Raw genomic sequence first — 288,358 nt, forward strand, 5'->3', positions numbered from 1 at the left:
AAGCATACAGGAAATGTTCATTTCATTTAAACTTCTCTGGAAACCAAATCACTGCTTACAATGCTTTTAAAACCTCTGGAATGCAGTTGTGCTATTGGCTCTTCTATCTTGCGGGGATGATCAGTGACTGGGGAAATTTGCTACCATGGCTAAGCATCTTTTTTTTTAATGGCACACCCTGGCCCACAATTCAGTACATGTGTCTTATTGGTTGCTGTTCCTACTCTTAATTGGAACAATAGCTAACGGTGTGGACATTACAATATGGAAGCACACAACCATTGCTCCTATTAACACCGTGTGTTGTGTGGAAGGAGATTAGAGAAAATTAAGGAAAAGCTGCAGGAGATATACCTAAACACTAAAGTCGACCATGAGTTAGCAAAGGAGATAGCCATGGCGACAACTACAATCAAGTGCTATTGCAAAGTCCATGCAGTGAGATTATTGAATATAAAAGACTCAGGTGTGTCCTATGGCAGAAACCACTTGTTTTAATAAGTAGGCAGTAAGCAGATCACTGAGCTGCTTTCTGTTTTGTGTGTTGTGCTTTTGCACATGATTGAACCAACATTTGTGCAAGATTTGGTGTAAAGGAAATCAGAATGAATTCTCTTTGTATATCCTCCCTCTTAAAATCAGAATGAAGGCTCAGTAAAGACCCAGCATAATCTAAGATCTGCATAAACTTTGTGCAAGCAAATTAGGGTGAATGCTCAAGGAGAAGGTTAGTGAAATCCTAGGACTGCAAAACAAGGAATGTGTCAGACCATAATACATGGCTGATAAACTGCATTTGATCATTTTCTGCAGGTTGTGTTGAATACTGCACCTACGATCAAACATCTGTAATTCATTTGGGAAATGTACACCACTCTGGTGAAAGGATTATAGATACATACTGTATGTAGTCTAAGAGTTAAAGTTAGAGAAAGAGGGGGGAAATGTTTGTCTGCATTCTGACTTCTAAGATACTTAGCAGGCATTAGAGCTTTGTTGGTAAAATATATCTCTGATGGCAGCTCAAGAGTAAATGAGAGAGAAATTGCTGAGTTTTAGTTATGCCATTTAGATTAATGGTTTTGCAACTCTTGTTGTGACATGACCTGCTAAGTTTATAGCATTTTGTTGCAGTTACTCATTTTAGCAAGCAAATAACAATGCCCTGGTTAATACCGGGCTATTATTAGGAGTGCTGCATTAACAATAAAATGAAAACAGGGCTTCTAATCTAAATGATAGTGACATTTAAAGCATTTTTGTGTCAGCCCGGGAGAGAAAATGCCTTGACAAAAACGTTTGTTTCAACACTTTCTGCTTCAGTAGTGTTTTATCTCCGTAAAATATAATCCTGCCATACTGCCTGTCAATTATACTCTTACCACAAAAAGCTTAGTAAATATATAATGCACACAGAATAGCTATAGGCAATTGTATCAGGCAGTAACTTACAGGGGCAAACAAGACAACCCTGTACAGAGTAATCCTATACACAAGAAGCTGGTGTAAAGCAAACTGGTGTAAAGTTATACCACATCCATCTTCTAAGTGTGGAAGAGGGAAAAACAAGCCTTTAAAATAGTGTTTTGAGTTACACTGCCTTTTTTGTGACTTAGTTTACAATGAGTTGCCACGTCACATGACGGAGCTGAATAGGCTTCAGATAGGGTCTACACTAGCTAAAGATCCACAGGGTCAGATTAGCCAGCTGGGTCATGTCTGAGCTGTGAAGGGGAGATATGCCAGCATATCTCTGGCTAAGCAGAGGATGAAGGAGTTACTGTATTTTTCCGTGTATAAGACAATATTTCCTCCCAAATTTTTAAAGTCTAAAATTGGGGGTCGTCTTATACGCAGAATGTTGCAATTAAATATATAAATAAATACATGTTGCCATCCATATTCTTTCCCCCCAGCCTCCCCTCACTACATGTCAAACCCTGGTCTGGTACTCCTCCCTCCCAGCAGCCCCCACTCTGGACATTGTCCCTTCCACCTGGTTCCCACAGCCGCCCCCTGGCTACCCAAGACCCCCCATCCCCCCAGCACACTCACTCAGGAAGCTCTGGCAGTCGCAGCTCCTTGATCAGCTCCGCATCTGCCGGCGCTCATGGAGTAAATACGCTACATACCGTAAATACTGAGACGAAAGTGCACCACACAGGCGGGAGAGCTGGAGCTGCAGCTACAGTGAAGTTACACTGAGCTGACAGGAGCAGCTGCCATTACACAGCTTGTCTCGCTGTTTGATGTTTAAATATACGGTACTAAATATACCAGTGTTTTGAATATTTAATAAAATATCAAAGTTGTTTTGCTTGGTGTTTAAAATGTTTATTTCTTAATTTTGGGCTCAAAAAATAGCGGGCGTCTTATATGTGGGGGTGTCTTATACATGGAAAAATACAGTGAACAGGTATTGCCCAACTCAGCTAGGAACCTCCTGACTCAGCTGGAAATCTGCTGAATCCTAACCTGTTCATCCTGGTGGAGTTTGCTACAGGATTGATCCCAAAGTGAACGGACTTGTTTAATCATGCCTAAACCCTTCTCATCTCAATGAAAACGTTCCCTGGATACCAGGGAAGCGAAGGCACAGTAAAACTCTCACCATGGAGGTGGATGCAACAGATGACCAGCTCCCCATGTAATCGTACACTCAACAAGTTACAAACTTGATAAATTGTTCTGTATACACCCATACTATATGTATATACTATATTATATGTAGCAGGTTATAAAAGCTGCTGCAAACTAGCATAGCACATCTAAATAGTTACCTCTGTCATTTTTCACTAGAACTTCTCAATCTGGGGGCCTCTGTTACGCCATCTATGCATTTGAGCAGGATTGGAATTTAAAGGAAAGAGGCATTCTTGGTGACTGCCAGCATCATAACTTTGGAACCAAATACCTTCACCAAAGCCTGTGCATTTTCTGGAAATAGTGTAAGACCATTCGGATTGCTTTATGGTGGCCAGACATACGAATAAAGATGGTTAGGGCTAAATAATTAGCACATTGCTACTCATCCTGAGCCACTGATATGGATAAATGTATAATTTAATTTTGATTGTGACCCATCCCAGCTTTGCACAGTGCATTTGCTGCTACATATGTCTGATTACTATAATGGTGACCTCTACTTCTTTGCCACTATGATGTCATCTGCTTGGTCATAATGATTGTACATCATAAGTTAGATTCATTACACTGCCCTTGTTCAAGTAAATATGTAATTTCTTGATCGGCTTTGCCAGCACAGCAGTTTGTAGGATCTGATTGTAGGACAAACATATTTTGTTACCAGAAGTACACATAACTTTACACACTTATTATCTAGCGAGCAAGCAGGCAGAATGCTGGTGTTGGTTATCTAATGCAGGTTGATAACAGACTGAAGTTCCTGTTAGCTCCCAGGGAAGAAGTACAGGTAAGCAGATAAGTGGTACACAGAATTTTATTCATTTTTAAGTTTATATTGATACCTTGTCTAGCAGAAAGGAGAAAAGGAAAAAAATAAGTACAAAAGGTTGTGTCGGAGCAGTACAGTACATAATTTTTAAACTGAGTGGTATCTAGAAGCAACATACTGCAATCTGGAACCCCTAATTTCAGCTATGTGTACCTATGTGTTACCTAATTGTGAGTCAAAGGACACTTTTATTTATACATTTTTCAGAGATGTAGACTGATACTGAAAAGATTCCAGGTTGGAGCCTCGATAACCTTGGCTCGGGGTAATATCATGAATATGCATATTTTGCATAGAATAGAGACTCAAATTGCTAAGATGGAGCATCTGCTGACACTAATAGCACTGTTCATTATTGTGCAACCTAGCTCAAAAGAAACAAGTCCAATAAATCATGGAAATCGTTAAAATATGGTAAAGATTGTGAGAACCAGGGAATTTTCAGGGCTTAGCTATCAGGGTTGTTATACATGAGAGAAAACATAGGTTTTTACAGCATAGATTTAGCAAAATACCACAGGCAGACTGTTGATGGGAACAGACTGCTGCCGACATATATTTCCAGTGCTTAAAAGTTTGCACAGGCTGCCCATATGCTACTGGACCAAATTCATGTTTTCTGTATTTACAAGGCCATTAGCAGTTTGGGTCTAGGATAATTTAAAGGATGCCTAATTTCTTATATTCCAGCCTAATCACTCAAGTCTTGGGGGAAGTTAGTGGTTCCCCCGTGGCTTTGGTGCACAGCTCATATCCACCGGGAGCCATGAGTTTAGTACTGTGGGCCAGTTTTATGGAACTTCCATCCAGTTGAGATCAGACCATCTCTCTCCTGAATGTATGGCACCTATGGAAGACTTTTTATTCCAGCAGGCATTTTAATTCAAGTTTGATTTCATAGTTTTAACTGTCTTCTACTATTTTTGTATTGTGCCCTTGTGAACTGCTTAGAGAAGACCGTGGTTAAGTGGTATACAATTTTTGAAATAATAACTAGCTAAATAAATAAACAAACAAACAAATAATAACAGTTGCTAGCACTTCCTGTTGTGTGAACTGACAAATATTTATTTTTAGCTCCAACATGCAAGGATAACTAATGGTATATTTGGTCAATAGCCTTGTTCTGGTTCCCTAAAAACATTCCCACAAGGAAGAATATAGCTCCTGGAAGCAGCTAGATCTAACAACCAGCACTTAGACCCCTCCCTACACAAAAAAGACAGACAGACATATAGATATACATATATTCAGAGTCCCGTGTTCTATATTTGTTTTTCCAGCAAATTTAATTGGCCATTGGGGTTGTACATGCAACTTTGTGTAAGATACTATGAATCTGGACATTTTAGGACTTGGAGGCAAATCTCCTGAGGTTCTGAAGGGGTTTTGAATGGATTGCCACTGACCTGGCATACTGCAGTGCAATTCCTGTGCCTCCTTCCTTTCAATATCACCTGCCCTGCCAGGTGCTATTGGGGATGTACTTCATCTGGGATTAAATTTGCTGGTCTTATTTCTACCACAAAATAACAAAGGGGGGCACTGAATTTAATTGAACACTGGTTCTGGGAGAGAGGGCTTTAACTCTCCCTTGGCAGAGTTGCAGTTTGCCCCCCTGGAGAAGAAACGCAGGCACCTGTGTTTCCCACCATAGAACTAACAGCAGATGCAGGAGGTAATTTAGATCACGAACTTTGAGACCAGAAACAGAACACTCCCTCTCTGGCCTCACTTGCTCAACTAGAATTCCCTGTAGCTGTTTTAAAGTAAATCAGAGCTACCATATAACTTGCAGTTCGGCTCTCTGTGCTCACCTCTACCACCATAATTTCTGTTTGCCGAAATCATGCCTGTGTCATCTTTAAGCACTTGTGAATTGCAAATAAAAGTTTCCATGGTGGTGGCTATGGTAACACTGACAATTATGACAACAGTGTTAAGAAAGCAATGACCACCCATACAATGGGAGCAGGGACAACAGATAGGTACAGTGGTGCCTCGCAAGACGAAAAGAATTCGTTCCATGAGTCTTTTCGTCTTGCGATGTTTTTCGTCTTGCGAAGCACGGTCCGTCGCAACTGCGCCTCTTCAAGCGGCTTTTAAAAAAAGCGCAAGACGTTTTTGTCTTGTGAAGCAAGCCCATAGGGAAATTCATCTAGCGAAGCAACGCAAAAACGGAAAACCCTTTCGTCTAGCGAGTTTTTCGTCTTGCAAGGCATTCGTCTTGCGGGGCACCACTGTAGTATATTTTGCGAGCGGGAGAAGAAAAAGATGAGTGAGTTGCTAACACAGAATCCATTGCTTCCCTGAGAAATTCTAGGTGCTCATTGTTTTGAAAGATAAAGCTGAGTATAAAATGTCAAAATCAAGACTTTGAAATATCTACACACCTCTCCATCCATCTGCTCATACTATAGATATCTCGGGGATAACAGCAGAAAATAGGTGCTCAGTCAAGATTTATTTCTAGGCTGCAGTGTTCTCGACAGAATTCAATTGCACTGTTCAATCATTATTGGGCTAAGTTCTAGGAACATTTGAAGCTGCAGGGGCTCTTCTGGTCAGCCAGTCCCAGATGTGGCCCCAAGACATGTGGAGGGGAAAATAATATTGTGGAAAATCATTGCATATCAGCAGAAGAGACAGGCAGGCAGAGTGCAGAGGGGGAGAAGCTGAGTCATTGAGGCAGGGGAGAATAGCAAGAAAGACCAATGGGGGATAGAAGCTGTGAAACTAAGATGATGTATAGACTATACTTTTAAAGGACATTCAAAACACACACTTCCCCATAAAGAATTCTGGACACTGTAGTTTACTCCTCACAAAGTTCCAATTACCAGCAACCCTTAATAAACCACAGTGCACAAAATTATTTGAGGGAAAGAATATGCTTTGAATGTACATTGTGTACACAGCCTTAGGCAAGAGTTACAAATTGGAAATAGTAAGAATGGAGAATAGAAGCAGGAAAGAAACTTAGAAGGAAGAAGACATGGTCATGTGTCTTAGAGGGCAGTAGCAGAAGGGGTAAAGAAATTCAGAACCAATGGGTTATTATAAGAAAGATAACCAATGGGTTATTATAAATTTTGTGGCTAAAGTAAGAGCTGTTCGACAGTGGAATTTGCTGCCAAGGAGTGTGGTGGAGTCTCCTTCTTTGGAGGTCTTTAAGCAGAGGCATGACAACCATATGTCAGGAGTGCTCTGATGGTGTTTCCTGCTTGGCAGGGGGTTGGACTCGATGGCCCTTGTGGTCTATTCCAACTCTATGATTCTAAAGGCAAAATACTGTCTTCTTAGGAAAGCAAATATTATCTAGAGAAATGTCAGGTCTAAATAAAGAAAAAACTCACTTTTGGAGTCTGAAAATACTGAGGGGCTGATGAGATTTGCCAGAGCATTGAATATAAGATGGATTGTGCCCATTTTGACAGTGGATAATTAAATATCGGGGGGGGGGCACACTTGTCTCCAAACAGCTTATTTTCACAGAGAGCAGAATGATAGGGTTACAATGGAGAAATGGGTGCAAAATTCTTGTTCAGGTGCTCATTTGCTGGCATACAGGAAGTTTTGTTTTGTTTTTGCACTCCCAGTTCCCAACTTCTAGGAGCAGTTAATAAACCAGGAATAGATGCAAAGACATTTCATTGAGCTTCAAAGGCTGAGTGTGCTAACAGTCTAAATAAAGAAGGGCTGAAGAGATGCAGAAACTTATTGCCACCGACTCTTTTGCCTTGTGAGCAAGTTCAAAAGCACAAGGACAGATGAAGAGAGAAGGAAATCCATGAGAGTTTGGAGGAGAGAGCAGGTGTCCCACTGGAGCACTGAGCTTCTGTTTTCTTGCTGATTCACCATGCCATATGAATGGTGGGAGGCTTCAAGAAATCCAGCTTTGGGAAAGCAACTTACACTACCCCCATGCACTGCTGAATAACTTAACAGTGCCTTCCTGGATATCTGCTTACAAATGTAATTGCTGGCTATTCTCTTTCATTTACCTGAAGGGATTGGTTATTATTAATGCCTTGCTGTGGATTTGGTTTCTTCTTTGTGCATATGCAACAGAACTAGGTAGTACCGAGCAACCTGATTGTTTCACACAGTGGCATGGTGAAGTAGTCAGTACTTCCTGTATTCCATACAAGCAGACATGAGAAACCTCAGGTCTAGGGCCTCTCTGGGAATCTTCCCAGGCCACACACACCCCCTCACTGGCTCTGCTGCATGCCCCCCTCAAGTGCGTTTGGCTGGAATGTGCAAAACAGGATCACATACTTTGCTCCACCCTGCCCATTTTTGCCTCTGCTCTGAAAAAGGCTGCCCACAAGGGAATGCAGTTTTCAGGCAGATAAAGGGTCCCTACCCATAATATAGGGATGCGGGTGGTGCTGTGGGTTAAACCACAGAGCCTAGGACTTGCCGATCAGAAGGTTGGCGGTTCGAATCCCTGCAACGGGGTGAGCTCCCATTACTCAGTCCCTGCTCCTGCCAACCTAGAAGTTTGAAAGCACGTCAAAGTGCAAGTAGATAAATAGGTACCGCTCCGGCGGGAAGGTAAACGGCGTTTACGTGCGCTGCTCTGGTTTGCCAGAAGCAGCTTAGTCATGCTGGCCACATGACCCGGAAGCTGTACACCAGCTCCCTCGGCCAGTAAAGCAAGATGAGCGCCGCAACCCCAGAGTCAGTCACGACTGGACCTAATGGTCAGGGGTCCCTTTACCTTTACCTTACCCATAATATGAGCTGGGTAGGCAATGATTATGTCATCATTTATTGAAGATGGGTTTCTTCATCAAGTGCGAGAGCTTGTAAGATCTAGAACTGCAGTCATTAGTGCCCCAAGGATCTTGGCCATTGTTGGAGGCAGTATGTCTCTGAAAGCCAGTTGTCGGGATTCACAAGTGGGGAGAGTGACGTTAGGTCCTGCTTTCAGGCCTCCCATAGGTATCTGGTTATCTACTGTGAGAACAGGGTACTGAACTAGATGGCCCACTGGGCTGACCCAGCAGAGCCCTTCTCAGTGATACATTTTTGCCTTCTTTGAATCTAAGCCAACTTAAACGGTAGCTGAATCAAAGCATCCTAAGGCACATTAAATGGTAATAGATTTATTACACATTTTGGGGACTGAAAGCTGACTTTGTCGACTGCATGAAATGAACTTGCATCTGTCAAGTATATATACCAACAAGAGTGTAAAGGAGAACAATGTAAGGTGGAAGCTGAATGGCAATGAGATGCAAAAAAAAAGTGTAGAATAAGCACAGTAATCCTTAATGCAATACATTGTTAGTAATTTACTTAGCATTGCTAAGAAGAAAGTGGGAAAGGCGTTATCACGACCGTCTTAGCAATGCCGAGATGATTCATCTCCCACTTTACGTGTTTCTCTTCTACACCCTTGTGTGCGTGCATAGCATATACGCTGACTGCAATTTCACTTTAGGCAACTGATGACGTGAGCTTTAATCCACAGAAACACGGGCCATAATGAATTTCTTAGCTTTTAAAGTGCTACATGACTCTGATTTTGTCTATTCGTGGAAAAAAAATTTACTAATAGGTGTTTTCTATGAGAAAGGTGAGGAGTGTTTTCACAAGCTATCACTTTTGAGATTGTGTTCTAACTTTAAAAAAAATGTTTTCAGAATGATTTATTAATTGCTGTCCTATTTTTTTGTAGAAAAGCCTGAGGAAGACCTGTTTGGGCTGAAACATGTTGGGCGTTAACAAAAGTGCATACTTTTCAGCATATATGGGTTGTATCCAATGAAGTCATCTGGTTTGTGCACGGACTTCTGCTTACACAATGGAATTTCCTCTCTCTTTCCTCCCCCTGCCCCACATCTATTCTGGGTTGTCCCCCCCAACCCTCTGGAGCAGATTTTGGGAAGGGGACAGGAGAGGGAGGGGAAGTTCCATTGTACAAGCAAATGTCCTTGTACAAGCGGGATGTATTTGTTGGATATAACCCTGTAAGTTTAACTAGTTTAGATAATTTATGATTTACTATTGTTCTTTATGTTAGTCTTCAACCTACATGCTTGACAATCTTAGGGGCCTTTTCATATGTTTTATATGAAATCTAGTAATACCATTGTCATTTTTTCTAAATTTACAGTATAAATGAAGTTTTACACTCTACTGGCGGGGGAACTTGTGTATTAAAGCTTACAGGTTTTTAGCAACTTTTAAATACTAAATACAAGTAAAATAAAACATGCAAAATTCAACTTCTCTAAGGGATATCAGAACATTTCTAGAAACTGAAAAATTTCCAGTGCCCCATTATCTCACCCAATATGACCCTAGCTTGGGTTAAGATTTCCCCCATGTCATAATTGTCCAGAAAGCTCTATCACTGCTCCCGTCACAGAAAATAATAGGAAGCTGGAGCACACACAAAGTTTGGATTATTTCTATTGTGTATTTTCAAATTGTTATTTTCATTTTCAATACTGTGGATCTATGATGACCTTGTAATCAGTGGGACTGAGATCTTGGTAAACAGATACAGTGGCACCTCGGGTTAAGGACTTAATTCGTTCTGGAGGTCTGTTCTTAACCTGAAACTGTTCTTAACCTGAAGCACCACTTTAGCTAATGGGCCTCCTGCTGCCGCCGCACTGCTGGAGCACAATTTCTGTTCTCATCCTGAAGCAAAGTTCTTAACCTGAGGTACTATTTCTGGGTTAGCAGAGTGTGTAACCTGAAGCATATGTAACCTGAAGCTGTACCACTGAGTGGTACACCTGAAGCATATGTAACCACTGTACTTTACTTCCCCCACAAAGCTTGGGCTAAGACCTCAACGGAGGGGAATTTCTCAGGTTGGGGTACAGAAATCTGTCATCTCCTAACTGAACTATAAGCTAGCAGTGAGAGAGGGAGGCACCATTATTGTTGCACACCACCCCAATCTCAGAGCCGTGTGAGATTTCAGGGTTTCCAGGTGCTTACCCAGAATTTCCTTGGAATAAGGGACAGTGGAGAAACACTTGTCTTTTTAGGATATATGGTTTATTTACACATATATGCAACATGATCTTATGATGGAGGGGCTCACAGCATTAACACCCAATGTGGTCTTGCTTTTCCCATAGCCACAGCCTTGGATCCCAGTACATCAGGCATAGCTATATATCTCAGCTGCCCAGCCTACTTCTAGCTTCCAGCTCTCTCTCACACAACTCTGGCTTTTGCCTTTCTAACTAAGAGATAGTTGAAGTAAGGGGGCCCACTCATTTGTTCTTTGGCACAGAGCCACTTCCTTTGTTCCCTCAACTACCCATACTTTGGGGGGCCATTATGACCCTTGCATGGCTAATTCAGCAATTGGATCCTTGCTGGATTTGGGGAATTATAAGGAACTCAGGTATACAGCCTACTCGCTCCCCCACAAAAAGAAAAAGAAACCACACCTTTATCCTTCAGCCTCTAAATGTGGATAAGAGGAACACTTCCCTCAGGTTATACAGAACAACATAGAGAAAGGCTGACAAAGGGTGGGGATTCTAGTTAAGGAAGGAAAACACACAATCACTCCTCCAGCCCACTGGCCCTTTGAAATAGGAAAATCAAATATAGACATTACACTAAGGCTCCACTAGTTACTTCTAGAAACCGATAGTCCTGTGAGCACCCGCAAGGGTCCCAGAAGCAGTTCTGAGAGGTACTGTAATCCTGGAATGTAAGGTCCCCAAACCACAAACTTAATTTACGAGTGGACACGCACAGGATTGCGCGCCAAGCAAATAAAACCCCAGAGCGCGTGCTCGCTTTTGCAGCTCCCCAAGCAGTTCTCTTTCGGACTTCTTTCCTTTCCAGCCAACACGCAACCTTCCCTTCCTTATCCCAAGTGCGGGAAATCAGTGGCGCGCAAAACCAGAGTAAAGTCCCCGTACAGAAACTTCCCTGGAAAAGGGAAAACAAAAAGCATCCACTGCTGTGTTTGCCTTACTGGCACAGCTGCACAGCGTGGGCGGCTCTGCCTAGGACACGGGGCAGAAGCAATTAAGGACAGGCAGGGCAAAGGCTGCTCCTGACCGCGCCTCTCCCTTCCCGCTCCCCTTTGCAAGGCGGAGGGATTTTTATTTTATTTTCTGAAAGAATTTTCCCGTGGAATGTGACGAGTCACCACTCACGTCAAGCCACGCCGCGGGGGAGGGCTATTTTTACCGCTTAGAACGGGCTGCCAGAAGAAAAGCCCCGCCCCTTGCTCCAAAGTTGAGCCAGGGGGGCTCCCTTTCTAATAGGGAGAAGTGGGGGGAACCCCACCTATTGCCTATCTATAACCCTATCCGTTCTCCCCGCCGCCGCACCCCCTAACGTGGTACATCCTAGGAACTACTTTGTTCTGAGGAGGTAGAAAGAAAAAAAGGCGAAATAGGCGTGCAGTCAACGACGCGTCACGCGCTTGGAAGGAGGCGGCGCAAGCGTACGAGGGCCGTTTGTAGTTCCGGTTGAGGAAGCCGCCGCCGCCGCTCGTGCGCCTCCGGAGGCTGCTGATTGGCTGAGCCGGCGCTCGTCCCTCTTCGCTGTCGGCGTGACGGCAGGCGGAGGAGGAGGAGGAATAGGAAGCTCCTCCGCCGCCGCCGCTGTTGGTTTGCCGGCTTCGGCTGGAGAGTCCTCCTTTCTTTGGTTCCTGAGGCGGTGCGCCCTCCCGCCTCTCTTTTCGCTCCCCTCACGCTCTCCTCGGCCTCCGCCTCCCCTTCCTTCCTCCCCCTTTGCCCTCCTTGCCTTCGCCATGGCCACCCGCTCGTGCCGGGAGAAGGCGCAGAAGCAGAACGAGCAGCACCAGGCCATCCTGGCCAAGCTCCTGAGGGAGGAGGACAACAAGTACTGCGCCGACTGCGAAGCCAAGGGTACGTCGGCGGGGGGCGGGGAGAAGGACCGGACGTTGGGGGGGGGGGTCCTGAGGCGGCGGCCTTCGCGGTGAGAGGGACAGGTGAACAGCCAGGGGTGGGAATGGTCCTTTGTCCCTCTGTGGGACACCCCTCCCCCTTTTTTTAACCTTTCCTAGGTGGGTGGGGGGCCGAGGGTGCGAAATGGGAACGTGGTTGTGGGGTGGCGGCAGCTGCACCAGAAGGCCGAACAGCCCTGACGAAACCTTATTATAAAAAAGGCACCTCTGTGGTTCGCTGGCAGGCTTTTTCCTATCACTTGCTGTTGTATCAGCGGTATCGCTGCGGCCACTGCTTCCTGGAACCGGCTTCCTTCCTTTCCTATTATGTCTCTTTCTCTCTCTGCTTCTAACAGGACTGACAGTTACTTGTAAGGGTTTTTGTGGTTGCTGGGGTGTGGGGGAAATAAAAGGTGTTACGTATAGGATGAAGCACACACACACTAGGCAAGAGAGTTCCTGCATTGCAGGGGGGTTGGGCTCGATGACCTTTGTTGACTCCACAGTTCTGTGATCTCCCGCCCTTCTAAAAGCAGGGTTTGATTTGAGCTAACACTTAGGAGTAGGAGGACTCCCGTCCTGAGTCAGGGATGACGAGGATAAGGGCTAAGTTCCAGAGAGGCTTTTCAGGTTTGTTTGAGAGTTTGGGCATGCCTAGTAGGATTCTTGACTTTTTTTTTTCCTTTCCCAACAGCAAGCTGTAATGCCATAGAGCAATTTGGCTATGAAAGTGTTCCTTAGTTTTGAAAGAGGGTTGATTGCGTGGCATGGAAAGGCTAGCTGTTAAAGATGAGCATGCCTGAGGCCCTGTTGGTTTGCGGAACCAAATTCTTGGTTTTTTTGCCATTATTTGGAATGATACATAGAAGTGAATATTGTATCATTTTATAAGTTCCCTGATGAAGAGTCTGGTTCAATGTGTTGAGGTTGTAAGGATTTGCACACTATGCTCTTCACCACAGTGGCTGGAGTTGAGTGCTGTTGACATTGACACTGACACATGGAAGTAAGTTCCACAGACCTCAGTAGGGTTTATAGAGCTGGTGTTCAAGGGCATGTTGCAAGGGCAGCAGAGTAAAAGAAAAATGCCCTAGGTGGCTCAGGATTTTGCATTTTAGAATTGGTTTTGACTCAAGTACAATCAGTAACTTTTTTTTAGCTATGTTAAAAAGTGACAACATTGGGCTTTTCAAGACCTACTCAAATGGGAAACAGTATCTGTCTGGAAACTTCTCTGACATAGCAGATATGCACAGGTGATTTTTTTCCCTATATTGATGACTAGTTTCAGGTGGTGGTGATGGGAGGCCTTATAGCCCATGTGTTAGTGATCTGCAGGGCCTATTTTGTTTCCCAAGCTGTTGTAATATCTAAATGACCTCCTGGGTGAGATTATCCAGAGGTCTGGAGATAGGTGCCATCAGCATGCTGATACCACCCAGCTCTATTTCTTCATCAGAATCAGGTGGTGTGATAGGGAGATTGATTTCTGGAATCAATAGTGGACTGTAAGATTGCCAGAAAAACCCTGAAAACAAGATCAAAGTTAAGATCAAGGTACTGATAGTAAGAGGTTGATTTGTTGTTGTTGTTGTTGTTGCTGCTGTTATTATTGAGGTGGTGGGCAACTTGTTATGGTTGGGGTTGCAGATTGAGGGTGTGTGTTGATTCAGCCTGTATTTGGAAGCCAAGGTAGAATCTCTGGCAAGAAGTACATTCCACCTCCCAATGAAGGCAGCAGCTGACCCTGGTCAATTTGATCACTGTTATAGTAACATCCAGTTTACACTAGGACCAAGTGTTGTACATAGGGCTGCCTTTGAAGATATTGGAAACTGCTGGTGGTCCAAAAATACAATTTCTAGATTATTCATAAAATTGGCTAGTTATTAACTTGATTGGCCACTGATCTGTTTCCCAACACAGTTCAGAAGTACTGCTGCTTACCTAGTTTTCAGTCATGTATAGGTCTTTAGAGTATTTGAAGGAGTGCCTAATTCCATATGAGTGTTAAGGGTGTCTTCTTAGGTCCTTTTTGGGTGTCCCTGCCTTCAGATCCGTTGAGTGGAACAAGGGCCTTCTCAATTGCGGCTTCCTGTGTGTAGAAAACCATGAAGGTTTGCCTTGTGCTGGATTTCAAGTCTTCCAGGGTTAGATTAAGATCTCTCTATTTACCTGTGCCTTTTAACTGCATTGTTAGATTGGTTTTTTCCTGTTGCTTTGTTCTGCACTGTTGTTTTAATTGTATTTTGATTTTCTTGTGTGTGGTTAAATATTTATTCTAAGCCTCCATATTGATATGGAAGTTATCCCATTGAAGGATGAGGTATTAAATATTTTAAATTAATACCTAGAGCAACAATTCAGTTCTTACCAAGTATGATGACATTCCTTCCTTAATCTTAACTTCTTTTTCTAAACATACTCCAAAAATAGACGGTCAGAGCTGAACATTTATTGCAGCAGTTGTCAGGGAGGAGTGGTTTACAGACCTTTAACTATAAGTCTGCCCACAGTCCCTTGAATGAATTAGATCATTGCATTATTTCAAAGTCAGGGAAACAGACTGTGTGGTTTTATGCAATGTTTGACCTAGAATTTCCTTGATGTTTCATTGTGTTGCCCTACCATAATAAGGAAGAGAAGTGAGTCATACCAGTGGGCTAATGCTTGCTTTGCCTGAGCACACATCAGGAACTTGTCTCCCTAACAAATGCTGAATTGCCTATGCTGAATGTTGAAACACAAGATAAAAGAGGGAATCCTGATTTCAAAAGTAAGAATAATTTAATAGGCTGAGGCCTAGAATTGCTGCATGTTGCAAGGATTCACTTGGTTAGCAGAACAGCTTTCATTACTTTGCTTTCCAGATTCAGTCAAGTTTCCCTGAAGTCATTTTTCAGATGTTTCAAAGCTTCACATACAAGAAACAAAGTTAACTGTGATCAGCAGTCTGTAAAGTCAAACTTGGGAAAAGTACAGTTGCTTACTGAGTAAAGAGTAGCATCAATACTTAGAATGCTGGGTAGGAAAGTAGCAAAATGAGTAGGGAAATAATCTTGACTAGCAACCTCTCTTTCTTCCCCAAATGAGATCCACTTTTACTGTAGATCTGATGTGGGAACCTCTTTGTAATTCTCCATCTTCCCTTCCTCCCACCTTCTTTTCTACATCCCATCACCCTCCATATTGTGTGGGGGGGGGAACCCTACCACTCACACCCCTCAAAAATGTTAGTAGCATTATCATTTCTATAATAATATCAAAGTAGTAAAATGCTAACCTTGACTTTAAAAGGGTGTTACTATGCATTGGTGCGCTGTCTGGAGAGGGTACTGTGAGGCTAATTATATCTGGTCTTGTATGGTGTGGTTTTGTGGGGTTTTTTGCTGTTGTTATTGCTGTCATTGTGTGCTGAGGTGTGTCCATCAAATAAATAAAACTCCTTTGGGTTGTAATGACCTAGTTTAATTTAATTCAGGATATCTGCCATCTCCACTCCCATACCTGCAGTTGTTGGCACTTTTGAAATTAAAAAACATACAGCATCTTGCATAGTGCATTACAATTGCTACACCAGGCAGAAAACTCATTAAATGGTCTACTAAGACTCTACCAAGCCCTTCAACAATGTTCAATTGGTCCATGGGAAAAATGGTTTGGGAACCACTACTTTAAACCTAAAGGGAAATTAGTGGTGGGGAATCTCTGGGCATTGGGCACAATTTATATCTCAGTTTCTGACTTCTTAATACTGCCTTTCCTGCAGAGGGAGGATGTACATGAATCCAGTACCCATGGTAGAACCTTCCTTCATCCCACTAAATATGATACTGTGTTGCATGTGAGCATGGCTAATGAGTGCACTGTAGTAGAAACAAATGGAAACAATCATGTACCAGAACTCCGCACCATTTATGCATGGTTTATGTCCCAAGGCACTGTACGTATAAGTGAAATCGCTTATATTTGAAACACAACCGAAAAGGCCTGTGAACATCCAGTTCCGTCCCTTTTTTGTGACGTTTTTGGGTCACTTCTGGGTTTGGGCGATGTACACATATTGAATGCACCTAAAACAGTTGCTGCCTGTATGCAGGGTGTTGGGGGGGGTGTTAGTTGAAGAAGCAATAAAGATACAGTGGTTATTCAAAATTTATGCAGTATTGTTGTTGGTATTTTTTTTAAGTAAAGGGGGCGTAGAGCCTAGCTGGGCTTGTCTGCAGGGGCAGAGAGTCCCGCATACCTCCCTGCAGCAGCGGAGGGTGCGCTGCACTTCCCTGCAGTGGCAGAGGGCTTACCACGCCTTTCCCGGGAATTTACAAAGGGGAGGCATATAGTAATAGTAGAGATAAAAAGATATAATGTGTACTTGACTTAAAATTTTAAACAATAACCTGGATTATTATCTAAGTGCATCAGCGCTAGAATACTGCTGTTGTATGATATGGGGACAATCAACCTAACTGACTAGTCAAGTGGCTAAAAAGAGTCCAGGTTTTTATAGTGAAATAGTTAATTCTATCTTCAATTTTATACTTGAGGAAGAAAAAAACAACTCATTTGCTAGGAGATCCAGACGATTGCACCCATGGGACTTCCCTTCTGGAGGAGGAGGGAAGGCAGTTTTCATTTATTTCTCCCTGCAGCCCCAACCATGCTTCCCAAAGAATGTTCTAGACTAGAGGGTTATGGGACCATTTAGAACAATGTGGGAGGCATTGGGGGCAAGATGAGAAAATGCCTCTTTTCCCATCTTCCTCCAACAGGAGCTTCTGCTGGACCTCAGTTCCTTCTGCAGTATTAGGAGCCTTTCAGTTTGAGGACAACTGGATACAACCACAGCCTTTGAAAATGTACTGAAAGAAGTTCCCTTAAAAGGAATTTGCTTTAAATGTAGTGTTCCACTAGAATTCCCAGGTCTTGGGAGTGAAATCCATTAAAAAAAACGCTGCCCCACATCACTGATTGCAGCACAATTCATTTGAAAGCCATAACTGAGCAACAAGAAAACTTCAAAGGACAACTTGAATTTTAAAAATTGCTGAACTACAATTTATCAGCAAGTTATTTGTTCAGTACTAAGTCAAAATGTAAAACTTTTCTCCTGTTGCAAGTGTTAATTTTTAACATAGAAAAGCGAGGCAGAAAGCGTGATTGCTGATTACTGCTATTGTGAAAGATCACCGGCCTTGTCTTGTACACATTTGTCCTTCGTATAGAAATGTCACACACTGTACCTCTTGCATTTCATGGTATTTTGGCCCCCATGGTTTACAGTTTTTTTAAGTATTTGTCAACAGAGAATTGCATTTAATGCATCTAAAGTGCCTACTAGTCCATGAAGGCTTATATCACAATAAATCTGTCAGTCTTTAAGGTGCCACTTTACTCGTATTGTTCATTTCAGTTGTATAACTAAGTAGCCTTTTGTTATGACTCCCTGTTACTTGCTGCTTATAAGCCGACATGCTGTTAATAGGATCAGAAAATAAAAGGCAATTTGGAACTATGGCATTGCAGTAAGAGGTAATAATTATACTTTATGGAAGTGGGAATAAAACAAGCCATTGTATATTACAAAATAAAGGTCATCCTTTAAAATACAAAATATTGGAAACCCATATGGTAGCTCAGTACCTTGTATGTAAGCTGTAGTTTATTACTTTCAGTCATAAATACTGTCACAACTCAGACCCTCACTCTTAACACCAGCAGACAGCAGATTTGAGTTTTCCACTCCTTTGCTGTATAGTTTTGTTGTACTATATGACTACTGTGAAGTACCCATTAGCTCATTGCTTGAATCTTACGCAGGATTTCTTTCCTTTTTTTGTCAGTTTTCTATTTGAGCATACCAGGACTTAAGATACAGGATAAATTTTCTGGCTAGTACTATTAAATGCACAGCAAGTTGAATATATGTTGATTCACTTTAAATTTATAGCAAATTATCTGAATTACTTAAAGTATGCATGCTGTGATTAATTCTCCAAATTTTGTGTAATTGGTTTGTAGACTACAAACACAATAAACATTGATTTAGTGCAGATTTTAAATTTTGTTTATTACAGAGTGCATATTCTTGGCTCATTTGAAGAGCATGCCAAGTGTGGTGGCAGTCAAACTTTACATGATTTTAAAAATTGCATTTAAATTGGCTTGTATTTTATCTTGTTTATATGTGGGGTGCTTTGAGGATCCTTTTTATTGACTGAAATATGTCATATAAATTTTACATATTTCTTAAAAGTATTTCTATACCACCATATCAAAATATCAGAGTGGTATACAATGTTAAAACAAAAAACACAATCAAAACAATACAGATCAATCATTAAAATATCTGACTAATCAAAAAATTAAAAATTAAACACCTGCAAATGCCTTTGGCATAAAAAAGAGACACCTAAAACTTAAAAGCAAGGGTGACTACTGAATCTTTTTAGAAATCTTCCACAGCATGAGACTAACAACATGAAACTCCTGATTTCTCATTGAGGACAGTTGAGTCTCTGTAACATGGGAGACAACTAGTAGCACTCCTGGTTGATCCCATTTTCTGAATAAATATACATTAAAACCATGTAGGAGGGGTAAGGATTTGGGCATCTGAAGGAGGTGAAGAAGATAAGAGTCATGTGATTCTGTAGTCAACTCACAACTGAAGCTGAGCATGAATTTGCTTATGAATTGAGGAACAACTGGCTGAACATGTCTGTTATGGTTTAACTTGTGAACCACACTGAGATCTTTGGATGAAGGGCAATATATAAATGTAATAAATAATAATAATAAAGGGTGGGGAATCACCATCCCACAGGCCTAATTAGTCCCACCAGGTCATTTTGGCCAAGCTTTTCATGTTTTAATAAGAGATTCTGTTTTCTGCTGGTTTTAGTATTGCTTTATTCCCCCCCCCCCCGGTATCTTTTCTGTATTTCTGTGTTACTATACAGTGGTACCTCGCAAGACGAATGCCTCGCAAGACGAAAAACGTGCAAGACAAAAGAGTTTTCCGTTTTTTGAGTCGTTCCGCAAGACGAATTTCCCTATGGGCTTGCTTCGCAAGACGAAACGTCTTGCGAGTTTGTTTCCTTTTTCTTAAAGCCGCTAAGCCGTTAATAGCCGCTAAGCTGGTAAGCCGCTAATAGCCGTGCTTCGCAAAACGAGAAAACCGCAAGACGAAGATACTCGCGGAACGGATTAATTTCGTCTTGCGAGGCACCACTGTATTAATCCTTTGTTACACTTCTTTGATATGTATGGGTCACAAAGAACTGGAAATAAAAATAAAAACTTGCATCAATTATTTTTGATGGGGTATGTACTTAATATTGCTCCAGTCCAGGTCCATGCTTCTGTTCTAGCAACTCATGCATGTACTAGTGCTGTGTGTGGCTCTCCTTAGCTGAATCCTGAATCAGGAGAGGAAAAATGGGCAGGGAGGAAGGATTAAAAGAGAAAAACATGAGATCGCTACCCATACAATCCAAGAAATCCATTTCTTTTATTGAAAGGAAGTGCTAACAAAATAATGACACTCACCCCTGAACTTTCAGTAGATGTAGAATTGCCAGGAGCTATAATTTATCATATCAAGGATGTGATTATAGGTGCTTTAAGTGAAATGCTTCCCTCAGTGGTTTAGGCAGCTACCCCTGGAAAGATACCCCAAAGGGAAGGGATCTTCCGTATCAATAGGTTCTCAAATTGAGCTCACAGAGATAAGGAAAGTTAGAAGGGAGAATATAAGTTTTAAGACAAGAGTGGTCCTGTTGGGCAGTTGTATCAGAACTGGAAGAAAAGCATCCCTGCAGTAGGGACCATCATACAGATGCAGAGCCTCTACTTTAAACAAAGTTCAGTTTGGCTAATCTGCCTGTACCTAATCCATAATGATGTTTCTTGGTGACTGGATTTAAAAAGTAGCTTTAAAAAGTAGCTTTCATAGTGATGCTCATTTAAGCATCATTATGTTAAAGAAAATGAAATGGCACTTCTCTTATGCCCTCCTCTGGCAAAAAGATCTACTACATGGAGGAACAAATTTAGTAAGCACATGCCCATCCACATGCCCACAATGGATCCTTTAAAATTAAAAGAAGTGTGTATTTCAACTACATTCAGTTTTGTTTTACAAGTGGCAAGAGAACCGTGGCATAAAATCTAGCACTTCAGTTTCTGTAGACTGTCCCACATGATTTTGTTTCTATACTTTGTGGCTCAGACAAGCTGGTCTGTAACTGTCACAGTATAAATCATCTTACTTGGTTTACAAATTGAAAATATTTCTGATTTTGTGCAACATTAAATTCAACATCATTAATATGAAGACATTGGTTGCAAGGCCATTATTTCATTATAATGCCCTGTAAATGCTTGCATCATTCTTCTCCATTCACCCTTTTCAAACGGAAGGTGATCTCTTTATCTCTTCCTGTTGAATGTTTAATCTGATCTAGCGAGGTAATCTCTGTACAGCTAATCTAGGGTGAGAGGAATACCGTATTTTTCGTCCCATAGGACGCACCCAGTTTTTTGGGGGGGGGGAATAAAGGGGGGAAAATTCCCTTTATTTCCCCCCCAAAAGCAGGTCGGGGAAACAGAACCAGGTCGAGGAACAGCAGGATGGCGGCGCTGCGCCTCCCTGCTGTCCCCTGAGCTTGTGGGGCTGGCCGATGTCTGCCCTGTGCGAGGGGCGCTCTGCATCAGGGTGCCCTGCCCGCCAGGCGGCAGGCTGCTATCCGCAGCGTGGGGAGCCCTGCGGGGAACTCATGCAAGGCTCCCCACGCTGCAGATGTCTGCCTGGCGCGGGGGGCGCTCTGCTTCAGGGCGCCCCTCGTGCCGGGCAGCAGGCTGCTATCCGCAGTGTGGGGAGCCTTGCGGGGAACTCCTGCAAGGCTCCCCACGCTGCAGATGTCTGCCTTGCGCGGGGGGTGCTCTGCTTCAGGGCGCCCCTCGCGCTGGGCGGTAGGCTGCTATCCGCAGCGTGGGGAGCCTTGCGGGGAACTCCTGCAAGGCTCCCCACACTGCGGATGTCTGCCTGGCGCGGGGGGCGCTCTGCTTCAGGGCGCCCCTCGCGCTGGGCAGCAGGCTGCTATCCGCAGCGTGGGGAGCCTTGCGGGGAACTCCTGCAAGGCTCCCCACGCTGCAGATGTCTGCCTTGCGCGGGGGGTGCTCTGCTTCAGGGCGCCCCTCGCGCTGGGCGGTAGGCTGCTATCCGCAGCGTGGGGAGCCTTGCGGGGAACTCCTGCAAGGCTCCCCACGCTGTGGATGTCTGCCTGGCACGGGGGGCGCTCTACTTCAGGGCGCCCTTCGCGCTGGGCAGCAGGCTGCTATCCGCAGCCTAGACATCCCTGCGGGACCTACCGCAGGGCTGTCTAGGCTGCGGGTGTCTTCCTGAAGCCTGGAGAGCGAGAGGGGTCGGTGCGCACCGACCCCTCTCGCTCTCCAAGCTTCAGCAAAAGCCTGCATTCGCCCCATAGGATGCACCCAGATTTCCCCTTCATTTTTGGAGGGGAAAAAGTGCGTCCTATAGGGCGAAAAATACGGTAATCTATGGAGTTAGAAAACGGGACTACAGTGGTACCTCGGGTTACAAACACTTCAGGTTATAGACTCCGCTAACCTTGGGTTAAGAACTTTACCTCAGGATGAGAACAGAAATTGCACACCGGCAGCAGCTGGAGGCCCCATTAGCTAAAGTGGTACCTCAGGTTAAGAACAGTTTCAGGTTAAGAATGGACCTCCAGAATGAATTAAGTTCGTAACCAGAGGTAACCCTGTATGCACAGTGGTCATCAAAATTGAGAATAGGATCTTACTTAGAGCTGCCGTATGTCCAAAATTTACTGGACATAGCTGTGATTTGTCCTCCGAAACTAGCGTCCAGGCGCAATTTTTGAAAAGCAGCAAAAATGTCTGGGAAAACCTGGGCATATGGCAGCCCATATCGGAAGTGTTGATTCTTAGGCGACATTCCTAAAAAATAGGTAAGAATTTCATATATATATTTTTGGAGATTTTGCAGGAAAAAAGCTCAACAACTTTGCCCCTCCTCCCAAAAAAGCTCTATTCCAGGACGCATTATGTTTCAGACAGGTGTCATAGGTCTTGTCATCCAGGCTTCCCTTAACTCTAAACTTCAGTTACTGATAAGTGTATACTCAAACCCTTGCTCTCAGTTACTGGAATACTGGAGTATAAAAAAAAAAACTTGGGAGATGACTTGTAGATTGTGTGAACAGTCAGCTGATTCTTGCTACAACTGAACAGATGGGTGTCAGTTGACCTTTTTTTCTGTAGGAACAGGTCCCTTTAATTAGAAGAGTTTTCAAAACTGGCCTGTGGACCATCCGTGGTCTGTGAGCTTCATTTAGGTGGTCTGTGGATTTTTGGTGGAATACAGTGGTACCTTGGTTCTCGAACTTAATCCGTTCCAGGAGTCCATTTGACTCCCGAAACCGTTCAAAAACCAAGGTGCGGCTTCTGATTGGCTGCAGGAGCTTCCTATACTCAAGCAAACTGGAACACTTTCCGGTTTGCGGTGTTTGGGAGCCGATTTGTTCGACAACTAAGCCATTTGAGAACCAAGGTACCACTGTACAAGGAGACTGCATGTTCATTACATTAAATATTAGCTCAGTTGGGGAGCGTGGTGCTTATAACACCAAGGTCACAGGTTTGATCCCTGTATGGGTGCATATTCCTGCACTGCAGGGGGTTGGACTAGATGATCCATGGGGTCCTCTCCAAATCTGATTCTATTCATATTGATTTTTAATTGTATTTTATTGCTTCCTTTATTGCTTTTATTTCTTGTGTTGTATTTTATTGCATTAAAATTTTAATTCTGTGAAGGAATAGAAGAAGCAGTAAAATACAAGTAAAACCATGCAGTATCTAGCACGGATGAGGTATGAGAGACTCTGCTGGCAAGTAGGTAATGTCTTTTCCCACTGCCTTGCCCCATCCTCCAGCCCAAGGAAACTTCAGAAGGGAGTTCCTCCCACAGGCAGTATGTGTATGTGTATTTTAATGAGCTGAATAGAGTGTTAGTTTATTTTTGGTTGCTATTTTGTTAATGTTAATATTTTATAAATTATAAATGCTGTATTGATTTGTTAATCATATAATATGACTTTGCTTTTTTAGCTTATTTTTAATTGTTGATTTCTTAACAATGTTTTATAGATTTCAATTGTTTCACTGATTAATATTTTAATTATTCTATAAGATTTATGCTGTACTTGTGATGTTCTTTTATGTTCTATCTTATTATTATTTATTGTTTGCAAGCTACTTTGGGATTCACTTGGAATGAAAAGTGGCATAGAAATATAATCAATCAAATCAATCAAAACGGTGTTGCATTGCAGTTGCTAAAACAGGCATAAAAAACCTTTAACAGTCTGCCAAGACAATCAGCATTTTTCAAGTTGTGCATGAGAAAAAGAGTTTGGAAGCTACTGTTTTAGAAGAGCACCTCAGGTTTTGAAAAATTGTGTTGCTTAAGATACTGAGTGCTATATTAATTTAAGCATTTTACTTTCACTGTTCACCTAATTTGTGCATACATATAGTTGATTCAGGTGTTGAAGAAACTTGCAGCACAACTGGATATAACATCTAGAGATCCATGATCAGAACTCTTACTTTTATAAATAGTTTAATAACAGCCACAGGGAGAAGAATATTTAACCTTTCATTCCGTGCCATTTTCTTAGGGAAAACTGTTTACCTTCAGCTTCTTTTTAGCCTGTAGGGGGTGGGAATCCCACAGCTATGTGTACATTTCCCCCCCAAGAGGCAAATAGTTTTGAGTACATAATTTTCATTTGGAAAACAAGAGGGTGAAGAAAAGGATACACCCCTTTTCCCCAATGACATACTACTGATGGGATTGCCTTCCTCCTCCACTGTTAATAGTTTAATGAAACGAAAGGAGATATGCTCTCAGACCTCCTGATCTCACAACTTACTTGACCCTCAACCTGTTTGTCAGTTACTTTGCTCCAATATTAGATCAAGAACAGTGTGTCTGTGTGCACGTATGCAAGTACATGCCTAGTTTTCTGAATAATTTGTTGCCTTTAAATTTTACTTTAGTTCCCTGATTTAATTTTGCAGTTCTCATTTATGCCTGCAGCTATATTAGATTAGCATCAGCAAGTGTATTCTGCCAGGGCTATATCCTCTTTGTTTAAGTAACAAATATCTCCAGTTTTTGTCATAGTTGTGATTCCTGCCATGTAGAATTCCATAGATGCTCTATCATTACTTCTTGTGTATAATCTGATTTAGCGTATATTTTCATTTGTATCACTGTAGAAAATTCTTGTCTTACCTATAGAGCAAGGCAAGAAAATTAAGAAAGGCTCCCGGCAAGAATACATGTAATGGATGTTATACACACATCCCTTCTCTCTATAGAAATGGGTCAGACAAGTTATTATGAATGCAAATTGAAGGGGTACCTTTGATATTGTTTAAATCATGTCTGACAATATAATTATTTGTGTGTGTGAATCTGGTTTATTGCTAGACTTACTCATTCGGCAGGTAAATAACCATGTCTTCATAAAGACAGCAGCTTTAGGAAAATGATTATAAGAGACCTCATTGTATCCTGCTTTACCCCTGAAAATCAAAATATATCAAAATTGATGCATTTTTTAGCTCTACAAGATTAACATGCAGATGACTAATGGAATTGTTCCATAGGAACTTGATAATTTTGTGCATCTAAAACTGGGCCATTGTGTTTAGTCTTTTTCACCAAGAAAGTAAACTGATTATAGATTTACATTTTCCAAGAATTAAGGGCAGGTTTGCTTGTTCTCTGCATGGATAAATTAACAGTGCCACTAGGTGGAGCTGTTAATCCAAACAAGTGAAAATTGTTGGTAAGCATTTAGTTTGCTTCCTGTTGAACAGTACTGTATTTTGGAATTATTAGAATACCAGATAAAACTGGCTGTAATGAAGAGCATAAGAGCTATAGGACTCCTGGGATAGGCAAATGCTAAGAAACCTCCTTAACCTGTATCCTTTATTGGAAGAGATATAGTAAGTAGTGGCAGAGCAACCATAGCACATTGGTAGAGCACCTGCTTTTTGAGTCCCAGATCTGAATACTGTCCTTTCCAGGTAGGACTGGGCATGTCCCCTATCTGAAATGCTGGAGGGTTGATGCTAGTCAGTGTGGACAGTACTGATCAATGGCCTGAATTGGTATAAGGCAGCTTTCTATGTTCCTAAGTAGCATACAAAGAATGATGCATACTGTTACGGATTTCATCTAGTGAATAAAACAACCTTTTGAAATGTTCCAGCTGAAATAAGCCCTCAATGTTGGAAGGGTGAAGTTTACAACAATAATCAAATAGAAATTTGGTACCGATGTTTATGAAAAAGTCAGGAAGTGTATCAGTTTATATATGTTGGGAGAATCTAAAAAATGAACTTTGTAGACTCTGATTTTCAGCCATACTATAGAAAGTGGACCTGCTGCTTTAAAAACGTCAGTATTGTGAAAAATGAGGTTCAAGACATAGAAGCTGCCCTTAATATATGAAAAACTCAAATATGGCAGAGAGCAGGATTGCCATTTTTTAAGGAAGTGAGTATATCTTATGTTGCATTATTCTCCAGCTGTGTGTCTTTAGAAACATTGACAGATGGTTGGCTGTGGCTTTGTATCAAAATAAGACTAAGCTTTTCCTCTGCTTTCTTAGTTGATGTGCTCCCCATAATTGCATAGATGATTACTGCAAAAAAAGACAAACAGATGTTTGAAGTACTGCTTGTTATGCTGAAGTTGTGAGGAAAGGTAAAAAGTGAGACCCATGGGAGATAGCTGTAGCATCCACTCTTGAAGAGAGGATATTTTCAAAATAGATTGGCATATGTAGACTGGAGCAATGGTATCTAAACTCTCAATAGTTTTGATCATATATGCACATACTGAGGGATGGCTGGAATAAATGTCAAAGCCATCTTTGACTTGGTTGTCAAAGATGTTGGGTTGTGCAGTGAAAGCATATTGTTTGTTCTGATGTTAATTCTCCATTAAATAGCTCACTGCAGAAACCACAATGACTTTTGAGAAGTATGATTATAATACACTCATGCGAATCAGAATATAATTATTCCTGGGCAACCATATCATGACCCAGAATCCCTTCTTTGAAGCTTTTTTTCAGTATGTCTGATACTTTATGATATAATGATTGAGCTGGTACTTTCTCTTTCATCCAATACGTATAAAACAGATGACCTGGGAAAGTGGCTTCTGTGGCTACCTCTCTCACTTGATAATTATTCCCCCCCTCTCATTAAGCCCATGAACATGCAGTTTTGCCACAGATGTGCTCACTATGAGTTTCAGACCTTTTGGTAGGCTTCAGAGGTACTCTAACAGTGCAAATGCAAGTCGTTTTATGACGGCCGATGACCAGTATCAGGACAAAAACACCAATTACAAAATTTAAAAGCTGCAAATGATAAAATGATATAAAATTGCATCTTTCTGCCAGTCTCTTGACAAGCAATATTGGTGAACAAAGCTCAAGCTAATCTTAAGCTATTATAAATTGATTCCAACTCATAGCAGAAAAAACAGCTCAAAAAAATCCAACCAGAAACAGAGCAAAATACAGCAACAGGCAATCCATCAGACTACAGTGGTTTTCCGTTTTTCGATGCGCTTCGCAAGACGAATTTCCCTATGGGCTTGCTTCGCAAGACGAAAACGTCTTGCGAGTCTTGCAATTTTTTTCGCCCCCCCCCTTTTTCTAAGCCGCTAATAGCCTTTTAGCCGCTAAGCCTTTAATAGCCGCTAACAGCGCTAACCTGCTAAGCCGCTAATAGGGTTGCTTCACAAGACGAAAAAACCACTAGACGAAGAGACTCGCGGAACGGATTATTTTCGTCTTGCAAGGCACCACTGTACAACAAAGGGTGAGATGGGAAGCAGGGCCACTTCATTGTCTTTGATCCAAGACCAGCTATGGCCTGGTTAGCACATTATGGTTTGCAACCATGGCTTAGCATGAATGTGCAGCCTTCTGGAGAGAAATTTCAGCTCCTTTGTTCCTCCCTGGTCATTCTGCTGCTACACTGAGCTAAACCATAGTTTGTCTTAGAATGTCTTCAAACCTAGAGCTCTCCTAGACAAACTACAAGCTGTAAACTGTAGCACAAACCTTGGTTACATCTTATGGTTAGTTTGGAGAAAGCTAATCACACTCAGCCAAACTTTTTTTCAATCACTGCAAGTGCTTGTTTTTGCTTTTCCTTTCACCTTCCCCATCCCTGTTTTTTCTTTTTAGTCTTTCAGATTTTGAGCCTGCTGGCAAGAACTATCTCATTGGTTATTGACCGTTTTTAAGCTGCTCTGGAAGCCTATTAGCTGAAAGCTTGCAAGGAAAACGCTTTAAATCAGTGTACTGGCAGATGTTGCCAACTCTCAACAGTATGACCAATGGCCAGGGATATTGGGAGTTGCTGTACATAACATCTGGAGGGCACCACATTGGCCACCCCTACTTTAAATAAATGTATAAACTTAAGAGTTCTAAAATCTCTCAAAGTGCATTGACAGATTTTTTTTTGGGGGGGGGGATTCCATTATGAGTGTTCTATTGCTGTACCAGCATAACAAAAAAGAATATGGCCATTACTTAGGATCTTTTCTAGTCCAAATACTAAAGGCTGAGACTAAATAAAAGAGAGTGGCCCACCAGCTGTGACAGTCTTTCATATAAATCACGACTTCTCTGGAAGTAGCTGCGACACAGCAGGCTATAAGTCCTTATGGGGTATAACAAATTTGCTGGGACTTTTCTCCTTCATCTTCCTCTCCCCCCTGCAGTAACATTTGCACCCTTGGAAAGGAGGAAGCTGGATACTATATCTATCCATCCATCCACCCATCTATCTTAGTTTACAAAAATACGTGCATTGTCTCTTTTTTCAAGTTTCTACAGATCAGTTTCATTTGTTGTGAGACATTAGTGTTGCATGTAGTATTAGGTTGGGAAGAAAAGAGGGGAGGAGGAATGGTGAGTGGGGTGGGCTCAGGTGGTTCTGCTTCTATTCTACTTACACTGTGTGGGGTTTTGTGTCAGCGTCACTTTTATGGGTTCTCTTACTATTTGCTTGTTGCATTTCCTTGGTGGTGAGAGAAGTTGGGGGTGGCCTAGGGTGTGGTTGGTTGTAGTGAGATTTGTTTTTGTGTGCGTGTGCGTGTGTGTGTGTGGATTTTTGCATCAGGTTAGCCAGATTGATACATATGCTGTCAACGGATTCTTGTTGTTGACTTGTTGGGCTATGTATGTGGAAAGGGGAACCATACCGGGGTGAAGGCATCTTCTATTTGTCCCCATGTCAGTTTCAGTTTATTAGTTAGTTTTTCTAATAAGGCTGTTTGCCATACTATTTGATACCATTAGTCCATGCTTACTCCTGACAGGTCTCTCCAATGTTTGGCTATGATGCTAGCTGGATACTTGTGAAGGCATAAGTCACCCTTAAATTTGTTTTTGCCATTTGGACATTTTCACATGTGGTGCTGATAACATATTTTATCATTGAGTGCATTAGTTGTAAATGTTAAATGAGTTAGAAGGATGTTCTTGTTTTTAAATGAAATGTGTAGTCTAATACACAGGCTTATATTCAAAACATACAGATGGGCAATATAAATAATGATAATAGCCATGTGAAAACAGTTGGTGTGTGTTATTCTGTCATGAAGTAGCACTGAAAATTTCACAGATAAAATAAATAAGATCTACCATTTGAATGTGCCTTTTACCTGAGGCAGTTCTACCCAACAAATCTGTTGTTTGGGTTATCATCCCATTGCAACTTCCTTTAATTTTCAAAAACACACAAAAATCTTTTGTTAATAAGAGTTCAACTTACCTTTGTTGAGACCATTATGGAATTTAAATCTGTGACGTAAGAAAAGGGCCACATCTGCTTGTGTTTTATCATATGAATCAGTTTCCTATGGCACCCCACATTCATGTCATCTTAGGTCAATGTAGGTGTAACTATGGGACTATTCCTTATGTTTTGCAGATTGCCTGTTTTCCCTTCTAGCACTAAAATAATTTGGTCAAGCAACCATTCCCATAATTTCCACCACACAGCCATAGGGTACTACACCACTCACATTTCACACAATTCTCAATACCCCAAGGACCACCTCTCCCCATATGAACCAACTTGGACCCTGCAATCATAATTTGAGCCCTTCGCGTGTCCCTTCCGCAAGAGGCCTGGAGGGCGACAACACAAGAACGGACTTTTTCTGTGGTGGCTCCCCACTTATGGAATGCTCTCCCCAGGGATGCTTGCCTGGCGCCTTCATTACATATTTTTAGGCAACAGGCCTTTGGCTAATTAAACAATCTATGGCCTTTTAAACTGGGGGCAGGGGGGATTATTGTTAAACACAAACAATATTATTATGGTATGTATTTTTGTGCTTTTATATTGTAAACTGCCCTGTAATCCTCCAGTGAAGGGTGGTATATAAAATGAATGAATGAATGAATGAATGGAACTGCCCATTTTGTCCCAATATCTTTCTTTCTAAGAGGGCTAGAGATTTTTAAAAAATGAAAGCTCAGAATCTGGGACACCTGCCAATAAGCACCACTGGAAGCCTTCACAGGTGCCATGGCAACCAAGGGTGCTGGATTGGCAACTACTGAACTATAACTGTAGAAGACTTTGATCCAATGGACTGCAGGATATTATTATCTTCCTAGAGTTGGAAAAGCAATTTGTGATGCTATGCAAATGGGCCACTGCCTGGGAAGTAAAAGCAAAGGCCTACATGCAGTAATATGTGCAAATGGACTGTCTGAATGATAGTCTTAAACTGTGCAGGCTGACAGTTTCATTTATATGCCCGAAATAAAACTTATTTTAAAACATAGCCAGATCTTGCAATATTTTCATATCAGTTATTTCCCATAGGTCCACGATGGGCTTCCTGGAACACAGGTGTCTTTATTTGTATCAGATGCGCTGGAATTCATCGAAATCTGGGGGTTCATATATCAAGGGTCAAGTCTGTCAACTTGGACCAATGGACACCAGAACAAATACAGGTAAAGAAAACTAAAGTTGTAGTGGGGGCAGCAGAAATCTTCTGGAAAGTTTATTTCACAAGCTTAATTGGTAAAATGGATTATTCTTGCCTACCTTTTTTTAAAAAAGGACCAACAACTGTTATTTAGTTAGAGGCATTTTCGTTAGGAGGACACTATGTGGCAGCCACTATGTTTGCTTCCCTTGCGGATTTCAGTATTCATATCTACTTAAAATATCAAGACTACATATTGAAGGCTGTTTGAAACTACTTCCACATGACAGCTACCATTTTCTGTGTGAAAAGAGTAATGAAATGGATTGACGTTCCATGCTAATAATGGCTTGTCTTTGTGCTGCCAAACTTGTATTGTGGCAACTTGCATAGTTTAACAGTATTAAAAGCTTTCTAGCCAATAAAGTGAATAATGCCCTGAAACTTTTGGCCCTCTATTTTGTTCACTTATTCAGAGCCTGATCCATTTTGGCATAGTTTCTCCCATTTTGCTTAGGGCTTCTTCCATATTCAGAACATGATCCCAATTGCAATTTTTTAAAAAAGAAGTGGTGATTTTTACTGAAGGCAGAGAGAACCTTCATATTGCCCTCATTAATAATCAGGGTGGTAATAGTATCAGTTTCAGTTTTTCAGGCTGAAGAAAGGGGGAGCATCGTCCCAGTTGTTTTGATAATCAAGATGCACCCTGGCAATTCTCCAAAAGAGAGGCCTTCTTTTTGGAAGGTTTCACAAGAATGTTTGATAAATCAGTCCTGTTTTGCCTTATCTCAAAATAGCCACTATTTTTTCAATGTTTCTGACAACAGTCTTTAAGGATTTTCAGTTTACAGGAGCATTTCACTTGTGTTACATTATCCAGCTTTTCAACAAAAACATAACTTCACTTAGCCTGATGACCTGTTCCTGTCAACTATCATTTTGCCCATTAATACACATAAGTAGAATTCTATGAATTTTTAGAAACGTGACATTTAATTATCAAAAGGCAGTTTAAGCAAAATTGTCAAAAATACAGTACTTGCAACATAAAAAATATAGAAGCAGTTTATGTTATGGTATAAAAGCAGTGTGCAGGATATTTTATGGTAGCGGAAATATTTTCAATAGGGATATTACCTTTTTCTCAACACTAAAAGTGCCTGGTAATATCTCCCTGCCAAAATCTTACAACAGAATTTAGCATTGCTTAGGCAATACTATGCAACCTTATCCCAACAAGACAAAACTTATGCACATGTTACTTATGCTTAAAATAGTTGTCTGCTATCAAAGGAAAAAAGGGGGAAACTGACAAAATGAGGGTTCTTTTGCCTGATTTTTAAAAAATCTTCCATTTAATAATCTTGACTGCTCCTTGTAACAGTGCAGAACTCTGAAATACTTCCACAAGGTTTTGCTACACGTAGCAAGAAATCAGTTAAGAGACATACCTTAGGATTTTCGTTGTGTTTGAAAGTTTTACCTTGCAGAAAGCATACAAGGCACGTCAGCACTGTTGCTTTTGCAGAATATAATTCCATGAGAAGATTTCATGAAAAGGCCTAAAGCCAGAATATTATGATACTTGTGAAAAATGACTACAAAAGTAGTTGCTTGAATAGTTACACATTTACAGGCCACTTCTAACTATAAATACTCAAAAGTTCCATTGATCTTGATAGTAATGACTTTCACGTACAAATGGTTATGACTTCAGTGGCTGTGTGTTCAATAAGAATTAAAATGGTTCATCTTTTTTCTTTTGCTATTGCTTTTAGTGCATGCAGGAAATGGGAAATACCAAGGCAAGGCTACTCTATGAAGCTAATCTACCAGAGAACTTTCGTAGACCACAAACAGATCAGTATCCTTTGTGCACTGCCATACTGAGAGAAGACAATAGTAATTTGAGTATTATTACAACGTACATGATTATATTCTACTGTGCATAGAGTGATTAAATTGAAAGGGAGTAAAAACAAGAAAAAATACTGGACGATTGGTTTCCAATGAATTGTGAGGCAGTTTTTAGTTTATTCCAAATAATAATGTACAGTGGTGCCTCGCAAGACGAAAAGAATCCGTTCTGTGATTCTCTTCGTCTAGCGGTTTTTTCGTCTTGCGAAGCAAGCCCATTAGCGGATTAGCGCTATTAGCGGCTTTTAGCGGCTTATCGGATCAGCTGATAAGCGGCTTAGCGGCTTAGAAAAAGGGGGGAAAGGGGAAAAAACCCGCAGGAACTCGCAAGGCATTGTCGTCTTGCGAAGCAAGCCCATAGGAAATTCGTTTTGCGAAGCACCTCCAAAACGGAAAACTCTTTCGTCTAGCGAGTTTTCCGTCTTGCGAGGCATTCGTCTTGCGGGGCACCACTGTATTCAGAGATAACATTTGGTTAAATACTGCTAAATATGTAGCAATATTATGATAAAGAGCTTGGTCTAGTAGATCACTTTTAGTAGTGCAAAAAAAATCACAAATAAGCATAGCCCAGATGACCTCTACCCCTGTCTTTGGTTGGACAATCTCTGAGGCATCTCCCATCCCTACGTACCAGGCCTAGGCCTAGTGCTAGTGCATGTGAACTAGTGATGGTAACACATTTTGGAAACAGAGTTTGGATGGTAGTCCACTCAGTTCGGAGCCAGCACTAGCACCCATCCATTCTGACATGATTTATAACAGCTTTGTGGCACACCTCTAACAGTGCCTTTCCCCTGACCTGTCTCCAAGTGTTACCAGAGTTGTGGAGGGGAAGGGGAAATGTCAGACATCAGGGCTAGCTAAAACTCAGGGCTTTTAGTTCTAACTTACTGTAATGAAGACTTCTGAACATGCTTGGAACTATAAAAACTGTTTTTGTTTTTTTAAATTACCCCTAGCCCATTGATAGCCAGCAGGGAAGCATTAACTGTGCATAGCATAGGTGTGACTACATTAGTCAAGAAAGTGCACCTCCCTAACTTTTTCGAGTCTGAACTAGAAAAGTTGGGGAAAATTTAAAGAGCTCTTTTTTTTCTTTCTTTCTTACTAATGCTGATCATATAGTCACTCCTCACATGCATTTTGAGATGTAGTTCAAAAGATTTTGTGCTAGAAGGCTCGATGTATTAAGGTGTGCTTATATGAAATCAAGTATTGAATGAGACCTTGCTAAAATACTAATTAAAATTGAATGTGTGTGCTTCTAGCTTTAAAGATCTTATCTAGGATATAACTGGGAATTAAATGTTTTGTACTGTAAACCCTCTTTAGTTTGGTCTGTGTTCTGTCTTCCTTAAGTTATCTGATCTCAGAGCTGTGGAATTTTTCATCAGGGATAAATACGAGAAGAAGAAATACTATGACAAAAATGCTGTTAACATCAGCAGTGTAAGTAAACGATCAATTACTTCTGAATTTTGGTTTAACATGTGCATGTTGTAATATAGTTAAATTATGCATACTATGACATATTTTAAGTGATTGCTCCCCACCTCCACAGCCCACTGTGATCCGTCTAACAAAGCTGCTCCTGGCAGTTGATGGATCCCTCTTGCAAGGCATGGGATAGGGCATGGGGCAGCTGTAGCAGGATGGGAAATCAGAGGCATTTTGGGCTACCCTGTGCAAGCCAGGAAGAACTTTCTGACAGTAAGAGCTGTTCAACAGTGGAACAGACTACCTCAGGAGGTGGTGGGCTCTCCTTGCTTGGAAGTTTTTAAGTAGAGGTTGGACGACTAGCTGTCATGTATGCTTTAACTGAGATTTCTGCATGGCAGGGAGTTGGACCAGATGACCCCAGGGTTCCTTCCAACTCTACAATTCTGTGGTTCTGCAATTCCTCCCCTTCCTGTCACTTCTGCAATCACTGTGCGTGGATTTTAACAAGTGAACAGGACACTTGCTTACCAACTATGTGATATCACAACACCATGTGATTTACATGCTGTGCTTGTTCCACCCATCTGTCAAAATTGACCACAAAGAGCAAAAAAGTTTCCCTGCTGACATATTATAAAAGACCAACCCTGTCAGTACAGAGACAGGAAAAAACTGATTATCGTTAATCATAGAATTGGTGTTAATGACTTGCTTGAAAAATAAAGTACTGCACCATGCCTACAAGCTGAGGAACTCTTAGGGAGAATGAAGAGGAATGTGATTGAAACCTGCTGTCAAGTATTTGTGACTCTAGACTGATGGGTGGGGTACTGATAGATGTTCCTTCAAGGCTCACGAGAACCTTTGCTACTGAAAAGAACGTGGCCATGTAAACTCATTAACTGTAAAATGGAAATTGCTTTGCTGAATCAGAACAGGGATTCCTCTAGCCAAGCATTGTATCCCCTGACAGTGGCCACCAATTTGCATGGCTGAGCTGACAATCCTTTGTTATGATCAGAGATATACAGCTTTAACATTCAGCTCTGCTGTTATGGCTAATTACCATACTTCCAGGAATCCTTTTAGACCTTCTGAGAAGTCATTTGACCTAGTGAGCACTTGCTATTCTCATGGCAATGAACTCCATAAGTTGGTTATGTGTTGCCTTGTTGACCACCTTCATTCACACCAAGCTCCTTTTGGGAGGGGGGTAACTTGAAATGCAAATAACATATATTTTTGCTACCTGTCTGCTTGAAGGTAGGCAGTGTGGCTCTACTTACAGAAGGCACCCCTATATTCCTCTGCCTGAAATCCGTATTGGAATTTTGCTGTGCAGTGATCTATATCAGCCCATTGATCATATTACTACAACTTTTACTTGGCGGACTGACCTTGACCTTTTAAAAATCCTAATACATCATTTTAAAAGATAATATTAATTTGCTTTTGGGATCCAACAGATTCATTATAATCCTAGCCGAAAATAAAGTTGCCTATTCAAAATGACTTAACATTTTTAACATTATTTTTTAAAAAAAATCTTACTATTTTCACATTCCAAAAAAAATAGCCCCAATTTGCTTGTAGTGCTAAGCCAAATTATTACTTAGTGAAAACAAGCAAGTGACCTTGAGGAGCAAAGTCACCATGATTCTTGTTCCGGGTACCAACTTGCTTGCTCATTCTTGCTAAGCCGTTGTTTGACTTACCCTGTGGCCTTATTCTCACGTAATGCTAAACCAAAAGCTGCTTGGGTACATTGGACCTCACAGTGTTAATTTAAATGCATCTTAGGTCTAACAAAATGCCTTGGAGGATAAAATGGAATTTTTCATAGGTGAAATGCTGGACTCGGAAGAGAAACCAAAGAAACCAGTGTTGCAAATTTGCCATACGATAAAAACTGCTCCTGGGGTGGGGTCCAGCATAGCCCAGCAGTGTTTTGTAATTTGTGGGCATTAAAAAAATAATAATAATTTAGTGCTCTTGAAGTGAATAATCACAGCAAAATAGAATTTTTCATATAGACAAACTGCTAAGTTATATTCCTACCCACAACAAATGCCATGGTTTGTGAGAGTTAAATATAAAAAATAGTTTGTAGTAATCAAAGAATAGAAAATACAGAGTAACAATTTGAGAGTAGAAATGAAATGAAGTTGTTAATCAAAGCACTGTGGTTCCAAGTGTTACAATGAGATGTTGCCAGCAGAATTTTTAATATCACGTGTGGCTTATGGGGCCTCTTAGTAATGTCAAGAGTTGGCCGTTGTTTATTTAAAGAGGCGGTTGCTCAGTGGTGGAGAACATGCTTTGCATGCAGAATGTCCCAGCTGTGGCGCTGTCTCGCCTGCCTAGTTTCTGGAGATAACTGAAAAACTTAGGCTGATGGATTTGGCATTTCAAGGCTCCCACACCTCTACTTTGCAGGAGCTCAAAAGTTTATTACTAACAGGTAACAATGGGCTTTCTTAGGCCTTCTGATTGTGACTGCTCTTTGGGAGTTTATGGAAATTTCTGAAAATACTGCAGTAAATTTCAAGGGATAATTGCATCTGCTCATAAACAAGCTGAATAATACTTTGTTGAATGCTGAAAATGCCCTGCTGATTACAGGTGTATGTAGAAATTCTCAAAAGACTATACAAACTGCATTATAATACACCTGGCAGTTTATGGTTAGAAGGCTGTTCCTTATTAACTAAGAAGATTTTTTCCTTTACTGTTTCGAAATGGAGTGCTTTATTTGAAAGTTATACATTTAGAGTTCTGAGTTATTTTGCTTCAATCTTTAAATAAATAATTCTGTTAGAATGAGCAAGAACAAAGACACCTTTGCCTCCTTCCCCTTCCCCATGGGACAGTGTTCATTTTCAGTTTCAGGACATTAATATTTCAACAGTCACACTGGATAAAACTGAACAATGGATGAAATGTAATTATTTTCCCTCGTGCTTCTGATGTGATCTTATCCAAGTTCATTTCTTATTTTATATTCTGGTGAATTCATCCATAAAGCATTCACTATTGATTTTTTTAAAAATTGCCTTTTGAAAAAGCTGTAGTAAAATTTTTAAAAAGATGAAGAGGTAACTGCATGTAATTTGCATGTAATGCTAAGCCCAAACCATGGCTTAGTGCGAAGAAGTGAACGTGGAGGTGTCAGTAAAGGAGATGGCAGCAACTTTGCTCCTCCCTGGTTGTTTTTCTGCTGTGCCGTCCTGAGCTGCAGTTTGACTTAGTGTCATCTGAACCTGGACTCCCTCCAGACAGCGGCGGAGCATATGCCCGTGCCGCCCAGGGCGGGCACGCTCCTGAGGGGGACGTGGTGCAGAGGGTGCCCTCCCAGGTGTGGGATAGCCGCTTGGGTGCCCTGCAGCTGGGGGCAGAGTGAGCCGCCCATGGCGGACATTCAGTGTGCTGCCTGCCTGCAGCTCCCAAGCCTCCCCCAAGCTGTCAAAATGAAGGTGGAAGGGGGGAATGCCACCGGCAAAGCAGTGCAGCTCCCCCCTCTTACCCCGGCGGCTCGGGGTAGGCTTGGGAGTCATAGGCGGGCGGCACACCAAATGTCACCACCCTCAGTGAGGGCACCTGGGGTGGTCCACCACCCCTTTCTACGCCCCTGCCTCCAGAAAAACCATAAGCTGTAAATCATAGGGCAGCTTATGGCCTTTTTTGAGAGAGCTAAACCATGAACCTTTGTTTGGATGATATGTTAAACCAAAACATGCCCTAGCAGAGTGCAGCCACAAAATGACTAGGGAGCAAAGCAGCTGCAGTCTCTTTTCTAGGAGCTTATTTTGCACTAAGACACTGGTGGCGCTGTGGACTAAACCACTGAGCCTAGGACTTGCCGATCAGAAGGTCGGTGGTTCTAATCCCCGCAACGGGGTGAGCTCCCGTTGCTCTGTCCCTGCTCCTGCCAACCTAGCAGTTTGAAAGCACGTCAAAGTGCAAGTAGATAAATAGGTATTGCTCCAGCGGGAAGGTAAACGGTGTTTCCGTGTGCTGCTCTGGTTCGCCAGAAGTGGCTTGGTCATGCTGGCCACATGACCCGGAAGCTGTATGCCGGCTCCCTCAGCCAATAAAGCGAGATGAGCGCCACAACCCCAGAGTCGTCCGCGATTTGACCTAATGGTCAGGGGTCCCTTCACCTTTACCTATGCTTTGCAAACCAAGCCAGCATGTACTCTTCTGCACAACTGTTAAATTTTGTGTGCTTTAGTTAAATAGCTAGGTTGGTCTGAGGAAGTATTCTGAATTCTCATTGGTCTTCCTTGGAACACTTAATGTTTTCAGTAGCTAAGTTAACCAAAACATGTAGTCCTCAACATGCATATGTTTTGTGTCGCTGATTTCATCTCTGTTCTGCCTTGTCTATATTTCATCTGTATCTTCTGATAAATGAGAAAGAGCAAAGTAAATTGATGGTTATTCTGTAGTCTTAGTGAAATCTGCCTTGGCTCCTTTTTCTCATCTTTCATCTGCTTTGTACAGATGTCTTCCTCTGATGCTTCTCAACCTCTGGCATCTTCTCCTTCTCTGCAAGCTGCTTCTGAGAAAAACAAAATAGAGGTATCTCCTCTTCCTTGTGTGCTTGTTGCATGCAGATGCTTTCTACGTTGAATTTGAATAATGTTGAAAAGTATTCTCTAGGCCAATCCCATGATTTGTCTGTAAACATTTTAATTTAAACCACAAGTGTTATTGTACCCCTCCTTTTAAGGTAAACTGAAGAGATCCATTCAGCTAAACTTAACTTATATGGTTGAGAGTTGAGGTGGTCGTTGTGTCAATATCGCACCTGTTTCCTGTTCTGTTACAATAGTATATGGAGTTTTGATACCTTTCCACAGTTAGTGTTAGTGCAGGTGTAACGCTACACTGTTTTGAGGCTTGACAAGACAGGGGATGGTACTGAAACCCAAATTTCATTGTCTTCCTAGGGTACTTTAAATTACCTGGGTAAGACCTCTACCATTTATCAGGAATTTGAATAGATGTGAGAAACAGTCAGATTATGACATTGTACTATTACATCTGAAGAAAATATTTGAGAGCTTAGTGTGATCCTGCAATCCTCAGTGAGTGTCTTCTTGAAATCTATGCATTTGTCTCAAGAGCCAGACGTTGTGAAATACATAAGCAGCATCAAGCAAGTAAAAAAAGTCTTGGCCTAAGAGCAACCAATATCTGCCTCTTCAACAGTCAGTTCCAGGCCAGGCAATTCAGCTGCTAAGTGTCCATTGGAACATCAAAGAACAAGGGAAACCACTTAAGTACACTTTTACCCTGTTACAGTAACTATTGTATTATTTATTTTATTGTATTTGCAATACATTTCCCGCCAGTTTCAGAGCTTCAAATAAGAGGCAAGGTATAAATATGCCTAAGTAAATTAACATTATCTTGGATGAAACTATGGCTGTCAGTGTTTTAAATGATTATCGTATCTGAAACTCATAACAGAACATCTTTCCCACAGAAGGAAAAGGAAAAAAGGAAGGAAGAGAAAAAGAAAGATAGAGAGCCAGAAAAACCTTTGAAATGCTTAGGAGTTGAAAAAGTAAGCTAATTTTTTCTCTTACTAAAATATATTTTTTGTGTATATTGTTATTTGTAATGTGTATTTAAAATGCATGAAATAGAAGTCGTTTGAATCATTTTGAAAGCTTAAATATGACACTGCTACCTAGCAGCATGAATTGCATGGAAATCTCAGCTGGAAATACTAATGAGACAAAAAAAGCTCATGACAGCTTCCATCAAATGTATCCACAAGAGAAAAGAAACTTCCATTCTCTCATTCTCGGATGGCCTTGGGTCTCTTCTTCCAGCTGCCTTTTCGTGCTAATAATAGCTGGCACAGGTTATCTGGAAAAGGAGAGTGATTTGCTGTGCCTTTTAATAAGAGGGAGCTTGGCTTGCATAAGATGACAGTATAGCAGGGTTCCAAATCTGTTTTAAATCATCCTGTACAGCCAACTGTTGCCAATTGCTCTTTTAGTTTTCTAGAATGTTGTGAATTCTTCAGGGACAGTTATTGTTTTAACCTTGTACAGAGAAATGTACTAGAAATTAATGGCGGCATGGAAGCTGCCCTATTCTTTGATCTGTACATGGGTACTAATTTGATCAAAGCAGTGTGTTTAGTTCAACTTATGGGAATGCAGTGAGTTCTAAGATGCTGTTGTTTTATTGTGAAGCACCCCCTTTTTGCTCCTATTGATGCTATTAATAAATAAAAGGATTATTTTTGTCCAGAAGAAAACCAGAGGAATGAAGAGCGCCGAGATTGTTTGTCAAAAGAATTGCTCTTTAAGTTGTGAAATAGAACATGTTTTACTACTGAAAGTGATAGTCCATGGATTCCTGAAGGAGTGATGGCTGATCTTTTATTTTGAGCCTTTGTATCCAAGACCAGACCTCTTTAAGAATGATAGTACAGTGGTACCTCATTTAAGAACAGTCCGGTTTAAGAATGATTTGGTTTACAAACTCTGCAAAACTGGAAATAGTGTCTTGGTTTGAGAACTTTACCTTGGTCTAAGAACAGAATCCGAACAGTGGAAGGGCATCAGCGGCGGGAGGCCTTATTAGGGAAAGCACGCCTCGATTTAAGAACAGTTTTGGTTTAAGAACGGACTTCCAAAACGGATAAAGTTCGTAAACCAAGGTACCACTGTCTTGGGAACTACCTGCCAAGCTAGGCAAATAATCTTAACTCAGTATTTACAGTTAAACCATGTCACTCCTAATGTAGTAAGGGTTTTGTTTCCTGTCTCTCAGTTAACCTACAGTATATGTAGCCATTTTTTTCAGACCCTGTATAAGATTTTTGGCTCAGCTTGTCCACTTCTCACATAGATGCTTCAGTCACTAAGCAGTGCTTGATGTTACCCTGAAGCAGGGCAAGCAGTTGCATGAACGACTTGTGTATCTGCTCTTTGTGCTTCTTATGCAGGCCTAAGAACATAGGAAGTTGTCTTATACAGAGTCAGACCATCTATATCAGTGTTGTTTCTACACTGACTGGCAGCTCTCCAGAGTTTCAGACAGAAATCTTTTCCAGACATCTTTACCTACCTGGAGATGCCAGGGAATTCATGTGCTTTACCACTGAGCAGCAGCCCCTTCCACAAATCTTGATTGGGGTCTGTGTACATGGGTCTTTTGTGTTTGCAGCCTCTTGAAGGAATTACACATATTTGCTGTCCATGACCCTTTCCCATATCTTGTTGGAAAAATCGTAGGCACTCCCAAGCCCATCAGAAAGTGGGAGTAGACTTGGGATACCAAATCCAGTGATAAGTGGAACAGTGCAGATGGAGCATTGTCTGCATTGGAACTCCTTTCCCTAAATTCAGAACTGTGTGCTGGAATGGCCCCAGTTCAGCCATCCATGCTACAGGTTTCTCTTTCCCTTGTTTCCCTTTCACTAGGGTGAATTGCTAAGATAGTGAAGGACTTACATTGTGCTCCTGCTGAACCAAGGAGGCATAAAATGAAAGAGAGGTGAGATAGAGGCAGAAATGGAGCAAACACATATATATTTTTAATGAAAGAAGGAAAGGGTGTGTGAGAGAAGAAAGAAAAATGGAAGTAAACAGCGGCTTCAGACTTCAGGTTTATGAAGATTAGAATGTGGTTAAGATTAGATATGGTAAGACCTCTGGGATGAAGAAAGAGGTGATAGCTGAGAGATGGTGCAGACAAAGATGTTTGTGCCTGGGGAGAGGGGAAAGGGTAGCCTCTATGATCTGGAAAAAGAAAGTGCCACTAGGAAATGGGGCTGCAAATGTTTCAGTCTGAGAAAGAGAAAAGGGGAGCAATACAGATGGACATGCAGACTGTGATGTTACAGAAGGAAAAGGCATCCTATTGAGTAAGCAGAGCATGCCAAGAAGATGGGAATAAAGAGGCTTAAGAGAAAGATTTCATGGTAAGGGTTACAAGGAAAAAGGAGGTTGGATTAAACACGAAATTAAAATGACAACAAAAGTGCTTTCCAGTGATTATTCAGTTAACATAGAAGTTGCATTCAGAGTGATTAGACTTTCTGCATCCCTTTTCTATAGCTAACAATTGTTTTCTCCTCACAGTGGGATGCAGACAGCATATGCATCTCACTGCAGGGAAGATTGTGGCATGCATGCCCTTCCAATGTTTCACCAGGGATTAAAATCATGTGTGCAAGATCACTCATACATTGCCTTTCCCTCCTTCAGCAAAACTTCAAAGACATTCCTCATTATGTTGAAATTAGCTGTAACAATGTTTGGTGTTTATATATTTTGTTTTATTACAACAAATACATTCGGGTTTTTCTTTTTTAAAAATTATTGTGTATACATTTTCTATTTTTCTACGTACACACATTTTACCATCATACATAAATTTTGTTCTGATTTCCCAACCTTACCTTCAATGTTATTCTTAACAAACTAGGCTGGAGTAACAAACAGATAGGCAGCAAAAGATGTATTTGGGTTTTTCATAGGGAAAAATCCCCCCCCCATCTCACCTTTGTAGTGAGGGAGGGCTAAAAAAACATTCATTATCATGATAAAATTTGTGTTCTCTGAATCTTGGTTTGAGTGGCAGTTCTTGTTCACGCAGCAATTATGGATACTAAAAGATTAAGTGACAGCTTAAAGGCAAATAAAATTAATTTATGTGGCCAGTAATCATAGCATCGTAGATTGGCTTCTGGCAGTGAGGGTCAGAACAAGTTACAAGCTTTTTAATAATATGAACTGCAAATCTGCATTCTGATGGAGTGAAACAATTGCTGGTAATTATCATAGTTGAATACATTTACAGAGAACAACAGCAGTATATATAGCTTATATAAGGAGATGGGAGAGGGCTGGATTTTTTTATCACTAAACATGCATGTTCAGTATTCATTCTCTATTCTCCAAAAGAATGTGTAACCAATGAAGGCAAGACAAAAGAATTTCCATGTTTACCAGAGCTGAGGCCCATAAAATATGCTGTCCAGGCTGCTTAATAGTCTATAAAATGTTTTGAACAGCCAGTGTAATCCTAAGAAATCCATGTTTCTAGCCCTTATAGTTTGACAGTGTCTTGGCTGGTGGGGTCGGGAGGGAGAAAGTTCTAATATTTAATCTATATATCAGCCTGTCCACAAGTCCCCATCTCCAAAAGAATCTTTAGTCATCTATCAATAGAAAATTGCCTACCACTCTGGTATGGGGCCAAAGTGTTCCAAGAAAGCCACACAAATACCTGCTGGAACTTTTAAGTATGACATCATTTGCAAGTGGAAAAAAAGTTAAGTTGTCCTCTCATTTTTTGCAGTTCTTCTGCAGGCATACGTTGTCTCAATTTCTAGAATAATATGCCATGGGGAAGGAGGAGAGTTGTATGGCTTTATAGACTAATACCTAAAGACCTTCAGCTGCCAATAAGCAGCCTGTCCACCCTTTATTCCTCCAGAAGCCGTGGCTTTTCCAGCAGTGGTGATTTATATGGCTTTCAACTTACCACTGAGACAAGGATCTTGAAAAATTAAGTATTTCTTCATTTTCTCCACTGAGGTTGAAAAATACTTCTTTTTGTAACCATCTTTTCAGCTTTTATGGAAGTAAATTATCTATTAATTCTACATAATACCATCAAAGGTAGTCCAACTAGAAAGATTTCCTTGCTTATTGATTCTCTTTTTGGTTCTCTGTAGAGTTATTACAGTTTAACTGCATCCATTAGAATATATTTCAAAAAGTGTTCATAGTGAAATTCATAGGCTGCATTGCCTAGCTGTTCTGGTGTTATTAATACAGTCCAATGAATGCATGACATTTTTCTAACACTTTGCTCCTTAATGTCTGTGGGTCAGAGAAGGCTCTGAGAGTGACTTTTGTTATCCAGGATGTGTTGTGAAATCATTAATTCCCATGTTGGACACTGCAAAACAAATAACTGCTCAAGCCTGCTTGGCACATCTTATATTGATCAATTGCCTGCTTTTGTGCTAGCCTAGAAAGAAACAAGGAAAGAAAACTGAATGCTGCTATTTCCTCCTTCTTTTTGATGATTTATAAATAAAATAATGATAGCATAACCATTTATGGATGAAGCTAAATGAGCAAGAGGTGATGAAACAACAAAAATAGATTGAGGAATGTTAAGCCTGTAGTTAGGAAAAGTATATGGGTTTACCTTTAAAATCATGCAGACCCAGCTGTGTGGATTTATTTAGATATTTTAAAACATTATTTTAAGCTCTTCACTTAATGGTCTTAATATGGTGGTATTTCCAGAACTGCATGGATATATTGTGGTTTTGTGGCATATTGCTGTAACTGCATCAGTACTTGAGTCTGTGGGAAAGAATATCAAGAAGGCCAAGATGCTGGTCATTGGAACATAGGTAGAGTTCTATCCCAGCATAGTTCAGACAGGATGCTGGACTGGATGAGATGACAGCCGTTTAATACATTTTCATTAACTCAGGGGCCACACTGGTTTACATTAACTACACAGCAGCATCTCCTAGATGGTAGCCCTTCTAGGAGAAGGAAAACTGATCCTAAACCTCTGCTGCTTTGTCGGATATCTTCAGTAGAAGAAAAAAGCTAAGGTGTAAATCCTATACAAATCTGGAGTGGAACCCCTAAAATGGTTGGATGGTGCATTGTACGCCGCCTCCTACTGCAGCCAAGCTGGTGCCAAACATACTGCTCTGTTTTCCTTTGGATCACATCAGTGGGGTTTTGTCATCTGGGCATCCAGGGAGATCCAGACTCACTGGCTAGGCTTGCATTCTGGGGAGGTCACTTTGATGCTGCTAACACAGCGGTTTGACTTCACCCCGGAGGCACAGTTCATTGTCTCTTGAGATAGATGGATGCCAACATTCTGATATGATGCTTTGAAGATAAATCTGATCATGTGCCCCAGAATTAGTAGATGCTTGCATTGATGGACACTAATGTGTATGTAGCAGACTTATGATTTGATCAATTAATTAATTAAATTGCTAAGCTGAGTCTTTTGCAGGAGTCTACTAAAAGATGAGAAAACTCAAATGGATTTATAAGGAACTGACTTATGTCTTAACATAGATGCATAAATAAGAATGTATGGTGCATAATGTAAGATGAATGTGTTTCCAACTCAAAGCAACAGCTTTGGTCACCTAGGGCAAACAGCTATTAGTTTTATTCCAGTGGGTTTCTAAATTCTGCATTTATACTTTTAAGTTATTTTTAGTCTTATTGTATCTCCTGTATACCGCTTAGAGATGACTGATTAAGCAAATTTGCCCCATATGTAAAGACTTCCATTGTAAGTGGACATATGTGATGCCAGTATATTTTAAGATATACCTGAGTTTATATATTGCTGTAATTTGGATATGGGCAAATCACTGGGGTTGTTCATACACAAGTTAGTTTATGTACTTTAACTTTCAGCTCGTTTTCATTAAATAGTAGTGTTCTCTACCTATTTTAATGTATTCTTAATCTGTACAGATAAGAAGCAATAAACTAAGTAAATCAAGGCAAGAAACATGTAAGTGAGCAATAGCTAAGTAGAATTTGGAACAAGGAATGTAGCTAATGAAAACTTGGAGAATTGGTGGGTTCAATTCTATAAGGAAAATGTTCCTTTGAAAACACTTTAGCATCCAGTAAATACAGTGGTACCTCGGGTTAAGAACTTAATTCGTTCCAGAGGTCCATTCTTAACCTGAAACTGTTCTTAACCTGAGGTACCACTTTAGCTAATGGGACCTCCCGCTGCTCCGCCGGAGCACGATTTCTGTTCTCATCCTGAAGCAAAATTCTTAACCCAAGGTACTATTTCTGGGTTAGCGGAGTCTGTAACCTGAAGTGTATGTAACCCGAGGTCCCACTGTACTTTCCCAAACCTTGGTTAAGGATGGCTTCCTTGAAGAAGGGAAAAATATTTTTCTTCCACAGTGGAGTGGATATTTTCCTCTTTCCTGGTAGGCAGTTTTATATATCACTCAATCTCTTAACTTGAGAAAACATAGGCTTGTACATAATGCCAAACAAATTATTTTCTTTTTATTGCTAATTATGTAGAACCTAGTCGAGAACCTAGAGCACAACTTAGATAATGGTTCATGTTTATTGACAGCTGATGCAGTCATTTGTGTTTAGGGCTGTTTCTAAAAAGGAACCCAAAGGATTTGTATTGCTTCTTTAAGCAGCATTTATATTCATGAAGGTCTCTCACCCAAACACATAATTAGCAATAAAAAGAAGTACCTGCTCCTTTAGAAGGAGAAGAACCCCAACCAGCCAGAGCAGGCAATTGGCCAGGCTTCTGGACATGGGAGTGACCTACCCACAAAATCTCAAATCTTCCCAGGATAAAATCTCAGTTGATTGGTTCTCGTTTACTCCACTACTGCATTCAATAACTGCTTCAGTGCTTGCACTGCCTCTCCTGATTCAGATATTATGGAGAAATAAAGAAATATTAACTGACAAGGTTGCACTAGTACTATACATTTATATATTTTGTTAACAAAAAGGGCTGAAAGGTGTGTTGAACAGCTTTTTCAGATGAGAAGCTTCAGCATGAGTAATAGCTTTTTTTAAATGTATGCTTATTGAAGTAAGTGGTATGAAAAGGGCATATGAGCTGTCAGAGAAAAATATCTGCAGGCCCATTGAAGATTTATAGAAAATTGCTAACATTACTTTCTTGCCTTAAGGGAGTTCTCAAATGTTTAGGCAATCATTTATAAACTTTATTGCCATCAGTGCAATAAAGGGGGAATGAATCCAGTTACTTTTCTATATAAACATAGTTTATTCTTAATGAGAGTAGAAGAAGGTTTTGTTCAATAATTTCGGAAGCCTTAAATTAGTTCCAAACTTGGTAGAAATCAACCTTAAATATTTTAAAGAAAGCTTTTTGCAGTAGCACATTAGAAGATGAACTTATTAGAAGAGTTCTTATTAGAGGCAAAATGTTTAAAGCAAATTAGACATCGAATGAGCATCTAAATTTTGACTTTGAATTTGGTAAACTACATTCTGTCACTTCCTGGCTGTTTCTAAAGTGGCTATTAAAGGTAAAGGTAAAGGGACCCCTGACCATTAGGTGACTCTGGGGTTGCGGCGTTCATCTCACTTTATTAGCCGAGGGAGCCGGCGTACAGCTTCCGGGTCATGTGGCCAACACGACTAAGCCTCTTCTGGCGAATCAGAGCAGCGCACGGAAACGCCGTTTACCTTCCCGCCGGAGCAGTACCTATTTATCTACTTGCACTTTGATGTCCTTTTGAACTGCTAGGATGGCAGGAGCTGGGACTGAGCAACGGGAGCTCACTCCGTCGCTGGGATTCGAACCGCCAACCTTCTGATCGGCAAGCCCTAGGCTCTGTGGTTTAGACCACAGCGCCACCTGTGTCCCTACTAATCGTAACTTTAGAGAATACTTAATTTCTACTTTGATATGAGAACTTTCAGTACTGGAATGAAGCTTAATCCAGGCAAGGCAAAGGTACTAATGATCAGTAGAAATGCTGCCTTGGCATTGGAAGTAAAAGTAGTCCCAGTGGAGTTTAGACTGGTCTCTTCTGTTTTTTAGGTGTGAGGTTAAGACATGTTCATTTCACCAAACTTTTAGTCTTAATACCTATGGAGTTTTTTGCTTTCTTTTGTTTTAATGGTCTTAGGCTCTTAATGCTCTCCATTTTAAAATATATTGAGATTTTACTGTTAGTAAAAGAGAATAAGGAACAGTATAATCATATAAGAGGCTTACAGTTACTGAAGCATACCATTTTATGTTACTCAGCCCAGCACTCAAATTGGTTGAAAATCACTGTGATTTCAGCTCAAATTTAGCACCATTTCACCAAGTGAAACCAGCCATTTTATTTGTAGCTCTTTGTAGCACTCCTCCCCCTCCCTCTTTCTCTCTCTGAATATTTAGCGTTAGGTTTGTCTGGAAAATTTTAGAAAAGTTTTTTTGTTTTTTTATGGCCAGTACTACTGTTTTGCTTCCACAACAGACTTTTGCTTGCACATTAGAATTTACCCCTCTCCTCTTCCCCAAAGCTTCCCATGTACCATCCACAAGGTTGAGGAACCCTCTGGATAAGCCTTTGGGGCCATGCAGGGAGAGGAAAGGAAGGGTAAATCCAATGGCATGAGCAGAAAGCCACTCGTGCTGTATTGGATACAACCCCTGAGTTCCACACACATTTTGGGGGCTGCCACTGCTGAATAACGCACAGTCGCTCTACCTGCTCTGTACCGTTGTTGATACCAAAGCTAATAAGAGAAAGGTTCTGATAGCCTTAGCTTTACTAGAGTTTAAAACATTGTAAAATTAATTTTCTGCAGAGGTTTGGGATATAGACTGCCCTATGTGATAGAAGGCCCAGTGGATTACATTCAAGTTGTCTGAAGGTTCATTTGAAATAATCTGGACATTATCTGGTCTTAAGTATAATATTTTTACACCTTAAATCTTACTTTTTCACTGTGAAGGCTGTATTGGATCAATGAACTCTTTCGAGCAGCTTTAAATATCTCCTGTGGTGCTGGCAGCAAGGACATGTTGAACTTAGAAGAGCAATTATTCTAGGGAGCAGTATGTGGCTTGACTACATTATGTTGTTCTACTGACGATTGGTATTTTTCTATTCTCTGGAAGAATCGTAATGGCAAGTTCTATAATGCTTTTGTTCTCCAGCTGCCATGATCAGTTCCATATTGTGTGATAATCATATCCTAGTAAATTAATCCTTGGAGTTGTATAAACCCAGCCAAGTATATACAACTATATTAATTGGCAATATTATTATTCTAGGTTTATTAAGGTTCAAACTAAGCAGGGCTCCCTGCCCCCATTTAATTAACATGGTATTATAGTAGGACTTTTTCTTGTTGCAGTAAAATATAATAAATACTGTGTGGCATGACATTTTTTAAAAAAAACCACTAAATTCGTAAGCATACCATTTAACAGATTTGCTGTAGACTTTTCATCAAAATAGGTTTTGCACCCTTCCTCCTCTCAGCTTGGTTCATTGAATGGGTGCAATGGCTGAGCTGTTCAAGCTCCAAATTGATAATATAATTTCTTAATTGTCATATTGATGCTTCAGTTGAAGGAGCACTGTGTTTGAGGTGGTTTGAATATTTTCTCTATGATCTTAGATATGTAATGTCCATTCACACATGTAACAACATACAGTGCTTGTGATAAATAAAGCCACTTGTCTGTAAGAATATGAAAATGGTCCCAAGCATCTTTTCAGTATTTTTATCCATTTCCTGTAATCTGACTGGAATGCACTGTAATATCATCAAGTTTAAAATCTTCCTTGGAGGCCCTGTTTCACATGCCCTTTCTCACTGAAGTATGGTTGGTGGTGATATGGTAATACCTTCTTAACAGTGCTGCCAAATTTATCAAACCCTTCCCTGTCACTTATGGCAGTTACCCAAGGTGGTGGCATTCGTTTGCTCTTCAAAGTACTATGACTGGCTTAATTTTGCTCCTGCTGTTGATGTTTTAGATGTCTGTAGGTGTTGCTGCCAGTTTTAATTATACTGCCTGGACTGCTGCTTTTAATGTATTATTTTAGCGATTGTTGGGTGCCTTGTAGATTTTTAAATAAAAAGGCAGCACATAAGCATTTTAATAATAGCAGTTGCTTCATCTACAGCCACCCTATGCTTCCTAAAGGGTTTTGCTTTACAACTGCAGTGTTCAGGCTTTCAGTTTAATATAATGTAGATATGGATTATGGTAAATATTAATTTTCAAAAATATAAATTCTCAAAAATACATAATTTACTCTGCTCTTTGCAGGAAGTTGTATATCTGTTTTCAACTTCTTGAAACTGATCTCTACTGATTGGTTTAATTGAATTTACTCTGATTCTAACTTTATTATTTTTTAAAAAGATGGATTTTTAAATTTTGTTGTAAGTTTTATTAGTTTTATATTGTACACCACCATGTGACATTTGGATGAAGGGCACTTTAGAAATAAAGTAATTATAATTAATAATAATATGCTGAAGATGAAGCAAAACTGGCATCATCCACCACCACCCTGGAATTTTTTTAACTGCAGTTTTATTTGCGGTGTTTGAACTACAGTGGCTATGGTGAAGTATCTCTTAATGTTGCAGTCAGCACAAAATGGCAGTGCATATGTGAACCCATAGTAGTTATCTGTTCAATAGGATAGCAGTTGACACATGCAACTTAACAAGGTGGTTTCATTTGCCTTGTACTACATACTTCATGGCAAGATAGGCCCAAGATAGGTGCTGTCGGACTACAATTCCCATCTGCCCCAGCCAGTATGACTCATAGTTAGGGATGATAGTAGTTCAACAACATCTGGAGAGCAACACATTAGGCAATCCTTTTGTTCTGCCCTGGCTGTGTTTGCGCTTAACCATGTGGTTTCCACAATATAACATTGTACAAGATAAAACTTACTTATTTAGAGCATTAATCCTCCCCCGCTCAAATCCCTAGATGAATAATAATATGTAAATGAAACTAATATTTTGAAATAGAAACTTAATATAGTTTATAGTAAAATATATTGCTAAGCTATTCAGTTCAAGTGCACATGGTGAACCTTCTTTATATAAAAAGGTCCTGCATAATTCACACAAGGTGCTTTAGCTCTAGACCTCTGGGGAAAGGATATGTTAATTCATTAGGAAACACTGCAAAATGTAATATTTTATGAATTTACACCTCACCTTTCATTGTAAAATTGTTTCCTGGGCAGGTTACAAAAACTACACTATAAAAACAATAAAATCAACAGATAATTTTAACATTATAATAAATAAAGAGAATAATAAAAGGATTAAAACAATTCCATCCAGCTGGAAAGATTTTTAAAATTAAATGGCTGGGGAAATAAGCCAAAGTGTCTTTTCCTCATGCCACAATAAGTAGAATGTTCAATAATAACCATCCTTTGTGGTGTTCATCCTGCCTGAGACAATGCATCAGTATGATTTTTTCTGTAGATTAATGTGTTATTTATTATTACTACTTTTATATCCCAGTCCTCCTCCAAGTAATTCAGAGCAGTGTTTGTGGTTTCTGTCCCCACATTTTATCTTCACTACAACTTTTTAGCAAAGGCTAGGCTGAGGAATGATAACTATCCCAGGGATAGCTGGTGAGCTTAATGGCAGAGCTGAGTGGGGATTTCGGTCTTTGTTTTTTTGTCGTAGTTTGACAGTTTAAACTTTACTGCTTTGTTGTATGTGTACAAGTGTGACACGTGACAATAGTTGTTTAGTGGTGAAGTGTGTGAGCTGTGGGCCAGGAGGTCCCCAGTTCAAGTTATGTGTCAGCTGTGAATGTGCTAGGTAGCTTTAGGCAAACAACTATTCTTACCTCGCCATCTGCATTAGGAGGAGAATAATACAAAGGCTGTTATAAGAATTGTTGCAATAATGTATGTGTAGTATTTTGATTACTTGGAAATGTTCCATTATAACACTAGCTCAAACACTGCAACGAAACATTATATTTTGTCGTAAGGTAAAGGTAAAGGGACCCCTGACCATTAGGTCCAGTCGTGACTGACTCTGGGGTTGCGGCGCTCATCTTCCTTTATTGGCCGAGGGAGCCGGCGTGCAGCTTCCGGGTCATGTGGCCAGCATGACTAAGCCGCTTCTGGCGAATCAGAGCAGCGCACGGAAACGCCGTTTACCTTCCCACCGGAGCGGTACCTATTTATCTACTTGCACTTTGATGTGCTTTCGAACTGCTAGGTGGGCAGGAGCTGGGACTGAGCAACGGGTGCTCACCCCATCACGGGGATTCGAACCACCGACCTTCTGATCGGCAAGTCCTAGGCTCTGTGGTTTAACCCACAGTGCCACCCATATTTTGTCATACTTTTCGCCAAACCACCTCCTGTACATGCTAGTGACACTAATTTTGAAAATAAGAGGTTCAAATGAAATGTGAGACTGGATGAGGTCAGTTATTCAAGATATTTTGGTTTCTATAAGAATCTTAATTATCTTTTCCTTTTCTTAAAAAATAAAGCTTCCAAAGAAAGAGGATCAACAACTGGAACTTAAAGCAAGTCCTAAGAAAGTTCCAGAATCCACTGTCGATCTCTTGGGACTTGGTAAGTAGTTAATTTTTTGTTTTGCATTGCAGAAAAATGGCAAGACCTATGCTGCAATAATTAAAGGGGTTTCCCCCCCACATGCTGGAAAACATTGTTGGTTAATCTGTAAATGGTGTTGTAGTCTGCTAATTTACTTAGAAAAACTGAAGCAGATCTGTGCTGTCTACTAAACTATAAGTAATGAGCTCCTTAGGGAGTGAGAAGCTATCAAAGTGATCTTCAAAGGACTGTGAGCTCAAGCTTTTTATAAAAAAAAATCTGTTGTTTAAAAATAGTCTTGTTTTATTGAAGTACAAACCTTTCTAATATCCAAGTGAACCTTGTACAGGTTCTGTTGTATGTCCCCATCCTAAATATCCATGCAACTAATTTTGCCTGCCCTTTGTAATTAGATTTCTTAAATGGCAGCTCCCTCCCAATTACAGTGGTACCTCGGGTTACAGACGTTTCAGGTTACAGACACTTCAGGTTACAGACTCCGCTAACCCAGAAATAGTTCCTCAAGTTAAGAACTTTGCTTCAGGATGAGACCAGAAATCACGCGGTAGCGGTGCAGCAGCGGGAGGCCCCATTAGCTAAATTGGTGCTTCAGGTTAAGAACAGTTTCAGGTTAAGAACGGATCTCCAGAACGAATTAAGTTCTTAACCTGAGGTACCACTGTATTTTTGAAATTATTGAATTTAAGTAGCTAGTTGTGAGGTGAGATGGCATGTGTTTTTCAGAAAATAAAAACAGAATCCCTTGGCAAAACCATGCTTCTAGGAACTTGTGCAAGGTGACAGTTTTCTTCTTATGGAATGTCCAGAGTTTCTCCTATCTTACCATATTCAAAGCATTTTATAATTAATTCATTCATGATAAACTGCTCAAAGTCCCAGGCGTCGGCCAACATTTTCAGAAGTCTAGCTGTAACCTAAATCATATCATTCCCAAGCCAGCACTTCAACGTGGAGCCTAATCAGAAACAATTCTGCCTGAGTTCTTACTTAATCCAAACCTGTTTACATATTCTTCCTTCACTTTTATTTTGTTTGAATGGTACTCCAGTGCTGCTGTGTATTCAGTCATTTCTGTGCAGGTTTACTGTTGAATTAGGGATTATCCCCTTCTTTCACTACATTTGGGCTTTACTTAAATTTTTACCTTGAAAAAGCAACTGTTTACATGTCAAATGCTTGCTTTTGTTCAAACTAGTCTAGCATTCATGGGATATTATTTTTTAGAGTAGATCAGACCAAGTTTAACCAATCTGAATAACCTCTGTTAGCTTTCCATATCTTAATTGTGTAACTAATGCCTCTTCTAGTGTAGGAGCTTAGAGTCTTGAGTCCTGTGATAGACTGAAGTATGAAATACCACAACAGAAAGCAAGTGATAATAAATGTGGCTAAGATTGCATTTCAACAAGTCTGATGCATTTTAAGTACAGTACAGTCTTACCTTGATTGTTGAACGGAATCCGTTCCGGAAGTCCGTTCGACTTCGGAAAACTTTAGAAAACCAAGACGCAGCTTCTGATTGGCTGCAGGAGCTTCCTGCACTTAATCAAAAGCCGCAGATCCCGCGTCAAATGTTCAGCTTCCAAAGAACATTCGCAAACTGGAACACTCACTTCTGGGGGGTGTGGCGTTCAGGAGCCAAAACAAACGAGTACGACTAGTTTGACTCAAGAATCCTGTTCCTCTAAAACACTTGCTGTAAATAAACTTTCGGTTGAACTAATAATATAACATGATTGAATGGCTTCTGCAAACATACAAAGAAATCTTAGTAAGTTTATATAATATAGCAGTTTTGGAGGAGAAGTTAGTACAGTGGTGCCTCGCAAGACGAAAATAATCCGTTCCGCGAGTCTCTTCGTCTAGTGGTTTTTTCGTCTTCCGAAGCAACCCTATTAGCGGATTAGCGCTATTAGCGGTTTAGCGTCTATTAAAGGCTTAGCGGCTAAAAGGCTCTTAGCGGCTTAGCGGCTTGGAAAAAGGGGGGGGAGCGAAAAAAATCGCAAGACTCGCAAGACTTTTTCATCTTGCAAAGCAAGCCCATAGGGAAATTCGTCTTGCGAAGCGCATCGAAAAACGGAAAACCCTTTCGTCCAGCGGGTTTTTCATCTTGCGAGGCATTCGTCTTGCGGGGCACCACTGTATCTCAGAAATGTGACTGTTCTGTCCAAATCCAGTAGATCCAACAGCTTAGGCCCCATCTTTATTACACATTGAAAGCACTATCATACCACTTTAAACAGTCAAGCTTCCATCCAAGGAATCATAAGAACTGTCATGTTTAAGGGGGCTGATTCCCCTCACAGAGCTTCAGTTTGCAGTTGAGGATTGATCATGGCAGTTTTGGAATTTAAACAGCTCCTAATCTCTTAGCAGTTCAGGGAAGCAGTCCTCGCTTGTTGGTTAGGCTTTTCTGCCTTATTCTGAAGAGCAGCAACTCACTCTCCTTGTGCCTGTGCACAGCAAGGGCATCACTTACCTGTTACTGGTACTCTTTGCCACCCTTGCCTATCTGCATTTCCTCATCTGCTATAGATCATGTGAATTCATGCATTACAAGTATAAAGGTACTCTAGAAGCTGCTGCATTGTTAGAATTTTGGCCTTGTTGCATCAGTATATAAATATCACCCGAGTGGCCAAAGAACTCCAGGGGAGTTCTGTTTTATTGCACGGGTGTGAATAGATGGACCATAAACCCCCAGGTACAGGTAAATCACATTCTCTTGGGTACTAATGGTCTTACATTCTAAGAGGATAGTTATAAATATAGCATGCTTATCAATGTGTTTCATAGGTGCTTTGCCAGAATGATTGTGGTGGTCTCCCTGTGCAGAACTACACACCTTGCCAACTGCTAAGTCATGCACCTCAGTGAACGGTGCATTTTTGTTCTTTTCCAACTCAGCATCCTTTTTAAAATATAACTACAGACAAATAATTGTCATTTCATTATGAGTATATAAAAATAAGTGAAATGATAGATCTGTAGTAGATGACCCTCGGGTCATCTTTCAACTCTACAATTCTATGATTTGAAGAATAGCAGACCTGGGTTTTCCAATTTGCAGATAACTCCCTTTCTTCTACTTTCTAAAAATGGCACACCTTATATTGTGAGATGTTTTGCAACGCTGCAGAATGTTTAAGTATTAGCTTTTCCATCATGTTGAAAGGTTGAATTTGCAAAAAGAAGCAAAACTCGTTTGCCATTTGATGCATCATTTACCAGTTAGATGTACTACACAAAAAACAAGAGATGAGTATGGATGGTTGCACATGTTGAAGTAACCATCACAGTGTATTAGCATTAAAATGGATAGTCCCAACCTTTCTGTGGGGGCATAAGTAAATTACTATGCTCTTTCACTTCAAATTTATCATAAGAATGATGGAAGATAAGGAAGATGCTTATTGAAAACAAGTGAAATATGTAACCTTATTAACCTTCAATTACAAGAAGAGCAGAAAGCAGTTCAATAGATATTAGAATATGACTGCTAATCAAATAAGCTAGCCAGCCATTTCAGAGGATGCCTATCATGCTTAGTGTCATTTACCCACCTCAGAAACAATACCTTGCCTGGAAGCTTTCTGGATAAGCAATATATCCCTTGAGATTTTTTGGTGCAGCTTATTCTCCTCTGCAATTCTGGGAATGCAGCATTAATAATAAAGAAGTTCTCTGGGCAGTTTACATAGACAGTAAAATACAGAAGACAATTTACAATAAAACCCTTTAAAACTGAATAATAAATCGCAAAGCCCAGGTTTTTGTTTTTTAAAAAAACAGACAGCTAAAATCAGCATAAAACACAGCAGCTAGAGCTGTATGTAGCAAGGGAGAGTTTGGTGCAAAAACCGAAGCAGCTGCTAGGTTATCTCCAATACCCTGTACTCATAAGGTATAAGTAGGTTCAGGTATCTGTAGATGTGTCGTCCCTGACTTGGTCTCTTGAAACCTTTTTAGGTTTTCCCCCCTCAAACATCTGTCATTACTCATATTGTAGTGAACTGCAAGGTAAAGCCTAGATTACTTTCTCCCTGTAGTAAAATAAAGTGAGGAGCAAGTGGTAGATTGTGTATGTCTCTGTGTGTGCCCAAGACACACTTACTGGATTGAGATTTTGACTTTGTATGTAACTTCTGAACGGGCTTCTTGTCAGGTGTACAATTTATAAATTTATAGATTTGCAGCTGTTCAGCAAAAAGATGTTTTCCGAATGGCTTGCAGAAATTAAAATGGAAAGGGGGAAAAACGCCTCTACCCCTGTTTACTCATACTCATAGTTGCCCGAACTTGTTTTGAAAACCAGGTTTTGGTTTACCTTTAATTTTGCCATCTTTAAGTTATTTTCCTAGCTAGAACTAGAAAAGGTTAGGAGTAAGATGAATAGGTATTCTTCTGTATTGTAATGACTATATAAAAATTCCTTGCATGATCTTACTATCTTATCTCTTTATCCTTAACTTTGGCAACTCCAAAATATAAAGCATTCTGAGAAAGAAATATATTTTCATTAAGGATCACCAGTTAGAAATGGATGGCCAAAATGATGATGATGATTCTGCTCCAGAACATAAGAATTGGGAAGCCAAAAATATATTCAAAGATAATTCTGGAGCTGGCTAGATGCTTGATTTCTACCTTGAGTATCCCTTCTCTAAATATGATTAGCAGCACCTGTGGTCACTTCTTATGCCACTCTATTCACACAATGTGACAAAGGAAGCTGTCAGATCTTGTGCCAACCCAAAAGCTTTATTTTCCTCAGAGGAAGCATTGGGAAGGTAGCTTGATAGTACTTGATAAAGAATTGCTGTTATTGTGGAGGCTATGCTTGAAATATAAAAAAATACCAGTGTTAAGGAAATTGTTGTGGTTTGTACAGCTGTGATACATTTACCTCCTCCCCTCAAATTCCATGTTATCAGGAGGTGTTAATCTTTATGGGTTAATAAGTATATAAATTGTGGCACATTTACAGTTGCTATGGGAACCAGAACTCTGATTGCCTGACTTCAGTGTAGAATCCCTAGTGTACAGTTGCAATAGTGCTTTTGCATTTACTTTCATAACAAGAGAAGAATGAAGTGAGCAAAAATACCCCGGTGACTGCTGAAATGTGCTGTTCATTTGCCACTGAAGGGCTTGTTCATTGAGAACGAAAATATATTATAAAGGCTTTATTCTATATATGTTAAAATACTTGACTCAAATCATGTGAAAATACAAAATAGGATCTGTATAGTATCCTTCTAGGCCACCTATCTAGAAACTGTAGACTTTGTCCTCTATTCTCCATTGTAGACTAGGCACCTGTTAACCAGTATGTACTTGTGGTTCTTTGGGCACCCTGGATACTATTTTTGGACTTCAGAATAATGGTGTTAATAAAGAGCTGCACTATGTCATATTGCAGCTACACAAACTTAAAAATTAAGTGCACACACAATGGGAGATACTTTTATCGATTCAGATGGAGGGCAGGGAAGCCTTGATGGTAGGTCATAAACCTGAGTTAATCAAGAAAAATAGTTTCAGAATGTATCAGACAGTGCTGGTCTGATTTGAAGGAAGATGTTGATAATGTGAAGAAGTTTAAACTTTGTAGTTCTTTTTCCCTTTTCAATAAGTATAGCCTTTTCTTTGAAGATACTGGGAATAATGTTGCAAGGAAGAAAGAGATCTTTCTTCCATTGTTGTTAATGAGAGGGAGGCGTGCAAGGAGGTTCTTTGGCTGTAAGAATAGCTAAGCAGTTGAACAATGGCTGAGAGAGACTGCAGGGTCTTTTATCTGATGCAGCAATGTATTTGTTGGCTTGATTTATAAGCTATGAATCCTGATGCAAGAATTTACAACCTATGTATCTAGTAGTGATCTTTTCCGAACTTAAAATTTATATAGCCAATTATTGCAGTGCTTACGTCCAAAGGGTTTGGTTACTTATGAGAAGGATTTCTATTTTAAAAGTTACAGTGCTGGTAACCAACAGTGCTTTAGGCAGCTTGTAGAAATGTGTAATTCTGTTAAACCAGCTTAGATGCCATTAGGTTGGCCTCGGGCTGTGTTTTAATGCGTTCAAATTTTGCTAATTACGTTGGCATGTTGTAGCTTTTAAATTACGACGAGCTGGCAGAATACTAGAGGAGCCTGGATTCAGTGCTATGAATGCTTGGGTATTTCTAGCAACACGGGATACCTTTAAGCAACGGCTTGCTTTGTACATACTTTACAATTATCAAAAAAATGGTTTAACGTTTTGCCTTTTAAAATACTGTCATTTAAGATGGCCCTGCTGATTCCTCCGTTACAAATGGAAGCATCACAACTCCTGCTGCTGTATTGAATGATGACCTGGATATATTTGGCCCAATGATCTCTAACCCATTGCCAGCCACTTCTATACCTCCTGCTCAGGTAAGCAGCAAAATTTAGCATGCCTAGCCCTTTTTAAAATTTATTGTTGATTGAGATGTTTACATTAGAAATGACAAGCCTGCCTAAAAATATAAAGATGACTTGTATCAGCTGTCCCGTTAAAGTCACTTTCATCTTCTTACTAGAGAGATTGGCAGGCAGTGAAGCTTGCGTTGGTTATAGACACACAATTTATAAGGCCATGCCCAGTGTTAGCATAAGAAAGAAGTTCTTCACATTTGAAACAGCAGTGGGAAAAGAAACTGGCCATAGGAAAGCCAGTGTTATGTAGCCCCTCAATTTAAGAAGAGAGCTCAATTTTACACATGCATTCCATATTTTATTGCACTTCAGCAGCTGGCCTCATCAATAGCATGCTATTAATATGAGTACCAATACCTTGCGTAATTTCTTTCCAAACATTATAGTATGAGGCATCTTGTAGCTCACTAAGTGCTATAATATCTCTGTGGAGAGGGAAGCTAGTATTTAGTCTTAGGGTGGTTTTTTTTTTAAAGGTTTAGATACATTTTCTAGATGTTCGGTCTGTCTGGGCTGTTCAACCATTACAGCTAATATTCATCTTTTATGTTTAGAGGTATTATGCTTCAGACTTCCATAGCTCTGGGATGAGCATCATCGATATAAATAACCAACCTTTCATGTTTATGAACATCCCTGGGGGATTTAACAAGGCTTTGCCTGGAGCACAATGCTGAGTGGAGTCCAGTGACCTGATTAGTAATATGCATAATAGTATAAAGGCACAATATATTGTCTATTAAGACTTGGTGTTAACTCTCTCAGTAGCTTCCAGACTAGTGATAACTAGATGGTTTCAACAGAGGCTCACTATTATGAGGCTCATTAAGGTTTAGTGGCACATTTTGGCAATGAAAATTCTTTCCCTTTAAAGTGTGCAGAGGCCTAGTTAGTCCAGCTGATCTCTTAATGGTTTTGTAGATTTATTGATCTATGACTCTGGCATGGGTTTTTTTTATTGTTTGTAATTAGTGAGCTGAAAAGTGGGAGTGGTCAGGTGTGCTGCCCATGTCTCCTTTTTGTTATTTGATTAAGGGTGTTTATTTTCCTTTTGTGATATTATTATCACATCTTTAGCCCACATTTCCTCCCAAGCATCTCATACATGGTTCTCACACTTCCTATTTTATTCTCACAAGAGCCTTGTGAAGTAGAGTTGAGTAGTTTGAGAGACAGTGGCTAGCCCAGGGTCATCCAGTGAGCTTCAAAGATGAGTGGGGATTTGAACCCAGGCCCTAGTCCAGGGGTGCCCAAACTTTTTTCAAAGAGGGCCAGATTTGATGAAGTGAACATGCGTGAGAACCGACCAGAGTTGTTGAACTTTTTTTTAAGGATTTAACCTCAGGACATATATTGCCAAGGGTGCCAGAGTAGGTCCCTGAAACAGACTTTGGACATCCCTCCCTAGTCCAACACACTAACCATGCATCACTGTTGTTCTGTCTTCTTGATATTGTCTCATTAAAAACTGAAAGCTCTTCAGGGTAACAGCGTAATTCCTTTTTCCGTGATATTCATGGTCTTCCTGTTCACTGCTTGCTCTTTCTTATGCTAACTCATTTTGTGCATGTAATGCTTTCTGTTACTGTGCTCTGAGGCTTAAGCTCCTTACCTTATCTTTACAAAGAACAGAACAAAACACTTTGAGTGGAATTCAGCATAGCACTAAGATTTTTCCATCAGGCAAGGAGAAATGCTCTTGCTGATGGAACTATCTCCCCTCTCCTTGCCCTAGACACTGAGGTTTCTCCTGACCCTCCAAAGTTGAATTTAGGGAGGCAGGGCAAAGGGGGGGCCCCACTGCATTAACAGGAGTCCTTCCACTATCAGAACAAGTTAGTTAAATCAAGCCCCATGACATTTTTTAAAAGTAATTTTTCTATCAACTACTTTCCATTTTTAGGAAGGTGAAGTGCTATCTAAGTGATATATGACCTTGGATTGTTCTCTTCTCCTTTTCTGTTCTTCCTGTGCCCCATTCTCTTGCAGATTGGTAGATTGTAGCCCTTCAAGCATGGACTTCTTTTTCTCCTTTTGCTGTGTAGTTCTCAGGTTATTTTAGATACTCTTACATTTGACAAGTGAAAAATTTGAACTTGTTCCAGTACTAGAGCAGACTCTTGTGGCACATGAAAGGTTAACAACTTTTATTACGGCATAAACTTTTGTGGACTGTAGACTGCTTCCTCAAATATTAATATATATCAGATGACTTGAAGGTGTGAAACCACTTCAGACAAGAGCACTTTTGTATATTTTGAATCACTGCACAATCCTAATTTTTCAGTTGTGAGTGGTGAGATTTTAGAAATTTGCCTGGACAGAGTTTTCCAGCTGTAGGAGTTTTTCAGTTACATTATACTAGTCCTGAGTCCACCCATAGCAATAGTCTTTTCCCCTTCCAATGAAACTGGATATGAATAGCTTTTTTCTGTATGAGGGCCTAAATTGGGTAGAGGGTGAGCATTCATCCCACACCACCTGTTTACCCATGCATGCCACCCATGGCTGTTGTTCCATCCTCTCTATGTGCTGAGCCCTAGGGGGAAAGCATTTTGGAACTCCCTCCCCTCTGTGATATGGTGGGCACCTACTTTTTTAAAAAAAAGTTGTAGTTGCCAGCTGATGACCTTGTTATTCATCCAGACTTTTATTGGAATCTGATCCCAGTATTGAATTTTCAGTTGTCTGGTTCTGACCTGCATACCTTGATTTTAGCAAGTGTATTGTGAATTCAGAACTTATTTAAGCTACAGCTCTGAAATCACTGTATAATGAAAAGTCAGTAAGAAATGTTCAAAATTAAATAGATAAATGAGCAAAGTAGCATACACTATTTCCCCACAGGCTTGGGATAGCAGCTGGGCCAACATCACTAGGAGATTTGAACTTGGGTCTCCTGGGTCCTAGGTTGACACATTAACCACGCTACCTCCTGTTTCTGGTTGATTAGTTACTTGCATTTCTTTTCAGAGGTGCCATTCTTACAGACATACTAAGATTTATGGAGGAGATGCTTTTCTTCATGCTTCACTGAGGTCATAAAAAATGTGAGAATTTCTAGTTTCTAAAGGTGCAGTTCTTCCTTACAAAGACTACTGAACCATTCAAGCTGTGACCTTTATGCACTGTGCGGAACACGGGGCAATACAAAATTTATCCTTTTGTGGTTCTGCTTTTAAAACACAGTTGAAGCCTTTAAGAATCTAAGCTTCACAAACCACTTGAGATCTTTTTCAAAAATCTTGTTCTTAAGCAGTGACCCTAAAATTAAAACTGGCAGCTTCCAAAACTTACCTTATGCAGTTCTCGTAACCTTGCCTTGAATTAGCTGAAAGTAATAGATCTATGACAGTAGTTCTGCTCAGTATTTCTTATCATATGAAATTGCTTCATCTGATCACTACTTTCTTTAGTTTACTTGAGAAAAATTATAAGCAAACCAAAATGAAGTTTATCTGATGGTGTTTTCTCCTGGAAAAGTGTTTGCATGTAATGCAGCCAAACGAATACCGTACTTGCAGTTTGCACAATGTTACATGGAGGCAAGTAAGACGTAAAGGAGAATAAACCCACCAAGAATCTGGGACTAGAATAGAGATGATGAACAGTTGTAATGGGTGTATTTGTGCATCACAAGTAGAACAAATTCTGCAAGAGACAATTTTGTGCAATTTCTTTGTAAGCTTTTTATTTAAAAACAGATGGACAGATGATGAAATCTTCAATACTGTGTGTATGTTTATGTTGGCATATTTGCTATGCATACAGTGGTGCTGCACCGCATAAACTATGAAACAGAAGCATGTATGTGCATCTTCAAACACCTGTTTGTACACATCTGATGATCCTGGGCCAGTCAAAGTTCCCAGATGTGCATATATACATGTGGAAAACATAAATTTTACATGCTAGCCGTAGGTAATAAATTTGCTACGTGTAGCTGTTGTACTTTTGTTCATGTTGCGTAAACTTCTGGACTATTTGTCATAATATATGTCATAGTAACTTGCACAAAGGAAACATTGGTAAATAATTAGTATTGTGTTATACATATGCAAGCATTTGTTTGTTAGTGGGTTTTTTTGCAATGTTAGGACATTTTCCTTTACAGTACTTACAAATTTTGGAGAGATGCTTGTAATTCGAAAGTTTGGTTACTAATACAATAACTAAATCTTTGCATTGTGTTTGAAAACACATGGCCCTTTAGCTAATGTATTTGGTGATAATGGTTTTCAGTAATCTCATATGACTTTCTTCCCAGACTGCTTCCACTAACACTGCAGCTGCCACCTTATCTGCTGCATCTGGAGATCTTGATCTGTTCACTGAACAAACAAAATCAGAAGAGTCAGCAAAGAAACTGCTCTCCAAAGACTCCATCCTGTCATTGTATGGCACAGGTACTATTCCGCAGCAAAATGCTCCAGGTAATTGGTTTTCAAATTTATTTCTAAATGTCTTAATTAAAAGTTGTGCCTAGAACACATGGTTGGGGCTCTAGTGCTCTCTCCCTGCAGCAAAAAGTGTGTATTAGTGATAAGTGGGATTTATTTCCCCCTTTTTATCATTAAAAAATAACATCAAGCAGGAGGCCTAAAGAAGGAAATTATTCAAAACTGAGCATTGTAATTTGAAGGCTACAGCTATTCACAGAAAAGGTTAGGAGCCAATTTGGAGAAGAGGAGGCTTCTATTCAGAGGAGGGATCTTCTTGGTGTCGTTCTTCTCACTGCTTCATTTGTACTTCTTTGCCCTTGAGTAGCTGCTACTCATGGTCTTCAATATGCTCACAATCATTAATGGTTTTATCAGGGTTACTATTATTGTTATTACTGTTGTAGAAACATATCTGCCAGAGCTGGTCTCTGCTATTGAAAAGGCTCTGGGGCTGCATTCCAGGAAGCTTTGACTGCAATTTAAGGACTCCTTCCATGAAATGCTGTTGGAAACGGAGGGGGGGGAGGGATGAGTATAAGAAGTAAATAGCTTGAGTGGGAAAGTAAAAGACTGTGGAGGGGTGTGTAAAGTTGGATTTGAGGGCAATAATAATAAGGAAAGATGGAAGAGAAAATTACCCTCTAAACCCCGAGGTGGGGAACTTGATCTGGCCAGAGGGCCAAATTCTTATTTTCCCCCCCTTACCCTTGTGGACAGAGCCACCCTCCTGTCCAAGTGATCATATGCTGGGACTTCAGAGCACCTCACAGGGCTTGCAAGGAACTCTGTGCAGTGCTTTGAAGTGCCACTGATCAGCAGGCTTGGTCACCACCTATTCATTGATGGGCAGTGACTTCACGCCTGCTTTCTGCACAAGTCAGCCTGCAGACTGGAGTTTCCCCACTCCTGCTGTAAGCCTAAACCAGAAACCCTAACAAATCCCATAATCCGCTTTAGGCTTTTTCCCAGGTCTCAGGAGAGTGGCAGTCATCAGATTCTGCCATTGCCCAGTTCTTGGTTTCTCTTTAGGAGCTGCTGTTCATGGGGTAAAGCCAGGTGGGAGGAGCGGGAGCAAAGGAGTAGCTTGCCAGTGCCTTGCCTCTGCAGGTAGCCCAGAGTGTTGTGGGGTGAGGGAGCTATCCTAGCTTGTAAGGGAACAGAGAAGGAGCAAAAGGTGGCAGCAGCTTCAGGGAAAGCCTGCTTCCTATCTCCTTCAGCGACACAACCACAAGATCATCAGGCCTAACTTTAGGTACTACTGACAACTAGGTGCTTGGATTTTTGCACCCATGCTTCTTGTTATACCCCACCCACCTTAAATGTCTAAGGATTGTGGGTTTGTCATTAAATAGATTCCTTGCCAACATTCATTGAGCCATATATGTAGATCTTAACACTATTTGTACACTGTCTTGAAGGGATAATGGATCCCTCAAAGGTAGTCTACAAATCAGGAAATGAAATTAAGAATGATTTAAGTAAAGGAGCTACTTCCCACTCCTATGGATATCAGTTTTGTTTTTTGCTTGATGTAACGGAAGTTTGGTTGGCAAATTTAGCAAAAGCAGGTTTTGTTTTTAGAACTTTAAACTTTGCTGACATAATGGAATTGACTCCTTTCCTCTTCCATTTTGCCTATTTCAGGTGTATTCATGGGACCACAACCTATTCCCTTTACTGCACAACCACCAGCTCATTTTCAAGGTTTTCCAGCCATGGGAGTGCCTGTACCTGTATCTGTACCTGCAGCCCCTGCAATGATGGGAACCATGATGGGGCAACCGGTGCCTGTCATAGGACAGAACACAGGCATGATGGTGGGCATGGGAATACCTAATGGTTTTTCTGTCACTACACAAACTGCTGGTTTGGGACTTCCTCAAAACGTTGGACCCCAAGGACCAATGGTGGGGCACGTAGCCCCACCACAGAAATATGGTATACAGCAAAATCAGCAAGCCCAGTGGAACCTTTCTCAGGTGAGAATGAATATACATTTTCTCCTCGTGGGGGGAGGGTGCTACGGAGAGGAGCAACTTCTTAGGATTAAAACCTGGTTATGAATATAACGTCAATAGAATTTAAAATAATAGTAAAACCAGTTATGCAGGAGGTGCCGTGATGCTGATTGCTAGGAAGCTATTGCTGCAGTTAGGAGGAATTAATACACCAGCAGGACTATAAATCCTGCCATATTGTATTTGTTTTCAAGATTATTTTTTGGCATTATCATCCACTTTAAACAATTTGTTAGAAGGGTGCTAGTACAAGAATGGCTTGGTAATTTTGGTGCATTACTCCTTAATTCAGTATACTAGACACTAGGCAACTTTGCATATCGTGTTCAGCAAAACTATGGGTGTGCTGTGGCTTAGCAGGATGGTGTCAATGTGCAGGCTCCCAGGGAGTGGCTCTTGGCTCCACCCTGCTGTTTTTTATTCCCGTTGGATAGCAGAGCTATCCAAGCTGTAGCTTAGCACAGGGGGTGGGGAAATTCCGTGGCCCAACAGGCTAAATCTTTATATCCCAGCAGGCCAACTTTGGCAGGTGGGAAGTCTCTCTACCTGTCAACATTCAAAAGGTACTGTGTTTCCCAACCAGGTGGCGGTTGGGAAATTTGGAAGTACTGCACAAAGCGGTTTGGCAAGCCCCATGCTTAGCATTTGAGAAGAGCCTTCCCCAATGCCTTGAAAGCTGCAGGCATAGCAGGTCGTCCAGCCCCTGGCTTAGTGCATCATTTGAACCTGCTCTTGTGATTAGTCTCTACCCTCCCTAACCATGAGCTGTAGCCAAGGTTTCACAGGCGTGTATGAATGGCCGTGTCACTGTACTTTGTGTGTATGTGTGTATGAATGGTACAATATATTAGCTAACGTTTTAAAAGTACTGTTCTTTCTAAATATCCTGTCAATGACGCAGTATAACCATCTAACCTTTATTCAGGTGTTGGAAATCCTGGGGAAATAAACATGCAGTGAGGAAGGGTGACTAGCTGTCCCCACCTCAGTCTCTTGTCAACTTCCAACTTGGAAGAAAGCAACTGTCGGGGGGGGGGGGGCTTTTGTAATTGTGGGCCAGAGCTTCCACAGATGCAAAAGGCTTCCCACTGAAGACAGTAGCCTTTGCAAGGTGGAAGAGGGCCAGACAGGGTGGAGTCGTTTCCGGATGCTTCTAATCTCTAAAATTGGAATGTTGATTTGTTGTGAGAATGGTGTGAGAGCAGCTTCTAAACATCAGCAGGAAGAAATTCTTTGGGTAAGGTTTTTCATGCCCATTGCTGCTGTCAGCATGGAAAGTTGCCATGTTAAACTATCCAACCACATTACTGCTTTTTGTGTTACTGGACTAACAATGCATCAGGTCAAATAGAAGCAGCTTTCACACCATTCTGGTAACCACTGCATTGACCTTTATTCTCCTTGATAAGACTTCTTTGTAGAAAATGCACCCTTTAAAATTCTCTGCAGCTCTATAACTACTGATTTGCAAATATGCTTCATGTATATTATCTAAAAGTCAGAAACGGTATACTATTTATTTGCCATATTTCTACATTACCCTTCATCCACCAGGCTACCTGGGTGGTTTACAGTATTCACATTAAAACAGCAATAAGACCAGTCATGGGACAGTGATAAAATAAAACTAAACTTACTGTTGAAAAGGACATATTGAAAGATACCTGTTTATGTAACAGAGGTGCAGGTATACAAAAGACCCTCCCTGAGATAAGGTGGTGTCTGCATTTTCAAATAAAGCTTGAGTCTGTCATACTGAAAGTTCAAACAGTATCTGAACCCCTGTATACTAACTAGAACCATGTTTGCATTTCACAGATGAATCAGCAAATGGCTGGAATGAATCTGTCTAGTTCCAGCAATGTGATCGGCTTTGCTGGCCAGCCCCCAAATACAGTGGCAGGATGGACTGGAACTTCCTCAGGCCAGACTCTCAGCACACAACTCTGGAAATGAACACTGCAATAGAAGTTTCATCTAGATCAGAGACTTGACATTCCATGCTCAAATACATCTAGTTTTCTTGGTCTGCCCACATACATTGCCCACCCTCACCCCCTTCAATCTCACAGTTCTTCATATTAAGACATAATCTTAACCAACCGTGTTGTGGTCTGTATTGACTTAAATTTTGATGTAGTGAAAAGCAGGTTGGGAACACCTCTCATCAGCAGCTTTTTCATTCCACAGTACATTGATTTCATGAATGATACATTTTCAAAAGAGCTTCGTGACCAACTACATACTCAAATTATTTTATCAGTTCTAGAACCAACGTTTGCATATAAGGGAAATAGATATCATGTAAGTACTATCTCTAATATGTAAACCCCACCCCACAAATTGCCCAGTAATCCTGTAGAAGGTACTGTATGAACAAATGTTAAATCATATAAATAAGTGTACATGTATCACTGAAACTTTTTTCCTTGTGTAAAATTGATTTTGTCCCATTATTCATGCCACTGTGATATTTTACTGCGATGTGCTGAACAGATAAGATGGTTAGTGAAAGAGAGATAAACCTGGATGTCACTGTCACCTCATCAGTTTTCTTAAGAGTTGCCTGTGACAAAATGAGTAAATTTGGCTTAAAACGTATGTACAGAGGGCTAATCTAAAGTATATTGCACAGCATATATACAGGGTAACTCACTCCTCAATTGTACATTTACTTTTATTTTCTACAGCTGTATCCAGGTTTATGCCAGTAACTGTGTTTACATTTTATGGTGCCTCGTATCAATAAGCTGTTGCTTCCCTCTATTAAAGAAATCCATAAACAACATGTGATTTTTTTTTCCATTCTATAAAGACCTCTTTTATCTACTGTTCTTCAAAAGCAAAGCTGTTTAATTCAGGAACAATAAACTTTGAACATAATAATCTGGAAGCTGCTATTTATAAATGAATTGGAAATTTTGCATTTGTTTAGATTAGTCACTCTTTTAGTGTTCCGCTGCATTTCATTGAACGTCTTGTGTAAGAACAATCTAAGATCTGGATAAAGTACTAAAACAGAGTTTTTTTAAAAAATCCAAACACATGCAAAACAAGTGAAGACAAATCACAGCCATCTGATGAGTCTTAACTGATACTGGTAAAGTAAGTTGTTGCACAAAAGCAAACTGCTGTTTGAATGTTTAGCTGTTTCAAGGATGCAACCATTAATTTTGTTATGTCCCATTTTATGCTTACGTATCATACTTCAATTTTGACACTGTCCAGGTGATACTTTGGCTCATTAGATAGATTTACCTTTTCAGTTCTCGTGTGCCATACAAGAACCTGAAAAAAAAGTTTAGGATCAACAATTAGTTCTGGATCCCCTATAGGACAGGTTCCTGTATTAAAACAGCAAAACTAATACCTTTGTGCAGTTGTTGGCTTTTGGTTCCAGCTCTTCCACTGTGGTGATCTGTCTGAGAAAATCAGATTCCTGCATTCCTGGTTGGGATCCATGGCGTCTGAATATCGCTTTAGGGTTGGATAAGATCACCTGAAGGCTCACAGCAAACCCTTCAAAAATCAAGATATTGTTAAATCATTAAAACCAAAGTTATAAACATTTCATACCTCTTTGATTTACCTTTAAAAAATATTTTTTTCCTTTTTCTTCTTGCTAACCTGTATTTTGTAAACAACCTAAGGGTGTTACACCGCATCATGTGGCAGGATATAATTTCACTCCTGTGGTTGCATCACAATTTATGCAGCATATATCTCAGGCTATAAGCTGCTTTGTCTCATTTGGAAAAGTAGCTCTGCTTCTCCGTATCTGTTTATACTTTTTCTTTGAATGTGAACAGTGACCTTTAATGCAAGTTATTGGAATTTACAAGTGACGAAAAGCCTGCCTGGTGTGAAAAATGAGATTTAAAAGCAACAGACAGCACATTTGTAACTAGTTGAAAATTAAATTCTGATGTGAATGTAGTTGTTAACGAGAAGGCAAAATAAAATTGGCTTAGTGAATTTCACATGCAAATTAGTATGTCATTGATACTACTAGAAGTGATATCCATTCATGATGAGGGTAACACCTGTACTAATACCTGTACTAATGCAGCCATAATCACCATTTTCAAAAAATGCTCTGAAGAGAAAGTGGTAGAAAAACAAATCCTTACGTAGTACACTATTTAGCGAACCCTTACTGTGGAGGTGTGGATGTCAAAGGACTGCTATTACTGGTGACATAATTTCTAGCATATAGCAAGACTTCCTAAAACTAGAATACTTGCTGCTGCTTGTATCATTCATTTCTCTCATATATATATGAAATTAGGCCAATTGTCACAATTGAGCCCACTGAATGCAGAAACTGGGTGATTCAATTTTCAGTTTAGCTTTTAATTTGTGATATGTGAGCATGTTACAAAATGGCCTGTTGGGTTGAAATAAATTATAGGGTAGGAAGGAATGCTTCAGCTTAGAACGGTCATGTGCAGAAGCAAAACTTCCCATCAATGGCCATTACCTATGTTTAAATATACTAGTAGGCTTCCTGTGCACTCAACAATTGATTTAAACAGGGAAACATGGAAATGTACTACCCTTCAGACATTTTCTCCCTATTCCCTCCTCAGAGTACCAAAAATCTGTCAAGAGACTTTAACTACTACTTATGATCTTAGGAAGTCGTAAAGGCAGCAAGTTTGCCTTCCTGAATGTTTTGTACACGTGCAGTTCTCATTTTAGGAGGTTAGCCCAGAAGTGCTCTTCCAGAAGTCGAAGATCTTTCCATGTTTGAAAGGGCTTCTTCTGGCAGGAAAAAAAAAAGATCCTTGCACAAGAAAAAGATTCATGAGGGTTTTGCAAATCTGTTGTACAACAAGACGCTTGCCAACATTTTTTTCTGTAAGTTCAATTTGGAATCCACTGCTTTCGTTTAAAGTATTTGAGCTACATCATTCTACGGTGCGCAATCAAGATTGGGACAAAAGGACTTTAGTGGCATTTTTACCTGAGGCAGGACTTTTCAACCTTCTACAGCTCAGCTGTGGGATGCAGGAAGCAACTGCCAAGCAAAGAGTATGTTCAGAGACTGTTTTCCTTTGCCCCTCTCCTGCATATCTGAAAGTAAGGATTTGGGGAGGGGACCTATCTTCCGCAAAAGCCCTGAGATTTGAATGCCAGGTGCCCCATTGTCTAAAAGGTATCCTGGAACCAAATCAGTTAACTTGCTTAACTCTATCCTAAAGATTTTGAATCAAGCAGTTTAGGAATTCAGACCCAGAAATGCAGGGGTGAGGAAGCTGTGGCCCTACATATATTGTTAAGATTCCCATCAGCCCAGCCAGTGATCAGGAATGATGGGAGTTGTAGTCCAACAACATCAGTAGGGCCATAACGTCCTCACTACTGCAGTGCAGAGTAATGTTTTCCATTAGGCCCCCAACAGTGTTCAACCGCCTGTATGATGTATTGGATTGTCTCTAATAAAACTCTGCAGTGCTGAAAGAAGCACATTTGTGGTTGCTTAATGACCAGGTTTGGTAGCAGAGCCTTTGCAATGCATATTAATAAAACACTTATTTTAACTATACTTCAAAATAACAAGCTGCAGTGAATAGACTACAGCACTTTGCAATTTTTGTTAGGAGATATAATTCACTCAGCTCAGAGCCAATATATTTTGGAAGATTACATATGTAGGATGCCGCCACAATGACATACTCTGCAAGCTGTTTTAGACTTCCAGACATTTTACAGTGCGGCAAACACTCCCCAGCATTAATATTTTCTAATCAACTGAATATAAAGTTATTATCACTTAAGCTTCTTAAGGAAGGGCAGCTGTGATAACAGAAGTGGGGAGAGAAAGTAACTAAGGCTGTCTGCTATTAAGACAAATATCATTTAATACCAGAGTAAGGAAAGACAACTGTTAACTGACCCTAGAACAGACATGTCCGTGGTGGATCAGGAAAGGCTTAAGGAGAAATGAGTATAGCTTCCTGGTATAGGAGAAGTGGGCTGAAGTGGAATGGAGCTGGGGGAAAGGGGAAACTAATCTTAGGGGCAGCATTTATAATATCCTGTTGCATCCATCTGATAAATCTTCAAAGTAATGCAGACCTTATTCTGATCAAGTCAGAGGATGCTGCTCAACCTGTTACAATGGGTTACAGCTAAGGTCCAGAGAGGCCAATATTCTAGTGTCTAGCTGAGATCTTAATTTAGATAAAGTAGATGGAATACTGTAGTAAATGTCCACATAATGGCAGTTAGCGGGAAATCCACGTTATAACTCAAGCTGTGAGTTACCACACACACTTCCCTCTTTAGCTACCAAGTCCATTTATTCCTTACTCTCATGGAGATTAAATTACTGGTGACATTCTGAATACAGACAAAGTCACTGTCACTTTTCCCAGCACACAAGTGGGTGGAGTAAAGTCCCAACAAAACATCTTTGGGCTGCCATCAAATCCAGTCTCATATAACAGATGAGAATTAGTAATTGGGGCTGAGCATTTTAGGTTGCAGAACAAGGCAATATTCCAGAGGGCAAGTAACTCTGGTTTAAGCTTATATCATTGGAGGCTACAGATCAGTTTCCTAATCGGTGTTGCCTGCAGAATCAAGCAAGAGACACTCCTGCCTATCCTGATAGATAGGGGAAGCAGCTATAAGCCTTTAAAGTGGTTTCCAAAGGATTCTGCCCAATAGGGTGCCAAAATGCCTAAAGCCATCCATGAGATTGTACAAGACCTCCCAACCATCTTTCCCCTACACTCTTGGTATGGGCAGTCAGGCACGGAACCGTTTGAAGGCTAGTATTTCTTTTTTTTTTGCAAGGCCACTGTAAAAGTTTCTCCATTTGGCATTAAGCTTCTTTGAATTCCAGCTATATTCCTCTTTAAAAAGCTGCACCCCTTTTCAAACTAAAACAATTTGCATACTGAAATTAGGCCAACTGCCTATAAAAATAGGAAAGGGTGGATTTTTTAAATAGTTGTTGCAAATTCTGAAAACATGGTCAGTAAAAACTTTCCAGTCAGAGCATCTTTCCTATGGATCAAACTCTAGAGTTAAGTAATCTACTAGTGATCATGGCTTGGATCCAAAGTTCACAGTTTGTGCTTGAGGAACATGATTTTTGATAATTCACCCTACAGCCCCAGCACCACCTGAAAATATGCTGTGGGGGGCAGGGAACCCTCCAGAATAACATGAGGAGCAGCATAGAAGGAGACAGAGGGACTCTCCAAAAATCACACACACATCTCAACCATTCATCTGGTAAAGAGTTTCTGCTGGATCTCATTCCCTTGCATAAATGAAAGGAGTCCTTCCATTCACAGAATAGATATTCTGGATTCAACTTATTACTTCCACGGTATCTTGTGAAGATATATTTGCCTGCAGAGCATAAAAGAAAACAGCAGAAGGTTCTCTGCATGCAGTGTTTGATTGCATGTATTATTATCCGTGCTTTTGGTCCTGGAAATAAACATTAGAATTAGAACGGCAGAATCAGCTAAATAGGCATTGCTGAGCCAACGGTAGTGAAAAAAGGACAGATGCCTGCCGAAGGCTCTTCTGCGAGCTGCTGCCTTGCCACAGGAATAGTGGACAAGGTTGCCATTGGTGCCACTAAGTCCAAATCCCTGCAACGGTGCAGAATGTTCCTCTTGCTATGTTTGCAGCTGTATTATTTGCAGCTCTGAAAGGGGCTGGCAGAGGAGAGAGCACCTCTGCTAAGACAGTGCAAGCAGTGAGTTAGATAGACCATTGGTCTGACTGTGTATAAGGCAACCTCCTACATCCCTAACTGGGAGTTCAATGGACAGATGTGGAATTTAACCAACATCCTCGACTGAAGCCAACTATTAACCAGTACACTACCCCTTTGCCTGCTCACTAAATACAGTGACCATTTACTGATCCTAATAGCTCAGATATCGCTACATACTCCTGCTCTATAGTGTGTGTGCATGCACGCACGCATGCACGCACATGGACACACACACACACCTGGATCAAAACAGATGCCTATGTGTACTTCAAAATATACCGCTATGCTACTGCTCCTCACCGCCACCCCACTCCCTGTGTTCTCTGAAATACAGAAACCCATGGCTGACAGGAATACAGCTGCCACTATATCAAAAGCAATTCAGCCAGCGCTTGAGACGCATCTAGAATACACCAAAGACTGACCAAGCATGTAGAGCTATGCCGCTAGACAGCGCTCTGCATTCACAAGCTGTACAGTGAAAGATTGATGAGATTAATTTTTGAACCTTCTCTGCCTTTGTGGTTGTTTTGTTGATTTCTCCCTTAAGCAGGACGCTTCAAACTGTATCTACCTATAAGCTATCAAGAGTCCTCACTTTCCGGCGGTTTGTGCGAAATGACTCATTTCATGATGAAATAGTGCTTTTCACACTTGAACTATCTGATGGGGCTTGTTTTCCTATGCACATGGCAATGTTCATGTAATGAAAGATACTAGCTGCCTGCAGTAATTAATGAAGGCGCAGAGAAAAAATTCAGTGAAGCATTCAAACAGAAATACCATATAAAATTCAAATAAATGAGAAGAGTGTTTTCCTATTATTAAAAAGTAAATTAAATTAGGATACAGCAGCAGGGCTTATAAGAGGGTTAATGATGAGAAGACATGTTATGCAAAAAGTTCTATTAGTTTCACACTTTGCTCTTTTTCAACAATATTCCTAATTACAAATACTGTATGCATTCTAATGGCATCCATGAATACAATATGAATTTTTAACATGCTCAGTGTGAAGTTTAACAGGGCATGCTTGCCAGGTGTCCTATCAGACAAAATTCCTCACTTTACCACCCTCTGGAGAGAAGTTCTGAATACTATTCTATAGGTGCTTTCATAGTCAACAGCAATAATATACAATATAAATCTAAATTTTAAAAACCCTCAGATCTATCCATAACTTGATAGTGAAGTATCTGAATCCAGTGGCAGTATGTCCTATTACTAGACACTGAATAAAAACAATAAGAAAGTGCCATCTGCATCATGCTTGTTCTGGCTGCCAACATCTTAGGATCTCTGGCTGGCAAGTTGCTCAGACAGAGTGCCGAACAAGATGGACTACTGGTTAGAGCCATGAAAACAATGATTATGTTCCAAATACCAACTGCAGGTGGAGCAGCACCACATCAGCCAACAAACCCATCCTATGATAATTTCCTGCTATATCAAGAGTAACCAATATGGTACCATCCAGATTTGTTGGGCTACAACTCCATTCAGCCCTAGCCAAGGGGTGATGGGAGCTGTAGCTTACCATGTCCAGAGAACACCAGGTTGACTAACCCTGTGCTACAACATCAGAACCATGCTATGCTACAACCCTGGGCAAAACCTCTGAAATCAGCAGCTTTAAATGCATTGAGGATTCTCAAGAGCCCATTAAAAGCAGAGATTTGAATGCCAATACGGAGCTGGAAAACTAATGTGTAGGAAGCATCCCATTCCCAACTACTACAACTGGTCTTTGTAGTGAAGGGAAAATAATCCAGAAGCGGAAGGGGAAGGAGATAGGTGTGTACATGCAAAACCTAATATTGGTGCATATTTCTTCCAGACCCTAGGCTCAGTCACGACTTACTCTCAGAAGCATTCCAGTGACTGCAGGATTTAACCAGAATTTACCCTCCAAGATATGCTGGTCCTATTAAAATGGCAGGTTCATCTTCATGCCAAAACTTTCCTATCTAGCACAGGGTAGCCAAGGAGGAAGATTCTGAGTGTTATTATCAAGAGTGCTCATGATGGTCATATGTAGCCAGAATGATAGCATTAAACACACACACACACAAACCCCAACTTCAGTAATTTCTACAAATTTCTGTCTGAAACTCTTGAGCACCATGAAGTTATACAGACGACTCAGAACTTGCACAGAACATAGGTCCTGCAGATTGCACACAAAGCCAGAATTGTGTAAAGACGAAGAAACCCAGAAGCGCCCCCTTGTGTCCATCCCTACCGCTTCGGAGTTGGTGCGATAAGCCTTGACCCCATGCAAGGGCTTACCAGGTTCTGAAGGCCTCCATGAGATTACAGACGGCTCCGCAAGATCTCACTATACCTTCCCAGAGCCCTGTAAGCAGACCTGAGAGTTGAAAAGTTCTTTCGCACCAGAATAAAATCTGCTGTGAAAAGAGCTTTTAAGTTCTCCACTTTCCATGCTTTTAATTTGCGGGATCGCAGCTGGCCAGCCACCAAGCACATAAAACTATGATCACACAAGTTAAATCCGCACATGTTGAGAGTCAACTGCATTTAAAGAAAAAAAGGAGAGGAGAGATTGAGATTCTCAGGAGGTGAAGGAACCTAGTAACATTGTTTTTGCTCACCGGAACAAAGCAGAAGATTGGGTTTTTGTATGCCTGCCTACAGCGTTCATGCAATATCTAGAGCTAGATTGTTTGCAAGTGCAAGTGGGTGATACAATGTCTGCATGCATGTTCACATGAATATAATCTGTATCTGAGATTCTGTAATTATACTCACCGGCCATATCAATGGGAAAAGGTCTACCTGCCCGCCAGCCAGTGTACCATCCAACAACCTTGCCCTTTTCCACAACTGGGCGCTCATAGCGTCGTCCACCCGCCAGACCCACAGGCCATACAGACACTTTGTGGGTTGTGCGCATCTGTAAGAAAGGAAGCATAAAATCACTTTCAAACTTGTTTCTTCACCAACTTGCATTGTGCTGTGATTGAGATGCTCATAACGTAGTTGGGGGGCTGATCCAAGGCACTTTGGCATCTGGGGCAAACCACAAAATGGTGCCCCCAACTATAGAGGAAAAAGGGGAGCACAAATCTGTCGCGAATTCCTCGCGGCGCTTTTAGCAAAAACGCTCAGAGTCCCAGGGTTTTCCAGTGCAGTCTTTTTAATGTGAGCTATATACAGGTATTTACAAAAACAGTCCATACAGAGTACCTGCTCCTTAAGGCAAACGAATACTCTCCACCACAGCACCACCACGCCACAGCACAACCACCACACTTAACTATTAAACAGGCTTTCCTTTTTAAAACAGGTGATAGCCAATCACATTAATCACACTCCTGCTGAGTCACTCTGACCCAGCACTTCACAGAGTATTGCATCATCCTGTTGAAGCCTGCAGACTTACTCAGTATCCTGCGAATCCCAACAAAATCTACATCAGGAACAAGAGGGGAAATACAGATCTACATCAAGAACGTGGGTGGGGAGAGCATCAGATCAAACTCACCCAGGGGTTGAAGTGGGAATCAGAGGGGAAAGGGCCTCACTCTGAATCACACAGGGAGTTGCAAAGCCTGGGAAACACCAGAGGGCAGTCCCCACCATTTCCTCCCTAGGGGTGGGAGGAGACTAGCAGTGACTCCTATTTGTCAAGAGGTCCCTGTAGAGGCAGAATTGTGGGGGCTACTGAGGAGGCAACAGATTTGGCCTCCAAGGAGGGTAATGCAGCCATCATAGTGGTGGCAGTGGGCAATGCATTCCTTGGAAGCTGGGTCTGCAGCCCCCATGGATTCTGCTGTCCAAGGCAGTCATGTTACTTTGCCTCATGGGTGGGCTGGCCAGATTAAGGCACTCGGAGGCCCTAATCTATGTCAAGTTTAAGATGCCTCGCAGTGTTTAATAAAAGTGCATTAGCCTAACAGAAAGGGCAATAATAAAGTTTTATATTCACACATACATTGGTACACAGGCAAGGATGCAACTAAAAATTACCAAAACCACTAAAACATATTATCTTCTGCTATTTTCTTTAAATTGGTTTCAAGCCCATCCATCAAAAGAATAAAGGAGTCTCTTGGAGAATGGCTTTCATCAGCATCAGGTGCATCAGTATCACTGACTTTTTCTTTATTCACACACTTGCAGTCTACACCAGGCAGGTATTATTTTGCTTGGAGTTCAATCTCATCAAAACTTTATTAGGTTTCTTTTAAGAAGTGGAGGAGCGATGTGTAAAGCTCTGCACATCTGTACTGAGGGCTATCTTTGAATCCTTTGGGGCCTTGCTAGTTTTGCGGAACTGATCTAATAAATGATTCCAAAAGCTTGAGCCTGAACACAAACACTAAATCCTCCATTTCCCCCTGAAGAATGGCATCTTCTCTCCCAGTATCACCTTTTTCATTGTCACTAGTATGAACACAAGCAAGGGCATCAATAATTGAATCGTAACTCTCAGCTATGGCTAGCATGCTGAGAGATATTTCAGTACTGTGGAATCAGGACCCAAGAATGATCCGAGTACCACCCAGTGTTTTATACAGTCAGAGTTAGAAACTCAGATGTGTAAGCTGGGTGCCAAATGGCACCTTAAATCTAAGGTTATGGTTGCTGAAACAGAATCTCTATTCACCAGGGGATTGATCCTTGGGATCCCTTCCAACACTACAATTCCACGATTCTATGATCTCAACTACTTTGCTTGAATGTAGCTTGCTCTTACAACAATTCACTTGTCCCAGTATGCAAGGAGGAGAAACACACGCAGTGGAAATTGAAACAGTATGAACAGAGATTTTAAAATGTGATTGCTAGCCTGGCGCTTAGAAACCACTACATAGTTGCAATTGGACCCATGTCAGCAGCAAAACAAGCCTAGCACCTAGCTAATTTCCAACACTGACTGGAAAATGTATACTGCAAAAAAATGGTTTCAAGGCATCAGCTGGACCCAGACCTGTTTAGCTTTGGCAAGTTGGTGACCTCATGTGCCAACAGACCGACAGGTGGAGCACAGAGGTCTTAGGTCAAAGGCTATACATAGGATGGGGCTTTCAGGGCATAGAGTCAAAGCTTGCCCCCTTACTATTTTGGTCATTGAGAATCCTCCTTATACCACTATACTTACTGCAATTATTTTAGAACAAGAGGCAAACTGCTTTTGATTTCATTCTTGCTTCCATGCTTGTGAAGGAGTGGAGAGCCTATGACCCGAAGGTTGCCCTGGCATGTTCCCACAGTGCTAAACTATGGTTTAGCATTACATCTGAGCACAGCCACTGTAGCAGGAAGAAATGTTGGTGGCAACTTTTATATAGCTATAGATACCTATACCAAAGGCCAACAGGGGTAAAATCTGCAACACTTTGCTTCCTACCTATATATCTAGTATGCTGTAGATAGATTCTCAATTATATGTAGATGAATTTCAACTGAAGCTTTCATCAAAACGTACTGAATGTGGGAAGGCAACAGTAACTTCCCATGTTTCCCTCCCTGCAACAATGACTGTCACGAGACGGTTATCCCATAAATGTTAATTTAGGTGTGTTAAAGATGAACAAATTTTGGCGCTGGGTATGTCTTTCCCCTTTATGTTTGGTAATAAAAATAGAATTCCATTTGTGTTGAAATTTGAATTGTAGGCACTGTACACCGTAGAACTATTGTTGCCATGAGGGGCATCATAAAAGATTACAGCATCCTTCACTCTACCTCTTGCACTCAATAAAATGCCAGAATTCAAGCATTCATGCAAACCTCTCTCATATATTATTTAGTTTTCCTCTTAAACTAATCTAGTGCAGTTGCCCTGATAGAACCTGAGAAAACAGAGCCAAATATTTAGAATACTGAGATAGCTGAAGAACTACCCAAGAGCTGGCATGCCTTGCAAGTCCCTACCCCCACTAGATCTCTTCAAACAACAGGCTGTCCTGCCCCATTACAAACAGCTTCTGAAACTACACCCCCCACACAACAATCTTAAAGTGAGTGTGCCATGTGGCATGAAGGTCTGGCGTTTGACAGAAGCTAACCAAAAGCGCTCTTGAGCCCATGAAACTATCTGCACAGTTCTTTGGATCCTGGTCTATAACATACGAAATAGTCTAGATACAAAGAAAAATAATCTCATGTGAAACCAACACTGGGCATCATCTCTCCAAAATCCATACATTTCAATACTGCAAGGGGCAAAAGAAAATTGCCTGTGTCTATAACGCTAAGTTCCCCTTTCTTCTTCATTCTAAGGCAGACAACTCTATCCAGTTGTTTGGCATTACATCCTTACCATGATTCATAGATACACTGATGCTTTTAAAGTCAGCACATGGACTCATTCAGAGAAGAAGCAATATAGTATGATATCAACCATGCCTTAATACAGCTGTAAGGGACCTTTGGCCCTCCAGCAGTTGTTGAATTACAAATCCCATCATCCCTGGCCTTTGGCCATGCCTGCTGCAGGTTGCAGTTCAGCAACATCTAGGCAGTGTTTCCCAAACTTGGGTCTCCAGGTGTTTTTTTGGACTCCAACTCCCATCACCCCTAGCTAGCAAGACCAGTGGTCAGGGATGATGGGAAGCAGCTGAAGACCCCATTTTGGTAACACTGCTCTAGAGGACTAAAGGTTTCCTGCACCTACATTAATGGGTCTTTATTTCTACTATTGTTATATTTAGAGCCTGCCCTTCACTAGAAGCAGGTTACAACTATAGAAAGCACAGCATTAAAACACAGTTTAAAACAAATGACAACCACAGCCAGTGCAGGTCCTAAAATATATACTGCAAGTATCAAAGGCCAGCGTCAAGAGGTACATTTTCTGCATGTTATAAAAGCAGTACAGGGAACATGCCAGACACGGCTCTGTAGGGAATGTGTGCCACAGAGAATGCCCACTCCTGGGTCACCACTCCGCAAACCTCTGAGGGTGGTGGAACTACAAGAGGGGCCCCCTCTGCTGAGCTGAACCCCCAAGAGAATCTGTTCTGCCACATCTCTACAGCAAAACTGTGGCCCTCCAGAGGATATTGGAGTCCAACTCTTACCAGGTCCAGCCAGCATGGTCAATGATAATAGCACTTGTAGTCCAACAATATCTGGAAGACCACAGTTCCCTACCTCTGAAGTGTTGTGTGTATGCACGCGCACACAGGGTGACACACAACATCTCTATAAACCTTGAACCAAAAAGCTATCCATCCTTGGCAGCATGCCTTCGCTTAGCAGATCAGTGGACAATGCACCTGCACTGGTCCTTCTGCTGAATCCCTACCACATTCCAAATGGCAGTGTTAGAAGCAACGAAGGTGCATAACATTATATGTTGCCATTTTCTTTTCACCACATTGTCATTAAATAAAGACCGACATCATTAGACCTGAATTCAATGCAGGCTTCCCTGCAATGCCATCTGAATCAGGAGAGGCTGTGCTGCTTAGGTGAAGTCATGGGCTGGATGAGGGCAAATAAACTGAGTGAATCCTCACAAGATTGACATCCCATGGATGAGTGGTTCCCCATTGCAAGAATGGGTTGTGTACCAACTCTGGATGGGTTGCATACCCTCAGAGTCAGCAAGTGCAAATTTTGGGGCTACTTTTTGATCCATTGCTGTCAGGAGTGGCCCAGATGACTTCATTGACTAAGAGCAACTCTTACCAACTTCGGTTGGAGAGCTAACTACAATAATTCTATGGCCATTCCGGGCCAGGGACAGCCTTGCCACAGGCGTCCATACACCAATAATCACACAGTTGTCATAGTCATGTTACTGAGCAACAATGTGCAAAGCTCAGTGGGGTGGGGAGGCCAGTCAACCAGAAGAGTCTCTGAGGTGTACTTGCCTGGAGGCAGAGCCAGCAACTGAAGTCAGGTCCAGTCCTAGGGTCAGGCAAACAGTAATCCGCATGGTCAGATGGTCCAGGGGTCAGGGTATCAAATGATCATGGGGTTAAGGGTCAAAATGAGCAGGAAGCAGCAAGGCAGAGCCAGAAACTCCAAGCATTACCAGCATTTGACCACTGCTGGAAGCTCTGCTTAAGAAGGCTGAAGCCAGCTGGTTCTCATTAGTGCCTTCTCCTCTGTGTACCTGAAAGCTGATCAGCTGCAGGTGGGCTCACTCCACCTTTTCCCTCTTCAGGCTGCTGTTCAGCAGGTGAAGCTGATTCCTGGCCCATGACAGCAGTTAACTAGTGTAATGTGCTCTATGCAGGATGAGTCTCATACCTGGCTGCAGCTAGTGCAGAGTGCAGCTGCTGGGATGTTCGACAAGACACTCAGTTTTGCACATATTACACAAGCACTGAAATATTGGCTTATTATTTGTTTTTGTTTTTTTAACATTTAGATCCCACCTATCCTCCAAGGTGCTCAATGTGGCAGACGAGGTTCTCCCACTCCACATTTTATCTTTTTTTTTAAAAAAATGATATTTATTAAGTTTTCAAAGGAAAAAAAATTACATAAATAAAAAGATTAGAAGAAAAGACAAAAAGAAAAAAAGAAGAAAAGAAGAAAAATACAAAATACAGAAAAAAGATAAAAAACATTTAAAAAGAAAACACATCAATCTTTCCATGTCATATATTCATATCCTTGCTTCCCTGACCTCCTCACACCTCCCTTTTTTGTATTCCAGTTCAGATTAGTTAATTCAGCAATTTCTTTCCCTCTTTGTTTTTATCTTAATCCCCACTCCACATTTTATCCTCACAACAAGCCTCCGAGGTAGCTACCGAGGCAAGTTCAGGGTTTTGTTGTAAACAACTCAGGATTGTTAGGATACCTAGTAAACTACTCTTCCCAAGCTTGTCTGGGTACATGTAAAATCTTCCCCCCATGTGGCTCATTAGGATGACGCCCTATTTACACACCACAAAACAGGGATGTTTTGGGAAGTCTGTTATTTCATGGTACATAAACATTAAGCCATGCAGGTAGAAGTCTTTAGATATAGCCAAACTGCCAGGCAAGCAACTGAGGAGGCAATGGTACCCCCATGATCAAAGGTACACACGCAGGGGTCGAGATAAGAGGGGCAGAGTATCTTTCCCTCTGCCATACAAGGTTTATGTAGTGCAAGCATGCATACAAATCCACCTGGTATCTTTGCGTGAGCATATGTTTTATAAAGCCTACTTTTTCCACATTGCCATTAGCTTCCCAATATTGTAGCAGTCCACACACAGTGACACACACAAAAATATAAACGACTTCAGAGGACACAAAAGTCTACAGGAAATCCTGAGCCTTCGCAAAACATTTCCCTCCAGATTTCACTAAAAAGCTCTGGAATAGTATTTGGTAATCTGCTGTGCTGTTGACACTCCCATCTGCAGATTGCTTGCAAGGCCTTGTCACTCCAGCCCTGTGGGAGCTGATATTATACACTCTGGCACTGATTCAGAAAAGCACAAGGGCAGCAGAAGGCTTCGTGCCTTCTGCTAGGCTGCTCCAGTTTCCAGCAGAGTTACTGGGCTGGAGAGCAGAAGGGCCTCTTGATCTTAATCAGCTATCCAGTGGGGAGCATTCAAGCAGAGGAAGGGGAGGCACTCAACCCCACACATTTTCTTTTCCGTGTTCCAATGTGATCAACGGATCAACGATGTCACAAAACAGCAGCAGAGAAAGGGCAAAGTCAGACACCCAGTGGTGGCCCAAGGGGCAAAGCTTGCCATCCACTGAAGCCCATAAACTCTTTTCAGGGGTGACCTTATATATGAAGGCCAATCTACCCCTGAGTTGCACAAGATCATCAGAGGTTCTAATGGCCTGTTTTGAAAGAAGAAAGGAAAAGTCATTTGCTTTTGCTATCAAACTGCTTGGGAGTTTAATGAAACAACCTATTAATGATATACTACAAGTCATCCAATGATCCACCAGGCAATCCAAATCTTTCTATGTCTGAAGCAAACAAAAATATGGACTGAATCCTGCCCCCATCCTCTCCTACACCACTGCTCCAAGCTCGGGGAGTTTCCTTTCGGTAGCGCGGGGCAGCTGTGCCCCACTGATGTAGATGGAGTCCAACTCCCATTAGTCCCACCTAGCATAGCCAATGGTCTGGGAAAATGGAGCATGGAGTGCGAAAACATTGGTAGGACCACAGGTTCACCACCCCTGCCTGTGAAGAAGGGGCATAGCTCAGTTGTAGAGCATATCCTTTGTACGCAAGAGATCCTAAGCGCAAACCCAGGCATCTTCAGGTAGAGCTGGAAAGAGCCAACCCAAAACCAGAGATCCACTGCTTCTCAGTGTAGACCATGGGTAGGAAACCTGTGGTCCGCCAGATGTTCCTGGACTACAACTCCCATCATTCCTTGCCAGGCTGGCTCGGGCTGATAGGAGCTGGAGCCAAACAGAGTCTGGAGGGCAACAGGTTAGCCACCCTTGGTGTGGACAATACTAACAGCCATCTTCCTGTAAGCAGAGAGCTGTGACCATGAGACAACAGGACACACCTGCAGGTTCCTATAACAGTTGACCAGATTAGGCCCCTTCACACCTAACTTATTTGAGACTCCAGTATTTTAGGTTGTGTAGAATTACTTTTATGTGACATTCTACATGGAGATGGAATTAAAAAGGCATTGCCTTCACTGTTACAAGTTTTCCATTAGGAATTATACAATTGGCAGTCAAAAGGAGTTGTCGACAGCCTCAATACAGCTATCTCCCACTCCAAGCAAAGGGTGAAGAAAATCCAATAGCATGAATGACCTCTTGTTGCACAAAGTAATAAAACAGCCTACAGTAAAAACGAAGGAGAGGTTATAATAGCTCCGTACAGAAACCTCAGTAATGATGATCAAATAAAGAGGGCAGCCTTTGATTCTTCCACTAGTTTGTTCTGAAAATTAACATTTTCTTAAGAAAGTTAACTGATGCTTAAAGGCCGAAGGAAGCGGGAATAATGAAATGGGCATTGCTGGCCTTTACAAAAGCATCAGCAGTTCAATGATCCATACATGGGAAGAAGAAAAATGGCTAGTTCTTATCTGTATAGCTTAAGAAATGTACATAAATTACACTTTAGTGTTCAATTTAGAAAATAAAAACTGAGAATAAGTTAATAAATATTACCCATCAATTCCAAAAGCTCTGAATTGTTGCATGTATTCTGCTGGAATGTTGCTGGAACGTTGCTTTCTAACCTACCTTTAACAATCACTGCCCTGTATGAGAAAAGATTTATCCTGTAGAAACCAAGGGGTTTTTACAGGCTTCCTGGGGGTTCTTTAGATGCAAACTGCATTTTCCTGCTCCAAATATATTTTCCCTCATGGGAGTAAAAAGCAGCTGGGGGGGGGGGGTTGAGTAGGGATGCCTTGACGTGAAAGGGTCAAGCAGCCCCCCCCCTCATACCAGTCCTCCACTCAGCACTGAAGCCTCCCAGTTTGTTTGCTTTTTAAGTTGTGCTAAAGTGAGGACCAACAGTACTTAATACGTAAGTTTTCCCCTTACTGTCACGTAAAAGATTCTAACTGGAAAACCACCATTTACTACAAAATGAGTGGGTACCATGACACTTTGCTCAACATCTGAAGTAATATACCTAAATATAATCCCCACCAATGGACATCTGTGGTTTTGAATTAGAAATAACAGGTTGGCAATATTTCTTTCCACCAATGGGTTCTTTTCTTCTTTTTTAAAAAAAATTAAAACATTATAGTATAATTGCGTAGTTTTAACAATTTGCCATTCCTCTTCTCAAAAAGGCAAATTCAACTTATGCAAGATTATTTACAGATGGAAAGGCAGAGACAGAAAACTCAAACTGGCACTAACCATTACCATGGCAACCATTCAACAGTGGTCCAGAAACTGATTATTAGTATAGCAACCTACAGGGGGTGGAGAGGAGGGAGAATGTGGCAAGCAACAGTATTAATTTTGGAGGGATCAGGTATAACCATCTTTGGAACAGCTCTAATAACCACTTTCTCTTTAAGCTACACAATATATTTCTATCAACCATATAAGGCATGAGCACATTTGAAAAGCACAAGATGATAAATCCTACAAACTGGCCTCATAACTTTTTTTTTAAAGTATAATCATACCACTAGCCCATAGAATTCCATTTCATAACGCCTCTACCACAAAGGGGTCTAAGTTTGCTAAACATATATAATATTGTAGTACAGAAGTACAGATGATCATCATTACTAGCAGTTGCTTCAGGAGGTGAGGATTCAGATCAGGAAAACTGTGGGGTAAGAGTTTTAACACCTCCTGCCTCCCTGCATGGCCTGAGCAAATTTGTAGCACCTCCCACCCCTCACCTGTATTTGCATTCCCCCCCCCAAAAAAAATAGCAGATTTGATTTCAGCTCTTTTTAACAGCAGGCACTTTAGCCACAGTGGTTCTGGTGGGAAGAAACCAAGGGGACAGGCCCCTCTTTTCATGAGCCCAATTTTTCTCAGGCTTGAGCTTCCTACTTCCATTTCACCAGCACTTAACAGCTTGCATGTTGCTTCAGGAATAATGTGACGATCTGACCAGGATCATAATCTGTTTACATTCAGAAATGTATTCTGACAAGCAACACTGTTGCGTGTCAGTTGTAATGCATCTCCATTGCCCATTTAAACTCACGATATTGGACGAATCTCACGTAAAAATTAGGGCTGTTGGTTCATGTGGAAGGAGATATACCTTAAACTGAACAGCAGGTGTGAGATATTCAGTTATGGGAGCAAACTCTGCTCCCGGCTAGCTTTGATTCTTAACTACGATACGTACAGCCTGCCCACACACTTCAATAAGCTTGGCCCCTTTATTATTGGCTCCCCACCACCACCATCAGGTGTCCAGCATTTTTATCTACTGTAACATTTGTTTGCCACTTTGTCTTCTTTATTCAAGTCTTTAAATTAATATTGAAATCAAAATGGATAGAAAACAAAAGGTGGCTTCCAAATTTATGTCTGTCTTCACCCATTGCTTGGTGTCCAGCATGCAGCCTGAACCCTGCCCTGAAGAGAACTTGGCTTTCTGAATATTGCTGTTCTCAACCACACACAACGCTTCCAGCACTCATGACTATAGACAAAATTTTGAAAATCAGGACTTGGGACACATGGAAGAAATTATACAATACACTAAAATATACAAAACTGTACATGTTAAGGAACGCATTGTGCAAATGGAAGTGGACTATGCAAAGGTATCGATTTGAACAAGATTCCAGTGCACAAAACTTGTAGCTCTGCAGTAAACTTATGAAAATGTGGGCTGCAATGCTGTAAATACACTGGACTCAAAGCATGTGATAAGACTTGCACAAACTTGCAACACGCAATACTCGAAATCTAGTTAGTTTTACGCAAAATTTAGTGTACAAAGTAAGTTTGCTTGGCAAGATGTTAATCTTATTCAGTTTGACAACTGTAGCATTTTTCATGCACGGCTATTAAGAAAGGGAACGACTGGGGTGTAGCAATTTCTTTTAGACATCTCCTACTGGTGTTATAACCACAAAACCTTCACTTTTGAAATGGTTCTTAAATCAGAGCTGCTTTTGGCTCAGAGAATCAGCAGCCAGATTTGCTAATGGGAGGCGGCCGGAGGGAGGGGCGCAGGACACATTAGGCATCAATTTCCTCTCATCTGCCATTAATCCAGTTCCATGAAAGAAAGTATGTCTGAATTTCTCTTACATATCACAAGCTTGGACTTTTCACACCAAAGGGAAAACCAGTACTGTACAGCTTTTGTAAACTGATCAAGATCTGGCAGAAAGAGAGAAAGGGGTGAATGGAACACTGAAAAGGAAATCATTTTCTGTAGCCAATACAAATTCTGATCAATGGTTGATGTGAAAACAAAAGGCTATCTCTCAACTTCCTTCTACCAGGGATGCAAAATGTGCTTCGCCTTCTCAAAGAATTCTACAGATCTTTAAAAAAATTAAAAGATATAAGAACAACATAAAAAAAGATTATCTGTTTTCCTACACCTAACAATGTGACAAATTCATTCCCTTCTCAGAAAGGGATTATCTCTATCAGTGATAGAGGAGAGATGAATAGTAGTCTCACAAACATTCTCTCTGTCTGTCTCCTCCTTCCTTGTAATGTGACTATGCAGAGCTTCTCAGTGCATGCATTTTAAGATGAATAGGAGCTTGTTCAGAGCAAACCTCTCCCTTGTTGCACTGAAGATGTGTGTGTGCTTGTGTGCCCACACACATAAAGAATTTAGCCATCTTGTCAGAAGAGAAGCATCTCAACATCAATTGCCTTATTTTATCTTCTCGCATTTAGCCTTGCAATTTAACTGACAAGCAGCATTGCTGGAGAGGATCTCATTAGTACCTTGATTTTAATAAAAGCCAGTTAAATTGGGGGAGGTAGAGGGAGATGACTAACAAGTAAAATACTAAATGCAGTGTGGGTGCATCTCTTCACCAGAGGGTTACACAGCAGCGACCTCAACTGGAACATTGTGACTCTGTGCCGGTTCTTGCTACAGTTAATTCCTCCCTCTCCTGCGTAATTAGTGCTTTCATTTACAAGAGCCATTTAGGCTTTAAAGAATGGAGGTCTGTCTCTCAACAGCCTTTTTTGCCTCAGCACTGCTTCAGGCAACAGGACAGGATTTCAGACAACACCGCCCCCCAAAGTAAAAAAAAGCTCCATGAGCTTTCAGTTCAAAGGGAAAGCGCAGTTGAATTAATTACACGCCAAGAAGACGAAAGCCCGAACTTTCTCAGCATTAAAGAGCTATGCGAGGTCCCCCACAATTTAGTGGGAAATAAACCAAAGCAACAGAACTAAAAAAATAATAATCTCCTTTTTAGACACTTTCAGTAAAGGATTTCAATGCAACTAAAGGCCGCCACACAAGGAAAGGAAGCACAGCTATTCTGCTGAATGGGAAGTGCTGGTGGGGAACAGGCGGAACACCTGCCAGCAGTATATTGAAAGAGACCCAAACACATTTTGAAATCTAAACACACGTCAGCAGGGTTGAGCAGCCTTTCTGAAACGGTTCTCTCTTCAGGGACTCAATGTGCTCTGAATCTTTCCGCAGTGCCTTGGCTTTAATCTATTGATTCCTAATGCACCTAGCCTACTTGCAAAGAGAGAGGAATCATCAGTACATTGCAACACACAAGCATGTTTGGCCCCCATCTTGGGTCAGCAAAGGGCTGCACTTGGGGTGGGGGACGTCAATGGCATTGAGTTCTGTGGAGCTGCCCTGGGCATTCTTAGATGGGCGGGGGGGGGGGTTATATTCTATTGAGCTTTTATTGAGTGCCTTGTAATACACACACAGCAGCTGGCAAGGCTTCCCATTCTGAATTAGTTATGGTAATTTATATCCCCTCTGCTTACTTAGCCCCCTCCCTTTTCCCTTGCCAAAATTGCACTCTTATTCATCACTATCCTACTTGCACTCCCCATGATGTCTCCCCCTTAAAATCCTGCCCCTGTTATCTCCCAGCCCTTTTGCAAACACTTGCCAGCAGCCATCACTTAAAAAGAGAGGGAGAGGAAAGCTTGCCTTCAACCAAGACCTCGGAGTGAAGTGCAGGAATTACTCATAGACCAGTGACATGTTACAGTGCGTTTAGTCACTATATAAATGGGCTTTTCACTTTTGAAAGAAAGAAACAAGGAGACTCTAAAGACTGAACAATTATGAGAGAATGGATAGATTATTCCGGAGGAATTTGCAGCAAGGGAATTGGCAAGGGATTGTGGTGTGTGACGAAAGTTCCTCAGCAAGGCAGGAAAAGAATCAGCTTAGGAATCAAAGACAGCAGAGCTCTCTTAGACCCTTATTAAGGCTTCACTTTGCAAGGAGGAATCTTCCCAGGACTCTATGGTGTAGGCATGCACAGGACTGCACTGCAATAAGAGTTGTTAATGTGATTTTATTGTGAGGACTTTCTGGAAGCTACTTTGGGGCTCTAAGGCAAGATAGTTTGTTTTGAAAACACCCAAATCGTGGTGTTACTGCCAAAGTTGCAGGAGGCACCTTGCAGGAATTACCTTTGACCTGCAAAAGTTTGCTGGAGTTGTGAGTGGACAGAATAACAGGTCTTGTCACTGAGTAGGTATTTTTGGATAAAATCTAGGGAAGGTTTTACACATAGCTTTTGGTCTCAGTGCAGGCATACAGCTAGCCAGAAAGTAAAAACATAACTGGAAGTCAGACCTTTTATCTGGAAACGCTTCCTCCCAATCCTAAGTAACTGAGAGGTTAGTCACCATTACCTAAGAGAGTTACTCTGCAACTGTTCAAATACGTTCCCTTAATATACCTTATTAATTTATCAACTCCATTTCTATGCCTCTTAGTAATCAAAACATTCTCTGGGTGGTGTACACAAATAATGATTAGCAATAAAAAAAAGTTTGAAGGGGGAAGTGCAGACCTAAAAAATCCACAGGCCCCAGTGCTGGCACTACAAACAATGGTTTTAAGTTCTGGTTCAAATGAGATCCTGCTTAAAAACAGGAACACATTTGGTTCACACACGGTGGCGAATCTACAGCAAAACCTGATGGACCCCAGGCTACTGCAAGCCTGGGAAAAAGTCGAGGGTGGAGAAAGCCCTCGAACCAAGTTATGTGAAGGGGCAGCAGGAGCCCCAAGAGGCTCTCCATTCAGGCCCGGCTGTTTTTCTTAAGCAAGGCAGGCGTGGAAGCTGAAGGGAAAACCAAACGGGGAAGGAGGTGAGTCGGAGAAGCTATGGTGTCCGCTACCTGCAGGGCTTGACCTGCCGCCTGGTTAGCGAGGCCTGATTAGATGAACCTGGTAGGAATAACCCCAAGTCCATGGTTAGGGAAGGGCAACACTGGGCCGCCGGCGACGCTGCAGACTGGAGGGGGGGAGAGAGACGCTCAAGAAGAGCCTTTATGGCGAGGCACGCTGACTTGCAAAGTTGCGTCTCGCCGGACAAAGCGGAGCTGACTTTAAAGCAAAACACGCGCGCGTAGAAGCGGGCCTACCTGAGGCTACAACCCTGTCCCTGTATACACTTGTAAAAGGGTTCGAGCCCCCCAACTCCATGGGACGCAGAACTGAAGTAGGTCTGCTTTGTTCAAGAAGCACTTAAAAAAAAGAGAGCCCGCGTCTCTGTCGCGCGCCACTTTTGCTGGAAAACTCGGCGCCCAAGCGCGCGCGCAAGGAGGCCCGGCGTCTCCCTCCCTCCCTCCCTCCCCGCTGGGCTGGCCGGACTCCCGCGCGCCCACTACCTCCTGGAAGAGCTCCAGACTGTAGGTGTTGTCGTCGTCGGCGAAGAACACGACGCCCGGCTGCGGCGCAGGCAGGCGCTGGTGCCTCTGGCGGACCCAAGCCAGGCCGGCGTTGCGCTGCTCGGTGGCTCGGGGTTGCCCGGGCCGCTTGAACCTCCTGGGCGTGAGGGCGTGCAGGTGGGTGCAAGGCGGGCCCCCGCTGCGCAGGAGCCCCGCCACGAAGCGGCTGACCAGCTCGGTGCCCACGGCGGAGTCTTCCACCAGGACCCAGTGCAGGCGCGCCACCTGGCGGAACGTGTTGGCCAGGCGCGTCAGCTCGGCTTTCTGCACCGGGCGGCTGTAGGTCGGCGTGATAGTGTAGATGACGGGCAGCTCGGCCTCCCGGCGCCGCGGCGCCCCCGGATGCTGCGGCTGGGACAGGGGCTGCCGCGAGGAGGCGGGTGGCGGACGGGGCGCCCGGTGGCTGCCGCCCGTGTCCAGCATGACGATCACCAGCAGCATCCAGGGCAGCAGCACCAAGAAGCGGCTCAGCAGCAGCGACTTCATGCTGGGGCCGCGGCCGCGGCCGCCCTCCGCCTCGCCGCCCGGGGAGCCCCCGCCGCCGCCGCTGCAGCCCTCACAGCAGTGGCAGCGGCAGCGGGGCATCGCGGAGCCGCCGCCGAGGCTGCTCCTGCCGGCGCCTCCTCCTCCTCCTGCGGAGAGATTCAGCCTGCGCTTCCCTCGCCATGGAGCGGGCGGCAGGGCGCACGGAGGGACGCCGGGCTTCCTGGCACACGGGAGCTCGGCGCTGCGCACCTGGAGCGGAGGAGCCGACGGGACCGCCCGCCTTGGCGCCGACACCTTGGGGGAGATCGCAGGACGGTCGCCCGGCTGCCTCGGAGGCGGCGAGGCCCCGCTTCTTCCCGCCTGGCTCCTGCGCGGAGAGGAGGAGGAGAAGAGGCCACTGACCGACCTCCCGCGGGGAAAGGCGGAGACCGGCGGCGGGATGCTGAGGGAGAGGCGCCCCCGGAGCGGGGACCACCGACCTGCGCCAAACTCTCCGTTCTTTTTCCTGCGCTCCTTCTTCTGTCTCCGGAGAAGCGCTGCAGGGCGTGATGGGGTTGCCCCCCCCTCCACACAGCCGCCGATCCTTCTATTACTATTCTTGTTTATTTATGCCAAAGCTCCCGGTCTTTCTGCCGCTGCTTTCCTTCTTTCTCCCCTTTCAGCATCGCTTTCCTCCCGAAGCAGCAGCGGGACGACGGAGGGGGTGGTGGTGTTGGGGAAGCAAAGAAAGGGGTGCGCGGACGCGGGAGAGTCCCGAACTCTTCCACTTTCCTTCTTCCCGAGCCGGGCGGCTTCTGGAAACACTCGGCTGTCCTGGCGGGCGGGCAGGCGCTGGGTGCGCGGCGGGATGACTGGTGGGGGCGGTGGCGGAGAGAAGGATCCAGCCAGGAGCGAGTCTTCTCGGCGGCAGGCGGCTTCACTGGGCGCTTACGGTGGTGCTCGCGTGTCGGAGAAGAGGGGGAGGGATCCCCTCAGGGCTGATGCGGCGCAGGGGGGTGGGGTGGGAGCCGGTGAGTCTCCCTCCCTCCCTCCCTCTTTCCGAGTAGCTGCAAGGATTGCTGCCCTTGTTCTCGCTTTGCACTGCAGGGTCTCTCTTTCTCTCTCTGTGAAACATAAGGCAGTGAATAGGTTCACGTGCTGAAAACTCCAGAGACCTGGAAAGGGGGTGGGTTGCGCCGGGGGGGGGGAGAGGGAGAGGAGGCGGGGGCGGAATCGGGGTTGGAGTGGAGATTTAGTCACACCACCGCGAAGCAGAAGATGGGAAAAGGTTGCTGTTTGCAGCCAGCCCGCTAGCCAAACACAGCCGAAGGGAGAAGTTGCTGTGCAGCGGATGGGTATTGTATTGGAAGAAGTCAGGCGCTGAGCCTTTGGCAGCAGCACCACCACCAAAGCGGGTGAGGGGAGAGAAGTAGAGGATATTCCTGCTGGTACTTCTTCCCCTTGGAATCTCTCTGAGGGCCACCCTGGTTTTTATCTTTAAAGGGTGGTGGTCGTGTGAAGATGGAAAGCTCAGAGCCGAGAGCATATGCTCCATACTCAGGGATCTTCCTCCTTTCATCAACGCCACCGGAGTCTAAAGAAGTCTCTTACTGTTCCGCAACTGGAGGGGAGACACAAGGCGGGCCCTAAGGCAACGCATTTTCGCTGTCTTGAAACGGGTGGGGGGGTATTTACCGTATATATCGTCGTGGTTTTTATAGTCAGGCAGGGTGGTCCTTTTGGGACCAGAACTAGACACTTGGAATTTTTTGGATCCATTTCAGCCTGAGTTTGGCAGCGGGATTGCCTTTTCCACCTTGTATGATGACCTTCCTTGGGAGAAAGGTGGGTGGGAGGGTGTGATCCTGTTGATTCTCCTAGATCCCTCACCCTGAGCATCTTTTTATACAGTTGAGCATAGTATCCTTCTGGAGCGGCTCCCTCAGCTGGGTCTGGGAAGCAATGCTTTGCAATAGTTCCCAGTCTTCTTTGCACAATTGACTCCAGAAAGTGGTGTTCAGGGAGCACCAAACAATGCAGTAGGATCTACAGGGTGGGACTTTGTAGGGTTCAATTTTATCACCACTAGTTAACATGAGACCACTGAGTGGTAATATCTTATGGTCTGGTAACCTTTTGGTTTGATTACCGAACCACAGAATTGTAGTGTTGGAAGGAACCCTGAGGGTCATCTAGTCCAACCCCCTGAAATGCAGGAATCTCAACTAGATCTTAATAGATTCATAGAATTGTAGAACTGCAACACATTGTGTATGTGGGACTGCTTTTGACAAGTGTTTGGAAACTCCTGCTAATGCAGAACTGAGCAGCAGATTCATCTGAGGGTGGTCCCCTCAATTGTTATTTTGGGGGGGGGGGCTGAAGGGATCTTGGCCCCTAGGAGTTGGCTGCTATGATTTGCTCTCACAATGAGGAGTTAACAGTTCCTTAGACCCAGACATCTCATCCCTCTTTAATGGAATAGGCAAAGACAAGCAAGGCCCCAGCACACAACCGGTCAGCGAAACCTGTCCAAGCACCTTTGGCAAAATCATCAGGCCCCCAAAACTGATGCCCATTGATCAAATAGGACCCTATTGTCTGGAAACCCCCCCCCCTGCTATAGGTACTGCACTAAATGTGGGTTCTTAGGTCAGGATAAGGTAAAGGGACCCCTGACCATTAGGTCCAGTTGCAGATGACTCTGGGTGTTGTGGCACTCATCTCGCTTTACTGGCCAAGGGAGCCGGCATACAGCTTCCGGGTCATGTGGCCAGCATGACTGAGCCGCTTCTGGCAAACCAGAGCAGCACAAGGAAATGCCATTTACCTTCCCACCAGAGTGGTACCTATTTATCTACTTGCACTTTGACGTGCTTTCGAACTGCTAGGTTGGCAGGAGCAGGGACCGAGAAACAGGAGCTCACCCCGTTGCGGGACTTCGAACCGCCGACCTTCTGATCGGCAGGTCCTAGGCTCTGTGGTTTAGACCACAGTGCCACCTGCGTCCGCTTAGGTCAGGATAGATGCCATCAATTGTATCTTCAAAGCACCTTGTAGGTAATGTCACAGCATGTTACCAAAGGCTGGGTACTGCTGTGGCTAAAGAGTTTGTGTTGAACCTATCTCGCTACATCACTGCTGCTGGTGGTCCTACAGCCCCTCTTGCTGCTCTTTCTTGGAAAAGAATACAGGGGGAGGGCTCCCTGAAGCACATGCCTTGCCTGCTCTGCTTTTGCTCCTGGCATGTGATTCTGCAGAACTCATGTTTATTTTTTGACAGAGTAAGGGATAACGAGAAATGGAAAATGCTTCGGAACTTGGTATGATATGTTTTGGAAAGGCAGACACACTATTTTGGCTGCAGGGTTTTTGCAATGATAGACTTTGCCTTTGAGCAACATACTAAAGGAAGCTTGTGTCTTGGACACACAACCCTGTACCTGCTGGATGAAAGGTGCCAAGGAAGACCAAACATTCGATAAACTCTGACTGCCTAATCCTGCTCTATGTCTGGGTCTCTCTTCATAAGGAACAAAGGCAATCAAGCTCCTATCAACAGAAGGTGACTGCCTAGTTAGAGCACAACCAAAGTCCAAGTGTTGGGTATTCAACACAGGGGCAGCCCATCCCATTTTGCCACCTGAGGTTAAAACTTAACCAATATGCAATGTGATACTAAGAATGCTCCCTGAAAAGGAGTCCTACTGAGTTCAGTGATGGTTACATTTCTTATGATGTGCTTAGAATCACAACCTGACAGGTCAATATTAAAAAAGTAAATCTTTAATTGTGTTCAGCGGGGCTAACGCCCTAGTAAGCATGCTTAGGATTCAATCTTATGCATGCTTGCTTGCTTGAGAGACAGCACTGTGGAACTTAAGTGGCACTTGCTTTTGAGTAGACATGCATAGGCTTGGACTGCATATAGGCACTCGTCATATTGTAATATGTTAATCTGCATTTTGGAAGAGGAGAAAGGGGATCCTTTAATTGCAAAATGGAAATATATAATGTTAAAAAGTAAAACCACACAAGTTAAACACAATTGGTTAGTTCAACATTTTATCATTCCTATTGCTGGATCAAAATGCTGGATCATCCCTTTAAATCCTTGTTTTTATTGTTACGGGGGCAGGGCATTCCATATATATACCATTAACTAGAGCAAGCATTATTCTAATTAATAGCGTGTTTTGATCTTTGTAAAGCAAGCAACGTTTACTTCATGCTGCCCTTTTCAGGGTAATCACTCTTGCCAAAGCTTGAGATCCTGCATCCATTTAGGCAGCTTAGATCCCATTTGAGTCACTGAGATACAATCAGCACACGCCTGTGCAGAATTGCAACCAAAGGCAATAGATCTTTTCCAAACAGTCCCCATATGGACAAAGCCATCCATTTTATAGAGGCAGCTATCTGGGCCACATATGTCTACTTGCTACCCAGAGGGGACATATTAACCCCTGAGGGCTCAGATGCAGAAAAGGCATTAGAGTGATATAATGCAAACTGAAATATATGTGGAAACCAGAGTGACAAATGGCTATGCAGCAAACATCTAAATGAGGAAACATCTGTGCAGTAGAGAGATAATTAGAGTTAGTGTGTTCTGTAGAGAAATGGAAGGCTTGTTATGTGATTAATGAAATAACACAGTAGGGATGCAGCAAATATAAATAGTTCAATACATCCAAATCAGAGCATCTCAGACATGAAATTACAGTGGCCCATTTTGTGCTGATGCAGTTTATCTAAAGGCCAATAACCAAAATAGCATCTCTCAAATAATGGTTGAGCAGCTCACAGTCGTCCCCGCCACATTTACTGTACAATGATTATGTATAAAAATAAGACTTGCATGGGTAATTCAGCATATGAATTAAATATGCAATCAGCAAAAGCTCAAAGCCCCTCACCCACTTGCAAAGGCAAGGTTCATGGAGATGAATTAATTCAATGATGATAACCTTCAAAATACATAAATAGGGGGAAACTAAAGATGCTAAGGTATAATGAATGGGATGGAGAGTGCAGTATTTAGGATTGCAAACTTATAAAGTGGCCCCTTTTCTGTGGTTTTGGCACAGCAGCTTGACATCCAGAAAGGAAGGAGGGGAAGGATTTCCTATTGTGACCAGGAGAGCAATACCTGCTTTACTCTATGTTTCAGGCAGCTGTTAAAGCCGAGCAGCAGGATCAGTAAAACAAAAAAACCTGCAACATTTCTGGATGCAGATATGCACACGTTAATATATGATATTTTTAGCATCTACTGCATGCTGCTTTCAGAGGCCATTTGAGAGGCTGCTTTGGGGGCAGAAGAGCATCGTATAGCTGTCCAGATAAAAAAGTCACTCAAACCCTCCTGAAATCTGGAAGCTTCAGCCCAAGCAAAACAGTTCCAAGGACAGAAATCAAGAGGTTAAAAGCTGAGGTAGCTGTGGACTTCGGGTTATTTAGTAGGAAGATACATTTGATGGTATGGAACACTTGGGGAGCCTATGGCCTTCCAGGTGTTGCCAGACTTCCAGCTCCCATCAGCCAAAGGTCAAGGGTGATGGGAGCTGTCATCCAGCAACATCTGGAGGACCACAAGTTCCCCACACCTGGTATAAAAACTAGTTCCCCCCTCAATTAGTAACAGTGACAACATATTGACACCTCTACTTGGCTTCTTGTTTCCTGTCCCCCACAATTGCTGCAGATAAATTTTATTGGTTAAACTGCCCAGATGACTTGCAATGGAATCTCTTTATCAATATGCTATTGAGGTTTATACAACGGGCTCATGTACCATTTTTCTATTATTCTTGTATATATATATTCCTAGCAAGGTTCCATATTGCCATTCTCCTGCGTGTACCGTTAACAGTGAAGTGCACTTCTTATTCACATGGGGTAATTGTCTTCCAGGCAATGTTTTGAAAGCTATGAAACACTCCTGTTTACCTCACAGGTGGACTACGTGTCAATGATAAAGCTTACATATCTTTTTAGTGTCTCACAGGCAACAGCCGCCACCTTATTCTCACTTCTAAATTTAGACTTGGAGAAAGTGTTAACAACTGGTTGAAGTGCTTTGAGACTTTGGAGGCTGAGTGTGCAAGCATACTACAAAGAGGTTTGGGATCTTTTACAAGAGTTATAATGTGCTATTCAGAATATTTATGAATATGTGTTTATCCTTACCCTATGCCCACAAGAAGTTCCCACACAAAAGGAATAAAGTAAGCTTGGCTTGTTATGTGAAACAAAAGCAACACAACTCTACAATTCTAAGAGTATATAAATGCTGCTTCAGACAGCAGAACTGCAATGTATCTGGGCATCCCTGCTACACTTTGCCAGCAAACAGGCACATGTTAAAACCCAGCTGCAAGAACAGTCTTCATGTGAGTTTTCACCATGGGGTGCCTTCCCAGAAGCCACCCCTTAGTGATGAGACAGTGATATGGATTGGTAACACTTTCCCTTTCCTCAAGTTTCTGAGTATTAGGATTCCTACTTTCTCACCAATCCTTGGCCTGATAGTATGTGTGTCTGAAATTGCAGTCATAGATAACAGCACTGGGGAGAAGCTATTAAAATTGATTGTCGATGTGAGAAAACTATTTCAGTCTTTCAGGAAACAGAAGCAGCTGGAGAAACATATAAACGTGCCATCATTTTTACTGGTGGATAGAACAGTGAAGAAAATCTAGTGTCTGTTTCAGGTGGCTGTGATTGAATATATTAAGCAACAAATACTAGCTTCAAATTTGCCTGTTGGTTCTTACCATCAGCAGCCCTTCACATTAAAAGGTTGTAAGTGGGGAGGGGGAACTGGTGCATAACACAGTTTAAAGGAGGCAATGCTGATTCACACAACCATTTAATGTCTGCTCCCACAGGTCCAGTGTATCCTAGAGTTCCATAGTTTAACAATGCACTTTGTGAAGAAATATTTTCTTTTGTCTGCATGCCAGTCCACAGACTTTCAAATACAGACTGCCCTCTATTCTTGGCATACTGAACTAGTCACAAGAGTGAGATAACATGTCCAGGGCTGGCTCAATACATTTTGCTCCCTGATGTGAAACGTAGGGTGACACATCTCTCATTGCAGGTCCAAAAGCTGACCAAACAGACAGTTGAATCCTACTTCTGCATTGGTGAAGGAACAGTATCTTCCTTTACACCCGAGTGCGGGAGGCTAGCTTAGGGGGTGCAGGTCCACTTCCCACCTCTCAGCATCTGCCTCCTGAGGCAACCTCCTCACTCGGCCTCATGATAGGGCTGGCCCTGGTCTAATCCATGTTGTCTGAAAAAGTTTAATTCGTGCTGAAAACACTCGATCGGTGTGTGAATCAGCAGCTCTGGGAATATAAAAGAGGGCTCACAGGAAATTCCCAGCAGTAGGGCAAGACAAGCACCAGGTGTGTGCAAACAGCCTATGTATTTTTGCAGGTTCTATGGAATAGTCCACATTTTCCACTTGCTCACCATCTTAATTTATCTCCCCTGCTTCCCCACCCCCACCCCAAGTCTCTCTCTGCCCTCTCATTAACTTGATTCTTGGAACCCCGCCACTAAAATGCCAAATTGGTGTTGCAGCTCCAAAGAGTACCTAGAATTTATATTCTAGACACATGTTTCTCCCCACTTCCTTACTACTGGGCACAAAAATGTCCAGTTATGGCTGCTGCTCCTGCTCATTGCTGCTGAACTCTTGAGTCAGCTCCTCCACCTCTGTGACCTCAGGACCAAGGCCCTCTTGCCCCGTCCTCTCACACAAGCTGCAAGGCAGCATGCTAAGTATACATAACAAGGCTGTGCCCTCCTCTTTGAAGGAGACTGACCTCAGAGAGGCTGCCGTGAATGTACTGCTGCTGCTCAGAGAAGCGGGAGTGAAACAAAAGCTTCCTTACTTCATACTGCTTGCTCCCCCCCCCTTTAAGATCTAGCTGCCTTTTATTACCTAACGCGGACTCTTCCTTCAGTGAAACCATTGAGCTATGTGAAATGCGCTTATGATCTTCGCCTTGTAAATCCGCAAAAATGAAAACTACAGCTGACGTGCCAGTTTAACACAGAGGCACTTAGTATTCTTTGGTGCTGTTTTGCTTTCTCACTTTCTGCCGGCAATCCCCACAGTGAGCCAACTGGTTCGCACACTTCTTAACATTCACCACGTGGGCCCCAAGCAAATAATCTTCCTTGGCATCGTATCATCTCTCCTCCTGACTCCTGTGTAACTTTGCCATTGTCCTGAAAGAGAGTGTAACATCTAGGCAACTTAGCATTCATGATCGATGCTCTCAAGCCTGGAGCGCCCCGAACAAGGTTAAGCGGTGGCAAAATCCCATCACAAAATTCAATCATCTGTACTGAAGAGAAATATTTTATGGGGGAGGGGATAAGATAAAGTTGCAAGGTGATGAATATTTCCTGGGGGGAAAGGGTTAAATGTTCTTCGTTTGCCACTAACTTTATGGGCAGATAAGGGCACAAGAAGAGCCCTGCTGGAACAGACCGAAAGCTCATTTAGCCTAGCTTTCAGCATCCCAAATGCCTCTGGGAAACCCAAAAGCAAGACATGTGGGACTTGTGCACACTAGGAATCCTCCACTAGTGTCCCCTGGCGGCAAAAGGTATCCCAGAGGCTGAGACCAAGTAAGGCTATTTCTTCTAAAGTGTTAGCCTGCCCATAGTTACCTATGTGTTGGTAACCTCAAGGCACGATTATGCTCTCCATGGGTTTGTCCAATGAGGCTTATTCCCACGCAAGTAGGTATAGGATTGCAGCTTTAATGTAATAACTGGAAGCACAATTCGGCCACATGTAAAGAGTCATACACCTTTAGCTCCCATTGATTTTGATTAAACACATATTTAAACCTCTCCTTTTAAATTCATGGGACTTGAAAACACTTGCTGAATCATGCCCCTGGTTTGTTACTGAGTGTTTTGTTCTGGTCTCTTCCCCCTGCCCCGCCAAAAAAACCTCAGGGCCATATATCTTTTTATCCCCATCACCCTGTGTTAGGTCATCTCAATTTTTTTTAAATTGTCTTTGTCCACCCCTGTGAAGCCATTTGGATAGATTAATTTGCACATGCCCCCCCCCCGGAATTCCTGCCCTCTAAATGGAAATTCCAATGAATAACAGCAGAAAGCTCTTCTAAAAAAAGTTCCTGCCCTTTCGGAACATGATGGCTGGCATTTTAAAGTCCCAGGGTTGTGGACTCTGCTGTATAAATAAAATCAATGCACTCCATATATTTGATCAGTCATGACACTGGAATAGGACACACTGTGCTGCCTTTGGGAGAAAGGAAGGGAAGCAGTTACACCTGTCACAACTTTTCATAAGGAATGCACTGTTGTGTAATTCTTCAGCTCAGGCAATTTAACATAGTTTTAGCTGCTTGTCATAACTCCCCCCCCTAAGTATGAATGAAATGCTACACTATTCTCAAATGGTCTAATTTAACATGCTGTGTTATGGCAGGTCTGTATTAATCTCTGATTAGGTGTTTGTTGGTGGTGCTTTATTTATACAGCACCAGACAATATATAAGATATATTGCACAGGAGTACAGATGGAAATATTTCACTAAACGCATGCCTGTGGCGTCTCCTGTACCTCCCAACTTGATTCAGGTTTGCTCTGGTCACTTCTGAGGATGACGGATGTTGTGGATTGTTCCATGCTGATAGGAAATGAACGTTAAGACTCCAGCCTCTATTCAGACAGTGAACAATGCTTTGAGAATGTGGTGCACAATTTAAAAAGCTTTTTCAGAATCCCAGCGGCTGAACTTTCAGTGCACCTAAGAAGAAAAAGAAAGCAGATCCCACTCTTCCAAATAACTCATGCATGTTATTTTGAAGATAGAAAACTGCCTAGCATCAGATCAGGCTCCTTAATGATCTAGCCTAGGAATCAGGAACCCACGGGACTCCAAATATTGCTGGACTTCTGCGGCTGTCATGCCTGACCATGGAATATCATGGCTGAGGCTGATGGGAGCTGGAGTCCAAGATTACCTGGAGGGCAGCAGATTCCCCATTGCTGACCTAACTGAATGATGCCTACTGTGGAAACGGTTTTCTAGGGTCTCATCAGGCAGGGACACTGTCACTTACTGCCTGGCCATTTAAATGGAGATGCCAGGTACTGAAACCTGCCTATAAGCCCTTATTTATTAGTCAGCTGTAGCCCCTCCCAATTGATGTATAACTGCTGTTACATAAAGAGAACATTCAGTGAGGAGAGATGAAGTTATAATGGAGTGATTGAGCACCACTGGATTTGTAATCATTTATCTATTTTATGGTTTCCTAATGGCTATATGCTTCTCAATGTGGGTAGGGCACACATCTAATAATCACCTGGCATCATATGATATCAAGTTCAAACCTCTAGGAGAGGGAACAAGCTTATCTCCTGCAGCCCCACAGTGATAAGTCTAGAGATAAGCTTCTGCCTGTCCTTTAAAAGGTAGCAGCTAGCAGGCCAAGGCTTATCACTGATCTTAGCACTGTGGGACCACAGTGCTAAGATCATAAACCTCTTCTGCTCTCTTTTACCATGAAAAAGCAAGCAGCCACACATAGTGCTCAGATCAGGTGACTGGCAGGTGTGTCTGGTGTGTCGAAAATGGCCTCACAGGTGAAATTCAGTAGCCTGGCAGGTTTAAATAGGCATTACTGTGTTAGATGAAAATGATAAATAAATAGAGCTGTGTGCTATCAGCAGATTTACAGCCACACACTCTAAATCCAAGGATGATCTTTTCCAGTGGTTGTATTAAATGTTAAATAAAAAGAACACTGATTTGCATAAAATGAAAGTGTGCAAATTGATATGTATAGATGCAAATTTAGGAATAGTAACAGTTAATTTAAACAGAAATACAATCCATCTGGGAAAACTGTGCCCAGGTGATCTGTTCATTCTGCTAACCAGATGCTGTTGATAGGTAAATTCAAGCCTCCTCTTTCTATCCCTTCTTATGGTCCTTTAAACCAGATTTGGAGCACAAAGCCCTTCAAATAGAGAACTGTTCTTTGTAAAATAGGGCACTTGACTGAAATGAATATCTCAGGAAGCAGTCCTCTAATAAACAGTAATCTAATACCCAATTTTCTGTCTTTGAGTGCCTGAAAGGATACAGCATTTGCAGGTAACAACAGGTCTGTGCATAAATCCATCACTTCCATCTTCTTCCCTATATCTCCACTTCCTTGGGCTGCAAGATAAGCCATCAGGCAGTATTTCTGAAGCAATTTATAGTTAAGTAATTTAAATTTCACAGCTTTGGAAGCCATAAAGTGAGACTTTTCGCTCATTGCAGCTGCCCCAGTGGGATGGGGAAGTGCTCTAGCAGTTTCAAGGGAAGATTCAGATTTGATCTCAAGATTTGTCTCCAAAACTCCAGGAGAATCCCTCTCAGCATTTTCCATTAGTCCTAGGAATATCTATTAAAACTCCTTTTTACTGTTTTCAGGGGTTTCTATTTCTTAGCAAAGGACTAGATTGCCCTTCATTCAAATTCCCCTTTGAGCCTTTGAGCTATCAAGCTGGGCTTTTTAAGGTACTGATTCTTTCATTGTACTGATTCAGGGGCCTTTCCCCCCCTCTCAAATGTTTTCCATTTTCCCTTCAAGCTTAACTCCCAGTGGGGAAAGTTTCTGTTCTAATGGCATACAGAGTAGAGTTGAAAGGCACCTCTCCTGCAGCATCCAGTCTTCAATATCCTCTTGGATTATGTTTAGAGTTTGCCACCTTGCTCCTACAGAGGCCATTGTTTGGGTGGGGGGATAAGCAAGCCCTCCCCAAGCCACCCTAACTTCCCTCTGTGTCTATCTCATTCTTTACACAAGAAGATATGGTGCGATAAGAAGCATATTCATGGATTTAAGATTCCTCCCCTGGGCTTATCTTCAATGTGATATTAAACTACGTTTACAAGGCTGGATCAGATTATACATCTCCTAGATTGGGTCAATAACTTAGCCCCACCACCAGTGTCCCAGATGTACACACAGACATGTAACATTCAGATATGACCCATGAGTGTAAAATCTAAGGTACTTAGGCCCCGGTCATCCAGTTAAAGTGTTGGCGTTTCTACCTAGGGGTAGGGTGGAGGGAAGGATAGTACCATCCTGAGGATGGAATACTGAGGCAGTCCTGCAGCTAGGCCCAGTGTGAGGAATCCTTGGCTCTCCTAATGTTGCTATCTTGAACTACAACTCCCATCACCCCTGGTTATTGGCCATGCTTGCTTGGGGTGATGGGAAGTGAACCAACCAGGACCTTGCAATCATCATCTGAGGCGCTTCTTTGTGTGCCTTCTCCACAAAAGGTCCAGAGGGTGGCAACACGAGACTGGGCCTTTTCTTTGGTGGCTCCCCGTTTGTGAAATGCTCTCCCCAGGGAGGCTCACCTGACATCTTCATTAAATATCTTCAGTCACCCGGCAAAACCATTCCTCTTCTCCCAGGCCTTCAGCCAATTAAAAAAATCCATGGCTGTTTAAACTGTGTTTGTGGCAGGAGGGGGCGGTATTGTTTTTGTTTGTTACTATGTATTTTTGTGTTTTTATATTGCTAATTGCCCTGTGATCCTCGGGTGTAAGGGGGTGTAAATAAAGTTAAATAATAATAAAAAATAGACCTGCAACATCTGTAGAGCCAAAGATTCCCAACATTTGAGCTACACTGTAGAATGGACATGGAAAAAGATCGACCAATTAATGGCGCCTAATTTTTACATCACCATTGGTTCCCCCCCCCCCCAGGGCTTGTCTGTCTGCGCTGACACTTGCCAAGTGTAGTTCAACCGAATTGTGGCTCTTACACTAAACATACTTATTTGTTTAGTTCATTTGTGCATCTCTGCTTTCCCAGTGAGTTCTCCCCCAATTCATCATCAACAGAACTCAGTGAAGTCGGGTCTGTCTGGTGGGTTGTGACTGACCCAAGTTCCCTACAGCGAAATTCATTGACGAGTAAGGGTTGTTTCCGCTATCCACTGCACTCACCCTGGCTCTGTAATTGGCCAGTCACTGCCAGAATTTTGTGATCGATGTTTACAGAGAACCTTTCAAACATGTTGATCCCTAGGAATTTTGTGGTGGCCCATGCATTCCCCAAGGAACATGCCTAACCTTGCAATAAAAAGGGTAAGGGAAACCCCAGTGTAGGATCTAGACTAGAGAGACGCATTAAGCAAACTATTAAAAATACCTCAATGGAGTGTTGTTCTGCAATAAGCTGTGATTGCATGATGCTAACCTGAGAGGCGTATAAGCCAATTAATGTATTTATAATAAACCTTTGCAGAGGTTTGTTTGCTTCTTCTTCAATACTCAGCAGCCCTCCTGAAGGATGCGAAGGGTTGTGTTTTTCTGCTGAGAGTCAGCCTCCTCCCTACCTCTGTTATCAGATGCAGCCCACATTCTCCTCTCCAGAACAAAAAGGAAATTGTATCCTTTTGTTTTAATGAGCTTCCCCACCCCACCCCCACCCCAAGTGGCTGGCACTCTAATTTGCCTTCAACACTTCACGCCTTCCTGCAGCAATGGAAAGTGTTTTCTTTCCTAATTAACAACTTGAGCTTATTATTAATCTGACTACTCCATTTTCAGTGTTATTCTATCGCGTTTGCATCTCAGTCATACCTGAGTTCACCTTGTTCCCTGGTAAAGGGGCATTTCCTGACCAGCAGGGCGGTGATCCATTGATGTTGCTGCCACAAGGGGACCCTGTTCAAATGCTACTTACCTAGCAAGGAGGCACCATTTCACTTCCTGGCAGCTTCTCCTTTGGGTGAACTATCTGGAGGATTCTTCAGAGATTCCATTCCACATACTTGTTCATAAATTGGACTGAGCCTTTTGGTGTATCACCCAGAAAACTTAAATCATTGTTTTGCTTCCTGCTTAATCTTCCTGGCTTTTTGAAGTCTCCCCCCACCCCCTGCTTCTATTCAGTTTCAAAATTGGAAGAAGCATTATTTTATCTGATACAAAATAAATTGCAGTGGTTGTTGTTGTTGTAAACGTTTTCCTGATTGGGGAAAACACTCTGTCCCAGCTGCTTGAGAACAAATCTATAGTCGTCGTCTTCTTCTTCTTCTTCTTCTTCTTCTTCTTCTTCTTCTTCTTCTCCTCCCTCCCTCCCTCCCTCCCTCTCTCTCTCTCTGTGTGTGTGTGTGTGTGTGTCACACTAAAGTCAGAAAGGAAATACTTTCACTTGCTTTCCAGGAAAGTAGCTGCATTAGTCTGAAACTCCAAAAATCAACCAGCAGTTCCCTCTATATTTATTTATATATTCACTGTATTTATATGCCACAGTTCAGCCATGGCACCTAAAGAACTTTACAATGTTTAAAAAACCGAAAACAAATAAATGGCATAAGATGCAGAGTCAACAGAGTCCTCATAAGTCCCCTGGGTGCATCCTGGGCTGGGCTGGGCTTCCTTCCTTCTCTGCAAAATACATTTATTCATGTGTGTATGTCACCTGCAGCATGGACTCTTACCCACTTGCTCATTCCTACAGCTCCCATGACTACACATACTTATATGTTAGTGGAAGCAGTAGCAGTCTCTCTGGCCATCTCGTGGCTTTCATCCTCATGCCTCTGCATGAACTCACTCCTCAACTAATGTTAAGGTCTTTGCCTGGCATTTCTGTAGCCCTTCTGCAGGTTTTGTTTGGTCTTTGGGGTGCCTCTCCTTTGGATTATGTGTCCTAGACCCTGATTGCAGCCAGAGTCACGATAACAAGTAACTTTAAATAAAACAGTGCTTTGGTCAGGCTTAAGCATTCAAGTGCATTTACTGCTTTTTCAAACCCTACAGTATTTGGTTTTTATACTCCCCAGTAGACCATAAGCAAGGCACAGAGAAATCCCTGGTGCGTATCACGGAATGTCTCAGCCAAGTAGCTAATCCTAAATCTTAAGGATGTCACACCTAAATGTCTTAATTCTCCCATATTTAAACTGACATGAATGTCTGATATCCACTGAAATGGATAACATCCAAATCTGAAAGCAGTGAGTACGTCAGTCAAGAGGAAAGCCGGGCCCAGCATCCCTGCTTCAACACAAAGGAAAGTCTCCCCATGGGAAGTGAACTTCTGCCCTCACTAAATAAAATAAAAAGACAGAAATAAATCCTTTCGGTAAAGGACAAGAAATGAGGACAGTTTCCTCAACGGGCTCTGGGAGCTAGGGAGCTTTTCATGGTGGCTGAGGAAATGCAGGTGGACTTGACACGAGAGGCTGAGGGAGCATAGCACATTATGACATGTTTTTCCAGCATGGAATTTGTGTGCACAAAGAGTGTTGTGTGCGAAGTGGCATCTGTTGCAAAGGAAGTACAGTGGTACCTCTGGTTACGTACTTAATTCGTTCCGGAGGTCCGTTCTTAACCTGAAACTGTTCTCAACCTGAAGCACCACTTTACTAATGGGGCCTCTCGCTGCTGCCGCGCGATTTCTGTTCTCATCCTGAAGCAAAGTTCTTAACCTGAGGTAGTATTTCTGGGTTAGCGGAGTCTCTAACCTGAAGCGTATGTAACCCGAGGTACCACTGTAGAAGGAAGAATTCTTATTTACAGAGATAACATGTGAGAAGAATTTTGGCTGGCGCTAGTGCTAGCTTGCCCTGGCCCTCCCAGCAGCTTTTTCCTCAACCTCTCTTAGCAAGCAGGCACATGGGCAAGAAAAACCTGTTGCATGGTGCTGCCTTTACATACATAAGCTACATGCTCTTGAGACACAGTTGCAGTGGGAAATGCTTCCCAGTATTTCCAGCGGAAAGACAGGAAAAACTGTTTATCCATTTTTCAGTGCTGTTTTTCATGTCCACTCAAATGTAAGTACCACTCAGTTTAACCCAGGTAAGCAAGTATAGGATTACAGCCTGTCTGTCCAGTAGAGGCTCAGTGGCATCTGCTTTGCTCACATAAAGTCACAGGTTTAGACCTCAGGATCTCCTGCCTGAAACTCTGAAGAGCTGCTGGCAGCCAGAGTGGGCAATACTAGATGCACCAATGGTCTGACTCTGTATAAGGCAGCTTCCTATGCTCTTACGTTTTAACACATTACATAAGGGAAGGGCTGGCCAATAGCTATACCCTAGAATGCACACCAACTTTCCCCTTCAATGCAAGTCTATGGATTCATACTCAGAGGAGTCTATTGAGCCTTACTCCCAGATAAGTGTGTGTAGGATTGCAGCCTTACCATCAGTACAAAGATTCAGTCTAACCCTCTGCACAGTGCATTTAATCAGATGGCATAGTCAATAAACCTCCTAAGGGGGGGGGGGAACCCACCCCGTGTTTTAAAGCTAATAAAGTCACCTGCTGAGACCATAAATTTTTTAAGCGGCAGGTATAAAGAATTTCTTTCTGCCAAGAAGATTAATTGTTACTTCCTGAATAAATACCTGCATTTAGCTTTTCAACAGAAACAACAGGGGGCTTTGATCCTGTAAATGCAAATGTATGTGTCCTTTACAGCTGGGTGTGCCATAAATGCTTACTGTAATCTTCCACTAATTTAAACTGATGTTTGGACAAACTGCTACCTGGATGGGTAGAACTGGGAGGGTTAGCAGTGTAATTGCTAATCAGAATATCATCAGTGCAGCCAGCTCCTTGGTGCTTTCTTAGCTGTTTTTTCTTCTTTCCCCTCCATCCTTGTGCTGAAGGCCTAGAGCACCATCTAGTGAGAAGGAGAAAGCGGATTGCAAAGCAGCCAACTCTGAGATTTTGCAAAAGAGCATACAGAATGGAGGGTTTTTGTTTTTCTATGGAAACTGCTGGCACTTCATTTTCAGCCTGGAAACTTAAGACTATGGGGAACAAAGGAGACTGTGCAGGAGAGTCATTTTTTTTGCCTTGTGTTATATTTGAGCCTGTTTACAGCAGGGCTGACACCTCACCCACAACAAATCGACGTGGGCATTTTAGTTGGGTGGAAAATCAGATACTCATCAGCAAATATATATCGATTCTCCTACATAGTGATAACTACAGTACGGTGGTAGCACTCACTGAGCTGGAAAGCCGCCTGCCGTTAGCTATGCCTCCAACTCTAAGGAGCGGATCGAAATATGTATATATATATATGGATGAGACATGTTAAGTCATTCAGAGTCAAGTCCTAAATATAAAAACAGCAAACAGCTTTCAGAAGGTATGTATCAAACTAAATGGAGCTATTGCATAAGAACAGAAATGAAGGACACAGGGCAGGGTAGCTAGGTACAAGAACAGGCCAGGGCGCCTGCTCCTTTGATAGTTGTGGAGGAGAGGGAATATAATCAGCAGAGGGAATCAGTTCACATTCGTCTGACTATTAAACGTGCAGAAGCCCTCTCTTATCCCCCCCCCCCCCGCTACCACTGCCTTTGCATGGGATCTGTATAGGTGGGATTGCAGCTGTGGTGCAATACACTCAAGTCCCCTGCAACGAAAGGTTGCAGGATTTTGTAGCTTAGAGAGAAGGTGAGCAAGAGGGCACATGGTAGAGGTGCATGAAATCATGCATGGCATAGAGGAAGTGGACAGAGAGATGCTTTTTCTCCCCTTCTCGTTAACGCTAGAACTCATGGACATCCAATGAAGCAGATTGTTGGAGGATTGCAGGGAGATAAAAGAAAGTACTGTATTTTTCGCTCCATAAGACACACCAGACCATAAGACGCACCTAGTTTTTGAAGGAGGAAAACAAGAAAAAAAATATTCTGAATCTCAGAAGCCAGAACAACAAGAGGGATCGCTGTGCAGCCTGCATTCGCGCCATAAGACGCACACACATTTCCCCTTACTTTTTAGGAGGGAAAAAGTGAGTCTTATAGAGCAAGAAATATGGCACTTCTTCACACAGTGCATAGTTAAACTATGGAACTTGCTCCCACAAAAGGCAGTGATGGCCACCCCCCGTGGATGGCTTTAAAATAGAGTCAGATAAATTCATTGAATTAGGGGGAGGACAGGGGAAGACACTCATCACCTGAAAAAAACCATGGTATGCTTAAAGGATAATAGTATGGGTTTACCTGTGTAAAAGAAGGAACCACACAAGAGAAATCATATTAACTAGAAGAGTTTGTGAAGTTATATGTATGTTGATTGTTTTGTGCATGATCATGTGCATGCATTATTTTAATAGCAATTGACTTCAATAAAGTGAATTTTAATTCGCTTTTAATTTTAATACTTAATTCGTTCCAGAGGTCCGTTCTTAACCTGAAACTGTTCTTAACCTGAAGCACCACTTTAGCTAATGGGGCTTCCTGCTGCTGCCGTGCCGTCGGAGCACAATTTCTGTTCTCATCCTAAAGCAAAGGTCTTAACCTGAAGCATTATTTCTGGGTTAGCAGAGTCTGTAACCTGAAGAGTCTGTAAGCCAAGGTACCACTGTATAATTAATAGGCTTTAGGAGGAAATAAAGCATTTTTCCCCCTAATAAAAATTACCCCAGAAAACATTATAGTTTCCAAGACTTTTAAGGCTTATATGAGGGGGTTATTAATGACAGAAATTATTTAGTGAAAAAAGGAAGTAAGATTACTGGGGGAGGGGGAGAAGTGAGATAAGTGGAGAATAGAGAGCTATAAAATTAAGAATCAGCAAGCAAAGGATTAACCAACTCAGAAAGGAGGACTGAAAGAAAATCATATTAGTTATTTGTTAAGTCCATATCCTGCTCTCCCTCCCAACATTGCCTAGGACAGCAAACACATCAGCCTTAAAACAACATAATAAAAATGAAATAAAAGCAATCACATACTCTCACAGCAAATAATTTCAAGGATGCCAGGAACAGAAACTTTCAGCCATCAAATGCTTGGGAAAATAGGATTGTTTTTAAGTTCCTCGTGAAAGTTAATAAAGAGGGAGACAGGGAAGGTTAGAGGCAAAAGAAATTAAAATACAGTGGTACCTCGGGTTCAGTATTTAATTCGTTCCGGAGGTCCGTTCTTAACCTGAAACTGTTCTTAACGTGAGGTACCACTTTAGCCAATGGGGCCTCCTGCTGCCGCCGCGCCACCAGAGCACAATTTCTGTTCTCATCCTGAAGCGAAGTTCTTAACCCAATGTACTATTTCTGGGTTAGCAGAGTCTGTAACCTGAAGCGTCTGTAACCTGAAACGTATGTAACCCGAGGTAACACTGTAATGGTATTATGTGGAAGTTACAATGTTAACAACTTTGGATCCAATAAACTAATTGAAACAAATTAAGAGAGTAATTCGGGAAACAGGATGTAGAATGGAGTTTTGGGGAGGGTTGTCTCAAAATTCAGAAGACATTTGGAAGTCAATGGAAAGCAACACCTTATAACACATAATTTCAAATAATTTTGGGCCACTCATGAAAACAATTCAGAAGAAGTTTGAGATTGTGGAAAAGTTGAATATACTTTAGTTTGGAAGAATTAGGTGAGTGAAGATGTGTATGTTGTTGAAGTTTATTTAGCTCTTCCAAAACCTTGCTCTTTAAATGTCAGTGGCAAAGAACTATACAAAAAAGCAAGGAAAGAGGAAATGGAAACTCAGATAAAATGAAAGAAAAAAGAGGGCTTAGGATTCTCCAATATATTAGAAACACAGCTGCAGGGAATGCTTGAATGGCTTGATCCAGAATGGGCCCTAACAAAATATGAACAAAAGTAATTTAAAATACCTCTACTGTGTATGTTATGGAAAAGTAGTGAGAAGAGGAGATGGCAGAAAGTGTTAATGCCAGTAATGAGATTTATATTTGAGGTATGGGATAAAATGAAACAAATTGAATTCTTCAGTGTCCCCGTGAGAGTCATTTTGTACAGAAGTACTGTATTGGCAATGAATTTTGGAAAAGATTGGCAGCAAGGAAGGTTGGTAAGATTAAAGCAATTGATTAAGGAGTATGATATTTGTACCTATCAATAATTGAGAGAGGGGGTAATAAGAAATTTATATTGATATTTCTAATTAAGAAACTTAATTCAAAGTAAATTGAGAGAGAAGGAAATTGCACTTGAAGAATTACTGGTACAAGGAAAACAGAAAGTGACATTGTATGATATATAATATATTGGCAGTTATGGATGATAGGAAGAAGAAATACTAGGTCCACAGATTTAAGTAAAAATACTCAAGAGAAGATATGGGAATCTATATCTGAACAAAGCAGGGATTGTGCCCAAGTGTACGTTTAGGAGAATTTCCCCCCAAAATAATAGCAAGATTACTTCAGAGAGGGGAAACCTGATGCTTTTAAAGTTTGCATTTTTTTGGCATTTCTTGGGAAATCCAATTGCTTTGGGTCAACTCCTGCCATTGCTGCCAAAATATCCTGTGACATGAAGGAGTGAAAAACATTTAACGAAGCATTCACCTTACAAAATTGTTGTGAAAGGCCATGTCCAATAATAATAAAAATCTTATGCTGCAGGAAATTATTAAGGCTGTTGTTAAGAAATCCTAAAGTAAACTTGGGCAAAAGTGCAAACTAACCTATATGTTCCCCCCCAAATGCAACCCTCCCACCAGTCCCTCCCCCTACCTACCTCTCACTCACTCACTCACTCACTCACTCACTCACTCACTCACTCACAAAGCTATCCATTCCAGCTTTTCTCTCACTTGCTGTTTACACTGGGTTGTCACATCAGAATGTAAAGAATCATGGGGGATGCTACAACATTTTAACACTAACAAGTCATAAACTGGAAGGAGAGTATAGGCTGGAGGAGTGTAGGGCTGGATCTAGACATGTCAAAGAAGCAATTCAGTTAAGCACTTTGTAAACTCATACAGGGAAATCCAGTAGGGAAAGAGGGACTGTGCAGCTCCATCTGGTGCCACAGTGTTATATTGTACAGTGGTACCTCGGGTTAAGTACTTAATTTGTTCCAGAGGTCCGTTCTTAAACTGAAACTGTTCTTACCCTGAAGCACCACTTTAGCTAATGGGGCCTCCTGCTGCTGCTGCCGCACCGCAGGAGCACGTTTTCCGTTCTCATCCTGAAGCAAAGTTCTTAACCTGAAGCACTATTTCTGGGTTAGCGGAGTCTGCAACCTGAAGCGTATGTAACCTGAAGCGTATGTAACCCAAGGTACCACTGTATATATACAACACATATGAAACACCTTTTCTTTACCATACTAGCTGACTCATAGGTTTGTGTCCTCACTGTTTATTCCCCTTTTAAAGTTTGCTGAGTACCACTAATCTCTGGTAAAGAATTTAGGCTCCTGCACAGTAAATAAGAACGTTACCGAAGACCTTTAAATTTTATGCAAGTGTGATTTGGGAGTTGTGGTGGAATGTACATTACTTTTAGCTTCATTGTGTCTACTGGGAAAAGATACCCTATTAAAAACTTTTGCCAGCCATTTCCCTGTGTTAGTATAATGAGGATTTCCCCCTTGGTGCTTTCTATGCCTTTTTCATGAAAGAAAGAAAGAAAGAAAGAAAGAAAGAAAGAAAGAAAGAAAGAAGCAGTATGTATGTCTCACTTTTCTTTTTTGGAAAGCTTAATAATCTTTCATGCAAAGTTCCCTAGGAAGCAAGCAGTCCCCCCACTTTTCACAGCAAGACCTACTTAATTAAGGATGTTTTGTTCTGCATAAAATATATGAGGCTGCTGGGACGGTGCCTGACAAATTGGTGAACATCCAGTGCCTATATTTAGCAGTTTCTTCAGGCCTTTAAAGCTGCGGCATGATAAACAAGAGTTGTTGACAAAAAAAATCTCAAGCTACGGGTTACCAGAATGCCCACATTATTACAACTGAACTAGTAGCGCGTGAGCCATTGATTCAAAAGCAATGGTTTCATATGGAATAAAATGGCTTTGTCAAAAATCAATAGTGTAACTGCAATTACCACAAGCATTACTTCAAAGATATTAAGAGTCATAAATCAAATGCACCAGCTGGGGAATAATGATGGCAGTATGTACAAACAAGAAGCAGCATTGTTTTCGAGAAAGCAGGTGTCAGTGGTTATTTCCTAATAAAAGACTGCGCTTCCTCCCTCCAGCACAGACATTTTTCACACTGCAAAGAAAACAGGGCAGAGTTTCTATGAGCAGCATGTGAGATCCTTAGCCTCAATCCTCTTCGGAGTTAGGTTGCTTAAATCCCATGGAGGTAAATGGAGCTCTGGTAACTTAGCTGTCCACAGCCCAGCAGCCCTTCTCTCCAGTTATTCATAGGCGTGCGTGCCTCTCACAAAGACAGATCATTAGTCCATGTAGCTCAATATTGTCCACATTGACTTGGCAACAGCTCTCCAGAATTTCAACACATCTCTCCCAGCTCCACCTGGAGATGCAGGGGATTGAACCTGTAACCTTCTGTATGCTGTGCAGGTGCTCTACCACTGAGTTATAACCAGAACTCTGTAGTTACACACAGGATGGCTACCAGATACATGTAAAATTCAATGTCCAGGGTCAGTTTGCTTGTGTGACTCAAACACCACTGTCACCCAAAGCTGCCTCAAACCTAGCACTATGTTGATCGTTTCACAATGGCAACCATATCAGCTTGCCAAGCAAAACAAGATCCCCTCTGCTCCGCTCATGGGCAGTTCCAGGGACTCTCCTAACCACCCCGCTGAGCCAATTCTGGGGGCATGTGGGGTAGGAGAGGGAGAAGTATTGTTGCACAAGCGAAAATCCTTTTGCATGGCTTCTGCTGATGATACCGATTGGTTGAATCCCCCTCTGTGGCATTTTTCAATAGAGTTGGTTCACACATTCAGCTGCTGCACATGTGTGGCTGCATGTGTGACTCAGCCATGTATATTAAATAGTATTTCAATTTATTTCAAATAAAAGTTTTGAGGTGGTCACACGGCTTCAGTTCCAATCAGTGCTTTCCCCATAACTTCCTGCTGAAATCTCATGGCTTATTATACCTCAAATGTTCTGGCTTATTTTTTTCCCCTTGCTTTTGTTGTGTCATATCCCCTCCAGACAGCAATAACATGCAGTGGTGGAGCTTCATGCTCTGGCACCGGGGGGTGGACAGCAGGCGGGGGCAGGGCTGGCGCTCGTCCTGGTGTGTGGCACGCCACCTGCAGGGGCGTGGCACCCAGCATGGGGGGGCAGCCGCAATGGCACCCTACTGGGATTGTGCTGCCGGGGGCGGTGCGCTCCCCCCGCACTCCTCTTCCTCCGCCAGTGATAATATGGTAGCATTGGGGAAGCATTGTGTAACAAACTAAAGGAGAATAAAACCATTACTAATGGTCAAGAAGGTGGTGCAGAATACAGCCACAGAAAAGTACCAGAGGCCTGAGTGAGCGTGGGACAATGGGAGGTGGCGATGTGAGGAAGACCATGGCATTTCTTGGCTACTCATTTGCTCTCTCCCTCACAGAGCCCAGAGGCAGAATGCAAACAAGTGGATGATGACAGCACAGGGGGAGCCAGAAGTTGTTGTTTTTTCACTCTCCCTCCCTCCCTCCCTCCATCCATCTATACTGGTTGATGGTTAGCCATTGAGATATAGCTCCTCCTTGAATTTTGCCTAATGCCCTCTTAAAGATGACCTAAGCCAGAGACCACCTCAATGGCTTGTGCCAGTGAATTCCACACATTTAATTATTCAGTGTGTGAGGTACCTTCTTTACACAATGAATAATTTAATCTATGGAATTTACTGCTGTAACACAGGCTTCTCCTTCTCCTTGTTATTTAGATTTGCAGGCTGTTATGCACTGAAGCCCATCACACTAAAATATTAAAAAAACAACCACCATTGCTACTCCTTATCATGCACTAAACGTTTCTCCAGCATCACAAGAGAGTTGACAACTGGCATCTGCAGAGCCTGTAATGTTGTTATTACCCAAGTATGGTTCACTTCTTTTCCCTTGCCTCAGCAACTTCACTGGTACTGTATTGTTGTTACCCAAAGCCAAGAAGGGCTAACATTCTGAATGGGTTTGAATGCAAAGCACATCTTAGCTACAGACTTACTGGGTGATCTCGGACAACTTGCTATCTCTCAGCATCTGTTCTTTGTTTGTAAAAATTAAAAATAGGGATGTAAATAACCAGCCTCACAGTGTCGTTGTGAGAGCACAAACAAAATGAAAACTGTAAAACAGCTTGCACATTCAAAGAGAAATTATTAGTGATTGTTCAGATAGCTCTCTCCAAGCTGGGCAATGGGCCAACAGAAGAGCAAAATTATATGCAATTGTGCAACAAAGAAGTAAATATAAACAAAAAAAATTAAATGTATTTAAATGTATGTACATCTAAGGGGGCTTTTACCCCAAGGAAAAAGATCTCATGGGAAATTCACCAAAGATAGCAACTGAATGTGCAAGAGCAGTGAGAAAGAATAATTCAAGCTGAAGATCTATGCACACTTAACCTTGGAGGGCAGCCCATTGAACATATGAGAAGCTATGCATAAAATGGTGTTGCAAATTGCTAAGAAAGGGATTGACTATACAGTGCAATCCTAATCTTGCCTACTCAGAAATAAGTCCTGCTGAATTCAATGGGACTCACTTCCACATAAGTGTAGTTAGGACTGCAACCTCAGACAGTTAATACATTTCTGTGATGGAAACCTGTTGTTCCCACTGTGCAGACTACTCTCTGATTGTGGTGCATCAGAAAAGTTGCCACAGGGTAGCAGAGGAAAGCACAGGAAACGGAATATTTTTCTTCAGGGAGTCTAAACAATTGGAGCCTTCTTGCTTAGGAAAACGGAGTGAGAAGAGACAGATTAGAAGTATCATAATTTGCTGTACAGTGGTACCTCGGTTTACATACGCTTCAGGTTACAGACGCTTCATGTTACAGACTCTGCTAACCCAGAAATAGTACCTCGGGTTAAGAACTTTGCTTCAGGCTGAGAACAGAAATCGCGCAGTGGCAGCGGGAGGCCCCATTAGCTAAAGTGGTACCTCAGGTTAAGAACAGTTTCAGGTTAAGAACGGACCTCTAGAACGAATTAGGTTCTTAACCCGAGGTACCACTGTACTTTTGAGGTGCTCCTTCCTACATGTCTGTAAACAGTAGCACCGACCAGGACAAGCAAAATGAAATGGATCTTCAGGTGGTGCACTTTGTCAGTCAGCGTGCTGCAGTGGTTGGAATATTGGGATTAGACCTGGCAGACCAGAGTGAAAATCCTCACTTGGCCCTGAAACTCATGGGTTGGATCTACATCGATCTTTTAAACATTATTAAATATAACGTTCTATAATGTTTGATGTAGTTTCCCGTTGCCAGCGGCTCGCTGCTCTGCAGCGCCCTCTGGTGTCACATTTTAATAACACATTTTAAAAATTATAAATCATGAACGTAGATCTGCCCTGGGTGACATTGGGTCAGTCAATGCTTTTCATCTTAACCCAATATTCCCAATATTCACAGGTTTGTTATGGGAATTAAATAAAGAGTGGGAGAACCACATATGTCAGCTTGAGCTGCCTGGAGGCAAAAAAGGCTATAAATGCTGTAAATAAATAAATAAATAATAATGAAAGAGAGGGCTGGGCTTCTGCACCTGTAGAGGGAATTTCAGCTATTACAGGTACAGAAGCCCTGCTCTCTTTTGCAACTGGACTAGATGGGCACAGTACATATATTGTATTGTCTAATTCCTTCAAAAGGATAGGACAAACTAATGGAGGATACCAGTGACAGGTTCACCTACCAGATACTGGCAGAAAATAACTGCCATTGCTAGTCTCCATCATGCTGTTTCCAAGTTTTTCTGATGCATGAGGTTAAATGGTCCTCTGGTCTCACCCAGAACAGCAATTAGTATGTTCTTATTTTCCAGAAATGGCAAGGAAGGCAGGGAGGGAGACATTTCACCAGAGGTTATTTAATTCCATCTCACAGCCAGAACACCTCAGTCTTTTTTGTAGGCTTTCCAAATATTGGTAATCTCTCTCTCTCTCCCTCCAAGTCCTGCAGTGCTCATTTTATCCTGTTACATAAAAGCCCAGCATTGCTCAGGAAATAAAGTTGCTGGGTTTTCTGTGAACTCGTTTGACTTTCTCTATAGGCGCATAAGCAAATGCCCACACACTTAATGTCGATTGTACTTCCTGAATAGGATCTTGGCTGCCCAAGTGCTCGGTGCTCAACTGTAGTGATTCGAAAATACAGTATGCTATAAAATGACGCACATGGAATAGCTGGCTGCCATGTGCCCTTGAGCTGAGATGGTGCTTCTTGCATCTTGCTAGATTAGAGGGATGGATGAGAGGTATGGGAGTACAGGAAACACTGACTTTTGTGTGGCTGGAATCTAGCCTATTGTACAAATGTAACAGTCACATTCATGGCTCAGTCCTCTTTTAGCTCTGGTCCCCACTCAATACTGGCATGTGACTTCTGAAGAATGCAACCCTCAAAAGACTCTCTACCTGTACATTAAACAGCCCATGTGTCCAATTAGGTAGCCAAGTCTCTGGTCATTTAACTAATGAGAAAAGGATCAAAGGGTTCAAACAGAGTATGCAGAGGATTGCAATGTAGGGCTAAACTAGATTATACGTCCAATATTTTTACTGAGTCTGCCTTTTGTTTTTCGAAATAACAGCTAAGGGGGGTCAGGATTAGGACTGTGGTGCACAGGAAGTGGGTTGAACCATTTCCACCCATGCTGTAATTCCACATGAAAACTGTGCCCCTCTCATGAAGCCGCAGTCCGTCCCTGGGAGGGAATTATGCCAATGGCAACTTCACCATCTCTGTGTGTGTCAAGAGTGTGGCACCAAGAGAAGGATTAAAATTCCACTCCCTGCATGCCATGGTCCAAATCCTGATTGCACCACAGCTGCTATTTTTAACTAAAAAACATTCACACCCTTGACACATCATTTCGGCCCTTAACAGTTGAAATGTTTTTAGCTGTATAAAAACTGCTGTCCTCTAAAAGCTTCCCAGTATGTTCCTGTTAAGGCTTACCCAGAGCCAAGCAGATTCGAGTTGCTATTTTCTGCGCCTCGGATGCAGCATTTCTGCTAATGCATTCATTCCGAGGTGGCACTTGCCTTTTTGTTTTGTTGGCAATGGCTTTACTTTGCTGACTCAAGCTTGCTCCCTGATTGATTCATTCAAGGTTGCTGACTCTGGTTCCTTCCTGGCAGCGCTCTTGCCTAGTGAGTTATCCCCAATTACCCAGCTGTTGTGCTACTGTGATGCTGATGTCAAGATCTCATGCACCACAGTGAGAATTTTTGTAGTACAAGCTCTGAATATGGGCTTGCCATGCTCTTGGCTCTAATCTTTAATATTGTTCACAGTTCCCTTGTACCCAGATAACTCACTTTGGAAAGAGAGAACTTGAGCAACAAAGAAAGCTGTAGAGTATATAAGAAACATATCAAGCTGCCTCTTACTTTGTCAGATTGTTGGTTCATGTGGTCCAGAACTGTTTATCCCAACTGGCAGGGAAGGCCACAGCTCAGTGGCAGGGCATCTGCCTGGAATGCATAAGGTCCCAGGTTCAGTCCCCAGTATCTCCAGATAGGGCTAAGAACACCCCCTCTCTGAAGACCTTGGCAGGTTCTCCAAGTCAGTATAAACAATATTGCCTGATGTAGTGTAAGGCAGGGTATTTGTTCCCTGGTTCTTAGATGAGGCAGGATCAATATCAAGACACTTTGGTCTCTTTCATAAGAAATCCAAAACATATTTTTAGATTCTCCTGCTGGGTTTTGCTTGCTTGTTTATTACTGAAGTTATTCGCCACCATTCCCAGGGTGGTGGGCTCAAGTTAAAAAAGCCATTAAATAGAACATCAAGAAAAATGTCAATTAAAAGCCATAATCAAAATATTTAAATTAACATAAAATACAATACTGCAAAAGGTGGGGAGCACACAGTCGATTTATAGTCTATATATTGCTCAACTGTGATGAAGCCCCAAAGTTTGAGTTCCTGCTCCATCCTGAATTTATGAAAGATAAGTATGGGAGATCATTCTTTCTTTCTTTTTCTCTCTCCATAGTTTCTATAAATACTACTGTTTCATAAAATTAAATAATGGATGTGAATTACCCCCCCCCCGAATGCCGAAATGTGATCTCTGCTGAATCTGCCAGATGCATCTGAAGCAATGTTGCCCCTTCCATTTTATGGACAGACACAATGCGGCCAAGACACAGAACCCTACCTAAAACCAGTAACCTAGGAAGTGATTACACAGGCCATGAAGCTTCTACATGGAATTCTTTGCAAACAGCTCTTTGGCACCACTCCCACCAATATTCTGAAACTTACTTCCGCATACCTTGCTCCTTTTACATTGGCCCTGCAGCTTTCCCCTGAAAAACCAGTGGTTTACTGCTGAATTGGAACAAACAGCAATATGTGGAAAACCTGATTGCCATTTGGTCCAATTCAGGATTAAACCTCTGGTTTCCCCGGGGGGGAAGCAGCAGAACAAATGGAGGTATGGATGAGCCCTTAGTGCGTTTAATTGGATTTACTCCCAGATGAAGGGTATACAGAATGGCAGTCCTTGGCTGCCAAACAATCTTTACTGGAAGTACAACTGAACGCAGCAGTATTCAATTCTGAGTAGGCATAGGACTGCCCTGTTGTTAAGGCTTCTTCTTTATTACTAGAATAGCTTTTATATTAGGATTGTTAATCTGTTACAAGCAAGAGAGTCTCTAGGGAAGGAAGGGGAAATAGGGCTTCATTTGTATTGTTTTTAAAGCCACATATCTATCTAATCTATCTATCTACTTTCATATTCCCAAGGTGGGGAACAATATAATCATCAAGATAACAATACATCAATACAACAATTAAATAAAGAAGAAAGTTAATCAAATAACAATTTCATATTCCTGGGGTGGGGAACAATGCAATAATTAAAGTAACCACCGTGCATCAATAAAAGGAATATAATCAAATTAGATTCTCAAACAGGAGTGGCAAGCAGTAATTGCAGTTCTTGCTGGCGTATTCAACAGCCAAAAGCTAATCTGAACAAAAAATAAATACATTTAAAGGTCTGTTTGAACTGACTGAGCTAATGGATCTGGTGAATTTCTTATGAGATGTGGCTCCATAGTCTTGGGGATATAACAGAAAAAGCCCTTTTGGCCGTTACTGATTTTGCAGTACTGGGTATCAGGTGCTACCAGATTTCATTGTGGGCTCGTTTCCATGTCACTTTAAACCACAGTTAGGCTTCACTGTGCACAGGGCTAAAATTGCAGCTGCTTCACTCTTTCCTCATTTCTCCTGCTGCCAGCAGCTAAGCTATGGTTTAGCTTAGCGTTATGCCCAAGCCTGAACTCATGGTTTGTTTTCCTCAAACAAACTACACACAATAAGTCAAGAACAAATCTTGGTTAGAGCTCATGGTATATCTGGAAAGAGACACAATGCTAACCCAAACCACATTTTAGCTCCGAGCTAAATAATGGGGTTGGCATAAATCACCCATTATTTTAGCCAATGTGCACCAGCACCTTTAAACCATAGTTAAGCTTAATTGTGGTTTGAAGTGGCATATAAAGCAGGCCTATGTGTGCTTGTGGGAATGTCACACATTGGAGAAGAAGACTCTCTGTTATTTATCCCAGTCTAGGGACACACAGCCTATAAAAGGCTTTAAAAATAAGTACCAGCACTTTGAATTCAAACTAGCAACCAATGAAGCCCACAGAACATTGATGTTATATGTCTGATTTTGTCAAGCTCCATATGTTTTGGACTGCAACTCTCATCAACCACAGCCAACATAGCCAGTGGTTAGGGATGGGAATTGTAGTCCAACAACACTTAGAGAGCACCAGGTTTGGGGAAAATGAAATAGGAGTTTTAAGGCATGTGGAACCCAGACCTGGGCATCAGTGTTACCAGTGACTGTTTAGTGAATCAAGTATGCCTTTATGAGGTATTGACAACAGATCATAGAACACCACAATAGGTCATAATACCTGACTGACTATGATATCTCATATTTAACAAGCTGAAAAGGCAAAAATATGTTCTGAAATATTTGGTGTCATTTGCTTTTTCTTCTGCATCGTTTTTGATGACGTAGTACTGATAAGTAGTAATTCTAGCAGTTATTATGTGTTCACTGTATATAAGTTAGCCAGTCCATCTGCATTAAAGTGATTTTTCCAATATCTTTCCATCCCCTGGAATCATTGTGACAGTTCATTGTAACCAAAAGCCCACATTTTAACATCCCACATTTTTTTTAAAAAATGCTGTTTCCAAAAAAGAAATTAGGAGAGTAGATGGATGATCGAGGAGACTTTTCTTTTCAGTTGCTCTCTATAATATGTGGTACATTATCATGAAGGAAGAATGGATAAGATAAGAGCATGAGGATGGAATGGCTCATTCATAAATAAATACTTTGTAATAGCAAGTATGTTACACATAGATAATCGGCGTATATGGTCATAATGGACTACTTGATTCCTGCAGCGTTGGCCATTGTCAGAACAGTGTGCTCAGGCTATTATATGCCATTGAACAGAAAATGAGAGGAGAAAGTAGCCTTAGCTATAAAGTGGGATGTTTGTGTATGTTGCCGCTATTAAATGTGTATTGGCTTATCAATAAAGGTTTCGAAACATGGAAACAGATTTATGAATGTGACATCCTTCTCTCAAAATAAAACAGTTCTATGATGTAAACACTCGATAAACTTGAATCGTCTTCATCCCATCTCATTTCACTCCATTCGCCCTCTCTTGCCTATTGGGCAGACATGGCATAATACACTTTATGAGTCATACTGTAAATAGATGTGCTGTAGGGCCTTTGAGTTACATAGGAGAGGGGAAGGTCCCTGAGAGTGATCTCAGAGAGTAATAATCACATCCAAAGGTGAGCACATCCATCCCAGAGCCACATCTACCAACAACATGTGTCAGTGTGGAACTAAACTGATATTCCCAGAATAGGTAAAGGTAACCCCTGGATGGGAGAGCCAGTGTGGTGTAGTGGTTAAGAGCGGTAGTCACGTAATCTGGGAAACCGGGTTCGTGTCTCCGCTCCTCCACATGCAGCTGCTGGGTGACCTTGGGCCAGTCACACTTCTGTGAAGTCTCTCAGCCCCACTCACCTCACAGAGTGTTTGTTGTGGGGGAGGAAGGGAAAGGAGAATGTTAGCCGCTTTGAGACTCCTGAAGGGGAGTGAAAGGCGGGATATCAAATCCAAACTCTTCTTCTTCTCTTCTTAAGTCCAGTCAAAGGTGACTATGGTGTGTGGAGCAAATCTTGCTTTCACGCCGAGGAAGCGGGCATTTGTCCACAGATAGCTTTCCGGGTCATGTGGCCAGCATGACTAAACCGCTTCTGGCGCAACGGAACACCGTGACGGAAACCAGAGCGCACGGAAACGCCATTTACCTTCTCGCTGGAGTGGTACCTATTTATCTGTTTGCACTGGCATGCTTTCATATTGCTAGGTTGACATAAGCTGGGACAGAGTAATAGGAGCTCACCCCGTCACAGGGATTCCCAGAATATTAATCAGGTAGACAGAGGGAGTGCAGAGCTTTCACAACCAAGATAATAAGCTCTTTTCTTTGTTGTTCATTTGGTACTGCAAGATGACAAGCTCTTTGCCAATTTCACAACAGCAAGCTTATGTTTTATGTTAGCAACACCAACAATTCACAAGACAAAATGGCACACAGCAGATAATGGGTGACCAGAGGAGAAATTGTGGGAGATTGCAATCAAATTCAACAAATGCATATTCTTGATAGTTAGTAAGTTTAGGAGCAAATGACCACAGAGCTGTAAATTTCTAGACAGGCAGACTTAGACCACAGGAATGTACCTGGTGGAGAGAGAACTCTGTGTGGTGTCATTTCCCCTGATTCCAATGGCAGGAAGAAACAAGAGATATCACCCCTTCTCCTTCCTGTCTCTCTCTTTCTCCATACTCTTCTTTGACCTGTAATGAATTCACATATTGCTGGCTTGCTCCATCTCAGGCACAAGCCTGATGCTGGTTATATTTACCTGCATTGTTTTACTGCTGCATTTGCTGTGACCCTACTTTACAAGTTTTTGTCTGATTCTTTATTGTGAGGTAATAAGGGGAAACTAGCTTATTTCATAAGCTGGAATTGTTCAAAAGGGAAGGCTTTGCAGCCAATTTCCTAGGCATTTATATATTTTGCTGTCAGGTATGAGATTTAAAAATTTAGAGGGATATTTGGAGGGATAATATATTCTTCTCCTACATTCTAAAACCCATTCCAAATAAAGGTATCCTTTGAAATATATATATTTTTTCAGTTTGGGATCACCCATGGTCAACAAGGACAAGCACACATTGGACTAAGTCCTTGAAATTTACTTGGTGTGCACACCATCTGTCCATGTACATCCCCAAAGCGTTCATCTGTGGCCTTTGCTGGAAATGTATTGTGCTGCTGGACATGTGGCAAAGCACACCCAACCATTACTTTGTAGATCCAGCCATTCTACCCATCTCCAGAGCTGAGAGGATCGGGTCGATTGCATTTTTATTACTCACAGAGAGTTACAGAAGTGTTCGTTCCTGCATCTTCAATTAATTCACAACGTTCAACCGCCACCACTGAAACACGTTGAAATTAGTACTGTCATTCCATAAGATGGTATCTTGGGTAATTTTGAATGAATCACGAGGCAAAGGTTATCCAGTGATGATAACCATTTGTAAAAATAAATGCGATAAAGGAACAGTTGGCTGCATTATGCCCCTCAGTGGACTTCCTAACAACTCAATTGATTCCTTGGGGGATTCGGAATGATTCAAAAAGCTACTGGCCTGAGTGCTCTTAATTGATCAAAAAGTGAAGCTAATCATTCCATTTCTTTCTTCATGGCAGACACACTTTAATAAATTATTACTTCAACCAACACAACATTGCTAATTATTGACTCCAGGTACATTAGTGAGAGAGAACAGGGATGACCTTCCATCAGGAACCATTTAGAATCCTTATTTATTTATTTATCTTTTTACAAGGCCCACCCAAGGAGGATGTTAGTTAGAAAAAATATGTATGTCTATGGCATTTAGTGAGTTGCTGAAGTGCTTTTAAGTACTATATTCATTTGGAGTCTTTGTCCACCCATGTGAAGAAAAGAACATGAAAACGCAGGTCTCTACATACAAAGAATAATATTTTTTTCAAAGCAATGGCCCTTGATTTGATATTATTCGCTACTATTGTTCTATATTTTGTTCGCACAGTCCTGGATTTCCTGCCAACCATTCTCTAAAAACAGCAACCCAGGACAGATTACTACTAATAAAGCTAATTAAAACAGCAATTAAAAAATGGTAAAGCTATATCAAAACTGAGATTACAGGCTACACATTTTAAATACCCCAGCCCAGTGGATGAAAACTGGAGCATCTCACACCAGAGTCCTGGAAGTTCCCCCCCCCCAAAGAACCACTTCTGTACAGGCTTTTCAGAAGGAAAAAAATGTGTAAGACTCTTCTTTCTAGAAAAGTTTTGATGACCTGCTATAAAGGATACCTTATTATTACTTGGAATACACTGTTTTAAACTGTTATTATGGGATTTATTTTTTATTATAGGGCTGTATTTTAGAATTAGTTCTTGGCACTTTGGTGCCATTTGAAGAAAGGCAGGTGATAAATAAACTGGGGATCCTTTTGAAAGATCATGCCTTTTGAATTATATGTCTGCTCACCCAGGCATAACTCTTCCCTATAACAGATTGATAACTATGCAGTCTTGCTACTTTTTCTTCCACCACTTCAAATTCAGCAGGGTGGGAGGAAGGGGGAAATAGGTTGTTCGCAATGCCTTTCATTCTACCAGGGAAGGAGATCTATTTTAAAACCGAAAGGGCTCTGTGCAACTTAGCTGATGCTTTTTATCCCTCAATATTGGTGTCAATTTGGGTTTTAATCAATACCGATCTTGAAGGTTTTCTCCCTTGGTTACATTCTCATTACTGCTATTGTAACATAGTTTAGCTGTACATCAATGTTCTATTTACAGGCACATAAGTAGAGCATAAGTGGATGCAAGCACTAGGCACTCCTGCAAGGTAGCGGCTCTGCAACCTCACATTAGGTCCCCAGAGGCAGGCTATGGACCACAAATGCTTTCAGCCTCCAGTCAAAGCACAGCTCTCTTCCTCCCCACTTACTCAACTTCATCTCTCCAGTGGCAGACCTACATTTTGGGGGTCCCTTCACAACCAGTAACGAGGTCTGGGTAACCACTGTTATCTTCTTTAGTGGGGTTGTTTCACAACAGACCACCACATTTTATTTTTTTTAAAAAAATAACAACTATTACATCTCAGATTTTGAATAAAATTGCTGTACTGGATTATCTCACATGCCGAAGCACTGATGTGAATAGAAATTTCCTATGCCTTATAGTTTTCGAGTTATGGAGGGGATGAAAATAATAATAATAATAAGAAATAATACTAATAATAGTAATAATAATAACAACAATAATAATTGAAACAAATACATGCATGATGCATCAGAGAAACATAGAAAACCACAGTCAATATAATCTTTTATTTTACAACATGAAGCACATTATACAAAATACTAATTTTTCTTTTTTCTTTTCTAGCAACATATTCACATGTGGTTTTATCATCTGAGAGCTTCCTTGCAATGTCATTTTCAAGAGACAAAATGTATGAAGAACGTAACGGCTATTCGGTCATGGTAGGCCAAAATGTAGGATAGCTTTGAAAAATTTGTTTCTGCTTCACAGCACGTGATAGGCATTGTCAAGTACAGCTTAAGCACAGTAGTAATATTGAGGAACACTTCAATTAGGTGTTGCTCAAAAATAAGCTGAAGAGCTTCTGCACATTGCATTTTACACAGTGTGTTTTCTTCTGTGTTCTGGGATTTCCTAAGGTGCAAATATTCTTTGAACTGATCACTTACTGCAGCACTTCATCTTTGCACTATCTGTGCTACCAACTGACTCTCAAACTTTGAGATAGCCGATATATATGAAACAAAAAAATTAACCAATTTGAGTCATGTGACTCAAATTGGGTCTACTAGACCCCCAAAATTTAAGCAATGTCGACTGAAGTTGCTTTTGGGGACCTGAAGCTTAAGTTTCACAGTAGATCTACCCCTGTCTCTCCCCATTGCCTCTGCCACACATGCATTTGCCTTTCCCCCCCTTAGCTAGAGGGTATGTTGAGGATTGGGGAAAATGTGGAAGAATATATTGAGAGCATTCATATCTATCACAGTGCTGAAAAACTACACAGTCAAATGTAATTTTTTTACAGAATTTAGCAGAATTTTATAGATTTTGGAGATTTGTTTTTCTTTATTTCCTCTTAGGACTCTTTTGAATTCTGAGCCTTCTTCAGAGAATCATTTTTCTTTATCTTCTTTGAATATCTCATTCACTTGATGATATTGGGACCAGTCCTTAATCCAATGTATTTTTTAAAAAAGATTGCTTTCCCTTCTTTAAATTCTATTACTTCTCTATACATTCCCAATTTTTCCCATGTTTATCTCCTTCACTGATACTGCCTCAATAACCAGCATGCAGTCTTCCTTTCTAGAAGGTTCTTATGCCTCGTCTGAACAGAGTGACAGACTCCTCCTTCTTATCCCGTAATTTAAAAACCCTCTGTGTTCTTTGACTTTGTCATAACAGAGATAAGTGTTCCAACCGTACCATAAATCAAACCTCTACAAATCTAGTAGACTGGTATTTTTAGCTCCATCCAATCTTTCAACTAGCATAAGCATGCTGCCTCGTAATAGAGTTTAAGAAATAGTTATATATAATCTACAGTTCAGTGCTAGGTTCTATCTACTGTCCTTATATTATAATAACAGGAAGTTAGAGAGGTACCCCTCCATGCACAGTAATAACAGAACCGAATAGCTCAGTCCTTCAAATCTGAGCTGAACGGAAACGGTAGCTCATAGGATTTCAGAGGGAACAAAACAAACTGGCTACACTCAGCCAAACCTTTGATCCATTTAGCTCAAGATTGTTACACAGCCCTCTAGTACCCAAGCAACAAGAGATTCCAGGGTTTCCAAGCATTTTACCCAGGGTTCCGTTTCAGCTGGAATGAAGGTCAGTGTAAACTGTGGTGTCTTTAGGATATAGGGTTTTATTTACACATATATACAACCTACGCTCACAGCATTAACATTCACATATATCAAGCTTCCCCTTCAGGTTTCCAGGGGAGCCCCTGGCTGGTAGGACCTCTCCAAGGTCTTTCCCAACCATACACAGAGAAGACAGGCATTTAAACTGGGACTTTTCACATTGTTCTGTGACACTGAGCTACATCCCTTCTCCTAAGAAGTGTATGAGTGGGTGTCTGCAAGGTGCTTTAATGTTGGCTCTTGGAAGCAGTGCAGCAGTCATATATGTTGCCAGTGCCACCTAGGTGAAGTCTGATCCCTCCCAGCTGATGACCAGCCTATGTAAACAGCAGGTAGTGATGTTTCTTCACTGTATGAGTACAGACTGCAGGTGCGTTGCCACAGGGGACATGCCTCCCCATGAAAGCAAAAACATTTTCACATAGAAAAAAATATATCAGGAAGAACAGTTTCAGCCTAGCCTTCTCCTGATTTCCAAGTTTTCTGTGGGCAGGATTATTTATTTATTTTAATATAAGGGAGCATTCAATCATTGTCACATCTGTTGAATGAAGCCGTCTAGCCCAGGAACTGTTTTACCATACAATGTGCTGTTTGTGTAGATTAGCTCTGAGAGTCTGTGATTTTGTATTAGGATGTGGGAAATGACAGCTATTTATCTTACTTTACCACATCCATAAGGCTGCTTTCTCATAATGTAGCAGTTGTTTCATTTCTTCCATTATAGCTTTTTTTTTTAAGGGGGTTTATACATACACATGCAGCTACTTAGCATCAGGCCAGGAATTCTTATTACATAGCTCACTGAGAATGCATTTCTCCATTAAGGCTCTGTTTTCAGTGTCTGCCATAATGGCTACAATGCCAGGATCTGCATGAACTTTGCATACTAACATTTAGGCGATGCACGAGCCTTTATTGGGGCCGCAGAAGATTTTGAATTTCCATTTTCTCATTATTTCTGCGAATTAACGTTTGACTGTAACAACGAGAGGGATGGATTGCTCGGCGTAATAACTTTGCGGGAAAGGGAACCCTGCCAGCGTGGCAAGGGGTTCACAAATGCGAATGATTAATAAAAGATTTTGCTGCTTGTAGAGCTATCATTATCGCTTGGCAGCCCAAGCAAAAGTCAGAATCTTGTCACCTGCTCTTTACGCTGGCTGCCAAAGGGAATTACATTTTTACTCATCCATTCTTAAATTAAAAGCGCAGTGCCGTGGTGCACAAATCACTTCATTACAGCCCAATCCCACACATAGGCAGAGCAGCAAAATGACACACTGATCACCTTGCAGAAGAAGCTACATCTGTATCTTGCGCTTGGCTAGCAAGGCAAGAGCTTTTTGACTCTCAGTTTTCTCCTGTGACAAAAGGCTGTTACCCTGAACCCGTCACTGCAGCTGGCTCCAATGCACCTGAAAGGGTTTCTTCATGCTACTTGAAAGAATTTGTTTCCTATAGTTCCCACGTCCCCCTTGGGCGCTACCCATGTATAAGACAACCCCTATTTTAAACATAATTTTTCAGTAAACAAAACCTGTCCAATACATGGAAAAGTATGGCATGCACACTGTCCTGGACTCCTTGAAGGAAATGCAGGTTAAAATGCAATAAATAAAATAAAAATAAGCTGGGCAGAAAGAGATAGCTGGGCAAGGCCACCTAGAGAGCTTTGTGACTTAACCCAGGCTCCTCAATTTCAACCCAAATCTTCCAGCTGCTATTATACCATATACTGCCTCCAGCTCAGTCCGCCCAATTCTGTGTCATCTCTGTCCTTCATATTGTGATCAGGTGCAACAAATTTTGATGGCCATATGGCTATAGCACAGTAGCATCAACACCTGCTGCCATGCCAGTGTAACCTTCTGCATCAACTCTCTACATCACCCCAAAGCCACATGGCATTTTCTAGGGAAAGCAGTTCAATATTTGTTTGCTCATTAGCTGGCTTTTGTGGTTGGTGGATGACACTAAAAATGTGCAAGGTTGTCTTTTCTCCCATTAACGGTTCTAATCAGGCTGTAGGAAAGAAACATAGTCACTTTATTGTTTATACTCTGATTAGGAAAGCAAGACCTTTTTTGGGGTGTTGATGCTCTGAACCCATCCATCGCAGGCTCAGGTTGTATATATGTGTCTGTGTAACTGAACCATATATCATAAAGACACCACACTCTCCACTGTGTCTCATTCCCAAAGGGAAACATAAACCCTAGGTATGTGCCTGGAACCCCTGGAATCTTGTACTGTACAGAGATTGGGATGGCATGCAACAACACAAAATACCTGCAATTAATCTATCCTATCTATGTAGTTGAAGATGCAGCAGTACAAATATCTTCTTGCCTTCATTCTGCTCTCATTAGGGCAGCAGGACTCTGAGCTCTGTGTAGCAGAGCTAGAGCATGGCGGTGCCAAAGCAAGCTGCTGTCTTTGGGCAGGTTCCAGCCTGTATGTTGGTCGTCTGGCATGAGGCGTCCAGTACTAGGACCCTTATGCCAGATTCAGTGCAGTGGCTTATCTGATTTTGGGCTGTTGTTCAAGATTAAATTAAATGAGGGACAATAGTTTTTTTGCAAATCAATTCATGCAGGATTTTATAAAGCTGTGCCAAGGAATACAGTTTGGAGGAGTCTTATTAGCGACTTCAGAAGAGTGATTTATTTCCTTCTCTTTGTACACAGCCACACCATATGTTTAAAGCCTTCTTATACCAATTTAATCGTCATGGCTTTCCTCAAAGAATACTCGGAATTGTAGTTTGTTATGAATCTCCTAGCAACTCTCAGCATCATTAACTACAGTTCCCATGATTCCTTTTTTTCGGGGGGGATGGGGGATGGGACCCATTACTGTTGAAGTGCTTTAAATGTATGGTGGGGGTATGACTGTCTTTGGGTGTGGGGGGTTTTTTGGGGGGAGGTGTACCTCTCTTCATCCTATTGATGAGTTTGTTTTGTCTGCAAAATTTGTCCTAGTTAGACAATCAAGGATACAGATTAGGAAGGGGGATCCCAGAAGAAGGAGTTATTTTGCCAAAAGTTGTGAATGTGTAAGCATTAGGCCAAGAACAAAAAACTTTCCTGCCCCAAAGAATCCACACATATTGTAATAGAGTACTGCCCCCTTCATTAAAGTGAATAGGGCAGTCTGCACAGGCAGGAGGTTCTTCTCTTCAGCAGAGATTTATTCCTGATTTATTGGGTGTCAAAGGTGGCACTCCTCCAAGAACTTGCTCGGGAGTAAGCCCACTAGAGGGATCAACAAAGCAATCCTAGGTAATTTTTCATGCCAACTGGATTCAAAGCCTTTGGTAACCTGTCCTACCCCATAACACCCCATTTCAGGGCTTTGCAGTTGCTACCACTGGTGGGGAAACTACCACTTTCATCTGGATGAAGCTGGGGTCTCTGTTTGGCAGAGCCACCACCAACTGGTGGTGCCCATCTCTGCTAATGGAGGTCAGCAGAGGCAAATAAGCGTCATCCAAAATGGTCCCCAGCATCAACAGTGTGTGTGTGTGTTAGGATTGCGCTCTTATTGGCCACATGAAAATTAGGTGCAGTAAAAACAAAGAGAGAAAACCAAGCCAATGCCTTGCCTGCTAATTAAAATATAATATGTGCTGGAAGAAATTCCTGTCCTGTATAGTGGTTAACCATCAACAATTCTTTTGTACATTCTTTCCATTAAGAAACAATAGTGGGATTTCTTTTTAAAGTGGATGAAACTTTATTAAAACAACAACAACAACAACAACAACAACAACAACATTGCTTGCTGTGCAAAACAGATCAAACAGATCTTAGCATCCTAGCAGAGGCTCAAGAAAATGCTTTGCTATGGCTCCATCACTCTTGACTAGTCTAACCCCTCTGGAGGCTTTTCATGTGCCAAAATAGTTATTTATCTCACAGACAGGGAAAAGCAGACCGACAGCCTCAACTGGAGATCCTTAACAAATACCAAAGATCCTCTGAATTATCAGCCAAAGTGAAATGGTGGGTGAAATTTATAGCAGTCCCGATATTAAAATGCCCAGACAAGAAAGACAGGGTTTAGCTCAAAGTACCCTCCTCAAAGCATCGTTGAGCTTCTAAATTAGTTTTGCTGCTCGGGATGATGCCAGCATAAGCAAAGCTTGTGTCAGAAATAATATTTTGTGCAGAAGCTCTTAAATATTTTATCACTGACTGCTCAGGAAACTAGTCCGATGGCAAGAGAAGAGGACCTGACACAAGCCAAATTGGGAGTCTTCAAGAATGTTGGAGACATGACACAGGAATCATCTTTGGTTAATAAACAGCATTAAATAAATTTCTGATGGGGATGAAACTATATCAAACCTCAGATGACTCTGCCCTTTGTCTTTTGCTGCCCATTGTGCCTCTCAGGCGGACATGCATGTGTGGTGTCATCTGTCTTCCTTCAGATCTTTCAGTGATGCCTTGGGCTTAACCCCTTAGGCCTCATGCCTTACAGTCACCATGTGTTTCATGTCAGCTAGAAATCTTATTATAAGAAACACAAGATTGGTAAAAAGCAGTTTAAGTGCGAGATATTACTAGCATGCCCAACTTATGTTTCCCACCACAGCTCCAATATTGGAAATAAGCCTAGACTGGTGGATGGGGAGATGTTCTAATCTAGAAGGAGAAGCTGTGGTGAAAAGTAATGAGCTGTCTCCTTTGTCATAGATTCACCCCTTGGAAATGCTTGTTCCTTATATTACTTGTATTACCATTTCCAGTGGCCAGGTAAACATGAGCTTAGGGACAAGCTTCTGCAACAGTAATCTAAGGTGTTGGCTCCAGCCATGGCCTTTGGCTAGAACAATAAACTTATGAACTGAAAACTGACTCCAGTAATGGGTATAAATTGGCAAAGAATGGCTCCAAGTCAGATTATATATTCAGACTCTGGTGGGACACAAACACAAAAAAACCCCATAACAGATTAATTTTTTAAAGGAAAAAAACTAAAGAGCAAACCCCCCAGCCAAACAATAATTTAGACAACTGGCAGGAATCCTAGAATACAGCATTTTTTTGCTGCAACGTTCAGTCTTCTCTCTGTTTCCCTGCCAGAGTTCATTGTTTTTATTTGTGGTATCCCATACCAGGATCAACCAAATGTTTTGCACTGAAGTTCTATCCTAGGCATTGAATTAGCATCTAAAAATAGACTTTAAGAAGGGACTATGTCTTGGTTTGCTTGTCAAAGGACTTTGCTCACTTTGGATGGTGCACATGATCAATAAACAGTATTAATCATTCATGCAAAATGAGGCCTTCCTGATTTAGCCGAGGATGCTGTGATGCATCTGTCTAAGCAGCTGTGTCCATACTTCATTATTAAAGACTTTGAAAGGCATTTAGTCATGAGCATTTGAGTTTCTCCATTTGTCGGGTGAAATAAGAGTGTTTTTTGGGCTGGGTTTGAATTCTGGATGTAGCATATCAGTCTGCTAAGATTTGACTTCTTGATTAGAAACTGGGAGCCCACAACATTTAACTGGGTTAAGGACTCTCTTCTTCCACATCCCCACTTGCCCAAGTGTTGACAAGTTCTAGGGGTGGTGCTATCAGACTAAGTTTCCTCTGGAGCAGAGAGCCCTGGAGATTTACAGTGTCTTTGTAATATTTATTGTAAGACTTACATCCAGAATGTGTGGTGGAGTGGTTGGAGGGTGGAATAGGACCTGGGAGACCAGGGTTCTAATTCCCACGCCACCATGAAACTCACTGGGTGACCAGTCATGGTCATGTGAGCCAATGAACTTCACAGGGTTGCTGAAATGATAAAATGGAGAGGGAGAGAATCATGTGCACCACCTTGACCTCCTTGAAGGAATGGTGAGTTATAAATGTTGTTGTTGTTGTTGTTGTTTACTAGAAATAAGGCTTGGAAGTGGGCAGCCACTTCTACAAGGCAGCCCTCCAAAGAGTTCTAGCTAGCTCCATCAAAAGCATCCTTGACTAGTTCTCTGGGGGCTCCATGCCACTGGTGGGACTGGCCACCCACCCACACATTGAGGAACATAGCCCTCCTCCTCATCTGATCAGTGCGGAGGAGCTGAAGAGCACTGTTATTGCCCCCTCGCCACTCATCCAATGATCAACCTGATTATTAGGGTCTCTTGGGGAGGGGAGGGGAAGAGAAAGTTTCAGTGGAGGTAGGGGAGATATGGTCCCAAACTGGTACAGTACAGTAAGCTTACTTGGTCTTACCAAACTTATCAGGCTTCTTTGAACATTTGAAGTTGCCTTATACTGATCCAGGCAATTATTTCACCTAGTCCAGTACTGTGTACACCAGGGGTCGCCAACATGGTGCTCTCCATATATTTTTGGCTTACAACTCCCATCAGTCCTAGCCAGCATGGCCAATGGTCATAGCTGATGGGGGTTGTAATCCATCTGGGGTTGATTACTCTTGGCCTACACCATGTTGGCCAAGATGTGTTGGGAGGGGGAGGTTATTGGGTTGTTTTGGCTTTTATTTTGATTATGTATTTTGCAGTTTTATATTCCGATTTTATCCTGTTAACCACCTTGAGACCTGTGGGTATAGGGTTTTATATAAATTTAATAATAATAATAATAATAATAATAATAATAATAATAATAATACACTGATTGACAGTAACTCTCTAGGATTTCAGACTGAAGTCTTTCCAGCCCTACTGGAGATGTCAGAGACTGAACCTGGAAACTTCTTTGTGCAAAGCATGCAGGCTACCAGTGACTTAGGACTTAGAATCAAGCTGCTAGAGAACTGACATTATTTTGTAAACCTCCTGGAGTAAACCCCATGAGGTTTCCTTGTCATGCTTCCAACATTGCTCCTATATACAGGCTGTTGTAGTTCCTCAGTTTGGACTGATAACCAGTTAGTGAAGAGCTTTCTGCTTTAGCAAAGGAGGAAAAATGGAGTGCTCCTATCGCCAGAGGTCTTAATTTAATACATCCCTTTCCACAATGTCCTATAATGATTAAATGAGAGGAAAAGGGAAACGATGGATTTGCTAGCAATAGGGAAGAATGGGAATATACCTACAGACATAATATATCTTTTGTTATTTAAAACTATGCTGCTTTAAGCAATGTATCTGAAAATAAATATATCCCAGATCACACTCTGGCTAATAATAATAATAATTATTATTATTATTATTATTATTATTATTATTATTATATAAATCTGGAGCAGATAGACCATCAGGGGAAGAATAGTGATATAGTAGCCTTGAAACCTCTACAAATATTTTTCTTTCACATAAAATGTGTGCATCAATAAATTTGTATAAAGGATTGCCACTCTTTATCTATATAATATTGTGTGTAGGAAAGAAAGTAAGCTCAATTAAAGGCTGGGATGTAATTATATCTAGAGAGATATATTTAAAATGCATAGATGAACAGGTCATACACCATATAGACTGTCAGGATTAGTGAGAAGAAAGCAGTTAAATAAAATGATTGCCCTTTGGTTTATGGTGTAAGTAGACTAATAAGTTTGCACAAAGTGTAAGACTTGTAGCCTTGCTGGCAATTAAATCTTTGAACTGGACGTTTGGCTAAGCCAACTGCAGTATTAATGTACTGAGTCTGGAAATACCCGGGTTTAGAAAACATATAAACATACAGCAAGTTGACTAATATGACCAATGGTTCTGTCATAGGCACATCTATATCACAAATCTGAAACCACGTGATTAGGACTTCTTCATGAGCACCATGTAAAAGTCTAAGTTAAAGAATTTCTCTCTCTCAAGAAATGTGAATAAGAATGACTCAAACAGGGCTGCAACACAAGTGACCATTCCTGCTTCAGACTGGAGGCTATCTATGTGACAGAAGTCCTATGGTGTCTTCAAATAGTAATAAAGTGTATTGCAAGAGAACAGAAGCAACCCCCCCAAAAAAACCCCCAAACCTGGGTTGCATTCAGTTAAGTCCTTTGCAGAGCAATCATATTGAAATTAATAAACCTAAGTTAGTCTATTAACTTCAATGTGTCTACTCTGAGTAGAACTAGCATTGATTCTGGATCCACACATCCTTTCACAGTGGGGACATTGGTTTCCAGGCAGGAGTTGATCACGGTGTGGATTTGCCAAGCGTGCCTTCCTTGAGTTCGAGTGTCTTCAAAGCCAATGGCTCCTTTGGTAAAGGCTGTTCTCCAACTGGAGCACTCACAGGCAAGTGTTTCCCAATTGTTGGTGTTTATACTACATTTTTTAAAAATTTGCCTTGAGACAGTCTTTAAACCTCTTTTGTTGACCACCAGCATTACGCTTTCCATTTTCAAATTCGGACTAGAGTAGTTGTTTTAGAAGACAGTAATCAGGCATCCGCACAACATGACCAGTCCAACAAAGTTGATGTTAAAGAATCATTGCTTCAACACTGGTGATCTTTGCTTCTTCCAGTACACTGGTATTAGTTCGCCTGTCTTCCCAAGTGATGTGTAAAAATTTTCGGAGACACCTATGATGGAATCTTTCGAGGAGTTGGAGATGGCGTTTATAAGTGGTCCATGTTTCAGAAGCATACAGTAAGGTTGGCAGTACAATAGCTTTGTAAACAAGCATTTTGGTTTCCCTGCGAATGTCCCAGTCCTCAAACACTCTGCACTTCAATTGGGAGAAAGCTGCACTCACAGAGCTCAGGTGATGCTGGATTTTGGCATCAGTGTTGGCCCTTGTGGAAAGATAACTGCCCAGGTAAGAGAAGTGATAGACATTTTCCAACGTCACTTAAGGACTCATTGTTAAAAACGTGTTTATGGAAGACAATCTTACTCAGCTACGAGTGATCGCCAAAGAAGAAAGAAGAAAACCACCCTTTGATTGCAATTATACTGGAGCAATCAAACTTTCAAGTTCCCATTCTCTTGAATGGAAGCTCTGCACCAGAGTTAGGATTGTGTAGATTTAGTCCCCACCCCTAAGTGCCATGTTAAAACTCTTTAATCACATGATCGCCTAGGCTGTATTTCTGTAGACCTGGGTGTAAGCCCCATCAAGCACAGTTTGACTGACTTCCAAGAAAACATTCATACGGTTTTACTGCAAGAACATATTTTTAAAACCAGATTTGTATAATCTCTGAATCTGGAGAACAAAGCACATGGTTTTTAAAATTCAGCTACAGTCAAAAGTGTGGTAAATACTTGACAAAATGACGAAGCTGGAGCCTAAAGTCAAGTTGTGGAAAATAGGGCTATTCACTATTTGCCAGTCGGGGAAATGAAAGTCTAATGGGGTGTGCTATTGTCTGTGGGCAATACGAAAACATTAATGAGTACAGGGCTGTTTCATCTGAAATGATCATTTCCTTGCTCTGAAGGTTTTGAGTGGAGACCTGGTCCCATTCCAGCTGATGACAAGCACAACTTCGGATTGGTAAGGGGAGATGGAATTTAGCTCAGCATCAGTGGGTGGCATAAGCAGAGCAAGAAGCACCTCAGTGTGACATCCGCTGCAGACGCAAACAAACCTTTACAATTCTGCTCTGTCTTTGCATTCTCATTATTAGCAAATAAAGCTGAAGGCTTTAAGAAGGCCTTTCACTCACTCATTCAACAGAATAAAAAACAACAGGTGTACGACAAAACAGAGATGTACTGAAGGCTATTTAGCTAAACTGCTTCCCTCAATAATACAGCTGGGATTTCAACTGAACACGAAGACACACACACACATGCAAGGAAGAAAATGATTCACTGTAAATTATCCACAAGAGGCTTTTCTTATTCTTCATGGGGAATTGGGCATGTAACATATATCTCTAGCAGCAGGGGCTTTGCAGTCAGCATTGTCAAACACTTTGTCAGAGTCCTACAAATACAAACTTTAAATAAAGAGCCAGCAAAGGAGCTATTGTTTAGTCATTTATATTTATAGATGTATGAATATATTGGAAGCTTCTGGTCTTCACCTACAAAATCCTACTGGCAAAGGGTTGGCGACTTACAGTATTTGGTGCTGTCCTGAATGGGTGATTAGATAGGGGGAAAGGAGGGACCCACAATCCGTTTTGAAATAGCACCAAAAAGGGAATTTCCAATAATTCTATTTGTTTAAACTTACCACTCCAGTGGGTCCCCTGAAATGATGCCAAAGGGTTATTTGTGTCCCCTTCCAATTTTTCATATAGATATATATATACACACAAACAAATACACTTCACCAGGAGATGGACTACGGACTGAACGTCTTTGCTGGTGAATGAGGTCAGATGCCATTCTTTATATATAGAAACTGATGATGAGCTATGTTTTCTGCCCTATTTAATATTTATTTGCCTATGAACTTGCTGTCGAGCATCTCAACAAGATCAGCATATTTCCCACCATGCTGGATTTGGTTTTTACTTGCATATTTTACACACAATGATTCCAGGCTCATATATTTTTTAACGCCCATTCATATGTGCCTGGCTTAAGGGGAAGCAAGGAATGATATCAATGAGATATTTCCATATTGTTTGGCAACTAACTTGGCGAAACTTTTCCTCTCCCAGTCCCACCATCAATTTCAGAGAGGTTTACCCTCAATTTGTTTTCTTCTGCTCTGAGGGGGGTAGGACTTCAACCAATGGCTTCAAGTTACAAGAAAGGAGATTCCAACTAAACATCAGGAAGAACTGTCTGACAGTAAGATCTGTTCAGCAGTGGAACAGACTCCTTCAGGAGGTAGTGGACTCTCCTTCCTTGGAGCTTTTTAAGTAGAGGTTGGATGGCAATCTACCATGGATGCTTTAGCTGAGATTCCTCATTGCAGGTGGTTGGACTAGATGACCCTTGGGGTCCTTTCCAACTCTACGATTTTATGATTTATATGGGCCTGCTATTGTGCTTCTATCATAATAATAATTTATTATTTATACCCCGCCCATCTGGCTGGGTTTCCCCAGCCACTCTGGGCAGCTTCCAACAGAATATTAAAATACAATAGTCTATTAAACATTAAAAGCTTCAGATGTCTTCTAAAAGTCTGGTAGTTGTTTTCCTCTTTGACATCTGGTAGGAGGGCGTTCCACAGGGTGGGTGCCACTACCGAGAAGGCCCTCTGCCTGGTTTCCTGTAACTTGGCTTCTCGCAGGGAGGGAACAGCCAGAAGGCCCTCAGCACTGGACCTCAGTGTCCGGGCAGAACAATGGGGGTGGAGACTCTCCTTCAGGTATACTGGACCGAGGCCGTTTAGGGCTTTAAAGGTCAGCACTAATATTCTGAATTGTGCTCGGAAATGTATTGGGAGCCAGTGTAGGTCTTTCAAGACCGGTGTTATGTGGTTATGTGGTAGTTACTGTTTGTGTTTGTTCTCTTCAGCAAAATTCTTAGGGCCCCTCATCAACCATCAAGGGACCTCTGCAGATAATGCATTATCAGATTGACTATTAAAGATGGAGGCAGAGGATAGCTTTCAGAGAGTTTAAAATGGTTTGAGGGTGGCTTCAATTCTTGTGGAATACACACTTGAGAGTGATTCAGTCAGGGTTCAAATGGACATGGTCCCACTGAAGCTAATAAGGCTTTAGCCAAAAGAGTTTGGGCCACCAGATATACAGTGGTACCTCGGGTTAAGAACTTAATTCATTCTGAAGGTCCGTTCTTAACTTGAAGACCACTTTAGCTAATGGGGCCTCCCACTGCTGCTGCACCGCCGCTGCGGAATTTCTGTTCTCATCCTCAAGCAAAGTTCTTAACCCGAGGTACTATTTCTGGGTTAGCGGAGTCTGTAACCTGAAGTGTATGTAACCCGAGGTACCACTGTATTGTTTGTGCACCTCTCTTTCCCAAGCAGTGAGAAGTCCCCAGATTTAGTACTCCAAGGTTTAGTTTCCTTTGTGTGTATGTGTTTGCACGTTAGTAACACAAGCAGAGCATACTGGAAGCAAAGAGGCACTCATATTGCAGGCAGCAAAAACTGCTATGCCAGCATCAAAGCAAGCCACAAGGTACAGTACTTCTCCTTTAACTACCTCCTAACTCTCTGTCATGCTCAAACTATATATTCCACAGAGTTATGCACTTCTTTTCTCTGTGTTTTTCTTCTTCTTCTAAATCAAAAACCAGCCCAGGTAGGTTGCATTCAGGATTGGAGGAAGGGTAGGTAAAGAGAGGCATTAATGCTTCCTCTCGAGCTCCTCACCACTCATTTCCCCATATCTTTCTTTATACAAGTGAAGAAGCAGCTTGGGAAGGGTGTTTCTGAGCTGAAAAGCAACTGGAGGAATATGATCAAGCAACTTGTTTCCGCACTCAACTTACAGCCTATTCAAGCTGATTTTGGTTGTTCTACAGAAGGGAAGAAAATAACAGCACACATGAAGTTTGAACCTTTCAGCACAATCTTATGCATGTTTACTCAGATGTGCCTATTTACTCCCAGGCAAGTATGCTTTGTAGCATTTACATCATTCTCTGTAGTGTTTCATAAAATCCCACGGATTCAGTGAGACCTATTTCTATGTGTGTTTAGATTTACAGCCTTAGTCTCTAGTTTCTCTTTGGTCAAAACGGCAGAATTGTTTCCCCGGCCCTTACTCTTCCACATTATGCTGGGTATTATATTCCAAAAGCTGAAGAGAGATTTGAAACCGTTCAGAAACCATCTCCTATCATTAATGTTCATCGATGAATGTGGGAGAAACTCCCTTTGGGGGTTCAACAGGGAGGCTCACACCAGATTCCTAATTAGTCAGACTTTATTCAGTAATGCATTACCGGACAGAGTCCAAAAGAGTCTGTGAGAGCACATCCATTAGCACACACCCAATATAGGACAAATACATCATCCTGGCTGTTTCATAGTCTCCCCAACCGTCTTCTGCCACTTCATCACCCCACCATCTCTCATCCAACCACAGTCTTTGGAAGCACCAAGGCTTTTATGTTTCTTTTTTGCTGCACATGCCAAGTATTCCTTGCATCTTCTCTGTTGTTTTTCACTCTAACATTCAGGTTAGATTACTCCTAAGCTGGTTCCTACCATTTTCAGTTCTTAAAATGGTTCTTAATAGTTCTGTGGTCAGGCCACACCCTCACATAAGTGCGCTGGTCTCACTGATACTTTGCACAATTCTTACATCTTGTAACATCCGACTGATCATCCCGGGTTATTAAATCACCTGGGCTCTGGTTACTTATGAGATACTCTTCTCTGACATAGACCTCCTTGTACAATAAGATCATCCGAGGAAGCCGTATGCTCAATCCCATCTTTACTGATGGGGACAAGGAACAGGGCATTCTCAGCCATTGCCCCTACACTTTGGCTATACTGTCCTGCAGAAATTTGCAGTGCCAGCTGTTGAGGTTGGAACTTAACAGGTTAAGTTCTTCCCATGATGCCACACCATTCTGACGTCATTTTTGGAAGCTTGGGAGGAGCTTGGGCAAAGTTTGATAGTCTCACTCTGTACTGTGAGGGGAAAGGAGTAGTCCTACAAATGGCTGCAAGCAGTCCAGGATAATCCTGAGATATGTCGGAATAAAGAGCTGTAAATAGACAAACCTGTCCTGTGTGTGTTTGTCTGGAAGCTGAGACGAGCTGAGACGAGCTGTGTGACAGTTTTACACCGCTGTGTTTTACTCTGCTGGGCGTGACGGAGAAGAAGGAGCAGATCGCGCAGAGGAAGTGTGCCGGACCTGCCGAAGCTGCCATAAAGAGCTAATTGAGGATCGCAAATCAATTAGCGGGAGTCACGTAAGATCAATCACATTCCAAGAGGTTATGGATGTCCTAAATCATCGCTTGTAAAACTGTCACGGGAGATACTGCCGGAGCTTTGATCTGCGGTTTCGAGCAGGAGGCACGGTAGGAGGCGGAAGCAAGCAAGCAAGCAAGCTGAAAAACGCAGAGATTTGCCTGTGTTGCTGTGGAGCCAGGAGCTGAGGGCAGCAAGGTACCGTTTCTCCACGGAGCTGAGGAGCCGGAGGAGCTGGTGCGTCTGTAAGTACAGCTTGGGGCCCCTTGGGAGAACGGAAGGAGATGGCGGACGGCCATGATTCATTCTCCGTGCCTTTCGAAAAGTTAAACGGCCAAAATTGGGCGGAATGGAGCAGAAAGCTGAAGGCCTGGCTGGTAGCTAAGGGTCTGTGGGACGCGGTCTTAAGGCCTCCACTGCCTCAACCAGCCGCCGGAGCTGCAGCTGCAGTAATTGCAGATGCACATGCTTCGCAAAGGAAAAATCAGAAAGCCCTGGGAGCTATAGTGCTCAGTTTGGAGGGTTCAGAGTTGCCCCATGTGGAGGGGTTGGAAACTGCGCATGAAGCTTATGCTGCTCTTGAAAGAGTGCATCACAGGACCACAGCTGGTGCTAAAATCCACACCACCAGGCGTTTGTTTGAGATGAAGCTGCGTCCAGGTGGGGACATAAGACAGCATGTTACAGAGATGCTCTCTGTGTTTAATGAACTGCGGCTGTTGCAGGTGAACTTTACAGATGAATTGAAGGTTTATATTTTGCTGAGCTCTCTGGACAAAAGTTATGACAATTTATGTCTAACTTTGGAGTCTATGAGTCCGCAGGATCTGACTCTGGCGTACGTCACAGGACGCTTGGCTGACGAACAGGAGAGGCGCCTCAGGGAGAGCAAGTCTGGCGCAGGGAGCTTCACCGGGAAAAAGGGGGGGGCAAGCCAGATGAGAGCTTTGTTCAGGCTTTTTCCACTCGTCGGTGCTACGTGTGTGGATCCCACAGTCATCTCAAAAGAGACTGCCCACAGAAAGCGAGGGCAGCTGCACAGGAAGGCTTCAAGGACACCTATCATGGAAATCAGTCGGGTTTCCATGGGAACCGGTCTGGGAGAGGAGGCCAGCGTGAGAACGCAAGAGAAGGACGTGGAAAACAACGTGAGGAGTCGTATCAGATAACAGCTAGTCTAGCTGTGTCTAAAGACAGCTGTGGGACAGAGGAGCTAAGTTTTGTTATTGACTCTGCAGCTAATTGCAATTTGATTCCAGAGACACCTGCTGTCGAGAGGTGGAACTGCACAGCAATTTCGGCTGGAAAGACTGTTTTCTTTGCAAATGGACTGAAAAGAAATATGACTAATTCTGTAAATTTGCATTTTTCTATTTTACAGGAAACGTTGAAGTGTTGTACTGTTCCTGGGATGCACCACTGTCTTTTATCTGTGCCTTATTTACTGAAAATGGGATTTACGGTTTGTTTTCAGGATGATGTGTGCACGATCTCCAAAGGAGGGAGGATGCTTGCCAAGGTTAAAAAGGGGCAGAATGATCTCTTCATTCTTAAAACGTCTCTGGAGGGTGATGGGAAGGTTGAGGAAGCACAAGCACTGCGTGCTACAATTCCCAATCATGATGAATGTGTTCATGCTTGGCATACACGAACAGCTCATAGTTCTCTAGAAGAACTACAGGTGCTGCCGGAAGTTTCTAAAGGGTGTAGGATTTCAGAATGTGGACATGCTGTAAGTTGTGAAACTTGCAAACTGGCAAAGGTAAAAGGATGCAGTTATCCAAAAGTAGAGAGGATAACAACAAAACCTTTTGAACAAATTCACATAGATTTGTGGGGTCCTGTAAAGGAACCAAGTCTGGGAGGGTCAAGGTTTCTGCTTACGATGCAGGAAGATTTTACGCAGAATACCTGGACTCACGGTCTCAAATCCAAGGATGATGCAGCACAGCTGATCAAACGTTGGATTGAGGAGGTGGAACAAAGGTTTGCCACCAAAGTGCAAGCTGTCACAAGTGACAGAGGTGCTCAATTTACAGGTTCTGCTTTGCAGAAGTTCTTTCGCAAGAAAGGAATACGTCACACAGTGACTTCACCCAATCAGTGGGGGGTGGCAGGGCTGAAGTGTCAGGCTCTAGTTAAAACTGCACAGGTGTTGCTGAAAGATTCTGGGTTACCTCCAAGGTTTTGGCTGGAGGCAATCAAGTATGTGAGCTTCACCTGGAATCGGACCTACAATTCCATGGTAGGGGACACACCATTTAGGCTGTTGCATGGCAGGAAACCCCAGATTCATTTTTTGCGTATGTTTGGGTCACGTGCATCTGTGTCAGTACCTGCTGCTTTGCAGGGGCCAGATGGATCCAAGTTCCGGAAAATGATCTTCTGTGGGTATGAGCCAACAGCGAGTGCATGGAGGTTTGCATTTCCATCAGGTGATCAGAGTAAGTTGCTGATCAGCAAGCACGCTGAGTTCTATGAGCAGGATGAAAAGTCAAAACCTGCTGTCAAGCGTGATGTTCTCTCAGAGTGTCTCTCTGACTCAGAACAGGAAGATTCAGAGGGGGAGGAAGGAGAGGCTGAGTCTGCTGATGACGATCAGGTAACTGACCAAAGTCAGGAACAGGAGGAGGTATCTGTAGTTTCTCCACAGGTTGTGAAAAGAGAGGCCAAGAGTGAGCCTAGTTCTCCTGTGAGTGTAATGGAGAGGATTCGAAAACGCTTTAAGTCAGAGGGGGAATCCCGTGATGCTGAGGACACATCTTCTGTTGGCAGTGAGTCAGAGATAACATCTGAGTTTGTGCCCAGAAGGTCTAGTCGCTCAACAAAGGGCATTCCACCTGAAAGATACCAAGCGACAAGTGCGTGGGCCAGATTCGCACAGTGTGATTCTGGGAGTGTTGAAGAGGTTCAACAGGTGCCTGGGAAAGATGCTGGGAAGGGGCTCAAGGCAAAGGGAAAGGTGTTGAACTCAAAAGGGTCTTGTCAGAAGGTGCGGCAAGAGGGGGTGTTGAGGTTGGAACTTAACAGGTTAAGTTCTTCCCATGATGCCACACCATTCTGACGTCATTTTTGGAAGCTTGGGAGGAGCTTGGGCAAAGTTTGATAGTCTCACTCTGTACTGTGAGGGAAAAGGAGTAGTCCTACAAATGGCTGCAAGCAGTCCAGGATAATCCTGAGATATGTCGGAATAAAGAGCTGTAAATAGACAAACCTGTCCTGTGTGTGTTTGTCTGGAAGCTGAGACGAGCTGAGACGAGCTGTGTGACAGTTTTACACCGCTGTGTTTTACTCTGCTGGGCGTGACGGAGAAGAAGGAGCAGATCGCGCAGAGGAAGTGTGCCGGACCTGCCGAAGCTGCCATAAAGAGCTAATTGAGGATCGCAAATCAATTAGCGGGAGTCACGTAAGATCAATCACATTCCAAGTTTTGCTAGTTTTGGGGAAAGTGTAAATTCAACTTATTTCAGCAATCGTGTAGGTTTTAGATGCGGGTTTTATGGCTATAATTGTGGCTGCTTTCAGGTGAGGTGTACCCTTTTTTGTCATTTTAAAGGGTGGGTTTTCTGTTTTAATTGAATTTGGTGAGGAATCTCATTTAGCATAGTGTAAGCATCCAGTGTGAGGTATAAATGATCTAAGAAACAGTTAATTTCATTGTACACAGGTTGTACATTAACAATAAAGGTATTATTATTATTATTATTATTATTATTATTATTATTATACTAACAAGTCATTGGGGTAACCAAAGCATCTATTATACCAATGTGATAATCACATTCACTAAAAATGATGAATTCTGAGGCAAATTTTCAGTTTAATCTTTGGTTGGTTGGGATTGGTTCTGGGTGACTTGGTTCAAATACTTGTTCAGCCATGTGCTCATTAAGTGGAAGTGAGCAAATTGCCCTTAGCCTCACTATCTGTTTCCTTAAAAAAAATCAATATGAATAACCTTATCTGTCAGAATTGTTATGCCTATGCATGGCATGGAGCGGGTAGAGAATTTTGCTATACCAACAGGGTTGCCATACATCCGAGTTTTCCTGGATACGTCCTGGAATTGGACTGTCAAAATGGTGTCTGGGCGGTTTTTTGCCGAATCGGCAAAATGTCCAATAACTAGGGCAATTCTTTAAGAAAATAACTTTGTCCGGATTTTCACTTTTGGGAATATGGCAACCCTATAAACCAAGGACTGGGTTACTTTAAAAAATACATTCATTTCACTAAAGCTTCTGAAAAGCACTTTTCTGTGTTACTGCTCCTTGTAGTGGTCATAAATAATAATAGTAATAACATTAACAATAAACATGCGGGTGTACCACCTACCATGCTGCCTAGATGTAACACATGGGGTCTTAAGTGTGGTACTGAAAACCTCTGAGCTGCTAGTACTGGGGGATTTCAATATCCATGTTGAGACTACCAGGTCCAGAGCAGCTCTGGACTTCATTGCCACCATGACAAGCCTAGTGTGCGCTCATGATCAAGCCTTTCCAGTGGCAGTGAAGGCTGAGGATATTTTCTCTCTCTTTTTGCTGCATCCATTGCATTACCTATATGCTGTCCTACAGAGATTTCTGTATGGTTTGTGGCCTTTTGCATGCTGTCTCAAATGAGCCTGTGGAACCCTCAGGATCAGCTTCAGTTGGTATGGCTCAAGGACATGGATCGGGTATTTGTACTAGTGCAGGTGTCTTGCTCTTTGTGGTTGGTAAAATCTAGCAAGGAGGGGATAACCAATTTTGCCAGGGAGGTGAACAATGTCTCCTTGTGAGAGAGGGTAGTTCCAGGTCACCTGAAAGAGGTGGTAGGAAGACCACTCCTTAAGAAACCTTCCATGGACCTGGAAGATTTGAATAATTATAGACCTAGACCTTCCCGGTCAAAGTTATTGAAAGTGTGGTTGCTGACCAAATCCAGGCACTATTGGATGAGACTGATTTTCTGAATCAGTTTCAGATTTGGTTTTGGCACACAAACCACATTGGTCACCTTTGTCAGGAGAGATACGCTCTTTAATCTCAGGGTTGTGGGTTTGAGCTCCATGCTGGGCAACAGATTCCTACATTACAGGGGGCTGGATTAGATGATCCTCATGGTCCCATTCCAGTTCTACAATTCCCTGATTCTCTCTCTGCCATGGTGATTCCCTTTGATCTTCTGGTGACCTTAAATACCATCATTTGTGGTAGTCTTCTGGAGTGGCTGTCAGAGGTGGGATGGGCACTCCAAGAGTCCTGTTTGGATAGCTGGCTCCAGAAGGAGATATTGTTTACCCACATTAACCAACTCTGCCTCTTTTGTGCCCTCCACAATGCAACATCAATGTTTCCAGCAATGGCACAGTAAGGATGGAGGAAATCAGTGCTACAACAGCACCTATAGCTACTGCTAAACTGACGATGGCATTCATATCAGATCTTATTCCAAGCCTGCCACTGAAATGCCATAGTGATGTTTAATTGCAAGCACGTCTTTCTAATCAACAATATCTATGCTCATTTTGAAAAAGCTATCTTTTGTCTTGCTTTGTGTGCCTCATCTTTGGATGACAGGCTCTTCGGGAAAAGGAATGTGCCTTATCTGTGCTGGGTGGGGAGGACTTTAGTTTTGCTAAAACTGATAATACTAAATGCAAAAATAGCATGGACTTCACAAACTGTGCAGGTCTTATCTAGCCTCAGCCATTTCCAACACAATAATGATAACAAGAAATATGTCATATCCCCATCAACAATGCCTTTGCAGGTTGTTGGTAACATGGTATCTCACTATCTGTTTTTAACAGACTTGTGCGCACATCACACACTTTAAATTATTTTCCAGAGTTCTGAATAAGCAATTAAAAGAGAAACAGAGATGCTGCTACATGATGTCACTTGACTGTTTCTTGGAATGTCTGATGCTAACTTGATATAATTGCACTTTGCATCTCCCTACTCCTCCTTACATCATTGGATAGCAGTGGAGGGAGAAGCACAGTGCAATAATGTTACGCATTGTTTATATTAGATGCTATAAGAAAGAGAACGAAGACATACAGAGCAGTGGCAATTCTGTGTCTCTTGTAACATCTGTTTGGGCCCTGAGGAGTTAAATAAAACAGAGCTGAAATCTTTGGCAGTACCCTAGCAAGAAATTAGTGAGAAGGTAGAGATGAATACAAGAGCAGAATACAAAGCCTTATCAATTTACAACAATGTCGTTTACATAAGTCAGCAGTATACAATACAGTACATCAGGGGGTAGAAATGGTATCTAATCTAGAATCCACAGGAAACTGTATGCTGGAGAAATGTACCTCCTGGCAAATATTGTTGGGGATAGTGATTAGGAAAGGACAAAGAGATAGGAGAGAGAGAAAGGAAAGTGAAATATGAAATATCTATTACAGACCATATGACTAGAAGCAGACACAATAAGAGTGATGAATTTGCTAAGACATCTAGTGCATTAGCCCTGTTTCTGAGTAATGGCTAAACCCAGGAAATGATGGGAGAACTGAAAATATCAAGCAGCCACGTTTACAGCTACAATAGTTGAGTTAAAGTAGAAGCCGGGTGTTGGGAGGTGGCATTTAGCTTCATGAAACTCTTTCTTCCAGAGGTGGAAATAAGAGCTTTTGATTGATGCGGCAGATTCTCTCTGCTTGAAATTGCAGTGATAACAAGGACAAGTGGTAAGCAGACTTTTGTTTCATTGCTTATATGGGTCTGTCTGTAAATGTAAAGGTAAATGTAAAGGACCCCTGGATGGTTAAGTCCAGTCAAAGACGACTATGGGGTTGTGGCGCTCATCTCGTTTTCAGGCCAAGGGAGCTGGTGTTTGTCCACAGACAGCTTCCCGGTCATGTGGCCAGCATGACTAAACTGCTTCTGGTGCATGGAGGACCGTGACAAATGCCAGAGCACATGGAAACACCATTTACCTTCCCGCCGCAGCACTGGCATGCTTTTGAACTGCTAGGTTGGCAGGAGCTGGTACAGAGCAACGGGAGCTCACCCCATCGTGTGGATTTGAACCGCCAACCTTCTGATCGGCAAGCCCAAGAGGCTCAGTGGTTTATACCACAGTGCCACCCGCGTCCCTGAGGTCTGTCTGTATGTTATATTTTGCCCTCAGCCATCCTCTTTTTCAGATCAAAGTATCACAACATACCAGAACTCTTTGGGGAGAAGAGGTCAAATAGATATTAGTATGCCTTCCACATTTTGAACCGCAGCAATATATGGAGGCCCTTGTTTTGCTTTCCAAGTGGCACCTGTGATCTTCATGTGGGTGCAAGAATGGGTGACCTTGGAACTGGATAATCCAGAAGAATCCATAAACCAATGGCTTATGCCAAAAGTGGTTAGGCAGTTTCCAAAAGGAGGTAACCTGTGCACAAGCTGGAACTACTAGTTCTCAATAGTCTAGCCTCCTGCTCTCACAGTGACCAACCAGATGCCTAGTATAGGGAGCATGCAAGAAGGACACAAGCCCAAGAGTAGTCTCTCTTCCTATAGTTTCCAGCAACTGGTATTCATAAGCATTGTTGTCTCCAACTGTGGAGGCAGCCATCCAGGCTAGTAGGCATTGATAGTCTTATCCTCTATGAAATTGTTCAATCATCATCTAAAGGCACCTAGGTTGGTGGCTATGAGGGCACATTAACTATGCACTTCATGGGGATTAAAACTCTTTCTTTCTTTGTCCTGAATCTTCCAACACTCAGCTTGGATGTCCGTGAGTTCTAGTATTATGAGAGAAGGAGAAAAACTTTTCTCCATTCACTTTAAAGCAGGCACTGTGGCTGCTTTAAAGACAGAGACAAAGCATGTTGTTGTGTCACCTGTTTTGGGCCAGCCCAAGGGATTTTGCTGAACAGAATCATAACACTGTGGAGTTGGAAGAGACCTTAAGGATCCTCTAGTCCAAACAGTAAATGCCTCCCCCTCCCAAAACAATGTGTGCAGTACCTGTGATAGGATGGGCAACCATCAGTTATAACCTGCAATGTAGGAGGGAAGGGGCAGTCCTTCAGCCTTTGGAACGTTTAAATAATTGACACAGCCAAGTTTCTATACTCAGCCAAGAGTTAAAAGGGCCTGGATTCCACTACATGCTTTTAGCACAACAGCAAGCTGGTTTGCACATAATGGTAAGCCAAATCATGCCTTACCACGAACAGACAAATCTGATAGTTTCAGGAGATTGCAGCTGCTGTGCTCCTCTCCTGGTCCTTCTGCTGTGAGCTAAGCCATAGATTTATTTGGCTTAGTGTGGCATCCCAAATCCTACTTTGTCATGCTCCCGACAAACCATGAACGGCAAACCTTGGTTACAGATGGAATATAAATATCAATTTATTTATTTATCTAATGGCACAAACTGTTCCAATAGTTATATATAATAGTATATTCCCAGAGATGAAACACTGTAAGCAACTGTGTGTCTACAATGCATTTATTGCAAGCAAGTTAATTGAATGCTGAAACAGTCTAATTTTTTGGCAAACTAACGTTTGAGGAAAAGACATTTCTCTAAAATGGATACCAAGTCATTTCACCAATATAAAAAATTAACCAGAATTAGAATAAGGAAAGGGGAAATATTGACAGCATGTGGAAATCTAAGTAATCAATGTCTTAAAACACACACACAAAAACACACTATTGACAAGTCACTTCTGTGCATTTCAATCCTGTTTTTTTTTTAATCAGGTGCTGAGGAATCTGAAGAGACCAGATATCTGTAAACTCAGGATTAAGTTTAAGCCTGCTATATGACAGATTCTCTTTCCATGCATGATTTTTTAGCTTAATATAATCCTGGCTGTTTACCAAGTTGAATAAAAAAGGCCTGTCTCCTTTACTTCACTTATTATTATTCTACCAGTGGGACATATGGCTCTTGCAGCCTTATTACAGGAAACAAAATTGTTTCATCTTCAGGAATCCAAGCATTTCAATGCAAGCAACAGGGAGCCTGTATGAAGCTGTAATTTGCAATCTGAATCTAATTTCAAACTTCATCTCACCATAAATGAAAATTAATGTAAGAGGGGACTCCCTGTATCACAAGTACTTTCCTCCCGAAATGTATTTTCCTCTGAGTTCACCCCTGTAATTTAATTTTTTGAACAAATAAAAATTTGAAATTGATGGATGTTTTAACGTCTATTGCATAATTTCATTGTGTACCACACTTTAGCAAATTGCATTTCCTTTAAGATGAAAGTAATTTCGTGTATTATGTGAAGCAAGATTGCCAGATCAGTGATAGAACTAGATGTTTCTAACATCACTTTCATTCAGAATAAAAATTTTAATAGAACATGCGTGTCAGAATGTATAGAAGCACTGGAATTAGAAACATAAATTAAAAGTCTGCACAGAATCCTATGTATGGTTAAAGTTAGGTACCTATTGGCATTGTGGGTTAAACCACAGAGCCGATCAGAAGGTCGGCGGTTCGAATCCCCGCGACGGGCTGAGCTCCCGTTGTTCGGTCCCTGCTCCTGCCCTGTCGCGGGGATTCAAACTGCTGACCTTCCGATTGGCAAGCCCTAGGCTCTGTGGTTTAGACCACAGCGCCAACCGCGTCCCTAAGCTGGTGCATAGATGCCACTAAATAGGCACATTTACAAATACACAGCACCACAGACCCAGATCCTGACCCCCAAGTACATGGTCTTATAATTCTGCAACTTTCTGGATGTCCAAACACTTTAAGATGGCAACTGTCCAAATTATTTGGTTTGAATTGGTTGCAGTTGCATAAATCTGAACCTGCAGCAAGCTAGCACATGACATTATTGTCATGGAAAGGAAGGGAGTCAGAGAGAAAGGAAAGAGCAACTGCCTTGGATTCAGATCCCTGAGACAACATGGGCAAGTTAACATCTCACAGGGTTGTTATGGAATAAAATGGGATAACCCCTTGCATGCTCCCTTGTGTTCCTTTGTGGAAGGTTAGGATGCAAATATGGCAAATACAAACATGCAGCTGTGAAATGGTAACTGCTGAAACAAAAGGCATTTGGCATCCCAGGCTTCCAGAGCGTTGTTTCTAACTTTCAGTTGTCCTTTGGAGAAAGAGTGTTAGCAAAGCAGATCTGATGTGCAGCTGAACTTTTGAATAGTCACAAGTATCACAACTGTGTTGTAGATTAGCCTCATGTATTTTAATGAACAACCTTTCTTTCCCCTAAGCTGGGCAGTATTTGTTCACCAGCAAAGGGAAAAGGGCAACGATGACAACCATTGCATCCCTTTTTGTTTAGGCATATATATTACTGCTCAAATGAATGCTCATTAGCAGCAAAGAACCCTTTTGATGATTCTTGACATCAGCATAGCTGTTTCTGTAAACATGTAAATTTCCCTATACATATGTATTATGCTATTCCAAGGTTTGCTTTGTCAAGGCAGACAGATTAGTTAATAAACGTGCATATCACCAAATGAAGTCAGAATAACAAAAACTTTCCATGCTAACTTTCAAGCTTTCTTTCAATGCAACTTAATAGCAACATATTAAAAACACACACACACCTCAGGCAATATCCCTGAACAACTGAGTTTGCTTAACGATGAAGCTCAGTACATACGGCTGAATCAGAGACTTCTGCTTGATACTGATATAGGTCACACAGAGACCATGGCTACATGTTATTTCTTGCCCCTGGGGGGCAGCAGACTATTACTGTTAAGGGGAGCTTCATGCTGATAAAGGAGGGGGTGGAACCAAAGAGCTTTTTAGAATTTCTGTTCTATGCGTAAACATAATTTGCCTGCTATGTGTTCAGTACTGCTATAAATAATCAGGAAAGTCACCAGGGGCTAGCAAAAATTCCTCTCCAAAATGTATGTCAATGCTAGTAGGATCAACCTTCTTAACAGGATTTGTTTTTGTGATGGCCTATGTGTAAATGTCCAGATTACTGTAAAACAAATGTCCAAACCCTGGTTATTCCTCATATGGTAGTAAGGAGGGAAGTGTGCCCTTAAATAGAGATCCAGTCTACAGCTTATGAGCTCACAATACCCCTTTCATTCTGCAATTACAGCCAGTGTGATGTAGTGGATGACAAACAACAAAATGGCATAATTTGCAGCCCTGTGTGATATAGATGTGGCTGAAATATACCATTCTAAAATGCAAATGGGGAATGAAATGTTTGAGCTTAAAGAATTCCCTATTTATAGGAGTCTAGTATGCAAGAGGAGGGTGTTTGTTTTTTTTAACTTTGTGGGATACCATTTAGATATTTAGTCCTGCCGTGCAACAGGGATATATGTCTATTGCTTTATACAATAGCTGTTGGATCTAAACATTCTGGGTGTAAGACTCACCTCTTTCTTGGAGGCCTTGGGCAACTCATTCAGTTTCAGCCTCAGCAACCCATCTGTAAAATGGAAATAACAAGCTTTCATGTAGCTACGTCCTTTAAATTTGGTCAGACCCAGATTATCTATGAACTTGAAACTGGCCACCTCTGCAATTTTTCTTCCTCCTGTATCTTTTTAAATATATGCTATTTTTTATTTTATTTTTTTAAAAAACTGTATTCAATGCAAACATTTTTCACACCAAATGCTCTAAAATGCATCTATGTTAAAACAGAATCCTCCCACTTACCAGTTCTGCGTCTGTCTGGAGCCCCATATGTTAGATGTAATGCAAAACATGTTTGCCAATTTTGTAGTAATAGCTGCATCTATCTATTTATCTTGCACTCCACGTACTAAGACACTAGCACTTGAACTGTCATGTTTCTTTGCCAAATGTTTTTCAGTTTTGATAGGAGGACATTACTGCTGCTGTAGTGGAACAGGAATGAAGGTGGGGATGCAGCCCTGAGGCTTTTCTTCTTCTTTAGAGCAGGAGTGATGATGTAATCTGCTGCCGGAGTAATTGTGGGCTCCCCTTGCCCTGGCAGGTGAATGAGGTGATAATGAGGCTTTCAAGTTTCAGTGTTGTTTGTGGCAAATTAGCATGGAGGAAGCCAGAGAATGAAGAAAGTATCTAACAGACTTCTTTCATGGAGTTCCTGTTTCATGCTATCAGTTTAAAGGGTATCATCCCTTTGCGAATTTGTCTGCATTTCTAATTACAAGCTAAAGGTTGGATTTCAGCTGGCTCAAGATCTGTGCAACAAGTCAGCATTTCTAATTAACACCTTTCTGCAAGATGTCTACATTTCTAATCAAAAGCTAAATGTTGCATTTCAGCCAGCTGAATTTCTTTTTATAAAGCTCAAGGTATTTTATGAATAGAATCTATGCAATCAGCAGCAGCACTGAGTGCAGTCATGACACATGGTTGTTTAGGGATGTGAAGCCAAAGTCTCCCCAGGATTCCACTATACCACTCTGTGCATGCTCATTATTCTATTATTGTCAGCTAAACCTAATAAACTGGATGTTATGTTATATACTGCTATACTGCTGCTCTTTGGTGTGCGTATATATATATATATATATGTATGTATCAAAACAGATGTCTACATTTTTGGACTTGACTTGTTGTGCAAAGCTATGGGGGCTACCATGATGAGCTCCTGCACTTTGATATTTGACACTACACCAGAGGAAATTGTCATATCATGAAAGGAGGCTCACTGTCGATCCAGTGATGTGGATATCTCTCTTTAAGAGGCACCAACAGATTTGGAATGAAAATTCATTGATGAAAGGAAGTGACAGGGTAGAGTCCTGAGCTGTGGCAGGACAGCAAAGGCAGCTAGGGGCAAAGGACGTGTTCTGGGAAATAGAAGCAAGTTATGCTGGCATTCACAGAATCATAGATTTGTAGAGTTGGAAGGGATATTGAGGGTCATCTAGTCCAACCCCCTGAAATGCAGGAATCTTTTCCCCAATGTTGGGCTCAAACCCACAACCCTGAGATTAAGTCTCATGTTCTCCCAACAGAGCTATCCCAGGTTCAGCTAAGTTTTACTCAGCAGAGACCCACTAAAACTAACAAGGGTGACAAAGTTAGGTTCATTTATTTCAGTGGGTCTACTCTGCATAAAACTTAGTTGAATATCACCCTTCATACAGAGGCCCACTAGGCAGGCTTGCGTTGAATATCACAAATCTTTGTTCTAACAAGGACACTCTAGCAACTGTCTTCACTGATGAATGCAAGAACATCACAAGTTGGTAATAACGTTGCATCTGACCATGAGAATCAAGATATCTAATGGAGCATTTCATTTGGGTCTGTTTGTTCTGTAAACTGGCAAACACACAACTCATTGACATTAATGGGAGATCACAGAAGGAAAAGAAGCATTTACAAATTAACATTTGTGGTGCAGATCTGAAAGGACAATTTTGCCCCAAGCTTGAATAAAAATGAACTTTAGGGGAGGGTGCATGACTTTGCACCTCAGATGCTACTGAGGAAAATATCAAGTTGTGTGAATCACCGCCTGTCAACCATTTGGTTATTCTCTTAATGCCCCCAGTTCAAGATCTCAGAGAAGACAGAAGCAAGTCTACAAATCTGGTAATGGTAGTTACCATTACCATTAATGGTAATTAATAGTTGGTAGTCTAAAGAAGCAGAAAGGGAAGCTTGGGTGCTTGTTGGCATGCAGGCCAGGAGAGGTATATGTGATTGCTCACATCAATCTCCAGCCTGGAGAGTAAACAGCGATAGGAATCTTCCCCAAGGTACAACTGGAAAACAAGGAGATCATTCAAAAATACAAATTGCTGTTCAGTTTACATGTGACAGCCTTCCGGTAAGGAAGATTTCGTGACTAATTTAGGAGAAGAGGAAGGAACAAAGCAGAAAGTTTGTGCATTCCTCCCAAAAAAAGAAGGAACAAAGTTTGTTATTAAAGCAAAAACCACATGTGTCCAGATGAAGTATGCTCTATCCTGCAAAAACTCATGCCACAGTTGCAGTTAAATGCTAATTTGCCTGGTTTCCACGCCACACTAAGCCAAGGTCTGGTTTTGCACCAAAGTGCAGACTCTCTCAGAGGAACTGACATCCACTTTCTTCCTTTCTTCCTGGTTTTTTCTGCTGCTGCACCATCTTCCACTAAACCAAAGGTTGACCTTAGCGTTGCCCAAACTCAGGCTTATAGTATGTCCTCCCTAGACGAACCACAAGCTTGTCACAATTTATGGTTAGTCTCTTGAGTCTGGGTTTGGATGGCACACTAAGCCAAATTTGGCTCAGTAAAGCATTGCAGCAAATGAGGACCAGGGAGGAACAAAACAGCTGTGAGTTCATCTCTTAGAACTCAGATTTCTCCTAAGCTAAGGCTTAGTGCAACATGCAAGGCAGGCCACAGCTTTTGTTACCAGAGCCTAATGGAAATCCTCTTGTAGAATTCGTCTGTAGAGATTTGCTGCTAAGGAAAACACATTTCAAGTAGTGCTGCTACAAAACTACACATTCTCTTCCTTCCGCTACCTATTTTTGTTACGTCACTTGAAACTTCACATTATTACATTTATATCCTGCCTGTCCTCCAAGGAACACAAGGTTCTCCCCCATTTCATCATCCTGTGCTAAGCTGAGAAACTGAAAATGCTAATTCCTATATTCCAGAAATTTGCGCATTGAGTTATTTATTTATCTATCTATCACATAAACTGTGTTCTTTTACTATTTATACATGTAATGCATTGGCACCTTCCTCTTCCTCTGGGGAGCTCTGAGAAACTTGGGTGGAGCTCCCAGGCACTGTTCAGGCACTGTTCAGAAGAAGAACTCCTTAGCTTTATGAGGTGGCAAGCCTGAGGTGGTATTCATCTAATGCATCCTATCAGTGCAAGGATGCATCAGTGCGCAGCAGGGCTTTCCCCCTCTCCTCTCCTCAAATCTGCTCCAGAGAGTTAAGGGAATCCCTAGAATGGATGGGGGGAGAGGGGGAGGAAAGTGGGGGTGGCCCTTGGACTGATGGGAGACATTACTCATGACTACTTTGGATATAACCATAAGCTTTGAATATCAAGGACTAACAGTTCCAGAACAGGAATGTGGCAGAATAAATGAGTCATGCCTACCGAAAATGGCTTGAAATCCATCGTGTTTTTGCAAATGACATGCAAATCATTTTTCAAATTAGCTCATTAGCTTCCCTCAATGCTGATAAGGTTGTTCACCATGCTAGATTTCCATAAAATCCAGTTTTAGAGTTGCTTCTGTTCTGTGCCCCAGGGAAAGGAAAATTGTTGTTGGAAAGGGATATACCTAATCCAAACCAGGTACTGACTCTCCAGTCTCACTCCATTTCTTTTCCTTTAGTCTCTTTTGCATCTACACACACACACGCACAGGTATTTGTAGTATCAGGTGTCGGTAGCCTGTCCTTATAACGGCTGCAAGCCACTCCTTACCTGGCAATATATAGGCTTAATTCATTTACCTTTCCAAGTGTGTCCTTATGAGTCTAGGTTATCCTACTCTTTTCTGAAATCTTTCTGGCAATCTGGTGCTGTGAGCTGAATTCAGCCTTCCAGGTGCAGTCAGAACAGATTTACAGCATGCAATTGTCACCACCTTGCTTTTCAATGTGATACTTTCACAGCTTCTTTCATTGCATTCCCCCTCCTCTCCCTTGGCATACATTCTTGCCAATGCACTGCTAAGATGAGCAATTTTACCTTCTGAATTTTTAATCATTGCCGCTTTCCATCTTTAGTTGTCTGGTTAACTATGGTGTGTTTTAATGTGTATGGGTATTACTGAAGCGAACAGCAGAGAGGGACATGAGCCTCCCCCAGAGCAGGGGCTAATGTATCTTAGTCCAGTTAATGTCCCTGATTTAGGGCTAAGTAAAATGTTAGAAATTTCCTATATAGAAAACACCTTGAAGTACCAAGAAGTGGAGGGGGGAGTGCAAGGTGCACATAGATCAGCACACAAACTTGTGTTTTTGTGTTCCCATGCAGGCAAGCTATAGCCAATCTTAATGAAATAGGTGCATATGTAGAATTCAGAATTAGTTTAAGCTGGAATTGATGTAAGTCTGGATGTTTGGCTCATGAAAGGAAGGAAGGAAGGTTTTATTAAGTGAGGTCATTTCTCCACCAGATTTTGTTTCTAAAAAGGAATCTGGGTCTTGAGAAGTCAGAGTTGACAAAGCTACAGCTCCTTTTATCTTGGACTGCTTTTCTGCTCTTGCTAAACACCACACCATTTAGTCACATCACGTTAATTAACTACCTACCTCAGACTAGATTACCAAATGTTAGCAAAGAAACAAAAAAAGTCAGCATACTGAAAAGCAGTAGAATAAGTGTATTTGCACACATGCACACATGCACACATGCACACACGCACACAAAACACAAAAGGAAGGAAATCACATTAGAAGTACCTCACTTTTGAGTTAACAATGTAGAAAAAGTATTAAAACAACAAGGCTGTGCTGGTCAATGTTTGGGGCAGCTGGCAGCAAAGATCCAATTGAATGAAATAATATTATTAAATGGTAGAAGATATTTACAAGAGATGAGTGAAGATGTAATTAAGAGATGAGGAACATGTATTTGACCCCAGTTGCCTTTATGGTTTGAACATTGGGAAGATGGAATGGTCTCCACATGTAAACCAGGGCAAAGTGGATACTAACGACAGGAAGATAAAAGATCAAGTGAAATACCAAATATAAGATATAAAACAGAGGTCAGCAAACTATTTCAGCAGGGGGGTGGTCCACTGTCCCTCAGACCTTGTGGGGGGCTGGACTATATTTTGGGGAGGGGGGAACGAACGAATTCCTATGCCCCACAAATAACCCAAAGATGCATTTTAAATAAAAGGACACATTCTACTCATGTAAAAACACGCTGATTCCTGGACCATTTGTGGACCGGATTTAGAAGGCGATTGGGCCGGATTTGGCCACCAGGCCTTAGTTTGCCTACCCGTGGTATAAAACTTAGATTTAAAATGCAAGTTGTGGAATGATTAACTTGCACAAGGATGGAGAAGTGGTGATTAAGACCACAGGAAAAGCTGATACTTGCAACCTAGGTTATAAAGTCCTGAAGAAAAGTGGGTGCTTTATATGAGCAGCTTCAGGTAGGATTGTGATATTGTTTAGAATGATGAATGCAATTCTAAGGTGTTTCAGTTAAGGTACATGCTTAATTTCATTAAATAAGAAGGAAATTTGTTAGAAAAATTGCATTCCTGTGGTTTGATGTGCATTAAAATTCTGTATTTGCCAGCCTTCCTTTCTAGATGCAAATATCAATGCTCATTGAAAAAGAAGATTATAAAACCTGACTGCTTTATAGTATATGTGATTCTAGATTACGGTACTTCCTTCAGCAAAATGTTCAGAATGAAACATCATAAATGGGCGGGGAGGTAAAGAAAACCAAATAGTCATATTGATTTAAAGTAAACAAAAAAATGTTTAATAGGAAATACAGTGGTACCTCGGGTTACATACGCTTCAGGTTATATATGCTTCAAGTTACAGACTCCGCTAACCCAGAAACCTTGAGTTAAGACCTTTGCTTCAGGATGAGAACAGAAATTGTGCTCCGGCGGCGCAGCAGCAGCTGGAGACCCCATTAGCTAAAGTGATGCTTCAGGTTAAGAAGAGTTTCAGGTTAAGAACGGACCTCCAGAACGAATTAAGTACTTAACCCGAGGTACCACTATAGATGAAAAAAGACTGGGGGAAAGGATCATAAATATACATAGCAGAATTGTAGCACCCTGCTTGTGGTTAACGCTTAGCTGGAATGAAATATTCAACGCAGCAATAGAGAAATTAAAATAATTATTTATTTGTCAGACAAATAAATGAGAGGCACAGTGGTATATGGTTACCAAGCTCTGGCCTGCCCTCCTGCCATTATGGCCAGCCCTTATATTCCCTTAATCCAGCCCCCTTTGCTCCTCCTGTGGCTGCCTCTGTCCAATCAGCCTGGTTGGATTTCCTATTGGCTGATTGCTATAACCAATCCTAAAAGATACACTCATATCCTCCTGTCCTTATATGGAACACAAAGAGCTATATATTGTTACATCTATAAATGACAAATAAGTAGTAATATATCTTACATGTGTCTCAACAAGGAATCTTAATTACCAGCTCACCTCTTGCCCTCCTTGCCCTATTGCCTTCTAAAACAAATGGTTAATCTTAAATTTTTATCTTAAACATATGTCAAGGATCTTGAGTTTCACATCAACATTGAAAGATCTCCTTCATTTGAAGGTTTCCAAACAAATGTCTGACAGCCATATATCAGGACAGCTTAGATGGCGTCTTCCTGTCTGGCAGGGGGCTGGGCTGGTGGCTGACTTAATTCCAGGATAAAATACAACTCTTACAACTATATGAAATAAGAATCTAGCATTTGTTAAATCCTTTGCATAATTACATTTAAGCCAATATATTTCATACATTATCATAGATAGCTTTTTAGAAGGATAAACTTCCTAAAAGTAACAAGGAAGGAACAGTTTACAGCCTCAAAATAAAATAGGAAAAAAGCCTCTTCCCCTGTTTACACTCCCCCCCTTCTCCAGCCTTTATTGCCCTTAAACTCTCTCAGTTTAAGAAAGAAACAGCTTTAAAAAGACTTCCCAAAAATGCTTTCTTTCTGGCAGCCAGATGCTTCTCCATTTGGTCTTTAACCTTGGAAAGAAGATCTGGCTCATTTTACTGGGAGGCACATTGGCATTATTTTACTATTTACTCATTCCTAATTATATTTATCTCTGCCTTTGTTATCTTCTGTAACATGTAGGGTCAGTGTCCTTACTCAGTCTGTAATTTCAGCTTTTACGACTTTGAGAATTGTTTTCTGCTATCAATCAAGGGGCCCCTTGTCTAGGAAGAAAACACTGTCAGTGTTTTCTTAAGCAGCTAGCCTTCTTGCCTGGCATGAAACTTTTAAAAATCTAAGCCCTCTTTAATATACAAGCCCTGATCAAACATTAATAAAATGCAGGCTTATGCCTGATGCCTCAGAATGGGTGAGAGAAAAACATTGGCTAAGTGTTTTGGAACTTGTCTAAATATATATGTATATTCTTCCTATTTCACATAAGGATGATTGGGAAAAATATGTAGGCTCTATTTTAAAATATGGCTATCCTTTCAGGCTTTTGCTAATGTTTACTGCCGATCAAAATCTGTGGTTTAAGGAAGGAAGAAACAAATAGGATGGCTAAAGCCATGTAGCTGGCTGGAGAAACCAGCTCAGAGCTCTTCATATACTGAATTCACCTGGAGAAGAAAGACTAGCAAAGGCTTGGTTACCTATGTCATCCCAAGGTGAGGGGGAGTGACATAGGCAAAGCCTTGCAGGACAGCTTACTCTGTGGTTTTAACCCCTTTATGCATTTCTTAGATTCAAACATGCTGGCTATATGAGGCGGGTTACCCTACAGTGTACACATACATCTCTGGAACAAGAGAGAAAGCCAAGGGAAAGCAGCTCTTACACTGCTGGTATCTTACACTGGTATCATGTGATGGTACCCCTTGCTGCTTACAATGTTGAGGTTAAGACCTACTTAGGGGCTCTAAATGCAGGTTCGTTGGGTAGCAAAAGCATCTGACTTAAAGTTAATGGAGTTTTGGAGGTCAAAGTCTTGAGCATGTTCTCAACAGACAAAAGAATCAGTGTTCTTTTTAAACCCTCATTTCAATTGCCAGCAAAGGATGAGATTTGTACTCTTTAACAGTTTGAGTGCTAAATAAATGTTATCCATTTTATGGAAGACATAAAGAGTAGGAAGCTGTGAAGTTCATTAATTATTTTAATCACAGGAGCCATTTAACTGGCAACGATGTAAGATACAGAATGATGCATACTCAAGGACATTTTGTTGTAGCGTATGTAGAATTATATTAGCTCAGCCGACCAAGGTTTTAAAAGCTTAAATTATATTGATTCCCCAGTTATAAGAATATTCATCAACAATATAAACTACAACCAGGAAACTGAGAGCTCTATAAGACGATAGAAATCCGTGGAAGAAAAGATGATTTCCTATGAGGATGTATTTGTGTCCTTGCACCCTGACACAGGTTTTCCCTGGCATCGTCTACTGAAGAAAATGGCTCCCAAGTTAGGGCGCCTGTGATGGAGAGTTTTTTGTGTCTTATACAGTCAGATCTGGCTCTGCCATGTGGTTGGGGAAAGCGATGTTGTTGTTTTTTCCAAATAGCGCCATAAGGTGGGAAGAGATGAAGGCAGGAACCATTATTTAAATACTTGGCCCTATTGGGTGGTGGCATTGGGGCTGGGCTTCAGGTGGCCAAATATGTTAGTCCAGCACCGCCTATAATTCCCTGCGTATACTTTGTGAACTCAGAACTGCAAGAGATCAATAGGACATCTCTAGGGCCACTTCTGAGATTAACCCATTCACAAATGAATCTACACAATTTGGACCATGCTGTGCCACATACAGAGAGGATGTGCAGCGTAAAGGTGGGTGTGCCGTTCTCAGAGGGCAAATAGCTTGAGCATCACTAAGGCAAACCAGCCAGTTTACTTACATGGGCCCAGAGGCATGCTTGGAAAAATGAAGATGGAGTGCTTCGCAGCATGTGTGGGTGCCCAATACACATGTTTCTTACATAGATTTGAGCCCCATTGTAGCACTCTAACCATTGCATCACTCAGGACTGATTCCATGGCACTTGACCATAGGGCTATAGATGGCCTAATTTCTTCTTGTTTCGGAAGAGCCTCTTACACAGCACTTCTGAGTGCCATGCAATTTTTTTGTAAGGGTTTTTTTGCCAGCATTTTGATTCCTGATATCCAATGGGTTTGACTGATGAATGTTGCCACAGGGAGCAAGTAGGTAGATCAAGCCAATGCTATTTTAGAAATTGCCTATTCAGCTGCAGCCACCCAGGGGAATAAGAGCAAGCAGAACATTAAATGTTTCTTTTGAATGGAATATTTCACAGCACTGAAAGCTTCACTTTTGCCAGCCACTTGTTCAGACCAAGTTGAAAAAAGAAGAAGAATGGAAGGTGCGTTTGACGATATTATAATGACCCAAGTGACCCACAAACTGGCTGCATTCCTCAGATGGCTTACTCTGGAGTAATGCCATTTTTCAGAGGGCTATTCTAGAATAATTGCTTTCAGGATGCTCTGAATTCTTTCTGCTATCCCTGTTCTTCACTTGCCAGGGTTCTCTTGCACTGCTTAAGGTTTTATTTCATATTATGCCTTATATAGTTTTGCAGCATCTTTAACTGCACACATTAGTCTCCTCTCTGAAAATACATTGAATAATCCTGGTCCTCAGATAAGCACGTGGTGTTAATCTCAGTTCGCCACGAAAATTAGCAGATTAGTCGTATTCTCTTTCTGATTAATTGCACAAAAGAATATCCCTTCCAAATGTTGAATACAGATGCTTAGGAGCTTGCATGGCATTCCATTTCCTTCTGCTGCACGAATTCCTTTTTCACATCCCTTACTGTCAGTTGCATTTCTTTTGCCAAAAATTATGTTTCTTTTTGTTCACATTTGGGCAAGATGTCCATTTTTTTGGAGGGAGCCTTCTTGTCTTTGCTAACTTCCTATATAAAAGGCAAGAATATTTGTTTCTGTTGGCATTTTCCCTTTAGAAGATAATTTGGAATGAATGAAGCCTATATATGATTTTTTAAAAAAATTGCCTCTCTAATATGCCCAGCCATCTGTTAAAAACAAAAATGCAGGCACTGGGAATAATTTGGGAACAATTGGATTTCTTTGAATCCTTGCAAACTAAAAAAAATAAAGGACCACCATGAGTAGGATTTTATTCAGTTGCACAATTATCAGTAGATAGAAAAATATGATTTGGATAAATTGAGTCTATCTTAGAGGCAAGTAATTTTAGAAAGTATTGTACCACACTGCATTTGAAATAAAATGGTAATCACTGGAATCAACTGTGCCTGGCAGGCTGGCATAAAATTCCCCATGAGTCAGGGGTTGAAACAAGTTGCTGGCATAACCTAACCACTTTTTTTTTTTGCACAGCTTTAATTTATATAATGCTTTTTTCATTACATAACCATGAACAGTTGTTTCCCCTCCCCCTTAAATTCCAATGTTGATGACCCTGGCTCTGCAAAATCTACCCAACTCCCAGTCCATTTAATCAGAGGTGTACATGCATTTTCACTGGCAAGCCCTAACATTATTTCCCTCTCTAAAACTATGTTATATCTGTCAAGGCGTCATCAAAATGCCAAGAAAAAGCAAGTGGATCATGCATGAAAACCAGGGCGATTGACTTGCTGCTGGAATTTCGTGAGCTGCGAGTTTGAATTAGTGTGTTTTGCCATCACTGTGCTGCAAGCTTGGAGGGGGAAAATGATAGGCAAAGGCTTTCACCTGATAATACGTATTGTGGATCTTGTGCTTGTTATGAACAAACCATATATAGAATAAGAATCTGTGCAGCCTTCTCTCTCCATCTTTCTCTCTTTCTCGCGCACACAGTGTTCCATAAGGTTAAGAGCCCAGTATTCCCCATTTTGCTTCTCAGTGAAGCAGTGCATTCTTGAGTGCTGATGCCAAGCATTCTTCTCTCTCCATGCTGAGAAATGAATCATTTGACATTTCAGCATGCTGATGTGAGAGGCATGGATACATTTTCCCTGTGGTTCTGCATCAAATGTTGGAAGCTGGATTGAACCTGTTGAGAGACGTAGGCAACCTGATTCCTAAGGTGTAGAGAGAAAAGAGCCTCCGGGGAGCTCGATCGTCTTGACTGCACATGTTTTGCTTTGTGACCTTTTCATAAATGGGAAAAAAGCAGCAGCTTATGCAGGCAGTACAGGGTGCCATCTTTCCCCCCTGGTGCCTCTGCCTCCACCCATCATCCTTGGTGCACAACACCTGCTCCATCAAAAAGGTTTTAGGTGACCTTCACTTCAGATGGTATTTGGGCATGATAGGCTGGGGATTGTTCACAATTATCCCTGTTGCCTGTATAAATGTTCATGAGCCTCTCGGGAAGATCAATAATAAGTGAAAGCAGAAATGATTCTTTACTTAATGTACCTCCTTCTCCAGATTCCTCACTGTTACAATACAGCAGCATACACTGTAGCTGAGAACGAAGGAACATTAACACATCTCATGTCCTAATCTTGATCTATATACGGTTGTCCTTTCAAGTGATTTTTAAGAACCCATTTAACTTAGGTTGCCAGTAGCTTTGTGTGAAGGCCCTCGTATATATTTTACAAAAACGCAGGAAGGTTCCTCCACATAGTAACTCTTCTTCTCTCCTACTTCTACATTGTCCCCCTCTGTACTTTTCAGTCCATCTCCTATGAATTATAGCCAGAGAAAATGTAATGCATGTACACACTATAGATTGTAATGGGAATTAAACATACGGTACATAACTCCACGTCACAAGATTGCATCTTGGTACTTTGCAAGCTTAGTAGAGAGTCAGTGACCCAGCCACAGCTCTAAAGGCAATGTGTTTTTCTTTTTAAAAAGCAACATCATATTTGTGTCCAAGAATGCCAGTTGAATCTGGTTCCTCCTTTTCCAGTCCCCAGTCCCTAGAATTAAAAGGCATTCATACTCGCTCTCATTCTGAGTCAAATGAAACTTCTGACATCTACACACTGGTGTTGCAGAATATGCTAATTTGCTTCCACTCCATGGTTCATGCCAATCTGTGCTGTTTGCTACCAATTAAACTTCCCTTGCCCCAAACAGCTTTCACCTTTAACATGTTGGTTTTACTTAGCTTACAAGTCTAGAGGCTTTCCTCAAATATAAGGCTTTGGCCCTGTGTTTTTGTATTTATGTTGCAGGGAGGGAAATCAAAGGAGATTCGCTTGTATGCAAATGAGCATTGTGGCCAATGCAGATTTCACATTCACAATTCAAAAGTGAATAAAGCAACAGCTGCCATTTAGAGTGCTTTCATGTGGGAGTTTATTGTGGAATCAGTGCTGCTCACCGCCAAAACTTTTTCACAGCATCCACACAACACTGTTCTCATCAAAATGCCTTTCTTTTTGCATTTTAAGTACTCAATAAAAAAATCTTCTTACCTCCAAAAATCCAATATAAGTAAAAGATAACCCACTATGCACCCATAGTCACCACTAGTGTGGAAGCACAGTACATTTTTGTGTGCATGTGAGAGAGATGTTCATCATGTTCATGGCGACATTTGGAGTTGGAAAGTGTATTATTATCATGGAGCTAACTGGTAAAAAGACCCCAATGTCACTACTGCCATTGTTCCAGTTCCTTCAGACATTGCAGGGTTTAATCATTTTGATGCTGGAGCCACAAGTCTGTCCTGTTAATTGTCTGCAGGCAGTAAGAAAGAGCCAGTGGTCACTGTTGCCATTAGTGTCAAGCTGAGTAGCAACTCAGCTGGCCTCCATGGGGCAGTTGGGCATGATGACCAATTAGGGGGGGATAGGTGGCAGGAAGTCCATTCTACAACCCGGCCAGGTCCAAAATATTCAATCCCCTTTTCATGTAAGGCAGGCCTATTGCCAAGACATAGGCTTGCCAGCTTTGAGAGCCCAATAGCTTGAGGCAAGCATTCCTGCACAGGCCAGCCCACGTTTCACTCAATAAACAGGGGGGCTCTAGCATCTGAGACCATAAGTTTTCCTGACACACACATACAGTGTGGCAATCTACAAAGTGGTGGACATTGAAAAATAGGATATAGATTAGCACCTTGCAGAATCCATTAGGCGGAATGAATGATTGCCCCTCTTTTAACTTCCTTTCTTTGCTATGATGCTCAAGCTTTTATCTTAGTTAATTGCTGCTTGTATTTTAATGAGCAAGAAACAAGGGACAAAGTAAGTCCCTTCAACGAACTCCTCTGGTGTTCAAAGAAAATGTCCTTTTCCTTGATAGTTGATCTCTGGTTGCATTTTGTAGGCAGCGGAAGGATTGTGAAGTGGTATGTGACAGAATAAGGTTGCTTAATTAAATAGAGCAAATCTAATGTTTTAATGCTCGGTGGGATGAATGGTGCTATTTTACTAAACCCTCTTGCCATTTAGAAAATCCCCCTGGATTTTTCTCCCTTTTGAAGATATAGATTATAACATCACAGTACAATGCCTGGCTGTAATCTATCTTGTTAAACTCTAAAGGCAGGTTTGTTCCAATCTTTTTGGAAAGAAGAATTAAGCTGATTAAACTGGTGCCTGAAAGAGAGAGAGAGAGAGAGAGAGGAGAGCAACACCACACAAGAAAGCAAAACAGAGACAAGAGGTAAAGTCTCAAACTGGTACTGAAATATGCTATTATCTATTCCGCCAGGCATAGCACATATCACTAATGCTAGGTTATCCACATTCAGACATGGCAGAGCTGGACAATCAGTGCAAGCTGCTGAAAGGTATACTGCACCACCAAGACCATGCATGACTCTAGTGATACTAGCATATTCATGAATACTCCTAAGTTCAAAACCTGAGCAAACCCCTCCATAAATGGTTGAACACCATTGGTCTGAGCCAAGTCACCATCCACTAACAGCACTAGTCTGAAGTGAACTTCAGCTTAATAACTCTCGTCCAGTCCATTACTGCAATCAGACACCCACTATCACACCTGATGAAGATGAAAAGGAAAAATAAAGTTGTGTGTCATCTGCGCATTGTTGATAAGATGCTCTAGAACTGCAGATGGCCCCACTCAGTGGTTTCATGTACTGTACATATTAAATAGCATGGGGATGATGACTACCAAACCCGTAACATACATTCCATGAGATCAAATCTACTAGCACCACCTTCTGAGATGACCATCCAAGTAGGAGTGGAATCACTACAAAGCAGTGCTCCCCACTCCCATCTCAGAAGGATATCATGGTCAATGGTGTCAAAGGCCACTGGGAAGTCCAAGAGAACACAAGAAAGCCACACGCCCCATCTCCCTTCCAACATAGGTAATCTCGCACGGAGACCAAGATGGTTTAAGTACCAAAACCAGGCTGAAACCTAAATTGAAATGGATCCAGAACATCAGTTTAATCCATAGGAGCCAACTCATACGAGCCGAGGGGGCTTCACCCCCAATAAAAAAAATTGAGGGGATACCCCCACAAAATTCATGGGCATTGCCATTCAAATGGTGTGCGTGAACCACATCATGTGATCAATTATGCAGAGCATGGCTTCTGCCCCCCCCCCATATTTTATTCATTTTGGCACCTCTGGTTTAATCTAAGAGGTATAAATCTATAGATATATACTGTAGACAAAGATATAGATATAGTGCATCTGTATATAATAAATCAGTATATGAGAATGGTTTCCCTCTTTTGCCATGTTTTTGGTGTTGCCAAAAGTAGTCACTACGGGTGGCCCTGACTCAAGACATCATTCTGCACAGCGCCTCACAATCAGCACTAGGCAAATGTTTGAGAATTATATTATTATAAATGTAATACTCCATGTGCTTATTGAAACTATGCTCGCTATTTGCCCCCCAAAGGTGTTTAACAACCTATTTGGCATACCACGTTGTACATTTATTTAAAAATTAATAGCCCCTACAAAATTGTGATAGGAATATAATTTCTAGGCTATTCACTGCTTTCCTCTTCTAGTGAAATAGTTTAGTAACAAGTGGAAGGAGAAGGGTGAAAATGTGTTTAGTTTGCATCAACTTGCAAGCTAAATGCTCAGGCAGAAACTACTGGAGCGTTTTCCTCCCTCTGAGTTAATTTCTTTGAAAGGATACTGAGGACCTTATCCTAAAATATCATTTCTAGTTACCCTATGCCATTCCATGCTGAGCCATTTGCTGAGCAAAAACATTATTTTCAATCGCATGGCTAATGAAATGTGCTTTAACATGACAGCAAATTGCCTTAGGATTTGAAAATTACATTGTCTACAGATTTCATTTGTGAGAAAAGGTCAAACATTACTAAACTCATAGGAATATATCAACAACTGCTAGCATAATTGTTTCCACACTATGAATAAATCTGAACAAAAAATTGAGTAAAATGGGGGAAAGGTTTAGATTAAATTCTCTTTTAAATCCTTTCCTAATTACACATATTTTGTTCTGTATTCTGTTAAATTGACCCAGAATGTGTTATTCTTTCAGTGCTCCCTAATCAACAATAAGCAAGAAATGTCCTTTATTTTACTGCCAGTTCTTCAGGAGAAATTACTTTAAAATAAGAGCTGGGATGCTGGTTTTTATTATAGCACTCCACTCAAATTCAAACTGAGTCTAATAACTATATTCTCACTTATGCTTGCTCTATAATGAACAGGGTGGACAGTGTCAATTTGAGGGCAGAAGTGAACATTCCAACATTAGACTGTAGGATCCTGTAGGATCTGTGACTTTGGAGAAGTTAGGCTGGAGATAAGTGAAAGAGGCCAACCTCAAAATGCAGAAGGAGCAGTGGCAGACCTTGGGGGTCTTAAATTTCAGGGACACCCTGGACATAAATAAGTACGTGGCAAGAAAAGGCTTTCTCAAACCTATTTTAAGCTGCAGTCCTAAACACCCTCACTAGAAAGTAACTCCCAGTGAACTCAGTGGGACTTCTGTTGGAGTCAATATGCTTAGGACTGCACTATTAACAAAACGAAAGCTAAGCTCTGAACTCAAGTCTGTGTATTAGAGCAGCGGCATAATCATAAACCTTCAGTGCCAATGATTTGGGAAGAGGGGTTGTCCTGTGAGGCAGAGGCGTGTCACACTGTTAAGTTGTGAGTGAACATATCAGACGACGCAGCGATTCTTCAAACAGCTCTTGTTTATTCACAGACCCAGAACAGAACTGAACTGAAGGGTTCAGCCAGACTGCTTATATAGAGCTCCACTACAACGCAACAGTAACAACTTTCTGTAACTATCCAATCACTGAATGTCACTTTCAATTCCTTATTTGCATATGTGGACCTGAGTGAAAACTATCTACAGTATCCCCCTGCTGGCCCAGGGTGAGAACTTCAGTACATCACACACACAAGAAACTTTAGAGGGAGAAGGGAGACAGTAGAAAGGAGGCAAATTCTATGGCATGGTCATCCACAGCTCCTAACTCTGCTTCCGTAACAGTCATGGGTAGTTGAGCTTCTCTCAACCATGCATATTTGCAAAAACCCCAAGGAAGTGAAATTTCAAGAAACAAAATCACCCCAGCCCACCCTACCTGCTTTGCGTTCTTAAAAGATTAAGGGCTTGCCTGCCATGCTGCATCTAAAACACTGAACAGGCTTATACTGTCAATGTTTGTTTGCTTTTGCATGTGAAGGAAGTAATATTACTTTAAAGGATTGCAGGTGCGTTCTGAAGAAAAGATGCCTCACCAGGAGGAGCCTAGGGATATTATGTGGATGTGCTAGGTGAGCATCTATACTTTCTTGCTGCTTAGCAACATCAGTGGAAAGCTGGTCATTGTATGCCTCTGACCACATAGGCCAAGGCCCTGAGCTTATGAACCACATGCAAAATCCAATAAAAGCTCCCTCTGCTTCCCAGAAGCTAGTGACTGGTTTATTATTATAGCATAATGCTAACATTGTTTTGCCTTTGTAGCTGGCAAGGAAAAAGCAGGCACCAATTTGGGGAGATAAATATGGTCACAATTTTTATTGACTATTTGCAATCAACAGTTGTTCATCTGAAATCAGGGAATATGGATAGGGGCAAGTTTACCCTCTCTTTACTTTCGTCTGCCTGTCTGTCCATGCCGCTAATGTCCCCAATGTACCCTACTCACCTTGGGTGTGAGGTTTCTGCCTATGCTGAAGCTGTGTGTGTGGACCTACAATTAGCTAAAGAGTCATTGATGTCTCCAGCACTTGCCCATAATCGGCTGGATGTATCCTATCCTACCACACCACACCACAGACTATGGGTGCCTCCCCCAGGTACTTCTGGGGAAGACCCCTTGTTGTGTTAGTGCCTATCCTCACCAGCAAGGGACCTTATCCTCCCTCCCTCCCCTTCCACCTTCTATGTCATGGTAATTATTTTTTGCATCAACCATGAGCCATTTACATACCTATAAGGCAATATGCCTATTTTTTATTTTTGCTTGTACATATCACACTAAATTGTGGTTTTGTAGGCAGTGCTACCATGACCATGACATGAATGCAAATTTCTCCATCTACGTTACCAATTTCCGCTGGATCATCTGAAAATACTTAAGTATTCTTAACCCTACTAAAAGAGTGGTGTAATTCCCAACCATGAGCGTGTTTTTTGACCATATATAATAGACGTCAAGGAGGATGGTAAAGATCAAGAAGCGGCAGAAAAGCATCAGGTTGCCTGTCATTCAAAAATGCACTCATATTATTCTCTTTTCTTTTGAAATATATTTCCTGATTTATTGTAGAGCAGTAAAAATGTTACAAGCTGTTTTCAGTGCTATCTGGGATTTTCAATTGGTAGTAAAAAGGAATATTGAGAACAATCTTATAGAGCTGTATAAATACGTACAGGGCAGTCCATTTGAAAACAGATATGCAGGATAGCATAAATGCTACTGTTGTCTCATGCTAGCTTCATTTTACAATGTACTTGCAGTTTATAGACTGTATACAAACTGAATAATGCTAGTATTTCACTGATATATTCTGCATCTCTATCTGTTTCGCTTTCATGATCATCCACAGGGAGCTCTCTGTGGACTCTTTATTAATATAATCACTAATAATAATAACAGAAGCAGCAGCATTTATACATCATCCAATAGCAAGGCTCTCTGGGCTGCTTACAAAAACAACAGAATATCAAAATATAAATCAAAACCTTATATCAGAACATAAAATCCAGCATAAAAACCAGTAGAGAATAACATCGATACAGAAAAACCTTCAATACAACAAGGTTCACAACAGCATAAAATATTTTAAACAGATATTTAAAACTTCAGAAAGTATTTTCTTTTTTTAAAAAAAGCTTTAAATTATTTTTAAAAGCTTGAGAAAATAAGGACTTCACCTACATCTGTTGTTAAAAAGACAACAAAATAAGCATAAAATGAGCCTCTCTAGGAAGGACATTCGACTACTAGGCTCTATCACCATTGAAAGGGTCCTTTCTCCAGTAACCACTCACTGCACTTCCTTTGGGGTAAGCATATAGAGAAGAGCTGAAATGTTGAGGTGGAGGTAGATTATATGTGGGCGGTGGCAATCCAGCCTCAGCAGAGGATGATTTAGGGCAGTGTGAGCGGTTCCACCTCACAGGGAGCTGAGCCTAGAGCGTGCTGCAGGGCACCATAATTATGACATAGTGAATTGAACAGAATGGAAGACTAGAGGCAGAGGCACGTGCCAAATTTTGGCCTCACACAGGGCACTACTGAAATTTAAAAATCCACCCCTTGCCCCGGGCCGTTTAGGATGTTAACACAAACAGTTTGAATTAAGCCTGGAAATAAACTAGAAGCCTGTGTGGATAATGAAGTACTGGTGTCTATTCACAGTTGTCGTTGTTTAGTCGTTTAGTTGTGTCCGACTCTTCATGACCCCATGGACCAGAGCACGCCAGGCACTTCTCCTGCAGTTTGGTCAAACTCATGCTGGTAGCTTCGAGAACACTGTCCAGCCATCTTGTCCTCTGTCGTCCCCTTCTCCTTGTGCCCTCCATCTTTCCCAACATCAGGGTCTTTTCCAGGGAGTCTTCTCTTCTCATGAGGTGGCCAAAGTATTGGAGCCTCAGCTTCACGATCTGTCCTTCCAGTGAGCACTCAGGGCTGATTTCCTTCAGAATGGAGAGGTTTGATCTTCTTGCAGTCCATGGGACTCTCAAGAGTCTCCTCCAGCACCATAATTCAAAAGCATCAATTCTTTGGCGATCAGCCTTCTTTATGGTCCAGCTCTCACTTCCATACATCACTACTGGCAAAACCATAGCTATACTGACCTTTGTTGGCAAGGTGATGTCTCTGCTTTTTAAGATGCTGTCTAGGTTTGTCATTGCTTTTCTCCCAAGAAGCAGGCATCTTTTAATTACGTGACTGCTGTCACCATCTGCAGTGATCATGGAGCCCAAGAAAGTAAAATCTCTCACTGCCTCAATTTCTTCCCCTTCTATTTGCCAGGAGGTGATGGGACCAGAGGCCATGATATTGGATTTTTTTATGGCCATATTTTGCGTTCTCCTCTTTCACTCTCATTAAAAGGTTCTTTAATTCCTCCTCTCTTTCTGCCATTCACAGTAGGTATGGGCAAATCTGTCAATTTTGGTTCTCATTTTTGCTGTCTTAAATCCAGTTCTCCACATTTTCATATTAGGCATTTAACTTGGATGGTTTATAATTACAGCTGAAATTATTTTTAGTTGCTGCTTTTAACTGTTTTTTGTTTGTTTGTTTATGTTCTATTGTTCCTGGATATGTAATAAGCCAGACTTGGAATTTATTTTCATGGAAACCTTTTAAATAATAAATAAACACATTGACAGGAACAAAACGGAAACTGCGCGTTCAGATAATTTACACTTACGTAGCTACATTTCTAGGAACCATTGGTCAAAATTTAAAACTATCTGTAACTTTAAAAAACAAACACATGACACCCCTCATATTAGGAGGAACAATGTATTCTAACTATTCCCTGCAGCATGGAAAGAGCAGCTTCTTGCTAAAAAGTGAGGGAAAAAGTCACCCTTGACAGCTTGACTCCGCATTCTAACCATATACGTTCTGAAATTTAAGTGGAAACAATTCAGTGGAGACTGGAAGCATGTCTTTTTCAGAATGCTGTTCAAAGTGCTGGACATCATACTAGAAGACATATTTCAAGGTAAAAAAAAAAAATACTCAGGGCAGCCTTTGCAATAAATACGCAAATTTAATAGCGCTGACAACAGTTGCATTTTAAAATACTTACCCAATGTGAGGCATACATCTAATGTTTTAAATATGAAAAATTAAAAACCTGTCCAAGCTGCACAGGAAAAGGAGAAAGAGTGAGGAGAATTGTGACACCTGTCATGTCTATTTGCAGCTCCTTTTTCTTCCTCTCTAAGTCAAACTGACAAGGTTTTGGATCTGGAAAACTGAAAACTCTCAGACGGAAATGCACAGCCAGAGAAAACGAAACACTGTGAAATCTCCTTTTGCACATTCTCACCATCCGAGGGTTATAAAATTAAATTAGTCTAAGGGCTGGAAAGTGTTGATTGGTCTCAGTTCTTAAGCCTGTGTCTCTGGGGCAGGTGGGGCAGCCATGATTAATTGAGCATGTCTGAACAACTTGTCTTTCAGGGAGCCCAAGGGAGGTGTCTGGCTCCAGTTCTTGAGTAGTGTGGTTTAGGAATACCCGTTAACTGTCCAAAGGGAGAAGGGTGAAAGGCAGATGGTGAAGAGCAGAGAAAAGTTAACTGTGCACACTGAGAACAACCTAGCACCTCCCTTCTGCTCCCAGACCCCGGGTCAAAGACAGTGGTCAATGCATCCACCTGACTGGGCCCTGTGCAAATAAAATCCAAGCTAGTAAGAGCAGCTAGTGAGGGCGGATGCCACACCACACAGGGTCTCCTGCTAATGGAGTCACACTTACTAGGAGGGAGAAAGGAAGAAGCATGGCAATCTAGCGCTCCTACCAATGTGCCCACACGGTACCAACCTCCCTACTCCCTTCCTCGCCCTGCCAGTAAGCTGCACCACAGCTTCCCCATTGACTGCTCCTGCAAGACAGTAGTCCTAGCTCATCTTTACTGACTCTCTTAATGGTCTAAGTGCCAGCAGTGTTATTATGTAGGCCTGTTCACACATCATGCAGGCCTGCCCAATGGACACATGAAAGGGGAGCAGGAGGATGATGATGGTTGTTTATTGGATTTCTTACCCACCATTCACTATAATGTCCCAGGGCGGGTTACGACAACATAAAAATACAAAATAAGTTTAAGAAACTACAATCAGAAAAATAAAGTGGGCTTTAAAATAAAGATACAGTGGTACCTCAGGTTAAGAACTTAATTAGTTCCGGAGATCTGTTCTTAACCTGAAACTGTTCTTAACCTGAGGTACCACTTTAGTTAATGGGGCCTCCTGCTGCTGCTGCCACGCCGCCGCTAAGCGAATTCTGTTCTCATCCTGAAGCAAAGTTCTTAACCCGAGGTACTATTTCTGGGTTAGCGGAGTCTGTAACCTGAAGCGTCTGTAACCTGGTGTCTGTAACCCGAGGTACCACTGTAACTCAGGTGTCAAAGACCAGGGTGCTAAGCCATACCTCATCAGATTAACATGAGTTCTGTGCATATGATCTATGCCTCAAATAAATGACTTATTTGACGGTCAGTCAGAGACACAAAATGACTACTGTTTTGCACAATTCTTGTTCACACACATTTTCTAACGCTAATTTGTGCATCTATCTATCGATCTAATCTATCTATCTGTGGATATGAACAGCAGCGCCTACTATGGTTTTCTGAATATTCCTTTTCCATACAAAGATAAAATCTGGCCTATGTGAAACAAATATTTACAATAACCATTAGTATTATTTTGTGTTGCAGCTTAATAATTTGTTCCAGTGATATATAAAGACGACAAGTGTCTCCTCATGGTGACTTTGAATATTAGGTAATATAGCTAGAGATGGCAGCAATCCAAACAAAGGAAGCAAGGGAGGATTTTAAAACACAATTAACATTGTCATCTAACAGTCATTTCCTAGAGTCATTAAAAAGATTTCTTCCCAGTTCATAATTCAAACGTGGGCTGGGGGTGGAGGAGGCCAGCCACCCCATTTTCTCTCTCTCACAAATTGCCCAAGGCAAACCTGTAACCTTGTAACATGCATCATTCTCTACCAGATTATTTTGGGATAGATTCGCAACAATAGCTCAGGACTTGCTGAAATCCTGGTCATTTGAAATGCCATTTGTTCATCAGCACCGAAAGAAGCTTTAAAAACTTCAATAGAATGCCGCTTTAAAGTGTGTGGCATCTAGACAGACACATTTCAGTCCAAACTGATTTGAAACGGCAGCTTTAAAACCATGACAAAGTGAAGTCTATGTGAGGACGAGAATGCTAATTGACTCTGAATTGAAGTTTCCTTACCATCTTTCACTTTTTTTTATATAGCTGCCAAGATTAATATAAGATTGCTATAGATATGCCTTCTTTCAGAAAGGCAAAGTTCATTCTAAGATTCCTAATTCGCAACTTTCTACATCTTGAAGTGTTATTTCAGTGGTGCTAAGGATCTCTTTTATCTTTATCAAGCACATCCAACAATAGGGTTGCCATAGTTCAAAAAGAGAGGTTTTTGAGCTGGTTTTAAGGAAAATCAGCAAAACAACACTGCTGACATGGGTTGCCATACGTCTAGCTTTTCCTGGACATTTTGCCAATTTCCAGACACTGCTTCCGACGGCAGTATTCCGGTTACATCCAGGAAATTCTGGACCTATGGCAACCCTAGAAAAGTATCCATCTCTCATTCCCATACATTCATTTTCAACTGCTACTGGGGATGCAGTACTGGAGATTAGAGATTAAATATTCCATGCTCTGCATTAATCTATCAATCAAATGAAATGTATTGCTTGAAGCCATAGGTCCATGGGCAATGTTCATTCATTCATCCCATGTCCGGAATGGAAATCAATCCAGCAAATACGATTAGTATTAATTGCTGTTGTTGCTTTCAATCTGCAAACAATACATATTGATGATATCCCCCCCCCCATCTGCATTGCATTTCTTTTGCACTGAATGGGGTGTAATAACATAATGGCAACATAATTAACTTACATGTAATTAATTATGATAAATTACATAATTTCATCACAGTGGACAGTGATAAAAATAATATAGTTTTTGGCGGAAGGCAAGCTGAAGCAGAACAGAAACAGTGTTGCATGCGGCGAATACAGGAGAGGAAATGACACTTTCTTACATCCTTATCTCAGGCAAGTGGTATAAGGATTGAAGTCTATTTTCAAACTCTTTGGTTTTCCAAAGAAAACCTGGCTGACACTAGCACCTGATAAAGCAGCAGTCATGAGCTTCGGCAGAGGGAGGTGGAAAGCAGGAAGGGGGAAAAAATGGTACCCCAGGTGTTAGGATTGAAAAAAACTTGATTAGTTTTTGTTTCTAGAGGAAGACAGATGGTCTGAAACAGGTTTTGCAGTGGGGCAGGCATAGACAGAAGTAGTAGTTTTAAAGAAAGTACTGTTTTTATTCCAATATCGCTGCCTTTATTATTCATTTTCAGAGAGGGGGGATGGATCCATCCATCCATCCTTCCTTCCTTCCTTCTTTCTTTCCTTCCTTTTTAAAAAAAACCCCAAAATTGTCCTATCTTACCTCACAGAAGAGCAAAGCTGTCAAAAGAAAACTACAGAATCTTGACTGGCATTTGAGGAGCAACGGGTGAAACTAAAATACCGTAAGTTGTTGTTCTTGGCAGGCAGATAATATAGTTCTGTACAGAGTTCCTAGTGTATGGTTCTAGGAAGCTTGTCTTTTCTATATGAAGAATCATAACTGCAATATGGAATTTTGAAATAATGTAGATCCAGAGATCTGGAGAGATAAATCATAGGTTCTACACACCATATACTCTGTGCCATGAAACACAATTATGCTATCCGATGCTTACTTTTGGGACTTATGGGCTATAGTTGTTCATGACATCTGCCACAAGATTCCCCTGTGGGGTGTGATGTTCACTCAATTATCCTGGGCTTATGGGCTTCCCTATTCTTCTCATTCAGTAGTGTGGACCACATCCCCATATTATTTATTACGTCTGAGATATTATGTGTTTCTGTGTATAGTCTGAAAGGTGACCAATGACAGTACCAACAATAAAACAAATTGGAAAAGTCAATAAGAGCATTTCAATTGTCAAGGACATCAGCTTATGATGGTGATGGTGGGGTGTTATCTATGGTAGGACACTTTCATTACAATGCATTGAGCTGAAGACCTGGTGCTACAAACTCTCCAGTCTCCATTACCCTGTCTTTCTTTCTCTTTCTTTCTTTCTTTTTTCTTTCTTTTTTCTTTCTTTCTTTCTTCTTTCTTTCTTTCTTTCTTTCTTTCTTTCTTTCTTTCTTTCTCTCTCTCTCTCTTTCTCTCTTTCTCTCTTTCTCTCTTTCTCTCTTTCTCTCTCTGCCCCCCCACCCCCACATTCCCCTTCTTATAACCTTCACTTGACCTATTCTGGCTGGCAACAAAAGGAAAAATAAATGAGTTCCAAATTAATAATGAAGAAATAATGAATGACGATATGACATTCAGAACTCATGTACTGCTCTGTCATCGGTTTCTTTAATATTAATGAATTTAATTAATGAACCACATTCAATTCAATTTTTCATTAGTTACAAAACAAATGCACACCCTTACTGGAGATGACCTCACTCGGCTTTGCAGGTCAGCCACTGGAAGAGCCAAACCCAGAAGACGGCCCTGGTGGGGCTGTATCCAGGGAGAGCAGAGGCAGCAGGAGAGTCAGGAGAACATCCCCAATGGTAAAGAGTTAAAGGAGGCTACAGGCAGCTTGGGGCACCAACTTGCCCTCGCTCAGGAAGACCCAGTGCGGGCTGGTCAACTGGAAGGGCCAGGGGCGGGGTCACCTAAAGCTGTAGCTACACAAGAAGGATGTGCTACTAGAAATCTAGAATAGGCAGCCCACTCGTCAGGTAATAAGGTGTGAGGACTGAAAGGAGAGCGCAGAGGAGCATTTATTGAGAAGCACCCATCCTTCAAGTCTTGTGTGGAATTGTACTGTGCATGACTGTCATGAAGCAGCAAACCTTGGAATACTGTTCTTTTTAATGATGGAGTTACTTCAATCTCCAGCAGCTCTTCATCTTGGTACTGACAGCATGGTCCCACAGTCAACACGCAGGAGGTTTAGGGAAGATGCTCTTGGTTCCACTTAGGAAACAGGGACATTTCCCCAGAAATGGAAATATCCTTCCACTTGTCTTTTCAGAATCCCTAAGCATTGAAGCACCACTGCATGGTGATGATGTCACTGGCACAGGTCAGCAATTATTTATTACATTTCTATCTCACTTTCCCCCCCTTCTGCCTTTATCCCCACAACAACCTTGTAAGGTTGAGAGACTGTGACTGGCCCAAGATCACCCAGGGAGCTTAGTCAGGGATTTGAACTCTGGCCTCCAAGGTTCTGGTCTAACACTCTAACCGTTACTCCACACTGGCTGTATTCTTGTGATGATCAAGACATCCCTGTATGAACATACTAGCTCTCTAGCCTTCACTTCCACCACCTTCAGAAGGATCTAGGAAGGCAACTGGGTAAGTTTATCCCATCTATGGAGGGTTCTGGGTAGGCCACGGGTCACACTTTGAGGTGAATCCAGAACTGTGAATCAGAAGCCACAATACTAAGTCAGTGGTTCCAGACCTATGCAAAAAGTTAAGTCCAGCTTTCAGAAATTTTGAAGCAGCAGCTACTTGAAAGATCCCAGCTGTTTCCTTTAATCCTAACATTTTAAGAACTTAAGCAAAAAAATAATAATACCAAAAGCTGTTGTTGCTGATATTGTGTGTTACATACAGATAATTTGGACTGGGTCAGCATGGCAATCCCTTTCAAGATGAGTTCTGAGGACTTCTGTTAATCTGGTTCTATCCCATCAGTATGAATGATCACATCTATTATCAGTCCAGTTAAAGCCTCTGTTGGAGTAAGGAAATCTGATGAAGGGAAGTGCTGCTTTCTTTTTGAAGTTGCAGGGATTCACAGACAGCTTCAATTCACATCAGATAATGTTTTGCTGAAATATTCATTATTATTTTTTTTAAAAGATGCTGCTGAGATTCTTTCTCCAGGATTTTAGAATCAGTTTTCTCCTTGCTGGAAAGATTATCCATCATTCAGATAAACCATTTTAGCTGAAGTAACCAAAAGGTCAGAACTGTATTTGACTTCTGCTTAAAAAGAAATGGAAAAAAGCTTTATAAGGTAGACGTGTTGCAGAAGCTTTACCCCAATGCATGGAACACTTATTTTGAAAGGAAATGTATGGGCCTAGTGTTAATTGCTAATCAGAAAGCTAAGTAAGGAATAAGGCTCACATTGTAAATTATCAGTTTTCAAATGGCTCCTATGTATGTATAATGTATAATTATGCACTTTTAGAAAGACCCTGGTAAATGTCAACATTTACCATGAAAGCTATTGCCGAGCCAAGTAAAACAGTACAGGGCTAGGCAGAACAATGCAAAAAGCCCCTTTGCTGGATGGGGTGGATTGGGACATCCATGCCCAATCCCCACTAGCCTCCTACTAGCCACCACTTACGGAGCTCCTCTTCCATCTCCTGAATGGGTGGTTGGAAGTATTGTTAACCAGATGCTTGCCAGTGGATTTATGGAAGTGGGTAGCAGTGTGGCTGAGCTGGCCCAGGACAACTGGATCTTGGCATTGTGTGATGGTATTAGGTCTGATCACTATGCAAGCAAGTTCCAGGCTGTTGCAACAACCTGCCCTTACATTGCAGCCCAGCTGCCATGCACAGCAAAGCTCTGAGCTGTTCCACTGTGGAACAGACTACCTCAGAAGGTGGTGGACTCGCCTTTACTGGAGATTTTTAAACAGTGGTTGCATGGCCATCTGCCAGGCCATTCTTCAGATATGATTCTTCAGATATGATTGAACTAGATGATCCTCGGGATCCCTTCCAACTCAACAGTTCTACATTTGCATGATCCTGCCGCTCTGTAAAGTCCCATCAGCCACGGTGGCGGCAGGAGGAATTAGGATTACAGCCTAATTCTCTTATCTTACTTTGATGCAGTCTCTTTATATGTCCACAGTAAGCTCAGAAGCATGCCCAATAATATAAACTTTTCTGAAAAAATTAATTTCTTTGCAATTCTGGATATCATAGCAAATACCTATGTTTGTCCTAAATGGGATCACATTTTTGAAATCACTTGTTGGGCCTCATGATGTCTCATGTTTTGTTTACTTAAAACATTTTATGCTACCTGTCCAACCATACAAGGAGGCTTTAACATAAAAGCCAAAATAAAATCAGAAAACTAAAACATCCAAAATAGGCAGGCCAAAAACACAATGCATCAACAGCAGTAAAGTATAATTTTATTATGTTAATGTAATGCTATTAAATAATATGCTATTAAAATTCCACAAGCATGTTGTAAAAACTGACCCATAAAGAGCTTCCTGAATGTATTGAGGAGGACATACATTAATCTGCTTCTCTGGCACCCCATTCCAGACCTTTAGGGTGACTGCAGTAAAGGTCCTGTCCCTTTCCACTTAAGACTGGGAAAATGAGAGAAACCAAAATGGACTGTTTCGTTCATGCTTAGTCACTGGCATTCTATGCAATGCACAGGAATACTTTCCATGAGGGAGCATTCCATCACGTGATCTCTCATCTGCAGTCTGAAGTGATACAGCCAAGAAACCTCAATTACCATCTCACCTGCTGGGAACTAGGCCATATACATTGTACAAGCGACAAATTTCAAAGAAGTTGGATCATCTGTAATACTTGTTACACGGAGGTGAATAATGCTGCTAGTTTGTTCTCTCTCTCTCTCTCTGGATTTGACTTCTTACAGTGTGTTCCTTTGTGTCTTTTTCCCCTGCTTCCTGCTGTAAGAGTTAAATACCAACTTTCACTGTGATTTTTCACACTGAGAAACAGGAGGATTAGAATAAAGAAAACCAGGGAGGCTGAATGAGCCAAAATTCTGTCAGTCTTTCATGCTGAGTACAAGTCACCCTGCACAGATACCCCCTTGGAGCATTTTACAAAAGATTTGAAGCCCATTTAAAAGTAAATGGGATTCATTTAGTGGGGGAAATGGAGGGAATTTTCTGACAGGCTGGGTTCTAATGAAATAAGGAATTACCGCTGTATCATTTACATTAATCCGAGGCAGAAGAGCTTGCTGACATCTTACAGGGAAAATTCCATGGCTACTCAGATTGCTGTAGACTCACTGAAGCAAATTCAACCTACACAAGTGTAAGCAGTGGTTGAACAGACCACTCTCAATTGTTTTAGTCAGTGTTACAGTATGCAAGTGCTGTTCTAGCCTCTCTTCCTCCTGTTAATAAAAAGACTGATTTCTAAATGTGCTGTGGGAAGCACAAAAAAGACCACAGCCTGATTGTTCTTTCTCTTTCTGTCTATGGCCATATTCACACCACGCATTTAAAGCACTGTGATACCACGTTAAGCAGTTACGGCTTCCTCCACAGAATTCTTGAGACCTGTAGCTTGTTAAGGGTACTTAAGAGTTGTTAGGAGACATCCCCACCCCCATTTCTCTCACAGAGCTACAGCTTCTATAGTTCCCCATGAAGGATTGATTGTTAAATCACCATTGGAATTGTAACTCTGTGAGGGGAATAGGGGGCTCCAAACGACTTTCAGCCTCTTTAATGAACTACAGCTCCCAAAATTATTGGGGAGAAGCCATGACTGTTTCAAGTAGTCTCATGGAGTTTTAAATGTATTGTGTGAATGTGGCCTTCACCTTTTTATATTTAAGTCGGCACTAGACATGTAACTTTCCTCAGTGGGAATAATTTTCATTCCGTGATTGTTTAACATGAGAGGTAGTTGTGGGGAGCAGTAGCTGTATAAACAATGTCAATGTTTATAGCACAAATGCGGCAAATTTATGGTGGCAGAGTACTATGACTTTGGCAATTGTACTCCCATCCTACTCCTCAAAGGTTCATTACTTCATCTCTTAGTCACTTGATTTCCCCCACTGTTTTGTGATTTGGTGCTTTTGAGGTTTCTGAAGGACAGACACAACCTTCCAAGTTTTGGTTGTGGGTGTTTTCTATTATCTCTCTTCTCCTGCGCCTTTTGTTTGCCACATTCTGCTCATTTGCCGAGCAAAGCTTCATGTCTGCGCCTGATTAAACTCTCATGCTGATTTCCTAAGTCATGTGGCTATTAGAATATGCTAATCAAGTTGATGCGTTGTTGTTTTTACACTGTGAGCCCAAGTGCCATCACACACAGCATGACTTTCTATATACAAGTGAGCAGGCTCACTTCCTGCGAGATCTAATGGAAGCCATGCATCAAGGCATCAACAGATTGAAGAGCCTGACCTTTCCCTGTGGGACTACTGAAACATTATTAGCAAAACAACATGACAAATAATACTTGGAGGAAGAAAATGGTTGAAGGAGACAACTCAAGGACCTGATTACATACAATGCTGGCTAATTGCTTTTCCTCTTGCTCAGGTGATTCTTTTGATGTTTGAATCCAGCCTGAGAGACCTAGGAGCAGGCAGATGGCTTGGGATGCTCCAAAAATAGCATGGAGTCTCTCCATTCAGGCAATATAGAAGGATCTGGCAACTTCTGTTTCAGTGTATCTGAAGAAGTGTGCATGCACACGAAAGCTCATACCAAGAACTAACTTAGTTGGTCTTTAAGGTGCTACTGGAAGGAATTTTTTCATTCAGGCAAGAACATTCAGGAAACCACATCCTTCAGTGTTTTCCAGAACATCCAATCCATGTCTGGAGTATTTATTTTCAGCAACTCCATGATGGATCATGATCAATCTTTTGCCTCTTTTCTCATCAAATGTACCTCCTGGCTGTGTCTGATGGTTGCTTATTGTAATCAGTTTGCACTGATGTTTAAATCATCTGTCCTTCAAGAACCTAGTGCCAATAATGCCAAAATGAGGAAGATATGCTAGTGGAAGTAAGTCATGGGATTTAGTAGACTAAGATGATGGAAATGGCCCTTTACGCATATTTATTTAATAGATTTGTATCCCACCCTTCCTCCAAAGAGGGAGAACACTGTAAGATAGTCAAGATTGTGAATGACTAGAGTTTAACCAGCGGTTTCCATAGATGACCAGAGATTTAAACCCAGGTTCTCCTAGTCCATCAACTATAGCCACTGGTGGCAATTTTTAGCTAACCACTATGTTATGCTAATTGTACAGTTCAGGGAACTATTAGTAGTGTAGGTATGGGCCCTGCATTGAAGCAAGGGAATTGATGTGGGAAAGCAAATAAGAGATTTTCTAGTTATATAAAAAGTCCAGAAAAATTTATGCCTGAGCATCCTTACTGATAATAGCTCAGCCTTTCCTTGAGAATCTTCAAGAAAGCTATACAGATAAGAGCCATTTTTAGTTGTCCTTGCCGCTTCCTGGGCAGTCTTCCTTTAACTCAAGAACTGTGAAATGGGAAGACATTCTAAGAAGTGAAACATTCTATATCACTTTACATTCATGTTTGGAAAAGCTTTGCCTGTTGAATGTTTTGCCAGCCACACTGCTGTTAAATGTACAGGAACGTGGCCAGGAAAATGAAGCAGGCAACCCTGTCCCCAGGTAGCCAGATAAAAAGGATATCGGTACAGATCAGGCATAATTAAAATACTTAACGGTCCCTTTGAAGTCTCCAGTGTCACAAACTTGGAGGGTAGGAGAAGATCTGTGAGCCCCTTTTTGTAACTCAGAAAACATTGCCTGGCCCAGATGCAAAAGAGGACAGAAAAGCTCCAGTTCCTTGTGTAGAAAAAGGTATTGAAAAAGGAATTTGCTTGCCCTTGTATTGCACACTGCTGTACACATTGAAATTCCTTCTTCTGTGAACTGGTAAAGCCACAGGAGCAGCCTTGTCATCCATTGCCTGCAATCACACTGGCTCATATTGAGTCACCACTTCATGTCCTGCTGAGATGAACTTCTACAGGCATCTGGCTGGCCACTGATGAAAAGAAAATGCTGAATCCAGCAGGGTTCTTCTTAGGCCAGTCTCCTCCAACCTAGTATTCTCCAGATGTTGTTGGACTACAACTTCCATCAGCCCCAGGCAGCATGGTCAAGGATGGGACATCTGGAGGGTACCAGGTTGAGGAATGCTTTCTTGGGTCCATATAAAAGAGTTCATTTCATAGAGCAACAACAAAATTGGGCTCTGGTTAGGATTCTTTGTTAGGTGTATTGTTCTTTCCCCTCTCATTATGTTGGAACAAGTGTTTGCAGCTGGCGCCTTAGATCCTCACAGGCTCAAGGATTCTGAAAAGTGCTTCCAATTTCTGTTGCAATGGATTAGATAACAGAATTTTCTATTGTCTGAAAAAGATTCCCCCACCCCCCAGCTTAGAGCCATTTCTGAAAAGGTCCTGTGGGGCTGCATAATAGTATGTCCAACTGTAACAGAATTATGGCAAGAGGCAGATAACTCTATAGTATTGTATGGTGATGAGTTAAAATTGCTTGGGCCATATGCACCGCTTGTTCTCTGATTGATTGGTACGTGTGTGTGCATGCATCAACTTTTGATAAAAAAACAAATAATTTTGACTGATTGAAAAAATCCTTCCCCTTCCATGTGTGAAAGATGTCAGAACACACACCAGTGAGAACAGAGCACATCCCACATAGAAACATCTAGCATTCCATCTATTGTTCCCATTTTCGTCTCTGAAAACGACTACTGCCTGGGAGCAGGTATGTAAAGCTCAGAGGCTAAACAGAAGTTAAACAAACAAACAAACAAACAAAACAAAACACCCTTTTCACTGCTTGTTTAGAGTTGAATTGTGAAGGTTAAAATGGTGTCATATGTGAGTTAGTTCCTGGAGGGCATAGAGTTGAGGCTTTAGTGTTTGCAAGGGAGATACAAAAGCAAAATGAGATTGATTGATGGTTACAGTGTGTACACATATTATCAACAAAAGCCTGTATGCTGTTCTGTGTAATATGTTTCCTAAGGCTGTGTTTACTACTTCTGGAAGTGTTCTCCTTACTGTTAAAGAGTGTTTACATTCCAGTATAAGCAGCTTAGCTTTTAAATCTCATTTTATATTTAGCTACTGGTGACAGATCTGAACCGAAAAGCTAGTCCTGCATATCACAAGATGTTAAGGGTACAAAACTAAGCAGGGGATTTTCACCTCATAATTTGAAACAAATCATGCCTTAATTATTTTGCTGCTGTAGAGTTGACTGGGCAATACTTTCAAGGTTGCCAGACTGCACGGGCTGAAGGAAGAAAGTAAACCATGAGGTTTGGCACCGGCCAGCACACCCTTGAACAAAAATGTTCTGTTTACGCTGGTATTGCCCCAGACAATGACAGCTCTTATTTTGACACTCTTTAAAAGATGAGGTATTTCAGCCTGTTTCCAGCATTCAGCCATAGAGAGGGGAGCACAAGCCAAAGCAAACACTGTAAGAAGAGGTGGCTGCTCACTTCCATTTTGCTGAGAAAGGCTGAGATTTACATAAATGGGTTCAACTCTCCCATTTTAATGGCTGCATTGTTTGAATGGGATTGTTCTATAGTATCTTTTAAGTCTGGGTGTTTGTATTTTAATGTCTGTGAAACTGGTTTTATACTTTCTAGACCACTTAATGCCCATTTTGCCATTAAGAAGTACACACACAAACAGGTATTTGAAGGATTGTCAGAGGACTGTCCTTTGTTTGATAAAGAAGCATAAGAAAGGTGAGCAGGTTCTTTGACCTTGCCTATTAGCAGTTAGCAAGGGACGCTGGTGGCGCTGTGAGTTAAACCACAGAGCCTAGAACTTGCCGATCAGAAGGTCGGCGGTTTGAATCCCCGCGATGGGGTGAGCTCCCGTTGTTCAGTCCCTGCTCCTGCCAACCTAGCAGTTTGAAAGCACCTCAAAGTGCAAGTAGATAAATAGGTACCGCTCTGGTGGGAAGGTAAACAGTGTTTCCGCGAGTTGCTCTGGTTCGCCAGAAGCAGCTTAGTCATGCTGGCCACATGACTGGCTCCCTTGGCCAATAAAGCGAGATGAGCACCGCAACCCCAGAGCCGGCCACGACTGGACCTAATGGTGAGGGGTCCCTTTACCTTTTATTAGCAGTTAGCAGCACATGGTCAGCAGACTGACTATTTCTATTTTAAATTATAGTAATTGTTTCTAAACTTGTGTCTATAGATGCAAATCTGTGCTACCTTTTGCCCTCTTTTTTGTTGATGGTCAACCTACTAGAGTACATTTTTATATGCAGCATTGCCATTGTGAAATCTGTACTGGGAATCGAATTCCCCAATACTAGATTTAACTACTGACACAGTCCTCCTATCTGCTAAAGCCAGCAATTTAAAATTTACAGCAATATTTTCCCACTAGTGCATTTTATTCTTCCCTTTGGCATGAAGTGAGTCAATTAATCTCTGCACTATATTTGAAAGAGTTCTCAGGTGGGAACCAATGGACTTCTTTATTTATGTCACACTTTTGTCAAACATGGATGGCGAATCATCTTATCTCTGAGCTTTAGATTAGATCAGGTCAGAGCGACAGCAAGTAAGCTCGTACCAGAAGTCAAGCAATTTAAATATAATTGGTTTTTATTGCCTTTACAATTGCAGCAATGCCCACCAGCTGGTTAGAAATGAACAAAGGGGACAGCAAAACTGAGAATACAGCGCAAAATGCAAGGGCAGGCAAATGGAACTGGCATCAAGGTCAAAAATATATATTGAATAGCAGGTAACAATATAAGATGTGTCCAGGCATTTGCCTAACATTCAAACCATAGATGGGAGCAGGGTTTGTGCATGCAATGTGTCCAGGCACTTCTCCTTGATTTTTGCATGTTTTATATGAAGCTCTAAAGCAGATATCTCAGCTCATTCTACTGAATGTGCTTAGAAACCTCTCCATAAGCACTTTTCTTCCCCTGGCAGCTGAAAATTGTTCCTTTCCTCCCTGTTATCCAGTAACTGAGATTTGGTTCTCCCTGTATCCTTTTGTGGCAGAAACTTCTTTTTTGGTTATTATTTCATTAATAATTTGAACCTGAGCATTTCAGTTTTAAAATTATTGGGAATATATAGCTGTAATAATGTTAATTTGAAAACATTTTAAAAAATAAAAATAAAATAAAATAATTAAAAACTTCTGCACAGCCGTGATTTCATGCTCCCAAAACTTTTCTTTGTTCCCCTGCCTTCACATTCCTCAGGCAATCATGTGTAGCAAAGTAATAACCTCTTTGATATGTAGATTTACCCTTGGAAGGATTTCCTTCCAAGATGTCTGATACACTTGTAATGACTGCTTCCAATTCCGGGTATGACTGATAACCTGTCTGCTTGTTAGCTTCCACCCAATCAAATTCCTGCTGGCTGCTCTTTCTGTTTTGGGTTATACTGAGAAATCTTTACACTTGCGTGTGTGATATCTACACACTTGAAAATTGCAAAAGTATCTGCACTAACTACAGGATTGTATCAAACCAAGTTGTTCCTTTCATGCAAGGACTTCCATTTCCAAACTTAGGTTGTATCTTCCTGTTTGTTTCCCCAGATTCCCTGCAGCTTTGTGTCTGATGCTAGTAACACCTTGTTCCAATTCATCTCTTCAACATCCTACCAATGACTGTCAAGAATGTAAAATCACATCCAAAGTGGGAGATTGCCATGTCTAGTTCTGCAAAGAGAAGGAAGGGGACTCCTACCATATTTTGTTGGAAATGCCCAAGAGCAGAAAGTATCTGGAATACAGGGCCGGAAGTGATAAATTATGCTTTTTAGTTCCAAGTAAAAATGAACTTATAAACATTTTTATTAAATTGTGTGAAGGATATAGTATCCCAGAAAACTGTCAGGCGCAAGTACTCTGTAAACTCATGACAGCACAGGACAAACATTGGAAAGACAACAGAAAACCAACCAAAATAGAACTGATCAGCAAGAAAGAGACAGAGAGAGAGAGCATGCAGTTCGAGATAATAAAGCTAACAAGGATGAAAATGCAGAAGGAATTTCTTAAACAATCCAGCAGTAAAATCAGCAGCCACTAGGCCCTTGACCACCTTTGAAAACAGTCTCCTGACAGCAGAGGAACACGGCAAAGGGATGATATTCGCAATAAACAAAATACTGCTCCAAAATCCCACAACCCCGCTTGACGCAATCAAAGAACAATGGGAGGATGACATAGGCTATGAAATTAACCCCACCCAATGGACTAGAATGTGGTCTAGACCTCCCTTTATGTCCATGTCAGACAAAAGAAGGGAAGTCACCCTGAAACTCACCTACAGGTGGTACTTAATACCTCAGAAACTGGAGCTGAAATGCCCAGGAACCTCACCAAGATGTTGGAGAGACTGCACCTCCACATGTGGTGGAAATGCCCTAAAATCCAACCCTTCTGGCAAGCAATCCTACAAGAGTTATGCAAAATAACTAAACAGGTATTAGAACTCACCCCAGAACTAGCTCTACTGAACATCTTCCAAGATCATAATGACTACTCACATTACAAAGAGCTTATAACCCCCCTACTCTCAGCAGCCAGAAGCCTCATAGCCAGACACTGGAGAGACCTGCCAGGAGTAAACATGGACCAATGGTATCAAATTGTATGGGAAATGGCTTACTAGAAAAGCTAACCAATAAACTGAAACTGACACAGGGACAAATAGAAGAGGACACCTTCACCCCAGTATGACTCCCCTTTATCGCATACACAGCCCAACAAGACAGCAACAAGAATCCACCAACAGCATACGAATCAATCTGGCTTACGTGATCCAACAAGCCCCCCCCCCCCAATGCAAACAAACCTCACTGCAGACAACCACAGACAACCAACCACACCCTGCCTCCCAACACCTCTCACTACCAAGGAAATATAATAAATGAATAGAAACGAATAGAAAGAGAACCTACCCAGCTGACATTGATGCAAAACCCCACACGTACACTATACAAAATAATATAAGCTTCACCACACCACCCCTCCTATCCCCACTCTTCTTCCCCAACCTTATACTGTACTCAACACTAATGTACTCAACAAATGTAACTGATTTGTAAGAAAGACAGTACAGTCATACCTCGGGTTAAAGTCGCTTCAGGTTGAGTGTTTTCAGGTTACGCTCCGCGGCAACCCAGAAGTAATGGAATGCATTACTTCCGGGCTTTGCCGCTCGCGCATGTGCAGAAGCTCAAAATGACGTCACACACATGCGCAGAAGCGGCAAGTCGCGACCTGCGCACACGGACAGACACAGGTTGCATTCTGCTTAGGATGCAAACAGGGCTCTGGAACGGATCCCGTTCGCATCCAGAGGTACCACTGTACAACATGAAAAAAGAAGGCACGTACTTTTGTAAACCAAGGAAATCTTTAATAAAAATGCAGAAGGAAAATAAAGAAGCACTGACTGACTGAGAGTCATTAGTTAATTATATTAAACAACAGTTAGGAATTTCAGGAAAGGCGATTGATTGCGTGCTCCTGTAAAAATATTATAAGGTAACATGGGAGACCATTAAAACTGAAGTGCCTATGTTGTAATACTTTTTATCTATCATTCAGTCTTTTAATGAAACATGCTCAATTCTTTGAATCCCCCCCCCTTTTCCCTGTGTTATTCTTTTGTATATCTCCTATGGTCTCTTTATAATTTTGGGGCATCTATTATACACTTTTTATTTCTTTTGTAACTTTTGCATCTCCTGAAGTGGGGGGGAAAGGTTCTTGATACATGGGTGGTATCAAATGAATATTGTATCATCTACATTAAAAAAGGTTATATTCTAGGTGTGAGGTCATCCAATCTTTTGGTCATAAAAATGGGCCAGGGGTTTATAGTCTGTTTCAGGTGGGAAAAGTAGTTCAATAATAAAATCTTGGAACCATTCAGGTGCCCATGTGATTGCTGGTGCATCCTTTTCAATCTAAACATTAATTCCACCGCTGACAATATCCTTGAAACAAAAGCTGTTGGACAAACTGGACATTGTCTTGACACTGTTGTAATACTCCTCCCAGTTCATAAGATGAGGCAGCTGGTGAAATGATTTGTCTCAGTGCTTGGAATTCTGCCAGAATAGGTGCTGTGGTCAGAGCCTTTCTGATATACTGAAAGGTTTATTTCTGATTTGGACACCAGGCAAACTCCTTGCTAAATTGCAACAGTTCATTGAGTGGGTTTGTAAGATCTGATAGATGACAGACAAGGTAGGAAGTACACCAAAACATCTACCACTCCAGAAATAGGCAGACCTTACACAATGTGTTTTGGAGCTTGAAATTTACCAGCCGCCTTTACTTTCTCAGGGTCAGGGTATACTCTCTTAAACAGTGTTGCTGCATAGCAGGGGTTGGACTAGATGACTTTGAGGGTCCCTTCCAACTCTACGATTCTACGATTCTATGACACATTCCATAAAGTGTATTCCATTAGTGTACAGTGGTACCTTGGGTTACAAACACCTCTGGTTACAGACTCCACTAACCCGGAAGTAGTACCTCAGGTTAAGAACTTTACCTCAGGATGAGAACAGAAATCGTGCCACAGCAGCACAGTGGCAGCTGGAGGCCCCATTAACTAAAGTGGTACCTCAGGTTTCAGAACAGTTTCAGGTTAAGAACGGACCTCGGGAACGAATTAAGTTCTTAACCCGAGGTACCACTGTACACTCCAAATTCACATTTGTGCTTGATGAGTGTGACCTTCAACTCTGTGATTATAGCAGTGTTTATATTGCACACCATCACCTCAATATCCCAAAGTAAATAGCTCATCCTTTTTTTGGAAGTGCTTGGGAGCCGAGGTATTCCCAAAGGGCCGCCTTTTGCAACAGTAGCACCCCAAAGGAGTAATGAACATTGCTAGCTTCATTGAGCTTCCTGTCAATGGAATTTGCCATTTTTGGCATCCAATTTAGAGAACACTTTGGGCTCTTTCTAGCTGCCCAAGGGTGTGCTCCACAAGTGGCATGGGATGCAATTCTCTTTCAACATTTTTATCCAGTTGGTTAATGGAGTTCAGTGATCTCCATTTCAATGTTTTATTCCAGCTTTTTCTTCACTCTGTTGAGGAGTAGAATTAGTAGTCATCTGAGAACACTGATGGAGAAAGTTTTGATCCTGATCATTTCATCTGGAAGGGTGCAATACAGTGGTACCTTGGGTTACATACACTTCAGGTTACAGACTCTACTAACCCAGAAATAGTGCTTCAGGTTAAGAACTTTGCTTCAGGATGAGAACAGAAATCGTGCTCCAGCGGCGCAGCAGCAGCAGGAGGCCCCATTAGCTAAAGTGGTGCTTCAGGTTAAGAACAGTTTCAGGTTAAGTACGGACCTCCAGAATGAATTAAGTACTTAACCCGAGGTACCACTGTATTCAAAATGTTCAGCTAGGGAATTCAGGGAGGTGTTCAAGCAAATAGTTACACATAAGGATTAATGTTAGTGCCGTGGGATTTCCTCCCTCTACTCTCCCCCCTTGTGATTCCCATGCCATCCACAAATTTGCTTTGGGGTTTTTTTGGGAAAGCATAGGGCAAGAATAGGGGTAAAATGTTCTGTTGCACAAGGATAAAATCTTGCACTGATAGAACACTTTGATTAGCGCTAAGCTGAAGACAACCCATAGAGAGATAATAAAATCATCCACAGGTTCATTTTCCAGTTGCACATGTGAGCTATACTTTGCCTGCTAATCACATTTCACATAAAATGAAGGTTTTTTAAAATAATGATAATAATAATAATAATAATAATAATAAGAAGAAGAAGAAGAAGAAGAAGAAGAATATCCATCACTTTATTGCATTTCCTTAACTCTTCCTTCCCTCATCCTGAATGATAGCAGGTTATCATGTGCCTGATCCTGCATTAGATAAGTCAGTGTGTTCAGTGTGTTAATCTGCTTCTCTTCAAGTTTGCTGACTAACCCTGAAGCTATATAGAGTCTCTGAAAACTGTGCCCCTATTTGGGCCACACACTAAGGGCAGATATGCATGGGTTGGAACGGTGGTGGTGGGTAGACACTAAAAGAGACTGCTGCAATCTTCTCCCTGCCGAACATGTAGAACTCATTTCAACTTTGCTGTTCTTTGAAGCCCAATGTGTCTCTCTTTTAGTATTTTTCAGCCAGGTTGTGGGTGTCATTGGCACCATGTGCAATTAGTTGCCCCTGATTAAGAGATTCCATAACTTATCAAGGCAAATTACTCTTTATTAACTATACTACACTCTCAGCTCTTCCTCAGTCTCCTTCCAAACTTCACCCCCACTAGACCAGGGACCACCATGGGGTGAGTTTGGACTCCACTTTCCCTTTCCTCCTCCTTTGCATGAGAGAGGGGCGGAGTGAAAGCATAAACTTTTCATTAGAAGAAACTTGGAGAAATAGGATTTGTTCTAACAAAGCTCTGGAGCCATTTTGTTCCTAGTTTGTTTAAACTAAATTTGCTTAGAGCAAACCATGCTTTCTTGAGTTTGAATGTAACACAGAATTGTAGCTTGTTTTAAAATGACAGTGGGGGGTGGGGTGGGAGAGTACATGAGCTCAAGGCTTGCCGCAGCTCATTCCTGATCATGTAAAGCAAAGCAAACCTTTCTGCTGTCCCCCTCAACACCCACCAAATTGGTGGCAGTGGCAAAGAGGGCAGGCAAATTCTGGAGTAGGCAGATTGGTTGAAAGCTCTCCACTCAACCCAGCACCCTTATGAGGATGAAAATTGCCTCCTCCCCTATGGCCATTGGATCAATCTACCGGAGACAAAGTGGTAGTGATTCCTGTGTGTGCGGAAGAGCACGTGGTGATCATACCCACCATTGGCACACAGTACACTAAGGGATGACGAAGGATGAACGTGATTCTTGGGCCATAAAAAGGCTAGCCACTTGTGGCATATGGTTTATGTAATCATCTGAACTGGGCCTGTGGCTTGCTTATAATGGAACTTCACTCGCATTGTAATTTGTTCAGAATCCAAAACATTTTGCCAGTGATATTGAAAAGAGCTCTAGCTGCAACAACTGTAACCTTTATTGCATCTTGGCAGCGGCTGCTTTTTACAGCACTTCATTGCCAAAGCAAACTGAGTCAGTGCCAGAGACAGAAGCTAAATTAACTTGGTAAAGTTTTAGCAAAATGACAAGGCTTGTTGCAGTTGAATCCCAATTGCTGATCCCATAGGTTTTTCTATGCACTTAATAGCTCCGCGGAAGGATGCATTTAGGCAAGTAGAGCTTTTCCTTTCACTAGAACCTCTGCAAAAGTTTCACATCTCTCAAAAGGAAGAGGTACCATGTGCCGAATAGATTTTGGAAACCCTATCTGCTTATATATAGGAACTGTTATCATGTACTGGCATTGGGCTCGGTCCTTTTCCTTGGACGAAAGAGCACTGGGTATTTATGGTGTCTTTGCAAAGATGCAAGGTGCTGCGCCCCCAGGCACTTCAGTTTCAGCCAACTTGCAGCTTTCCTATCTTGCGTTCCTAATGGAAACTGCAAAAAGTGCTCATTCTTTCCATCCCCACAGGTAAATTGCCCTTTCAAGGAAACACCTGTAGTTGTTGAAGTAATGTGATGTTCTTTTGTGAAACTTCAGATTCCCAGCAAGTGTCACTTTAGGCAAAACTCTGCTGGTAGTAATCAAGGTGACCAAAATCCACACAGCACGCTTTTTTCAAAATAACAAGTTTTAGTCGCCATAACAGCTTTCCTTGACTGAAGTGCTAATAGCTATTCTGCCAGGTTGCCCAGAACAATGAAGTGACCACTCTGCATTGCATTTGGACAGCTGGTCTGCTGGCACTTACGCCAAACCCCTGCCAAGGTTCCTCAAACAAAGGCTTTTCGCTTCTGAAAAGTGAATGGATTTCCACTCTCAGCCAACTTTCTTCCAATGTTCCTCAGTGAGTTTAGAGGCAGAGGATATAGAATCACATAGTTCCAGATGGTGCCTGCTGTGGCTGCCAAACCCTTTTATAGTTTTGTCCTGGTTCCTTTCCTCCACTTCTACTCTTGTAAGTTACAGGTACTTCTGTTAAAATAAGTAGCTATTGCTATTTCTTTAAGAGACATTTCCTGCTTGCTATGCCTGTGACACAGTTGCCAGATGTCTGGGAGTTATATGTTCAAAACTCTGCATGGCATACAAGGCATTATCTGAATAGCTCGGTTCAGCATTGATTCCTGTAGTTTACAGGGATTAGAGTCACTGAACCAGACGCAACACATAAGGCTTATCCACAGTTACCTTTCCTCTGCTCTTTTCAGGCATGGTCCGTGCAGGGCCGGATTTAGGTTTGATAAGGCCCATAGTTACTGAAGGTAATGGGGCCCTTTATATGTCCAGCTGTTCTTTCTCAACAACAAATTGTCGCTTTTTGTTGTTGTTGAATATATGCTATATGGTAATTTATGGACCTAATAGGTCTCTAAAGCCATTTGCACAAAACAAAATATGCATTTTATCAAAGTAATTGAACTGAAATACAATTAAGAAAAAGTATATTAATATTGAAATAATTATTAAGCTCTAACTGTATGTAGGTTTTATTTTATTTGTTTTTTATCTTATATTTTGGAAATGTGCATCCACTTTTTCCCTTTATTTTTTTAGGGGGGGCCCAAGAGAGTGGGGCCCTAAGCAATAGTTTATTTAGCTTATACGTAAATCCAGCACTACGTCCGTGATTTAAAGTTCTGTGTCTGAGCACCCTTTTTTCTTCTTCTCCAGAGCTTTCCTCACAAAAACACACTCTTTAGTGCACAATCGGAGCCAACATCAATCCATAGGACACCTGTATTGATGTTTGTTCCAACTGAATGCTAAAAAGTGGTGGGTGACACTTGTTCCAAAAAGCATGGTCAAAATTAAAGTGTTCAGGAACTCAGACCAGACCAAATTTCATAAAATCATACACAGACTTTACTAAAACAAAACCCTAAAAGAGAGAAAAACTCCAGATAATTACACAGATTAAAATAGCTCAGAAAGTAAGAAAACAACAAACACAAGCTTATCCAGCTAATTAACAAAAACACACTTAAATCTCAGTAGGCTGAGCAATGGAACAAGATGCTGTCAAAAGCCCAAATAGATGCTGACCTCGGCTTGGCAGGCTGGGTACTGAGAGCTCCCACCAATCCAGGGAACTTAGACCAAGGGTGTTCACCTCTTCCACCCAATTACCTTGGGACACCAGCCTTGAAGCCTTAAGGGAGACAGCTGTATGTAAGCTCATTATTTCTGAGGTTCTATCCCATTCCCATGAACCAGTCTTAAGGGTGCGATATCACCACAGGCTTTCATGGGGAAAACTCTGGGGTGAAAAACCTCACACATACTCAAAACACTGAGCTTTTATGTGCAGATCTGTGCCTGGAAAGGGCAGGGCAGAAGAATGTGGGTAAGCCCTTAGATGCACACACCCTGGATCAACTGTAAATAGTTCCTGCCTATATGATATGCACTATTGAAAGGTGCAACAACAGTTTCATTTTTCAAAGTGTTATCTTTGGTCACAGTTAAAGAGAACAATTCTGTTGCAGTATGGCTCCTCTCACAAGAATATCCGAACTGCCGCCAAGTAGGCTGTTCAACCTTATCATTTTGCATCAATACCATGCAAGTCTCGTTTATTTATTACCATCTATACAATATCACTGATGTGCATTGCACATTACTCATTAGCACATTACTCATCCTTTATGTCCCTTGTACCAACACAACAATGTTCCTGTGGTCCTAAAGTGACTTTATGAGATCACAGGCAGCTGCCTACTGAAGCATGAGGTGGGTAACAAGAAGAGGAGTCACTGGACTGTAATACCTATAAAGTGCAAGTCAAATTGTGAAACAAGCGGGGAGAGAACAATTTCATGTCTCTGTCTCAAGGAATGATCTTGTTCTGATATTATAATAAGGCTAAGAGGTGACCTTGCTGTTACAGCGATGCTGAATATCTAATTTTAATATACGAGTGAATACTTAATAGCTGGAATTGGTATCCTTCCAAAGCCAAATTAGAAACCAAATAATGGAGGAAGCATGTAAAGAATGATACAGCCACATGTTTTACAAAGCATGCATCTGGATGTCAGTGATAAAACCCAATGCTAATTTATCACTATATAATTAAATACCATTTAGCCAATCATGTTTTGATACTAAATTGGCAACGGTCACTGAGCTTTGTGGAAAGGGAGAATCTGTAGGTAGCAAATCTAATTTTTAGCACAGAATTCCATTGCACTTTACTGCTCTTTTTACATCATTTCAGCATGGGGAAGTGTTTTCCCCCTACACAATAACGAATTAATTCAGTTAATTCAATTCTTGTTTCTATTAAGTGTATTCCTCTAATGACTAACGCTGCTGCATAAAAAGCTTGTTTCCTAACATTATTGCAAACTGATGGAATAAAAGTCCAATCACATGATCATCAGGCTGGTGGTGGCTGAAAGTCGATATTATGAGATGGCTGCATGCGATGGCTTCCTGCCAGCAGTCGTCAGTACGCACAGACATCACTACACTCATATTTTCATTTTTTATATACCATGCCAGGCAGGGTTAGTAGTAGCCTGCTTAAAAAACAAGCCTTCATGCTCTCGCATTTAATACTACATTTAATACAATAGGTGGAGATGGCTCGGTTAGAGCATGGTGCTGATAATGCCAAGGTCACAGGTTTGATCCTCGCACGAGACAGCGGCATATTCCTGCATTGCAGGGGGTTGAACTAGATGACTCTCAGGGTCCCTTCCAACTCTGCAGTTCTATTATTATTCTGTGATTTACAAGAGTGGTGAACCATGCGCTTCAGCCGACATGCAAAGTGAATTCACAGAGGGTCTCTAGCTGTCGTTGCATTGTAATTTGCTTGTGTGAAAGCAGTCTAATACAGTTTTGGTTGCCCCCTCATATTTCCTGGGGTGTACCTTGCCTTTGATACCCAAGAATATGGCCTCCTCCAGCCAAGGCTGTCAGTGGTATTGCTAGGTGATTTTAGAGTCTGGACTTTAAAGGACTTTTTCCTTTACCTGGCCATGTGCATTACCTCACCTGCTCACAATTTGGCAAACCAACACTGCTGCGTTTGGGGGAATCTTCTGCTCATTCTGCTTAGTGGAGAACTGGACGTCTGCCCCCAGGTGCTGCCCTGGTGGACACCATTGTCCGTTGCTTCAATGAGAGGGCCAGAATGACACAGTTAGATGCAATCAGATGATGGCTTCCCAGCAGATTCATTGTAAGGAAATGGTAATTTAGCATAAATTGGCTTAAGACCCCCTTCTGACATTACTCTTCTTAGCCCAGGTGGTGATGCTACAATGCAGTTCCTCCCCATGTTGTGTGATAATGCTAGAAGTCATACAGGAACAGCTCACACCTTCAGATCCTTCTCAACCCCACATTGCTCTGGGTTCCTATGGGGAGTGACGCTAGCACAGGAACTTGTTCATCCAATGTTACCCAATGCTTTAGGTATGAACCATACTGCACCAGATCTCATGCTGCCAAAGGTCATTTCAAAAAGCAGCCGGGGTCAATGGAGCTGAAAATGTAACTTAGGAGCAAAGGGGCTGGACCACGTACTTCTTCTCTGATGGCAGACAAAAATATGTTGCCTTATGATTTAAAATATTGGACCTGTATCTGAATGTGCTTTCAAATCTCACCTCATTTACTGGCTCTCTGCCCTCTGAGGCAATTCACACCAATTAATTAATTCGTTTCATCTCACACCTGCACATGCACATCATAGAGTAGTTGTGAGGATGTTCTGAGCATGATCAAGGTAACAGTGGAAAGCATTCATGGCACAACAGCGGAATGGAGCTTGCGGTGGATTAGTGAAGGGGAGCAAGTCACATTCAGGCAAAGGGAGCTGCCTGTGAAGCGTTTCCTATGGCACATAGATCTGCTACATAAGTGACGATGGCTAATATTTAGCTGTGGACTAAATATCTTATTGGTGCCTGGGTGGCACTGTGGGTTAAACCACAGAGCCTAGGGCCTGCCGATCAGAAGGTCGGCGGTTCAAATCCCCGCGACAGGGTGAGCTCCAGTTGCTCGGTCCCTGCTCCTGCCAACCTAGCAGTTCGAAAGCACACCAAAGAGCAAGTAGATAAATAGATACCGCTCCTGCGGGAAGGTAAACGACGTTTCCGTGCGCTGCTCTGGTTCGCCAGAAGCAGCTTTGTCATGCTGGCCACGTGACCCGGAAGCTGTAGGCCGACTCCCTCGGTCAATAAAGCGAGATGAGTGCCGCAACCCCAGAGTCGGCCACGACTGGACCTTTACCAAATATCTTATTAAAGCAATTCAGAGACACAGTGATAAAGAGGGACGGGGTGCTCCAGCAGAAATATCTACTGATCAATCCAGCTTGCCCAGGACAAGCTGAAACTCTTTGAAGAAATAGTAGGACAGCAACAAGGAGAACATAAGAAGAGTCTTTCCAGGAAGGACGCATCCTGTTCTCACTGTGGCCAACCAGATGCCTATGGGAAGCCCACAAGGAAGACCCAAGTGCAAAAGCACTCTCCCATTCATGATCTCTAGCACCTGGTATTCAGAGTTGTACTGCTTCCAACACTGGAAAAATGTTCGTTATTTCTTTATTTAGAATAATTTATATGCTTCTTTTTCCAACCCTGTGTGATCCTTTACAGAGGGAATAAGAGAGGCTAACACCTGCAACACAGCTCAATACAGAGCAATGCGCAAAGTGTGTGGGTTTAACCCACTATAGTTTAATAAACTGACACTTAAAACAACAACAAAACTCTTTTGTGCTCCCCCCCCCCAGCTTTCTGGTTGATGGACTCAATGGAACTGATAGTCCTGATGATAAGATTGACTTCATGTGACAAATACAATTATTTTTGTCATTTGGATTTGCAATACTCCTGGCTAAAAAACAAATGCATACCCGTTTCCATGGAAACTTTACAAGTATGCAATTATTGTTACAAATAACAAAAAACAAAAAAACAACAACAACCCTTAAAAAGAGCTTTAATCAAAACAGAATGTTTGCGAAAATAAACTCAAAAAGCCCAGTGTGTCTGTCAGTTGTTTCTATAAATCTTCACATACAGATGGGCTTCTTTCTTCTCATTATTCTCACCCATGCAGTGAGGCTGAGAAGTGTCATGAAGAAAAGTGCTTCCTGGATATACCACAAACATCATCTACAAATGTGCAAAGGGGCAGGAGTTTACTGCCATGAAAGCAGATATATTCATGGTTCAGTAACAACTATATTTGTTCATTGCAGCTGGCATAGGCTGCTACTGCATCCATGGTAGCATGGGCAGACAATAATGCATATTATCCTCTGCCATCCTCAGTGTTTTACATGCAGCCAGAGCAGGGGTACCTTGTTGCTGGACTCCAACTTCCATCATCCCCGACCATTGGCCATGACTGGAGTGGTAGGAGTTGAAAACAAAAACATCTTGAGGCCATCCCAATGGCTACTCCATAGCCTATTAACCAGGGGTCTAAAAATGGGGTGGTTGTTACCATCTGGTGTAAATATACAAGGTAGCCTTTTCATTAAAAAGCAGAGACATCACCTTGCCAACAAAGGTCCATATAGTTAAAGCCATCGTTTTCCCAGTAGTGATGTATGGAAGTGAGAGCTGGACCATAAAGAAGGCTGATCGCCGAAGAATTGATGCTTTTGAATTATGGTGCTGGAGGAGACTCTTGAGAGTCCCATGGACTGCAAGAAGATCAAACCTCTCCATTCTTAAGGAAATCAGCCCTGAGTGCTCACTGGAAGGACAGATCCTGAAGCTGAGGCTCCAGTACTTTGGCCACCTCATGAGAAGAGAAGACTCCCTGGAAAAGACCCTGATGTTGGGAAAGATGGAGGGCACAAGGAGAAGGGGACAACAGAGGACGAGATGGTTGGACAGTGTTCTCGAAGCTACAAACATGAGTCTGACCAAACTGCAGGAGGCAGTGGAAGACAGGAGTGCCTAGTGTGCTCTGGTCCATGGGGTCACGAAGAGTCGGATACGACTACACAACTAAACAACAAAGCCTTTTCATGATAGCCTATGACATTAGTCAGACTGGCCATCAATAACGAGTAGCGTTAAATGAAGGAAAAAAGACCCTGAATTACTTTTTTTTTTAAATGTAATATCCAGTTTGGAAATATAGATTTCACACCTTTTGCCCAATTTGGATCCAAGAGGGCTCAAATTGACTGGAAAAGATCAATAATGTATTGAAATGATTTTGGGGAGCTTCACTAACAAAATGCTTAACAAAAATCTTATATTTCAGATTTCACTGATGAATAAAATTTCTGCATGTTATATACTACGATTTACCTTATTTATCTGACACTGAACTGTGATTGATCATATCTGTTGGGTAACAGGCTCACTGAGGGAGGGAGGGGAGCTATGGAACTTGTCTTGCCCAAGGGCCTCCTAAAACCCAGAGCTGGGACCACCTGTTGTTGTTCTGAACTTTCTGTCTTTGAAGACTGGTGGCTGATTTTTATATTCAGCTAAATCACATGGTACAGCATTTACTGGGACCATGATATTTCAGACTGCAGGCAAGGGAAGTAAAGAAGTTTAAATGCTATTCCCACCTGCTCACAGGAACACAGAAACCTGCCTTATATGGAGTCAGACCATTGGTCCATCTAGTTCAGTATTGTCCATGCTGCCTGGCAAGATTTCAGAAAGCAGTTTCTCCCAGCCCCACCTGGAGATGCCAGGGATTGTATCTGGGGTGTTTTACATGCAAAATAGATGACCACCACTCCCAACCACTGGCGGAGGAAGAGGGGTGCGGGGGGAGCACACTGCTCCCGGCAGCACAATCCCTGTGGGGTGCCATCGTGGCTGCCCCCCGGCCCGCGCTGGACGCCATGCCCCACAGGCAATGTGCCATACCCCCAGGACATGTGCCACGCCCCTGCAGGTGGCAGGACTCTCACTCTACCCGCCCCCAGCTGCTCTCCGCCCCCCGGTGCCAGAGCATGAAGCTCCGCCACAGCTGGGAACATTCTAGTCAAAAAATTATTAGCAGATCCTGAAGTCTCATGGGGCTTTTAAAGCAGAGGAAGGTTTGATAACACAATACAAACTGCTAAGTCACTCTGCAATTTAAATTATGTTTTATGCTATTTCTTCTGCATATATTTACGGACCCCAGATCCTTACAGTTTCCTTACTCATATGTACTTGTCCCCGCCTCCCCATTAATGCCTGCTTTCCAACCTGTTGTCTAAAATGGCACAGCAGGGGCTATCGATGATTTTGGGCCTCGGTGCCCAACTGGAGGAACTGTTGTAGGCACTCCACACACCCGGTAACCAAGCACAGGCTGCAACCTAGTCCATTGGCTACAACGGTATCCTACTTTCAAGCCTAATTTCCGTGGAAGGGGAAGGGACCTTAGGGGCACCAACGGAGGGGTCTGCAGATCCTCATGTGCCCATGGGCACCACATTGGTGATCCCTGTATACAGTCCCAATAACTCTATGGCCATGCATTTTATTCGCACGTGTAGATTGGCTCTAAGTTTGGTGAGCCTTGGCCCAAATTTTACTTGGCTTTCTAGTCTTCTTATATCCTTTCCTGTTTGAACTGTTCATAATGTATGCACTCAGCTTGTAGCACGTGGTTTGATCATTCTGGTGCAGCCCTTCAAGTGTGTAATACAGGAATTTTAATGGCTCTTGAAGTCTCCTTTTGGCACAGCTATGGTTCCTTGTTTGTTACCATAGATACTGTACTTTTTGTTTGCATTACCTTACACCTAAGAGATTCCCACAGGTAGAATTATTTGATATAATTATTCACAAATACAAAAATTTATAAAACGAATCTGACATTTTATTTGTTTAAGATAGTTTGTGCCCTTTTTCCTTCTTGAATGGTGAATGCCAACTTCTGTCTTTTCTCCCTTTGTGTAACTGTTATTGATTTGCCTCTATAAATTTAAAATTGCTGAGAATTCTAGTTACATGTTTTGCTCATTGAAAAGGAAGAACTGGTTTATCTGAATCTCACCAACCATATGAAATAAATGGAACACAGTTCACTTCAAAACAAAGCTCTGGGAACACACAAGAACCCACCCTACAAAAGGCACAGGAAACACTTTTTAAAAAATTAAAAGGACTCTGTCAGAGGTGGCCAGTTCTGTTCTGCAATCCATCAGCTATGATATAGTATGGTGACCTACTTGCTTCTCCAGTCTTTATCATGTTTGCCCCCAAACCACACATGAGATGTAGGTCATCATTATATTATCCCTGTCTAGATGGAGAACTGAAGGTGAGGGAAAGCAACCAGCCCAGGGGCAAATAGTAAGTCTGTGGCAGGGAACCATTAGTTCTATGATGGTGCATCACTATAAAGACAGGGAAATGAGCCTGAGATAATTGCTATGGATAGCAGAGAAGCTGAAGAAAGGATTTAGAGATTGGGGAAGTAAAGGTGGGGGGGGGGATGAGGGTTGCATGAGAGATGATGGATAAGCTAGAGTATATGGATACCTAATGGTTATTTCAATAGTAGTAATGAGCAGCAAAGTACACAGTTTAAACTATTTTCCAAATTGAATAGGCGAATTCCTCAAAAAGCTATAGTTTCAGGCTCTTCATCTGCCAAAAAATAGAGAAAGAAACCCCCTTTTGAATCTCTGAGTGTTTCCCCCTGATTCTCCTACATTAAAGAGTCTATTTCCATGTTACTGCAATTATACCTTCAAAGGAGGCATACATCACACTTGTGGAAAGTACTCTACTAAGTGGGCCCCCTACTAAGGTGTGCTTTTCACCTGGACCAGAGACATGAAGGTATATCTGTAAAACGTCTTGAAAAGTTTGGAAGTCCGTAATGGCTTTGAACCAGTGCAGGTCCGTTACAGTAGCTCGGCTCCTGAGTCATCTGTCTTTGAATGGAGGGTTCACAGAAGGAATCCCAATGTAACAAAAACTCCTGTGTGTTGTGTGTGTTGTTAGCCGAATTCCTCCTGCAGCCTCCCTGTACAACTTCCCATGTTGTTCTCCACAACCCTCTAGATGGGATTTTGAGCAAGGGGTGGAGTGGGATAAATGAGCAGGGTGAAACCAGCAAATATCACCTCTCTCCCTTCTGCGAGGGGGAGTATCTCTTGAGGGTTCCTGCTCATGGGAAAGCTGGGAACCAAGTCAATATGACCAAACACTTTCTTCTTTCTTTAACTCTCTATGGGCTGTTTTACATGGTGACCTCCTGCCAGAAAAGAAGTCTCCAACTGACAGTAGCAGTTATCAGCTCTGGTGATGGGGTGGGGTGCAGCCAAAATGGAAGTCCGTGTTTTAGCCTGTTTCTCAGAAGCACTGCTACCCTTTTTCAACTACTGAGCTAGGACTGTCTTGTTTAGGTGAACAGCTGTAATTAGGGTGGGTGGGTTCGCTGCTTCCCCTTCAACAATACTTTCTCAGTCTTCCTCTTTGCAGCCTAAAGAAGACAGGTGCTGCCAGGGAGACCAAGTAGGCAACTGACTGCAGCAGCAGTGGCAATGACAGGGCTGAAACAGGGCTATCTAGTTGGCTGAATGATACAGCTTAGCAAAGGCTTATCTATAAACAGGGGTTGGATTGCAGGCTCCACAGTGAACTGGCCCTAGCCTCACAGTATATATTACTGCAAGAAAATGACAAAGAGGTCCAATGCTGTCATGTGTGGGTTGAATAAGGACAATGTTTTAATGGTGATGATGATGATAATAAATCACACAGTAGGTATTAATTGGCTTACCAATAACAGGATGCCTATGATGTTGTTGTTGTTGCTGCTGTTTTAAGCAACAAATTTAATTTCAAACACATCATTCACCTCTTCATTTAGCATTCTCTGAATCCTTTAACCTCCCTCTGCCCTTCCATGGTTACCATTATCAATCTCCCCCCCCCTCCACTGCTTATCTTATGTTCTCTAATTTGTTAAAAGAATAATAATCCATTTTTCCATAGTTTCTCGTACATTACAAGCATTACTCTCATCCTGACAAAGTTTTTAGTTGTTTACAGTGTTCTCTTAAGGAATGGGGGGAAATTATAATGTAATCCAGGATGCCTATGTTAACAACTGTTTCATGAAGAAACACTTGGCATTATGCAATTGTAACTGTCTGTGTATTTTATACATTTCATTGGCTTCTGGCCTGTTTATGCACACGCGCGCGCGCACACACACACACACACACACACACATACTGCATGCATCTGACAAAGCCCACAAAGGCTTGTGCCATGATAAATTTGTTTAAGGTAACACAAGACTGCTACAGTCATACCTCGGGTTGAATGTGCTTCGGGATGAGTGTGTTTGAGTTGCGCTCTGCAGGAACCCGGAAGTAACGGAGCGCGTTACTTCCGGGCTTCACTGCTTGCGCATGCGCAGGCGCTCAAAATGACGTCATGCGCATGCACAGAAGTGCCAAAATGTGACCTGCGCATGCGCAGACGCATGGACACGGGTTACGTTTGCTTCTAGATGCGAATGGGGCTCCGGAACGGATCCCGTTTGCATCTAGAGGTACCACTGTATTTGCTACAGCAGAGAGCTACCCCCTCTGAAAATTGTAAGAAAATGGATAATCTTGTTCTGTGTCCCTAGTTTGTTCAACAATATATGGCCATTCCCTTAACGCTCAGCACTGATGCAACAGGCTCATTGACTCTCACTGTGCACTTCATGTACAAAAGCAATACCCACTGCTTTCTGCCATTACACACTATTGCTTGCATTATTTTACACAATATGTCACTTCAATGTGCATCTCTTGCATTCTTTGCTGAACAAATGTTCCCCTGGCTGTGATAGCAACTGTAGCTACTACACAGCATCTGCTCTTTTAACTATCTGTTACTCTCTGCCACTTATTGGAACATTTTCCATTCCTTTCTCTGTCTCTCTTTTTTTTTCTTAGGTGACCCAGCAAATCACCCATGTCTCCTAAGCCGTATTTTTCTTCTTAATGAGCTCTGACTGACAATGCTATACGGACATCTTCCCATATCAGTATTTTTTACGCTGCCTGTGAATCTTATTGGCAGATTGTAACGACATTACTAGAACACACTGCTAATGGGTTCTTCCCACCGCCAGTGTCTACCAGTTCTGAATAGCTTGGGTTTGTTTTTTAATTGTGTAGAATCTTTTATCTTTCTTGAACAGCTTAAGGTGCAGGCTGAATTCTGTATTTTCAGAGGCCACTCAATTAAAAGTGCTGACTTTGAAGCCCTTAAATCTTAAGCCCTTTGAAGCCCTTAAAACTTTTCACAGAATCATAGAATGGTAGAGTTGGAAGGGACTGCAAGGGTCATCTAGTCCAACCTCCTGCAATGCAGGAATCTTTTGCCGAATATGAGGCTCGAACCCACAAACCTGAGGTTAAGAGTCTCATGCTCTACTGACTGAGCTATTCTGAAGATTTAACCCCATTCCTATGCCTCCTACTACTTCTCTCTTTTCTCAAACCCCTTTGCACCCCCATCCCTTCCTTGTTGCACACAGACCACCCCCCATTTCCATGCCTCATCTTTATCCTATCCTGCAGCCCCCTTTGAGCACCCACCCCATGCTCACATATGTTAAACGTGAATATAATCTTAAGAGCAAGCCTGGCAGTTAACTTGTTCAACTAAATATTAAGTTCAGACGGCAAATGCTGTACATATGTTACTGTCTGCTTTGTAATAAAATATATCTTCTAAGCAACTACAGTGGTACCTTGGTTTATGAACTTAATCTATTCTGGAAGTCCGTTCTTAAACCAAAACCGTTCTTAAACCAAGACGCGCTTTCCCTAATGAGGCCTCCTGCCGCCAGTGCCCTTCCACCGTTCTGTTCTCAGACCGAGGTAAAGTTCTCAAACCAAGACACTATTTCCAGTTTTGTGGAGTTTGTAAACCAAATTGTTCTTAAACTGGACTGTTCTTAAACCGAGGTACCACTGTACACTGAATGCTGAAGACAGCACATGGTAGTAGGAGTGAAACACATTGTGTGAAGGTTCTATGGAATGCTCCTCATCCTTTAACTCTTTCATCTGAGGTGTTGCAGAAAATAATAATTTCATAAAACTGTATTTTGATTATTCCATCTTCTTTTAAGCCTATGGCCTAGCTAAACCGAAAAGGCCTGTCCCTGCCTATCTTTTAGGGTACGGAATTAGCTGCTTTTAGGTACTGTACGTAGCGAATGTCAGTTCCAGAACACTGAAAAGCCACCCAAGGGCCATTTGTTTTTCTGCAGAGCTGGGCCTTGCCATCTTGCTCCCTGAGGCAAAGGACAGGGTGATGCTCCCTACTCATTCCAGATGCTACAAGCTGATCCACAGTGGGACCACAAGCTCCTTTGGTTGGCAGTAGGTTCACCTTCATTACAGGCTTGATGGCCCCCTCTTAGGTTTCCTGTATCAGCAGGGGATCAGACTAGATTTCCTTGAGGTCCCAACCCAGCTTTAGGATTCTAGGAAATGACTGTTCCCCACAACGTAATTTCTGCTGTAGGATCAGGACTATGTCTTTTGACATGTGAACTTTTCTGTTCTTTTATTCCTAGCTAGACGATGGAACCAAATTAAGTTACTGCAGCCTTCGCACATTTTTCGCCCCTGTTGCATTTGAGAGTTTTATCAAGCATGTATTAGTTCTGCATTTGCACATTTTAGTATCTTGTGTGAAGTAATTTACATGATCTTGATTAAATCTCACTCTATAAAGACTCTTCATATATTGAATTTCTTCAATTTGTTCAGAACGTATCGTATTCTGTCCATACCCTCAATGAGATCTGTAACCCTTGCCAGCTTTTTATCACTTTAATATTGGATTAGTGTGATTCTCTGCCTCACCTACCAAAATTGTTAATGAATCAGTGATCCCTGGTATTCCTTTCAGAAGCCCATTTGACATCTCCTCTCAAATAGTCATTGCACAATGCATAATTACACTGTTTAATTTTAATCCCATTTTGTATCCATTTGACAGCAGTTCCATCAAATATGCATTTCATTAGCTTTCCCAAGAGAAATGCTACATCCAGTATTAAGTACACTGCATGTCCTTTATGCTATATAGACTGAACAAAGAACAAAATATTGAGCCTAGCATAATTAATCATTGGCAAAGCCATTCCACCAATTATCCATATTTCTATAGGTAATTGTGAAGTGACGGCTCATTAATAGGACTATAAGTAAACCATATATCTTAAATCAAGATCATTGACTTAGAACAGTTATGATGCAATTCTAATAAAACATTAACAATTGTTTTAATATTCTCCAAGTTCCTCAATATTGTCTCTGTTCAACTGTTATCATTCTAGGATACCAATAATTTTCACACAAAAAAGTTGTTGATTATTATATTACTTCCAATAATTTCTCTCTTTTTCTAATGTGTATTCTAAGATTTACACTTAAGAGAGAGCTTGGCTAGTTTGAATATTCTGAAATTTATTCTTAAAAACCATGATGGATGGTCAGCACTGTATTAAAACTACCATTCTGGCAACAAGAGCAGTATTTTCCACGGCACAAAACAGAAGTATTTTAAGAACCCTTTTGCTCCCTTCGTGCCCTCAGATATGCAGAATCGCGAAAGTGGCACATACTATGAGTGCTTAATAAACAAGTGAGGTGTAATGAATGTAATTAAAGTGAATAAAATGGTGGCATTTCCAAAACTATTTGATGAATAGGCTAACAGTTGTGGCCCGAAACAGCTACATGCCTCCTTAGAGGTTGCAAAATTCTCACGCAAGTGCTTGAAATTTGCAGCTGCCACTTCAGAATCTCAAGCCTTCACACGGCTGTGAGCTGAACTAGTGCCTAACACCTAATGGGGGCTCCTCCCAAGCCTACAAAATGTTTTCCCCCCCCAGCCCTGTTCCTGTACTATTTTGAATAGTAATTTGCAAACCTGCTGTTTACACTACCCTCTCTCCTCTTTATATTGTTACGAGTTGAGGGTTTTTTGGGGGATGTCAGTCTTGATCATGGGTCAGCAAACTAAGGGCTGTGGGCCAGATCAGGCCCAACTGCCTTCTGGATCCGGCCCGCAGACTGTCTGGGAATCGCCGCGTGGATTGCCAGCGCATGCGTTCTTTCCCTCTCCCTCCCTCTGCAGGAGCGCAGCCTCCACCTCCTCCCTCCCTCCTCCTGGCTTCTTCCTGCCCTGACTAGAGGAGGAACGGGGCTGGACTTTGTTGGTGCAAGCAGCAGCAGTGCTCGAGTGGCTGCCATTTTAAGCAGCCCTTTCACACGCTGCTCATCGTCCCTCCACCGCTGCCAGTCCCTGCCACTCGCAAGACACAGGTAAGCAGCCCCTGGGGCTCATGGTGCTCTTGCATCACTCCCCCCCCCAAAAAATAGTCCAGCCCCCCACAAGGTCTGAGGGACAGTGGACCGGCCCCCAGCTGAAAAATTTTGCTGACCCCTGGTCTTGATGATGCCCTGAGTCCCTTCCAGTTCTTGGGATCCTGTATCAGTAGGGTAGAATCAGAAAGAGCAAGCTTGCCAAACTAGTTCCTTTGTCTATGTAATGGCATTAGCTGATTTGTTGTGGTTTTGCCATGATAAGCAAAACCAAAGCAGTTGCTCTGTGCCGCAGAACTAAAGGGTGGGCCTTCCTCCACCCACTCACCAAAAAGTCTGTTAGGTAGAAGAACAATAGTCAGTGTAGTGTGTGAGAGTTGAGCTGGAAGCTGGAGGCACAGATACATGCTTGCTCTGTGCTGGATCCAAAGCTGCAACTAATTAGGAAGCAAGACTTTTTGGGTGTTAATGCTGCGTGCACCTCCATCCTATGCTCGGATTGTATATATGTGCAAGTAAAACCATATATTCTAAAGGCACTTGTCTTTGCTGACACTCATTCCAAGGAAACTGAGCTCTGGGTGGTACACAGAGGATGCTCCCTAGTGCCCGAATTCTTTTTCACCAAAATGTCACCAAAGTTATACAGCAAGCAATGCTTTGTTCCTAAATGCTGCCTTTTACATATCCAGCCCTTGGCTGTCAGATAAAGTAGCAACCCTAGTTTTCCCAGTGGCAAATGCCACATAAAAGTATGCACAATTCTCCTAGGTATAGAACTTCAGAAACCACGAAGAAGCTACTGAGAGACGCAAGCCAACTAAAACAACTTCTTTTAAGGATAACAGGTAGGTTGCAATGTTGGTCTGCCATAGTCGAAACAAAATAATAATAAAAAATTCCTTCCAGTAGCACCTTAGAGACCAACTAAGTTTCTAATTGGTATGAGATGCCAATAACAAACTTAGTTGGTCTCTAAGGTGCTACTGGAAAGATTTTTTTTTTATTTAGTAAGAATAACGTTACACAATAAAGAACAGATGAGATTGGCTTGCAGTATGCAAAGCCGTAGCAAGCAAACAAAGAAAGACATCGTATATAGGATTTTATGCATAGCTGAGGGCAAATCCCCCTGTAAGAACGCACACAAAAAGAGCAAGGAGCATCTCTGTAAATGAGAGTGGCTGGATGGTTCCAAAACTAGGGTTTTGCATGTTTTGAAGCTTTTACAGGAATATCTAATTTATGAGCTAAGTCTAAAACTGCACATTTTAAAAGCACAATTAAAAGATGGATGGAAGCTTTCTAAATCAAAGCAAGTTTTGATTTAGATACCCATGGGATATCTGGATACATAAAAACAATACAATAAATTACTGCTATAAGATAAGACACATAGTTGTACACCATGCATCTCTTTGAACATGCTCCTTTCTAACTAGCTTCATGGTTATATTGCTTTATTGTTTTATGGCCACTTAATTGCAGGAATTTTACCTTCCTGCCTTTTAAGATGGGAAGCCCAAAGGTTGGTATGTAAGTCTCTCATGGCTTATCTCTTTGGCAGAGAGCTCCAGTGTAATATTTACTGTATAAATGGGCAGAATTAAGCTGATGGAAATTGTTAATAGGAATATTTTTCATGGGGTTCAGTACATCGCTAATTTTGATGCTTCGGACTAGAACTCCCTGCATACCTGACCACTGGCCATGCTGGTTGAGGGAGCTGATAGAAGCTGTAATCCACAGCTTATCTAGAATTTACCCATACAATTGTAAATTCCAAGAAAATACAGGCTTCTGTGGGAAAGCCAGGGCTGCATTTATTTTACCATTGAGGGTGAGATGGCAAGTGGACATACAAAAATAAAATAAAAAACCTGTAACAACGAATGCAGATTGTGTTCTCCTTGTTAATGACAGGCACTTGGGGTGGCCAATGGCCTGCTGATTCAAAGGACTGTCTCAACACGAAAAATTAACATGCAGCCCCCCTAACTTACAACCTCCCTTCTCTATTATTTATAATAATGCTTTGACAAAGTATAACATTTTATCCAATTATAGATACAGATGAGTCACTGGCTTCACTGCTTGTCAAGACTGGATTATTTTATGGCCTCAGGATTTTTTTTTTATTAAAAAAAAAACACCATTTGCTTCTCATGTAAAAATTAGAAACTGAATTTTTCAACATATCTAGGAGATCTTCTCAACTATATTGTTGACTTGAGTTCTGGCTGTTCTCCTAAGCATACAGATACTAGGAAACTATACATGTTTACTCAGAAGTTCAATTCACACTTCTACTGATCTTCCAAATAAGAGTGCAATTTTTTTTTTGCCTTGAGTGAAAGTTCTGCAATTAAAAACTTGGAAGCAAGGCTGTAATGCAAGTTGCTGAAACTTGTTATCTTAGTTACACCAGTTTGGTTCTAAAGATTTAAATGGTTTAAGGCTCAAGTACTGTGCAGCTTCATTTCATTAAAAAATTGCACAATCCAATCTTCTTCTTTTTGAAAATTAGATGATTGCAGTGATGCAAGAATTATTTGTGTAGGATATAATTATGCATGCTATTATATTGAATTTGGATACTCAACGGGGTTTTGGTGATATCAATTTAATATATTTGTGAATCACACTTTGAAGGTGACAAGAGTGGGAAATGAACCCTGAAGAGCCCAAGGCGTCTTTCTGCCATAGACTTTGTGAGGGGCAGGTAGTGATGAAGGCAGGGGAAGTTGCATTGGGCAGCTTGCGAACAATTCTGGCCTTCTTGAAACTAAACAGATATGTTTCTTTCTCCTTTAGAAACAAAGGAGATGAGGAGATGAGAAGTTCTGCAGGTGTGGTTTTCCCTTGTATTAATAAGGAAAAGGTACGTCTGTTACATCTAACTTGTGACTCTTAAACTCACAGAAATGGGATATTATCCAACTATTTAGCTTACACTGGCTCCTCTATGGAGTAAACCAATCTTACGGATAGTAACAGGCGATCCTTACCATGAATCCTCAAAAATAAGTTACATTGAATTCAATGTGTCTTACTCCCAGGTAAGTGGGGTTAGGACTGTGGCCTAAGGTTATCTTCTTTTTTTTGCAGAGGGGAGAATGTTTGATATCCAAGAATGCAAAGAAATGAAGAGTCAAGGGTGATGGGAGCTGTAGTTCAACAACTTGTGGAGGGCCAAAGGTTCTCCACCCCGGTCTACACAATGAATGATAGCACCATCCCAGTGCATGATAGCTTACCAGTATGAAAAGATACGGTAGGTCCCTGCCCCACAGAACTCACAACTGAACATTCAACACAAGTGAGATCTCACAGAGGAAGGGGAAGGAATCGAGCCAGAAGTAGGTAGTCATTCAGTTGCACACACACTGCAATAGAGCATGGTGATTATGGAGTTGTGCAAAAAGTGGATTTTTAGGAAGGAAGGAAGGAAGGAAGGAAGGAAGGAAGGAAGGAAGGAAGGAAGATTGATAGCGATTGCATTAATATGCTGAAATATTTCTCCATTGTGGCACCAACTGTATGGAATGCTTTCCCCATTGAGATCAACAACTGTGGGTTGTTTTTACCAACTGAAGAAACGCCTGTTCCCCTTGACCCTTAATACTATTGATTAGTAGTGATTAGTAATTATTGTTAGTGTTATTATTTTTATTGCATTTTAAAATTATGTGAACTGCTTTGGTATTTCTTTCCATCGATGCAAGGCAGTATAGAAAACTTGTAATAAAATAAATCTTGTTACGTTTCAGGGCCCATGACTATACGTATTAATTTTTTAAAAAGTGTTCTTGGCAAGTTTTTTTAAAAAAAGATGCCCCAGCATCAAGGCTGCATTGTGCAACGCTTATAGAGAAGCAAAGCTGCATTTCCAGGGTGATCTAGAATTGCTATTTGTAATTTATCCTTCAGATTTTTAAACAGCACCATACATTTAGAATTTAGACTAATAGTACAGCTCTGCCTCCCATGACAAAATACATTGTGAAAAATGTACATGGCGCTTAAATTCCCGCGATGCACCATTTTTGTCAGTGTTCTGGATGGCATTGCTCTAACTGCTCTTGCTCATGAGATCATCGATAATGACCAGCAAAATTTTACTAGGAGGGAACTAAATCATCGTCCTTGAGGGGAGATGGTAAGCCTTTGACAAAACAGATAAATGGAAATATAGCTAGCAATTTTTATGCAGTGGCTGTCAACAACTGTAGTAGCAGGCAATGTTTTCGAGCATAACAGACAGCACCAGTTCTGCATGCTGCAGTACATTTTTAGAAAAGTAGCTTTTCCTTCAGCTGCTGGGGCCTATGAGAATGACTGAGAAAGGATGGTGCCAGAATTTCTACTTTTCAGCTGTCCCTTACACTGCCATATGTACCTCTGAGGGATTTCACCCATGCGATCTCTTTATCTTCATTCCCCAATAATACACAGAGGGGACAAGTAACAAATCAGATTGGTTAATTTACATATACATTATATTTTTCACAATAGGGCATGGAAAAAATGTAGGTTCTGTGTGAAATCAGTTGTTGTTTTTTTAATTGGCTTTTTGTCAATTGGTTTTAAGTATGGGACTACACACACACACACACACACACACACACACACAAAGGAAGGCTGTGGAGTTGGTTACAAAAATTCAAAAACGTGCAGGTGCTCAGTTTGAGATATTTCAGCAAAAATCCTAGAATACACATCGTGTACATTTCCCCCCCCTCCACATAATGTTTTTTCACATTGAATTTATATATTCTTTCCCCCAAGTGCATGCAAGCAGGGCCAGCCCACTCATGAGACAAGGTGAGGTGACTGCCTCAGGTGGCAGCTGATCTGGCCTCCAAGGAATGAATTGCCCACCACTGCTGCCGCAGTGGCAGCAACAACTGCGGAGCACTCCTTAGATGCCGGGTCTGCTGCCATTTCAGCAGGCACCCCCCAATACCATGTCTACAGCCCCCTCTTGGGGAATAGGAGGCACTGCAGGTCTCCTCTAGCACTTGTTCCCAATGTAGATTTTCGCTCTACCTTTCTTCCCTGAGGCGTACTATTTTGTGGTTCGCCCGACACCAAAATGTATTGAGCCAGCCCTGCAAGCAAAAATGCACCCCCCACACACATTTGTTAAACAAAACTTCACTGTGAGTGTATTCTTACCATGAGCGCACCGACAATCATATCAATCTTTCTACGTTTTTTCACTTGTGTGGCATTGTCTTCTTTCTTGATCTCCAAGGGCAAGGTTTTATTCAACTTGAAATGTGGTCCAGTTCAAAATCCCACAATCCAGGACACAGGCGACTGCCATGCGTAGAATATTTTGCCTGAAAAAATAAATTCAAACCTCTGAGTTGTATGGTATGGATTGTATGATACGCTTGCCCCATAAAAGCAAGCTGAGGCATGTGAAGCACATTTCATTAGGGCAGGGCGGTCAAACTTTTCCTGCCAACTGGGCCATACTAGTACATCGACATGGAACCCACGGACTGCACACTGCCTTGTTGCATGGAGGAGGGGAGAGTGAGTCCAAAAACTGATGCCCCCACCAAGTACTCATGCCACCTTTCCAAAGCCAGATAAGTAAGGTGCTAGATTTAGAGGAGGCCTGAGGGCTCTGACAGGGTCCTAGAGCAGGGGTCAGGTCCACTGTCCCTCAGACTTTGTGGGGGGCTGGACTATATTTTGAAGAAGAAGAAGAAGAAAGAACGAATTCCTATGCCCCACAAATAACCCAGAGGTGAATTTAAAACAAAAGGACACATTCTACTCATGTAAAAACATGCTGATTCCCGGACCATCCGAGGGCTGGATTTAGAAGGCGATTGGGCCGGATCCGGCCCCCGGGCCTTAGTTTGCCTACCCATGTCCTAGAGCCTTTACAACTCCTTCCCAAAGCCAGGAAAGCACTAACTAAGCTTTGGGAAGGAGACAGGAGGACTCTAGGACCCTGTCAGAGCGAAAGCTCAGCATACCTGGGTAAGGGCTGGGTGTTTGTGTGTGTGTCAAATGTTGCCAAGGACTGCCAAAAAGGGCCTCGAGGGCCATGTGTTGGACCACCTGCATTAGAATGTGCACCCAGTAGTTTTTATTTATTTTTTCATTTCAAAGAAGGAGGAAGGGAAAAGATAGAAATACCTTAAAACAAAATTTGTCATTATATATGTATGTATATGTATATGTGTGTGTGTGTGTGTGTATATATATATATATATATATATATATATATATAATACAAACTTTATATCAAGTGATATAAGATTTATATCAAAAGGTAAGACCTCTGATAAAAGACATGGAGACTTATGGTGAAAAGGGATTCCCTGTCAACCTGTCCGGTTGATAAATAGTAGTCCTCTCCTCCTTCTGTTGCAGGATAAAAGTAGGATTGCAGGGCTGAGAGAGACCCCTACCTAAAATTCTGCACAGCCTCTTCAGAGTCAGTGTTGACAGTACTGAGCTTGCTGGTTTAAAGATATTCTCAAGGCAAATCTAAAAAAATAATAGTAGTAGTATAAACACTGACAACTGGGAAACACTGGCCTGAGAGAGCTTCATTTGGAGAACAGCCTCTACCAAAGGCATCATGGACTTCGAAGAAGCACAAACTCAGGACGCAAGGGAGAGCTTAGAGGAAGGCACGTTTGGCAAACCCTCGCTGTGATCAACTCCCACCTGGAAACTATGTCCCCACTGCAGAAGGATGTGCGGATCCAGAACTGGCCTCCACAGTCACCTACAGACACAGAGTTAAGGCCATATTCATGGAAGGCAATCTTACTCAACTACAAGCGATTGCCAAAGAAAGCTGGGCCAACTGTCAGACTTTGTACAGTTATACCTCGGGTTAAATATGCTTCAGGTTGAGCGTTTTCAGGTTATGCTCCGTGGTGACCCGGAAGTAACGGAACGCGTTACTTCTGGGTTTCGCAGCTCACGCCGCTCAAAATGACGTCACACACATGCGCAGAAGTGGTGAATTGCGACACGCACAGGCGTGGGTTGCGTTCTACTCTGAATGCGAACGGGGCTCTGGAATGGATCCCTTTCACATCCAGAGGTACCACTGTATAAGGTAGATTCCAATGAAGTGTAGAAAGAAGACCACTTTCTTGTGATTTCATAGCTACACAGCAAGACATCCAACAGGCCAATGATCTCTTTGTTGCATGGATGCACCTGTTCAGTTTCTACTTGAGACGGAAGGTGCAGGAGTTCTGCTAAGCAGAAATGGGCAAACATTAGCCCCCTCTCCCCCCCCCCCCATCTCCATGTTCTTGCGCTTCTCTCCGCCAAAGCTGAGCTCCCCACATAGGGCCGGGTGCAATCCCTTGCATCTCCAGGTGAGGTCCGGGGTCTGGGCCTGGGGAGCTGCTGCCAGCCAGAACAGACACTAGTGAGGTAAATGGACTCGACATAAGGAAGCTCCCTGTACACTTCTCAGTGTGGCAGAGGTAGGTGCCCATTGCCGCCAGCAAGTCACCTGTACCTAGAGCGGAGGTAACATAGCCACCACCGTCCGCAAAGTGGACTCCTGGGTCCCGGGGCACCGTCTCCCTCGCGCGGTTTTCCTCGCGCCTTGGAATGCTCCCGGATAAAACTAAGCGCGCGCCCGCGCGCGTCTCTATAGAAAGTTCTGGTTGCGTAAGGCGCCCCTTCCCCGCCACGGAAAAGCGCTCCGTCCGCTCCAGGTTCCTCTTTTGCGCGGCAGCTGCGCTCTGCTACTGCCGCCGCCGTCGTTCAGGGGGCGCTGGGCGGGCTCAACTATTTCCTGTGGAAATCCCAAACGCTCGGCTCCTCCTCCCCACGGCGCGTGTTTGTGGGCTGGGGGTGGGTGGGTGAGAGAGAGACTGGCTGAGGAGGAGCAGAGCATCGCCTGCTGCCGCTTCAGCCGCTTGCGCCTGCCTCCGTCTTCCTCGTCGTCGTCTTTTTCGCCAGCCTCCTTCGCGTTGCCTGCGGCCTCCCGGCGCTGCCAACCATGCCCCAGCCGCAGCAGCAGCAGAGGTGGCGGCGGCGGCGGCAGCGGCATTCCTAGCCTGCTCGCGGAACCTACCTACGGACCGACCGACCTTCCCCTCTTTCCCCTGGGCGCGCGCTCCCTCCCCCGTCCTCCCCGGGCGGGAGAGAGAGGCTCCTGCGTTGCCTCTCCCAATGGGCAGTTTGCTGAGCGGGGTCAGCTTCAAGGAGCCCACCACGGTGGAGGACTGCGACTCTACCTGGGAGACGGACTCCGAGCCCGAGCTCCAGGACTCCGGAGGGGAAGAAGGGACGCCGCTCGAGGGGCTGGAGGGCGGAAAAGAAGGAGGCGGCGGCGGCGACGGCGACGGCGACCCAGCTGAGGACGAACAGCAGCAGCAGCAGCAGCAGCAGGGGGAACCGCTCCCTGCGGCAAGCTGCCGGCCGGAAGACGCCGAGCCCAGAGAAGGGGTTGCTGAGGAGCCTGAAGAAGAGGAGCTCGAGGAAGACGAGGACGACGAAGAAGAGGAGGAGGGGGAGGAGGAGGAAGGCGAGGATCAAGAGGGAGGGAGGCACGACGAAGCGGAGGCCGCCAGCACCGAGCAGGTAACTCGGGACAATGCAAACTTCTCCAGGGGGCTATTTGGGGGGCGGTGTCTGGAGCCCTCCCCCCTCAGCGCCATTGCCTCTGCCCCCCCTGCCAGTGCTGGTGCCTCTCCAAGGTTGTGTGCCTCCCCTCCCTCTGTTCAGAGGCAGGTGTGCGCCAGAGTCTCGGAATGCACCAGCAGGGGACTTTTGGACACCATGGTTGCAAACGCTTGGGGTGCGTGTGTGTGCGCGCGCGCGTGTGAGAGAGAGACAGAGATAAATATACATTTCTACTTTCAGCTTTCTCCATTTCCCCTTTTTTCCTCCCCCCCCCCCCCGCATGCAGTGTGACTCAGGAGCCAAGCTGTGGCTGCATCATCCTTGTTGTTGTTGTTGTTGTTGTTGTTGTTGTTGTTGTTGTTGTTGTTATCATCATCATAATATTCTTAGTAGGGTTAAAAAAGAAGAAGCTAAATATGGATTTGAGGTGTGTGGCAATCAAAGGGAAGAAGACCAAGGAAGCGAAGCACTCTGGCCTGGCAGGTTTGCTGTATTTTGTTACCAGCTTGCTGATCCAGCCTGATTTTTGTTTTCCTTCCTGTGACATGCGTAGCAAGGAGGAACGGTGGGGTGGGGGATTTATTCATTTTCCCTCTGGCAAGCTGTTCAGCAGAGCTTTATATCTTCTCTTTTAGAAAAAGATTCTGGTGGCTTTAAAATGTAGAAGGTCAAAGTAGTTCTAATCTTCTCTGTTTCCTTGGTATAATCATCCCCCCCATCACATGCCTGCCTGTTCAGGGGATAGAAATTACAGTAGCACATGTGGTGACAAAATGCAGTTTCAGAACAGGGCTTATTTGACATTCTGGCTGAGTGTAACTACAGCTATGATTGCACGTATTAGACAACACATCACTATGCAGGACCAAAAGAACTCATAAACCCAAGAAATAAGGAGATTATTCAAAGAAAAGAGAGTTACTTGCCTCCTCCTTATTCAACTCTAGGCTAGATCATATTCTCAGCTTTTTACTTTTTTTAAAAAATACTCTTACCCTGAATGCAACGTGGACTCTATTTTCAATCATTACCTCCATGGAATTATTTTCTGTCTCTTAACAAACATTAAACTGAAGACCACTGTCCTTATGTTTCCACCTCATGCTTTCATCTCTGTAGAGAATTATTATTATTGAAACTGTACCTCCACATATTAGCCTGGCTCATGTGATAAGTGGGGCACTTTTTAGGCAGTTTTGCCATTCAGTATTCCCATATGTATATTTGCACAGTACAAAAGGTATGGATCTGTGTTTTATTTTCTGACTGCATTCCAACAGGGATCTTACATCACAGTCCTATGCACATCTACTCAAAAGTAAATCCTACTGAAATCAATGGTACAAACAGTGCTTTATTTCCCTAGAAAAATAGGTGCCAGTACTCACCATGAAGTTGTTACAGTAAGTGCTACACTTTTTAACAGCATAAAAAAGGTGCTGGTACTATCTACCCTTGACTACCCCCTGGAAAAAAAAGCACTGGGTAAAGGGACCCCTGACCATTAGGTCCAGTCGTAGCCGACTCTGGGGTTGCAGCGCTCATCTCGCCTGATTGGCCGAGGGAGCCGGCGTACAGCTTTCGGGTCATGTGGCCAGCATGACTAAGCCGCTTCTGGTGAACCAGAGCAGCGCACGGAAATGCCGTTTACCTTCCCGCCGGAGCGGTACCTATTTATCTACTTGCACTTTGACGTGCTTTCAAACTGCTAGGTTGGCAGGAGCAGGGACTGAGCAACAGGAGCTCACCCCCTCGCGGGGATTCGAACAGCCGACCTTCTGATTGGGAAGCCCAAGAGGCTCAGTGGTTTAACCCACAGCGCCAAAGTACAAACCCCCAAGTAAGCATTAGTAGGTTTCTTTAATAAACGTGGAAATGTTGGAAGCAGTATACAGTCTTCAAAATATAATGTAGAGTCTGCATTTGTTTTTGTGGCTTTTGCCAAGAAAAGAAGAGTGGGTTTTTTTTTTTTTTGCTGCTTTGATGTACGTGAAGTAAAGTCCCCATGCACTGCTGTTGCCATTTGCCTCTTTTCAGTTGCATATTCCCCTTTACCAACACCAGTCCCATTAGAGGTAATGCACCTCCCCACCCCAGCATTATGATAAAGGCTTTGAGTTTGAATAGTCCATCACTGGACACCTGTAAAATGAAAAGTAATGGAAACTATCTAGGATAATTAAGGCTCTGTGGGACTTTGTATTCCACTGTTCCTCAGAGTAAACCCATTGAAATGAATGAACCGAAGTTAGTATTAGTAATTAATTTCAATAGGTTTACTCTGAGGAAAAGTTATTTGAATACAACCCGTTTGGCTCATTCAGTCAAAAGTTACTTCTGACACATTTGCCACTCCTTCTCCCCCCCCCCACGCCCTGTTCCAGTAAATGTCCTTTATCCATTCATAAAGTAGTGGAAATATGTTGCTTGAATCCATAAGCAGTTCTTAAACAGGCAGCACATTGACTAGATGGGATGGGGTCGGTGCAAGTTGTCATTATTCAGAGATACTAAGTCAAGAAAAGTTATTAACTCCAGAGAGGCTGTCTCTTACACATAAGAAGAGGGGATAATCCTGTAACTTGAGTTCCAGGTTTTATCCAAATATTAAAAATGAACCGTGGAGCAAGTAAAAACATTAGGCCATATCAAATTCTGGTTGGTAACAATGTGAAGATGTATTGTTCTCTTTTTTAAAAGTGTTTTGAAAGATAGAAAAGAACACTAGTAGAAAGCAAATAATGGGTCATTCTAGTGGCTGGGCAGATACAACAATGTTTCTGTTTTTCCTTGGTTATAGGTTTGGCTACAAATCCCCTAAATCTATGGAAAAATATATTTATTATTTGAGTGGAGTTTGTTAAATTATATCTTATGTTAAGATTTAACATATAACAAAACTGTGACTAATGGAATTATCAATGGTTGACACACGAAGGGTGCCTATTATTCTTTAATGTGCAATTTTAAGCCAAACACCAGCTAGAGTGCAAGCCTTATTATTCAGTATAGGAAATAACCATAGATTCTGAAAGTGGTGTACATTTGCATACTCTTTCTTAACCTTTCATAAATGGTTATTTTGGCAATTTGAAATCTTAATGCAAGGTTATTTAATATTTTAAAAATACTCACTCAGAATGTTTTATGGTCTGCAGTACTGAGCTCAGAGCACTTACAAACTAGACAGACTTGTACTTATGCAGATCTTGGTTCAGCAGTCCCTTGAAGTTTTCTGAAAGCTTGAATAATTTATACTTGTAGGCAAAAAATAAAATAAAAATGTCACCGTTGCTCCATAGTGTGTCTCAAGCCCTCCCTCCAAGATTCTCTGTCTGAAAGGTGGGCAAAATTATGGCCATTGTCACTGGTATTACATTCTGGAATCAGAAGTTCAGATTTCTGAGGAAAGCCCCAATCTGTTTAAGTCCTAATGGTACCCTATTTCTTTCGGGGGTCACTTCCAGCTGGCTAGCCACATGTGCCAGACAACTTTTAGCAAGAAGAGTCAGTCTCTCAAGGTCGTGAGAAAATAAACCTATTTCTTTCTTCTTCTTCTTTATTTTAAACAGCAGTAACCATTCAGTAGAATGCATGAAGGACAATATTCAGTAACCAGAAACCCATCATAAAAAAAAAAACACTGAGTGTAACCCTAATAGTACCAATAAGTTGCTTTGGAATAGGAAATCACATGCATATGTATGTTTGATGTATATTTGTGTGTGCACACATGTGCATGCGTGCAAATGTTTAAACAGTTGAGGTAGTTTGAAATTTCTGTGTTTTGTTTTCCAGTCCTTTGTCATGTTGGCTTCTCCGCATTAATCTTTCAGAGTGAGGTTAAGAAACTGTTGAAGGTCACCCAGTGAGCTTCATGGTTGAGTGACACAAATTGGAAATAGACTGATCCATCCATAACTACAGCTTAACACATAGCTGTTTCATTTTCTACAGGAAAAAGTTTTAAGAAGGAGCAGCACCAAAATTAAAGACATGGCAGTTACATGAATAGCATAGCTTAAACAGATAATGCTTGAAAATGAGAGCAGCCCAGTTACAAGTCAGATACTAACTTTGAATGTCCCCAAAGCAATAGAAATGAGGTCACTATGCTGTGTGAATAGGCCCTTGACTTGCTGCCAGGCTTGTGAACAAGCTCCACAGGAAAACAATGTGCTGCTGGCTGTGATGAGAAAACTTCCATATTGCCTATCTGTACTGCTCAACTTATTCACTTGTGGCAGTCGTGCCTGGATACCGGTCATCAAGCAATGAGCATGCATGTGTGAACTAACACGCAGTCTCATTCCCCTTCCAGCTGCAGCTCCGGGGGGGGGGACGACCTCCACCAAACTTCAGGAACAGCTTTTTGGGAAGGAATGCAAGGAAATGTGGGAGGGAGGGAATTGAAAAGCATCAGTGTGCACACAGAACAGCATGTGTGGCCCTTTGGAATGAATGCAGCCCATTTTTATTTTTATTTTTTTTTAATGGAATGCCACACTACTAAATATACAGTCAAGTCTAAAAAGATTATGCTCATGGAATATGTCTGCTCTTTGCAGGGGGATGATGCAATTGAAGTGGCAGCTAAACCAAAGAGAAGCTTTTACGCTGCAAGAGATTTGTACAAATATCGGCACCAATATCCAGTAAGAGAATTTTGCAGTACTCAGATCTTCACCAAGATAGAGGCGTGGCAATTTTTTTAAGTCCCTAAAGTAATTTTACAGTTCCAGTGGAGTGTTTCAAATCTACAGAACTCCATCACATAAGTCTATGAAAATATATGCAGGTGGGTGGGTGACTAATCCTAGAAAACCCCATGGCTGCCACTGTTGGCTGCTTCTACTAGAAGACAAGTATGTTTGATTTCCTATACTGTACCTACTGGTAACAGAAACTTTTGCTAGACTAGGCATAGGCAGACTCAGCCCTCCAGATGTTTTAGGACTACAACTCTCATCATCCCTGACGACTGGTCCTGTTAGCTAGGGATGATGGGAGTTGTAGTCCCAAAACATTTGGAGGGCCGAGTTTGCCTATGCCTGTGTTAGACAGTGGACACAATGTCCTAGGTTTTGTACCAGAAAAGATGGTCTTGATAGCACATATATCTGCATTTGCAAATTATTGCCACAAACACTCTCCTATCAGGGCATTCAAGAGAGAGCATAACAAGCGCGGTTCTGTACATGTTTGCTCAGAAGTATGTCTCACTGCGTTCAATGTAACCTGCTCCCCAGAAGAAAAGATGGCAGCCAAAGGCCATTCTATGGGCAAAAATGTACCAGGAAATGAACAGAAATTCTCATACATTGATAGAATAAACTTCAGCACCAATTACATGAGATGTGGGACCCTGAGAAGCTGAGCTAGAAAAATGACAGGAAAACAATGGGGAAAATATAAAGTCAGATACATGTTATAGCATGTTTCATGAGTTAACCCCTGTAATGTGACAATCCTAAATACACTAACTTGAGAGTGTCCTTTAACTCGCTGGGATGTACTTCTGAGAAAACTAACAGTGTAATCCTGTATATGTCTACTCGGAAGTAGGTCGAACTGAGTTCAGAGGGGCTTACTCTCAGGTAGGTGGGTATAGAATTGCCACCCAAGTTGCTCACTATATAATTGCCACACTACCCTTCCTTTGAACAGTATTAGATATTTTAACTGTGTTATATTATAGTTCAATTTTTGTTGATTAGCAAAGACTTGAAAGCTTATTTTTCTATATGGAATAGTTCTACTATGTCGTATATGCTATTATATAATCAATTCATGAACCTGAATTATTAGTGTCTCTCATCCACCTCCTCTTGACCTGCTCATTTCTCTTGAATAACCTGCCTTGAATAACCTTGAATTACCTGCCCTTAGCTTAAGGGAAAGATTACGCATTACATGTAATTCCAGGCCTGGTTTCCTACAAGTTTTTAAGGAAAGCAGCACAAGTGACTTCAAGTTGCACAATGGATGGGGCAGGAAGAGTTGCTGGGGACAGATGGCTGGCACAGAAGCGATTAAACTAGAGTTAACCAATGTGGTGCCCTATAGATGTTGTTGGACTACAACTCTCATCATTCCTGACAAGTACCCATGCTGGCTGCAGCTGATGGGACTTGTAGTCCAAAACATCTGAAGGGCACCACACTGGATACCCCTGAACAGCTATCCAATCCTTCTCCCCACCCCCACAGGCCATCCATCCCCGTTGCCCAAGCTGAAACCACTTATGGCTACTCTGCATTGAATAAAAACCTGTTTTCCCAATCATAGAACTAAGCTGAGAGAGAGGGACACTTGTCCCACCATCAAGATCTGGCTTGACTTTCATTTGGTCAGATTCTTATCTGTCATACTCATGACAGCTTATCTTCAGCCTATTTCCTATAGATATATTTGGCTGATCATGCTTTGTGTTCCCCCCCCCCCATCTCTCTGCTCAGCAGAACTTTAAAGATCTGCGGTATCAGAATGATTTGTGCAACCTGCGTTTTTACAAGAATAAAATTCCCTTTAAACCTGATGGTAAGTAATCCATGGGCATTGTCACAGTGTTTGTTTCATTCTTTTATATCCAAGGCCTTTGTAAATCAAAAGATCAAAACCAATTCAGTGTCAGGTTTGGCTTCAGCAGTTTTGTAGCCCTATCCTATGCATGTTTGCTTGGAAATAAGGCATACTGAGATCAGTGAGGCATTCTCCCAGGAAAGTGTGCATGTGATGGCAGTTTAAGGCATGGGATTTCATTCTAGTCAATTAACAGAAGCTCATATTTGTGAAGTTCAAATATACTACCCCTAACCTGTTTGTGAGCTGCAGCAGCCTGATTTTGGTTTTCTGCTCCAACCTCAAATGGTGCAAAATTTCCACTACTTTTGGTTTACTCCAAGAAAAGCAGATCTCTTGTGGGTTTCCTATTAATCTGGATCATGATGCCTTGAACTTTCAAATTTATTAAGCATAACTTGAAAAGCTCTAGAAAAATTATTAGTGGCATCACCATTGTGCTCTTCAAGTGAAACAAACCCCCCAGGTTATGTTATATATGTTGGTGCCAGATTAATAAAACCAGTATTTCTTTGGTGCATTTGAACTTTGGTGTTATTGTGTTGCACTATTGTGAACAGACTATGTATTTTTTAGAAACCTTGGCTACTGGGTTAAGTGGATCATGTCCAGTGGGCATTGGTTTTACTTAAGAGTTAGCAATTTATAGAATATTGCCATTCCCCACCACCAACACATTTGTTTGGGGAAGTAGTTTTAAGTCAAGTCACAAGGTTGGTGGGGAGTGGGCTGAGCCACACTACTTATAGCATGGCTGGCTGTTGTGATGGGGAGAGCTGGCCTTAACAGCTAGCCCAAACAGCTCCTTGCCATGGCATTTACCAGCTTCCTCTGAGGGAATGGGCAGGATGTTCTAACATTATGCTGGACTTGAAATAAAGAACTGCAGAGGTGAGCGCCTCTCCTTTTCCAGAGCTGAGGAGGTCAGACATTCATTCCCATTGTGCTAAACCTCAGCATCAAGGACAGCTCCGACCTTTCTCATTACAGAGCCCTCACACTCCTCCAGCAAAGGAAGGAAGAGCAAAGGGTTGCCTTGTTGATGTGCTCATGTCAAAGCAAAATATGTACTCCCCAGTAACAAGCTGGCAAGTGCATTTGTAGATCCTTGGCCCTATATAGTGCCTGGTGTCTTCTCTGGGGTTAGAAGGACAATGTTAATATTTTCAAATAATCAGAGACAATATATTCGTCTACAAAATACATTTTTGTGTTCTATGCCACAGCATTTTTAGATGCATGATATATATATACAGATTGTTAAATTTGATGTTTGCATTTGCTCATGCATTTGTATTTATAGGTGTTTATATTGAAGAAGTCCTAAATAAGTGGAAAGGAGATTATGAAAAGTTGGAACACAATCACACTTACATACAGTGGTTGGTAATTGTTTTCTTTTCATTGCTTTTATAATACATTTATATAAATTTGTCTAAACTTGCTTAATCCGCAAAAAATCTGTGTGTCTTTAATAATATAGGCTTTTTCCATTAAGAGAGCAAGGACTGAATTTCTATGCAAAGGAATTAACAACATATGAAATTGAGGTAAAGCTAATAATTCACAATATAACTTTGCTGCTTGATGATTAAGGGTAAAATGATTCTATATCTCTAATTTTGTTGTTGTTTGTACCTTCTTTTTGAAAACGTGTTGCAGGAATTCAAAAAAACAAAAGAAGCAATTAGAAGATTCCTGTTGGCTTACAAAATGATGCTGGAGTTTTTTGGAATAAAATTAATTGATAAAACCGGAAATGTTGCACGAGCATCTAATTGGCAAGAACGATTCCAGCACTTAAATGAGTAAGTAATGTATTGCAGTAGAGAAAATCCTCTATTTGCGCTACTCCCCACTTTATTTATTTGCAACATTTTATATCCTGCTCTTTGTTGCCAAGCTGTTCCAGGGTGGGTTGCAGTAATAAAAAATACATCATAAATGCACCATAAAGTCTTAACATCATTCAGTCTTCTAACAAGAATAACAATATACAATTCCCATCTCTTTGCAAGAGAAACCAGGTGGTTCTGAATTACACCCACCTCCACCACAAAAGGCTGGGAGAAAGAGGAAGGCACATGTGGCAATCAAGATTCTCCAACCCCCAGATGTCAATATAAGGGCATAACATTTGAACAGTACTTGCATAAAAGTGCGGTTGATTTCCAGGTTGTAAGTGCACATATGCGGTGCATTGAGATTTTACGTGATCTCAAAGGCAGAACAGGCTCAGCTGGTTGGAAGGAGGTATATGGTTTTCTCCACCATACATAGGGATGAGATTCGGTTCCATACTGCCTTTGTTCCTGAGAGAAGCATGAATTCTTTGTCAAGAGTTTTTGCATCTGTGTGTCTATCAGCAACTGTTTCTGTTTGCGTATGTCTTTAGCTGTGTCAGTGAATACTGATTTCATTTATTTACTTATTTCATAAATTTTATACACCACTTAATTGTAAAAAAACCAAACCCACCTCATAGCTGTAGTCATCAGGTGGCGCCCAAGTAGTATCTCTACTCTCATGTTGTTGTTTAGTCATGTCCGACTCTTCGTGAACCCATGGACCAGAGCACGCCAGGCACTCCTGTCTTCCACTGCCTCCCGCAGTTTGGTCAAACTCATGCTGGTAGCTTCAAGAACAATGTCCAACCATCTCATCCTCTGTCGTCCCCTTCTCCTTGTGGCCTCAATCTTTCCCAACATCAGAATACTAGTTGCTGGAAATTGCAGATGAGCAGAATGCTGTTGTGCTTGCAGGCTTCCCATGGTCCACTGGCCTGATCTAGCATATTTATCTTCTTTTTTATGTTCTTATGTAGTATGAAAAGGCAATTCTAGTTTAGCTGGCATTGAAAGACCTTTCACTTGGTAGTTGCCATTCCATCTGAATTGTCTCTGAAAGATCCACATTGGATTGGTAATCCTTTTTGTCAAGGTGCTGATTATTTTTCTATCCTCTTCCCCCCGCGCCCCATCCCGCAGCAAAGAAAAATAATGCCCCACTTTGCTTCCTGTCATTTTGAATTCAGATGATTTCCCCCCCTTTTCACAGGTCCCAACATAACTACTTGAGGATCACCCGTATTCTGAAGAGTCTTGGCGAACTTGGGTACGAGAGTTTCAAACCTCCTCTTGTAAAATTCATTCTTCACGAAGCTCTCGTGGAAGACACCATCTCCAACATTAAGCAAAGCGCTTTGGAATATTTTGTATATACTATTAGAGACCGGAGAGAGAGGAGGAAACTCCTGCGGTTTGCCCAGCAGCACTACACACCCTCTGACCACTTCATATGGGGGCCGCCAAGGAAGCAGAAGTTGGAAGGAAGCAAGCCGAGTAAAAAGCTGGCATCGCCGGTTTCTCTCCGCAGCGGTTATGTTTCTAAACACAAAAGTGGGAGAGAATGCAAGAATCTGCCCGTGGTTTGTAACTCAAGTGGCAAAGCAACCAATGAAAAAAGGGCAGAACATGCTAAAAAGGATGACGATTGTGACCGGAGCAGGAAACACGCCAGCCCTGAGGTTGTTAAGCAAAGCATTGGTGAAAAGAATAGCAATGCTGATTGTCAGAACTCCATACTGGAAGAAACTGCTAATCCTTCGAACCAGAAGGAGAACGTTTGCCATCTTAAAAAACATAAAGGCAAAAATGATGAAAACCTTAATCAAGACTGCAGAAATGCAGAACTTGTAGAAAAAGATTGCCGTGACTGTAAAAGCGATTCAACTAATATATCAACAGATCTGCAAGACAGTGTAGTTAAGGATAAAAACCCAGGAGGATCGAACAAAGAGGAGACTCGAGCATAGACTAAAGTGTCTCAGTTAACTTGTATGAAATTGGACAAGTAAAAGAAGATCTTGACGCTGGGCCCAGTGCTTGGCCACCAAGGGGTTATGCTCTCTTTCATTTGACTCTTGTTAACTGTTTGCACTTTTCAGAACTGTGTATTAAGCTTAAAAACAACTGCAGAATCCTCAAGCCCGAGAACTCCTATGCTAAGCTTTGCTCTCTTTGTGGAAACTATTGATTTCAGTTATCCTCCCCCCCCATCTTATTATAATATACATTTTTTAATCTTAGTTATTTGGCAGCTAGGGTTCAAAGGACGTCCAAGGAATGTTTTCTTAATGATAATCACTTGGTATGCTAAACTTTTCAATGTTTGCCATTGCTTGAACAACAAAAGCAGGTTCATTTAGGATGTACATTCAGCATCATCACCATCTGGAGACCCAGATTCAAGTCCTACCTCTCCCATGACTCTCACATTGACAGCAACCGTGTAGCGCTGTGAGTTAAACCACAGAGCCTAGGGCTTGCCAATCAGATGGTTGGTGGTTCGAATCCCCGCGACGGGGTGAGCTCCCATTGCTCGGTCCCTGCTCCTGCCAACCTAGTTCGAAAGCATGTCAAAGTGCAAGTAGATAAATAGGTACCGCTCCAGCGGGAAGGTAAACGGTGTTTCCGTGCGCTGCTCTGGTTCGCCAGAAGCGGCTTAGTCATGCTGGCCACATGACCCAGAAGCTGTATGCCGGCTCCCTCGGCCAATAAAGCGAGATGAGTGCCGCAACCCCAGAGTCGGTCTCGACTGGACCTAATGGTCAGGGGTCCCTTTACCTTTACCTATGTTCTCTCAGCCTCAGTTCCCCCACTGATGGCATATACTTCTCCAGTGTTGCTGCTGAGAAGAAGAAAAAAAGCTAGCAAATCACCTTTTACATTAAAAACAACTATTAGTAAGATTTGCACACCAGCACCCCTTGTTCCAAAATACTCATATATAGTTTGTGACGGCATCTTCCCTTGGTGCCTCTTCTCCCTTCTTTCCTCCCATGCAACTGCACAAGTTTAAAAATCAGGACACAGCATTTTGCCAATGTTTATTTTGCCTGAGAGACCCACTTCTGCTGATAAAGGAGTATAAGGTCAGAAAAGGCTTAAGCACTGCCAAGACAAAGTTGATGACTGCCCACTCAGCTTCTAAAGCAGAAGCAATATTTTGAGATTGACCTTTTCTTCCTTGAAATTCTGGTGGGATTTGAAAAGTCCTCTGTGCAAAAGGGGAGATAGCAGCTTTCTTTTCTTTGTTCTTCCCCAAGTTTCCCCAAAAATCATGCCTACATCCTCACTTCTAGCTACTGGGGGTATGCAGGGAACACCCAGGGAAGAAAAAATTCTTTATCATGCACCTGATCCAGGTAACTCTTTACCCGCTTCTATGCACATGCTTGCTTGTTCCCCCTCCCCAGAAAACTTAAGATTTCTTCCATGGGACGTGAGGGAGAACTCTGAAGCAGGATGGATTAAGAAGACTCTGCCAGAACCAAGGAATATGCTTCAACACACACAGCCTGTTCTAGTTAGGGTTAGTCCATACAAAAGACCAAACTTCTCTTTCACCCCAGATAGCTTGGACATCTTTTACTAAATAGTAAAGAGTATTTTATAGAATGATAATTGAAGGTGTCTGCTAAAATTGTTATCTGTGCAGCTTCTCAGCCTCCTCAGTGGGTACCGAAAGACTGTTTTGAAGGAGGGGCTCATAATTGTAAGGGCTTCATTTCCTCCTTTGTTATCTTAAACCAACCAGAGCCTTGATGAATCTAAGAGTGAAAAATGTGCTCACAAATAGCTTTCCAGTGCATTTAAGGCAAACCTTTCCGCATGTCAGTCCAGTTGGAAAGACATTTGAGGACAGAGGGCTTTTGTTTTTTAGATTTATATACTACCCTTCAAATGCCTTTTCAGTAAGAAAAGTAGCTTCTTCAGAGCTTCCATGCCTCTGTGCTGGGAGACACTGGCACAGCCTTCCCCATACTGGTTCCTTCCAGATGTTTGGGACAGCTACTATTAGCATCAGTACAGCTATGCTGACTAGGACTGATGGGAGTTGTAGTTCAAAACACCTGAAGGGCAACAGCTTCGGAAAGGCTGCACTAGCATATCTTTGCTGGCCTCCCCCCTCCAAATGTGTGTTTATACAGAAACAAAATATGAGCAGTACCTTTTGGTTTTAGACCTCCCTCTTACCTGGATTAATCTTACAAATGTTTCAGTGACGGCTGATCAGTGGTACTACTGCAGGCTTGGAAGTGGGGATAGGACTTGTACTGGAGTGTTGGTGCCGATGCCATATTTTCTTTCAAAGCCGGTAGCTTCGCATCCACAAAGAGTATAGCTATGAGTTTTTTACGGTTTATCCTGTAAAAAGTGTGTATACAATTCCAGTTTTGTCCTTGGATTTACTGTTCAGCAGATGCCTCCTGGCATTTGGAACGAGGGTGAGACTGGCACCAATTCTGTGATGTTGGAGACTGTTATTTGAGGAGGCATTCACGAAATGTGTACCACACCAATCACCCTTTCTGCAACCCCCTTTGAAATTAAAAACACCTTCTTACTTAAATGTTCTTAGTGTTCCTTCATGATGCAGGATTCTCTATGTATAAAATAGCATCCCTCTTATCCATCCTTCAGGTTAATCCTGCGTGAGGTAGTGACTCGCAAAAGAACAAGTGAGCCCATGCTAGAGATACCAGTGCACAGAAGATATTATTTAATAAAGCAGATATATAAGGTTTATCCAGGAAGTGATGCAATCCTATATTCAACCTGTGCCAAGACCATTTCATCCGGTTGCTTGTTTGTTTCCAGACTTTGTTTACCTATTTGTTTCCAAGATTTTTCTTAAATCTTTCAAGTTCTATGTGGCCATATACTCGTTACCTTCTCCCGTTTTGTACACACACACCAGGCAAGATTAGCTGAGTGCAACTGGCACTGCTCATGGTTCTAGCACTGCGACAGATGGGATCGGGCCCTTTTATAATGATAGGTGCAAACTTTCGGACCTCCTCTCTGAGTATGTTAGGAAATCGCCATCTTTCATTGGGTGTGTGTTTTTTTCTCTTCAAAACGAAACAGGGTAAAACCATTTTTCACCAGTGAGCGTTTGGATGGTTTTATTTTATTGGCTGGGTCTGGAGGTTGGGGTGGGGGTTGGGAGTGCAAACTGTTTTCGATTGATATTTACGTGGCTTTATTATTCTGTTGCTTGTTTGCTGTAAACTGCTTTGATATTATAGAGAAGCAATCTACAAATGTTTTAAATGAAACACGCAAGAGAACCGTGTTTTGTTTATATCAAATTTGCATTAATTGGCTTGAGAGCAAAGAATTCTACACACCAAGAGGTGTAGTAGTACAACAGGGGGGCTGGTTCGCCTGTTGTTGCAGTGCCAACAGCAAGACCCAGCTGCGCTGTATAAAAACAGGAAGTGCTTCTGCGTGTCCATTATGTGGGGCAGTCCTTGCACCTCAGCCCTTGAAGTCCTACTTTGATGGGCCATTGGACCCTTGTGGGAGGAGTCAGAGATCGGGAAACTCAGCAAAGACTAGTACTCTACAAGGTGCAAGGGCTGCTGCATACCTAGCCACAAAAAATAACTAAAGAGTCTACAAATGAGATTCAAAGAGCCTTGTGGACCCTCCCTGACCCCACCATGATGCACTGGGGCTTTTCAATTTCTCCCTGGTGACTATGTGCACACTCAAGTTTCAGTTATTTGGTTTTTTTTTGTCTGATGCTTCAGTATATAAATCCTCCCCTGGACCCTTCAGTATGTAATGAATTACCTTAGGACAAAGTGTGTTTATCTTCACAACTTTTCTTTAAAAAACAAAACCTTACGGTATTTGTAAGCATTATATGCTGCTGTTTTAGTGGGAAATGTGTTCTGTTCACATGGTAGAAGTAGGTGGAATGTTTTATTTATTTTTAGTCCAAGAAGTGCTTTAATTTGTAATTCTCATTTTGTGTGTGTAAATAAAACTGTTTCACAACTTTAGGAATGCTTCTTCTTCTTCTTCTATAGTTTTTTTTTACTCCTGCATCACAGAGCACACCAAAATCGGCAAACATACTCAATACATTTGCAACATTTTGGGCAGTGTTCCTAATCACATAAGAGAGCAAGCCCCATTGAATACAGGGGTAGCAGTGTAAATTGGAGTACAGATACAAAAGAGGCTGCTGTTAATGGTAAGGAATGCAGGCTGCAGGAAGTAACTGCATGTACCATCCTTAGGTAGCTCAAAGACTCTTTTGCAAACTAGTAAAATCCAGTGTTGTTCATGTTGAACATAATTTAAAACAGCTATGTAATTAATATTCTTGTTTTTCTAATTGAATTTTTACTTTTCTGTACTTTGATTTGTTGGGCTAGTAGTGTGTTAATAACTTATGCAGTACATTCTTTTCTCTTGAGTTCTTTCTTACGTATTGGTGAACTTGACCTTCCCAATTTAAAAGTGTAATATAATATTGTGTAATAATACATGGCATGATGTCAATGTGACCAGGCCTTCTTTCTGTTTGTATAAACAAAGTGACACCAGAGTTAATTAAGGGTTTGTTTGTTTTTTGCACATTGAGGATAGAGAAGTCGATTGCATCTGATATTTTGCATAGCTTCCTTACACTCCAAATCATTATTCCAAATGCATTTATAAGGGGTTTTATTACACAGCTTTCCAGACTTTGGTTTGATGTCAGTTCCACAGGAGGGTGGTTGAAACTGCACAAAGCATGAAGATACCTTTCTGTACATGCACGTTCTAGTGCTGTATTCGACACTGCATCTCTAATTTTCAAAGGATAGAGAAACTGCAGTATAATTTGCAGAGACAGACTTCCTTCCCTGATCTTGAATTCAACAGTGGGTCAGTATGTGAAGTTCACAACTTTTAAAAAAGACAACAACACATTTCGCATAATTAGATGCACATATACCCAGTACAGCGTTTAACAAACAAGGCAGCTTGCAATATCTAATTACCCAAGAGAGGAATGTGTATCTGCAGTTTGCAGAAATTTATATACAGACACTTACCGGACTTGGGATTTCCTTTCCATGACTGCTGTGATGGAAGTCTCTATAACCTTAAGGGTTCCAGCTATCGGGTATTCCAGCCTTCATGTACTGGGCAGGCTTCTCTTCCACAGACATGACACACAGCATGGATAGCCTTGTTCTCTCCATGCAGTGCTAACTGAATGGAGTAATGATGACTGACTGCAGCAGGTAACTTCATGTCTGACAACCAACCTTCATACTACTCATCTTCAGGACATATATTATCACCTACTTAGCAACCCATATATATTCAGGGCAAAATAAACACCAATGCCAGTGTTATCTGTGTTAGGTGGTAGTCCCTAAAGTTGAGGAAGCAATTCTTTTTTAAAAAACAAATAACAAACATAATGTGTCCCATTACTACAAATTACCCTTGTGAAGAAACCTGTGCTTGGAAAATATTTTGAATAAGATCTAGTAATACATTAGACCTATTTATTAGACACTCACAGATTGGCTGTGTTTGCATGTCACAGTAAACTATGGTTTAACATGGTGTACATGAGCTGGGCAAACTATGCTTAGTTTTAAATAAGCCATCTTCAAATTGGTTTCAGAAGCTTCTGAACATCTCCATCCAACCATGCTCATTCCTGTTCATGTACAACACACTAAATATATATTTTAGTGTGAGAATATATATTTTAGTGTAAGAATTTGATTATAGTGTTTTATAACTCTAAATGTAGTCTGCTTTAAATAATTCTGTCATTTATTACTCTATATTTAGTTACATAGAGTCACAGTTAACATTTTAAGAGTTCCTTCTTAATTGTAAAACATGATCCAGTAAGGTAAGTGTAATAAAGATAAATGGAAAATGGGAACTGTTGAGTAAATGGACAAGTTTTATTTTATTCTTTTGAGTCTGACACTGGTGTTGGTTTGATAAGAAGAAAATAGCCCTGAGTTAGCATTTCTACATTAACATTTAGAATACGTTTGCTTTGTCTATTAATGACAAGTTCTATATTCAAATCTTTGTGATAAAATTGTATGATTTACCCATTTTATAAAAATCACTTTATTTTGTACAAACTGAAAGCATGTCTAATTCTTATTCCGTTTGAAAATATCCAGTAAATTATCTTTCCCCACATAGAAACTGATAATCTATGTCTTAGAAAGTACCAAAAATGACATTATATAAAGGAAACTACTTCTATTCTGTTCTGTTCTACTTCTAATGTATCTAAATTTATAATAAAGATTATCACTAAAACGCAAATGTACAAATTAAGGTAGCTGAGCAGAGAACAACGGTGGTTTCCATCTCAAAACCCCAGTATAGAATTAGTAGTCAGGTGGGTGCAAAACTTGTTTATTTTTCTACTTTAGGGAGAGGAGATTTTAAAGTTTAAAATGTGTTCAGAGCAAAGAGTTAACCTCCATGTACTGTCACTCTGATCCCAAAGAACAAAATTTAATTGAGAATTCCAGTTATAAAACTCCCAATGCAGCATGGCCCAAAATAGCCTTGTGAATTTTTAAATTAATTTTCTGTAGAATATTTATAAACCACTCTAAAGCAATATCCCCAGAGCAGCTTACAATGACAAGTTTAAAAATACAGGAAAACATCCATGTAATAAATTAAGTGCTAGTTATGAAACCTCGTCCAACACTTAAAACAGCATAGCAAATGAGGAAGGCTTTATTTGTCTCACCTTTTATAAGAGAGAATACTAAAGATGGAGCCCTTGAGCATAAAAAAACTCCTATCCTTTTACCTTTTCCCATAGGATAGTGAGACCTAGAGAAAGGATTTGGTAGCTGACGTTAACATCTAGAGCTTTATATATCAAAATAAGTCTTTGGCATTGTCTTCAGAAATACACCAGCTTTTAAGAAGTGGCAAGAAGATATTGTGGTTTTGCATGATAAAAATGGCAAGACATTTCATCCTGAAAATTGATCGTTTTCTAGTGATATTCAGCACACTGTAACTAAACTGTGAACTAAGTCTGTGGGGATGTTTTCATAAAACTTTTATCCCAGCACGTTTCAAGTGGGAAACTACCTGGTAGCAACTTTGGCCTCAAATTGTTCATTCTCCACTCACATCTTGAAACCCCCTTGGCTGTGTTCAGAATGTGTAGAGGGGAGCAGGTATGCCTGAGCCATTTTGAAGTTTGTGGGCAATACGAGAAGCACCAGTGTGGTACAGCAGCTAGACTAGAGTGTCGGTATGGCAACCCAGACTCAAATCCCAACTCACCCATGAAGCTCAGTGGGCCAGTCACTGTCTCTCAGCCCGACTCACAGGCTTGTGCAGATAAAAGAGTGAACCCGAAAGAAAGATCCATGCACACAACCTTGAGTGCAGTATATATAAATAAAATATACTGCATTCCTGCTGAATTTGTTTTTACATTTTTATAGACTTTTAAGTGCACTGGGTTTACGAAGGGACACATCACTAGTGCAAGCAACACATAAACAAGAAGGAGGCCCTCCCTGAGGGCTCAGTTCACACATTACCAAAGTTTCACTCAAGCCGATGGCACAGGACTGGATCCCACGCCACTTTTGGTAACCCTTGCGAAGAGGAAAAGTTCACAGGAAGGTTCATGACATGGCTCCTTCCCATTCTAAAGTTAGCCTTCCCTCCAGTTCCTTTGCTTCCTCCTCGCCCAGTATTTTCCTTTCCTGCCTTTGTGCAATAAATCTTTGTCAAGGTTTGTTTTCTACTCCTGGCAGATTTGTTCCCAATGGTGGGTCACTGTTTCTCCTATATACCTGTCTGGTAAACTTGCATAATGTAAATTGGCGACGTATTACCTAATCAGTCAATTTGACATGTCATTGCATACTTGCTGAAGCACACAAAAGGGGCAGCAGTGCTGCTGCCAGTATCTTGCTCAACACAGCCCTTTAGCATAAACTGCATTATTTCTATAAGGCTCTATTTCCCTGAAGGAATATATATATATATATATATATATATATATATATATATATATATGTATGTATATTGTGCAGTAAGATAAATCTATGTCAAGTATGTATGTTTCTGTATGTATCTTTGGAAAAAAATGAAGAAGTTAGCTTAATGCTCTGGGAACTAAATTATTTCTGAAGTTTTGAATAAGCATAGTAGAAACCATTATTTTGTGTTTCATAACTCAGAGCGCATCTAAAGAAAAAGAAATACAAGAAAGCACTAGGAAATTAATTTTAATTACATGGAAGACAGCGGCCCTGCTCTTGCACAGCAGCAAACCGTGCACATGCTGATTGTGGATGGGGATCACTCTTCCCCTGCCAAACAAATGATTGGCAGCTATCAGAACTGGTGGCACCAATACACACTTCCATTTGTGCCATACCTAGAAAGCATGGGTCCAAGGGGTCTTCTGCTTGAGCCACGATTTCTACGCATGGGTCTGAGCGTTTTTCACCTTGCCCTGCTCCTTTCCAAGGGGAAATCCGCCCTTTAGAGGCAGATCAGAACAAATGGCAGTTGAGGGGGAAATGAATTTCTATCTTCTCCAATTGAACGCTAAAGAGTGTTTTCCCTGAAAGCAGTGGAACAAGAGGAAGTGTGGATAAGCCCTGAATAGAGAAGCAAATGGGTAGGCAGCCTGCATCATGTACAAACCATTAGATAGTCTATTTGGTAGTATGCATGTGGTGCAGGTTTGTTGCACATGTTCTATAGTCTATTGGATGAGGAGATACCACCACCACCTGGGAACTTGCAGCAGCCTCCTGCATATGTGTGGTGGGCAGACATAGGCAAAGAAATCTGTTCCTGCACACTAATCATTGAGAAACATTTAATCACAAGCAAGTATTTCTATAGTTGCATTTTAGCATCATGTACACTGAGTGTGGTGAAAGGGCAGTGGGACAGTCAAGAGTTTTGTACCCCACAAGGCCTCCATGTGTAGGAAAAGCACCCCAACAAACCCTTTCACACAAGGAATACTCAAAGAGGGCAGGTATTCTGAAAATTCAGCAACAGATGGGTAGATAAGCCTTGGAAAGAACTAAAGTGTGTTTTTCTTAATCCAATTTTTCTTTAAACATATTTAGTGTGGGGGGACATTATTTGCAATTTGAAAACATCAGTGTCATGTCAGATGGATGGGCTGTGCTGAACTTAGTGTTCTTTTGCAGTACAATTCTGGGCACGCTTGTTAGAACCATTTACCATATGTACGTGGTAGAAGTTGTAACCAGTTTCTGGATTTGAAAGGTATTGTAAAAGATATGTTTCTATGATTGCATGGAAGTCTTCTGCCAAATGACATAAATGAATTATTAAAAAGCAATGGTTTATGAAGTAAAATATGAAAAACTTTTCAAGTGGCAACTCTAGTGTGCACCAAGGTTTCTAATAAAGCTTGTTTTGCATTAACTATGTTTACAGCAATGCAGTAGATGTTCAAGCAGTGCAGATGTGTAGTACTGGACTTCTGCAGTTCATTTTCAAAGCTGCTTTTGAGGAAATGGGACTAAACTGGCAGAATAAATACAGCTGGGATAAACGATTGAGCTTATTCTTTAATAAGAGGAGAAGAGTTTGAAGAAATGTAATAAAAAGACATAACTTGGAATCTACAATTGGGATGTTGGCTGTACTTTTTGCAGCTGATCAGAGAAGCAAGTGGGGTTTTCCTTGTTCCTCTTGGGAAAACATTATAGTAAAACAACTGGAATTTCCTACTCAACGTGCTAAAATTAGCCAGCAGTCCTCTCTTCAGCTCTTATACTGAATATTCCCTTGACCAGCTGGAATGCCAAAGTGTGAAGAATGGGCGGGAGACGGGGGGACGGGACTGCCTGCTACAATAGATATATGCATGTGCTTTTTACTCAGAAGTGTCAAGTGTTTTTAAACTGCATTCTTTTTGACATGCCACAGCTAATTTCAACTGTATTAGCAAAGTAAGTGAATTCTGGTAAATTCTGACTGCATAAAGGTTTGTTTGTTTTTAATCCTTTTCACCTGCAACAATTAACATTCTCCTCACCTTGGCTAGAGTGCAAATCTCAGAAGTCCCCTATTTTGCTGCATGCTACTGTTAGGTGAACTTTTCATCTCCCCTCTTCTTTTAAAGCAGACCTTTTAAGTGACTGAATGGTCTGAGTTTTCCCCAACTTTTCCCCCTGCATGAATAATAAAATAATAATAATAATAATAATTCCTGTATGACTGACAAAACTTGTGATGATGAGAAACTCCCAGCATGGAGGTACAGAAGTAGAAAGCTCTTTACTTCCTATGTAAATAATAATAGTAGGGACTTTCTGGGTAAGACAGGTGTAGCACAAGCATGCTTATTCCATTGCCTTCAGCTGTGTTTACTTCCTAGTAAGTGTGCAAAGGATGTTGCCCTAATCTAGCATTCTGTTGACAACAAGATGCCTCTGGGGAAAATCACAGGTGAGACATGAAGGCCATAGCCATCTACTGGTGTTCAGCTGTAGCCTCTGCTTCCAGTTTCTAATGTCTTGCTCTCTGCTGAATGGTGTGAAATTAAACTCAGTTGAAGAATGTGGGTGATCTAAGCTTGAATCAGTGATTTCCTCTTAGTAGGCAATGAAAGACATATATGCCTGGGTGCTTGGTTCAGCACCTAACCTATCCGCTCATGTCAAAGTCCTTCAGCCTGTGACAGTTCTGTAAGTTAAAGAGAGAGCTTGCTCAGTACCGAGATAATAAAGGGTGACAGGTAAAGGTCTCCTTTTTTCTTTTTCTGCATAACGAAAAAACCTTTATGCCAAAAAATCTTAATATCTGCCGGTTTTAGAAACCGTCAGTAACCCAACATCTGTCAGAGATCAGGCTGGGGAGTACTACTCTGGTGAGGAGTGGTGGGTGTCCCCCTCTCCCCCTGATCCTGGGGCTCCACAGCAGCAAGAGAGTAGTATTGACCTGGAACAATGGTTTGCTGAGGGACACAGTTCAGAGGACAGGAGTTGGGCAGAATTGGGAGGTGAACAACAAGAAGAGGCAGAACGGGAGGAGAGAGAGTTAACCGATTCTCCCTCACTGGAAGGTATACAGCCTCTTAGTCCCAGAGCTAGGAGATTGGATAAGGTAACTTCACAGAAGGCTAATTGGTTGAGAGATCGGGTAAATAGGAGACGAAGATGGAAGTGACTAGAGGGAAGTGGGAGAAACTTAACTGGGAGCACCTGCACTGCGAGAATGGTCTTTTGTTCTTTTGCTGCGTTCATTAAACATTTCTGTTGCTGGTAAGAGACTGCTTTATCTTGCACTGCTTACCTACGGTCAAAGTGAGAAGGAAGCTGGCCCTGAAGCCTGACGATACCTCTTCGAAAAGGCTGTTTAGCTGTTTATAACATTCTAACTTTGCAGCTGATGCTAACATGAAACATGCAATTTATCCATTGAGTAGATACACTTAGAAGAAATGTTTTCCTCGTAGCCTCTGCCTCACCTCGTAAATATCTACTATTTTACTGCCATTAATAACATCCTAGAACGCAAGAGGGACCAACCAGATGAAGTACAGAAGCTACAAAAGACACAGAAAATCTGATGTTAAAAATGTTTTCGTAGAAGGAAGTCCCATTTAGACCTAAGGAGTTTGCTTCCATGTTAAGTTTGCTCAGAACTGCAGCTTTACTTGTCCTTACACCCGATATATAAATCCTGTGGCTCAGTGGCAGAGCAACTGCTTTGCATATCCAGCATATCCAGACCAGGGATGGGAATGTACCCTATGTGAAACCTTGGAGAGCCATAGCCAGTCAATATAGGCATGACTGAGCTAGATAGACCAATGTCTGATTTAGTGTAAGGGAGCTTTCCACACAGGATCAGCAGAGCACCTTATCTGCAGTGAGATATGGGCACCACATTCTTTTTAATGGCTGCAACATCACCATCCTACAAACTACTGGTACTCCATGAGGATGCTTAGCCTGAGATCTGCCCCGTTTCTCACAGCCAACCTTTTCAAGTAGTTGAGAGAGCTATAAACAATAGTATAGGTCTCAAACTGCCCAGCCTTTATATAAGGCTTCTTCTGTGCTTATATATACAGTAGACAGACAGTAGACAGCGCGCGCGCGCACACACACACACACACACACACCTCTCAACTGGTTTATAGCTAAAACCACATTACAAATATACAATTAATGCAAGAGTAAAAATGCAATAAAGTATTGTTAATAAGATAATATGTCCTAGAGAGGTTGACTTCGTTCCCTTGGACTGGCAAGCCTCAAAGGCGGGTCTGTCTGTTCCTCCTCCACATACAATGGTATTGCAGGGTGATTGCTAATTTCCTCATATTACTTTCTTCCCCATCCACCCACAAAGCAAGGCCCATTGTATGTCATGAGATATATACTCAAACCTAAGAATACTTGCTCAAAATATCATTATTGCCTCTCCTCTACCATCAATGTGTGGAAAAATGTCCTTATACTGATGTATACCATCCCACTTCATTCAGGAACTCTTTTTAAGTGTGCTTACTAGGTAGAATCACACACACAGCACTTTTGGGTTGTTTCATCCTTTTAAAGCTAAAATGCTCAATCTGTTGTCTTTGATGACTGCCAGGTTTTAGTAAATATTTTCCTCTACTTAGCATTTGCCAAGTATACTTGGGAACATTCTAAATATATTTGAAGTCCGGCAAAACTTCTGTTTGTTAAAATGATTAAAAGCTGCAGACAAATGTAGGAATGGCTCCTATCAGCACTTCCAGAACAATTCTGCCCACTTCAAAACAGACGGTGGAGATGAATGTTTTAATCAGCAGACTTTCACTCAAAACACAATATAATTAGGGAAAGCAGGTTTTGGCCGACATATTGCAAGGTGTCCAATCAACACATCAGTGAGAGAGTGCTCTCTTCCCACCCCAGTTTCCATGTTTCTCTTTCCCACCTGATGCTAACCCTCACACACCGTTTACCTTTTTCCGCCTTCCTGAGCTCCCACTTCCTTCTACTGGACCTTATCCCAAATGTTGTCTCCTTCTCCTTTATACTGTCCTTTACAGGAACACAGGACACTGCCTTATCAGTGTGTCAGACCATTGATCCATCTAACTCTTCAGGCTGGCAGTGGATCTTCAGGGTTTCAGAGGGAAGCCCTTCTCAAAGCCCTACCAGGAGATGCCAGAGATTGAATCTGGAACCTTCTGCATGCAGAGTAGATGGCCTGCCACTGAGCTGCAGTCCTTTTCCAATGTCAGTAGGGGCAAGGTTTCCTGGCCACAAGCATAATATAGCATCAGATGGACTACTTATCTATACATGATAAGCTATTTTTAGCCATCTCACCCCTTGCTTTCCCCTGTTAAGACCAATTGCAGTCGTTAATAGTTGTCAACAGGTTTACCACACCTATCAGCAAATCACCCATTCCCACCACCCTTCTGAGTAATACCCCTCCCCACCCTCTCACTATATATAAGGGTCTGCTGACTTCTGTTTCAGTGTACAGTGGTACCTCGGGTTACAGACGCTTCAGTTACAGACTCCACTAACCCAGAAATAGTACCTCGGGTTAAGAACTTTGCTTCAGTATGAGAACAGAAATTGCATGGCGGCAGTGCGGCGGCAGCGGGAGGCCCCATTAGCTAAAGTGGTGCTTCAGGTTAAGAACAGTTTCAGCTTAAGAACGGACTTCCAGAACGAATTAAGTTCTTAACCCGAAGTACCACTGTATCTGAAGATGGGTGCATGCACACAAAAGCTCATACCAATAACAAACTTAGTTGGTCTCTAAGGTGCTACTGGAAGGGATTTTTTTATTGTTTCGACTACGGCAGACCAACACGGCTACCTACTTGTAACTACTTATCTATAAAAGTACATACCGCCCTCTCATAATATGTCAGAGCTGTGGACAACAATTTGAGCTCTGGAGGAGAGATGGGATATAAGCATAAATACTCACACGTATTGTCTACAACAGCATAGGATATCAATGTATGTGTGTGAAGCAGGCCTGCAAGGTTAACTCAAGGGAATGTAAATTGGCCCTGAGCTGTGTTCAAAGCAGATGCAAAGTGAACATACAGAACCTCCAGGAAACCAGAAGGAACAGCAGGCATTTCTAACTACTCAACAGCTGGAGGTGCAAGGAAGCATGGATCGGTCACACAGTGATCCTGCCAATTTCTGAAGCAAGTTATCCTAGACTCTTGCACATAATAATTTTTGTGGATGCTATGTCTCCTCTGATGTGCAGGTTTGGTTATTAGGGCTTCCCCGCCCCCGCCCATGCTGTCTTTGGAGTATACAGCTGATGGCACGTGAACATCAAATGGTTAAGCTTTCTATTTTCCATTGTTGTGCACTACACTGTGCCTATTTCCTCTACACTGTCACTCTGTATTTTGGAAAGCCTGTGCGGTTTTATTGGATCACAGGACCATGCCACAGATACCGACAAGCTGTTGGGGTGGAACAGACAACAACTTCAGTTCTAAATTGCAAATATAGGCTTGGGAAATAAGCCTCCCCTTTCAAACGTTACGCAATATGCTATCTTATGGAGCAGACGCACTCGGAGGCTACTTGCTCTAGTGCCCAAACATGTCACTTCACAGACAGCTGAGTTGCACAGTCTGTGAAGCTTCCATTAGGAAGACAAAATTTGCTCTGCATTTCAGCTCCTCAGTGTTGCCCACTGCACAGAGAGGTAGCAAAGCAGACCTACCTTAGGCACGCTATGGAATTGGAATAAAATTGCCACCTTAAGTATTATGTATATAATTCAATTAATAATTTGCTGATGGTTTTATTAATACTTTATTGTAATATAATAATAATTGAATACCATTACTACTACCATTTATCCATGAACACACACAAAAATCACATTCAGTTGCATTTCTATCACATTTACTACTACTACTACCCCCCCCCCCAAAAAAGCTTGCTTATGCTTATGAAACTGTTTAGCAGTCAATGCTAAGCAAGAGGGAGTTGAGTAGTATGCTTTTAAACTGCCTGTGTATTTAAATTATATCCTTGATGTGGTTTTCCTGCTAGCATTTGATTTTTTAAGCAATGCCTTGAGCATTAGTTTATAAAGCATATTTTATATTTCTAACAATCAAGAAAATATGAAACTTCAGTTAAATGGCATTGTAGTTCTTTCATGTAATGATGCTTTTCCCCTTTAGACACCAGTTCCCAAGTAAGAGCTCCCATCATTTTCTAAATTAAATTGATTTGGAATCGTCGGAATACCATTACTTGCTGTTTTACCAAGAGTTACTTCAGCAAACAATAACATTTCAACAATTTAGGGAGGAATCCAAACCTAAGACGGGCCAGGATGAGCAGACATTGGAACAGGCAGAGCTCCAGCCTGGGTTCAGGTGGGACTATGTCGACTGAAGTCTGTCATCCCAGCTCAGCTAGAGAGACCCTGGCATAAATCCTAGCTCAGATGGGTTAAGTTCCTTTTCAAAAGGAGTATTGTGAGGGAGCGGTGAGGTGGCACAGGGCAGGGGCAGACTTCCCTCTATGTTACGCCAGCATAATGTACCTTGGCGTAAATTATGCTGGCTACACAGTTCTGTTTGCTATGCTTTAATGAGTTGCATTTTAAGGCTCTACATGAAAGTCAAATGTCTACCTCCATGTATTTATTAAATCCACTTTTAAAGCCACCTACGTCACTGGACAATGCCACATCTGTAACAACACAAGGGCAAGAATTTCTTGTTGCTATGCTATTTATTGGAGTCATTGCAGTTTTATTCATCCTACCTCCAAGGAGCTCTAGACAGCATATGAGGTTCTCTTCTCTACCCCCGGTTGAGCTCATAATAAACTCTGTGAGGTAGGATTAGGCTGACAGTGGGTGGCTCAAGGTGAAATACATTCAGCTTCATAGCTGAAAAAGCATCTTTCAGTTTTTGTCAAACAACTACTATTTCCTCGCCCAACTACTATTTCACACTAACTAACATGTATTTTTTGGTAGAACACACATACACGCTAATTGTGAATTCCACAGCCAGAGGGGGGCGTGACGTGTGACCTTCCAGATGTTAATTGGGACAACTGGGACTAATGTGAGCTGTGGTTCAACAACATCTGGAGAAAACTGGTTTCCCACCCCTGACCTACAAGAGGTTATGTACATTACTGTGAGTTCATGACTAAGGCTGCAGCCATTACTTCTCAAGTGCTTTCTTCCTGACTGCTATATTTATTTGTGACACAGGCTCTGCATACTACAGTGGAACCTCGGGTTGCGGACGTAATCTGTGACGGAGGCACGTCCACAACCCGCAGCATTCGTAACCTGCAGCACCGTGTCTGCACACGCACGTGACGCGATTTAGTGCTTCTGCACATGTACAAGCGGCGAAACCCAGAAGTAACCCAGAAGTAACCTGAAAACGCGTAACATGAAGCGTCTGTAACCTGAGGTACCACTGTACTTATATACAGAGGTACCCAGTGCAAAACACTTTTGAGAGCGAGTTATTGAAAGAAAGTCAGTCTTCCACAAATAAAATCTACATTTGATAGCCCAATAACTTTCTAGACATTTCTTTGGGGGGGGGGGAGAGAGAGAGGCCATTTTAAACATCTTGAGCATGGTGGTTGGAGGAGTGTTTTGTAACTCAGAAAACACTATGTGGAAATACTGAGATAGATTTTTCACTATGTGTTCTCAGCTTCCCTTGCACAACAACCTGAATAAATTAATTTTTTTCCTCACTATGCAACAATAGTATGGGATGAGAGAGGGAAAAGAAATAAGAGCTAGAAAAGAAATATTGGGAAAAGAAAATTGAAATGTGTCCTAGCAAAAATATTAAAGTCTTGAGAATTATTATTTTTTAAAGTTCTTATTCCTCCAGCTGAGTATGCTTTATTGGCTATGCTTTATTATGCTAACTAACAATTCAGTAAGAATCCTAAAAGTCTGCATTTCATTTTATATTAGTTCTAATTTATCCTTCCTATAGTTTGAAATATGTATCTTGCCCCATCCCTAGGACTCAGCATGAATTAAACTGCCAACACAAATGAAAAATGAAAAATCAAAAGGAATGTATTTTAGAATTCTGCTTTTTACTTGGCGGCTTAAATCCAACCTCAGATAAGAGTGCTACTAAAGTGATCATGCAATGCATCTAGTACAACAAACAAACCAAAAAAATAAGCTTGAGTGTGTTTTGAAGGAAAGGATGCTACCTTAGCTGCAGAGGATTCACAAACAATTCCTCTCTGCGTATCCCTGCTCTCTGGGCTTGTCAAAGAGTTGAGATGTTTTCAGCAAATCTAAGAGAATACGACGGGAGAGAGGCAACAGTCGCACACCACATTAAAACCATAGTGAAAATTAAATTATGATTTAAACTGAGCACATAGCAAGCTTAGTATATACGCCGCAACAAGGGAAACCACAGAGCTCTCCACCCCACTCCTCCCTTTGCACTGCAGGAGAAAACAAACAAGGTAGCCTGCAAACTAGCCTATTGTTTGTTTCCTCCTCTGCAGCATAGGAAGAAGCAGGGAGGGAGTGTGTTGGGGACTTCTGATGAGTTCTGGCTAAGCCATAGTTTAATTTTAAACAATGGTTTAGCGTTTTGTGCAAATCAGGCCGCTGTGGAGACTGTGCAGATGCTGAAGAACCAATTTAATGTGAGTCACCCCTTTCCAGGGGATTGTTCCTACAGTGCCAGGCGAGTCTTTAAATGTGTCAAGAGCAGTCAATTCAAGCACATAGCAATCTGCTGCACATTTCAGGATGTGTGATGGCTTTATTTCTAGGTCTAGAAGAGAAACAAAAGGTGGGTGTTGGGGGAAAGCCCTCGGGGCTATCTCCGCAACCTGCTGTTCCAAGCACAACAGGACTGCATAATCAGTAAAGGCTTAATTTGGTCAATGTTAGCACAAGGACCTGCCAATCATCCTTACATTGGCCTTGTCTACATCCAGGTCCTAAAGTCACATTGTGTGACTGTGACCAGCAAATGACCTTCATCACTCTCTGTGATCTTCCCGCTAGCAATGATGCAAGAGTAATGCTCACTCTTTACATTGGTGAGCAATATAGACTGAAATTGATCTAAATAGGCAGGAGGAAGTTTAGCCTCTTATACTCCCGTGCTGATGAACAAGAACTGACTACAAGTGATTTCTCTCCACAAAAGCAGTTGGCAAATTCATCCCAGCAGGCAGACGACAACTTAACCACACAGGGGAGACAATATTCATTTGACAGTTCAGCTTTCCTGAATGTCACTTTACAGATGTAATGGAAGCTTAGAAAGACAATTGTTTTCTGTTGAAATAAAGCAGTAGAGAATGATGTTTGAGAGCAACTATGGCAATAGTTGTGGCCAGCTTCGTGTTCCTTGATGAATACTGCCTGTTGTGTCTTTGACTGGTGATTTGCATATGCATTGTATGGATTTGAGCATTAAAGCTTTTGAAAACCATCAGCATCTGAGTTTATGTGTCTCATCCCAGGGAGCCAGGACACCACGCTTCTTTCTGGAGGGACTTTGGAAAATGCTCAACAGTGCAGTTTTAATGTCTGTAACCCAGTGTCTGCCTTAACTGTGTAAACTCCAGCCTCTTTCTGTTCATGTGTGTAACTGTTTCTTGTTCTCAAGTTATTATTAAGTGTTATGAGGGGTTTTGTGGGTGGTAGGCTGAATGCCTGGATCTCCCTTCTAATTCCTGGATTCAGCACAGATTCTATTGAATTGCCTGGGAGACGAGCCATTAAGAAAGGGAAGGTAATGACCCCTTAAGAAGGCAACATCTTTGCCAGACAGCAAGTGGGTGGAACCTCTCCCTCTGCTCAGAGTTAATTAGAAGAACAAAAGTCAGTATTCAGAGTTGGCTGGAATGTGGCTGGGAGGGAAAAGGTGGCAGTCCATTAAAGGCGGCAAGCTGAGGAGAGGGTCAGAGCCATGGCTGATGCAGGTTTGAATCCAGAGCTGTACCTATGGAAGAAGCAAGACCCTACTGGAGTGTTGTTGCTGTGATGCCCTCCATTGCAGGCCAGGTTATATGCATGTCTGTAAAGAAACCATATATCCTAAAGATACCACAGTCTCTGCTGTGCCTCATTTCCAAAAGGAAACATGGATCCTGGGTAAGCATGTCTGGAACACTTGGAATCTTCCACCGCTTGGAGATTGGGATGGCACGCAACATATGTAAAGTGACTACAGATGCATTTTTATTTTATTTTTTTAAAAAACCTAAGCAAAACTTGCTTTTGGTGTACTTGGGATTAGCATCTCCAAGACACTTTGATTTTTTTCTTCACAGGCCTTCCTTCACTCTCAGCGCAGGTTTCGAAGCACAGCATACCACCCCTCCCAGCTCCCTTCACTTCTGCACAGTTTCTACAAAAACAGATACTCTAACAAGTGGACGTTGAATCTATTTTGCCACAGACATTGGCATTGATTTGAGCCACCAGCAAACTTTGTCAAGTCTCCGCATGCTTCTATCGCTATTTCTAAAGATGAATGATTAAATCTATCAAAATGTAACAAGTGAGGGACTTGATTTCTCAGTGTACACAAGGTTGCCTGGAGCTAAGTCTCTTCCCCTACTAAGCAAACATTACTTCATTTGTGTGCAGTTATAGGAGCACATGCATTGAATTGAAGCAATTTAGCAGTTTTGATTCTCTGAAAAGTAGTTATTTTCTGAAGAACAGTACCACCTCCCTAAACTTTGTTTTAATTCAACACCCCCCTAACTTTGCTTTATTAGATACTGTAATGAGTATGGGTTGCTCGTGCGTAAGTTGCTGCCTCTCCTGGCTATGTTGCCTGGTTAAACCTTTCTGTCTGGACAGCCCTTCACTTCGTGGCTGCCTCAGTCGCTAGCAGAATCCGTCAGTGGGCGTTTCTTAAACCTTTTCCAACATAAAAGTTGTTTGACGCCAATTCTCCTCCTACTTTCCCTGCGCGGAAGTCTTCTGCACAGGGAGGGCGTGGGTAGCGGAGGACCCGTGCTCTCCCCGCTGGTGTCTGGTGAAGAGTCCTGGAGCCCTCTCGCCGATTCCCCCATCTGCCCCCCCCCCTTTATCCCTGGTGTTGCGCTGATTTGCTTCCCCATCTGCTGAGCTGCCTCTCTCCCTGCTGGGCCCTTCTCCAGCATCATTTGAGAGCCTTCCCTCCGCCTCTAGCTCCGATGTCAGTTCCCTGAAAGATACATATGTTCTTAAGATCATACTTGTACCATGTATTTCAGGTAAGATTGGCTCCCAGAGTAGCTTACATACAATAAGTAAAATCCTTCACAAAAATGCAAAAAATGATAGTGCTGCAGGCGTTCTGGGATGGCACCAGTTACCTGTTTCGACACGCAAGACTCCAAGTCACTTTTGAGATACTATTATTGTTAACCTCTGCTAAGGAGAAAAGCTGAGGAGTGGGTATTTGTAATGCAAATGAGCATTCTGGCCAATGCAGATTTACAGCTACTGGAGGAAGCAACAGAAAATGTATCACTTGTATGCGAAGATACCCTTACACCACAATCTTCTCATGCATGCTTCCTCAACAGTGACTCCTCCCCACCCCACATGGTGCTCAATCATGAATGAGGGGTCTTACTGTGCACTAGCCTGGTATTTTAATAGCAGAAACATCAGACTTGAAGACAAGATGCCACCTGACGAATAAAGGGCCAGAAGAGACGGCTGCAAACATCTATGCCTTCTTTCTTATGAATAATCCATATGAAAAGGTTCTGTAGAAAGCTCAGCAATCTTGTGATAGTTATACTGGGGTACAGACTCCAGACAATTTGTTAAAAATCTGGATTAAATAGCCCACAAACAGTTGTGTGTGTATTTAAAATAATATGCTATATTATTTTTTGCCATGTTAAAATATAAAGGTTGTTGGCAAAGAGGACCAATCTGATGGGTTAGTCCAGAACTCAGCCTAATTTGATAAGAGACAGCACAAACTTATATCTGCAACACATGCAAACAGAAGCTGAGTGAACAAAATGGGGGAGGGGAAATAAGTGCCTCATTCTCAGATTTGCATGGGGAAAGTAAATACATTTTCATTTTAGAGTGCTTCAGAATAGCTTGCCATTGAAAGGCTTAAAGGAACATAGCAGGTGGCATTTTGAAAACTTCCCTCATTGAATAAGCAGCGTCACAAATTATTTGGTATTGAAACTTAAGATGGCAACTGCACGTGGCCTATTAATCAGAGCTGAAGCTCTTATACTAAGAATACATAAAATGAGTCTGCCGAATCAATTTAACAAACGTCTCCTCTCCACTCAGGGTAATACATCCCAGCTGTACGTATAAAATAGATAATCCAGTAGTAAAAGTGATCCAATGCCTTCATTAGGATAATTACATTATGGCAGTAACTGTGTATGCTTACAGGCCACCTTGAAAGAAACAATAATTCCAATCAGTCACCACATTTACACTGCCCTACTCTAAATCAGTACTAATTCCGTCCTACTTTAGCACTGAAGTCTGCACGAATTATGAGAGCCCTTCTGTAGCTGCCTTCCCAGTTGCTACCGCTACCCATAATTCCTCATGCTTTGCTGCTCCCCCTTCCCCTCACAGGCCTAAGGGTCCATGTTGTGTAAGAGTAGACCTCTGAGTGATTCCAGCCTATCACTGGAAGTCTTTTGCAGCCTTTTATTTCTCAAAACACTTGACCAGTGACCAAAAAAACAACCAACCAACCAGTTGAAAGACGCTTCCTCCCAATGATGCAGCCCACCAAGGTGGCCTGGGCACACTTGCGGGTGGGTGGCAGCGCAGACCAAGGCGGTCTAGGCATGTTTGCAGGCAGGGGGCTGGCAGTGGCGTCAGGCCACAGCACACACACATTGTTTGGGAGGAAGCTGAGTGCACAGCCCAGCACGGTGCAGTTTCAATGGCTAGGCAGCTCCTTCTCTCTCGCACTCAGCCTCCTCTGACCCCTCAAGATTGGCGCAGGGGCTCGCCCCCCCCCCCCCCGCCAACAAACATTCGACTCAGAGAAGACCCATTAAAATTAATGGACTCATGTGGTCAACTTTGAGGAGAACTTAAGATACAACCCATAGCTAGCTCCCTCCCAAAACATAAATAGCAAAGATTAAAAATTAATAGACACGGCAGTCAAATACATCTAAGCAGTCAGGTTTTTGCCAAGCTGTGAAAGGTGATTAAGTGGGCCCAGTGAGCTTCTGTATAGGAAGTGTTTCACAAGGAGGGCTCCCATTGCTGAGGGGGAAATATATCAGGGCCCATGGGTAGAGGAAGCATTAATGTCTGGGAATTTGTCTGGAACAGGGAACTCTCATTTATTTTTCCTTAAGAATATTGAAATAAATTACAATTTTATTGAATAGTTCACAAGCTGATGTTTGACCTACTGGCCATATTTTATATTATTATACATGTTCTTAATATTGGGGAATAGAAACCAAATCCCTGCAGTTACCATTACTTAAAAGTATTGCTCAACGCAAGGTGAGAAGAATCAATCTCATTCGACTCAAGGGAGCAAACATTGAGGAAAAGGTATGGTACCTTCATGAATGAAATTGAAGGCTGTATGCGTGTGTGTGTATTAAAAAAACTTCAGCAAGATACAAGTATAGTAACGTTTTAAAGCAGTATTTTACTTTGGGATTAACACTAACCCAGACCTTTGGGGAAGAAATTACACCCCAGGTGCATTTTCCTGACAAAATTTACAGGGAAGTAGACCTATAATGTAGTCGTTCTAGGACATTGTCCTCTGCAGAATAGTAAGTAGGGTCCTCAAACTTCAGCCATTTACAATTTTCTTTCGGTAAACAAAAAGCACCTGGATAATACATAGAGAGAAAGAGCATATCCATTTCAGCTCCACTGGGTGGGTAGGTATGCCTACTTGATATGCATTTGAACACCTATGCCTTTTTTCCTCCCTGCACATGTCCCTAGTGAATGAAGGACATTGCGGTTGTGATTTTGGTATATGCCCATCCATGTCATTGAGCAGGTGTGAATACATCTGCCTACATCTGTTTTCATTTGCTTTCTAATGTACACTCTGTAGGGTAATGCAGAATCAATTTGCAATGAGTTTTTATTTTTGGAACGAAACCAGTTTCTCAAGAAGCACTTTTCAGAGGAAAAATAAAATAAAACATTAAATGCAATAGATCTAGACTGAGTGTGGACTACACAGGGGGGGGGAACCAAAATACTCAATTTCCATTTATTGTAGAATAATACAGCAAATTATAAGTTTGGCCTTAAATTAAGGCAAGGACAGGTTAATACTAATCTGTATTCTACCTCTAAACCCATCTAATGAAATCAATGCTGATTGAAAAGGCCTTCACTTGATCACAGCATGTTTGTTTATTCTCATTTGCTGCATATTAGGCAACCAAATTAAGTCCAGAACTGTTGTGCCCCATCCATAAGGTTTCAACATTGGACCAGTTTTTAAATGGAATTATTCAGTCCAATGAATATAACTCATGTGTAAATAGAGTCACAATACAAACCTATATTGTGAGTCAACCACACTGGAAGGATTGTACATGATAATTCTTCCCCACATCACAGTGATGTTGGCATGTTAAGAGCAGGGGAAAGTGCTTAGGAATGCAATTAAGAGATGTAGGGACATTTTGCCTTAAGATTTTCACTACTTCAGGTAATGAATAAATTAGGGCTGATACTTTAAAACCATCTACATAGTCAATGGCTGGGATGTGCTCTGAGGGAAGGGATCAGCAGGCATTGCCAGCTGTTCCCAAGGAGAGTGTTGGTGTCAGCAGAATGTGTATGGCCTATGCTCAGAAAGTTTGTGTCAGCAGCTATGAACGCCAGCCTGTCAGCATTTCTATCCAATTTTGTACACACACACAAAATGTATATTTCTTAACAATTATGCCGAAAGCAAGGAAGGATCTCATTATACCTCAACCTAAAAATACCACTTTCTTCTAGAAGTGATTCCTGTCAGGCATGGCTGAAACAAGAGCCTCATGAGCAGAACAAAATCTTCCTTCGAAACGCAAGTATGCCTCATGGTTAACTGCACAAGCGTCTTTCTTTCAAAGACGAGGGGCACACTTGCCTCATACCAGGGATTGTGGCTGAAGGCTCCTCCCGCCACGACATATTGCTGAAAACTCCTGTTCTTCTGGCTGAACTTGCTTGCCCTACAATCATTTGCGCTCTGTTGGTTTTAAAACTGAAGAAGTTTAGTTCTTTGAGCTCAAATGGCGTTCTACAATAGGCTTATTAATAGCTCAAAACATACCTCAGCAGTTGCTCAAGGCAAGGGTCTTTGCTGAGAAGAGGATGTCTCTCTGTTGATGGAACCTCTCCTCTTGGGCAGCTGTTTTGGGACAACAACTCCCATCATCCCTCGCTAGCAGGACCAGTGGTCAGGGGTGATGGGAATTGTAGTCAAAGAACAGCTAGAGACACAAGTTTGGGAAACCCTGATCTAGGACAACAGTGGGCCTTTTCGTTGTTCAGCAGTACATTTGGCCTTGTTTGGTTGGTAACTGTTGCTAAGGGTAATTGATTTGGGCTGTCTCTTATTTGCAGCATTCTTAATATGAACTGAATGGATGACTTAGGGTGCATATAATGTGGATGCTGTTGGTATTGGGCATTGTTAACTGACCTACTGCCATGTTTTATACCGGAGTACCCAACATAGTGCCCCCCCACCCCACAGATATTGTTTTATTACAATTCCCATCATTCCTGATTATTGGCCATGCTGGCTGGGGCTGATGGATGCTATAGTCTAATTCTGGAGGATACCTACTTTGTTATCTACCCGTTTTATACTTATTTAATCATTTTTTGTACTTTGAAATGAATTGGTGTTGAACTGTCAAACATTACACTGTAGAGGTAAAATTATGTATTGCGCCTACTGATGTACTTGAATTTTCTAAATTATGTGAAGCACTTCAAGCACAATTTGTGGAAAATGTGGCATGTAAATAAAGTTACTTATGCCTGTGTGGGAAATGCCAGGCTGCACATTACATGGTATCTTACTGCACATGCAAATGAATGAATTATTACTATAGGCATTTTACTCAGTTCTTCACCCTCAAAGGCTCCCAGCTTACATTCAGTCAAATAAAATAAGAATGTCCCTGGTCACTTACAATCTAAGTAGTTGTGTCACAAGGAAGGAAGGGTGTAAAAACAAACACAGGCACAAATTATGTTAAATAATTATTCTTATAATTAACAGCTGTTATGGAAACAGTTCGGAAACAAGAAGAGACTAATTCAGTAGATCTGCCGAAGTCAACTACAGTGGTACCTCGAGTTACAAACGCTTCAGGTTACAGACTCCGCTAACCCAGAAATAGTGCTTCAGGTTAAGAACTTTGCTTCAGGATGGGAACAGAAATTGTGCTCCAGCGGCACAGCAGCAGCGGGAGGCCCCATTAACTAAAGTGGTGCTTCAGGTTAAGAACATTTTCAGGTTAAGAACGGACCTCCGGAACGAATTAAGTACGTAACCAGAGGTACCACTGTAATGTGAAATATCTATTGAAATGACATCAAATATTTGCACATCAAGAATATATTCATCTTCATAATTTGCAGAAAAGAACTTAGGACTGTTCCTGTTCCAGCCTCAAAAAGTGTCAGAAAATTAAACACATGAGAACTAAGGAAGGGGCGGGGCAGGGCAACCTGGCCTTTTGTGGCCAACCTTTTTCCGACCTAAAATGTTAGTAAATCAGGAACCAAGGATAAAAACCACAGATGGAATCTACTTTATAAAGCATGACAGCAGAGGAGGGAGTTCATTTTCATGCTATTTACAAATACAAAAAAATGCCTTTTTCTTGCACAATAGGTTCCTCTGTCCTCTTAAGAAGGACTGGCATTAGAGATAACATCCCACCCCACTGCCATTGGCTCTTTTTAGTATTATGGGTTCTCCACTATGGTACTTCAAAGAATGGTATCTTGAGAGAGTTTTCATTTCTAACATTAAAAATAGAGCTGCCAAAGAACTGAAAGTGTTGCTTAGGAGGGTTTTTTTTTTTTGGTTTCTTGCCATTGTGTGGAATCTGTTTCTGGGATTGCTTGTTGGTTGCCGAGGAAACTGCGGATAAGTAAGAACTGAACAGGCTGTGCTGCTGCAGTGTTCAGATTGCTTGGAAGAAGTCAATGCAGTTGATGGGCACAGGTGACGCAAATAATATGAAGATTGACAGTGTCTATTCATTATTTTTCCAAATACAACCCCCCCAAAAAAAGTCTGAGCAGTCAAGTGTTCCACATGCATCAGCACTTAGAAGAACCAGTTTTACATTTGCTTAATTTATCATACATTTAGCTGCACATGTACCCGATTTGTCAATTTAGGTGTAGGCAAAAAGCGAAGCAGGTTGCAATAATGTGGAATAGGCATACCTTTTCTCCTGCCAAACAGATCAATGTCTTACCCAGGTGTCAAGACAGAGAGATTCCACACCAGTGTCAAGTAGATCCAAATCAAGAGGGAAAAAGGTATTGAAACTTAAGATATGGTTATCACCAAAGCACAGATGAGATGGTAAACTTGTGACCAGGCTGCACTCATTTTTAGAGTGCAAGCAGTTCACAAAAGGCAAGGCTGAGGAACCTGCAGCCTCTCAGCTGTTTCTGGACTCCTATCATGAATCATGGAAGGTCAGGGATAATGGGAGGTATAAACATCTGGAGGGCTACAGGCTCCCCGCATCTTGATTATTTAATTTCTATACTGCTTACTATAATCAAAGTATCTCTTGAGCAGCGTACAGACAACTGAAGCAACAACTTAAGCAAAGCTTTACAAAAATAGTTACAGAAACACATACACGAGAGAGAGATGAAATGCTTTTACATGGAAACAAAAAAAGGGTGCGTTTCTGTGTGCAAGGATTATTTATGAATACTATTCTATACAGGAGTACTTAAATCCCTCGCCAAAAAAAATAAAAAAAATGCATTGCTTCTCTTTTGGCAGGTTTTAGTTGCCTAAACTTGGGAACAAAATATTTACATATTGTTAATGCTGTTCTAGTATGGTGCAATGCTTTGCTGTACTAGCACAGCCTTCTCTGGGTCAGTGGTTCAAATATGCACGATAAACCACTCCAGTCCTGTGGGACTGAAGACATTACGCAAACGATCAGCCACAAGGGAGAAGCAACAACAGAGCAACCATGAAAGATATTCCTGGGAAAAGAACTGCCTTCAGCCTGTGGCAAGATTATCAACCAGTATTTCTAAAACAAGCCATGATATAATTTAAATCAAATATCAACTAGGTTGTTATGTGTTGATAATGCACTATAAAGCAGTTTAGCCCTCCAGATGTTTGTGGATTACAACTTCCATCACCCCTACAACTTCCATCATCCCTAACCATGTGTCATGCTGGTTGGGGCTGATGGGAATTGGAGTCTAACGTGGGTGGCGCTGTGGGTTAAACCACAGAGCCTAGGACTTGCCGATCAGAAGGTCGGTGGTTCGAATCCCCGCGACGGGGTGAGCTCCCATTGCTCGGTCCCTGCTCCTGCCAACCTAGCAGTTTGAAAGCACCTCAAAGTGCAAGTAGATAAATAGGTACCGCTCCGGCAGGAAGGTAAACGGTGTTTCTGTATGCTGCTCTGGTTCGCCAGAAGTGGCTTAGTCATGCTGGCTACATGACCCGGAAGCTGTATGCTGACTTCCTCGGCCAATAAAGCAAGATGAGCGCCGCAACCCCAGAGTCGGTCACAACTGGACCTAATGGTCAGAGGTCCCTTTACCTGGAGGACCACAGGTTAGCCACCCCCGTGTGACTTATTTTAAAATAAAAGTGAGTAGCTCTTTAAAATTCTTACATAAATTTTCGGTTTGTGGCCAAGATGACGATCTGCCCATTCAGACTTGAGGGCTGAACATAGATCTGAGGCTGTAGGGTTATTGCTGTGTTTACACAATACACTGGCCTTGATGCTGAGTATCCCCCACTGTCTATCAAGGAAAGTCACATTGTGTATTTCAGGTTTTCCTTTCCCAAAGTCACCTATATGAAGCTCTAGGCCTTACATCCATTTTTAATGCCTGGCTCCTTACCTACGTCTGCGAAATTCCAAGTTCAGCATATAGTTCAAAACTTCACACTTCCATGGGCAAGTCAGATTTGTGTTATCAACTCACGGAATCTTAAACAAGAGACCTTTTTAAGTTTGTGAAAGAACTGCATTGCCCTCTGGTGGCATCCATAAAGCATGCATGAAGCAACCATCTGCAATCATGCAATTGCAAATGCAGGGCCTCTTACCTTAAATTTTCCATTGCTTTTTAACAGACTGGTCATAGAGCAACCAATGATCCCAAACAGTAAACAAGGTTTTCTAAAGAACAAGGTTTTCTAAGGAACGCTGTCAGGCCTCAGATCTTTTTGGCAATGCAATAAGTTTGAAGGACGAGGTCAAAAGCTCTGAACATTGCTCATGCACATATTGAAAATACCGTATTTTTTGCACCATAGGTAAATGGACTTATGTGCACCCAATTCTGCATAGGATTGAGACGAATGTGGCTACAAAGACTCCCCACCCCCCCACCACATGTTACATGCTTTGGAGAGATATGCACAGCCACAAAGATCTGAGGCATTCAGAGGGTAAACCATTCCCTTTGGGATATATTAGATTAGAAGATAAAAGAGGCTTCTCAGAAGTGACACATTCCATGGCACTTCTTCCTCACTGGAATTGGCGCTACTTCATCCATGATGGCTTCTTGGCACCAGGGCAAAGAGTAGTTTTATTCCAGAAAGTTTTCAGGTGTATTGGAAGTTTACTGCTGCTTAACTAACTATGGTTGCTGTATTTTTAGCTCCTTAATGTTTCTACAGTTTTACAATAATTGTTTCCCTGTGGTTTTTTTTTTTAATTTTACATTGGTACCTCAGGTTAAGTACTTAATTCGTTCCGGAGGTCCATACTTAACCTGAAACTGTTCTTAACCTGAAGCACCACTTTTAGCTAATGGGGCCTCCTGCTGCTGCTGCGCCGCCCAATTTCTTTTCTTATCCTGAAGCAAAGTTCTTAACCTGAAGCACTATTTCTGGGTTAGCAGTGTGTGTAACCTGAAGCGTATGTAACCTGAAGCGTATGTAACCTGAATACCACTGTATTTTTTCAGACATATCAAAAGGCATAATAGAAAGATTTTGATGAACAAAACGTATGTAACCATCGTTTTCATTTAGAAGGAAGCTTTGTAGCCTGCAGAGTTAAACAAGTTCCGTCCTCGAGAAATCCATAAGATGGATATTATTCCTTCTTTTAGAAGAATGGTTTTTTTTTCCTTTTTACCCAAAGTATGTTCTTATTTCAATTACCCCTTCTCATCTTAATATATGAATCATTACCAAGGTTATGAAATTGTGTGTGACAGATACAAGCTGCATTTAATTATCTGCAAAGCTGAGGTGCATCGTGCTTAGGTTGAAAATACCTGCACAATACACTGGCGGACACTGTGCATGGGAGCGAGGCCTGGAACAACCCAGTTCTGGTGTGCTTGGGAGGCTCCAAAGCAAAAACAAAACTGAAATATGGACAGTGTTCAGGTGGCATCCCTACTCTTTCATAATAACCCTTATTCAAGACAAATTCTGGGCCTTTGATCAGTAACACCGTTATACGGAGGAGCACGTTGAGTTGCTGTTAAAGACAGCCTGACAGACCAGACCAGGGAGGTAATGAATGACTTAAGACAAACTTAGTTCTTTTAAAAATAAAATCCCTGTGAGAACAGAGAGTGGGATTAAACATTGCACTCTTCCAATCGTTCTGTCTGCATAACTACTGCAAGCATGTGACTGCACCAGCTCCATTATCAAGAGGCAGTATACTTCTGAACACCAGTTGCAGATAATCACAGATAGGAGAGGGGCTGTTATGTTTATGACTTGCTTGCGGGCTGCCCATAGGCATCTGGTTGGCCACTGTGCAAACAGAAAGCCCGAACAGATGGGCCTTTGGCTTGATCCAGCGAAGAGTTTCTTACATTGTTAAAAGAGAAATGAATATACTGACCACCTCTTAACTTACTATAGTTATGATGCTCAGCATACAAATTACCGCACGTGGTGTGTGCGCCTGTAACTTCAGGTCAATCCCAACCACGTGCTTCTTTACAGAGTAAACATAAGAATGGTGAAAAAGTGACAGACAATGAGGGCGGCACCAAGAAACGAAAACTACACTAACATTTATTTAGCTGCTGGCAAGTCTGTAAAAGGTCTCTCAACACTAAACACCTGAAAACGTAAGATGGCAGTATAGCGTATCATAAGAATACACACAATGATCCTTCGAGAGGAGGGAATCCAGTGAGACCTGATCTCCCTTCAGTCGTCCCGATTGCTTGGGGAGCAGTCAAGTTATTTGGCCTGAGCCCCTCCCCTATCCCCACAACTCTGGACGCAATTACAAATTGTTATGTGTAAAGAGCTGGCTTGGGTTTGGCTTTGAACCACGTCACCAGCCGCTTCAAACAGATCAAAACAATGTCGTGATCAAGCATAGCAAATGCTTCCGAAAGCTCTTATAGAAGCTAGCAAAGAACGGGGTCCGTGTGTGCATGCCCATTCCCTCAAGGCCAAGAGGACTGCTTTGCATAAAATGTAACCCAGTTCAACAAAACTGCATATGCAACCTTTTACATTTAAGTACAGCATTTTGTCAAGGTGGGCCACACACACAGCTGATAAGACATCTGATCACTTTAATTTATTTATATCCGATATCTCACCCAATGGAGGAAAATATTAATTCCTGCACATGGGAAAATACCACCACAATTATTATTATTATTAAAAAAACCTTACTGTCTTTACAATTAAGACAATGCATACGCACGAGACATACGCATACTTTTATCCCACTCTTTTGTTCCTCACTGTACTTTTTATCCAGCTAGGAGAAGCTCTTTTCAAAGGATTCACAGTCAAAATCCTGTCCTGTGAACTGGACCATTCTCTCCAGCTGCCAAGATTCCTCAGGAACGGAATAATTACTAGTAAGCCAGGAACGAAACTGGACACAAGGATGCAAATCCTTGCTGTTCTCCATTCAGATTCTTTTTTTAAAAATTCTTTGTGGGCTTCAACTGAAAAACATTTCATTCAGTCTGTTCAGGAAACTCTAGAGACTGACAAGTCAAGCATCAACTTCAATTTGTCTTTAACATTATTCACTTTTAATCCTCTCTCTTCTCAACCACTTGAAAGGATTTGGCACTTCAAAAAGAAAAGAAAAAATCCTGCCAGATAGCCCCCACCCCTAGTGCAGCACAGGGTTATTTTTTAAAAGCAACTTTCCATTTCCTTTCTAACAGAGATGAAGTTATAACAAAGACTCCAGGAAATGTGAGCCCAGGAACCTCCAAGTGACCGTCATCTCAAAACAAAACATTTAGACTGTTTTCCTTCACATGTGTAGAATAATGAGGCATATTAAATACACAGCTCATTGGTCTACAGCTGGGGGCAGGGGAGGTTTGATACCAGAAAGCAATAGGAAACGTTTTTGAATTTACTCCAGTCTCCCAGTTTCATAAAACATCCAGTTTACCAGATAAAAAAAATGAATGTATACACTACAAGCCAATTTCTCTTGGATGCTTCCTGATTCCACTTCCAATCTAGAATCTGTACCATATGGAAAGTTCCGAGGCAGTTTCAAGTAACCTAAAAAAATGTTAGTTACACATAGCTACAGCATGCAGAGAACCCGCCTCAAAATCACCATAAAGACTCACATGTAGGACTGTAGGTTATTTGGAATAGTGCTTGCACACAAAATTTGTGAAGCTACTAAATTCACACTGAGGCAGTAGAGAGATTTCTTCTTGAATGGTATACACTACAGATGTTGTATCTTCAGAAGACATTATGGTCAACAAGATTGCTATTAGACTTTGCCATGAATTTTCCCACAATGAAAAATGGAACCCCTGTTTTCAAAGGTAGCATATCTACACCTAAGAGATACTGAAGAAAACCATGCTGGGTTAGCCATAGGATAGATAAATGAATCATGCGCTCTAAAGTCAAAAAGATAGGTTGAAGTGATTGCTTCTGCATGTCCTACACCTACACACACACACACACACACACACACACACACACACACACACACTGCTTTGATGGGTTGTTTTCTTTACAATCAAGTGGTGCATTGATTTTATGAAATAAAAATAAATGAAGTTTCATAAAGTCTTGATCCCATCTCTTCATGAATGCAAGTGGGTATGAGCAAACCCAAAGAGCAGTTGTTGCAGGCAAGACAGATGGAGAGCAATGCACTGGAGCAGGGAATTTCACTCTTTCCTGCCTGACTTGATCCAAACCCCATGCAAAGCAGCCCATTCTCCTGTTCCAAAGTCATTTTAAAAAAGGTAAACACGCCATTTAAAACCCTACAGGGGGGAAAGCCATTGGTAAGGGGAATTTGGAGCAGAAACAAAAATGAAAACGTTGCCCTCCAAAACAGATTACCATGGAAATTTATTTCCCAACTTTCTGCAATTGAATAAAAATATAAAGTACCAGCTTTTAATCCAACACAGCGCTGCTGAGCAATCATTGCACGTTTGAAGGTAATGTCTAGTTTGGCCCTCAGTTTTAGACTGAAGGATGACCCACACTATAGAAGTCTAGTGCCTCAAACTCTTGGAGCTTGTTACTCTATAAATATGGGAACTGCCTGTCTCTGTACGAAAGCCAATCCTGGATTCACAAACCCAGCTCCAGCCCAGTACTACATCTGTAAATTGTTAATAGGAAGGTTGTAACTAACATATAGCTTCTTCCATTAAGGCATGCTCCAGAGATGCCAGAGCTATTTTTTTCCTTTGTAGTGTGTGTGCATGCGCGCCTTGAATCTGCGATAGTAGATGTTCCAATTATCAAAGCTTCCAATTCATTGATGTTTCCTTCCAACTATACAATGCTGATCTATCAGAAATGTTGCTGTTCCACACCACAGTCTTAAGTGTGAAGAGAAGGATCAAAATCTCCTGCACATCAACAAGGATCACATGTGATAAAAATGCCATTGTACTACACAGCACTTCTGCTTAAAAAGTAAGTGCATTGTCAATATAAAAGTAATGACACCCTTAGTTTTGCAAAACTTTTTCCAATTAAGTATACATACTCCATCCCATTTTTTCAAACTTCAAGTTTATTGACGATTCCAAAACATTAGGCCCCAATTTTTTCTTGTCAGATGCACTGGCAATGGTATCCAAACAAAACCAAGCTGCCTGGACTATTAAGAACTGCCCCCCTCTCATTTATATCTCTTGAGTGATGTTTAAGTCAATTCTAGTTTATTCCATTTCAATATGAAAGCTGGCATTTATCCATTACACATTACTTATCATGATACTGTGTTTATTAAGAGAGATATGACCATGGATCGCTAGTGGGAAAGAGTGCTAAGGCCCTCACAACTTGCTTGTGGGCTGTTGTGAGAACACAGTGCTGAACTAGATGGTTCTTCCCATATTATGGAGGTACGTTTTGGGTAGCTTTTCCTCCTTAGTGCCTAATTACACCCCACAATGCTGAAAGTAATTTTAAAAACAAGCATTATACGCTAATTAACTTCTATTTTTAAAATCCTCACCAGGGCTTGTTCAACTTGGCATCAAAACATACACATGCAAACTGCTACACAGCAAGCTCGAAACAGGGCTTAGGGGGAGAAAAAAAAACTTGCAAGATCTCCATGTTTTCCTCCTTCAGCTGCTTTCCAAGGCAGAGAGAGTAAACAGCCTTCTCCCAGCTTTCTTCTTTTCCACACAGCTGAGAGTGTAGGATGTTTACACTACCTGTCACTTGGAATTCTCCTGGACCAAATGCAAACCAAGCACTGAAGTTCATCAGCAGATGTAAGGTGGGGGCCCTGGAGAGATCCACTGCATTAGGGAGAGATTAGTTTTTTAGAAATCCAGTGTTTTCTTTGCAGGCAGAAAGTGTGGCGATACAGCTTGGAGGAAATTCTCTCGCAAAAAGCTTCCAACATCTCCAGAGGATTAACACATTCAGTATGCTTACACTAGATCAGTGTCATCAGGATTCAGCCCATTTCAGGTCAAGGTATCCCAAGTCTCATGATGATGTTTCTATAAATGAAGAAAAATGACCATTGTAAACCAAAATATTTATATATTGCAAGTAGTATTCATCCCTTCCTCCCCACCCATAACCCCTGGATTGAGTTCTGTACCTCTGTCAAAAACTATCTGCAGATTAAGAAGGAAGAGATTAAGAAGTTTATTAAATATTTTTACACTCTTGGATTTTGTTTAGCCTTCCTTTTTTCCTCTGGCAAACGGTCACCAGATTTAGTCTCCATTCTCAGTGATGTTCTGGAGTCTCGTGTTTTCCTTGCTCTGAACTGCATACATCCTGTATGAGGCGAGCCAGCTTCAATCATAGTGCATTTTAAGACAAGATGCTAAAGGAGAGACAACAAATAGGGAGGCAACGCAATATACAGCACTAGGTTCGAACCAAATAGTTTGAGGTTTTTATAAAATTAGTTGCAGAGAATGAACTGGTATTATCCTGTACTTGGAAAGCTTTGTAGAAAGAGGGTGCCTATACTTATAGGGTATGCCGCTTGTTTAAACCACAAATTCTCAAATCTCTGTTAATGTAGGAGATACTAAAAATTCTGACCTTCAGGCTACCAACGAAAGCAGTAATAATAATAATAATAATAATAATAATAATAATAATAATAAATTTTATTTATATCCTGCCCTCCCCAGCCGAATCCGGGCTCAGGGCAGCTAACAACAATAAAACAGTACAACAGTACAACTGGCTGATTTTGCCGGAAGGGGAGAAAATCTCGTCTTCTTTTAGTCTGGTCTTGTGTGACATACTGCTGAAAATGTCTCTATTCCAGCTGGCTTATGCAGGCCATTAAGAATACATCTTTCCATAACAGCTAGCTTATTTCTGATTTTAAAATCTGTATATGGTTTTTATTGCATAGTTTTATGTATGACTGTCAACTGCTAATATTTTTATGAATAGCGGTGTATAAATGTTTTTTTTCTAAATAAACTAGACACATGAAGGGAGGGCATCCTGCCTGACCATATTACCGTATTCTTCACTCTACAGGACGCACCAGACAATAGGACGCACCTAGTTCAGGGGGGGGGGGAGGAAACAAGGGGATTGGGGGAAATGTGAATCCCAGAACAGCAAGAGGGATCTGGCTTCTGGGATAGCCTCTTGCTGTTCTGGCTTCTGGGATAGCCACTGGGATAGCTGGTCTAGCTTTGCGCAAAGCCTCCGCAGGGCACGGGGAACCTTCATCCCCGTGCCCTGCGGAGGCTTCGCGGGGCCATCCAAAAGCCAGAATAGCTATAGGAGAGTCCTGGCTTCAGCGAAAGGAACCCGAAGCCTTTGGAGCACAGCGCGAGGTCCCGCTGCGCTCTGGAGGCTACGCGTTGCTTTCACTGAAGCCTGGAGAGCAAGAGGGGTTGGTGCGCACCGACCCCTCTCGCTTTCCAGGCTTCAGCGAAAGCAACGTGTAGCCTCTGGAGCATGGAGGGAGCGCTCCCTCTGCGCTTTGGAGGCTTCGCGTTGCTTTCGCTGAAGCCTAGGAGCTCCATAGGACGCACAAACATTTCCCCTTAATTTTTGGAGGGGAAAAAGTGTGTCCTATAGAGCGAAAAATACAGTAATTAAGAGCATCAACTACAGAAAAAGAAGGCAAAAGTTCTGTTTCAATACAATGGATTTTAGCCCTCATGGAAGCAAAAACCAAGGGCAGGTTGCTAGAAATTCTTTATCAACAAGACAACAGATGAGTGCCTTGCATTTATTACATTTGGAATCATCTTGATCTGTCAAACCCATCTAACAGTGTTTTGAACCTTTTGTGTTTTGAAGTATCTCAAAGACTGGCTTTTCTACTGTTGGTAAGACATAGCACATATAGCCTGGTATCACCATGTTTAAGGAGATTCTGTATGAACAGTCTCTGCAAGCACACAAAACTGTTGTGTGCCTTTATTTTAAAGCCACTTGTTTCACTGTGAACACCCACTGGAAGCGGCATAACCTGTACCATTCGTAGCCAGATTCTAGCTAGAGAAGCATGTCTGAACACAGATTCACAAATGGTTGCCTCAGGAGAGATATGGTTTTACCACAAATACTTTTTGTTCACTCACTCATTAACCTCTGTCCTAGTTCAAAAGGCGTTAAGAATTCAAACGAGATTTGCCAGTAATACTGTACTGATAGCCTAAGGGAAGCCATTCCATTCCTTAATGTTGCTCAAAACAGATGCTGCAACAATCCACATTGTTATTTTAAAAGTAAAAAGTTCACACAAAAAATGCTAGTAGCATAGTATCAATGCTGCATTTTGCAGGAGCAAAACCGTTTAGAAAGAGAAAAATCATCAGGCCTCCTCCATGCTTTCTGTTCAACTCAATAGCTGTGGTTCAGTGGATTTCACATGCTTACTACTCCTGTTAGGGCATGGGTAGGCAACCTGAGGCCCGTGGGCCGGATCCGGCCCAATCACCTTCTAAATCCAGCTCGCGGACGGTCCGGGAATCAGTGGGTTTTTACATGAGTAGAATGTGTGCTTTTATTTAAAATGCATCTCTGGGTTATTTGTGGGGCATAGGAATTCGTTCATAGTTTTTCCCCAAAATATAGTCTGGGCCCCCACAAGGTCTGAGGAACAGTGGACCAGCACCCTGCTGAAAAAGTTTGCTGACCCCTGTGTTAGGGACTGTGCGGCATTGTTTTGGCATCGTAATCTGGCCAAACCAACATGGCTTGAAACTTAGTAGGCCACATTTCTCAGTGCTTCTTCCCACCTCCAAGTCAATCTTCTATGTCACGGAATGGCACAGGTAAATCCTCAGTTTGCAGAATGGAAAGTTAGGTTCTCTCTTTTTCTAATGAAAGGGGTGCTCTTGACCTAAATTTACTTTCTCTTAACAAGTTCTGCTTATAAGTTCTTTAACCGCCTGGTAAATTTCCACTATGCTCAGTAGAACAACGACCACCTCACCAGACAGACAAATCTAACTGAAAAGGGAGGGAGTCCTGAATGCACCAGGGTGGGACAGCACCCAGGGAGCTGGAGGCAAATCTGGTTTGAATACCTTACACACCAGAAGTATGCCTTTGGTGAAAATGGGCAAGTCACCACTCTACAGTGGTACCTTGGTTGTCGAACGCCTTGGCTCCTGACCAAATTGGCTCCCGAACACTGCAAACCTGAAAGTGACTGTTCCGGTTTGCAAATGTTTTTCAGAAGCCGAACATCTGATTCGGCTTCCAATTGAGTACAGGAGTTACTGCAGCCAATTGAAAGCCACACCTTGGTTTTTGAACGGTTCCAGGAGTCGAACACAATCGCAGAACGGATGAAGTTCAACAACCAAGGTACCACTGTATTTAGTCTCTCAGGACTTTTGCGAGGTATAAAATGAGACAACTGAGTGCATGCCGCCCTGAATTCCTTCGAAGAATAGAAAAGCAAACAATATATGTGCAGTACTCAGATGAGGTCTAGGAGTCTATTGGACCTTTCTTCTCAAACTAATGCAGGTCATGTTGGTCTTGTCTACGAATTCTCCAGTTGTTTGAACACATCAAAAGGCTATTAAAGAGGTGCTTCTGCACAACATTACTACTCACCTTTCCCAGAACTACTGGCTACAAAAACAGATCACTAGCTTTCCCCAGCTTGGAAGCTCACACCTTATTTTCTGCTGCTGATATATTTATTAATCTGATGTAGTCTTAGCTGTCCAAGCAGTCAAAACCTTCCAGGGTGGGGGACACTATGTTGTTTTTAGCAAATAATTTCAGCAAGTGAAAAACCTAGCATTCTTCCTACAGCTTGGTTCTGATAGCTCTTGTAAGACAAAGACAGTACACCTGAAAATGCAACAACCACTGAGAAATCATACCTAACTTCTGAAATCTTTTCACAGAAAAGTTGCTAATCATGTGTCAACATTTATAGCTATTAGGGAATACAGCATTTTAAATATTGCACCATAAATTTGTATATCGCTAGTAAAGGTAAAATCATTAGGTCCAGTCACGGACGACTCTGGGGTTGCGGCACTCATTTCGCTTTACTGGCAGAGGAAGCCAGCGTACAGCTTCCAGGTCATGTGGCCAGCATGACTAAGCCGCTTCTGGCGAACCAGAGCAGCGCACGGAAATGCCGTTTACCTTCCCACCGGAGCGGTACCTATTTATCTACTTGCACTTTGACATGCTTTAGAACTGCTAGGTTGGCAGGAGCAGGGACCAAACAACGGGAGCTCACCCCGTTGTGGGGATTCGAACCGCCGACCTTCTGATCGGAAAGTCCTAGGCTCAGTGATTTAAGACACAGTGCCAGCAGTATCCCATATTGCTAGTAGAAAACTATTAATAGAGCTTTTTCAACCCCTATGGAATGTCTCTGCTGAAACTACAGCAGGCAGTTCTTGCTGAAGAAAGAAGTTGTAAAAACTTTTAACTGTTAACAGTTTTATGGGTGTATGACCAAATAAGTCCAGTTCTTCTAAGAGCTCCCTAGCATAAACTATCCAGAGACTGACTAAAGACATGCAATCCTGCATGGTCTCTCCTACTTAATATCAGTAATAAGGTGGAAAGGTTAGATCTGGCAGCAGATAGGTCATATTACACAATCAGAGGCGGATAACCTCTAGGCCTTAGACCCCATTTAGCCTGCCAGGCCATTTTGGCCAAGTCACACTTACCTGTCAATCACCTGTCACTATATATGACATCAGGTGTGGAAAGGTAAAAAGATGGATGGACAAAAAGGAGCTTCTGAAGTGCTAATAAGCTGACCAGTGGCATTTTAAAAGCCTTGTGCAGAGTACTTCTGAAGTCCGGGTGATCAGTTGATCTGCGACACTTAAAAGTGCAGCAGAGCCCTCTGCCGTATCGCCTGATGTCACTGTGACATCAGCTGACTGACACATTGGCAGCCCCATCCATCCGTCAAATTTGGTCCACAGGGCAGATAATGTTCTGGACTGCTGGCTGGAGAAGCAGTAAGTATGCATGATCAAAATGTATGGGGAGGGGGAGAACACCCACACCAAGATATTGCTCTTAACTCAGGGATAGCCAAAATGGTGCACTTCAGATGTTACTGAATGACAACTCTCATCACCCCTGACAACTGATCATGCTTGCTGGGACTGACAGAAGTTGCAGCCCAACATCATCTTGGAAGGAACTACGGTGACTACTGCTGACCCCGCTGATCCTACACTAGGAAAAACACATAGCAACATTTACTCTGCATGGTCACCTTTGACACTGGCAGCTTCCGACATCAGCTGCAGGATAAGAGGATCAGTACAGGGACTCTACGGATATTTGTTGTGTTTTGTGTTCAGGTAGCTTTGCTAAGCCCAGCCAAATTGGAAGGCGGACACTTACTTCAGAGAAGGGCGCTCCTTTAGGAAACTGGGGTAGGCTTTCCCTAGTTGGGTACTTTTTAGGAATGGGAATAACAGGAACTCTCCACCCGTACATGAAGGAGCAATCTTAACATGACAGGCTGGGAGGGCAGAGCCACAACACGGCATTTACATGCCATAAGATGCAAGTCAGATTCTGTTCTTTTAGTTCATACTCTCTTCATGTTAGCTAGCTGCTTATGGATAAAACAGGCAAGCAGCATGTGGCTTCTGCCATTTGCTCAAAACACAATGGGTACGATGTGGCTGGAGTCCAAGTCCTTTGCATGGCAGGAATCCAAGTTCTTTTCCCCTTGCAAAGGATACAGCTTCTCTGGATATGCACAATCTTGTGTCAAGTTCGAATTCATCAATCCATTTCCTCTGCTGGAAGGGAGTTGCTCAGCCAGTTCTCTGAGCAAACAATTAAAGGAGCCAACCGCCCATATATTGTTTACAGAGACAGCAATCTCTCCCATGTGACAGCTTCAGAGAAGTGATACTTGAAAGTTAAGTGAGCCATACCAAGAAAAGCAACCATGCCATGCAAATCAAGGTATTTTGAATGCTATGTAATCAAGCACTTTATCAATTTATTCAGTGCACGCACACAAAGATCTCTTTTAGGCAATGTTAGAAAAAGGCAACAGCCCTTTTAGAGGAAGGCTGTTAAAAAAATATTTTTCGCTCCTCATGCATGGGAGAAACTATGCACCTTTGCATTACTGAGCAAGGAAGCCTGTTTCACATTTATGGAGCTTCCAAACAGTTACTAGCATGAGCATTTCACAAGGTTACTAACAGAGTATTTTACAAGGAATTGTTCAGGTGAGTTTTTATTCAAGCGGTCTTTCTTTTTACTACTGCTGTTAACGATATGGTGTACAGTGTATGGTACAGGAGATACGAACTGTATATTACAACATTGCTTAAGTCTGGGGGTTGGGGGAGAGAAGAAATTTGCACTGTTTCAAAAGTCAATCAATCAATCAATCAATCAATCAATCACTAAAGGATGGGATGGGATGGGGAATAAGATATCAGAAAATAAGGTTTATACCACAGAAGTAGAACAACTATATGACAACAACAAGAGTGAAACTAGTTTCTGGGCAAACTGGTTCCAGTGAGCCAAGAGCTGTTCCTCTGTTTGAAAGCGACTCTGAAAATAGTTTCCCTTTACTCCTTGCACATCTCAACCTGCTGAATTGATTAATCTAAGTAAAAGCATCCCAGATCAAGACAAGTCTATCAAGTTGTTTGGAAAGTTTGTAGGCATTTTAATTTGTTTTAGCCTTATTTTACTGTGTATGTTTTAAATATAGGTTGTTGTTGTTGTTGTTGTTGTTGTTGTTGTTGTTATAGATAATCTTATTGTTTTATCTTTTTTTGTAAACCACTTCAAAGTTTTCCTACAATCAAGTAAATAACAAAAGATCAGGCTCTCCCAAATGGCAGGCCAACAGGCGACAGAAACCTCCTGAGCCATGCCAAGCCCATGATTATAATGAGAAATCCAGGATTTATTATATTTATTCATAAATCCCTTACCTGCATTTCACCTTAATGTCCAGGGCAAGTTACAATAGCAAGCACAACACAGTTTAAAACCAGATAAAACCAAGAATTCGTGATTTTTCAGGTAGGACACATACATATGGTTACCGGCCACCCCAATCTCTGCTGAGCAGGGCGAGATTCCAGGGGCCTTGGCCCTTAACCAGGGTTTGTGTTTCCTTTTTTGGGGGAGTGGGGATGAGGCTCAGAGGAGACTGTAGTCTCTTTATGAAATATGGTGTAACTACACATATTTACACCTGAGGCTGGATGGAGGATGGAGAGTTCTGAGCATCAAGAGAGGCCTGCTCCCCACAGTAGCACAGCACAGGATTCAAAAGCAGCCAATACAACATCTCTGTGTCTCCACACAGCTTGTCCATCCCTCAGACCAAATGGCATCTCCACCCCCCCTTCCCCAAATCGCTGGCTAAAATGCAACCCAAACCTTGTGCAAAAGGAAACTTTTTCCCCTGTGGTGACATCACGCCTCCACCGTAACCCTGGCAACCTCCCCCTCCCAGCTCTGCTATTTCCTTTTGCTAACTAATACACAGCTGGGGGAGGGACTCCATCCCGCTTCCTGTCTGACACTGAATGTCCCAATGCTTCACCTTTTGTCAGGTAATGACTCCACCCCCCACCCACCCCCGTTTTCTTCTATGATGGCATCTCTCTCAGCCAATCTCCTGAGGACTTATCTTTTAGGCCTTGCTAAATCCACTGATCAAACCCCACATTTACTGATTTCAGGAATTATGGGGGCACCCAGGAATTTTAGGGGATCCTTGCCCCTGCAAACCCCTAGTAATATTATACTACTGTCAAAGGCCAAAGTAAATATACGTCAAAAGCTGGTGCTAGATTAACTGACGCTGGAAAGGAACTCCACAATTTGGGGGCCACCACAAAGAAAGCCATCTTTCATGCAGTCCTTCATATTATAGCCCTAAATATTTAGGGCCAGGTTAAAGTAATCATCAGACTCTGTATTAGGCTCAGTAACACACTGGTAACCAGTGCAATTGGTAAACTATGTGTTTTACAAGTTCAGACCACCTGATCCCCACCAACATTATTTGGGCAGTAGCTATATTTTGCCCCAGTGAAAATTACTGAATTGTCTTCAAAATGCAGCCCCACATAGACACTGTTATGCTATGACATTGGTTTGTTCTGGATGTTACCAGTTCATTAGTAACAGAGGCTAGACCAGACTGGTCTACATAAGCTGGAGTGGCAGCTATAGCTGTAAGTTGGTAAAAGACACTCCTTGCCACCTCTGCCAAGAATTTTTCTGACAAAGAACAAACACACACATCCAGCATTGGAAATCAAGTCTGTCATTTATGGTAGATCTGGTGACTGAATGGAGGAAGGGCCTGGATAGACCCAGCCCCTGAGAAACTTGTACTCCAGATACCCACTCTGGGGTTTTGTTTCTTTTTTTGGTTTTTTGCAATGGATGGGTCTGACACCCAGGCAGTACGTTTCTGCCAACTGCTGAAAACCTCCCATTCTTGCCCTGGCTTCTCAATTCACTCTTTCCAGGCCTTAATTAACTGCACTGCTATTAAAATTAAACAGCCCACCCCCCCCAACACAAACCCAGCACACGGGGAGACCAATGCCAGACATCAATATTGTCCCGCACTAACAACCTGCTCACCCCAGCAAAATTGATATAACAACATTGGGTGACTTTGTGGGGCTGGCATAACCCATACTCTCTCAATCACAGCCTTGACCTCTGTAATGTGGGTCTAATAATGGCCCATAACTTTATCTGCACTGGCATTAGAAAATTTTAAAAAACTTTTATGAATTCAGCGGGTGGAATCAATGAAATTAGAAAGTTCATGACACTCCAAACAGTTACACTAAAATTCTGGGTACCTGAATTGTTGGCCAACAATCACTTGTCCAATAGGGAAGACCAGCAGGAAAGGCGTAAAAAGAAACCAGGAGTCTAGACAAAAGGCATTTCATTCTTGTCTTCTTTGCCCAATGAGCTTGATCTGCTTTCTTAAATGTCAATAATTACTATGACTTCATTAATTAATCAGCCAAAAAATTACACTGAAAGGCATTTCTAACAAGGCTTGTTACTTATCAAACAAATGAGAACAGTGCCTGCATATCTTGGGGTCTACAAATGCTAGAAACTCACTTGAGGAGGAAGGAAGAAAAGCAAGGAAAGCAAGCTGGGGATTGAAGGGAGGGGGTCTGCCCCCCCTTGCCCCTCTACAGGCTCCCCTGCCCCAATCTTTGAACTTGGTCCTTCACAGGACTCCACCTCCATTCCATCGCATATACACAGGACTCATCTTTGTCAATAAGTAGGTATGAAGAATGTAACGCCCACCACTATATAGAGTGATCTTTTCCAGAGATGACAAAAAAATAAAAGTCAAGTTCATATTGCACATAAATAACATGTGTTGCTTTATTAAAAACCAGATACTTTTTGGAAGGATGGATATGTCTGTTCTATACCTAAGCCAGTAGCATGTCTTATTCTGCAGAAATAGGGAGACTTATGTTCAACAGAGGCTAAGTTGTGTTATAATGAAACTTTATTTGGGGGGGGGACTCCTACTGATGGGAACAACTGAGGTTTTGCATACTTCTGTGGAAACTGCACATTTGGGCATAGCTGGAGGATGTGAATTTGCTTCTTATCAGTGATAGAGAAAGAGGGTTGGATCCACAAAAATGCAGATCCTAAGACTCCCAAGCAGTTTAGCTACATAATACCAAATACGAACTACCTTTAAACAGCATTTTTGGTAAATTACTGCAATCTGAAATGGGTGGGGAGCATTTTCCAGGATATGATGCATATCATAACTTTTGATATTGGCTCATGTTGCACAACCACTCACACAAGACAGGCAATTTCTACAGGCATGCACTGCAGTGCTGACACACCTTGCAAGTAACTGGAAACTGTTGAGTGCAGCAGTTTCAAAGAAGAGGTAATTCTGCCTATCTCTCAGAGGAAAATAGTGACCCTGCTCATTTAAGAACTATTACTGCGTTAGACACCGAACTATATAATCCCATTAACAGCTGCTGAGTCTTAAGGGCAGTAGAAGTAAAGATACTTTACAAAGAGACAGACAACAATCTATTTATGGATTCAAACTAGAACATTTGCCTGTTTTACAGCTTTTGGTTGTGGTCAGGGCCATAGTTAGGGGGTGATAAAGGGGCCCCCCGTCAGGGGTGGGTGCAAATTTGGTTAAAAATCTGTACATAAATATGTCTATAAATAAAAATATTGATTATTGCCTCATAAGAAAAGGTTTTAATTAGAGGGTGAACTGAATGGGTGGAGGGGGTGTTGGAGGAGAGGCAGAAAGAAGAGCTAATTTGTCCATGGCTAGGGGGCGCAATCTGGACAGTTCTGCCAGAGGCGCAAAATCACCTAGCTCTGGTTGGGGTGGTGATGGGGGGGGATCACAGTTACGCCCAATAACTGTACCCTCGATTCAACGTATTGAACAAGCAACCCACTTTAGAAAAAACAAACCATCCATGCCTTCCTTTAAGTGTAGAATTTAGTGCAAAAAGACTAAAGTGTCCATAAGTGTGGTAAAGAGGAATTTAGTCTTGCAAGTTTCTAAAAACTTCCAGGATATATATATACATATATATACATATATAAGCTTCATCACTTAGTAAACTGTACAGGAATTCAATTGAAGTCACAGATGCTTGGCACTTCAGAGCCTTGCTGCTTGCAGTTCGAAATGGATTCTTTGAAAGATATTGTTAAAAATAGCTGCCTCCAAATTGCTTGCATTCAAACAGCACCAAAAAGAACCCTAAAGGAATTTAGCAGGCAAATCACAGAATTGATAGGGATTCATGGAGAACCAATGTGGCCCGTGAATACCAAGGAACAGATATAGTACCTCCCCTGTAAAATGAGACGAGGAATATGGGTGGAGCGTGTGTCAGAACAACCACCTTTATTATTATTTTTCATTACCTGGCACATAATTATTTTTATTAATAAATAAAAGGTTGTAGTGTTTAGTTCTTGTATTCTATCCCCGCCCCATCCTTTAAAAGTCACTCAGAATTCTGTAGCTACTGAGCGTGCTCAACCTCACTGGGCTGTTTCCTCCTTTGATATATATATTATTATTATTTTCCCCATTTCTGCAAACCTCGGAGTTCTCCCAAGCCTGCTGGTCCCTGTCTCTTCTGCATAGCTGGCACCATATTGGCTGCATAAGGTAAGGCATTAACATTTAGATATAAAGCGAATGATTTCCACCCCAATGTAAGTGTTGCTGACACGTAAGGAAGGATCATATGTGGTAGAATAACTGTTTTAATAGGCCTCATGTTAGTATAACCTAAAAGGTTACAATGAACAACAAAGCAAAAAATCTCGAGGGACCAAAACGTCCTTATCTTCTAAGCTAGAAGGGGCAGAGAGGTGAAGACATTCCACAAACATTTAAACAACTAAAGGAAGAAGGATCACAACTGTTCGTTACGGCTATGGAGTCCGTCATGATGAACTCCTGCATTAGAAAATTTAATACTACACTGATGGTCAGGGATTATAGGAGCTGTAGTCAAGCAGTATCTGAGGTTCCCCACATGTTCTAGAAGAAGAAGAAGAAGAAGAAGAAGAAGAAGAAGAAGAAGAAGAAGAAGAAGAGGAGGAGGAGGAGGAGGAGGAGTTTGGATTTGATATCCGGCCTTTCACTCCCTTTAAGGAGTCTCAAAGCGGCTAACATTCTCCTTTCCCTTCCTCCCCCACAACAAACACTCTGTGAGGTGAGTGGGGCTGAGAGACTTCAAAGAAGTGTGACTAGCCCAAGGTCACCCAGCAGCTGCATGTGGAGGAGCGGAGACGCGAACCCGGTTCCACAGATTAGGAGACTACCGCTCTTAACCACTACACCACACTGGCTCACAGTGATGCTGTGTGCACAGAATACCTTGTTTTAACATCAATTGATATGCTGGAGCAGATCAAGGTTCTTTTACTCCCATGGTCTGTTTCCCCAGCAATATCCAGACAGAGGAGCTTGGCGTTCACAACCGGAGCCTTTCTTAGCCTTTCCTCATTGATAAGAGGAAGTACTCCAACACTGTCCTCATTTTAATTGATTCCCACCGCCCCACTGTACCTCTTCCAGTTCTGCAGTACTGCATACTTTTTGAGATGAGCCAACCAGAACTGTCCTAGATAGACTCTTCCAACTACAATTCTGTTGCTCAAACAGAGGCTAGAAAATATGGTAGGTCGTTGCAAGCACAATGCTGGACAGGTAACCTTATGAGAACTACAGGTAAGTATTTGGTGACACTAGTTAGAATTAGCTTAATGTAGGACTAGATAAAGTGGTCTAGGTGGGAAAGCAATGGTTCAACTAGTCACAGATGCCTAAAATGGATTTAAAACTTCTGGTTTCTGAACAGCAGATCCCCTCAGCCACACTGCAAACTGACCTGGAAACAGGTGTTTCTAAAGCAAAACATAGGACATAGCATTCTAACTGTTTCTCCGTTTTAATTAATTTTCGCCATGGAAAAACAGTGTCCAGAACTCAAGATCACAAGAAGCACTTTCAGTTGTCAGACTAAGTGAACCCTTTTCGGACATTAGGCATAAACACAGAAAACAGTAAAAATAGATGCCTGTGCTGCCAGAAATTACATCATGCTTTCCTTCTAGGAATTTATATACCAAACACAATAGCCTCTTTTCACTACGGTTCCCATGTCATATAGCGGGAATAATTTTGTTTTATAAAAAAAATGGGGGAAAACCACATGCTTTAGCTTTTCAGGATGACAAAGGAACCGATGACATGACAAGACTTTAGGGTGCGCAGAGCACTTTACAATGTTAATAATTTATTAACGTGGAACGCATGTCTTGCAGAGCAATCTAAGTCAAGATCCAGGCCGCGCTGAGGATGAAAAGGGCAAGGCCAAACTACATGACGGCTGGAGAAAGAATGCAGGTCTCTCAGAGGGGTTTTAACTATGGCACTCACTCACTTTGCTGGACATTTTTTAAAAACTAACTGTGATTCAACACACACATTGCCTTCTTTCTTCTAACCGTTTTAAGACAACCAAGGAACTAGGTAACAGTGCAGATAGCAGCACACAGGATTCATTTTAGGTTTAACAAGCATGGGCTAAACAAAATGTCACGATGTGTCCTCACCACTCATAGCAGGGTTGCTTCCGTTCAGGATTCTAGCTAGGCAACAATGACCACCTTCAGGATACTGTAAGCTGTAAAGCACTCAAGTGAGGCATTCTACACTGGTCCCCCCACAACCCCTCCATCTTTTATTTCCCTACTGACACACACAATTTTGTGGCTACTAAGCACACTTAATCCCCATTAAGCGGTTTTTAGGGGTTCCTTTTTAAAAATTAAAAAATGGCAAAACCCTGGGATTCCCCACCGATTAAAAAACCTGTGATTTCTCAGTGGCCCCGTTTTGATTCCATTTCCATCAGCACACACAACGCACAAGTCCTCTATTAGAGGAAGTGTTTCTGAACCTTCTTCCCAATAAAGAAATAAAGCGCTGCATTACTTATTAAAGCCAATTGCACCAATTAAAGAGCATTTCCCCTATTAAACATCGCACACATTTACACTGGTGCATTGGAGACCAGGTCATCACGTATCTGAAATTGTAAGACATCTTCAGCGCGATGACTACTTAATCAGATATCTTTATTATGCAGATGTTTCTGCTACTGTGGGGAGAGGGGAGGGAAACTTGCCTAGGCATCATAGACAGAGCAGCAAGGCAAGTTTGTCTACTGTATGTTTAATCTGTAAGCTAAGTGGAATTGAGGGGTGTGTGTGTATATATATATATATATGCAGGTTTTGGTGTCCTCGGGTGTCTTCCCGTGTAAAAGTTGGGGTGTCTAGGCGACGTTTCGACGAGGTCTCACTCGTCATCTTCAGGCTGGTGCTTTCGGCTTCTTGTTACTGGAACAGAGCGGGATCTCAGTGTTTGAGTTCCTATAAATACTGTAGAGGGGTGTGGTGTATTGCCTCAAAAGTTCTGGGCAGAGGGGAAGTTCCCAGGCTAGTGTTCTTTTCTTCTTTTGTTCCTTAATTACTTGAGGGATATCTTGAGTGATTTCTTGAGTGATATTCTGAGTACCACTTAGGTGGGTCATTAGGTGTGGATTAGTTGCTAAAGCCTTCGTGTCTTGACCTCTTGAATTTGTGAAGAGTTTTTCTGGGAAGATGGCTGTACTGCACTTAGTTGTGCTTTGGCTTGGCTTCGTGTATAGGGGCGAGCTGTGGTTTTGTGCCCTGTGCCAGCCAGATCTGTGTAGGGATTGCAGGGGGGTGCAGCATCCGGAGGTGCCACTATGGTTTGGTTACTGGATGGTGTCTGTAATTTATCTGTGGAGAGGGTCTGGGTTTGGGTCTGGTGTGGTTGATTGGTGGTGGCGTTCGATGTTGTATCTCTCTTCACACAAGTGCCCATTAATGAAGCCTTGACAGCCATTCAAAACAAATACAATCCCCCCGAATACATCCTGGACCTGACCAACCACTGCCTAACCAACACGTACTTCATCCACAATGGACAAAGATACAAACAGATAGAAGGAGCACCTATGGGATCACCCCTCTCACCGGTCATCGCAAATCTGTACATGGAACACTTTGAAACCAATGCTTTAGACAAGTCAGAACACAAACCCAAACTTTGGCTCAGATATGTTGACGACACCTTTGTAATTTGGCCACACGGGAAAGAAAAACTAGATAGCTTCCTCACACATCTCAACAGCCTACACCCCAAAATACAATTCACTATGGAAATAGAAGCCAACAACCAGCTTCCCTTCCTTGACGTCCTAATCTACAAAAAACCTGATGGCTCCCTAGGACACACTATCTACCGGAAAAAAACACACACCAACCGCTACTTACATGCTCAATCACACCACCACCCTGCACAAATAAACTCCGTAGCCAAGACCCTCATCTCCAGAACCAAACGCCTGGCTGACAAAGACCACTTGACAACTGAGTTACAGAATCTCTCAAATGTGTTAATCGCCAATGGATACCAGCAAAACAGGGTTAAGAAGCTAATCCAAAAAGAAACACCCCCCAAAAACCAAGACACGGAAGAAAACAATGGCATGGCCCTCCTTCCTTATATCAAGGGCACTACAGATAAAATTAGCAAAATCCTCCATAAACACAATATCAAAACAGCCTTTTGCACCAACCAAAAAATAGCCAATATCCTCAGAAACCCCAAAGATAAAATCCAGTTGGAAAACCAAGGGGTCTATGAAATACCCTGCAAAGTCTGCCCAGCCACGTACATTGGACAAACAAACAGACGAATAAATGCACGTATCGCAGAACACAAGAATGCCGTCAAAAAAGAAGAAAAATCTTCCTCTCTTTTCCAACACATGAAAGAAACAGGACACGAAATTAATTTTGCAGATTCCAAATTGCTCTTTAACATGGAACATCACCACAAGAGAATAATCATGGAAGCCATCGAGATAGAGAAACACCCTCACAACATGAACAAGCGTGACGACACGTCCCGCCTGCCAGACATCTGGAAATTAGCCCTCCCCACAAAAACCGACACCAGATCCAGAGGCACACAGAACGCCACCACCAATCAACCACACCAGACCCAAACCCAGACCCTCTCCACAGATAAATTACAGACACCATCCAGTAACCAAACCATAGTGGCACCTCCGGATGCTGCACCCCCCTGCAATCCCTACACAGATCTGGCTGGCACAGGGCACAAAACCACAGCTCGCCCCTATACACGAAGCCAAGCCAAAGCACAACTAAGTGCAGTACAGCCATCTTCCCAGAAAAACTCTTCACAAATTCAAGAGGTCAAGACACGAAGGCTTTAGCAACTAATCCACACCTAATGACCCACCTAAGTGGTACTCAGAATATCACTCAAGAAATCACTCAAGATATCCCTCAAGTAATTAAGGAACAAAAGAAGAAAAGAACACTAGCCTGGGAACTTCCCCTCTGCCCAGAACTTTTGAGGCAATACACCACACCCCTCTACAGTATTTATAGGAACTCAAACACTGAGATCCCGCTCTGTTCCAGTAACAAGAAGCCGAAAGCACCAGCCTGAAGATGACGAGTGAGACCTCGTCGAAACGTCGCCTAGACACCCCAACTTTTACACGGGAAGACACCCGAGGACACCAAAACCTGCATTCCTGTACCCGTGAAAATCTACGAAAACAAATATATATATATATATATATATATATATATATATATATATATATATATAGCACTTTAAAAACAAACTAACAGGGCACACCTTGCAAGAACAGTGGTAGGAGAAGGGATGTCTGAGGAATCTGATATTTGCAAATTCCTTTACAAACTGGCCTGATCAGCACTTCCTGTACTACAGCGAACGTTTGTGTTTATTCTTTTTAAATTCTTAACTGCCTTGGCAGAAAGGCAGCATATAAATGCAATTAACAAACAACATAGACCTCTCCAAATGTTTGAATTTTGGCTCGAAAATGCATTAAAAACACAATCATTTTAAAGAGAACACATATCTAGAAATAACATATTTAAATACATGTGAATTTGTGGGAATATTTTTGTGCAAAAGAAGGCACATTTAATGCAAAAATGGGGTGGCATTGACTTATGAGTGACACGGCCTAGAAATAGAATGATCTAGACCAGTGTTTCCCAACCGGTGTGCCGCGGCACACTACTGTGCCGTGAGACACCGGCTGGTGTGCCGTGGGAGGGAGGCGGGCGAGTCGGGCGGCGAGAGGCGGCGGCGGCGGCGGCGAGGATCCGCGTCGAGCCGGGGGCGGCTCCGCGGTGGTGGTGCCGAGCGGCGGGGCAGCTCGCGCAAAAGGGAGGAGCGCGAGACAGCGGAGGAGGAGGAGGCCGGCATGTCCGGGCAGCAGCAGCAACAGCAGCAGCAGCAACTCCCGGCGACGGCTCCTCCTCCGCCCGCTATCGCCGCCGCCGCCTCAGCTGCCCTCGCTCTGCTGCCTCCTCCCACCCCGGCAAGGGGAAGGAAAAAAACGTTCACTTTTGTGCGTCCCCCCCCCCGCGTGACGCTGCGCGCTGACGTCACGGGGCGGGGCTTTAATGGTGGTGTGCCGCGAGATTTTTTTCCGGTAAGCAGGTGTGCCGTTGCCCAAAAACGTTTGGGAAACACTGATCTAGACATCCGTAGGCAGGCATGCCCCAGCTCAACAAAGTAAGCTGGTACTGCAGCACTGGCTACCCAAAAAAGGTGGCCACTAGCCATCATGCTCTTGTGATAACCTGTGAAAAGTAGTTTGGTTGTCATGGCAGGTGGGATGCAGTTCCTGAACTGGGACGACTATAGCCCCATCTGCAGTATTCCAAATAAAGCAGCTTTATGCTACTTTAAAAAGTCATGGCTTCCTCCAACGAATCCTGGGAACAGCTGCTTGTTAAGGATGCTGAGAGCTGTTAGGAGACACCCATAGCCCTCACATAGCTACAATTTTATTTATGATGTTGTTGTTTTGTACCCCACGCATCTGACTGGGCTGCCCCAGCCACTCTGGACAGCTCCCAACATATATAAAAACATAATAAAACATTAAACATTAAAAAAACTTCTCTATAAAGGGCTGCCTTCAGATGTCCTCTAAAGGTTATACAGTATAGTTACTCATCTCCTTGACATCGGGTGGGAGGACGTTCCACAGGGTGGGTGCCACTGCTGCACAGGCCCTTTGCCTGGTTCCCTGTAGCCTCACTTCTCTCAATGAGGGAACAGCCAGAAGGCCCTCGGCGCTGGAGCACAGTGTCCAGGTTGAACCATGGGGGTGGAGATGCTCCTTCAAGTATACAGGGCCAAGGCAATTTAGGGCTTTAAAGGTCAGCACCAACACCTTGAATTGTGCTCGGAAACATATTGGGAGCCAGTATAGAGCCTTTAGGTGGTCCCAGTCACCAGTCTAGCTGCCACATTCTGGATTAGTTCTGGTTTCCAAGTCACCTTCAAAGGCAGCCCTATGTAGAGCGCACTGCATTAGTCCAAGCAGAATTCCCAGAGTTCCCTGGGAAGGATTGTCAATCCACTCTGAGAATTGTAGTTCTGTGAGAGGAATAGGGGTCTCCCAAAAACACTCAGAACCCTTAAGGCACAGTTCCCCTAAAGATACAGTTCCCAGGATTCCTTGGGGGAAGCTATGACTGTTTAAAGTGATAAAGAATTGCTTTGAATGCATAGTGCGGCTGGGGCCAGAGATGTCTTGTGAACGGTGAGAGAGGTGCCTTGATCCAAGGTCTTGCAAAGGCTTTGAGGAAGATGCGCACACATTATCAAAAGCTGTATAGAGGGGGAAAGTTCCCATTTGAAAACTGCAGCACTAATATAAATCCAAATCAGTATCCATTCATTATGCCATACAAATAAAATTAGGCAGCTGTAATAAAACTGTTATGACCTTTAGGTGACAAATTCTAGGAAGCATGCATATATAATAAATATAAAAGTACAGCTAAGATGAGTTTGGTGGCAATTCTCGGTCGTCTCACTGCCTCCCTTTAAATTTGAACAGTGTAAGAGAAGGTGTTATCAAGTCTTACAATATTTATAAGTTTTCCCAAAAAACATATTTTCAAAGATTTTCTTAGAAATTATTCAGCTATAACATTTAAACCACACGGTTGCTTTTATAAATTTTCCTCTATTTAAATATTTCAAAATTTGGTGAAGCAGAATCAATAAAGGACACTTTGTGGTTTGAAATGAGGCAGTAGTCAAGCGTTCCACTGTGTGATAGGGGTCAACAAAAAGGAGGGGGAGGTTAAAAGCCCTCTTTAGCAAGCCCCCCCCCCATGGTAAAACTGTTTCAGAAAAAAACTACGGTCCCTAAAACAGCTGCTCCCTCTTTTTGCCACCTGCAAATGGGATGTTCATTTCAAACCACACCTATATTTAATGCAAAAAATTGCACAATTTTCAAAAAAAATAATCCAATTCAAAATTTTCTGCAAAGCCCACATCACTGCCAGTCACTTACTTATACAGTGGTACCTCGGGTTAAGTACCTAATTCATTCTGGAGGTCCGTTCTTAACCTGAAACTGTTCTTAACCTGAAGCACCACTTTAGCTAATGGGGCCTCCTGCTGCCGCTGGAGCACAATTTCTGTTATCATCCTGAAGCAAAGTTCTTAACCTGAAGCACTATTTCTGGGTTAGCGGGGTCTGTAAGCTAAAGCGTATGTAACCCGAGGTACCACTGTATTCCATTACCATGACAAGTTATTTACTCTACTCCCCACAATGCATTGTTCTTTGTCAAGTTGCTTTTTTAAGGTCTAGAACTTAAGGTAACCTAGAACTTTCTCTTTCTTTTTACAACACGCTAAAAGATTTCTGAATGTTTGACGCCTGTGGCAGCTGGCAGCTGCAAACATCCGACTGAAAGCCCCATCTGCAGCTTCACAGCTTCCAGTCGAGGATGTTTACAGTCGCTCACTGTCAACAGCAATATACATTCCTTAGTTGTTTTGCTTTATCATTAATGTAAGAAGAAAAACTAGATCCAGGCAAGTTGACTAAGGTGACTGTTCCCAACTCTCCTCCTCCTGGAGGAAGACTGCTGCAAGAGACTGCAAAGCTTTTCTATTTTATGAAGATCTGGTAGTAATCAAAGGTTATGTAATAGGCAGGTGCACCCAAATACCTTAGGAGTCATAGATTTAGGGAAGAACTCAATGGCACATTGAACAGCTTGCCAGGCAGAACAACTGTCCCTCTCCTCCCCCTGTGTCATTCTGTGGTTTTCCTGATCCCCCAAGCCTATTTTTTGGGAGGTGGGGGCACACAGAGGGAGGACGGAAGCCCCACTGGGCAACTTCTTCCACACAGCTTCAATTAACAGGACTCATTTGGTAAACCCTGCCCTCAATGGTTACTACATGCAGGCAGTTTTCACATTTGTAACCAGCACAAAAGAAGAAGAAAGGCAATATTTGGGCTAATACTGTTTATAGACTGACCTGTAAATCTGTTGCTTCCAACAGAATTAAAAGTTGTAAGAAGAAAACCATTAACGCTGGTCGGAATGATTTTACAGTTACTGCTGCATCACCTCCTGTGGTTTCTTAAGGACATCTATATGTTTGGTTTTATATAATGCTAGTCCTGAGTGTTCAATGTTCACTCATTAACTTTAGAAGAGGCCTGTACAATAGGCCTGTGCTCTCTTCATATTACAGACCAAAAGTCAAAAAGTGATCTGTGTAAGGCTACATAACAAGTTCCTAACCAAGGAGACATTTGAACCAGAGATTTCCCAGTTCACATTCTTAACCACCCCATCAAGGCAGCCACTGCAATAGCACAAGGGGGCTGGTGACAGCTGTGGTCCAACAACATCTGGAGCTCAGCCATGTCGGTTACCCTTGCTTTAAATCCAAGTGAGTAAAGTCACATTACTCAAGATGACCTGTGTGGTTTTTATTCAACCCTGTTGTTTGCTTTGTCAGAGAAAAGGGAGTTTATAGCACGCTTCATGGAAAGACCTGACCACAAGTCACAGAGGGGAAATATTACAGGATTAAGTTTATCTTAATAAAACTAGTTTCTCAACTCACCTAATCTGCTTTGTTTGCAAAGAAGAAATGAAAACACAGGTGCTGCATGCTACCCGCTTCCAAGCCATGCGAATTCCAGAGTTAATGATGAAGGATTTACTTGCTTTTGCATGACAAAATAGTGGAGACTTATGCATTGTGTTTGGGTGCAATGCTCAGGTATGGATTATGTGTATGTCAGATTATCTGCATGGATTATCTGAATGTCCACAGTCAACTAAGTCTTCCTTTTTTTCTGTAGCCAACAAAGCACAATCTGAAACCATGATTTGTGGATCTCATTTTGCATTAACCATGGTTTCTTGTAACATCTTAACAAATTATCCTAGCTTAATCCTAGCTTTTTATAACCGTAAACTCCACTCAGCTGCCCACCTGGCTACAAGGACACAAGGCAAGAACAGTTAGAAAACAAAGCTACTCACACAGCGAAGTGATATTCACTGGTGTTTTTCCAGGCAATTATTGTAAATCAATTGGTTAAAATGAAGACAGGTCAGTGACCCATACCTAAAATATTCCCAATGAGACTTAAAAGAAACCTGGCTTGTGAGAGCATTATGGTTATTTGGAATGCAGGAACTTGCAGTATTATAACTGATAAATGTGAAGAACTCACACAAATCATCCTTTCAAAAGTACAAGGTTGGATTATTCCACACGAAGGTTAAGAAAATTCATTTTTCAGACAGCAGGTGAAAACAAGCTAAGATCATATAGGAGTTGGTTCCTTTTATTCACTACTAAAGTTTAAGCTATTAAAACCTCCTAGGGAACCACATTTTCTCAATGGGTCAAGTCACTAAGGGAACAAAGCAAACTTTCAGTGCTGTGCATTCCAGGAATTCTTAGCAGTTGGCATCCCTATACCACTCCAGACAAGGATCAACTTTCCCTCACTCTATCTAGCTTAGAAAAGATTTCAAACATAGCTTTGAATTCATGCCGTAGTGCCCAGATCAGTGCGCTACAAACAGAATGTTTGCGGGCCTACACACTGCAGACAGGTACAAACGTGGCATTCCTACATTAGGTAGTGCTCAAAGAGTAGAAGGGATCAGGTGCAAATACTGAAGTTTCACATAGCACAAAGAGACAGTGAATATACACACCACATGCTTTGACACTCTGCCCAGGTCAGTCATTGTAGAGGCAAGTTATTTTAGTTTAATTATGCTTTGTCACAAAGTAAAGATTAGCTTCTCATTCTGCAGGTATATTATCTCTCTAATTTGTTGAAAGAATACAAGTTCTTGGTTGTTTGAATTCATTAGATGAAGGACATTGTGTCAACAATACAGCATTTCACTTTCCATATGTATGGCCCCCTCTCAGACATCAAATAGATTATATCTGTATCAAAGTCAAAGCAAGGTCATATCTAAACTGCTTAGTTTTCACAGTATAATTAGGGGCCCCGTTAATGCAGGACAATGGTATTACAGTGTTCACTATTCTCCTGCATTGCTGTGTGTGTCAAGTTCTGTTTGAATTTGCTAGCTACTAAAATATTTCCTGTTTAGAGAAGTTTTTCATGTTTGATGTTTTATCGCTTTATTATTATTATTCTGTTGGAAGCAACTCAGAGTGGCTGGGGAAACCCAGCCAGATAGGCGGGGGTATAAATAATAATAATAATAATCACCCTAACCCACTCCCCAAATTAAGTTAATTTCACTATTCAACAGCACTCTTTAAGAGTAATTTTAGGAAATACTGAGTTCAAATATTAACTGATCGGCAGTGCAACCAAGCTACCAAGAATATGGCTGGGGCATCAGTGAATAGTATTGCCTTATCATGGTAACCCAAATGCTTGCAAACTTTGCTCCCGAGAAAGGTACACATGGATTATATTTATCAAAATCCATTCTTTATTATGTGAGCAAAATTAGTTAATCTATTTGAGAAATACTTGGATGATAGAGGAATAAAAGCTTTACTTACCAGAACCCACGCTTTTCATTTGAATTGCTATCACATGACCACATATCTTTGGAATGCTGCACTTGCTCCTAGAAATTAAGAAAAAGAACAGCAAAATTTTCATTACATATTCAACATTTAATTGAAGAAGATCCTGCGACTGGAAGATTTTTTTTTTCTATACCACTGTTGAATCGAGTTTAATAAATGGCAGGAAAGCTCACATAACTCAGTTAAGCTCTGGTTAAGAAGAGTATTCTAAGCTTAAGATTATATTGCATGACCCACTTCCAATTCTGTCAAGCTGTCAGTCACCTAATATTCACTTCAGCTCTTGGTGGCTAATGCATTCACTATCCAAGACTGCATGTTATATGCAATTATAGGTGATTCACACAAATTTACAGAAGTACTATTAACACCAAGAAGCAGAGTTAATGGATATCATGCACTTATTTTATGACACTTTATTTTGCAACTTTTATTATCAAATAATTAAGCCATAATCAGACCCCTGAGCATCTTGAAACAAGTCTTTACTGCATTTGAAAGCTGTTTAACTTGGATTAGTTTTTAAAATCATATTTCTCTGCATGAATCTTTGCAATTACAATGGTCTGCAATTATAATGTTCAGAATTCTGCACCCCTAACCCGGCTTTGGTCTTGCATTTCTTGAAGAGCGATCACCACCTCATACAGAAACTTGCTTTTGAAACTCCAGAGAGCCATAAAAGCAGTTTGTGAAATCATGTGCATGTCTGCTGCTCAAAGGAAAAAACCCCAACTTTTATTATGTATATAGTGGCGTTCTATAACCAAGTGAGTGTGTGGATATACCAGCTGTAATCTGCCTTTGAATAAAATTAGTAAACCATGGTTAATATCACCAATGAAAGGAAAGGAAGAAAGACAAGGGGGCTGGGTCCTTATTTGCAAACCATAGTTCACAAAAAACTCATATTTCATTTGTTCCTGACTTATTTACTGAAATGGGAACCAGAAAGCTGCCTCTTTCTGCATAAAACACATTTCCTGAAATTACCAAAGAAACTCCAGAAAAGCACCAATAAACGCCTGCATTAAATAGAACTCCCTTGCAATAAATGTGTTGCACCTGTTCAGCATCAATTCAAATCCTGCATTTAACACTTTTATACCAAATTATCAAATGGGACATGTGTAGATTGCACTTCAGGTTTCTTTGGTGTTTAGCATTATAAAATAGGAGCTCTCTAACTAAGTATGGAAAGATTTAATGGACCACAGCAGTTGCTAGTTTTCTTAAGAGTTCAATCCTGTTCACACTTTGTTGGGAGTAAACCCCATCAAACAGAATGGAACTTACTTCTGAGTAAACTTGAACAGATTTAGGCTATTAAGTCCATTTGAAAGTAATGAATGTTCTGGTCCTCAAGGTTCTTCAGAGTAGATTTCCAATACAAACAAATGCAACAGCTATATAATTTTGAAAATATAATAAATCTTCACTGTGGATCACATAACATTTTGTCTGGCAGCAAATCATCAGCTCTTAACATACTGTGCTCACAACTAACTCCTTGGGGATAACTTACTTCAACTGACATCCCCAAAATTTAAGAGTTTATTTATTTATTGTACAATGCAATTTATGGCCCCACATGAGATGTAAGAAAGTTCTTCCCACTTAAAGTATTATATTATAGGATTGTATTTTATTTTTTAGAAAACTCAGTAAACGTAAGAGTGTTTCTCTTAACAGGTATAACTCAGTATATTACATGGGATAAGCTATGAGAGGAGCAACAACCTATGGCCAACAAACCTGGACATTCTCATGGTTAATTAACCAAAAATGTGACCTACCAACTGGAACACTGACATTATTATATTCTCAAGGTCATGTACCTCAAGTTCTGTTAATATTATACCTTTTCCTCAGTGCAATTCAGAATTAACTCTTGCTGTATGTTAAATAGAAAAGCATTTTAACCATGCTTAAATATCAACATGCAAAAAACCCCCAGAGATGTCCAGCCATAAACATAACTTTGAGATTAAAAAAATGTGTTAGCTGTTGAAATGCATCTACTGCATAGCAGGATGAATTCCAATATTCTTACACTGTGAAGGAGAAAAGGTTTATCTACCCACTTTTTCTACAAAAGGTATATTAGGCTGCAATCTGATATACATTTACCCAAGAGCAAGTCCCCTTGAACTAAATAAGGCTTATTTCTTAATAGCTGTGTAGGACTGCACTTTTGGAACACATCCATTGCCACCTCCAGAAACGCAGGACAAGCAAAAGCAGATGGGTTGGCTTGCAATGCCCATTCCTCTATTACACTCCGAGGCAGCAATATAAAAGCTAAAGCAAGATCAGGCAAACAGGGAGGAATGCTAGAAAATTAATACTACCATCCAGGGTTTTTTTGGGGGGGGGGTGCAAGTGTCCGAACATGAACACATCTGATGAAATGGGCTCTTGTCCATGATTGCTTATGCCATAATAAATTCATAAATTGCATGTTGCAATTACTGGTCTAGAGCATCCCATCTACTATCAGCAAAAGAAGCTAGGCACAGCTTCTAACAATGTACTGTATTTTTTGCTCCATAAGACACACTTTTTTCCTCTTAAAAACTAAGGGGAAATGTCTGTGCGTCTTATGGAGCGAATATGTGGTCCCTGGGGCTGGGGGGGGGACCCGGGCTTCCCCCGCCAGCCCTGCAAGCTCCGGGAGCAGAGGCAAGGCTGCGCGCAACCTTGCTGCCGCTCGCCGACCTGTTTTGGGGGCTGGGGTCAGGGGAAGCTCGGGCTTCCCCCGCCCGCAGCTAAAAAGGAAGCCAAGACAGCGAGCAGGATCCATCCCGCTCACTGTCTTGGCTTCTTTGCTCTTTGGGGCTGGGGGGGGGACCCCGGGCTTCCCCTGACAGCCCCAGAAGCTCTGGGAGAAGCTACTCTTTGGGGCTGGGGGAGAAATAAGATTTCTTTTCTTGATTCCCCCCCTAAAAACTAGGTGCGCCTTATGGTCCGGTGCGCCTTATGGAGCGAAAAATACGGTACTCTTATCAATACCCGCATGAGGCTCTCCATGGAATTATCCATGCCTCCTTAGGAGAGCCAGCCTCACAGCTCAGTATTTGCTGATCTAGATGAAAATTGCTTTATAAAAATGTTCTAGCAGGGACTGCAGGTATTACTACAACACAAACTTTCACCAGTTAATCACCCACCCACCCACCCACCCATCCAGGCACAACAGACATTCCTTTGTAACACATCAAAGCACAGAATGATGTGTTTTTACAGTACTCATGTCCCTTGATTTGAATGGAACATGGGAAGATCTAAAGTGGCCACATATGATACATACCCAGATCCAAAGAGAAATAACTGTTAGCTTAAGGCAGATTAAAATTTCAAACTATTTAGTTAAGTAAGCTCTATGTCTCCAGAACTTTACTTGGGCTGAAGAACCTCTGCGCGCCAGTAGTCTACATGCCACGTTTGACAGCTGGGAGGGACAACCTACCAGTCAACCACCCAACATCCTATGACATCAGATGGCCCCAGCCAAAGCAACGCAGCCTGCATTCGGGACCAAATGTAAACAGCACCAACTGAAAACCATGCTAGCAAAATGACAGGACTCCTAATTCTTCCGTTGCAAGCACGGCTTGCATTCAGAGTCATTTGTAATTTGGTGCCATATGCAAGCTGTGCCGTCAGGTTGGCTCCTTTAGGGAGCTCCCATGTGTGACCACTCCAGGCCAAACATCTTGCATTCAGCATCAACTTCAACTTTAAAGGTAAAGGTAAAGGGACCCCGACCATTAGGTCCAGTCGCAGATGACTCTGGGGTTGCGGCGCTCATCTCGCTTTACCGGCCGAGGGAGCCGGCGTACAGCTTCCGGGTCATGTGGCCAGCATGACTAAGACGCTTCTGGTGAACCAGAGCAGCACACGGAAACGCCATTTACCTTCCCACCAGAGTGGTACCTATTTATCTACTTGCACTCTGGTGTGCTTTCGAACTGCTAAGTTGGCAGGAGCAAGGACCGAGTAACGGGAGCTCACCCCGTCGCAGGGATTCGAACCGCCAACCTTCTGATCGGCAAGCTCTAGGCTCTGTGGTTTAACCCACAGCGCCACCCACATCCCTAATTACTTCAAGTTTAAGTGGCACCAAATTTAAAGTGTGCCAAATTCAAGCCACATTTGAAAAGAAGCAATAGGGAGAGCATTCTCAAGGCTCCCAACTGTTCCTTAGCAGCTGCAGCTTTACCTATGTCATACCTGATGTCAGATGAGTAGACATGACTTGAGAAAATTGGTTTCATAGGCCATATTAGGAATCCTGGCATGCCAAATGTGGCCCACACTATATACAATATAACAAATGAACAGATGATATTTCAAATATATAAAACTCTTGAAAGCTTATTTTTATAGTCTTTGAATAATCCAACAGATTTCTTTTCCTGTATTAATGGTAAACCTGCTCCTCAAGTTACCGACAGGAGAAAGCACGTTTTAATGAAAAAAGGGACTGGGCAAGTTCCCTTAGTTTATTATGTATGCTGTACACTATCATCCTGTTCAGCTTACTATTACTCTAACCAGGAAGCCTATGACCAATTTTATATTACACCTCAAATCTGGTATTATCTAGCAGCCCTAATGCTCAAAACCTCATTGCAGCGATAGCTCCACATCCATGCTGAAGTGGCTGTCAATTGGCATAAGCCCATCTTCACGGATGCAACAATAACTAAACATGGCCGAAACACAATGGTCTTGAAGGAGACAGAATACAAGTATCTGAACAAAAATCCAGGCAAGTACTATTAAAGAATGAGAAGCTGGCCAAGTGGGGGAACTCAATCTCCATTGCAGTGGCAGAACCTACACTTCTAACTGCTGGCGCTGCATGGCTCAGTCAGAGATTGTACCTCAAACAGGATGTGGAAATCCCTATTTTATGGCTTAAAGTTAGCAGCAGTGCCTTTGAAGCACTGTATGATGTCTGAGGTCGTTATGCATACTTCACTTAAACTACTGATATGAGAGCAAGTTCCGTGCCAACATTAGCAGCCCAGCTAATACTGAAAGGCCCACAAATGCGGAGTTCCATAACTGAGACCTAGACCCTTAACCTTCTTGATTACACTAATGACCATCCTATGCATTTATGTGTTGGTGCTTTAAGTTATATGATCAGATGGT

General features: G+C 41.9%; 3 protein-coding genes and 3 long non-coding RNA genes across 12 annotated transcripts in view; 3 read left to right on the forward strand and 3 right to left on the reverse strand.

Moving 5' to 3' along the window:
* LOC310704215 overlaps positions 1-1,976 on the reverse strand; it is a 9,663-nt gene extending 7,687 nt beyond the window's left edge. Inside the window, exon 1 of the long non-coding RNA XR_014524647.1 lies at positions 1-1,976. This exon is cut by the window's left edge and continues 3,666 nt beyond it. This is a non-coding gene — a long non-coding RNA (uncharacterized lncRNA).
* A 1,292-nt stretch (positions 1,977-3,268) lies between these two features.
* On the forward strand, positions 3,269-67,715 carry SMAP1 (small ArfGAP 1). Of its 3 annotated transcripts, none has more exons than XM_083497387.1 (11): positions 3,269-3,433; positions 30,381-30,514; positions 32,271-32,356; positions 33,786-33,861; positions 38,356-38,433; positions 39,344-39,424; positions 51,919-52,003; positions 58,297-58,427; positions 62,737-62,902; positions 64,556-64,890; positions 66,748-67,715. In XM_083497387.1, exons 3-11 carry the CDS (start codon positions 32,274-32,276, stop codon positions 66,883-66,885), a joined length of 1,173 nt encoding a protein of 390 aa, XP_083353513.1. In that variant the 5' UTR covers positions 3,269-3,433; positions 30,381-30,514; positions 32,271-32,273; the 3' UTR covers positions 66,886-67,715. The 3 variants fall into 3 exon arrangements, with proteins under 3 accessions (XP_083353513.1, XP_083353511.1, XP_083353512.1); XM_083497385.1 differs by lacking the exon at positions 3,269-3,433 and adding an exon at positions 11,983-12,345; XM_083497386.1 differs by lacking the exons at positions 3,269-3,433; positions 38,356-38,433 and adding an exon at positions 11,983-12,345.
* Positions 67,589-215,713, reverse strand: B3GAT2 (beta-1,3-glucuronyltransferase 2). Of its 4 annotated transcripts, none has more exons than XM_083497400.1 (6): positions 215,613-215,713; positions 212,554-212,720; positions 151,626-151,678; positions 75,443-75,587; positions 68,300-68,448; positions 67,589-68,217 (listed from the first exon to the last, which is right to left on the reverse strand). In XM_083497400.1, exons 4-6 carry the CDS (start codon positions 75,585-75,587, stop codon positions 68,131-68,133), a joined length of 381 nt encoding a protein of 126 aa, XP_083353526.1. In that variant the 5' UTR covers positions 151,626-151,678; positions 212,554-212,720; positions 215,613-215,713; the 3' UTR covers positions 67,589-68,130. The 4 variants fall into 4 exon arrangements, with proteins under 4 accessions (XP_083353526.1, XP_083353527.1, XP_083353525.1 ...); XM_083497401.1 differs by lacking the exon at positions 215,613-215,713 and adding an exon at positions 213,810-213,883; XM_083497399.1 differs by lacking the exons at positions 151,626-151,678; positions 212,554-212,720; positions 215,613-215,713 and adding an exon at positions 89,891-91,600.
* LOC310702464 lies at positions 146,225-149,432 on the forward strand. The gene is made up of 2 exons (XR_014523509.1): positions 146,225-146,968; positions 148,992-149,432. It is a non-coding gene; the product is annotated as an uncharacterized lncRNA (long non-coding RNA).
* On the forward strand, positions 215,075-230,437 carry OGFRL1 (opioid growth factor receptor like 1). Of its 2 annotated transcripts, none has more exons than XM_083497382.1 (7): positions 215,075-215,958; positions 220,569-220,655; positions 222,459-222,540; positions 223,886-223,964; positions 224,066-224,132; positions 224,245-224,390; positions 225,640-230,437. In XM_083497382.1, exons 1-7 carry the CDS (start codon positions 215,548-215,550, stop codon positions 226,394-226,396), a joined length of 1,629 nt encoding a protein of 542 aa, XP_083353508.1. In that variant the 5' UTR covers positions 215,075-215,547; the 3' UTR covers positions 226,397-230,437. The 2 variants fall into 2 exon arrangements, with proteins under 2 accessions (XP_083353508.1, XP_083353509.1); XM_083497383.1 differs by having other exon boundaries at positions 215,076-215,958; positions 222,462-222,540.
* Positions 230,438-245,694: 15,257 nt separating this feature from the next.
* On the reverse strand, positions 245,695-253,607 carry LOC310704227. The gene is made up of 4 exons (XR_014524661.1): positions 250,750-253,607; positions 250,571-250,665; positions 246,666-249,294; positions 245,695-246,223 (listed from the first exon to the last, which is right to left on the reverse strand). It is a non-coding gene; the product is annotated as an uncharacterized lncRNA (long non-coding RNA).
* Positions 253,608-288,358: the final 34,751 nt, after the last annotated feature.

This window comes from Podarcis liolepis (genome assembly GCF_965112155.1).
Source record: "Podarcis liolepis genome assembly, chromosome: 3".
NCBI classification, from domain to species: Eukaryota; Metazoa; Chordata; class Lepidosauria; order Squamata; family Lacertidae; genus Podarcis; species Podarcis liolepis.

Excerpts from the sequence above, each read along its gene's own strand:
- B3GAT2 (XM_083497399.1), bottom strand. The coding sequence starts at position 90,535 with ATGCCCCGCTGCCGCTGCCACTGCTGTGAGGGCTGCAGCGGCGGCGGC. Across the intron at positions 75,588-89,890 it reads GTCTGGAGCTCTTCCAGGAG|ATGCGCACAACCCACAAAGT; the intron begins GTAGTGGGCGCG and ends CCTTTCTTACAG. Across the intron at positions 68,218-68,299 it reads AAGCCAACAACTGCACAAAG|GTTCTTGTATGGCACACGAG; the intron begins GTATTAGTTTTG and ends CTTTTTTTTCAG.
- SMAP1 (XM_083497385.1), top strand. The coding sequence starts at position 12,228 with ATGGCCACCCGCTCGTGCCGGGAGAAGGCGCAGAAGCAGAACGAGCAG. Across the intron at positions 12,346-30,380 it reads CGCCGACTGCGAAGCCAAGG|GTCCACGATGGGCTTCCTGG; the intron begins GTACGTCGGCGG and ends TATTTCCCATAG. Across the intron at positions 38,434-39,343 it reads CTGAGAAAAACAAAATAGAG|AAGGAAAAGGAAAAAAGGAA; the intron begins GTATCTCCTCTT and ends TCTTTCCCACAG.
- OGFRL1 (XM_083497382.1), top strand. The coding sequence starts at position 215,548 with ATGGGCAGTTTGCTGAGCGGGGTCAGCTTCAAGGAGCCCACCACGGTG. Across the intron at positions 215,959-220,568 it reads AGGCCGCCAGCACCGAGCAG|GGGGATGATGCAATTGAAGT; the intron begins GTAACTCGGGAC and ends TGCTCTTTGCAG. Across the intron at positions 224,391-225,639 it reads CGATTCCAGCACTTAAATGA|GTCCCAACATAACTACTTGA; the intron begins GTAAGTAATGTA and ends CCCTTTTCACAG.